This window comes from Stegostoma tigrinum, chromosome 16 (genome assembly GCF_030684315.1).
Source record: "Stegostoma tigrinum isolate sSteTig4 chromosome 16, sSteTig4.hap1, whole genome shotgun sequence".
Classification (NCBI taxonomy): Eukaryota; Metazoa; Chordata; class Chondrichthyes; order Orectolobiformes; family Stegostomatidae; genus Stegostoma; species Stegostoma tigrinum.
Window position 1 is genome coordinate 65,394,488 of NC_081369.1, and position 245,293 is coordinate 65,639,780.

At 53.4% G+C, this 245,293-nt stretch overlaps 1 protein-coding gene across 3 annotated transcripts; it reads right to left on the reverse strand.

Annotated features, from left to right (window-relative positions):
• Window positions 1-11,991: 11,991 nt before the first annotated feature.
• LOC132210624 (carbohydrate sulfotransferase 8-like) lies at window positions 11,992-215,319 on the reverse strand. 3 transcript variants are annotated; one of them, XM_059651559.1, is made up of 4 exons: window positions 214,858-215,319; window positions 171,496-171,749; window positions 105,086-105,123; window positions 11,992-13,082 (listed from the first exon to the last, which is right to left on the reverse strand). In XM_059651559.1, exons 2-4 carry the CDS (start codon window positions 171,602-171,604, stop codon window positions 12,015-12,017), a joined length of 1,215 nt encoding a protein of 404 aa, XP_059507542.1. In that variant the 5' UTR covers window positions 171,605-171,749; window positions 214,858-215,319; the 3' UTR covers window positions 11,992-12,014. The 3 variants fall into 3 exon arrangements, with proteins under 3 accessions (XP_059507542.1, XP_059507543.1, XP_059507544.1); XM_059651560.1 differs by lacking the exon at window positions 214,858-215,319 and adding an exon at window positions 171,843-171,932; XM_059651561.1 differs by lacking the exons at window positions 105,086-105,123; window positions 214,858-215,319 and having other exon boundaries at window positions 171,496-171,610.
• Between the last annotated feature and the right edge of the window lie 29,974 nt (window positions 215,320-245,293).

Genomic DNA, 245,293 nt, shown 5'->3' on the forward strand with positions numbered 1-245,293 from the left:
CTCTGAGCAGGCCAGTGGTTACGTTGACAGCGTGAATTGTCATCCCTCGTCCATTAGATACAGACTAAAACAATCAGTCTCCAGAAAGAGGAAGGTCAGAGTCTGAGGGCTTGTCAACGAGCTGTCTTCTTCAGGCAGAGCTGGGACTTGGAGACTGAAGGAAGATCCAGGAAAACGTTCCCCAACACATTGGCTTGAGAGTAGGATGCTGCCTCCGCAACTTGAGTGAGATTGACACTCTGTGCCAACTGCCTGTTTATTCTCGCTATCGGTCAACTGTTCTCATTTAGTACGGAGTGTGTTTTATTATTGTCTAATTAACTAAAGCATCTTGTCTGAACTGCTTCTTACCAAACTTAATGATCAAAATTCATACATACAAACAGTTGGCTTTGTTGATTATGTAACTATAGTTCCGAAACACCAAAGTCTAACAAATGGACAACCAGAATGCTAAGACAGACAAAAATGCAAGAGAAGTCAAAGTAGTTGTGTGTGACTTCTGATAAGGGTCAGCTTCTGTTGGAATATGGGAATGGGAGTAGGCCATTCAGCCTGAACTGGCCCCTATCCTTCTAAACTTTCTAACTTATGGGTCTGTCTGAATGTCTTTTAAATTTAACCGCACCTGTCACTTCCTGGCAGTTCATTCCATATACCCTCTGTATGAAAAAGTTGACCCTCAGGACCCTTTTAAATATCTGTACTCCTACCTTAAAAATAAAGTCCTAGTTTTGAACCCCCCCACACCCTTTGCTATTCACCTTGTCTATGTCCCTATGATTTTATAAACCACAGTAAGGTCACCCCTCAGTCTCCTTCACTCAACTGGGGCAGCATGATGGCTCAGTGGTTAGCACTGCTGCCTCACAGTGACAGGGACCCGGGTTCGATTCCACCCTCGGGCGACTGTCTGTGTGGAGTTTGCACATTCTCCCCGTGCCTGCATGGGTTTCCTCTGGGTTCTCCAGTTTCCTCCCACAGTCTGAAGATGTGCAGGCTAGGTGAACTGGCCATGCTGAATTGACTATAGTGTTCGGGGATGTGTAGATTAGGTGGTTTATGGGGGACAGGTCTGGGTGGAATGGTCTGGGTAGGATGCTCTGAGTCACTGTGGACTTGTTGGGCCGAAGGGCCTGTTTTCACACTGTAGGGATTCTATTTCTTCTATTTAAACCTGAGACCACAGCTTAGAACAACAGTCCTGCACAAATTTGAGGTTGTGGCATTGATAGGACTGCCCCTCTTGGATGCAAGATTCATCCAAAGTTCACCTTCCCACATAGTTGGTCAAAAACTGGCACTGCCTGAAGATAATCGGGGTAATATTCACACATTTCTAATGACTATAGAATCACCTATTTAACATCATCAAAACAGGATTTTCACATCAATGCTTGTGAGAACGTGCTGTATAGAAATTGGCACCCATGTATTCTATACTTTGCACTTCAAAAAGTTGCTATATAAGCATCTTGGAAAGCTCCATGAATTCAAATTCTATCATAAAATACAACAGAAATAGGCCATTCAGCCCACTGAGGCCATGGCTGATCATTTGTTTAAGAACAGTTGTAAGGAGAAACTGGGGAACTATAGACCCGAGAGTCTGACATTGGTCGTGGCTAAATTGTTTCAAATGATGATTTTAAAAGATAGGATTTATGGACACTTAGAGAAGCAAAAAAATGATTAGGGATAGTCAGCATGGTTTTGTGCGAGGAAAACTGTGTCTCATAAACTTGATTGATTTTTGAGGAAGTTACCAAAAATGTTGATGATGGCAGAGCAGTAGACATTGTATATTTGGATTTTAGTAAAGCCTTTGACAAGGGTCCACGTGGTAGAGTAATTGGTAAAGTTAGGTCACATGGGACTCAGGCTGAGCTTGCCATATGGATGCATAGTTGGGCTAACGGCAGGAGACAGAGTAATGGTGGAGGATGGCTTTTTGGACTGGAGGCCTGTGACCAGTGGTGTTCCACAGGGATCATTCTAGGTCCTCTTTTGTTTGTCATTTATATAAATAATTGGGATTAGACTATAGACGACATGGTTAGTAAATTTGCGGATGACACCAAAACTAACAGCATTGTTGACAGCAAAGGAGGTTTTCTAAGATTACACGGGGATCTTGATCAATTGGGTGAATGGACTGAAAAATAGCAGGTGGAGTTTGAGGGTACCAGACCCAAAACATTAGCTGCTTTTTCCTCCACAGACGTTGCCAGAGCTGCCCGGCTTTTCCAGCAACTTTGTTTTTGTTCCTGATTTACAGCATCTGCAGTTCTTTCAGTTTTTAAACTTAGATGGAGTTCAGTCTGGATAAATGCAAGGTATTGCATTTTGGTACAACAAACAGGACAGAACTTATACAATTAATGGCAAGCCCAAGGGGTGCTGGTACATAGTTCTTTTACGTTTGTGTGACATTAAGACAGGATGGTTAAAAAGGTGTTTGGCGCACTTGCTTTCATTGTTTGGTCTTTTGAGCATGGGAGCTGGGGGAGTCATGCTGAAATTGCACAGGACATTGGTGAGGCCTCTTCTGCAATACTGTGTCCGGTTCTGGTTGTCCACTTATAGGAAGGATATTAAGCTGGAAAGAGTTCTTAAGAGATTTACCAGGATGTTGCAGGGTCTGGAAGGTTTAGTTATAAGAATAGGCCAGGAATTCTCTCACTGGAGCATATTAGGTTCAGAGATGACCTAATATAAAGTTTATAAAATAATGAGGGGTATAGATAGATCTAGTTGTCTTTTCCCCAGGGTGGGGGGTTTCAACATTAGGGGGCATATTTTTAAGGAGAGAGGAAAGAAATTTAAAAATTATACAAGAGGCAAGTTTTCTACACTGTTTGGCGTGGACTTGTTGGACTGAAGGGTCCGTTTCCATGACGTATGACTATGATAATCCTGATCTCCACTTTCTTGCTTTTTCCCCCCACAATCCTTGATTCCCTTCCCGATTAAAAATCTGTCAGCTTTGAATTCACTTAACAACCCCGCCTTGACTACCCCCTATGATAAAGAATTGTGCAGATTCACTACCTTCTGAGCAAAGAAATTGCTTCTCATCTATACCTTAGATGGGCAACCCTTATTATGGTCTGGGACTCTCCCACAGGAGATGACAACCGTTACTTATCTCCCAAGGATCCTGCATGTTTCAGTAAGGTCGTCTCTCATTCCTCTGAATTCCAGTGAGTACTGGCCCAATTTATTTAAACCTTTTCTCATGTCAGTCCATCCATTCTGCCATCAGGTGAGTATACCTTTTCTGGACTGCCTGCAATGTTGGAATAGAGATGTTTCTGACCCAAACATGACACTGCAGCATCTCAAACAGGTCACAGAACAAAGTTGACAGCAGTGGTATGCCAAACCACACTGCTGCAGAGACCGGACCTTAAGTCCAGTTCCTGAAGCCACTTAGCAATGCTACCACAACGGCTTAGAAAAGGGGCCCTAAATTGGTCACATATTACAGGTGTGGTCTGGCTTGTGCCTTTTATAATTTTAGCAAAATCACCTTACTTTTATGCGCCATTCCCTTTGCCTTCCCTATTACCCACTTAAATTGAATGTTTTTTTAGATACATGCACAGAGAGTCCCAAATCCCTGTTCTGTAGCTTTCAGCAGTCTTTCTCCATTTAAATAACAATCAGCTTCTCTTCTTCTTGCCAAAGCAGATATAACCTCACATTCCCATACTATATGCCATTCGCCAAACTTAACTGGTCTATACTCTGACATTCTCACCAATTTTTGGGCTATCCGCAAACTTGGCTACAGTAAATTCACTTTCCCATTGCACATTATTAATAGATACATAATCAATAATTGTGGCCCAAGTGCTACTTTTTGCGATACAAGTTATAGGTTTCCATCCTGCAAATGCCCCCCTTATCCCAATTCCGTCCTTTATTTAGGAAATCCTCTAACAATGCTAATATACCAACTCCAACATGGCAAGCTGTTACCTTATTAAGTAGCCTGTGTGGTATCTTATCAAAAGTGATCTGCAAATCCAAATATATTACATTCACTGTGTCCTCTCATCTATCCAACTTGTTACCTCCTTAAAGAATTCTAGTAAATGGGGCCGGGATAATTTCTCCTTCCTTATGGTAGATGTAAACCTTTCTCTATTGTCAATGTGTGATCAGAATATTTCAAATAATCAAACTTCACAGAATTATTGAAAAATGTTTGATTTAATTAATGCACTAAATGCCAGAAATAAGATTCACATTTCAGAGTACAAAAGGGTCAGCCTTCCTACAGCTCACATTATAGACATCATCACCTTCAAATCACACAATATTACATTTACAGTATTACATATAAGTACTGCTTATGAAAACTACACCCCATTTCCCCAATACCTTTCTCAAAAATCAGGAAGGAAACTGCATAATCAGTAACAGAGGATAAAACATTGCTCTGTTTGTCTTCTTTCAATTATTGATCTCACTGAGTTAAAGACTTTAATGTCCAATCAAACAATCCCAGGACTAGAAAGCATAGGGCTAGATATAAAATGACGCTGTCCCCATCAAATAAACACAAGACAAGGACAGCACAGGGATAGATAATGCTTGCTCAACTCTTAAACTGAAAGTAAAACTCCCCCTATGCTGTTCCCATCAAACTTTCCCAGGACACATACAGCACAGGGTTAGATACAAAGTAAGGCTCCCTTGACACTGTCCTCCTTCAAACACTTCCGTAACAGAGAACAGTGCAGGTTTAGATACAGAGTAAAGATTTCTCTACACTGTCCCCAAACAATCCCATGGCAGGGACAGCACATGGTTAGATAGATAAAAGCTGCAAAAAATACAATGCAATATCAGTAACCTTCTCCTTATCTTAGTGTTTTATCTCAAACTTCTATACCGTTGGTCCTCAGTTTGGATCCCATACACTGGACCCAAGAACTGCGGATGCTGTAAATCAGGAACTAAAACAAAGTTGCTGGAAAAGTTCAACAGGTCTGGCAGCATCTGAGAAGGAAAAAATAGAGTTAGCATTTTGGGTCCAGTGACCCTTCCTCAGCATGCCTGAAAAAGATGTGGCAGTGAGTCAAATACTAAATAAAATGCAAAAGAACTGCGGATGCTGTAAATAGTTCTGAGGAAGGGTCACCAGACTTGAAACGTCAACTCTTCAAACACTTCCGTAACAGAGACAGTGCAGGTTTAGATACAGAGTAAAGATTTCTCTACACTGTCCCCAAACAATCCCACGGCAGGGACAGCACATGGTTAGATAGATAAAAGCTGCAAAAAATACAATGCAATATCAGTAACCTTCTCCTTATCTTAGTGTTTTATCTCAAACTTCTATACCGTTGAAATGTCAACTCTGTTTTTTACATTCACAGATGCTGCCAGACCTGCTGAGCTTTTCCAGCAGCTTTGTTTTTGTCCCGCACATTGGTGCCTACAGTTAATCTGGTTTGCAACCACCTCCAGATTCATTTCACATCTGGTCCTTTACAACCAGCAATGAGGGCAAGTTTTGATCTATTCAACCTATCCCGATTTGATAAACGTCAGTTTGACTGCATCGATCACTTCCTCAATTTTCTCAAGCCATAAATCAATTTGTGGGAAGTATGAAAAGGGGTCACAAGTTTGAGTGAGAAATCTGGGCTCAAAGATCAATTTTGTGACGCTGCATCAGCAACTTCAGGAGCAGAGATCAACAGGACATGAGCCATGGAGCGAGAGAGTTGGAAACATGGCAAATTAGTTTCAGTGCAGGGTCAGGTTGGGGGTTGAAAGCTTAGAAAGCCTAATCAGAAGTGGCCAGTCTAAAGTGACAACCATTGAACAGAAAGGGACATTTCTCCAGCAAACATTGTACCAGCTGGACAATTGGGGTTTTCACCCGCACTGTGAAATTTTCAGGGGTTTGACTTCACAATCATCGTCGACAATGCTGAATTTCACGGGCATACTGCCTGGAACATTTTTAAACTGAGCTCAACATCATATCTGGCATCGGGCAAAAGAGAGCTTCATATTCCACACCGCTCAAGATTCACTTTGAGGGGAAGAGAGGCGATATAAAATATACCACACTATTAAAGTTGTGTACAGTCACAGATCATGGTACATACACAAGAAATTATGATGGTAACAGGACAAGTTGAGAAAGCTATTTAGAAAAATAATTTGGTTCCTTTGCTGTACAGATACCAAACCCCTATGGTACAAAAACCAGAAGTCGTTCATCCAAACTTATAAAACACCAGCTTGTCCCCCAGACTGATCATCAAACAATATTGTAGTTTTAGAGAAAACACAGTTGAGATTTACAGGAGTAGGTCCAAGGATGAGGAATTTCAGTAAATGCGGATACCCTGGAGAAGATGGGATTGTTTCCCTTGGTGGGGAAATAGGCAGACTTGCTGGGGTTTTGATAAGAGTAAAGAGAAACTGGTCCTGGTGGCAGGAAGATCAGTAAGCAAAGGACAGATATTTAAGGCGATTGTCAAATGAACAAATGGGGATGTTTCACCCACCCAGTGAACTGCCATTGGGAACGTGCAACCCGAAAGGGATGTGGAAGTAGATTCAACAGTAACATGTAAGAGGGAGATGGTAAAATATTCGCAGTGGAAAATCTGCTGGGCTGTTGGAAGACAGCAAACATAACAAACAAACCAGCTTCCTTCTGGGCTGCACCGTCATTCCATTAAATTATAAACATTGTCCAGTTTGTACATGTAAATGTGTTTACACGTCTCTCTGTATGCGTTGTGGTGGTGGTAGTAGCTCTCCCTCTGGCCCTGGACCAAGCCTTAGCACTAAAGCAAATTAGCAGCTCATTTTTCACATTGTGCCTCAAAATGTTAAAGCACCGTGTTGTTGGGGACACGATGGAGACAGAAAGAGTGTTACATGGAAGCAAGCCATTTCCTTATTGGCATCACCCCAGTCACACACATTATGCAATTCAAAACCCTCCAGCTCTTCCCCACCCCCACCCAAGGTTACCAGATACAGAACCTCTGGGGACAGCTTTGACAACCTCCCCGGAACTGAAGCATTAGAATCACAGAATTCCTACAGTTTGGAAAGAGGCCATTTGATCCATCCGTCAGCACCAACCCTCTAAACAGCATCCCACCCAAACTCACCCTTACCCTATCCCCATGTTAACCATGACTCGCTCACTTAGCTTGCATGTCCCGGACACTATGGGGCAACCTAACATGGCCAACCCACCTGGCACGTATATCTTTGGACTGTGGGAGGAAACCAAAGCTCCGGCAGGAAAACCACATAGGTAGCCACAGGGAGAATGTACAGTCGCCCAGGATTGGAATCGAACCAGGGTCCCAGGCACTGTGGGACAGCAGTGCTAACCACTGAGCCACCGTGCAGCTCAGGAAACAATTCAATCCAATCTTTTTAACCAAGTAGAACAGCACACAATCTGTTTGAAGGTTCAGTATCTGCTGGGCAGAAAACCATTCTCACAGCTAGGCTTGAGCAAACTCTTTCCAGAGATGAGGCTGAGGCATGCTCAGGGAATACCTTCATATCCTCAAGTGCCTGGAATACTGCTCACAGTCTGGTGCCTGAACACCAGCTCCTGCTCCGTGACTAATCCGTCAGCTGGAATCAGGAGCCGAGCAGGAACATTCCATGCCCTCCATTTAAGGCGAAGACCCAACAGCATCATTCTAATGGACAGCTGCACATCTCAAAACAGAAAGCTGGCTCAGGACAAACAGTGAGCTTGAAGGAGCTTCTAAACTAAAGGCTGGAAATCAGGATTCAAACCAGGTCAGAAAATGAGACTGAAAAACAGATGTACAAAAAGATGAGGAGATTAAAAAAAACAAGACAACTGGAGAAAGGAGAGTCGGTAACAGACTGAGAAAAGTGGACAGAGGATGAATTCTGCTTCAAACTTTCAAACCCTACCACTTTAAGGAAGGTGGATGCTGTTTAAACAAACATCTTCCATCCCTCGAGCTTTGGCAGTGAGAGACCAGAGGACAGCAGCTGCATTCTCTCACAACAGCGTTGAACAAACTGCTCAAGTTCTGTCTTCCAACATTTGGTCATGATCTTTCAAAAGTCACTGGAGTCAGGGAAAGTCCCAGATGATTGGAAAATTGCTGTTGTAACTCTCTTGTTTAAGAAAGGATCAAGGCAAAAGATGGAAAATTAGAGGCCGATTAGCCTAACCTTGGTAGTTGGTAAAATTCTAGAATCCATTGTCAAGGATGAGGTTTCTAAATTCCTGGAAGTGCAGGGTCAGATTAAAACAAGTCAACGTGGATTTAGTAAGGGGAGGTCGTGCCTGACAAACCTGTTAGAATTCTTTGAAGAGGTAACAAGTATGTTAGACCAGGGAAACCCAGTAGATGTTATCTATCTAGACTTCCAAAAGGCCTTTGATACAGTGCCTCACGGGAGGCTGCTGAGCAAGGTGAGGGCCCATGGTGAGCTACTGGCTTGGATTGAGGATTGGCTGTCTGACAGAAGGCAGAGAGTTGGGATAAAAGGCTCTTTCTTGGAATGGCAACCGGTGACGAGTGGTGTCCCGCAGGGTTCAGTGTTGGGGTCGCAGCTGTTCACTTTGTATATTAATGATCTGGATGAAGGGACTGGGGACATTCTGGTGAAGTTTGCCGATGATACGAAGATAGGTGGACAGGCAGGTAGTACTGAGGAGGTGGGGAAGCTGCAGAAAGATTTAGACAGTTTAGGAGAGTGGTCCAGGAAATGGCTGATGAAATTCAATGTGAGCAAATGTGAGGTTTTGCACTTTGGAAAAAAGAATACAGGCATGGACTATTTTCTAAATGGTGAGAAAATTCACAAATCAGAAGTGCAAGGGAGCTGGGAGTGTTGGTCCAGGATTCTCTAAAAGTTAACTTGCAGGTAGAGTCTGTGATTAAGAAAGCGAATGTAATGTTGTCGTTTATCTCAAGAGGGTTGGAATATAAAAGCAGCGATGTGCTTCTGAGGCTTTATAAAGCTCTAGTTAAGCCCCATTTAGAATACCAATTTTGGGGCCCACACCTCAGGAAGGACATACTAGCCCTGGAGCGTGTCCAGCAGAGATTCACGCGGATGATCCCTAGAATGGTAGGTTTAACGTATGATGAACGGCTAAGGATCCTGGGATTGTACTCATTAGAGTCTAGAAGGTTGAGGGAAGATCTAACAGAAACTTACAAGATAATGTATGGCTTAGAAGGGGTGGACACTAGGAAGTTGTTTCCGTTAGGCGGGGAGACTAGGACCTGTGGGCACAGCCTTAGATTAGAGGGGGTAAATTTAAAACTGAAATGAGACGACATTTCTTCAGCCAGAGTGTGTTGGGCTTGTGGAATTCATTGCCACGGAGTGCAGTGGAGGCCGGGACATTAGATACCTTCAAGGCAGAGATCAGTAAATTCTCGATCTCAGAAGGAATCAAGGGCTACAGGGAGAGTGCAGGGAAGCGGAGTTGAAATTCCCATCAGCCATGATTTAAATGGCAGAGTGGACGTGATGGGCCGAATGGCCTTACTTCCAGTCCTATGTCTTATGGTCTTAACATATACTGTTTCTTCAGATCCACTCCATCCTGCACACCCCACCCAATTCCCTCCTACCCACCCCACAGCTCCCCATACTTGGCAACCCCCTCACACTATGCCACCCCCCCCTTCCCCTCATAGACTGGTGAATTCAGATGACAGGGTTAAGGCAATGTCCACACTGCCCACGGTGGGTTGACCTTTACAGGATGAAGGGGTAGGGGTGTGTGTGTGTGGTTGCTATGGGGGTGGGGTCTATTGTTGAGCAGGTGCATTTTGGTGGATAGGTTTATTGGAGGTGGGGGGCTGTATTATGCTGGTTTATTTCGGGGTGTGGCGTAGTTTGAAGGTGTTAGATTTTCAGAGGAAAACGGCAGGCAGCCCTGTGTTTTTGGGGCTGCGTTTTATTATTGGGAATGATTTTAAGGGGGTTGTTCTGAGGGTGGAATGTGTTTATTTACCGGGACAACCTCAGCCTGGGCTGGTTTTGCGGGTGGGTGTGACATTTATTTTTGATGGAGTAAGAGTTTATTTGGAAAAGATATTGAGCTGGGCCTGGCCTCAGTTCAGGATGGCCTTGAGAGGTGGAGGTGTTCGTTTCCCACACAGAGTGGCTTATTCCAGGAGGATGATTAGTTTCACAGGTGGGGGGTGGTTATGGGGGATATGGAGGCATCTGTAGGAGTCCGGGAGGGGGGGCGGGGGTGTAGGAGGGGTGGGTCAGTCCGGGAAGGGGGGGGGGGGTGTAGGAGGGGTGAGTCAGTCCGGGAGGGGGGGGGGGGGTGTAGGAGGGGTGAGTCAGTCCGGGAGGGGGGGGGGGTGTAGGAGGGGTGGGTCAGTCCGGGAGGGGGCGGGTGTGAGTGTGAGGTGGGTCAGTCCGGGGTGGGGGGGGTGTTGGAGGGGTGGGGCAGTCCGGGAGGGGGCGGGTGTGAGTGTGAGGTGGGTCAGTCCGGGAGGGGGTGGGGGGGGTGTGTGTGTGTGTGTGTGTGTGTGTGGTCACTCCGGGAGGGGGCGTGTCAGTCGGGGAGGAGCATGCGTGTGGGGGGCGGGGGAGGTGGTCAGTCCAGGGTGTGGGTGGGGGAGGTGGTCAGTCCGGGTGAGTGGTCAGTCGGGGGGGGTTGGTGGGTGGTCGGTCCGGGAGGGTGGGGGGGGGGGGGGGTAGTCAGTCCAGGAGCGGGGTGTTGGGGGGATTCAGTCTGGGAGGGTGGGGGAGGGGGTGGTCAGTCCAGGAGCGGGGTGTTGGGGGGATTCAGTCTGGGAAGGTGTGGGGGGGAGTCAGTCCGGGAGGATAGGGAGGGTGGGGTTGGTCAGTCCGGGAGGGTGTGTGAAGGGGGGGGGGGGTCAGTCCGGGAGGGTGTGTGAAGGGGGGGGGGGGGTCAGTCCGGGAGGGTGTGTGGAGAGGGTGGGGGTCAGTCCGGGAGGATGTGTGGAGGGGGAGGGGGGTTGGGTCCAGTCTGGGTAGGGGTGTGCACGTGTGTGCGGGGTTGGGGGGGTCAGTTCGGGAGGGCGTGTGTGTGTGTGGTGGGGTGTCTGTCCGGGAGGGTGGTCAGTCCAGGAGTGTGTTTTGGGGGGGGGGGGGGGGGAACAGTCCAGGTGGGTGTGGGGGGGGTAAGTCAGGGAGGGTGAGTGTGGGGTGGGGGTGGTTCTGTGCGGGCGCGGGTGGGTCAGTCCGGGAGGAGGGGTGTGTGTGTGTGTGTGTGCGCGCCAGTCCGGGAGGAGGGTGCGTGGGGGGGGGCGGCGGGGGAGGTGGTCAGTCCAGGAGGGGGGTGTTCAGTCTGGGAAAGTGTGGAGGGGGTGGGGTCAGTCCGGGAGGGGTGTGTGGAGGGGGGGGGAGGGGTCAGTCCAGCAGGGTGTTGGGGGGGGGGTGAGTCCAGAAGGGTGTGGGGGGGCTGTCAGTCCAGGAGGGGTGTGTGTGTGTGTGTGTGTGTGTGTGTGTGTGTGTGTGTGTGTGTGTGTGTGTGTGTGTGTCGGGGGGGGGGGGTCAGTCCAGCAGGGTGTTGGGGGGGGGTGAGTCCAGAAGGGTGTGGGGGGGCTGTCAGTCCAGGAGGGGGGTGTGTGTGTGTGTGTGTGTGTGTGTGTGTGTGTGTGTGTGTGTGTCGGGGGGGGGGGGGGGGTCAGTACAGGAGGGTGTTGGCGGGGGGGTCAGTCCAGGAGGGTGTGTGTATGTGTGCGTGTGGTTGTGGGGGGGGGGGTCAGTCCAGGATGGCGTTGGGGGGGTTCGGTCAGTCCGGTAGGGCGTGTGGGGGCAGAGGGTCAGTCCAGGAGGGTGTGTGTGTGTGTGTGTGTGTGTGTGTGTGGTGGGGAGTGACAGTCCGGGGGGGGGTGGTCAGTCGGTGGGGGGTCAGTCCTGGAGGGCGTGTCGGGGGGGGTCAGTCCAGTAGGGCGGGGGCGGGGGGGTCAGTCCAGTAGGGGGTGTGTGTGTGTGAGGGTCAGTTCCGGGGCGGTGGGGGAGGGGGGTTAGTCCGGGAGGGCGGCCACCGGCCGGGGGAAGTTGAACAGGGCGTAGTCGCTGCGGTAGAAGTGGAAGGCCCGGAGCCGGTCCCCGGGGCTGAGCTGGGAAAGGTAGCGGCGGCTCAGGCCGGGCCCGGTGCTCGGGCGGCCGCGGGGGAAGCGCAGGTTCCGGGGGGCCCCGAGGAGCCGCAGGGCCACGTCGGCCTCGCTCCCCAGGCGCTCGAAGCGGCCGATGAAGTCGTAGCGGATGCGGCATGGGCTGCAGAGGCGGCTCGCCGGCTCCCAGTGAATGTCCATCCCTAAGGGCCGGGCCGGGTCTAACAGGTAACGGACAAACTCTGGGAACGTCACCCCGGAGCCGGTGCGGACAGCCTGGGCTGTGGCATTAGGCCGGTACCGGGCGATGATGGCGCTACCGAACAGCGGCTGGTAGTAGGCGTTAGGCCGCTCGAACTTGTCCCGAAAGGCCGAGACCAGGCGCTCGAGTGGCTCCCGGACGAACAGCAGCTTGGTGTAGGTCTGGAGCCGGAGGCGGACACCCTCCCGGTCGAAGCTGTCAAGCCGCCGCAGGGAGTTACGGTAGTGTGCGGCCTGGTGCTCAATCTGGGCCGTGGTCTGGGCCTGGCCCCCCAGTACCATCAAGACCCGCTTCCAGTTCGAACATCCCGCCTTTGGTACCTCACAGTACAGCAGCCGGTACCGGTCCTCTACCCAGATCCGCGACACCTGCTGGGGGCTCAGTGGCCCGGCCCCGGCCTCCTCCGCCCAAGACCGGGCGCACGCCTCCGACAGTCGCCTCCTGCGGGCCTGCTGCACCTCCCTCATCCGCCTCAGCTCGGAGGCCTCCCGGCGGAGCTCCGTGACAGGGCGCTGGCGGGGCTCCGGGCGGCCTCGGGCTCCGCGGCGGAGCTCCGCCCCAAGTCTCTCTGGGTCTCTTGGCTGGAAACCCACTTCCGGTCCGTCAAGGGCCCCCTGGTGCAGCTCCGCCTCAGAGGCGTTAATGCTGGCCGAAGGGAGTGGCCGATCTGGGGTCGTGGCCTTGTCCATGTCCTTAAAGCCCCAGTGTCTCCAATTCTGTGGGAGGCAAAACATCGCGTCAGGGCAGCAACATCCATCATCGCTCCCCCACTCCTACCTTCACCCAGGGTGTTCATCATCACAGGGACCCACATCAAATGACCTGACTCCCCCATTCTGAGAATACAGAGCATGGTGCTATTTGGCCACAAGCAGCATCACAATCTGTTCCTGTCAGGACACAAGACCCACCACACACTCACATTTACCACGAGTACAAACCCTGGCTGATTCCCCGTCACTCTGTTAAAACTAGGAGTCATTGGGTAGATGTTTGACGTACTGAGGGACACCCAAGAGTTAACAAGTGTTTACGGAAAACTGTGGACGCTGGCGATCAGAAAGATAAACAGAAATAGCTGGAAAAACTCAGCAAGTCTGGCAGCACGTGTGGAGAGAAAGCAGACACCCTTCTTCAGAATATCACAGCTGCCGTGTTTATCCAGGAATTTCTGTTATGTTTCTGAAGTTGTAATGCTGAAGGAATCAGAGGGAGGACCAGATGGAGGGTCAGCGCTGAGGGAGTGGACACTGTCAGAGGGTCAGTGCTGAGGGAGCGGGCACTGTCGGAGAGTTAGACCTGAGGGAGCGGGCACTGTCGGAGGGTCAGTGCTGAGGGAGCGGGCACTGTCGGAGGGTAATTGCTGAGGGAGCGGGCACTGTCGGAGGGTCAGTGCTGAGGGAGTGGTCACTGTCGGAGGGTCAGTGCTGAGGGAGCGGTCACTGTCGGAGGGTCAGAGCTGAGGGAGCGGGCACTGTCGGAGGGTCAGTGCTGAGGGAGCGGGCACTGTCAGGGGGTCAGTGCTGAGGGAGCGGGCACTGTCGGACGGTCAGTGCTGAGGGAGCGGGCACTGTCGGAGGTTCAGTGCTGAGGGAATGGGCACTGTCGGAGGGTCAGTGCTGAGGGAGCGGGCACGGTCGGAGGGTCAGTGCTGAGGGAGCGGGCACTGTCGGAGAGTCAGTGCTGAGGAAGCGGGCACTGTCGGGGGGTCACTGCTGAGGGAGCGGTCACTCTCGGAGGGTCAGTGCTGAGGGAGCGGGCACTGTCGGAGGGTCAGAGCTGAGCGAGCGGGCACTGTCGGAGGGTCAGTGCTGAGGGAGCGGGCACTGTCAGAGGGTCAGTGCTGAGGGAATGGTCACTGTCGGAGGGTCATTGCTGAGGGAACGGTCACTGTCGGACAGTCAGTGCTGAGGGAGTGGGCACTGTCGGAGAGTCAGTGCTGAGGGGGTGCTGCACTGTCGGAGGGTCAGTGCTGAGGGAGCGGGCACTGTCGGAGGGTCAGTGCTGAGGGAGTTTCGCACTGTCGGAGATTCAGTGCTGAGGAAGCGGGCACTGTCGGGGGGTCAGAGCTGAGGGAGCGGGCACTGTCGGAGGGTCAGTGCTGAGGGAGCGGGCACTGTTAGAGGGTCAGTGCTGAGGGAGCGGCACTGTTGGAGGGTCAGTGCTGAGGGAGCGGGCACTGTCGGAGGGTCAGTGCTGAGGGAGCGGGGCACTGTCGGAGGGTCAGCGCTGAGGGAGTGGGCACTGTCGGAGAGTCAGTGCTGAGGGGGTGCTGCACTGTCGGAGGGTCAGTGCTGAGGGAGCACCACACTGTCGGAGGGTCAGCCCTGAGGGAGCCGGCACTGTCGGAGGGTCAGTGCTGATGGAGTCCCGTACTGTCGGAGGGTCAGTGCTGAGGGAGTGTCGCACTGTCGGAGGGTCAGCACTGAGGGAGCGGGCACTGTTCGAGGGTCAGTGCTGAGGGAGTGCCGCACTGTTGCAGGGTCAGTGCTGAGGGAGCAGGCACTGACGGAGGGTCAGTGCTGAGGGAGCGGGCACTGTCGGAGGGTCAGTGCTGAGGGAGCGGGCACTGTCGGAGGGTTAGAGCTGAGGGAGCGGGCACTGTCGGAGGGTTAGTGCTGAGGGAGCGCCGCACTGTCGGAGGGTCAGTGCTGAGGGAGAGGGCACTGTCGGAGGGTCAGTGCTGAGGGAGCGGGCACTGTTGGAGGGTCAGTGCTGAGGGAGTGGTCACTGTCGGAGGGTCAGAGCTGAGGGAGCGGGCACTGTCGGAGGTTCAGTGCTGAGCGAGCGGGCACTGTCGGAGGGTCAGTGCTGAGGGAGTTTCGCACTGTCGGAGGGTCAGCGCTGAAGGAGTGGGCACTGTCGGAGGGTCAGTGCTGAGGGAGTGGGCACTGTCGGAGGGTCAGTGCTGTGGGAGCACCGCACTGTCAGAGGGTCAGTGCTGAGAAGGTGGGCAATGTCGGAGGGTCAGCGCTGAGGCAGCGGGCACTGTCGGAGGGTCAGTGCTGAGGGAGTGTCGCACTGTTGGAGGGTCAGTGCTGAGGGAGTGTCGCACTGTCGGAGGGTCAGTGCTGAGGGAGTGGGCACTGTCGTTGAGTCAGTGCTGAGGGGGTGCTGCACTGTCGGAGGGTCAGTGCTGAGGGAGCACCGCACTGTCGGAGGGTCAGCGCTGAGGGAGCAGGCACTGTCGGAGGGTCAGTGCTGAGTGAGTGCTGCACTGTCGGAGGGTCAGCACTGAGGAAGCGGGCACTGTCGGAGAGTCAGTGCTGAGGGAATGCCGCACTGTTGCAGGGTCAGTGCTGAGGGAGCGGGCACTGTCGGAGGGTCACTGCTGAGGGAGCGGGCACTGTCGGAGGGTCAGTGCTGAGGGAGTGTCGCACTGTCGGAGGGTCAGCACTGAGGGAGCGGGCACTGTCGTTGAGTCAGTGCTGAGGGAGTCCCGCACTGTCGGAGGGTCAGTGCTGAGGGAGCACCGCACTGTTGGAGGGTCAGTGCTGAGGGAGCGGGGCACTGTCGGAGGGTCAGTGCTGAGGGAGTGGGCACTGTCGTTGAGTCACTGCTGAGGGGGTGCTGCACTGTCGGAGGGTCAGTGCTGAGGGAGCACCGCACTGTCGGAGGGTCAGCGCTGAGGGAGCAGGCACTGTCGGCGGGTCAGTGCTGAGTGAGTGCTGCGCTGGCGGAGGGTCAGTGCTGAGGGAGCACCAGACTGTCGGAGGGTCAGCGCTGAGGGAGCAGGCACTGTCGGAGCGTCACTGCTGATGGAGTCCCGGACTGTCGGAGGGTCAGCACTGAGGGAGCGGGCACTGTCGGAGGGTCAGTGCTGAGGGAGTGCCGCACTGTTGCAGGGTCAGTGCTGAGGGAGCGGGCACTGTCGGAGGGTCAGTGCTGAGGGAGTGGTCACTGTCGGAGGGTCAGTGCTGAGGGAGCGGGCACTGTCGGAGGATCAGAGCTGAGGGAGCGGGCACTGTCGGAGGGTCAGTGCTGAGGGAGCGGGGCACTGACGGAGGGTCAGTGCTGAGGGAGTGGGCACTGTCGGAGAGTCAGTGCTGAGGGAGTGCTGCACTGTCGGAGGGTCAGTGCTGAGGGAGGACCGCACTGTCGGAGGGTCAGCGCTGAGCGAGCGGGCACTGTCGGAGGGTCAGTGCTGAGGGAGCGGGCACTGTCAGAGGGTCAGTGCTGAGGGAATGGTCACTGTCGGAGGGTCATTGCTGAGGGAACGGTCACTGTCGGACAGTCAGTGCTGAGGGAGTGGGCACTGTCGGAGAGTCAGTGCTGAGGGGGTGCTGCACTGTCGGAGGGTCAGTGCTGAGGGAGCGGGCACTGTCGGAGGGTCAGTGCTGAGGGAGTTTCGCACTGTCGGAGATTCAGTGCTGAGGAAGCGGGCACTGTCGGGGGGTCAGAGCTGAGGGAGCGGGCACTGTCGGAGGGTCAGTGCTGAGGGAGCGGGCACTGTTAGAGGGTCAGTGCTGAGGGAGCGGCACTGTTGGAGGGTCAGTGCTGAGGGAGCGGGCACTGTCGGAGGGTCAGTGCTGAGGGAGCGGGGCACTGTCGGAGGGTCAGCGCTGAGGGAGTGGGCACTGTCGGAGAGTCAGTGCTGAGGGGGTGCTGCACTGTCGGAGGGTCAGTGCTGAGGGAGCACCACACTGTCGGAGGGTCAGCCCTGAGGGAGCCGGCACTGTCGGAGGGTCAGTGCTGATGGAGTCCCGTACTGTCGGAGGGTCAGTGCTGAGGGAGTGTCGCACTGTCGGAGGGTCAGCACTGAGGGAGCGGGCACTGTTCGAGGGTCAGTGCTGAGGGAGTGCCGCACTGTTGCAGGGTCAGTGCTGAGGGAGCAGGCACTGACGGAGGGTCAGTGCTGAGGGAGCGGGCACTGTCGGAGGGTCAGTGCTGAGGGAGCGGGCACTGTCGGAGGGTTAGAGCTGAGGGAGCGGGCACTGTCGGAGGGTTAGTGCTGAGGGAGCGCCGCACTGTCGGAGGGTCAGTGCTGAGGGAGAGGGCACTGTCGGAGGGTCAGTGCTGAGGGAGCGGGCACTGTTGGAGGGTCAGTGCTGAGGGAGTGGTCACTGTCGGAGGGTCAGAGCTGAGGGAGCGGGCACTGTCGGAGGTTCAGTGCTGAGCGAGCGGGCACTGTCGGAGGGTCAGTGCTGAGGGAGTTTCGCACTGTCGGAGGGTCAGCGCTGAAGGAGTGGGCACTGTCGGAGGGTCAGTGCTGAGGGAGTGGGCACTGTCGGAGGGTCAGTGCTGTGGGAGCACCGCACTGTCAGAGGGTCAGTGCTGAGAAGGTGGGCAATGTCGGAGGGTCAGCGCTGAGGGAGCGGGCACTGTCGGAGGGTCAGTGCTGAGGGAGTGTCGCACTGTTGGAGGGTCAGTGCTGAGGGAGTGTCGCACTGTCGGAGGGTCAGTGCTGAGGGAGTGGGCACTGTCGTTGAGTCAGTGCTGAGGGGGTGCTGCACTGTCGGAGGGTCAGTGCTGAGGGAGCACCGCACTGTCGGAGGGTCAGCGCTGAGGGAGCAGGCACTGTCGGAGGGTCAGTGCTGAGTGAGTGCTGCACTGTCGGAGGGTCAGCACTGAGGAAGCGGGCACTGTCGGAGAGTCAGTGCTGAGGGAATGCCGCACTGTTGCAGGGTCAGTGCTGAGGGAGCGGGCACTGTCGGAGGGTCACTGCTGAGGGAGCGGGCACTGTCGGAGGGTCAGTGCTGAGGGAGTGTCGCACTGTCGGAGGGTCAGCACTGAGGGAGCGGGCACTGTCGTTGAGTCAGTGCTGAGGGAGTCCCGCACTGTCGGAGGGTCAGTGCTGAGGGAGCACCGCACTGTTGGAGGGTCAGTGCTGAGGGAGCGGGGCACTGTCGGAGGGTCAGTGCTGAGGGAGTGGGCACTGTCGTTGAGTCACTGCTGTGGGGGTGCTGCACTGTCGGAGGGTCAGTGCTGAGGGAGCACCGCACTGTCGGAGGGTCAGCGCTGAGGGAGCAGGCACTGTCGGCGGGTCAGTGCTGAGTGAGTGCTGCGCTGGCGGAGGGTCAGTGCTGAGGGAGCACCAGACTGTCGGAGGGTCAGCGCTGAGGGAGCAGGCACTGTCGGAGCGTCACTGCTGATGGAGTCCCGGACTGTCGGAGGGTCAGCACTGAGGGAGCGGGCACTGTCGGAGGGTCAGTGCTGAGGGAGTGCCGCACTGTTGCAGGGTCAGTGCTGAGGGAGCGGGCACTGTCGGAGGGTCAGTGCTGAGGGAGTGGTCACTGTCGGAGGGTCAGTGCTGAGGGAGCGGGCACTGTCGGAGGATCAGAGCTGAGGGAGCGGGCACTGTCGGAGGGTCAGTGCTGAGGGAGCGGGGCACTGTCGGAGGGTCAGTGCTGAGGGAGTGGGCACTGTCGGAGAGTCAGTGCTGAGGGAGTGCTGCACTGTCGGAGGGTCAGTGCTGAGGGAGGACCGCACTGTCGGAGGGTCAGCGCTGAGGGAGCAGGCACTGTCGAAGGGTCAGTGCTGAGGGAGTGCTGCACTGGCGGAGGGTCAGTGCTGAGCGAGCGGGCACTGTTGGAGGGTCAGTGCTGAGGGAGTGGTCACTGTCAGAGGGTCAGTGCTGAGGGAGCGGGCACTGTCGGAGGGACAGTGCTGAGGGAGTGGGCACTGTCGGACGGTCAGTGCTGAGGGAGTGTCGCACTGTCGGAGGGTCAGTACTGAGGGAGCGGGCACTGTCGGAGGGTCAGTGCTGACGGAGCGGGGCACTGTCGGAGGGTCAGTGCTGAGGGAGCGGGCACTGTCGGAGGGTCAGAGCTGAGGGAGTGGTCACTGTCGGAGGGTCAGTGCTGAGGGAGCGGGCACTGTTGGAGGGTCAGAGCTGAGGGAGCGGGCACTGTCGGAGGGTCAGTGCTGAGGGAGCGGGGCACTGTCGGAGGGTCAGTGCTGAGGGAGTGCTGCACTGTCGGAGGGTCAGTGCTGAGGGAGCACCGCACTGTCGGAGGGTCAGCGCTGAGGGAGCAGGCACTGTCGGAGGGTCAGTGCTGAGGGAGTGCTGCACTGGCGGAGGGTCAGTGCTGAGCGAGCGGGCACTGTTGGAGGGTCAGTGCTGAGGGAGTGGTCACTGTCGGAGGGTCAGAGCTGAGGGAGTGGGCACTGTCGGAGAGTCAGTGCTGAGGGAGCGGGCACTGTCGGAGGGTCAGTGCTGAGGGAGCACCGCACTGTCGGAGGGTCAGTGCTGAGGGAGTGTCGCACTGTCGGAGGGTCAGTGCTGAGGGAGTGGGCACTGTCGGAGGGTCAGTGCTGAGGGAGCGGGTACTGTCTGAGTGTCAGAGCTGAGGGAGCCGGCACTGTTGGAGGGTCAGTGCTGAGGGAGTGTCGCACTGTCGGAGGGTCAGCGCTGAGGGAGCGGGCACTGTCGGAGCGTCAGTGCTGAGGGAGCGGGGCACTGTCGGAGGGTCAGTGCTGAGGGAGTGGTCACTGTCGGAGGGTCAGAGCTGAGGGAGCAGGCACTGTCGGAGCGTCACTGCTGATGGAGTCCCGGACTGTCGGAGGGTCAGCACTGAGGGAGCGGGCACTGTCGGAGGGTCAGTGCTGAGGGAGTGCCGCACTGTTGCAGGGTCAGTGCTGAGGGAGCGGGCACTGTCGGAGGGTCAGTGCTGAGGGAGTGGTCACTGTCGGAGGGTCAGTGCTGAGGGAGCGGGCACTGTCGGAGGATCAGAGCTGAGGGAGCGGGCACTGTCGGAGGGTCAGTGCTGAGGGAGCGGGGCACTGTCGGAGGGTCAGTGCTGAGGGAGTGGGCACTGTCGGAGAGTCAGTGCTGAGGGAGTGCTGCACTGTCGGAGGGTCAGTGCTGAGGGAGTGGTCACTGTCGGAGGGTCAGTGCTGAGGGAGCGGGCACTGTCGGAGGATCAGAGCTGAGGGAGCGGGCACTGTCGGAGGGTCAGTGCTGTGGGAGCACCGCACTGTCAGAGGGTCAGTGCTGAGAAGGTGGGCAATGTCGGAGGGTCAGCGCTGAGGGAGCGGGCACTGTCGGAGGGTCAGTGCTGAGGGAGTGTCGCACTGTTGGAGGGTCAGTGCTGAGGGAGTGTCGCACTGTCGGAGGGTCAGTGCTGAGGGAGTGGGCACTGTCGTTGAGTCAGTGCTGAGGGGGTGCTGCACTGTCGGAGGGTCAGTGCTGAGGGAGCACCGCACTGTCGGAGGGTCAGCGCTGAGGGAGCAGGCACTGTCGGAGGGTCAGTGCTGAGTGAGTGCTGCACTGTCGGAGGGTCAGCACTGAGGAAGCGGGCACTGTCGGAGAGTCAGTGCTGAGGGAATGCCGCACTGTTGCAGGGTCAGTGCTGAGGGAGCGGGCACTGTCGTTGAGTCAGTGCTGAGGGAGTCCCGCACTGTCGGAGGGTCAGTGCTGAGGGAGCACCGCACTGTTGGAGGGTCAGTGCTGAGGGAGCGGGGCACTGTCGGAGGGTCAGTGCTGAGGGAGTGGGCACTGTCGTTGAGTCACTGCTGAGGGGGTGCTGCACTGTCGGAGGGTCAGTGCTGAGGGAGCACCGCACTGTCGGAGGGTCAGCGCTGAGGGAGCAGGCACTGTCGGCGGGTCAGTGCTGAGTGAGTGCTGCGCTGGCGGAGGGTCAGTGCTGAGGGAGCACCAGACTGTCGGAGGGTCAGCGCTGAGGGAGCAGGCACTGTCGGAGCGTCACTGCTGATGGAGTCCCGGACTGTCGGAGGGTCAGCACTGAGGGAGCGGGCACTGTCGGAGGGTCAGTGCTGAGGGAGTGCCGCACTGTTGCAGGGTCAGTGCTGAGGGAGCGGGCACTGTCGGAGGGTCAGTGCTGAGGGAGTGGTCACTGTCGGAGGGTCAGTGCTGAGGGAGCGGGCACTGTCGGAGGATCAGAGCTGAGGGAGCGGGCACTGTCGGAGGGTCAGTGCTGAGGGAGCGGGGCACTGTCGGAGGGTCAGTGCTGAGGGAGTGGGCACTGTCGGAGAGTCAGTGCTGAGGGAGTGCTGCACTGTCGGAGGGTCAGTGCTGAGGGAGGACCGCACTGTCGGAGGGTCAGCGCTGAGGGAGCAGGCACTGTCGAAGGGTCAGTGCTGAGGGAGTGCTGCACTGGCGGAGGGTCAGTGCTGAGCGAGCGGGCACTGTTGGAGGGTCAGTGCTGAGGGAGTGGTCACTGTCAGAGGGTCAGTGCTGAGGGAGCGGGCACTGTCGGAGGGACAGTGCTGAGGGAGTGGGCACTGTCGGACGGTCAGTGCTGAGGGAGTGTCGCACTGTCGGAGGGTCAGTACTGAGGGAGCGGGCACTGTCGGAGGGTCAGTGCTGACGGAGCGGGGCACTGTCGGAGGGTCAGTGCTGAGGGAGCGGGCACTGTCGGAGGGTCAGAGCTGAGGGAGTGGTCACTGTCGGAGGGTCAGTGCTGAGGGAGCGGGCACTGTTGGAGGGTCAGAGCTGAGGGAGCGGGCACTGTCGGAGGGTCAGTGCTGAGGGAGCGGGGCACTGTCGGAGGGTCAGTGCTGAGGGAGTGCTGCACTGTCGGAGGGTCAGTGCTGAGGGAGCACCGCACTGTCGGAGGGTCAGCGCTGAGGGAGCAGGCACTGTCGGAGGGTCAGTGCTGAGGGAGTGCTGCACTGGCGGAGGGTCAGTGCTGAGCGAGCGGGCACTGTTGGAGGGTCAGTGCTGAGGGAGTGGTCACTGTCGGAGGGTCAGAGCTGAGGGAGTGGGCACTGTCGGAGAGTCAGTGCTGAGGGAGCGGGCACTGTCGGAGGGTCAGTGCTGAGGGAGTGGTCACTGTCGGAGGGTCAGTGCCGAGGGAGTGGGCACTGTCGGAGAGTCAGTGCTGAGGGAGCGGGCACTGTCGGAGGGTCAGTGCTGAGGGAGCACCGCACTGTCGGAGGGTCAGTGCTGAGGGAGTGTCGCACTGTTGGAGGGTCAGTGCTGAGGGAGTGGGCACTGTCGGAGGGTCAGTGCTGAGGGAGCGGGTACTGTCTGAGTGTCAGAGCTGAGGGAGCCGGCACTGTTGGAGGGTCAGTGCTGAGGGAGTGTCGCACTGTCGGAGGGTCAGTGCTGAGGGAGCGGGCACTGTCGGAGCGTCAGTGCTGAGGGAGCGGGGCACTGTCGGAGGGTCAGTGCTGAGGGAGTGGTCACTGTCGGAGGGTCAGAGCTGAGGGAGCGGGCACTGTCGGAGGTTCAGTGCTGAGCGAGCGGGCACTGTCGGAGGGTCAGTGCTGAGGGAGTGGTCACTGTCGGAGGGTCAGTGCCGAGGGAGTGGGCACTGTCGGAGAGTCAGTGCTGAGGGAGCGGGCACTGTCGGAGGGTCAGTGCTGAGGGAGCACCGCACTGTCGGAGGGTCAGTGCTGAGGGAGTGTCGCACTGTCGGAGGGTCAGTGCTGAGGGAGTGGTCACTGTCGGAGGGTCAGTGCTGAGGGAGTGGTCACTGTCGGAGGGTCAGAGCTGAGGGAGCGGGCACTGTCGGAGGTTCAGTGCTGAGCGAGCGGGCACTGTCGGAGGGTCAGTGCTGAGGGAGTTTCGCACTGTCGGAGGGTCAGCGCTGAAGGAGTGGGCACTGTCGGAGGGTCAGTGCTGAGGGAGCACCGCACTGTCAGAGGGTCAGTGCTGAGAAGGTGGGCAATGTCGGAGGGTCAGCGCTGAGGGAGCGGGCACTGTCGGAGGGTCAGTGCTGAGGGAGTGTCGCACTGTCGGAGGGTCAGTGCTGAGGGAGTGTCGCACTGTCGGAGGGTCAGTGCTGAGGGAGTGGGCACTGTCGTTGAGTCAGTGCTGAGGGGGTGCTGCACTGTCGGAGGGTCAGTGCTGAGGGAGCACCGCACTGTCGGAGGGTCAGCGCTGAGGGAGCAGGCACTGTCGGAGGGTCAGTGCTGAGTGAGTGCTGCACTGTCGGAGGGTCAGCACTGAGGAAGCGGTCACTGTCGGAGAGTCAGTGCTGAGGGAATGCCGCACTGTTGCAGGGTCAGTGCTGAGGGAGCGGGCACTGTCGGAGGGTCACTGCTGAGGGAGCGGGCACTGTCGGAGGGTCAGTGCTGAGGGAGTGTCGCACTGTCGGAGGGTCAGCACTGAGGGAGCGGGCACTGTCGTTGAGTCAGTGCTGAGGGAGTCCCGCACTGTCGGAGGGTCAGTGCTGAGGGAGCACCGCACTGTTGGAGGGTCAGTGCTGAGGGAGCGGGGCACTGTCGGAGGGTCAGTGCTGAGGGAGTGGGCACTGTCGTTGAGTCACTGCTGAGGGGGTGCTGCACTGTCGGAGGGTCAGTGCTGAGGGAGCACCGCACTGTCGGAGGGTCAGCGCTGAGGGAGCAGGCACTGTCGGCGGGTCAGTGCTGAGTGAGTGCTGCGCTGGCGGAGGGTCAGTGCTGAGGGAGCACCAGACTGTCGGAGGGTCAGCGCTGAGGGAGCAGGCACTGTCGGAGCGTCACTGCTGATGGAGTCCCGGACTGTCGGAGGGTCAGCACTGAGGGAGCGGGCACTGTCGGACGTTCAGTGCTGAGGGAGTGCCGCACTGTTGCAGGGTCAGTGCTGAGGGAGCGGGCACTGTCGGAGGGTCAGTGCTGAGGGAGTGGTCACTGTCGGAGGGTCAGTGCTGAGGGAGCGGGCACTGTCGGAGGATCAGAGCTGAGGGAGCGGGCACTGTCGGAGGGTCAGTGCTGAGGGAGCGGGGCACTGTCGGAGGGTCAGTGCTGAGGGAGTGGGCACTGTCGGAGAGTCAGTGCTGAGGGAGTGCTGCACTGTCGGAGGGTCAGTGCTGAGGGAGTGGTCACTGTCGGAGGGTCAGTGCTGAGGGAGCGGGCACTGTCGGAGGATCAGAGCTGAGGGAGCGGGCACTGTCGGAGGGTCAGTGCTGTGGGAGCACCGCACTGTCAGAGGGTCAGTGCTGAGAAGGTGGGCAATGTCGGAGGGTCAGCGCTGAGGGAGCGGGCACTGTCGGAGGGTCAGTGCTGAGGGAGTGTCGCACTGTTGGAGGGTCAGTGCTGAGGGAGTGCTGCACTGTCGGAGGGTCAGTGCTGAGGGAGTGGTCACTGTCGGAGGGTCAGTGCTGAGGGAGCGGGCACTGTCGGAGGATCAGAGCTGAGGGAGCGGGCACTGTCGGAGGGTCAGTGCTGAGGGAGCGGGGCACTGTCGGAGGGTCAGTGCTGAGGGAGCGGGCACTGTCGGAGAGTCAGTGCTGAGGAAGCGGGCACTGTCGGGGGGTCAGTGCTGAGGGAGTGGTCACTGTCAGAGGGTCAGAGCTGAGGGAGCGGGCACTGTCGGAGGGTCAGTGCTGAGGGAGCGGGCACTATTAGAGGGTCAGTGCTGAGGGAGCGGCACTGTCGGAGCGTCACTGCTGATGGAGTCCCGGACTGTCGGAGGGTCAGCACTGAGGGAGCGGGCACTGTCGGAGGGTCAGTGCTGAGGGAGTGCCGCACTGTTGCAGGGTCAGTGCTGAGGGAGCGGGCACTGTCGGAGGGTCAGTGCTGAGGGAGTGGTCACTGTCGGAGGGTCAGTGCTGAGGGAGCGGGCACTGTCGGAGGATCAGAGCTGAGGGAGCGGGCACTGTCGGAGGGTCAGTGCTGAGGGAGCGGGGCACTGTCGGAGGGTCAGTGCTGAGGGAGTGGGCACTGTCGGAGAGTCAGTGCTGAGGGAGTGCTGCACTGTCGGAGGGTCAGTGCTGAGGGAGTGGTCACTGTCGGAGGGTCAGTGCTGAGGGAGCGGGCACTGTCGGAGGATCAGAGCTGAGGGAGCGGGCACTGTCGGAGGGTCAGTGCTGAGGGAGCGGGGCACTGTCGGAGGGTCAGTGCTGAGGGAGCGGGCACTGTCGGAGAGTCAGTGCTGAGGAAGCGGGCACTGTCGGGGGGTCAGTGCTGAGGGAGTGGTCACTGTCAGAGGGTCAGAGCTGAGGGAGCGGGCACTGTCGGAGGGTCAGTGCTGAGGGAGCGGGCACTGTTAGAGGGTCAGTGCTGAGGGAGCGGCACTGTTGGTGGGTCAGTGCTGAGGGAGCGGGCACTGTCGGAGGGTCTGTGCTGAGGGAGCGGGGCACTGTCGGAGGGTCAGCGCTGAGGGAGTGGGCACTGTCGGAGAGCCAGTGCTGAGGGGGTGCTGCACTGTCGGAGGGTCAGCCCTGAGGGAGCCGGCACTGTCGGAGGGTCAGTGCTGATGGAGTCCCGTACTGTCGGAGGGTCAGTGCTGAGGGAGTGTCGCACTGTTGGAGGGTCAGCACTGCGGGAGCGGGCACTGTTCGAGGGTCAGTGCTGAGGGAGTGCCGCACTGTTGCAGGGTCAGTGCTGAGGGAGCAGGCACTGACGGAGGGTCAGTGCTGAGGGAGCGGGCACTGTCGGAGGGTTAGAGCTGAGGGAGCGGGCACTGTCGGAGGGTTAGAGCTGAGGGAGCGCCGCACTGTCGGAGGGTCAGTGCTGAGGGAGAGGGCACTGTCGGAGGGTCAGTGCTGAGGGAGCGGGCACTGTTGCAGCGTCAGTGCTGAGGGAGTGGTCACTGTCGGAGGGTCAGAGCTGAGGGAGCGGGCACTGTCGGAGGTGCAGTGCTGTGCGAGCGGGCACTGTCGGATGGTCAGTGCTGAGGGAGTTTCGCACTGTCGGAGGGTCAATGCTGAGGGAGTCCCGCACTGTCGGAGGGTCAGCGCTGAGGGAGTGGGCACTGTCGGAGGGTCAGTGCTGACGGAGTGGGCACTGTCGGAGGGTCAGTGCTGAGGGAGCACCGCACTGTCAGAGGGTCAGTGCTGAGAAGGTGGGCAATGTCGGAGGATCAGCGCTGAGGGAGTGTCGCACTGTCGGAGGGTCAGTGCTGAGGGAGTGTCGCACTGTCGGAGGGTCAGTGCTGAGGGAGTGGGCACTGTCGGAGGGTCAGTGCTGAGGGAGCGGGCACTGTCTGAGTGTCAGAGCTGAGGGAGCCGGCACTGTCGGAGGGTCAGTGCTGAGGGAGTGTCGCACTGTCGGAGGGTCAGTGCTGAGGGAGCGGGCACTGTCGGAGCGTCAGTGCTGAGGGAGCGGGGCACTGTCGGAGGGTCAGTGCTGAGGGAGTGGGCACTGTCGTTGAGTCAGTGCTGAGGGGGTGCTGCACTGTCGGAGGGTCAGTGCTGAGGGAGCACCGAACTGTCGGAGGGTCAGTGCTGAGGGAGCGGGCACTGTCGGAGGGTCAGTGCTGAGTGAGTGCTGCACTGTCGGAGGGTCAGTGCTGAGGGAGCACCGAACTGTCGGAGGGTCAGCGCTGAGGGAGCAGGCACTGTCGGAGGGTCAGTGCTGAGTGAGTGCTGCACTGGCAGAGGGTCAGTGCTGAGGGAGCACCAGACTGTCGAGGGTCAGCGCTGAGGGAGCCGGCACTGTCGGAGCGTCACTGCTGATGGAGTCCCGCACTGTCGGAGGGTCAGTGCTGAGGGAGTGGGCGCTGTCGGACGGTCAGTGCTGAGGGAGTGCCGCACTGTTGCAGGGTCAGTGCTGAGGGAGCAGGCACTGTCGGAGGGTCAGTGCTGAGGGAGTGCTGCACTGGCGGAGGGTCAGTGCTGAGCGAGCGGGCACTGTTGGAGGGTCAGTGCTGAGGGAGTGGTCACTGTCGGAGGGTCAGTGCTGAGGGAGTGGGCACTGAGGGAGAGTCAGTGCTGAGTGAGCGGGCACTGTCGGAGGGTCAGTGCTGAGGGAGTGGGCACTGTCGGACGGTCAGTGCTGAGGGAGTGTCGCACTGTCGGAGGGCCAGTACTGAGGGAGCGGGCACTGTCGGAGGGTCAGTGCTGAGGGAGCGGGGCACTGTCGGAGGGTCAGTGCTGAGGGAGCGGGCACTGTCGGAGGGTCAGTGCTGAGGGAGTGGTCACTGTCGGAGGGTCAGTGCTGAGGGAGCGGGCACTGTTGGAGGGTCAGAGCTGAGGGAGCGGGCACTGTCGGAGGGTCAGTGCTGAGGGAGCGGGGCACTGTCGGAGGGTCAGTGCTGAGGGAGTGGGCACTGTCGGAGAGTCAGTGCTGAGGGAGCACCGCACTGTCGGAGGGTCAGTGCTGAGGGAGTGTCGCACTGTCGGAGGGTCAGTGCTGAGGGAGTGGGCACTGTCGGAGGGTCAGTGCTGAGGGAGCGGGCACTGTCTGAGTGTCAGAGCTGAGGGAGCCGGCACTGTCGGAGGGTCAGTGCTGAGGGAGTGTCGCACTGTCGGAGGGTCAGTGCTGAGGGAGCGGGCACTGTCGGAGCGTCAGTGCTGAGGGAGCGGGGCACTGTCGGAGGGTCAGTGCTGAGGGAGTAGGCACTGTCGTTGAGTCAGTGCTGAGGGGGTGCTGCACTGTCGGAGGGTCAGTGCTGAGGGAGCACCGAACTGTCGGAGGGTCAGCGCTGAGGGAGCGGGCACTGTCGGAGGGTCAGTGCTGAGTGAGTGCTGCACTGTCGGAGGGTCAGTGCTGAGGGAGCACCAGACTGTCGAGGGTCAGCGCTGAGGGAGCCGGCACTGTCGGAGCGTCACTGCTGATGGAGTCCCGCACTGTCGGAGGGTCAGTGCTGAGGTAGTGGGCACTGTCGGACGGTCAGTGCTGAGGGAGTGCCGCACTGTTGCAGGGTCAGTGCTGAGGGAGCAGGCACTGTCGGAGGGTCAGTGCTGAGGGAGTGCTGCACTGGCGGAGGATCAGTGCTGAGGGAGTGGTCACTGTCGGAGGGTCAGTGCTGAGGGAGTGGGCACTGAGGGAGAGTCAGTGCTGAGGGAGCGGGCACTGTCGGAGGGTCAGTGCTGAGGGAGTGGGCACTGTCGGACGGTCAGTGCTGAGGGAGTGTCGCTCTGTCGGAGGGTCAGTACTGAGGGAGCGGGCACTGTCGGAGGGTCAGTGCTGAGGGAGCGGGGCACTGTCGGAGGGTCAGTGCTGAGGGAGCGGGCACTGTCGGAGGGTCAGTGCTGAGGGAGTGGTCACTGTCGGAGGGTCAGTGCTGAGGGAGCGGGCACTGTCGGAGCGTCACTGCTGATGGAGTCTCGCACTGTCGGAGGGTCAGTGCTGAGGGAGTGGGCGCTGTCGGACGGTCAGTGCTGAGGGAGTGCCGCACTGTTGCAGGGTCAGTGCTGAGGGAGCGGGCACTGTCGGAGGGTCAGTGCTGAGGGAGTGCCGCACTGTTGCAGGGTCAGTGCTGAGGGAGCGGGCACTGTCGGAGGGTCAGTGCTGAGGGAGTGCTGCACTGGCGGAGGGTCAGTGCTGAGCGAGCGGGCACTGTTGGAGGGTCAGTGCTGAGGGAGTGGTCACTGTCGGAGGGTCAGTGCTGAGGGAGTGGGCACTGAGGGAGAGTCAGTGCTGAGGGAGCGGGCACTGTCGGAGGGTCAGTGCTGAGGGAGTGGGCACTGTCGGACGGTCAGTGCTGAGGGAGTGTCGCACTGTCGGAGGGCCAGTACTGAGGGAGCGGGCACTGTCGGAGGGTCAGTGCTGAGGGAGCGGGGCACTGTCGGAGGGTCAGTGCTGAGGGAGCGGGCACTGTCGGAGGGTCAGTGCTGAGGGAGTGGTCACTGTCGGAGGGTCAGTGCTGAGGGAGCGGGCACTGTTGGAGGGTCAGAGCTGAGGGAGCGGGCACTGTCGGAGGGTCAGTGCTGAGGGAGCGGGGCACTGTCGGAGGGTCAGTGCTGAGGGAGTGGGCACTGTCGGAGAGTCAGTGCTGAGGGAGCACCGCACTGTCGGAGGGTCAGTGCTGAGGGAGTGTCGCACTGTCGGAGGGTCAGTGCTGAGGGAGTGGGCACTGTCGGAGGGTCAGTGCTGAGGGAGCGGGCACTGTCTGAGTGTCAGAGCTGAGGGAGCCGGCACTGTCGGAGGGTCAGTGCTGAGGGAGTGTCGCACTGTCGGAGGGTCAGTGCTGAGGGAGCGGGCACTGTCGGAGCGTCAGTGCTGAGGGAGCGGGGCACTGTCGGAGGGTCAGTGCTGAGGGAGTAGGCACTGTCGTTGAGTCAGTGCTGAGGGGGTGCTGCACTGTCGGAGGGTCAGTGCTGAGGGAGCACCGAACTGTCGGAGGGTCAGCGCTGAGGGAGCGGGCACTGTCGGAGGGTCAGTGCTGAGTGAGTGCTGCACTGTCGGAGGGTCAGTGCTGAGGGAGCACCGAACTGTCGGAGGGTCAGCGCTGAGGGAGCAGGCACTGTCGGAGGGTCAGTGCTGAGTGAGGGCTGCACTGGCGGAGGGTCAGTGCTGAGGGAGCACCAGACTGTCGAGGGTCAGCGCTGAGGGAGCCGGCACTGTCGGAGCGTCACTGCTGATGGAGTCCCGCACTGTCGGAGGGTCAGTGCTGAGGGAGTGGGCGCTGTCGGACGGTCAGTGCTGAGGGAGTGCCGCACTGTTGCAGGGTCAGTGCTGAGGGAGCAGGCACTGTCGGAGGGTCAGTGCTGAGGGAGTGCTGCACTGGCGGAGGGTCAGTGCTGAGCGAGCGGGCACTGTTGGAGGGTCAGTGCTGAGGGAGTGGTCACTGTCGGAGGGTCAGTGCTGAGGGAGTGGGCACTGAGGGAGAGTCAGTGCTGAGTGAGCGGGCACTGTCGGAGGGTCAGTGCTGAGGGAGTGGGCACTGTCGGACGGTCAGTGCTGAGGGAGTGTCGCACTGTCGGAGGGCCAGTACTGAGGGAGCGGGCACTGTCGGAGGGTCAGTGCTGAGGGAGCGGGGCACTGTCGGAGGGTCAGTGCTGAGGGAGCGGGCACTGTCGGAGGGTCAGTGCTGAGGGAGTGGTCACTGTCGGAGGGTCAGTGCTGAGGGAGCGGGCACTGTTGGAGGGTCAGAGCTGAGGGAGCGGGCACTGTCGGAGGGTCAGTGCTGAGGGAGCGGGGCACTGTCGGAGGGTCAGTGCTGAGGGAGTGGGCACTGTCGGAGAGTCAGTGCTGAGGGAGCACCGCACTGTCGGAGGGTCAGTGCTGAGGGAGTGTCGCACTGTCGGAGGGTCAGTGCTGAGGGAGTGGGCACTGTCGGAGGGTCAGTGCTGAGGGAGCGGGCACTGTCTGAGTGTCAGAGCTGAGGGAGCCGGCACTGTCGGAGGGTCAGTGCTGAGGGAGTGTCGCACTGTCGGAGCGTCAGTGCTGAGGGAGCGGGCACTGTCGGAGCGTCAGTGCTGAGGGAGCGGGGCACTGTCGGAGGGTCAGTGCTGAGGGAGTAGGCACTGTCGTTGAGTCAGTGCTGAGGGGGTGCTGCACTGTCGGAGGGTCAGTGCTGAGGGAGCACCGAACTGTCGGAGGGTCAGCGCTGAGGGAGCGGGCACTGTCGGAGGGTCAGTGCTGAGTGAGTGCTGCACTGTCGGAGGGTCAGTGCTGAGGGAGCACCAGACTGTCGAGGGTCAGCGCTGAGGGAGCCGGCACTGTCGGAGCGTCACTGCTGATGGAGTCCCGCACTGTCGGAGGGTCAGTGCTGAGGTAGTGGGCACTGTCGGACGGTCAGTGCTGAGGGAGTGCCGCACTGTTGCAGGGTCAGTGCTGAGGGAGCAGGCACTGTCGGAGGGTCAGTGCTGAGGGAGTGCTGCACTGGCGGAGGATCAGTGCTGAGGGAGTGGTCACTGTCGGAGGGTCAGTGCTGAGGGAGTGGGCACTGAGGGAGAGTCAGTGCTGAGGGAGCGGGCACTGTCGGAGGGTCAGTGCTGAGGGAGTGGGCACTGTCGGACGGTCAGTGCTGAGGGAGTGTCGCTCTGTCGGAGGGTCAGTACTGAGGGAGCGGGCACTGTCGGAGGGTCAGTGCTGAGGGAGCGGGGCACTGTCGGAGGGTCAGTGCTGAGGGAGCGGGCACTGTCGGAGGGTCAGTGCTGAGGGAGTGGTCACTGTCGGAGGGTCAGTGCTGAGGGAGCGGGCACTGTCGGAGCGTCACTGCTGATGGAGTCCCGCACTGTCGGAGGGTCAGTGCTGAGGGAGTGGGCGCTGTCGGACGGTCAGTGCTGAGGGAGTGCCGCACTGTTGCAGGGTCAGTGCTGAGGGAGCGGGCACTGTCGGAGGGTCAGTGCTGAGGGAGTGCCGCACTGTTGCAGGGTCAGTGCTGAGGGAGCGGGCACTGTCGGAGGGTCAGTGCTGAGGGAGTGCTGCACTGGCGGAGGGTCAGTGCTGAGCGAGCGGGCACTGTTGGAGGGTCAGTGCTGAGGGAGTGGTCACTGTCGGAGGGTCAGTGCTGAGGGAGTGGGCACTGAGGGAGAGTCAGTGCTGAGGGAGCGGGCACTGTCGGAGGGTCAGTGCTGAGGGAGTGGGCACTGTCGGACGGTCAGTGCTGAGGGAGTGTCGCACTGTCGGAGGGCCAGTACTGAGGGAGCGGGCACTGTCGGAGGGTCAGTGCTGAGGGAGCGGGGCACTGTCGGAGGGTCAGTGCTGAGGGAGCGGGCACTGTCGGAGGGTCAGTGCTGAGGGAGTGGTCACTGTCGGAGGGTCAGTGCTGAGGGAGCGGGCACTGTTGGAGGGTCAGAGCTGAGGGAGCGGGCACTGTCGGAGGGTCAGTGCTGAGGGAGCGGGGCACTGTCGGAGGGTCAGTGCTGAGGGAGTGGGCACTGTCGGAGAGTCAGTGCTGAGGGAGCACCGCACTGTCGGAGGGTCAGTGCTGAGGGAGTGTCGCACTGTCGGAGGGTCAGTGCTGAGGGAGTGGGCACTGTCGGAGGGTCAGTGCTGAGGGAGCGGGCACTGTCTGAGTGTCAGAGCTGAGGGAGCCGGCACTGTCGGAGGGTCAGTGCTGAGGGAGTGTCGCACTGTCGGAGGGTCAGTGCTGAGGGAGCGGGCACTGTCGGAGCGTCAGTGCTGAGGGAGCGGGGCACTGTCGGAGGGTCAGTGCTGAGGGAGTAGGCACTGTCGTTGAGTCAGTGCTGAGGGGGTGCTGCACTGTCGGAGGGTCAGTGCTGAGGGAGCACCGAACTGTCGGAGGGTCAGCGCTGAGGGAGCGGGCACTGTCGGAGGGTCAGTGCTGAGTGAGTGCTGCACTGTCGGAGGGTCAGTGCTGAGGGAGCACCGAACTGTCGGAGGGTCAGCGCTGAGGGAGCAGGCACTGTCGGAGGGTCAGTGCTGAGTGAGTGCTGCACTGGCGGAGGGTCAGTGCTGAGGGAGCACCAGACTGTCGAGGGTCAGCGCTGAGGGAGCCGGCACTGTCGGAGCGTCACTGCTGATGGAGTCCCGCACTGTCGGAGGGTCAGTGCTGAGGTAGTGGGCACTGTCGGACGGTCAGTGCTGAGGGAGTGCCGCACTGTTGCAGGGTCAGTGCTGAGGGAGCAGGCACTGTCGGAGGGTCAGTGCTGAGGGAGTGCTGCACTGGCGGAGGGTCAGTGCTGAGGGAGTGGTCACTGTCGGAGGGTCAGTGCTGAGGGAGTGGGCACTGAGGGAGAGTCAGTGCTGAGGGAGCGGGCACTGTCGGAGGGTCAGTGCTGAGGGAGTGGGCACTGTCGGACGGTCAGTGCTGAGGGAGTGTCGCTCTGTCGGAGGGTCAGTACTGAGGGAGCGGGCACTGTCGGAGGGTCAGTGCTGAGGGAGCGGGGCACTGTCGGAGGGTCAGTGCTGAGGGAGCGGGCACTGTCGGAGGGTCAGTGCTGAGGGAGTGGTCACTGTCGGAGGGTCAGTGCTGAGGGAGCGGGCACTGTTGGAGGGTCAGAGCTGAGGGAGCGGGCACTGTCGGAGGGTCAGTGCTGAGGGAGCGGGGCACTGTCGGAGGGTCAGTGCTGAGTGAGTGGGCACTGTCGGAGAGTCAGTGCTGAGGGAGTGCTGCACTGTCGGATGGTCAGTGCTGAGGGAGCACCGCACTGTCGGAGGGTCAGCGCTGAGGGAGCAGGCACTGTCGGAGGGTCAGTGCTGAGGGAGTGCTGCACTGGCGGAGGGTCAGTGCTGAGGGAGCGGGCACTGTCGGAGGGTCAGTGCTGAGGGAGCGGGCACTGTCGGAGGGTCAGTGCTGAGGTAGCGGGGCACTGTCGGAGGGTCAGTGCTGAGGGAGTGGGCACTGTCGTTGAGTCAGTGCTGAGGGGGTGCTGCACTGACGGAGGGTCAGCGCTGAGGGAGCAGGCACTGTCGGAGGGTCAGTGCTGAGTGAGTGCTGCACTGGCGGAGGGTCAGTGCTGAGGGAGTGGGCACTGTTGGAGGGTCAGAACTGAGGGAGCGGGCACTGTCGGAGGTTCAGTGCTGAGGGAGCGGGCACTGTTGGAGGGTCAGTGCTGAGGGAGTGTCGTACTGTCGGAGGGTCACTGCTGAGGGAGCGGGCACTGTCGGAGGGTCAGTGCTGAGGGAGCGGGCACTGTCGGAGGGTCAGTGCTGAGGTAGCGGGGCACTGTCGGAGGGTCAGTGCTGAGGGAGTGGGCACTGTCGTTGAGTCAGTGCTGAGGGGGTGCTGCACTGTCGGAGGGTCAGTGCTGAGGGAGCACCGCACTGTCGGAGGGTCAGCGCTGAGGGAGCAGGCACTGTCGGAGGGTCAGTGCTGAGTGAGTGCTGCACTGGCGGAGGGCCAGTGCTGAGGGAGTGGGCACTGTCGGAGGGTCAGTGCTGAGGGAGCGGGGCACTGTCGGAGGGTCAGCACTGAGGGAGTGGGCACTGTCGGAGGGTCAGTGCTGAGGGAGCGGGCACTGTCGGAGAGTCAGTGCTGAGGAAGCGGGCACTGTCGGGGGGTCAGTGCTGAGGGAGTGGTCACTGTCGGAGGGTCAGAGCTGAGGGAGCGGGCACTGTCGGAGGGTCAGTGCTGAGGGAGCGGGCACTGTTGGTGGGTCAGTGCTGAGGGAGCGGGCACTGTCGGAGGGTCTGTGCTGAGGGAGCGGGGCACTGTCGGAGGGTCAGCGCTGAGGGAGTGGGCACTGTCGGAGAGCCAGTGCTGAGGGGGTGCTGCACTGTCGGAGGGTCAGCCCTGAGGGAGCCGGCACTGTCGGAGGGTCAGTGCTGATGGAGTCCTGTACTGTCGGAGGGTCAGTGCTGAGGGAGTGTCGCACTGTTGGAGGGTCAGCACTGCGGGAGCGGGCACTGTTCGAGGGTCAGTGCTGAGGGAGTGCCGCACTGTTGCAGGGTCAGTGCTGAGGGAGCAGGCACTGACGGAGGGTCAGTGCTGAGGGAGCGGGCACTGTCGGAGGGTTAGAGCTGAGGGAGCGGGCACTGTCGGAGGGTTAGAGCTGAGGGAGCGCCGCACTGTCGGAGGGTCAGTGCTGAGGGAGAGGGCTCTGTCGGAGGGTCAGTGCTGAGGGAGCGGGCACTGTTGCAGCGTCAGTGCTGAGGGAGTGGTCACTGTCGGAGGGTCAGAGCTGAGGGAGCGGGCACTGTCGGAGGTGCAGTGCTGTGCGAGCGGGCACTGTCGGATGGTCAGTGCTGAGGGAGTTTCGCACTGTCGGAGGGTCAATGCTGAGGGAGTCCCGCACTGTCGGAGGGTCAGCGCTGAGGGAGTGGGCACTGTCGGAGGGTCAGTGCTGACGGAGTGGGCACTGTCGGAGGGTCAGTGCTGAGGGAGCACCGCACTGTCAGAGGGTCAGTGCTGAGAAGGTGGGCAATGTCGGAGGATCAGCGCTGAGGGAGTGTCGCACTGTCGGAGGGTCAGTGCTGAGGGAGTGTCGCACTGTCGGAGGGTCAGTGCTGAGGGAGTGGGCACTGTCGGAGGGTCAGTGCTGAGGGAGCGGGCACTGTCTGAGTGTCAGAGCTGAGGGAGCCGGCACTGTCGGAGGGTCAGTGCTGAGGGAGTGTCGCACTGTCGGAGGGTCAGTGCTGAGGGAGCGGGCACTGTCGGAGCGTCAGTGCTGAGGGAGCGGGGCACTGTCGGAGGGTCAGTGCTGAGGGAGTGGGCACTGTCGTTGAGTCAGTGCTGAGGGGGTGCTGCACTGTCGGAGGGTCAGTGCTGAGGGAGCACCGAACTGTCGGAGGGTCAGTGCTGAGGGAGCGGGCACTGTCGGAGGGTCAGTGCTGAGTGAGTGCTGCACTGTCGGAGGGTCAGTGCTGAGGGAGCACCGAACTGTCGGAGGGTCAGCGCTGAGGGAGCAGGCACTGTCGGAGGGTCAGTGCTGAGTGAGTGCTGCACTGGCAGAGGGTCAGTGCTGAGGGAGCACCAGACTGTCGAGGGTCAGCGCTGAGGGAGCCGGCACTGTCGGAGCGTCACTGCTGATGGAGTCCCGCACTGTCGGAGGGTCAGTGCTGAGGTAGTGGGCACTGTCGGACGGTCAGTGCTGAGGGAGTGCCGCACTGTTGCAGGGTCAGTGCTGAGGGAGCAGGCACTGTCGGAGGGTCAGTGCTGAGGGAGTGCTGCACTGGCGGAGGGTCAGTGCTGAGGGAGTGGTCACTGTCGGAGGGTCAGTGCTGAGGGAGTGGGCACTGAGGGAGAGTCAGTGCTGAGGGAGCGGGCACTGTCGGAGGGTCAGTGCTGAGGGAGTGGGCACTGTCGGACGGTCAGTGCTGAGGGAGTGTCGCTCTGTCGGAGGGTCAGTACTGAGGGAGCGGGCACTGTCGGAGGGTCAGTGCTGAGGGAGCGGGGCACTGTCGGAGGGTCAGTGCTGAGGGAGCGGGCACTGTCGGAGGGTCAGTGCTGAGGGAGTGGTCACTGTCGGAGGGTCAGTGCTGAGGGAGCGGGCACTGTTGGAGGGTCAGAGCTGAGGGAGCGGGCACTGTCGGAGGGTCAGTGCTGAGGGAGCGGGGCACTGTCGGAGGGTCAGTGCTGAGTGAGTGGGCACTGTCGGAGAGTCAGTGCTGAGGGAGTGCTGCACTGTCGGATGGTCAGTGCTGAGGGAGCACCGCACTGTCGGAGGGTCAGCGCTGAGGGAGCAGGCACTGTCGGAGGGTCAGTGCTGAGGGAGTGCTGCACTGGCGGAGGGTCAGTGCTGAGGGAGCGGGCACTGTCGGAGGGTCAGTGCTGAGGGAGCGGGCACTGTCGGAGGGTCAGTGCTGAGGTAGCGGGGCACTGTCGGAGGGTCAGTGCTGAGGGAGTGGGCACTGTCGTTGAGTCAGTGCTGAGGGGGTGCTGCACTGACGGAGGGTCAGCGCTGAGGGAGCAGGCACTGTCGGAGGGTCAGTGCTGAGTGAGTGCTGCACTGGCGGAGGGTCAGTGCTGAGGGAGTGGGCACTGTTGGAGGGTCAGAACTGAGGGAGCGGGCACTGTCGGAGGTTCAGTGCTGAGGGAGCGGGCACTGTTGGAGGGTCAGTGCTGAGGGAGTGTCGTACTGTCGGAGGGTCACTGCTGAGGAGCGGGCACTGTCGGAGGGTCAGTGCTGAGGGAGCGGGCACTGTCGGAGGGTCAGTGCTGAGGTAGCGGGGCACTGTCGGAGGGTCAGTGCTGAGGGAGTGGGCACTGTCGTTGAGTCAGTGCTGAGGGGGTGCTGCACTGTCGGAGGGTCAGTGCTGAGGGAGCACCGCACTGTCGGAGGGTCAGCGCTGAGGGAGCAGGCACTGTCGGAGGGTCAGTGCTGAGTGAGTGCTGCACTGGCGGAGGGCCAGTGCTGAGGGAGTGGGCACTGTCGGAGGGTCAGTGCTGAGGGAGCGGGGCACTGTCGGAGGGTCAGCACTGAGGGAGTGGGCACTGTCGGAGGGTCAGTGCTGAGGGAGCGGGCACTGTCGGAGAGTCAGTGCTGAGGAAGCGGGCACTGTCGGGGGGTCAGTGCTGAGGGAGTGGTCACTGTCGGAGGGTCAGAGCTGAGGGAGCGGGCACTGTCGGAGGGTCAGTGCTGAGGGAGCGGGCACTGTTGGTGGGTCAGTGCTGAGGGAGCGGGCACTGTCGGAGGGTCTGTGCTGAGGGAGCGGGGCACTGTCGGAGGGTCAGCGCTGAGGGAGTGGGCACTGTCGGAGAGCCAGTGCTGAGGGGGTGCTGCACTGTCGGAGGGTCAGCCCTGAGGGAGCCGGCACTGTCGGAGGGTCAGTGCTGATGGAGTCCTGTACTGTCGGAGGGTCAGTGCTGAGGGAGTGTCGCACTGTTGGAGGGTCAGCACTGCGGGAGCGGGCACTGTTCGAGGGTCAGTGCTGAGGGAGTGCCGCACTGTTGCAGGGTCAGTGCTGAGGGAGCAGGCACTGACGGAGGGTCAGTGCTGAGGGAGCGGGCACTGTCGGAGGGTTAGAGCTGAGGGAGCGGGCACTGTCGGAGGGTTAGAGCTGAGGGAGCGCCGCACTGTCGGAGGGTCAGTGCTGAGGGAGAGGGCACTGTCGGAGGGTCAGTGCTGAGGGAGCGGGCACTGTTGCAGCGTCAGTGCTGAGGGAGTGGTCACTGTCGGAGGGTCAGAGCTGAGGGAGCGGGCACTGTCGGAGGTGCAGTGCTGTGCGAGCGGGCACTGTCGGATGGTCAGTGCTGAGGGAGTTTCGCACTGTCGGAGGGTCAATGCTGAGGGAGTCCCGCACTGTCGGAGGGTCAGCGCTGAGGGAGTGGGCACTGTCGGAGGGTCAGTGCTGACGGAGTGGGCACTGTCGGAGGGTCAGTGCTGAGGGAGCACCGCACTGTCAGAGGGTCAGTGCTGAGAAGGTGGGCAATGTCGGAGGATCAGCGCTGAGGGAGTGTCGCACTGTCGGAGGGTCAGTGCTGAGGGAGTGTCGCACTGTCGGAGGGTCAGTGCTGAGGGAGTGGGCACTGTCGGAGGGTCAGTGCTGAGGGAGCGGGCACTGTCTGAGTGTCAGAGCTGAGGGAGCCGGCACTGTCGGAGGGTCAGTGCTGAGGGAGTGTCGCACTGTCGGAGGGTCAGTGCTGAGGGAGCGGGCACTGTCGGAGCGTCAGTGCTGAGGGAGCGGGGCACTGTCGGAGGGTCAGTGCTGAGGGAGTGGGCACTGTCGTTGAGTCAGTGCTGAGGGGGTGCTGCACTGTCGGAGGGTCAGTGCTGAGGGAGCACCGAACTGTCGGAGGGTCAGTGCTGAGGGAGCGGGCACTGTCGGAGGGTCAGTGCTGAGTGAGTGCTGCACTGTCGGAGGGTCAGTGCTGAGGGAGCACCGAACTGTCGGAGGGTCAGCGCTGAGGGAGCAGGCACTGTCGGAGGGTCAGTGCTGAGTGAGTGCTGCACTGGCAGAGGGTCAGTGCTGAGGGAGCACCAGACTGTCGAGGGTCAGCGCTGAGGGAGCCGGCACTGTCGGAGCGTCACTGCTGATGGAGTCCCGCACTGTCGGAGGGTCATTGCTGAGGGAGTGGGCACTGTCGGACGGTCAGTGCTGAGGGAGTGCCGCACTGTTGCAGGGTCAGTGCTGAGGGAGTGTCGCACTGTCGGAGGGTCAGTGCTGAGGGAGTGGGCACTGTCGGACGGTCAGTGCTGAGGGAGCACCGCACTGTCGGAGGGTCAGTGCTGAGGGAGTGTCGCACTGTCGGAGGGTCAGTGCTGAGGGAGTGGGCACTGTCGGACGGTCAGTGCTGAGGGAGTGCCGCACTGTTGCAGGGTCAGTGCTGAGGGAGCAGGCACTGTCGGAGGGTCAGTGCTGAGGGAGTGCTGCACTGGCGGAGGGTCAGTGCTGAGCGAGCGGGCACTGTTGGAGGGTCAGTGCTGAGGGAGTGGTCACTGTCGGAGGGTCAGTGCTGAGGGAGTGGTCACTGTCGGAGGGTCAGTGCTGAGGGAGTGGGCACTGAGGGAGAGTCAGTGCTGAGGGAGCGGGCACTGTCGGAGGGTCAGTGCTGAGGGAGTGTGCACTGTCGGACGGTCAGTGCTGAGGGAGTGTCGCACTGTCGGAGGGTCAGTACTGAGGGAGCGGGCACTGTCGGAGGGTCAGTGCTGAGGGAGCGGGGCACTGTCGGAGGGTCAGTGCTGAGGGAGCGGGCACTGTCGGAGGGTCAGTGCTGAGGGAGTGGTCACTGTCGGAGGGTCAGTGCTGAGGGAGCGGGCACTGTTGGAGGGTCAGAGCTGAGGGAGCGGGCACTGTCGGAGGGTCAGTGCTGAGGGAGCGGGGGCACTGTCGGAGGGTCAGTGCTGAGGGAGTGGGCACTGTCGGAGAGTCAGTGCTGAGGGAGTGCTGCACTGTCGGATGGTCAGTGCTGAGGGAGCACCGCACTGTCGGAGGGTCAGCGCTGAGGGAGCAGGCACTGTCGGAGGGTCAGTGCTGAGGGAGTGCTGCACTGGCGGAGGGTCAGTGCTGAGGGAGCGGGCACTGTCGGAGGGTCAGTGCTGAGGGAGCGGGCACTGTCGGAGGGTCAGTGCTGACGTTGCGGGGCACTGTCGGAGGGACGCGCTGAGGGAGTGGGCACTGTCGTTGAGTCAGTGCTGAGGGGGTGCTGCACTGACGGAGGGTCAGTGCTGAGGGAGCACCGCACTGTCGGAGGGTCAGCGCTGAGGGAGCAGGCACTGTCGGAGGGTCAGTGCTGAGTGAGTGCTGCACTGGCGGAGGGTCAGTGCTGAGGGAGTGGGCACTGTCGGAGGGTCAGTGCTGAGGGAGTGTCGCACTGTCGGAGGGTCAGCACTGAGGAAGCGGGCACTGCCGGTGGGTCAGTGCTGAGGGAGTGCCGCACTGTTGCAGGGTCAGTGCTGAGGGAGCGGGCACTGTCAGAGGGTCAGTGCTGAGGGAGCGGGCACTGTCGGAGGGTCAGTGCTGAGGGAGCGGGCACTGTCGGAGGGTCAGTGCTGAGGTAGCGGGGCACTGTCGGAGGGTCAGTGCTGAGGGAGCGGGCACTGTCGGAGGGTCAGTGCTGAGGTAGCGGGGCACTGTCGTTGAGTCAGTGCTGAGGGGGTGCTGCACTGACGGAGGGTCAGCGCTGAGGGAGCAGGCACTGTCGGAGGGTCAGTGCTGAGTGAGTGCTGCACTGGCGGAGGGTCAGTGCTGAGGGAGTGGGCACTGTTGGAGGGTCAGAACTGAGGGAGCGGGCACTGTCGGAGGTTCAGTGCTGAGGGAGCGGGCACTGTTGGAGGGTCAGTGCTGAGGGAGTGTCGTACTGTCGGAGGGTCACTGCTGAGGGAGCGGGCACTGTCGGAGGGTCAGTGCTGAGGGAGCGGGCACTGTCGGAGGGTCAGTGCTGAGGTAGCGGGGCACTGTCGGAGGGTCAGTGCTGAGGGAGTGGGCACTGTCGTTGAGTCAGTGCTGAGGGGGTGCTGCACTGTCGGAGGGTCAGTGCTGAGGGAGCACCGCACTGTCGGAGGGTCAGCGCTGAGGGAGCAGGCACTGTCGGAGGGTCAGTGCTGAGTGAGTGCTGCACTGGCGGAGGGCCAGTGCTGAGGGAGTGGGCACTGTCGGAGGGTCAGTGCTGAGGGAGCGGGGCACTGTCGGAGGGTCAGCACTGAGGGAGTGGGCACTGTCGGAGGGTCAGTGCTGAGGGAGCGGGCACTGTCGGAGAGTCAGTGCTGAGGAAGCGGGCACTGTCGGGGGGTCAGTGCTGAGGGAGTGGTCACTGTCGGAGGGTCAGAGCTGAGGGAGCGGGCACTGTCGGAGGGTCAGTGCTGAGGGAGCGGGCACTGTTAGAGGGTCAGTGCTGAGGGAGCGGCACTGTTGGTGGGTCAGTGCTGAGGGAGCGGGCACTGTCGGAGGGTCTGTGCTGAGGGAGCGGGGCACTGTCGGAGGGTCAGCGCTGAGGGAGTGGGCACTGTCGGAGAGCCAGTGCTGAGGGGGTGCTGCACTGTCGGAGGGTCAGCCCTGAGGGAGCCGGCACTGTCGGAGGGTCAGTGCTGATGGAGTCCCGTACTGTCGGAGGGTCAGTGCTGAGGGAGTGTCGCACTGTTGGAGGGTCAGCACTGCGGGAGCGGGCACTGTTCGAGGGTCAGTGCTGAGGGAGTGCCGCACTGTTGCAGGGTCAGTGCTGAGGGAGCAGGCACTGACGGAGGGTCAGTGCTGAGGGAGCGGGCACTGTCGGAGGGTTAGAGCTGAGGGAGCGGGCACTGTCGGAGGGTTAGAGCTGAGGGAGCGCCGCACTGTCGGAGGGTCAGTGCTGAGGGAGAGGGCACTGTCGGAGGGTCAGTGCTGAGGGAGCGGGCACTGTTGCAGCGTCAGTGCTGAGGGAGTGGTCACTGTCGGAGGGTCAGAGCTGAGGGAGCGGGCACTGTCGGAGGTGCAGTGCTGTGCGAGCGGGCACTGTCGGATGGTCAGTGCTGAGGGAGTTTCGCACTGTCGGAGGGTCAATGCTGAGGGAGTCCCGCACTGTCGGAGGGTCAGCGCTGAGGGAGTGGGCACTGTCGGAGGGTCAGTGCTGACGGAGTGGGCACTGTCGGAGGGTCAGTGCTGAGGGAGCACCGCACTGTCAGAGGGTCAGTGCTGAGAAGGTGGGCAATGTCGGAGGATCAGCGCTGAGGGAGTGTCGCACTGTCGGAGGGTCAGTGCTGAGGGAGTGTCGCACTGTCGGAGGGTCAGTGCTGAGGGAGTGTCGCACTGTCGGAGGGTCAGTGCTGAGGGAGTGGGCACTGTCGGAGGGTCAGTGCTGAGGGAGCGGGCACTGTCTGAGTGTCAGAGCTGAGGGAGCCGGCACTGTCGGAGGGTCAGTGCTGAGGGAGTGTCGCACTGTCGGAGGGTCAGTGCTGAGGGAGCGGGCACTGTCGGAGCGTCAGTGCTGAGGGAGCGGGGCACTGTCGGAGGGTCAGTGCTGAGGGAGTGGGCACTGTCGTTGAGTCAGTGCTGAGGGGGTGCTGCACTGTCGGAGGGTCAGTGCTGAGGGAGCACCGAACTGTCGGAGGGTCAGCGCTGAGGGAGCGGGCACTGTCGGAGGGTCAGTGCTGAGTGAGTGCTGCACTGTCGGAGGGTCAGTGCTGAGGGAGCACCGAACTGTCGGAGGGTCAGCGCTGAGGGAGCAGGCACTGTCGGAGGGTCAGTGCTGAGTGAGTGCTGCACTGGCAGAGGGTCAGTGCTGAGGGAGCACCAGACTGTCGAGGGTCAGCGCTGAGGGAGCCGGCACTGTCGGAGCGTCACTGCTGATGGAGTCCCGCACTGTCGGAGGGTCAGTGCTGAGGGAGTGGGCACTGTCGGACGGTCAGTGCTGAGGGAGTGCCGCACTGTTGCAGGGTCAGTGCTGAGGGAGCAGGCACTGTCGAAGGGTCAGTGCTGAGGGAATGCTGCACTGGCGGAGGGTCAGTGCTGAGCGAGCGGGCACTGTTGGAGGGTCAGTGCTGAGGGAGTGGTCACTGTCGGAGGGTCAGTGCTGAGGGAGTGGGCACTGTCGGACGGTCAGTGCTGAGGGAGTGTCGCACTGTCGGAGGGTCAGTACTGAGGGAGCGGGCACTGTCGGAGGGTCAGTGCTGAGGGAGCGGGCACTGTCGGAGGGTCAGTGCTGAGGGAGTTGTCACTGTCGGAGGGTCAGTGCTGAGGGAGCGGGCCCTGTTGGAGGGTCAGAGCTGAGGGAGCGGGCACTGTCGGAGGGTCAGTGCTGAGGGAGCGGGGCACTGTCGGAGGGTCAGTGCTGAGGGAGTGGGCACTGTCGGAGAGTCAGTGCTGAGGGACTGCAGCACTGTCGGATGGTCAGTGCTGAGGGAGCACCGCACTGTCGGAGGGTCAGCGCTGAGGGAGCAGGCACTGTCGGAGGGTCAGTGCTGAGGGAGTGCTGCACTGGCGGAGGGTCAGTGCTGAGGGAGCGGGCACTGTCGGAGGGTCAGTGCTGAGGGAGCGGGCACTGTCGGAGGGTCAGTGCTGACGTAGCGGGGCACTGTCGGAGGGTCCGCGCTGAGGGAGTGGGCACTGTCGTTGAGTCAGTGCTGAGGGGGTGCTGCACTGACGGAGGGTCAGTGCTGAGGGAGCACCGCACTGTCGGAGGGTCAGCGCTGAGGGAGCAGGCACTGTCGGAGGGTCAGTGCTGAGTGAGTGCTGCACTGGCGGAGGGTCAGTGCTGAGGGAGTGGGCACTGTCGGAGGGTCAGTGCTGAGGGAGTGTCGCACTGTCGGAGGGTCAGCACTGAGGAAGCGGGCACTGCCGGTGGGTCAGTGCTGAGGGAGTGCCGCACTGTTGCAGGGTCAGTGCTGAGGGAGCGGGCACTGTCAGAGGGTCAGTGCTGAGGGAGCGGGCACTGTCGGAGAGTCAGTGCTGAGGAAGCGGTCACTGTCGGGGGGTCAGTGCTGAGGGAGCGGGCACTGTCAGAGGGTCAGTGCTGAGGGAGCGGGCACTGTCGGAGGTTCAGTGCTGAGCGAGCGGGCACTGTCGGAGGGTCAGTGCTGAGGGAGCAGGCACTGTCGGAGGGTCAGTACTGAGGGAGTGGGCACTGTCGGAGGGTCAGTGCTGAGGGAGTGTCGCACTGTCGGAGGGTCAGTGCTGAGGGAGTGGGCACTCTCGGAGGGTCGATGCTGAGGGGCTGCTGCACTGTCGGAGGGTCAGCGCTGAGTGAGCGGGCACTGTCGGAGGGTCAGTGCTGAGGGAGCGGGCACTGTCGGAGGGTCAGTGCTGAGGGAGCGGGCACTGTTCGAGGGTCAGTGCTGAGGGAGCGGGCACTGTTGGAGGGTCAGAGCTGAGGGAGCGGGCACTGTCGGAGGGTCAGTGCTGAGGGAGCGGGGCACTGTCGGAGGGTCAGTGCTGAGTGAGTGGGCACTGTCGGAGAGTCAGTGCTGAGGGACTGCTGCACTGTCGGATGGTCAGTGCTGAGGGAGCACCGCACTGTCGGAGGGTCAGCGCTGAGGGAGCAGGCACTGTCGGAGGGTCAGTGCTGAGGGAGTGCTGCACTGGCGGAGGGTCAGTGCTGAGGGAGCGGGCACTGTCGGAGGGTCAGTGCTGAGGGAGCGGGCACTGTCGGAGGGTCAGTGCTGAGGTAGCGGGGCACTGTCGGAGGGTCCGCGCTGAGGGAGTGGGCACTGTCGTTGAGTCAGTGCTGAGGGGGTGCTGCACTGACGGAGGGTCAGTGCTGAGGGAGCACCGCACTGTCGGAGGATCAGCGCTGAGGGAGCAGGCACTGTCGGAGGGTCAGTGCTGAGTGAGTGCTGCACTGGCGGAGGGTCAGTGCTGAGGGAGTGGGCACTGTCGGAGGGTCAGTGCTGAGGGAGTGTCGCACTGTCGGAGGGTCAGCACTGAGGAAGCGGGCACTGCCGGTGGGTCAGTGCTGAGGGAGTGCCGCACTGTTGCAGGGTCAGTGCTGAGGGAGCGGGCACTGTCAGAGGGTCAGTGCTGAGGGAGCGGGCACTGTCGGAGAGTCAGTGCTGAGGAAGCGGGCACTGTCGGGGGGTCAGTGCTGAGGGAGCGGGCACTGTCAGAGGGTCAGTGCTGAGGGAGCGGGCACTGTCGGAGGTTCAGTGCTGAGCGAGCGGGCACTGTCGGAGGGTCAGTGTTGAGGGAGCAGGCACTGTCGGAGGGTCAGTACTGAGGGAGTGGGCACTGTCGGAGGGTCAGTGCTGAGGGAGTGTCGCACTGTCGGAGGGTCAGTGCTGAGGGAGTGGGCACTCTCGGAGGGTCGATGCTGAGGGGCTGCTGCACTGTCGGAGGGTCAGTGCTGAGGGAGTGTCGCACTGTCGGAGGGTCAGCGCTGAGTGAGCGGGCACTGTCGGAGGGTCAGTGCTGAGGGAGTGTCGCACTGTCGGAGGGTCAGCACTGAGGGAGCGGGCACTGTTCGAGGGTCAGCGCTGAGGGAGTAGGCACTGTCGGAGCGTCAGTGCTGAGGGGGTGCTGCACTGTCCGAGGGTCAGTGCTGAGGGAGTGTCGCACTGTCGGAGGGTCAGCGCTGAGGGAGCGGGCACTGTTGGAGGGTCAGTGCTGAGGGAGTGTCGCACTGTCGGAGGGTCAGTGCTGAGGGAGTGGGCACTGTCGGAGGGTCAGTGCTGAGGGAGTGTCGCACTGTCGGAGGGTCAGCACTGAGGAAGCGGGCACTGCCGGTGGGTCAGTGCTGAGGGAGTGCCGCACTGTTGCAGGGTCAGTGCTGAGGGAGCGGGCACTGTCAGAGGGTCAGTGCTGAGGGAGCGGGCACTGTCGGAGAGTCAGTGCTGAGGAAGCGGGCACTGTCGGAGGGTCAGTGCTGAGGGAGCGGGCACTGTCGGAGGGTCAGTGCTGAGGGAGCGGGCACTGTCGGAGGGTCAGTGCTGATGGAGCGGGCACTGTCGGAGGGTCAGTGCTGAGGGAGCGGGCACTGTCGGAGGGTCAGTGCTGAGGGAGCGGGCACTGTCGGGGGGTCAGTGCTGAGGGAGCGGGCACTGTCAGAGGGTCAGTGCTGAGGGAGCGGGCACTGTCGGAGGTTCAGTGCTGAGCGAGCGGGCACTGTCGGAGGGTCAGTGCTGAGGGAGCAGGCACTGTCGGAGGTTCAGTGCTGAGGGAGTGGGCACTGTCGGAGGGTCAGTGCTGAGGGAGTGTCGCACTGTCGGAGGGTCAGTGCTGAGGGAGTGGGCACTGTCGGAGGGTCGATGCTGAGGGGCTGCTGCACTGTCGGAGGGTCAGTGCTGAGGGAGTTTCGCACTGTCGGAGGGTCAGCGCTGAGTGAGCGGGCACTGTCGGAGGGTCAGTGCTGAGGGAGTGTCGCACTGTCGGAGGGTCAGCGCTGAGGGAGCGGGCACTGTTGGAGGGTCAGTGCTGAGGGAGTGTCGCACTGTCGGAGGGTCAGTGCTGAGGGAGTGGGCACTGTCGGAGGGTCAGTGCTGAGGGAGTGTCGCACTGTCGGAGGGTCAGCACTGAGGGACCGGGCACTGTCGGAGGGTCAGTGCTGAGGGGGTGCTGCACTGTCCGAGGGTCAGTGCTGAGGGAGTGTCGCACTGTCGGAGGGTCAGTGCTGAGGGAGTGTCGCACTGTCGGAGGGTCAGCACTGAGGGACCGGGCACTGTCGGAGGGTCAGTGCTGAGGGAATGCCGCACTGTTGCAGGGTCAGTGCTGAGGGAGCGGGCACTGTCGGAGGGTCAGCACTGAGGGACCGGGCACAGTCGGAGGGTCAGTGCTGAGGGAATGCCGCACTGTTGCAGGGTCAGTGCTGAGGGACCGGGCACTGTCGGTGGGTCAGTGCTGAGGGAGCGGGCACTGTTGGAGGGTCAGTGCTGAGGGAGAGTCGCACTGTCGGAGGGTCAGTGCTGAGGGAGTGGGCACTGTCGGAGGGTCAGTGCTGAGGGAGCGGGCACTGTCGGAGTGTCAGAGCTGAGGGAGCCGGCACTGTCGGAGGGTCAGTGCTGAGGGAGTGTCGCACTGTCGGAGGGTCAGTGCTGAGGGAGCGGGGCACTGTCGGAGGGTCAGTGCTGAGGGAGCGGGGCACTGTCGGAGAGTCAGTGCTGAGGGAGTGGGCACTGTCGGAGGGTCAGTGCTTAGGGGGTGCTGCACTGTCGGAGGGTCAGTGCTGAGGGAGCACCGAACTGTCGGAGGGTCAGCGCTGAGGGAGCGGACACTGTCGGAGGGTCAGTGCTGAGTGAGTGCTGCACTGTCGGAGGGTCAGTGCTGAGGGAGCACCGAACTGTCGGAGGGTCAGCGCTGAGGGAGCAGGCACTGTCGGAGGGTCAGTGCTGAGTGAGTGCTGCACTGGCGGAGGGTCAGTGCTGATGGAGCACCAGACTGTCGGATGGTCAGCGCTGAGGGAGCGGGCACTGTCGGAGCGTCAGTGCTGAGGGAGCGGGGCACTGTCGGAGGGTCAGTGCTGAGGGAGTGGGCACTGTCGTTGAGTCAGTGCTGAGGGGGTGCTGCACTGTCGGAGGGTCAGTGCTGAGGGAGCACCGAACTGTCGGAGGGTCAGCGCTGAGGGAGCGGGCACTGTTGGAGGGTCAGTGCTGAGGGAGTGGGCACTCTCGGAGGGTCGATGCTGAGGGGCTGCTGCACTGTCGGAGGGTCAGTGCTGACGGAGTGTCGCACTGTCGGAGGGTCAGCGCTGAGTGAGCGGGCACTGTCGGAGGGTCAGTGCTGAGGGAGTGTCGCACTGTCGGAGGGTCAGTGCTGAGGGAGTGGGCACTCTCGGAGGGTCGATGCTGAGGGGCTGCTGCACTGTCGGAGGGTCAGTGCTGAGGGAGTGTCGCACTGTCGGAGGGTCAGCGCTGAGTGAGCGGGCACTGTCGGAGGGTCAGTGCTGAGGGAGTGTCGCACTGTCGGAGGGTCAGCACTGAGGGAGCGGGCACTGTTCGAGGGTCAGCGCTGAGGGAGTAGGCACTGTCGGAGCGTCAGTGCTGAGGGGGTGCTGCACTGTCCGAGGGTCAGTGCTGAGGGAGTGTCGCACTGTCGGAGGGTCAGCGCTGAGGGAGCGGGCACTGTTGGAGGGTCAGTGCTGAGGGAGTGTCGCACTGTCGGAGGGTCAGTGCTGAGGGAGTGGGCACTGTCGGAGGGTCAGTGCTGAGGGAGTGTCGCACTGTCGGAGGGTCAGCACTGAGGAAGCGGGCACTGCCGGTGGGTCAGTGCTGAGGGAGTGCCGCACTGTTGCAGGGTCAGTGCTGAGGGAGCGGGCACTGTCAGAGGGTCAGTGCTGAGGGAGCGGGCACTGTCGGAGAGTCAGTGCTGAGGAAGCGGGCACTGTCGGGGGGTCAGTGCTGAGGGAGCGGGCACTGTCAGAGGGTCAGTGCTGAGGGAGCGGGCACTGTCGGAGGTTCAGTGCTGAGCGAGCGGGCACTGTCGGAGGGTCAGTGCTGAGGGAGCAGGCACTGTCGGAGGTTCAGTGCTGAGGGAGTGGGCACTGTCGGAGGGTCAGTGCTGAGGGAGTGTCGCACTGTCGGAGGGTCAGTGCTGAGGGAGTGGGCACTGTCGGAGGGTCGATGCTGAGGGGCTGCTGCACTGTCGGAGGGTCAGTGCTGAGGGAGTTTCGCACTGTCGGAGGGTCAGCGCTGAGTGAGCGGGCACTGTCGGAGGGTCAGTGCTGAGGGAGTGTCGCACTGTCGGAGGGTCAGCGCTGAGGGAGCGGGCACTGTCGGAGGGTCAGTGCTGAGGGGGTGCTGCACTGTCCGAGGGTCAGTGCTGAGGGAGTGTCGCACTGTCGGAGGGTCAGTGCTGAGGGAGCGGGCACTGTCGGAGGGTCAGTGCTGAGGGAGCGGGGCACTGTCGGAGAGTCAGTGCTGAGGGAGTGGGCACTGTCGGAGGGTCAGTGCTGAGTGAGTGCTGCACTCGCGGAGGGTCAGTGCTGAGGGAGTGGGCACTGTTGGAGGGTCAGAACTGAGGGAGCGGGCACTGTCGGAGGTTCAGTGCTGAGGGAGCGGGCACTGTTGGAGGGTCAGTGCTGAGGGAGTGTCGTACTGTCGGAGGGTCACTGCTGAGGGAGCGGGCACTGTCGGAGGGTCAGTGCTGAGGGAGCGGGCACTGTCGGAGGGTCAGTGCTGAGGTAGCGGGGCACTGTCGGAGGGTCAGTGCTGAGGGAGTGTCGCACTGTCGGAGGGTCAGCACTGAGGGACCGGGCACTGTCGGAGGGTCAGTGCTGAGGGGGTGCTGCACTGTCCGAGGGTCAGTGCTGAGGGAGTGTCGCACTGTCGGAGGGTCAGCGCTGAGGGAGCGGGCACTGTTGGAGGGTCAGTGCTGAGGGAGTGTCGCACTGTCGGAGGGTCAGTGCTGAGGGAGTGGGCACTGTCGGAGGGTCAGTGCTGAGGGAGTGTCGCACTGTCGGAGGGTCAGCACTGAGGGAGCGGGCACTGTCGGAGGGTCAGTGCTGAGGGAATGCCGCACTGTTGCAGGGTCAGTGCTGAGGGACCGGGCACTGTCGGTGGGTCAGTGCTGAGGGAGCGGGCACTGTTGGAGGGTCAGTGCTGAGGGAGAGTCGCACTGTCGGAGGGTCAGTGCTGAGGGAGTGGGCACTGTCGGAGGGTCAGTGCTGAGGGAGCGGGCACTGTCGGAGTGTCAGAGCTGAGGGAGCCGGCACTGTCGGAGGGTCAGTGCTGAGGGAGTGTCGCACTGTCGGAGGGTCAGTGCTGAGGGAGCGGGCACTGTCGGAGGGTCAGTGCTGAGGGAGCGGGGCACTGTCGGAGAGTCAGTGCTGAGGGAGTGGGCACTGTCGGAGGGTCAGTGCTGAGTGAGTGCTGCACTCGCGGAGGGTCAGTGCTGAGGGAGTGGGCACTGTTGGAGGGTCAGAACTGAGGGAGCGGGCACTGTCGGAGGTTCAGTGCTGAGGGAGCGGGCACTGTTGGAGGGTCAGTGCTGAGGGAGTGTCGTACTGTCGGAGGGTCACTGCTGAGGGAGCGGGCACTGTCGGAGGGTCAGTGCTGAGGGAGCGGGCACTGTCGGAGGGTCAGTGCTGAGGTAGCGGGGCACTGTCGGAGGTTCAGTGCTGAGGGAGTGGGCACTGTCGTTGAATCAGTGCTGAGGGGGTGCTGCACTGTCGGAGGGTCAGTGCTGAGGGAGCACCGCACTGTCGGAGGGTCAGCGCTGAGGGAGCAGGCACTGTCGGAGGGTCAGTGCTGAGTGAGTGCTGCACTGGCGGAGGGCCAGTGCTGAGGGAGTGGGCACTGTCGGAGGGTCAGTGCTGAGGGAGCGGGGCACTGTCGGAGGGTCAGCACTGAGGGAGTGGGCACTGTCGGAGGGTCAGTGCTGAGGGAGTGCCGCACTGTTGCAGGGTCAGTGCTGAGGGAGCGGTCACTGTCGGAGGGTCAGTGCTGAGGGAGCGGGCACTGTCGGAGAGTCAGTGCTGAGGAAGCGGGCACTGTCGGGGGGTCAGTGCTGAGGGAGTGGTCACTGTCGGAGGGTCAGAGCTGAGGGAGCGGGCACTGTCGGAGGGTCAGTGCTGAGGGAGCGGGCACTGTTAGAGGGTCAGTGCTGAGGGAGCGGCACTGTTGGTGGGTCAGTGCTGAGGGAGCGGGCACTGTCGGAGGGTCTGTGCTGAGGGAGCGGGGCACTGTCGGAGGGTCAGCGCTGAGGGAGTGGGCACTGTCGGAGAGCCAGTGCTGAGGGGGTGCTGCACTGTCGGAGGGTCAGCCCTGAGGGAGCCGGCACTGTCGGAGGGTCAGTGCTGATGGAGTCCCGTACTGTCGGAGGGTCAGTGCTGAGGGAGTGTCGCACTGTTGGAGGGTCAGTGCTGAGGGAGTGTCGCACTGTTGGAGGGTCAGTGCTGAGGGTGTGGGCACTGTCGGAGGGTCAGTGCTGAGGGAATTAGCACTGTCGGAGGGTCAGTGCTGAGGGAGCGGCCACTGTCGGAGGGTCAGTGCTGAGGGAGCGGGCATTGTCGGAGAGTCAGTGCTGAGGAAGCGGGCAATGTCGGGGGGTCAGTGCTGAGGGAGCGGCACTGTCGGACGGTCAGTGCTGAGGGAGCGGGCAGTGTCGGAGGGTCAGTGCTGAGGGAGTGGGCACTGTCGGAGAGTCAGTGCTGAGGGAGTGCTGCACTGTTTGAGGGTCAGTGCTGAGGGAGTGGGCACTGTCGGAGGGTCAGTGCTGAGGGAGCAGGCACTGTCGGAGGGTCAGTGCTGAGGGAGCGGGCACTGTCGGAGGGTCAGTGCTGAGGGAGCGGGCACTGTCGGAGGGTCAGTGCTGAGGTAGCGGGGCACTGTCGGAGGGTCAGTGCTGAGGGAGTGGGCACTGTCGTTGAGTCAGTGCTGAGGGGGTGCTGCACTGTCGGAGGGTCAGTGCTGAGGGAGCAGGCACTGTCGGAGGGTCAGTGCTGAGTGAGTGCTGCACTGGCGGAGGGTCTGTGCTGAGGGAGTGGGCACTGTCGGAGGGTCAGTGCTGAGGGAGCGGGCACTGTTGCAGCGTCAGTGCTGAGGGAGTGGTCACTGTCGGAGGGTCAGAGCTGAGGGAGCGGGCACTGTCGGAGGTTCAGTGCTGAGCGAGCGGGCACTGTCGGATGGTCAGTGCTGAGGGAGTTTCGCACTGTCGGAGGGTCAATGCTGAGGGAGTCCCGCACTGTCGGAGGGTCAGCGCTGAGGGAGTGGGCACTGTCGGAGGGTCAGTGCTGACGGAGTGGGCACTGTCGGAGGGTCAGTGCTGAGGGAGCACCGCACTGTCAGAGGGTCAGTGCTGAGAAGGTGGGCAATGTCGGAGGATCAGCGCTGAGGGAGCGGGCACTGTTGGAGGGTCAGTGCTGAGGGAGTGTCGCACTGTCGGAGGGTCAGTGCTGAGGGAGTGTCGCACTGTCGGAGGGTCAGTGCTGAGGGAGTGGGCACTGTCGGAGGGTCAGTGCTGAGGGAGCGGGCAGTGTCTGAGTGTCAGAGCTGAGGGAGCCGGCACTGTCGGAGGGTCAGTGCTGAGGGAGTGTCGCACTGTCGGAGGGTCAGTGCTGAGGGAGCGGGCACTGTCGGAGCGTCAGTGCTGAGGGAGCGGGGCACTGTCGGAGGGTCAGTGCTGAGGGAGTGGGCACTGTCGTTGAGTCAGTGCTGAGGGGGTGCTGCACTGTCGGAGGGTCAGTGCTGAGGGAGCGGGCACTGTCGGAGGGTCAGTGCTGAGTGAGTGCTGCACTGTCGGAGGGTCAGTGCTGAGGGAGCACCGAACTGTCGGAGGGTCAGCGCTGAGGGAGCAGGCACTGTCGGAGGGTCAGTGCTGAGGGAGCGGGCACTGTCGGAGAGTCAGTGCTGAGGAAGCGGGCACTGCCGGGGGGTCAGTGCTGAGGGAGCGGGCACTGTCAGAGGGTCAGTGCTGAGGGAGCGGGCACTGTCGGAGGTTCAGTGCTGAGCGAGCGGGCACTGTCGGAGGGTCAGTGCTGAGGGAGCAGGCACTGTCGGAGGGTCAGTGCTGAGGGAGTGGGCACTGTCGGAGGGTCAGTGCTGAGGGAGTGTCGCACTGTCGGAGGGTCAGTGCTGAGGGAGTGGGCACTGTCGGAGGGTCGATGCTGAGGGGCTGCTGCACTGTCGGAGGGTCAGTGCTGAGGGAGTTTCGCACTGTCGGAGGGTCAGCGCTGAGTGAGCGGGCACTGTCGGAGGGTCAGTGCTGAGGGAGTGTCGCACTGTCGGAGGGTCAGCACTGAGGGAGCGGGCACTGTTCGAGGGTCAGCGCTGAGGGAGTCGGCACTGTCGGAGCGTCAGTGCTGAGGGGGTGCTGCACTGTCCGAGGGTCAGTGCTGAGGGAGCACCGAACTGTCGGAGGGTCAGCGCTGAGGGAGCAGGCACTGTCGGAGGGTCAGTGCTGAGGGAGCGGGCACTGTCGGAGGGTCAGCGCTGAGGGAGCGGGCACTGTTGGAGGGTCAGTGCTGAGGGAGTGTCGCACTGTCGGAGGGTCAGTGCTGAGGGAGTGGGCACTGTCGGAGGGTCAGTGCTGAGGGAGTGTCGCACTGTCGGAGGGTCAGCACTGAGGGAGCGGGCACTGTCGGAGGGTCAGTGCTGAGGGAATGCCGCACTGTTGCAGGGTCAGTGCTGAGGGACCGGGCACTGTCGGTGGGTCAGTGCTGAGTGAGCGGGCACTGTTGGAGGGTCAGTGCTGAGGGAGAGTCGCACTGTCGGAGGGTCAGTGCTGAGGGAGTGGGCACTGTCGGAGGGTCAGTGCTGAGGGAGCGGGCACTGTCGGAGTGTCAGAGCTGAGGGAGCCGGCACTGTCGGAGGGTCAGTGCTGAGGGAGTGTCGCACTGTCGGACGGTCAGTGCTGAGGGAGCGGGCACTGTCGGAGGGTCAGTGCTGTGGGAGCGGGGCACTGTCGGAGGGTCAGTGCTGAGGGAGTGGGCACTGTCGTTGAGTCAGTGCTTAGGGGGTGCTGCACTGTCGGAGGGTCAGTGCTGAGGGAGCACCGAACTGTCGGAGGGTCAGCGCTGAGGGAGCAGGCACTGTCGGAGGGTCAGTGCTGAGTGAGTGCTGCACTGGCGGAGGGTCAGTGCTGATGGAGCACCAGACTGTCGGAGGGTCAGCGCTGAGGGAGCCGGCACTGTCGGAGCGTCACTGCTGATGGAGTCCCGCACTGTCGGAGGGTCAGTGCTGAGGGAGTGGGCACTGTCGGACGGTCAGTGCTGAGGGAGTGGCGCACTGTTGCAGGGTCAGTGCTGAGGGAGCGGGCACTGTCGGAGGGTCAGAGCTGAGGGAGCGGGCACTGTCGGAGGGTCAGAGCTGAGGGAGCGGGCACTGTCGGAGGGTCAGCGCTGAGAGAGTGGGCACTGTCGGAGGGTCAGTGCTGAGGGTGTGGTCACTGTCGGAGGGTCAGTGCTGAGGGACCACCACACTGTTGGGGGGTCAGTGCTGAGGGAGTGTCGCACTGTTGGAGGGTCAGTGCTGAGGGTGTGGGCACTGTCGGAGGGTCAGTGCTGAGGGAATTAGCACTGTCGGAGGGTCAGTGCTGAGGGAGCGGCCACTGTCGGAGGGTCAGTGCTGAGGGAGCGGGCATTGTCGGAGAGTCAGTGCTGAGGAAGCGGGCAATGTCGGGGGGTCAGTGCTGAGGGAGCGGCACTGTCGGACGGTCAGTGCTGAGGGAGCGGGCAGTGTCGGAGGGTCAGTGCTGAGGGAGTGGGCACTGTCGGAGAGTCAGTGCTGAGGGAGTGCTGCACTGTTTGAGGGTCAGTGCTGAGGGAGTGGGCACTGTCGGAGGGTCAGTGCTGAGGGAGCAGGCACTGTCGGAGGGTCAGTGCTGAGGGAGTGGGCACTGTCGGAGTGTCAGAGCTGAGGGAGCGGGCACTGTCGGAGGGTCAGTGCTGAGGGAGCGGGCACTGTCGGAGGGTCAGTGCTGAGGGAGCGGGCACTGTCGGAGGGTCAGTGCTGAGGTAGCGGGGCACTGTCGGAGGGTCAGTGCTGAGGGAGTGGGCACTGTCGTTGAGTCAGTGCTGAGGGGGTGCTGCACTGTCGGAGGGTCAGTGCTGAGGGAGCAGGCACTGTCGGAGGGTCAGTGCTGAGTGAGTGCTGCACTGGCGGAGGGTCTGTGCTGAGGGAATGGGCACTGTCGGAGGGTCAGTGCTGAGGGAGCGGGCACTGTTGCAGCGTCAGTGCTGAGGGAGTGGTCACTGTCGGAGGGTCAGAGCTGAGGGAGCGGGCACTGTCGGAGGTTCAGTGCTGAGCGAGCGGGCACTGTCGGATGGTCAGTGCTGAGGGAGTTTCGCACTGTCGGAGGGTCAATGCTGAGGGAGTCCCGCACTGTCGGAGGGTCAGCGCTGAGGGAGTGGGCACTGTCGGAGGGTCAGTGCTGACGGAGTGGGCACTGTCGGAGGGTCAGTGCTGAGGGAGCACCGCACTGTCAGAGGGTCAGTGCTGAGAAGGTGGGCAATGTCGGAGGATCAGCGCTGAGGGAGCGGGCACTGTCGGAGGGTCAGTGCTGAGGGAGTGTCGCACTGTCGGAGGGTCAGTGCTGAGGGAGTGTCGCACTGTCGGAGGGTCAGTGCTGAGGGAGTGGGCACTGTCGGAGGGTCAGTGCTGAGGGAGCGGGCACTGTCTGAGTGTCAGAGCTGAGGGAGCCGGCACTGTCGGAGGGTCAGTGCTGAGGGAGTGTCGCACTGTCGGAGGGTCAGTGCTGAGGGAGCGGGCACTGTCGGAGCGTCAGTGCTGAGGGAGCGGGCAGTGTCGGAGGGTCAGTGCTGAGGGAGTGGGCACTGTCGGAGAGTCAGTGCTGAGGGAGTGCTGCACTGTTTGAGGGTCAGTGCTGAGGGAGTGGGCACTGTCGGAGGGTCAGTGCTGAGGGAGCAGGCACTGTCGGAGGGTCAGTGCTGAGGGAGTGGGCACTGTCGGAGTGTCAGAGCTGAGGGAGCGGGCACTGTCGGAGGGTCAGTGCTGAGGGAGCGGGCACTGTCGGAGGGTCAGTGCTGAGGGAGCGGGCACTGTCGGAGGGTCAGTGCTGAGGTAGCGGGGCACTGTCGGAGGGTCAGTGCTGAGGGAGTGGGCACTGTCGTTGAGTCAGTGCTGAGGGGGTGCTGCACTGTCGGAGGGTCAGTGCTGAGGGAGCAGGCACTGTCGGAGGGTCAGTGCTGAGTGAGTGCTGCACTGGCGGAGGGTCTGTGCTGAGGGAGTGGGCACTGTCGGAGGGTCAGTGCTGAGGGAGCGGGCACTGTTGCAGCGTCAGTGCTGAGGGAGTGGTCACTGTCGGAGGGTCAGAGCTGAGGGAGCGGGCACTGTCGGAGGTTCAGTGCTGAGCGAGCGGGCACTGTCGGATGGTCAGTGCTGAGGGAGTTTCGCACTGTCGGAGGGTCAATGCTGAGGGAGTCCCGCACTGTCGGAGGGTCAGCGCTGAGGGAGTGGGCACTGTCGGAGGGTCAGTGCTGACGGAGTGGGCACTGTCGGAGGGTCAGTGCTGAGGGAGCACCGCACTGTCAGAGGGTCAGTGCTGAGAAGGTGGGCAATGTCGGAGGATCAGCGCTGAGGGAGCGGGCACTGTCGGAGGGTCAGTGCTGAGGGAGTGTCGCACTGTCGGAGGGTCAGTGCTGAGGGAGTGTCGCACTGTCGGAGGGTCAGTGCTGAGGGAGTGGGCACTGTCGGAGGGTCAGTGCTGAGGGAGCGGGCACTGTCTGAGTGTCAGAGCTGAGGGAGCCGGCACTGTCGGAGGGTCAGTGCTGAGGGAGTGTCGCACTGTCGGAGGGTCAGTGCTGAGGGAGCGGGCACTGTCGGAGCGTCAGTGCTGAGGGAGCGGGGCACTGTCGGAGGGTCAGTGCTGAGGGAGTGGGCACTGTTGTTGAGTCAGTGCTGAGGGGGTGCTGCACTGTCGGAGGGTCAGTGCTGAGGGAGCACCGAACTGTCGGAGGGTCAGCGCTGAGGGAGCGGGCACTGTCGGAGGGTCAGTTCTGAGTGAGTGCTGCACTGTCGGAGGGTCAGTGCTGAGGGAGCACCGAACTGTCGGAGGGTCAGCGCTGAGGGAGCAGGCACTGTCGGAGGGTCAGTGCTGAGTGAGTGCTGCACTGGCAGAGGGTCAGTGCTGAGGGAGCACCAGACTGTCGAGGGTCAGCGCTGAGGGAGCCGGCACTGTCGGAGCGTCACTGCTGATGGAGTCCCGCACTGTCGGAGGGTCAGTGCTGAGGGAGTGGGCACTGTCGGACGGTCAGTGCTGAGGGAGTGCCGCACTGTTGCAGGGTCAGTGCTGAGGGAGCAGGCACTGTCGGAGGGTCAGTGCTGAGGGAGTGCTGCACTGTCGGAGGGTCAGTGCTGAGCGAGCGGGCACTGTTGGAGGGTCAGTGCTGAGGGAGTGGTCACTGTCGGAGGGTCAGTGCTGAGGGAGTGGGCACTGAGGGAGAGTCAGTGCTGAGTGAGCGGGCACTGTCGGAGGGTCAGTGCTGAGGGAGTGGGCACTGTCGGACGGTCAGTGCTGAGGGAGTGTCGCACTGTCGGAGGGTCAGTACTGAGGGAGCGGGCACTGTCGGAGGGTCAGTGCTGAAGGAGCGGGGCACTGTCGGAGGGTCAGTGCTGAGGGAGCGGGCACTGTCGGAGGGTCAGTGCTGAGGGAGTGGTCACTGTCGGAGGGTCAGTGCTGAGGGAGCGGGCACTGTCGGAGGGTCAGTGCTGAGGGAGCGGGGCACTGTCGGAGGGTCAGTGCTGAGGGAGTGGGCACTGTCGGAGAGTCAGTGCTGAGGGAGTGCTGCACTGTCGGAGGGTCAGTGCTGAGTGAGCGGGCACTGTCGGAGGGTCAGTCCTGAGGGAGCACCGCACTGTCGGAGGGTCAGCGCTGAGGGAGCAGGCACTGTCGGAGGGTCAGTGCTGAGGGAGTGCCGCACTGACGGAGGGTCAGTGCTGAGGGAGCGGGCACTGTCGGAGGGTCAGTGCTGAGGGAGCGGGCACTGTCGGAGGGTCAGTGCTGAGGTAGCGGGGCACTGTCGGAGGGTCCGCGCTGAGGGAGTGGGCACTGTCGTTGAGTCAGTGCTGAGTGGGTGCTGCACTGACGGAGGGTTAGTGCTGAGGGAGCACCGCACTGTCGGAGGGTCAGTGCTGAGGGAGTGGGCACTGTCGGAGGGTCAGTGCTGAGGGAGTGTCGCACTGTCGGAGGGTCAGCACTGAGGAAGTGGGCACTGCCGGTGGGTCAGTGCTGTGGGAGTGCCGCACTGTTGCAGGGTCAGTGCTGAGGGAGCGGGCACTGTCAGAGGGTCAGTGCTGAGGGAGCGGGCACTGTCGGAGAGTCAGTGCTGAGGGAGTGGGCACTGTCGGAGGGTCAGTGCTGAGGGAGCGGGCACTGTCGGAGAGTCAGTGCTGAGGAAGCGGGCACTGTCGGGGGGTCAGTGCTGAGGGAGCGGGCACTGTCAGAGGGTCAGTGCTGAGGGAGCGGGCACTGTCGGAGGTTCAGTGCTGAGCGAGCGGGCACTGTCGGAGGGTCAGTGCTGAGGGAGCAGGCACTGTCGGAGGGTCAGTGCTGAGGGAGTGGGCACTGTCGGAGGGTCAGTGCTGAGGGAGTGTCGCACTGTCGGAGGGTCAGTGCTGAGGGAGTGGGCACTGTCGGAGGGTCGATGCTGAGGGGCTGCTGCACTGTCGGAGGGTCAGTGCTGAGGGAGTGTCACACTGTCGGAGGGTCAGCGCTGAGTGAGCGGGCACTGTCGGAGGGTCAGTGCTGAGGGAGTGTCGCACTGTCGGAGGGTCAGCACTGAGGGAGCGGGCACTGTTCGAGGGTCAGCGCTGAGGGAGTAGGCACTGTCGGAGGGTCAGTGCTGAGGGGGTGCTGCACTGTCCGAGGGTCAGTGCTGAGGGAGTGTCGCACTGTCGGAGGGTCAGCGCTGAGGGAGCGGGCACTGTTGGAGGGTCAGTGCTGAGGGAGTGTCGCACTGTCGGAGGGTCGGTGCTGAGGGAGTGGGCACTGTCGGAGGGTCAGTGCTGAGGGAGTGTCGCACTGTCGGAGGGTCAGCACTGAGGGACCGGGCACTGTCGGAGGGTCAGTGCTGAGGGAATGCCACACTGTTGCAGGGTCAGTGCTGAGGGAGCGGGCACTGTCGGAGGGTCAGTGCTGTGGGAGCAGGCACTGTTGGAGGGTCAGTGCTGAGGGAGAGTCGCACTGTCGGAGGGTCAGTGCTGAGGGAGTGGGCACTGTCGGAGGGTCAGTGCTGAGGGAGCGGGCACTGTCGGAGTGTCAGAGCTGAGGGAGCCGGCACTGTCGGAGGGTCAGTGCTGAGGGAGTGTCGCACTGTCGGAGGGTCAGTGCTGAGGGAGCGGGCACTGTCGGAGGGTCAGTGCTGAGGGAGCGGGGCACTGTCGGAGGGTCAGTGCTGAGGGAGTGGGCACTGTCGTTGAGTCAGTGCTTAGGGGGTGCTGCACTGTCGGAGGGTCAGTGCTGAGGGAGCACCGAACTGTCGGAGGGTCAGCGCTGAGGGAGCAGGCACTGTCGGAGGGTCAGTGCTGAGTGAGTGCTGCACTGGCGGAGGGTCAGTGCTGAGGGAGCACCAGACTGTCGGAGGGTCAGCGCTGAGGGAGCCGGCACTGTCGGAGCGTCACTGCTGATGGAGTCCCGCACTGTCGGAGGGTCAGTGCTGAGGGAGTGGGTACTGTCGGACGGTCAGTGCTGAGGGAGTGCCGCACTGTTGCAGGGTCAGTGCTGAGGGAGCGGGCACTGTCGGAGGGTCAGAGCTGAGGGAGCGGGCACTGTCGGAGGGTCAGTGCTGAGGGAGCGGGCACTGTCGGAGGGTCAGTGCTGAGGGTGTGGTCACTGTCGGAGGGTCAGTGCTGAGGGACCACCGCACTGTTGGGGGGTCAGTGCTGAGGGAGTGTCGCACTGTTGGAGGGTCAGTGCTGAGGGTGTGGGCACTGTCGGAGGGTCAGTGCTGAGGGAATTAGCACTGTCGGAGGGTCAGTGCTGAGGGAATTAGCACTGTCGGAGGGTCAGTGCTGAGGGAGCGGGCAGTGTCGGAGGGTCAGTGCTGAGGGAGTGGGCACTGTCGGAGAGTCAGTGCTGAGGGAGTGCTGCACTGTTTGAGGGTCAGTGCTGAGGGAGTGGGCACTGTTGGAGGGTCAGTGCTGAGGGAGCAGGCACTGTCGGAGGGTCAGTGCTGAGGGAGCGGGCACTGTCGGAGTGTCAGAGCTGAGGGAGCGGGCACTGTCGGAGGGTCAGTGCTGAGGGAGCGGGCACTGTCGGAGGGTCAGTGCTGAGGGAGCGGGCACTGTCGGAGGGTCAGTGCTGAGGTAGCGGGGCACTGTCGGAGGGTCAGTGCTGAGGGAGTGGGCACTGTCGTTGAGTCAGTGCTGAGGGGGTGCTGCACTGTCGGAGGGTCAGTGCTGAGGGAGCAGGCACTGTCGGTGGGTCAGTGCTGAGTGAGTGCTGCACTGGCGGAGGGTCAGTGCTGAGGGAGTGGGCACTGTCGGAGGGTCAGTGCTGAGGGAGTGTCGCACTGTCGGAGGGTCAGCACTGAGGAAGCGGGCACTGCCGGTGGGTCAGTGCTGAGGGAGTGCCGCACTGTTGCAGGGTCAGTGCTGAGGGAGCGGGCACTATCAGAGGGTCAGTGCTGAGCGAGCGGGCACTGTCGGAGAGTCAGTGCTGAGGAAGCGGGCACTGTCGGGGGGTCAGTGCTGAGGGAGTGGTCACTGTCGGAGGGTCAGAGCTGAGGGAGCGGGCACTGTCGGAGGGTCAGTGCTGAGGGAGCGGGCACTGTTAGAGGGTCAGTGCTGAGGGAGCGGCACTGTTGGAGGGTCAGTGCTGAGGGAGCGGGCACTGTCGGAGGGTCAGTGCTGAGGGAGCGGGGCACTGTCGGAGGGTCAGCGCTGAGGGAGTGGGCACTGTCGGAGAGTCAGTGCTGAGGGGGTGCTGCACTGTCGGAGGGTCAGTGCTGAGGGAGCACCACACTGTCGGAGGGTCAGCCCTGAGGGAGCCGGCACTGTCGGAGGGTCAGTGCTGATGGAGTCACGTACTGTCGGAGGGTCAGTGCTGAGGGAGTGTCGCACTGTCGGAGGGTCAGCACTGAGGGAGCGGGCACTGTTCGAGGGTCAGTGCTGAGGGAGTGCCGCACTGTTGCAGGGTCAGTGCTGAGGGAGCACCGCACTGTTGCAGGGTCAGTGCTGAGGGAGCAGGCACTGACGGAGGGTCAGTGCTGAGGGAGCAGGCACTGTCGGAGGGTTAGAGCTGAGGGAGCGGGCACTGTCGGAGGTTCAGTGCTGAGCGAGCGGGCACTGTCGGAGGGTCAGTGCTGAGGGAGTTTCGCACTGTCGGAGGGTCAATGCTGAGGGAGTCCCGCACTGTCGGAGGGTCAGCGCTGAGGGAGTGGGCACTGTCGGAGGGTCAGTGCTGAGGGAGTGGGCACTGTCGGAGGGTCAGTGCTGAGGGAGCACCGCACTGTCAGAGGGTCAGTGCTGAGAAGGTGGGCAATGTCGGAGGATCAGCGCTGAGGGAGCGGGCACTGTCGGAGGGTCAGTGCTGAGGGAGTGTCGCACTGTCGGAGGGTCAGTGCTGAGGGAGTGTCGCACTGTCGGAGGGTCAGTGCTGAGTGAGCGGGCACTGTCGGAGGGTCAGTGCTGAGGGAGTGTCGCACTGTCGGAGGGTCAGCACTGAGGGAGCGGGCACTGTTCGAGGGTCAGCGCTGAGGGAGTGGGCACTGTCGGAGCGTCAGTGCTGAGGGGGTGCTGCACTGTCCGAGGGTCAGTGCTGAGGGGGTGGGCAATGTCGGAGGATCAGCGCTGAGGGAGCGGGCACTGTTGGAGGGTCAGTGCTGAGGGAGTGTCGCACTGTCGGAGGGTCAGTGCTGAGGGAGTGTCGCACTGTCGGAGGGTCAGTGCTGAGTGAGCGGGCACTGTCGGAGGGTCAGTGCTGAGGGAGCGGGCACTGTCGGAGGGTCAGTGCTGAGGGAGCGGGGCACTGTCGGAGGGTCAGTGCTGAGGGAGTGGGCACTGTCGTTGAGTCAGTGCTTAGGGGGTGCTGCACTGTCGGAGGGTCAGTGCTGAGGGAGCACCGAACTGTCGGAGGGTCAGCGCTGAGGGAGCAGGCACTGTCGGAGGGTCAGTGCTGAGTGAGTGCTGCACTGGCGGAGGGTCAGTGCTGAGGGAGCACCAGACTGTCGGAGGGTCAGCGCTGAGGGAGCCGGCACTGTCGGAGCGTCACTGCTGATGGAGTCCCGCACTGTCGGAGGGTCAGTGCTGAGGGAGTGGGCACTGTCGGACGGTCAGTGCTGAGGGAGCGCCGCACTGTTGCAGGGTCAGTGCTGAGGGAGCGGGCACTGTCGGAGGGTCAGTGCTGAGGGAGCGGGCACTGTCGGAGGGTCAGAGCTGAGGGAGCGGGCACTGTCGGAGGGTCAGTGCTGAGGGAGCGGGCACTGTCGGAGGGTCAGTGCTGAGGGTGTGGTCACTGTCGGAGGGTCAGTGCTGAGGGACCACCGCACTGTTGGGGGGTCAGTGCTGAGGGAGTGTCGCACTGTTGGAGGGTCAGTGCTGAGGGTGTGGGCACTGTCGGAGGGTCAGTGCTGAGGGAATTAGCACTGTCGGAGGGTCAGTGCTGAGGGAGCGGCCACTGTCGGAGGGTCAGTGCTGAGGGAGCGGGCATTGTCGGAGAGTCAGTGCTGAGGAAGCGGGCAATGTCGGGGGGTCAGTGCTGAGGGAGCGGCACTGTCGGACGGTCAGTGCTGAGGGAGCGGGCAGTGTCGGACGGTCAGTGCTGAGGGAGTGGGCACTGTCGGAGAGTCAGTGCTGAGGGAGTGCTGCACTGTTTGAGGGTCAGTGCTGAGGGAGTGGGCACTGTCGGAGGGTCAGTGCTGAGGGAGCAGGCACTGTCGGAGGGTCAGTGCTGAGGGAGCGGGCACTGTCGGAGTGTCAGAGCTGAGGGAGCGGGCACTGTCGGAGGGTCAGTGCTGAGGGAGCGGGCACTGTCGGAGGGTCAGTGCTGAGGGAGCGGGCACTGTCGGAGGGTCAGTGCTGAGGTAGCGGGGCACTGTCGGAGGGTCAGTGCTGAGGGAGTGGGCACTGTCGTTGAGTCAGTGCTGAGGGGGTGCTGCACTGTCGGAGGGTCAGTGCTGAGGGAGCAGGCACTGTCGGAGGGTCAGTGCTGAGTGAGTGCTGCACTGGCGGAGGGTCAGTGCTGAGGGAGTGGGCACTGTCGGAGGGTCAGTGCTGAGGGAGTGTCGCACTGTCGGAGGGTCAGCACTGAGGAAGCGGGCACTGCCGGTGGGTCAGTGCTGAGGGAGTGCCGCACTGTTGCAGGGTCAGTGCTGAGGGAGCGGGCACTATCAGAGGGTCAGTGCTGAGCGAGCGGGCACTGTCGGAGAGTCAGTGCTGAGGAAGCGGGCACTGTCGGGGGGTCAGTGCTGAGGGAGTGGTCACTGTCGGAGGGTCAGAGCTGAGGGAGCGGGCACTGTCGGAGGGTCAGTGCTGAGGGAGCGGGCACTGTTAGAGGGTCAGTGCTGAGGGAGCGGCACTGTTGGAGGGTCAGTGCTGAGGGAGCGGGCACTGTCGGAGGGTCAGTGCTGAGGGAGCGGGGCACTGTCGGAGGGTCAGCGCTGAGGGAGTGGGCACTGTCGGAGAGTCAGTGCTGAGGGGGTGCTGCACTGTCGGAGGGTCAGTGCTGAGGGAGCACCACACTGTCGGAGGGTCAGCCCTGAGGGAGCCGGCACTGTCGGAGGGTCAGTGCTGATGGAGTCCCATACTGTCGGAGGGTCAGTGCTGAGGGAGTGTCGCCCTGTCGGAGGGTCAGCACTGAGGGAGCGGGCACTGTTCGAGGGTCAGTGCTGAGGGAGTGCCGCACTGTTGCAGGGTCAGTGCTGAGGGAGCACCGCACTGTTGCAGGGTCAGTGCTGAGGGAGCAGGCACTGACGGAGGGTCAGTGCTGAGGGAGCAGGCACTGTCGGAGGGTTAGAGCTGAGGGAGCGGGCACTGTCGGAGGTTCAGTGCTGAGCGAGCGGGCACTGTCGGAGGGTCAGTGCTGAGGGAGTTTCGCACTGTCGGAGGGTCAATGCTGAGGGAGTCCCGCACTGTCGGAGGGTCAGCGCTGAGGGAGTGGGCACTGTCGGAGGGTCAGTGCTGAGGGAGTGGGCACTGTCGGAGGGTCAGTGCAGAGGGAGCACCGCACTGTCAGAGGGTCAGTGCTGAGAAGGTGGGCAATGTCGGAGGATCAGTGCTGAGTGAGCGGGCACTGTCGGAGGGTCAGTGCTGAGGGAGTGTCGCACTGTCGGAGGGTCAGCACTGAGGGAGCGGGCACTGTTCGAGGGTCAGCGCTGAGGGAGTGGGCACTGTCGGAGCGTCAGTGCTGTGGGGGTGCTGCACTGTCCGAGGGTCAGTGCTGAGGGGGTGGGCAATGTCGGAGGATCAGCGCTGAGGGAGCGGGCACTGTCGGAGGGTCAGTGCTGAGGGAGTGTCGCACTGTCGGAGGGTCAGTGCTGAGGGAGTGTCGCACTGTCGGAGGGTCAGTGCTGAGTGAGCGGGCACTGTCGGAGGGTCAGTGCTGAGGGAGCGGGCACTGTCGGAGGGTCAGTGCTGAGGGAGCGGGGCACTGTCGGAGGGTCAGTGCTGAGGGAGTGGGCACTGTCGTTGAGTCAGTGCTTAGGGGGTGCTGCACTGTCGGAGGGTCAGTGCTGAGGGAGCACCGAACTGTCGGAGGGTCAGCGCTGAGGGAGCAGGCACTGTCGGAGGGTCAGTGCTGAGGGGGTGCTGCACTGGCGGAGGGTCAGTGCTGAGGGAGCACCAGACTGTCGGAGGGTCAGCGCTGAGGGAGCCGGCACTGTCGGAGCGTCACTGCTGATGGAGTCCCGCACTGTCGGAGGGTCAGTGCTGAGGGAGTGGGCACTGTCGGACGGTCAGTGCTAAGGGAGTGCCGCACTGTTGCAGGGTCAGTGCTGAGGGAGCGGGCACTGTCGGAGGGTCAGTGCTGAGGGAGCGGGCACTGTCGGAGGGTCAGAGCTGAGGGAGCGGGCACTGTCGGAGGGTCAGTGCTGAGGGAGCGGGCACTGTCGGAGGGTCAGTGCTGAGGGTGTGGTCACTGTCGGAGGGTCAGTGCTGAGGGACCACCGCACTGTTGGGGGGTCAGTGCTTAGGGAGTGTCGCACTGTTGGAGGGTCAGTGCTGAGGGTGTGGGCACTGTCGGAGGGTCAGTGCTGAGGGAATTAGCACTGTCGGAGGGTCAGTGCTGAGGGAGCGGCCACTGTCGGAGGGTCAGTGCTGAGGGAGCGGGCATTGTCGGAGAGTCAGTGCTGAGGAAGCGGGCAATGTCGGGGGGTCAGTGCTGAGGGAGCGGCACTGTCGGACGGTCAGTGCTGAGGGAGCGGGCAGTGTCGGAGGGTCAGTGCTGAGGGAGTGGGCACTGTCGGAGAGTCAGTGCTGAGGGAGTGCTGCACTGTTTGAGGGTCAGTGCTGAGGGAGTGGGCACTGTCGGAGGGTCAGTGCTGAGGGAGCAGGCACTGTCGGAGGGTCAGTGCTGAGGGAGCGGGCACTGTCGGAGTGTCAGAACTGAGGGAGCGGGCACTGTCGGAGGGTCAGTGCTGAGGGAGCGGGCACTGTCGGAGGGTCAGTGCTGAGGTAGCGGGGCACTGTCGGAGGGTCAGTGCTGAGGGAGTGGGCACTGTCGTTGAGTCAGTGCTGAGGGGGTGCTGCACTGTCGGAGGGTCAGTGCTGAGGGAGTGTCGCACTGTCGGAGGGTCAGCACTGAGGAAGCGGGCACTGCCGGTGGGTCACTGCTGAGGGAGTGCCGCACTGTTGCAGGGTCAGTGCTGAGGGAGCGGGCACTATCAGAGGGTCAGTGCTGAGCGAGCGGGCACTGTCGGAGAGTCAGTGCTGAGGAAGCGGGCACTGTCGGGGGGTCAGTGCTGAGGGAGTGGTCACTGTCGGAGGGTCAGAGCTGAGGGAGCGGGCACTGTCGGAGGGTCAGAGCTGAGGGAGCGGGCACTGTCGGAGGGTCAGTGCTGAGGGAGCGGGCACTGTCGGAGGGTCAGTGCTGAGGGTGTGGTCACTGTCGGAGGGTCAGTGCTGAGGGAGCGGGGCACTGTCGGAGGGTCAGCGCTGAGGGAGTGGGCACTGTCGGAGAGTCAGTGCTGAGGGGGTGCTGCACTGTCGGAGGGTCAGTGCTGAGGGAGCACCACACTGTCGGAGGGTCAGCCCTGAGGGAGCCGGCACTGTCGGAGGGTCAGTGCTGATGGAGTCCCGTACTGTCGGAGGGTCAGTGCTGAGGGAGTGTCGCACTGTCGGAGGGTCAGCACTGAGGGAGCGGGCACTGTCGGAGGGTCAGTGCTGAGGGAGTGGGCACTGTCGGAGGGTCAGTGCTGAGGGAGCACCGCACTGTCAGAGGGTCAGTGCTGAGAAGGTGGGCAATGTCGGAGGATCAGCGCTGAGGGAGCGGGCACTGTCGGAGGGTCAGTGCTGAGGGAGTGTCGCACTGTCGGAGGGTCAGTGCTGAGGGAGTGTCGCACTGTCGGAGGGTCAGTGCTGAGTGAGCGGGCACTGTCGGAGGGTCAGTGCTGAGGGAGTGTCGCACTGTCGGAGGGTCAGCACTGAGGGAGCGGGCACTGTTCGAGGGTCAGCGCTGAGGGAGTGGGCACTGTCGGAGCGTCAGTGCTGAGGGAGAGGGCACTGTCGGAGGGTCAGTGCTGAGGGAGCGGGCACTGTCGGAGGGTCAGTGCTGAGGGAGTGGGCACTGTCGGAGAGTCAGTGCTGAGGAAGCGGGCACTGTCGGGGGGTCAGTGCTGAGGGAGTGGTCACTGTCGGAGGGTCAGAGTTGAGGGAGCGGGCACTGTCGGAGGGTCAGTGCTGAGGGAGCGGGCACTGTTAGAGGGTCAGTGCTGAGGGAGCGGCACTGTTGGAGGGTCAGTGCTGAGGGAGCGGGCACTGCCGGAGGGTCAGTGCTGAGGGAGCGGGGCACTGTCGGAGGGTCAGCGCTGAGGGAGTGGGCACTGTCGGAGAGTCAGTGCTGAGGGGGTGCTGCACTGTCGGAGGGTCAGCCCTGAGGGAGCCGGCACTGTCGGAGGGTCAGTGCTGATGGAGTCCCGTACTGTCGGAGGGTCAGTGCTGAGGGAGTGTCGCACTGTTGGAGGGTCAGCACTGAGGGAGTGGGCACTGTTCGAGGGTCAGTGCTGAGGGAGTGCCGCACTGTTGCAGGGTCAGTGCTGAGGGAGCAGGCACTGACGGAGGGTCAGTGCTGAGGGAGCGGGCACTGTCGGAGGGTTAGAGCTGAGGGAGCGGGCACTGTCGGAGGGTTAGAGCTGAGGGAGCGCCGCACTGTCGGAGGGTCAGTGCTGAGGGAGAGGGCACTGTCGGAGGGTCAGTGCTGAGGGAGCGGGCACTGTTGCAGCGTCAGTGCTGAGGGAGTGGTCACTGTCGGAGGGTCAGAGCTGAGGGAGCGGGCCCTGTCGGAGATTCAGTGCTGAGCGAGCGGGCACTGTCGGAGGGTCAGTGCTGAGGGAGTCCCGCACTGTCGGATGGTCAGCGCTGAGGGAGTGGGCACTGTCGGAGGGTCAGTGCTGAGGGAGTGGGCACTGTCGGAGGGTCAGTGCTGAGGGAGCACCGCACTGTCAGAGGGTCAGTGCTGAGAAGGTGGGCAATGTCGGAGGATCAGCGCTGAGGGAGCGGGCACTGTCGGAGGGTCAGTGCTGAGGGAGTGTCGCACTGTCGGACGGTCAGTGCTGAGGGAGTGGGCACTGTCGGAGGGTCGATGCTGAGGGGCTGCTGCACTGTCGGAGGGTCAGTGCTGAGGGAGTGTCGCACTGTCGGAGGGTCAGCGCTGAGGGAGCGGGCACTGTTGGAGGGTCAGTGCTGAGTGAGCGGGCACTGTCGGAGGGTCAGTGCTGAGGGAGTGTCGCACTGTCGGAGGGTCAGCACTGAGGGAGCGGGCACTGTTCGAGGGTCAGCGCTGAGGGAGTGGGCACTGTCGGAGCGTCAGTGCTGAGGGGGTGCTGCACTGTCCGACGGTCAGTGCTGAGGGAGTGTCGCACTGTCGGAGGGTCAGTGCTGAGGGAGCGGGCACTGTTGGAGGGTCAGTGCTGAGGGAGTGTCGCACTGTCGGAGGGTCAGTGCTGAGGGAGTGGGCACTGTCGGAGGGTCAGTGCTGAGGGAGTGTCGCACTGTCGGAGGGTCAGCACTGAGGGACCAGGCACTGTCGGAGGGTCAGTGCTGAGGGAATGCCGCACTGTTGCAGGGTCAGTGCTGAGGGAGCGGGCACTGTCGGAGGGTCAGTGCTGAGGGAGCGGGCACTGTCACAGTGTCAGAGCTGAGGGAGCCGGCACTGTCGGAGGGTCAGTGCTGAGGGTGTGTCGCACTGTCGGAGGGTCAGTGCTGAGGGAGCGGGCACTGTCGGAGGGTCAGTGCTGAGGGAGCGGGGCACTGTCGGAGGGTCAGTGCTGAGGGAGTGGGCACTGTCGTTGAGTCAGTGCTGAGGGGGTGCTGCACTGTCGGAGGGTCAGTGCTGAGGGAGCACCGAACTGTCGGAGGGTCAGCGCTGAGGGAGCGGGCACTGTCGGAGGGTCAGTGCTGAGTGAGTGCTGCACTGTCGGAGGGTCAGTGCTGAGGGAGCACCGAACTGTCGGAGGGTCAGCGCTGAGGGAGCAGGCACTGTCGGAGGGTCAGTGCTGAGTGAGTGCTGCACTGGCGGAGGGTCAGTGCTGAGGGAGCACCAGACTGTCGGATGGTCAGCGCTGAGGGAGCCGGCACTGTCGGAGCGTCACTGCTGATGGAGTCCCGCACTGTCGGAGGGTCATTGCTGAGGGAGTGGGCACTGTCGGAGGGTCAGTGCTGAGGGAGTGGTCACTGTCGGAGGGTCAGTGCTGAGGCACCACCGCACTGTTGGGGGGTCAGTGCTGAGGGAGTGTCGCACTGTTGGAGGGTCAGTGCTGAGGGTGTGGGCACTGTCGGAGGGTCAGTGCTGAGGGAATTAGCACTGTCGGAGGGTCAGTGCTGAGGGAGCGGCCACTGTCGGAGGGTCAGTGCTGAGGGAGCGGGCATTGTCGGAGAGTCAGTGCTGAGGAAGCGGGCAATGTCGGGGGGTCAGTGCTGAGGGAGTGGGCAGTGTCGGAGAGTCAGTGCTGAGGGAGTGCTGCACTGTTTGAGGGTCAGTGCTGAGGGAGTGGGCACTGTCGGAGGGTCAGTGCTGAGGGAGTCCCGTACTGTCGCAGGGTCAGTGCTGAGGGAGTGGGCACTGTCGGAGTGTCAGAGCTGAGGGAGCGGGCACTGTCGGAGGGTCAGTGCTGAGGGAGCAGGCACTGTCGGAGGGTCAGTGCTGAGGTAGCGGGGCACTGTCGGAGGGTCAGTGCTGAGGGAGTGGGCACTGTCGTTGAGTCAGTGCTGAGGGGGTGCTGCACTGTCGGAGGGTCAGTGCTGAGGGAGCACCGCACTGTCGGAGGGTCAGCGCTGAGGGAGCAGGCACTGTCGGAGGGTCAGTGCTGAGTGAGTGCTGCACTGGCGGAGGGTCAGTGCTGAGGGAGTGGGCACTGTCGGAGGGTCAGTGCTGAGGGAGTGTCGCACTGTCGGAGGGCCAGCACTGAGGAAGCGGGCACTGCCGGTGGGTCAGTGCTGAGGGAGTGTCGCACTGTCGGGGTTCAGTGCTGAGGGAGTGGTCACTGTCGGAGGGTCAGAGCTGAGGGAGCGGGCACTGTCGGAGGGTCAGTGCTGAGGGAGCGGGCACTGTTAGAGGGTCAGTGCTGAGCGAGCGGCACTGTTGGAGGGTCAGTGCTGAGGGAGCGGGCACTGTCAGAGGGTCAGTGCTGAGGGAGTGTCGCACTGTCGGAGGGTCAGTGCTGAGGGAGTGTCGCACTGTCGGAGGGTCAGTGCTGAGGGAGTGGGCACTGTCGGAGGGTTGGTGCTGAGGGGCTGCTGCACTGTCGGAGGGTCAGTGCTGAGGGAGTGTCGCACTGTCGGAGGGTCAGCGCTGAGGGAGCGGGCACTGTTGGAGGGTCAGTGCTGAGTGAGCGGGCACTGTCGGAGGGTCAGTGCTGAGGGAGTGTCGCACTGTCGGAGGGTCAGTGCTGAGGGAGTGTCGCACTGTCGGAGGGTCAGTGCTGAGGGAGTGGGCACTGTCGGACGGTCAGTGCTGAGGGAGTGGCGCACTGTTGCAGGGTCAGTGCTGAGGGAGCGGGCACTGTCGGAGGGTCAGAGCTGAGGGAGCGGGCACTGTCGGAGGGTCAGAGCTGAGGGAGCGGGCACTGTCGGAGGGTCAGCGCTGAGAGAGTGGGCACTGTCGGAGGGTCAGTGCTGAGGGTGTGGTCACTGTCGGAGGGTCAGTGCTGAGGGACCACCACACTGTTGGGGGGTCAGTGCTGAGGGAGTGTCGCACTGTTGGAGGGTCAGTGCTGAGGGTGTGGGCACTGTCGGAGGGTCAGTGCTGAGGGAATTAGCACTGTCGGAGGGTCAGTGCTGAGGGAGCGGCCACTGTCGGAGGGTCAGTGCTGAGGGAGCGGGCATTGTCGGAGAGTCAGTGCTGAGGAAGCGGGCAATGTCGGGGGGTCAGTGCTGAGGGAGCGGCACTGTCGGACGGTCAGTGCTGAGGGAGCGGGCAGTGTCGGAGGGTCAGTGCTGAGGGAGTGGGCACTGTCGGAGAGTCAGTGCTGAGGGAGTGCTGCACTGTTTGAGGGTCAGTGCTGAGGGAGTGGGCACTGTCGGAGGGTCAGTGCTGAGGGAGCAGGCACTGTCGGAGGGTCAGTGCTGAGGGAGTGGGCACTGTCGGAGTGTCAGAGCTGAGGGAGCGGGCACTGTCGGAGGGTCAGTGCTGAGGGAGCGGGCACTGTCGGAGGGTCAGTGCTGAGGGAGCGGGCACTGTCGGAGGGTCAGTGCTGAGGTAGCGGGGCACTGTCGGAGGGTCAGTGCTGAGGGAGTGGGCACTGTCGTTGAGTCAGTGCTGAGGGGGTGCTGCACTGTCGGAGGGTCAGTGCTGAGGGAGCAGGCACTGTCGGAGGGTCAGTGCTGAGTGAGTGCTGCACTGGCGGAGGGTCTGTGCTGAGGGAGTGGGCACTGTCGGAGGGTCAGTGCTGAGGGAGCGGGCACTGTTGCAGCGTCAGTGCTGAGGGAGTGGTCACTGTCGGAGGGTCAGAGCTGAGGGAGCGGGCACTGTCGGAGGTTCAGTGCTGAGCGAGCGGGCACTGTCGGATGGTCAGTGCTGAGGGAGTTTCGCACTGTCGGAGGGTCAATGCTGAGGGAGTCCCGCACTGTCGGAGGGTCAGCGCTGAGGGAGTGGGCACTGTCGGAGGGTCAGTGCTGACGGAGTGGGCACTGTCGGAGGGTCAGTGCTGAGGGAGCACCGCACTGTCAGAGGGTCAGTGCTGAGAAGGTGGGCAATGTCGGAGGATCAGCGCTGAGGGAGCGGGCACTGTCGGAGGGTCAGTGCTGAGGGAGTGTCGCACTGTCGGAGGGTCAGTGCTGAGGGAGTGGGCACTGTCGGAGGGTCAGTGCTGAGGGAGCGGGCACTGTCTGAGTGTCAGAGCTGAGGGAGCCGGCACTGTCGGAGGGTCAGTGCTGAGGGAGTGTCGCACTGTCGGAGGGTCAGTGCTGAGGGAGCGGGCACTGTCGGAGCGTCAGTGCTGAGGGAGCGGGGCACTGTCGGAGGGTCAGTGCTGAGGGAGTGGGCACTGTTGTTGAGTCAGTGCTGAGGGGGTGCTGCACTGTCGGAGGGTCAGTGCTGAGGGAGCACCGAACTGTCGGAGGGTCAGCGCTGAGGGAGCGGGCACTGTCGGAGGGTCAGTTCTGAGTGAGTGCTGCACTGTCGGAGGGTCAGTGCTGAGGGAGCACCGAACTGTCGGAGGGTCAGCGCTGAGGGAGCAGGCACTGTCGGAGGGTCAGTGCTGAGTGAGTGCTGCACTGGCAGAGGGTCAGTGCTGAGGGAGCACCAGACTGTCGAGGGTCAGCGCTGAGGGAGCCGGCACTGTCGGAGCGTCACTGCTGATGGAGTCCCGCACTGTCGGAGGGTCAGTGCTGAGGGAGTGGGCACTGTCGGACGGTCAGTGCTGAGGGAGTGCCGCACTGTTGCAGGGTCAGTGCTGAGGGAGCAGGCACTGTCGGAGGGTCAGTGCTGAGGGAGTGCTGCACTGTCGGAGGGTCAGTGCTGAGCGAGCGGGCACTGTTGGAGGGTCAGTGCTGAGGGAGTGGTCACTGTCGGAGGGTCAGTGCTGAGGGAGTGGGCACTGAGGGAGAGTCAGTGCTGAGTGAGCGGGCACTGTCGGAGGGTCAGTGCTGAGGGAGTGGGCACTGTCGGACGGTCAGTGCTGAGGGAGTGTCGCACTGTCGGAGGGTCAGTACTGAGGGAGCGGGCACTGTCGGAGGGTCAGTGCTGAAGGAGCGGGGCACTGTCGGAGGGTCAGTGCTGAGGGAGCGGGCACTGTCGGAGGGTCAGTGCTGAGGGAGTGGTCACTGTCGGAGGGTCAGTGCTGAGGGAGCGGGCACTGTTGGAGGGTCAGAGTTGAGGGAGCGGGCACTGTCGGAGGGTCAGTGCTGAGGGAGCGGGGCACTGTCGGAGGGTCAGTGCTGAGGGAGTGGGCACTGTCGGAGAGTCAGTGCTGAGGGAGTGCTGCACTGTCGGAGGGTCAGTGCTGAGTGAGCGGGCACTGTCGGAGGGTCAGTCCTGAGGGAGCACCGCACTGTCGGAGGGTCAGCGCTGAGGGAGCAGGCACTGTCGGAGGGTCAGTGCTGAGGGAGTGCCGCACTGACGGAGGGTCAGTGCTGAGGGAGCGGGCACTGTCGGAGGGTCAGTGCTGAGGGAGCGGGCACTGTCGGAGGGTCAGTGCTGAGGTAGCGGGGCACTGTCGGAGGGTCCGCGCTGAGGGAGTGGGCACTGTCGTTGAGTCAGTGCTGAGTGGGTGCTGCACTGACGGAGGGTTAGTGCTGAGGGAGCACCGCACTGTCGGAGGGTCAGTGCTGAGGGAGTGGGCACTGTCGGAGGGTCAGTGCTGAGGGAGTGTCGCACTGTCGGAGGGTCAGCACTGAGGAAGCGGGCACTGCCGGTGGGTCAGTGCTGAGGGAGTGCCGCACTGTTGCAGGGTCAGTGCTGAGGGAGCGGGCACTGTCAGAGGGTCAGTGCTGAGGGAGCGGGCACTGTCGGAGAGTCAGTGCTGAGGGAGTGGGCACTGTCGGAGGGTCAGTGCTGAGGGAGCGGGCACTGTCGGAGAGTCAGTGCTGAGGAAGCGGGCACTGTCGGGGGGTCAGTGCTGAGGGAGCGGGCACTGTCAGAGGGTCAGTGCTGAGGGAGCGGGCACTGTCGGAGGTTCAGTGCTGAGCGAGCGGGCACTGTCGGAGGGTCAGTGCTGAGGGAGCAGGCACTGTCGGAGGGTCAGTGCTGAGGGAGTGGGCACTGTCGGAGGGTCAGTGCTGAGGGAGTGTCGCACTGTCGGAGGGTCAGTGCTGAGGGAGTGGGCACTGTCGGAGGGTCGATGCTGAGGGGCTGCTGCACTGTCGGAGGGTCAGTGCTGAGGGAGTGTCGCACTGTCGGAGGGTCAGCGCTGAGTGACCGGGCACTGTCGGAGGGTCAGTGCTGAGGGAGTGTCGCACTGTCGGAGGGTCAGCACTGAGGGAGCGGGCACTGTTCGAGGGTCAGCGCTGAGGGAGTAGGCACTGTCGGAGGGTCAGTGCTGAGGGGGTGCTGCACTGTCCGAGGGTCAGTGCTGAGGGAGTGTCGCACTGTCGGAGGGTCAGCGCTGAGGGAGCGGGCACTGTTGGAGGGTCAGTGCTGAGGGAGTGTCGCACTGTCGGAGGGTCGGTGCTGAGGGAGTGGGCACTGTCGGAGGGTCAGTGCTGAGGGAGTGTCGCACTGTCGGAGGGTCAGCACTGAGGGACCGGGCACTGTCGGAGGGTCAGTGCTGAGGGAATGCCACACTGTTGCAGGGTCAGTGCTGAGGGAGCGGGCACTGTCGGAGGGTCAGTGCTGAGGGAGCGGGCACTGTTGGAGGGTCAGTGCTGAGGGAGAGTCGCACTGTCGGAGGGTCAGTGCTGAGGGAGTGGGCACTGTCGGAGGGTCAGTGCTGAGGGAGCGGGCACTGTCGGAGTGTCAGAGCTGAGGGAGCCGGCACTGTCGGAGGGTCAGTGCTGAGGGAGTGTCGCACTGTCGGAGGGTCAGTGCTGAGGGAGCGGGCACTGTCGGAGGGTCAGTGCTGAGGGAGCGGGGCACTGTCGGAGGGTCAGTGCTGAGGGAGTGGGCACTGTCGTTGAGTCAGTGCTTAGGGGGTGCTGCACTGTCGGAGGGTCAGTGCTGAGGGAGCACCGAACTGTCGGAGGGTCAGCGCTGAGGGAGCAGGCACTGTCGGAGGGTCAGTGCTGAGTGAGTGCTGCACTGGCGGAGGGTCAGTGCTGAGGGAGCACCAGACTGTCGGAGGGTCAGCGCTGAGGGAGCCGGCACTGTCGGAGCGTCACTGCTGATGGAGTCCCGCACTGTCGGAGGGTCAGTGCTGAGGGAGTGGGTACTGTCGGACGGTCAGTGCTGAGGGAGTGCCGCACTGTTGCAGGGTCAGTGCTGAGGGAGCGGGCACTGTCGGAGGGTCAGAGCTGAGGGAGCGGGCACTGTCGGAGGGTCAGTGCTGAGGGAGCGGGCACTGTCGGAGGGTCAGTGCTGAGGGTGTGGTCACTGTCGGAGGGTCAGTGCTGAGGGACCACCGCACTGTTGGGGGGTCAGTGCTGAGGGAGTGTCGCACTGTTGGAGGGTCAGTGCTGAGGGTGTGGGCACTGTCGGAGGGTCAGTGCTGAGGGAATTAGCACTGTCGGAGGGTCAGTGCTGAGGGAATTAGCACTGTCGGAGGGTCAGTGCTGAGGGAGCGGGCAGTGTCGGAGGGTCAGTGCTGAGGGAGTGGGCACTGTCGGAGAGTCAGTGCTGAGGGAGTGCTGCACTGTTTGAGGGTCAGTGCTGAGGGAGTGGGCACTGTTGGAGGGTCAGTGCTGAGGGAGCAGGCACTGTCGGAGGGTCAGTGCTGAGGGAGCGGGCACTGTCGGAGTGTCAGAGCTGAGGGAGCGGGCACTGTCGGAGGGTCAGTGCTGAGGGAGCGGGCACTGTCGGAGGGTCAGTGCTGAGGGAGCGGGCACTGTCGGAGGGTCAGTGCTGAGGTAGCGGGGCACTGTCGGAGGGTCAGTGCTGAGGGAGTGGGCACTGTCGTTGAGTCAGTGCTGAGGGGGTGCTGCACTGTCGGAGGGTCAGTGCTGAGGGAGCAGGCACTGTCGGTGGGTCAGTGCTGAGTGAGTGCTGCACTGGCGGAGGGTCAGTGCTGAGGGAGTGGGCACTGTCGGAGGGTCAGTGCTGAGGGAGTGTCGCACTGTCGGAGGGTCAGCACTGAGGAAGCGGGCACTGCCGGTGGGTCAGTGCTGAGGGAGTGCCGCACTGTTGCAGGGTCAGTGCTGAGGGAGCGGGCACTATCAGAGGGTCAGTGCTGAGCGAGCGGGCACTGTCGGAGAGTCAGTGCTGAGGAAGCGGGCACTGTCGGGGGGTCAGTGCTGAGGGAGTGGTCACTGTCGGAGGGTCAGAGCTGAGGGAGCGGGCACTGTCGGAGGGTCAGTGCTGAGGGAGCGGGCACTGTTAGAGGGTCAGTGCTGAGGGAGCGGCACTGTTGGAGGGTCAGTGCTGAGGGAGCGGGCACTGTCGGAGGGTCAGTGCTGAGGGAGCGGGGCACTGTCGGAGGGTCAGCGCTGAGGGAGTGGGCACTGTCGGAGAGTCAGTGCTGAGGGGGTGCTGCACTGTCGGAGGGTCAGTGCTGAGGGAGCACCACACTGTCGGAGGGTCAGCCCTGAGGGAGCCGGCACTGTCGGAGAGTCAGTGCTGATGGAGTCACGTACTGTCGGAGGGTCAGTGCTGAGGGAGTGTCGCACTGTCGGAGGGTCAGCACTGAGGGAGCGGGCACTGTTCGAGGGTCAGTGCTGAGGGAGTGCCGCACTGTTGCAGGGTCAGTGCTGAGGGAGCACCGCACTGTTGCAGGGTCAGTGCTGAGGGAGCAGGCACTGACGGAGGGTCAGTGCTGAGGGAGCAGGCACTGTCGGAGGGTTAGAGCTGAGGGAGCGGGCACTGTCGGAGGTTCAGTGCTGAGCGAGCGGGCACTGTCGGAGGGTCAGTGCTGAGGGAGTTTCGCACTGTCGGAGGGTCAATGCTGAGGGAGTCCCGCACTGTCGGAGGGTCAGCGCTGAGGGAGTGGGCACTGTCGGAGGGTCAGTGCTGAGGGAGTGGGCACTGTCGGAGGGTCAGTGCTGAGGGAGCACCGCACTGTCAGAGGGTCAGTGCTGAGAAGGTGGGCAATGTCGGAGGATCAGCGCTGAGGGAGCGGGCACTGTCGGAGGGTCAGTGCTGAGGGAGTGTCGCACTGTCGGAGGGTCAGTGCTGAGGGAGTGTCGCACTGTCGGAGGGTCAGTGCTGAGTGAGCGGGCACTGTCGGAGGGTCAGTGCTGAGGGAGTGTCGCACTGTCGGAGGGTCAGCACTGAGGGAGCGGGCACTGTTCGAGGGTCAGCGCTGAGGGAGTGGGCACTGTCGGAGCGTCAGTGCTGAGGGGGTGCTGCACTGTCCGAGGGTCAGTGCTGAGGGGGTGGGCAATGTCGGAGGATCAGCGCTGAGGGAGCGGGCACTGTTGGAGGGTCAGTGCTGAGGGAGTGTCGCACTGTCGGAGGGTCAGTGCTGAGGGAGTGTCGCACTGTCGGAGGGTCAGTGCTGAGTGAGCGGGCACTGTCGGAGGGTCAGTGCTGAGGGAGCGGGCACTGTCGGAGGGTCAGTGCTGAGGGAGCGGGGCACTGTCGGAGGGTCAGTGCTGAGGGAGTGGGCACTGTCGTTGAGTCAGTGCTTAGGGGGTGCTGCACTGTCGGAGGGTCAGTGCTGAGGGAGCACCGAACTGTCGGAGGGTCAGCGCTGAGGGAGCAGGCACTGTCGGAGGGTCAGTGCTGAGTGAGTGCTGCACTGGCGGAGGGTCAGTGCTGAGGGAGCACCAGACTGTCGGAGGGTCAGCGCTGAGGGAGCCGGCACTGTCGGAGCGTCACTGCTGATGGAGTCCCGCACTGTCGGAGGGTCAGTGCTGAGGGAGTGGGCACTGTCGGACGGTCAGTGCTGAGGGAGTGCCGCACTGTTGCAGGGTCAGTGCTGAGGGAGCGGGCACTGTCGGAGGGTCAGTGCTGAGGGAGCGGGCACTGTCGGAGGGTCAGAGCTGAGGGAGCGGGCACTGTCGGAGGGTCAGTGCTGAGGGAGCGGGCACTGTCGGAGGGTCAGTGCTGAGGGTGTGGTCACTGTCGGAGGGTCAGTGCTGAGGGACCACCGCACTGTTGGGGGGTCAGTGCTGAGGGAGTGTCGCACTGTTGGAGGGTCAGTGCTGAGGGTGTGGGCACTGTCGGAGGGTCAGTGCTGAGGGAATTAGCACTGTCGGAGGGTCAGTGCTGAGGGAGCGGCCACTGTCGGAGGGTCAGTGCTGAGGGAGCGGGCATTGTCGGAGAGTCAGTGCTGAGGAAGCGGGCAATGTCGGGGGGTCAGTGCTGAGGGAGCGGCACTGTCGGACGGTCAGTGCTGAGGGAGCGGGCAGTGTCGGACGGTCAGTGCTGAGGGAGTGGGCACTGTCGGAGAGTCAGTGCTGAGGGAGTGCTGCACTGTTTGAGGGTCAGTGCTGAGGGAGTGGGCACTGTCGGAGGGTCAGTGCTGAGGGAGCAGGCACTGTCGGAGGGTCAGTGCTGAGGGAGCGGGCACTGTCGGAGTGTCAGAGCTGAGGGAGCGGGCACTGTCGGAGGGTCAGTGCTGAGGGAGCGGGCACTGTCGGAGGGTCAGTGCTGAGGGAGCGGGCACTGTCGGAGGGTCAGTGCTGAGGTAGCGGGGCACTGTCGGAGGGTCAGTGCTGAGGGAGTGGGCACTGTCGTTGAGTCAGTGCTGAGGGGGTGCTGCACTGTCGGAGGGTCAGTGCTGAGGGAGCAGGCACTGTCGGAGGGTCAGTGCTGAGTGAGTGCTGCACTGGCGGAGGGTCAGTGCTGAGGGAGTGGGCACTGTCGGAGGGTCAGTGCTGAGGGAGTGTCGCACTGTCGGAGGGTCAGCACTGAGGAAGCGGGCACTGCCGGTGGGTCAGTGCTGAGGGAGTGCCGCACTGTTGCAGGGTCAGTGCTGAGGGAGCGGGCACTATCAGAGGGTCAGTGCTGAGCGAGCGGGCACTGTCGGAGAGTCAGTGCTGAGGAAGCGGGCACTGTCGGGGGGTCAGTGCTGAGGGAGTGGTCACTGTCGGAGGGTCAGAGCTGAGGGAGCGGGCACTGTCGGAGGGTCAGTGCTGAGGGAGCGGGCACTGTTAGAGGGTCAGTGCTGAGGGAGCGGCACTGTTGGAGGGTCAGTGCTGAGGGAGCGGGCACTGTCGGAGGGTCAGTGCTGAGGGAGCGGGGCACTGTCGGAGGGTCAGCGCTGAGGGAGTGGGCACTGTCGGAGAGTCAGTGCTGAGGGGGTGCTGCACTGTCGGAGGGTCAGTGCTGAGGGAGCACCACACTGTCGGAGGGTCAGCCCTGAGGGAGCCGGCACTGTCGGAGGGTCAGTGCTGATGGAGTCCCGTACTGTCGGAGGGTCAGTGCTGAGGGAGTGTCGCCCTGTCGGAGGGTCAGCACTGAGGGAGCGGGCACTGTTCGAGGGTCAGTGCTGAGGGAGTGCCGCACTGTTGCAGGGTCAGTGCTGAGGGAGCACCGCACTGTTGCAGGGTCAGTGCTGAGGGAGCAGGCACTGACGGAGGGTCAGTGCTGAGGGAGCAGGCACTGTCGGAGGGTTAGAGCTGAGGGAGCGGGCACTGTCGGAGGTTCAGTGCTGAGCGAGCGGGCACTGTCGGAGGGTCAGTGCTGAGGGAGTTTCGCACTGTCGGAGGGTCAATGCTGAGGGAGTCCCGCACTGTCGGAGGGTCAGCGCTGAGGGAGTGGGCACTGTCGGAGGGTCAGTGCTGAGGGAGTGGGCACTGTCGGAGGGTCAGTGCAGAGGGAGCACCGCACTGTCAGAGGGTCAGTGCTGAGAAGGTGGGCAATGTCGGAGGATCAGCGCTGAGGGAGCGGGCACTGTCGGAGGGTCAGTGCTGAGGGAGTGTCGCACTGTCGGAGGGTCAGTGCTGAGTGAGCGGGCACTGTCGGAGGGTCAGTGCTGAGGGAGTGTCGCACTGTCGGAGGGTCAGCACTGAGGGAGCGGGCACTGTTCGAGGGTCAGCGCTGAGGGAGTGGGCACTGTCGGAGCGTCAGTGCTGTGGGGGTGCTGCACTGTCCGAGGGTCAGTGCTGAGGGGGTGGGCAATGTCGGAGGATCAGCGCTGAGGGAGCGGGCACTGTCGGAGGGTCAGTGCTGAGGGAGTGTCGCACTGTCGGAGGGTCAGTGCTGAGGGAGTGTCGCACTGTCGGAGGGTCAGTGCTGAGTGAGCGGGCACTGTCGGAGGGTCAGTGCTGAGGGAGCGGGCACTGTCGGAGGGTCAGTGCTGAGGGAGCGGGGCACTGTCGGAGGGTCAGTGCTGAGGGAGTGTCGCACTGTCGGAGGGTCAGTGCTGAGTGAGCGGGCACTGTCGGAGGGTCAGTGCTGAGGGAGTGTCGCACTGTCGGAGGGTCAGCACTGAGGGAGCGGGCACTGTTCGAGGGTCAGCGCTGAGGGAGTGGGCACTGTCGGAGCGTCAGTGCTGAGGGAGAGGGCACTGTCGGAGGGTCAGTGCTGAGGGAGCGGGCACTGTCGGAGGGTCAGTGCTGAGGGAGTGGGCACTGTCGGAGAGTCAGTGCTGAGGAAGCGGGCACTGTCGGGGGGTCAGTGCTGAGGGAGTGGTCACTGTCGGAGGGTCAGAGTTGAGGGAGCGGGCACTGTCGGAGGGTCAGTGCTGAGGGAGCGGGCACTGTTAGAGGGTCAGTGCTGAGGGAGCGGCACTGTTGGAGGGTCAGTGCTGAGGGAGCGGGCACTGCCGGAGGGTCAGTGCTGAGGGAGCGGGGCACTGTCGGAGGGTCAGCGCTGAGGGAGTGGGCACTGTCGGAGAGTCAGTGCTGAGGGGGTGCTGCACTGTCGGAGGGTCAGCCCTGAGGGAGCCGGCACTGTCGGAGGGTCAGTGCTGATGGAGTCCCGTACTGTCGGAGGGTCAGTGCTGAGGGAGTGTCGCACTGTTGGAGGGTCAGCACTGAGGGAGTGGGCACTGTTCGAGGGTCAGTGCTGAGGGAGTGCCGCACTGTTGCAGGGTCAGTGCTGAGGGAGCAGGCACTGACGGAGGGTCAGTGCTGAGGGAGCGGGCACTGTCGGAGGGTTAGAGCTGAGGGAGCGGGCACTGTCGGAGGGTTAGAGCTGAGGGAGCGCCGCACTGTCGGAGGGTCAGTGCTGAGGGAGAGGGCACTGTCGGAGGGTCAGTGCTGAGGGAGCGGGCACTGTTGCAGCGTCAGTGCTGAGGGAGTGGTCACTGTCGGAGGGTCAGAGCTGAGGGAGCGGGCCCTGTCGGAGATTCAGTGCTGAGCGAGCGGGCACTGTCGGAGGGTCAGTGCTGAGGGAGTCCCGCACTGTCGGATGGTCAGCGCTGAGGGAGTGGGCACTGTCGGAGGGTCAGTGCTGAGGGAGTGGGCACTGTCGGAGGGTCAGTGCTGAGGGAGCACCGCACTGTCAGAGGGTCAGTGCTGAGAAGGTGGGCAATGTCGGAGGATCAGCGCTGAGGGAGCGGGCACTGTCGGAGGGTCAGTGCTGAGGGAGTGTCGCACTGTCGGACGGTCAGTGCTGAGGGAGTGGGCACTGTCGGAGGGTCGATGCTGAGGGGCTGCTGCACTGTCGGAGGGTCAGTGCTGAGGGAGTGTCGCACTGTCGGAGGGTCAGCGCTGAGGGAGCGGGCACTGTTGGAGGGTCAGTGCTGAGTGAGCGGGCACTGTCGGAGGGTCAGTGCTGAGGGAGTGTCGCACTGTCGGAGGGTCAGCACTGAGGGAGCGGGCACTGTTCGAGGGTCAGCGCTGAGGGAGTGGGCACTGTCGGAGCGTCAGTGCTGAGGGGGTGCTGCACTGTCCGACGGTCAGTGCTGAGGGAGTGTCGCACTGTCGGAGGGTCAGTGCTGAGGGAGCGGGCACTGTTGGAGGGTCAGTGCTGAGGGAGTGTCGCACTGTCGGAGGGTCAGTGCTGAGGGAGTGGGCACTGTCGGAGGGTCAGTGCTGAGGGAGTGTCGCACTGTCGGAGGGTCAGCACTGAGGGACCAGGCACTGTCGGAGGGTCAGTGCTGAGGGAATGCCGCACTGTTGCAGGGTCAGTGCTGAGGGAGCGGGCACTGTCGGAGGGTCAGTGCTGAGGGAGCGGGCACTGTCACAGTGTCAGAGCTGAGGGAGCCGGCACTGTCGGAGGGTCAGTGCTGAGGGTGTGTCGCACTGTCGGAGGGTCAGTGCTGAGGGAGCGGGCACTGTCGGAGGGTCAGTGCTGAGGGAGCGGGGCACTGTCGGAGGGTCAGTGCTGAGGGAGTGGGCACTGTCGTTGAGTCAGTGCTGAGGGGGTGCTGCACTGTCGGAGGGTCAGTGCTGAGGGAGCACCGAACTGTCGGAGGGTCAGCGCTGAGGGAGCGGGCACTGTCGGAGGGTCAGTGCTGAGTGAGTGCTGCACTGTCGGAGGGTCAGTGCTGAGGGAGCACCGAACTGTCGGAGGGTCAGCGCTGAGGGAGCAGGCACTGTCGGAGGGTCAGTGCTGAGTGAGTGCTGCACTGGCGGAGGGTCAGTGCTGAGGGAGCACCAGACTGTCGGATGGTCAGCGCTGAGGGAGCCGGCACTGTCGGAGCGTCACTGCTGATGGAGTCCCGCACTGTCGGAGGGTCATTGCTGAGGGAGTGGGCACTGTCGGAGGGTCAGTGCTGAGGGAGTGGTCACTGTCGGAGGGTCAGTGCTGAGGCACCACCGCACTGTTGGGGGGTCAGTGCTGAGGGAGTGTCGCACTGTTGGAGGGTCAGTGCTGAGGGTGTGGGCACTGTCGGAGGGTCAGTGCTGAGGGAATTAGCACTGTCGGAGGGTCAGTGCTGAGGGAGCGGCCACTGTCGGAGGGTCAGTGCTGAGGGAGCGGGCATTGTCGGAGAGTCAGTGCTGAGGAAGCGGGCAATGTCGGGGGGTCAGTGCTGAGGGAGTGGGCAGTGTCGGAGAGTCAGTGCTGAGGGAGTGCTGCACTGTTTGAGGGTCAGTGCTGAGGGAGTGGGCACTGTCGGAGGGTCAGTGCTGAGGGAGTCCCGTACTGTCGCAGGGTCAGTGCTGAGGGAGTGGGCACTGTCGGAGTGTCAGAGCTGAGGGAGCCGGCACTGTCGGAGGGTCAGTGCTGAGGGAGCGGGCACTGTCGGAGGGTCAGTGCTGAGGGAGCAGGCACTGTCGGAGGGTCAGTGCTGAGGTAGCGGGGCACTGTCGGAGGGTCAGTGCTGAGGGAGTGGGCACTGTCGTTGAGTCAGTGCTGAGGGGGTGCTGCACTGTCGGAGGGTCAGTGCTGAGGGAGCACCGCACTGTCGGAGGGTCAGCGCTGAGGGAGCAGGCACTGTCGGAGGGTCAGTGCTGAGTGAGTGCTGCACTGGCGGAGGGTCAGTGCTGAGGGAGTGGGCACTGTCGGAGGGTCAGTGCTGAGGGAGTGTCGCACTGTCGGAGGGCCAGCACTGAGGAAGCGGGCACTGCCGGTGGGTCAGTGCTGAGGGAGTGTCGCACTGTCGGGGTTCAGTGCTGAGGGAGTGGTCACTGTCGGAGGGTCAGAGCTGAGGGAGCGGGCACTGTCGGAGGGTCAGTGCTGAGGGAGCGGGCACTGTTAGAGGGTCAGTGCTGAGCGAGCGGCACTGTTGGAGGGTCAGTGCTGAGGGAGCGGGCACTGTCAGAGGGTCAGTGCTGAGGGAGTGTCGCACTGTCGGAGGGTCAGTGCTGAGGGAGTGTCGCACTGTCGGAGGGTCAGTGCTGAGGGAGTGGGCACTGTCGGAGGGTTGGTGCTGAGGGGCTGCTGCACTGTCGGAGGGTCAGTGCTGAGGGAGTGTCGCACTGTCGGAGGGTCAGCGCTGAGGGAGCGGGCACTGTTGGAGGGTCAGTGCTGAGTGAGCGGGCACTGTCGGAGGGTCAGTGCTGAGGGAGTGTCGCACTGTCGGAGGGTCAGTGCTGAGGGAGTGTCGCACTGTCGGAGGGTCAGCACTGAGGGAGCGGGCACTGTTCGAGGGTCAGCGCTGAGGGAGTGGGCACTGTCGGAGCGTCAGTGCTGAGGGGGTGCTGCACTGTCGGAGGGTCAGTGCTGAGGGAGTGTCGCACTGTCGGAGGGTCAGCGCTGAGGGAGCGGGCACTGTTGGAGGGTCATTGCTGAGGGAGTGGTCACTGTCGGAGGGTCAGTGCTGTGGGAGTGGGCACTGTCGGAGAGTCAGTGCTGAGGGAGCGGGCACTGTCGGAGGGTCAGTGCTGAGGGAGCGGGGCACTGTCGGAAGGTCAGTGCGGAGGGAGTGGGCACTGTCGGTGAGTCAGTGCTGAGGGGGTGCTGCACTGTCGGAGGTTCAGTGCTGAGGGAGCACTGCACTGTCGGAGGGTCAGCGCTGAGGGAGCAGGCACTGTCGGAGGGTCAGTGCTGAGGGAGTGGGCACTGTCGGAGAGTCAGTGCTGAGGGAGCGGGCACTGTCGGAGGGTCAGTGCTGAGGGAGCGGGGCACTGTCGGAGGGTCAGTGCTGAGGGAGTGGGCACTGCCGGTGAGTCAGTGCTGAGGGGGTGCTGCACTGGCGGAGGGTCAATGCTGAGGGAGCACCAGACTGTCGGAGGGTCAGCGCTGAGGGAGCGGGCGCTGTCGGAGGGTCAGTGCTGATGGAGTCCCGTACTGTCGGAGGGTCAGTGCTGAGGGAGCGGGCACTGTCGGAGGGTTAGAGCTGAGGGAGAGGGCACTGTTTTAGGGTCAGTGCTGTGGGAGTGGTCACTGTCGGAGGGTCAGTGCGGAGGGAGTGGTCACTGTCGGAGGGTCAGTGCTGAGGGAGCGGGCACTGTCGGAGGGTCAGTGCTGAGGGAGTGTCGCACTGTCGGAGGGTCAGTGCTGAGGGAGTGTCGCACTGTCGGAGGGTCAATGCTGAGGGAGTGTCGCACTGTCGGAGGGTCAGTGCTGAGGGAGTGTCGCACTGTCGGAGGGTCAATGCTGAGGGAGTGTCGCACTGTTGGAGGGTCAGTGCTGAGGGAGTGGGCACTGTCGGAGGGTCAGTGCTGAGGGAGCGGGCACTGTCGGAGGGTCAGTGCTGAGGGAGCACCAGACTGTCGGAGGGTCAGCGCTGAGTGAGTGCTGCACTGTCGGAGCGTCACTGCTGATGGAGTCCCGCACTGTCGGAGGGTCAGTGCTGAGGGAGTGGGCACTGTCGGAGGGTCAGTGCTGAGGGAGTGTCGCACTGTCGGAGGGTCAGCACTGAGGGAGCGGGCACTGTCGGAAGGTCAGTGCTGAGGGAATGCCGCACTGTTGCAGGGTCAGTGCTGAGGGACCGGGCACTGTCGGAGGGTCAGTGCTGAGGGAGCGGGCACTGTCGGAGGGTCAGTGCTGAGGGAGTGTCGCACTGTCGGAGGGTCAGCGCTGAGGGAGTGTCGCACTGTCGGAGGGTCAGCACTGAGGGAGCAGGCACTGTCGGAGGGTCAGTGCTGAGGGAGTCCCGTACTGTCGGAGGGTCAGTGCTGAGGGAGTGGGCACTGTCGGAGGGTCAGTGCTGAGGGAGTGGGCACTGTCGGAGGGTCGGCGCTGAGGGAGCAGACACTGGCGGAGGGTCAGTGCTGAGGGAGTGTCGCACTGTCGGAGGGTCAGAGCTGAGGGAGCGGGCACTGTCGGAGGGTCAGCGCTGAGGGAGTGGTCACTGTCGGAGGGTCAGTGCTGAGGGAGCACCGCACTGTTGTGGGGTCAGTGCTGAGGGAGTGTCGCACTGTTGGAGGGTCAGTGCTGAGGGTGTGGGCACTGTCGGAGGGTCAGTGCTGAGGGATCGGGCACTGTCGGAGGGTCACTGCTGAGGGATCGGGCACTGGCGGACGGTCAGTGCTGAGGGAGCGGGCACTGTCGGTGGGTCAGTGCTGAGGGTGCGGGCACTGTCGGAGGGTTTGAGCTGAGGGAGCGGGCACTGTGGGACGGTCAGTGCTGAGGGAGTGCCGCACAGTCGGAGGGTCAGTGCTGAGGGAGTGCCGCACTGTCGGAGGGTCAGTGCTGAGGGAGTGCTGCACTGTCGGAGGGTCAGCGCTGAGGGAGTGCTGCACTGTTGGAGGGTCAGTGCTGAGGCAGCGGGCACTGTCGGAGGGTCAGTGCTGAGGGAGGGGGCGTTGTCGGAGGGTCAGTGCTGAGGGAGCGGGCACTGTCGGAGGGTCAGCGCTGAGGGAGTGCCGCACTGTCGGAGGGTCAGTGCTGAGGGAGCAGGCACTGTCGGAGGGTCAGTGCTGAGGAAGCACCGCACTGTTGGGGGGTCAGTGCTGAGGGAGTGTCGCACTGTTGGAGGGTCAGTGCTGAGGGTGTGGGCACTGTCGGAGGGTCAGTGCTGAGGGAGTTGTCGCACTGTCGGAGGGTCAGTGCTGAAGGAGTGCCGCACTGTCGGAGGGTCAGCGCTGACGGAGTGCTGCACTGTCGGAGGGTCAGTGCTGAGGGAGCACCGAACTGTCGGAGGGTCAGCGCTGAGGGAGCGGGCACTGTCGGAGGGTCAGTGCTGAGTGAGTGCTGCACTGTCGGAGGGTCAGTGCTGAGGGAGCAGGCACAGTCGGAGGGTCAGTGCTGAGTGAGTGCAGCACTGGCGGAGGGTCAGTGCTGAGGGAGCACCAGACTGTCGGATGGTCAGCGCTGAGGGAGCCGGCACTGTCGGAGCGTCACTGCTGATGGAGTCCCGCACTGTCGGAGGGTCATTGCTGAGGGAGTGGGCACTGTCGGACGGTCAGTGCTGAGGGAGTGCCGCACTGTTGCAGGGTCAGTGCTGAGGGAGCGGGCACAGTCGGAGGGTCAGTGCTGAGGGAGCGGGCACTGTCGGAGGGTCAGAGCTGAGGGAACGGGCACTGTCGGAGGGTCAGCGCTGAGAGAGTGGGCACTGTCGGAGGGTCAGTGCTGAGGGAGTGGTCACTGTCGGAGGGTCAGTGCTGAGGCACCACCGCACTGTTGGGGGGTCAGTGCTGAGGGAGTGTCGCACTGTTGGAGGGTCAGTGCTGAGGGTGTGGGCACTGTCGGAGGGTCAGTGCTGAGGGAATTAGCACTGTCGGAGGGTCAGTGCTGAGGGAGCGACAACTGTCGGAGGGTCAGTGCTGAGGGAGCGGGCAATGTCGGGGGGTCAGTGCTGAGGGAGCGGCACTGTCGGACGGTCAGTGCTGAGGGAGCGGGCAGTGTCGGAGAGTCAGTGCTGAGGGAGTGCTGCACTGTTTGAGGGTCAGTGCTGAGGGAGTGGGCACTGTCGGAGGGTCAGTGCTGAGGGAGTCCCGTACTGTCGGAGGGTCAGTGCTGAGGGAGTGGGCACTGTCGGAGTGTCAGAGCTGAGGGAGCCGGCACTGACGGAGGGTCAGTGCTGAGGGAGCGGGCACTGTCGGAGGGTCAGTGCTGAGGGAGCAGGCACTGTCGGAGGGTCAGTGCTGAGGTAGCGGGGCACTGTCGGAGGGTCAGTGCTGAGGGAGTGGGCACTGTCGTTGAGTCAGTGCTGAGGGGGTGCTGCACTGTCGGAGGGCCAGTGCTGAGGGAGCACCGCACTGTCGGAGGGTCAGCGCTGAGGGAGCAGGCACTGTCGGAGGGTCAGTGCTGAGTGAGTGCTGCACTGGCGGAGGGTCAGTGCTGAGGGAGTGGGCACTGTCGGAGGGTCAGTGCTGAGGGAGTGTCGCACTGTCGGAGGGTCAGCACTGAGGAAGCGGGCACTGCCGGTGGGTCAGTGCTGAGGGAGTGCCGCACTGTTGCAGGGTCAGTGCTGAGGGAGCGGGCACTATCAGAGGGTCAGTGCTGTGGGAGCGGGCACTGTCGGAGAGTCAGTGCTGAGGAAGCGGGCACTGTCGGGGGGTCAGTGCTGAGGGAGTGGTCACTGTCGGAGGGTCAGTGCTGAGGGAGCGGGCACTGTCAGAGGGTCAGTGCTGAGGGAGTGTCGCACTGTCGGAGGGTCAGTGCTGAGGGAGTGTCGCACTGTCGGAGGGTCAGTGCTGAGGGAGTGGGCACTGTCGGAGGGTTGGTGCTGAGGGGCTGCTGCACTGTCGGAGGGTCAGTGCTGAGGGAGTGTCGCACTGTCGGAGGGTCAGCGCTGAGGGAGCGGGCACTGTTGGAGGGTCAGTGCTGAGTGAGCGGGCACTGTTCGAGGGTCAGTGCTGAGGGAGCACCGCACTGTCGGAGGGTCAGCGCTGAGGGAGCGGGCACTGTTGGAGGGTCATTGCTGTGGGAATGGTCACTGTCGGAGGGTCAGTGCTGAGGGAGTGGGCACTGTCGGAGAGTCAGTGCTGAGGGAGCGGGCACTGTCGGAGGGTCAGTGCTGAGGGAGCGGGGCACTGTCGGAAGGTCAGTGCTGAGGGAGTGGGCACTGTCGGAGAGTCAGTGCTGAGGGAGTGGGCACTGTCGGAGAGTCAGTGCTGAGGGAGCGGGCACTGTCGGAGGGTCAGTGCTGAGGGAATGCCGCACTGTTGCAGGGTCAGTGCTGAGGGACCGGGCACTGTCGGAGGGTCAGTGCTGAGGGAGCGGGCACTGTCGGAGGGTCAGTGCTGAGGGAGTGTCGCACTGTCGGAGGGTCAGCGTTGAGGGAGTGTCGCACTGTCGGAGGGTCAGCGCTGAGGGAGCAGGCACTGTCGGAGGGTCAGTGCTGAGGGAGTCCCGTACTGTCGGAGGGTCAGTGCTGAGGGAGTGGGCACTGTCGGAGGGTCAGTGCTGAGGGAGTGGGCACTGTCGGAGGGTCGGCGCTGAGGGAGCAGGCACTGGCGGAGGGTCAGTGCTGAGGGAGTGTCGCACTGTCGGAGGGTCAGAGCTGAGGGAGTGGTCACTGTCGGAGGGTCAGTGCTGAGGGAGCACCGCACTGTTGTGGGGTCAGTGCTGAGGGAGTGTCGCACTGTTGGAGGGTCAGTGCTGAGGGTGTGGGCACTGTCGGAGGGTCAGTGCTGAGGGAGTGTCGCACTGTCGGAGGGTCAGCGCTGAGGGATCGGGCACTGTCGGAGGGTCACTGCTGAGGGATCGGGCACTGGCGGACGGTCAGTGCTGAGGGAGCGGGCACTGTCGGTGGGTCAGTGCTGAGGGTGCGGGCACTGTCGGAGGGTTTGAGCTGAGGGAGCGGGTACTGTGGGACGGTCAGTGCTGAGGGAGTGCCGCACTGTCGGAGGGTCAGTGCTGAGGGAGTGCTGCACTGTCGGAGGGTCAGCGCTGAGGGAGTGCTGCACTGTTGGAGGGTCAGTGCTGAGGCAGCGGGCACTGTCGGAGGGTCAGTGCTGAGGGAGGGGGCGTTGTCGGAGGGTCAGTGCTGAGGGAGCGGGCACTGTCGGAGGGTCAGTGCTGAGGGAGGGGGCGCTGTCGGAGGGTCAGTGCTGAGGGAGCGGGCACTGTCGGAGGGTCAGCGCTGAGGGAGTGCCGCACTGTCGGAGGGTCAGTGCTGAGGGAGCAGGCACTGTCGGAGGGTCAGTGCTGAGGGAGCACCGCACTGTTGGGGGGTCAGTGCTGAGGGAGTGTCGCACTGTTGGAGGGTCAGTGCTGAGGGTGTGGGCACTGTCGGAGGGTCAGTGCTGAGGGAGTTGTCGCACTGTCGGAGGGTCAGTGCTGAAGGAGTGCCGCACTGTCGGAGGGTCAGCGCTGACGGAGTGCTGCACTGTCGGAGGGTCAGTGCTGAGGGAGCACCGAACTGTCGGAGGGTCAGCGCTGAGGGAGCGGGCACTGTCGGAGGGTCAGTGCTGAGTGAGTGCTGCACTGTCGGAGGGTCAGTGCTGAGGGAGCAGGCACAGTCGGAGGGTCAGTGCTGAGTGAGTGCAGCACTGGCGGAGGGTCAGTGCTGAGGGAGCACCAGACTGTCGGATGGTCAGCGCTGAGGGAGCCGGCACTGTCGGAGCGTCACTGCTGATGGAGTCCCGCACTGTCGGAGGGTCATTGCTGAGGGAGTGGGCACTGTCGGACGGTCAGTGCTGAGGGAGTGCCGCACTGTTGCAGGGTCAGTGCTGAGGGAGCGGGCACAGTCGGAGGGTCAGTGCTGAGGGAGCGGGCACTGTCGGAGGGTCAGAGCTGAGGGAACGGGCACTGTCGGAGGGTCAGCGCTGAGAGAGTGGGCACTGTCGGAGGGTCAGTGCTGAGGGAGTGGTCACTGTCGGAGGGTCAGTGCTGAGGCACCACCGCACTGTTGGGGGGTCAGTGCTGAGGGAGTGTCGCACTGTTGGAGGGTCAGTGCTGAGGGTGTGGGCACTGTCGGAGGGTCAGTGCTGAGGGAGTGGGCACTGTCGGAGGGTCAGTGCTGAGGGAGTCCCGTACTGTCGGAGGGTCAGTGCTGAGGGAGTGGGCACTGTCGGAGTGTCAGAGCTGAGGGAGCCGGCACTGTCGGAGGGTCAGTGCTGAGGGAGCGGGCACTGTCGGAGGGTCAGTGCTGAGGGAGCAGGCACTGTCGGAGGGTCAGTGCTGAGGTAGCGGGGCACTGTCGGAGGGTCAGTGCTGAGGGAGTGGGCACTGTCGTTGAGTCAGTGCTGAGGGGGTGCTGCACTGTCGGAGGGCCAGTGCTGAGGGAGCACCGCACTGTCGGAGGGTCAGCGCTGAGGGAGCAGGCACTGTCGGAGGGTCAGTGCTGAGTGAGTGCTGCACTGGCGGAGGGTCAGTGCTGAGGGAGTGGGCACTGTCGGAGGGTCAGTGCTGAGGGAGTGTCGCACTGTCGGAGGGTCAGCACTGAGGAAGCGGGCACTGCCGGTGGGTCAGTGCTGAGGGAGTGCCGCACTGTTGCAGGGTCAGTGCTGAGGGAGCGGGCACTATCAGAGGGTCAGTGCTGAGGGAGCGGGCACTGTCGGAGAGTCAGTGCTGAGGAAGCGGGCACTGTTGAGGGGTCAGTGCTGAGGGAGTGGTCACTGTCGGAGGGTCAGTGCTGAGGGAGCGGGCACTGTCAGAGGGTCAGTGCTGAGGGAGTGTCGCACTGTCGGAGGGTCAGTGCTGAGGGAGTGTCGCACTGTCGGAGGGTCAGTGCTGAGGGAGTGGGCACTGTCGGAGGGTTGGTGCTGAGGGGCTGCTGCACTGTCGGAGGGTCAGTGCTGAGGGAGTGTCGCACTGTCGGAGGGTCAGCGCTGAGGGAGCGGGCACTGTTGGAGGGTCAGTGCTGAGTGAGCGGGCACTGTCGGAGGGTCAGTGCTGAGGGAGTGTCGCACTGTCGGAGGGTCAGCACTGAGGGAGCGGGCACTGTTCGAGGGTCAGCGCTGAGGGAGTGGGCACTGTCGGAGCGTCAGTGCTGAGGGGGTGCTGCACTGTCCGAGGGTCAGTGCTGAGGGAGTGTCGCACTGTCGGAGGGTCAGTGCTGATGGAGCAGGCACTGTCGGAGGGTCAGTGCTGAGGGAGTGTCGCACTGTCGGAGGGTCAGTGCTGAGGGAGTGGGCACTGTCGGAGAGTCAGTGCTGAGGGAGCGGGCACTGTCGGAGGGTCAGTGCTGAGGGAGCAGGGCACTGTCGGAAGGTCAGTGCTGAGGGAGTGGGCACTGTCGGAGAGTCAGTGCTGAGGGAGTGGGCACTGTCGGAGAGTCAGTGCTGAGGGAGTGGGCACTGTCGGAGAGTCAGTGCTGAGGGAGCGGGCACTGTCGGAGGGTCAGTGCTGAGGGACTGGGCACTGTCGGAGAGTCAGTGCTGAGGGAGCGGGCACTGTCGGAGGGTCAGTGCTGAGGGAGCGGGGCACTGTCGGAGGGTCAGTGCTGAGGGAGTGGGCACTGTCGGTGAGTCAGTGCTGAGGGGGTGCTGCACTGGCGGAGGGTCAATGCTGAGGGAGCACCACACTGTCGGAGGGTCAGCGCTGAGGGAGCGGGCACTGTCGGAGGGTCAGTGCTGATGGAGTCCCGTACTGTCGGAGGGTCAGTGCTGAGGGAGCAGGCACTGTCGGAGGGTTAGAGCTGAGGGAGAGGGCACTGTTTTAGGGTCAGTGCTGTGGGAGTGGTCACTGTCGGAGGGTCAGTGCGGAGGGAGTGGTCACTGTCGGAGGGTCAGTGCTGAGGGAGCGGGCACTGTCGGAGGGTCAGTGCTGAGGGAGTGTCGCACTGTCGGAGGGTCAGCGCTGAGGGAGTGTCGCACTGTCGGAGGGTCAGCGCTGAGGGAGCAGGTACTGTCGGAGGGTCAGTGCTGAGGGAGCCCCGTACTGTCGGAGGGTCAGTGCTGAGGGAGTGGGCACTGTCGGAGGGTCAGTGCTGAGGGAGTGGGCACTGTCGGAGGGTCGGCGCTGAGGGAGCAGGCACTGGCGGAGGGTCAGTGCTGAGGGAGTGTCGCACTGTCGGAGGGTCAGAGCTGAGGGAGCGGGCACTGTCGGAGGGTCAGCGCTGAGGGAGTGGTCACTGTCGGAGGGTCAGTGCTGAGGGAGCACCGCACTGTTGTGGGGTCAGTGCTGAGGGAGTGTCGCACTGTTGGAGGGTCAGTGCTGAGGGTGTGGGCACTGTCGGAGGGTCAGTGCTGAGGGAGTGTCGCACTGTCGGAGGGTCAGCGCTGAGGGATCGGGCACTGTCGGAGGGTCACTGCTGAGGGATCTGGCACTGGCGGACGGTCAGTGCTGAGGGAGCGGGCACTGTCGGTGGGTCAGTGCTGAGGGTGCGGGCACTGTCAGAGGGTTTGAGCTGAGGGAGCGGGCACTGTGGGACGGTCAGTGCTGAGGGAGTGCCGCACAGTCGGAGGGTCAGTGCTGAGGGAGTGCCGCACTGTCGGAGGGTCAGTGCTGAGGGAGTGCTGCACTTCGGATGGTCAGCGCTGAGGGAGTGCTGCACTGTTGGAGGGTCAGTGCTGAGGCAGCGGGCACTGTCGGAGGGTCAGTGCTGAGGGAGGGGGCGTTGTCGGAGGGTCAGTGCTGAGGGAGCGGGCACTGTCGGAGGGTCAGTGCTGAGGGAGGGGGCGCTGTCGGAGGGTCAGTGCTGAGGGAGCGGGCACTGTCGGAGGGTCAGCGCTGAGGGAGTGCCGCACTGTCGGAGGGTCAGTGCTGAGGGAGCAGGCACTGTCGGAGGGTCAGTGCTGAGGGAGCACCGCACTGTTGGGGGGTCAGTGCTGAGGGAGTGTCGCACTGTTGGAGGGTCAGTGCTGAGGGTGTGGGCACTGTCGGAGGGTCAGTGCTGAGGGAGTTGTCGCACTGTCGGAGGGTCAGTGCTGAGGGAGTGCTGCACTGTCGGAGGGTCAGTGCTGAAGGAGTGCCGCACTGTCGGAGGGTCAGCGCTGACGGAGTGCTGCACTGTCGGAGGGTCAGTGCTGAGGGAGCAGGCACTGTGGGAGGGTCAGTGCTGATGGAGTGTCGCACTGTTGGAGGTCCTGTGCTGAGGGAGTGCCGCACTGTCGGACGGTCAGTGCTGAGGGAGCGGGCACTGTCGGAGGGTCAGTGCTGAGGGTGCGGGCACTGTCGGAGGCTCAGTGATGTGGGAGTGCCGCACTCTCGGAGGGTCAGCGCTGAGGGAGCAGGCACTCTCGGAGGGTCAGTGCTGAGGGAGTGTCGCACTGTCGGAGGGTCAGTGCTGAGGGAGCAGGCACTGTCGGAGGGTCAGTGCTGAGGGAGTGTCGCACTGTCGGAGGGTCAGTGCTGAGGGAGCGGGCACTGTCGGTGGGTCAGTGCTGAGGGAGCGGGCACTGTCGGAGATTCAGTGCTGAGCGAGCGGGCACTGTCGGAGGGTCAGTGCTGAGGGAGTTTCGCACTGTCGGAGGGTCAATGCTGAGGGAATCCCGCACTGTCGGAGGGTCAGCGCTGAGGGAGTGGGCACTGTCGGAGGGTCAGTGCTGAGGGGGTGGGCACTGTCGGAGGGTCAGTGCTGAGGGAGCACCGCACTGTCAGAGGGTCAGTGCTGAGAAGGTGGGCAATGTCGGAGGATCAGCGCTGAGGGAGCGGGCACTGTCGGAGGGTCAGTGCTGAGGGAGTGTCGCACTGTCGGAGGGTCAGTGCTGAGGGAGTGGGCACTGTCGGAGGGTCGATGCTGAGGGGCTGCTGCACTGTCGGAGGGTCAGTGCTGAGGGTGTGTCGCACTGTCGGAGGGTCAGCGCTGAGGGAGCGGGCACTGTTGGAGGGTCAGTGCTGAGTGAGCGGGCACTGTCGGAGGGTCAGTGCTGAGGGAGTGTCGCACTGTCGGAGGGTCAGCACTGAGGGAGCGGGCACTGTTCGAGGGTCAGCGCTGAGGGAGTGGGCACTGTCGGAGCGTCAGTGCTGAGGGGGTGCTGCACTGTCCGAGGGTCAGTGCTGAGGGAGTGTCGCACTGTCGGAGGGTCAGTGCTGAGGGAGCGGGCACTGTTGGAGGGTCAGTGCTGAGGGAGTGTCGCACTGTCGGAGGGTCAGTGCTGAGGGAGTGGGCACTGTCGGAGGGTCAGTGCTGAGGGAGTGTCGCACTGTCGGAGGGTCAGCACTGAGGGACCGGGCACTGTCGGAGGGTCAGTGCTGAGGGAATGCCGCACTGTTGGAGGGTCAGTGCTGAGGGAGAGTCGCACTGTCGGAGGGTCAGTGCTGAGGGAGTGGGCACTGTCGGAGGGTCAGTGCTGAGGGAGCGGGCACTGTTGGAGGGTCAGTGCTGAGGGAGAGTCGCACTGTCGGAGGGTCAGTGCTGAGGGAGTGGGCACTGTCGGAGGGTCAGTGCTGAGGGAGCGGGCACTGTCACAGTGTCAGAGCTGAGGGAGCCGGCACTGTCGGAGGGTCAGTGCTGAGGGAGCGGGCACTGTTGGAGGGTCAGTGCTGAGGGAGAGTCGCACTGTCGGAGGGTCAGTGCTGAGGGAGTGGGCACTGTCGGAGGGTCAGTGCTGAGGGAGCGGGCACTGTCACAGTGTCAGAGCTGAGGGAGCCGGCACTGTCGGAGGGTCAGTGCTGAGGGAGTGTCGCACTGTGGGAGGGTCAGTGCTGAGGGAGCGGGCACTGTCGGAGGGTCAGTGCTGAGGGAGCGGGGCACTGTCGGAGGGTCAGTGCTGAGGGAGTGGGCACTGTCGTTGAGTCAGTGCTGAGGGGGTGCTGCACTGTCGGAGGGTCAGTGCTGAGGGAGCACCGAACTGTCGGAGGGTCAGCGCTGAGGGAGCGGGCACTGTCGGAGGGTCAGTGCTGAGTGAGTGCTGCACTGGCGGAGGGTCAGTGCTGAGGGAGCACCGAACTGTCGGATGGTCAGCGCTGAGGGAGCCGGCACTGTCGGAGCGTCACTGCTGATGGAGTCCCGCACTGTCGGAGGGTCATTGCTGAGGGAGTGGGCACTGTCGGACGGTCAGTGCTGAGGGAGTGCCGCACTGTTGCAGGGTCAGTGCTGAGGGAGCGGGCACAGTCGGAGGGTCAGTGCTGAGGGAGCGGGCACTGTCAGAGGGTCAGAGCTGAGGGAACGGGCACTGTCGGAGGGTCAGCGCTGAGAGAGTGGGCACTGTCGGAGGGTCAGTGCTGAGGGAGTGGTCACTGTCGGAGGGTCAGTGCTGAGGCACCACCGCACTGTTGGGGGGTCAGTGCTGAGGGAGTGTCGCACTGTTGGAGGGTCAGTGCTGAGGGTGTGGGCACTGTCGGAGGGTCAGTGCTGAGGGAATTAGCACTGTCGGAGGGTCAGTGCTGAGGGAGCGGCCACTGTCGGAGGGTCAGTGCTGAGGGAGCGGGCATTGTCGGAGAGTCAGTGCTGAGGAAGCGGGCAGTGTCGGAGAGTCAGTGCTGAGGGAGTGCTGCACTGTTTGAGGGTCAGTGCTGAGGGAGTGGGCACTGTCGGAGGGTCAGTGCTGAGGGAGTCCCGTACTGTCGGAGGGTCAGTGCTGAGGGAGTGGGCACTGTCGGAGTGTCAGAGCTGAGGGAGCCGGCACTGTCGGAGGGTCAGTGCTGAGGGAGCGGGCACTGTCGGAGGGTCAGTGCTGAGGGAGCAGGCACTGTCGGAGGGTCAGTGCTGAGGTAGCGGGGCACTGTCGGAGGGTCAGTGCTGAGGGAGTGGGCACTGTCGTTGAGTCAGTGCTGAGGGGGTGCTGCACTGTCGGAGGGTCAGTGCTGAGGGAGCACCGCACTGTCGGAGGGTCAGCGCTGAGGGAGCAGGCACTGTCGGAGGGTCAGTGCTGAGTGAGTGCTGCACTGGCGGAGGGTCAGTGCTGAGGGAGTGGGCACTGTCGGAGGGTCAGTGCTGAGGGAGTGTCGCACTGTCGGAGGGTCAGCACTGAGGAAGCGGGCACTGCCGGTGGGTCAGTGCTGAGGGAGTGCCGCACTATTGCAGGGTCAGTGCTGAGGGAGCGCGCACTATCAGAGGGTCAGTGCTGAGGGAGCGGGCACTGTCGGAGAGTCAGTGCTGAGGAAGCGGGCACTGTCGGGGGGGTCAGTGCTGAGGGAGTGGTCACTGTCGGAGGGTCAGAGCTGAGGGAGCGGGCACTGTCGGAGGGTCAGTGCTGTGGGAGCGGGCACTGTTAGAGGGTCAGTGCTGAGGGAGCGGCACTGTTGGAGGGTCAGTGCTGAGGGAGCGGGCACTGTCGGAGGGTCAGTGCTGAGGGAGTGTCGCACTGTCGGAGGGTCAGCACTGAGGAAGCGGGCACTGCCGGTGGGTCAGTGCTGAGGGAGTGCCGCACTGTTGCAGGGTCAGTGCTGAGGGAGCGGGCACTGTCAGAGGGTCAGTGCTGAGGGAGTGTCGCACTGTCGGAGGGTCAGTGCTGAGGGAGTGTCGCACTGTCGGAGGGTCAGTGCTGAGGGTGTGGGCACTGTCGGAGGGTGGGTGCTGAGGGGCTGCTGCACTGTCGGAGGGTCAGTGCTGAGAGAGTGTCGCACTGTCGGAGGGTCAGCGCTGAGGGAGCGGGCACTGTTGGAGGGTCAGTGCTGAGTGAGCGGGCACTGTCGGAGGGTCAGTGCTGAGGGAGTGTCGCTCTGTCGGAGGGTCAGCACTGAGGGAGCGGGCACTGTTCGAGGGTCAGCGCTGAGGGAGTGGGCACTGTCGGAGCGTCAGTGCTGAGGGGGTGCTGCATTGTCCGAGGGTCAGTGCTGAGGGAGTGTCGCACTGTCGGAGGGTCAGCGCTGAGGGAGCGGGCACTGTTGGAGGGTCATTGCTGAGGGAGTGGTCACTGTCGGAGGGTCAGTGCTGAGGGAGTGGGCACTGTCGGAGAGTCAGTGCTGAGGGAGCGGGCACTGTCGGAGGGTCAGTGCTGAGGGAGCGGGGCACTGTCGGAAGGTCAGTGCTGAGGGAGTGGGCACTGTCGGTGAGTCAGTGCTGAGGGGGTGCTGCACTGTCGGAGGTTCAGTGCTGAGGGAGCGGGCACTGTCGGAGGGTCAGTGCTGAGGGACTGGGCACTGTCGGAGAGTCAGTGCTGAGGGAGCGGGCACTGTCGGAGGGTCAGTGCTGAGGGAGCGGGGCACTGTCGGAGGGTCAGTGCTGAGGGAGTGGGCACTGTCGGTGAGTCAGTGCTGAGGGGGTGCTGCACTGGCGGAGGGTCAATGCTGAGGGAGCACCACACTGTCGGAGGGTCAGCGCTGAGGGAGCGGGCACTGTCGGAGGGTCAGTGCTGATGGAGTCCCGTACTGTCGGAGGGTCAGTGCTGAGGGAGCAGGCACTGTCGGAGGGTTAGAGCTGAGGGAGAGGGCACTGTTTTAGGGTCAGTGCTGTGGGAGTGGTCACTGTCAGAGGGTCAGTGCGGAGGGAGTGGTCACTGTCGGAGGGTCAGTGCTGAGGGAGCGGGCACTGTCGGAGGGTCAGTGCTGAGGGAGTGTCGCACTGTCGGAGGGTCAATGCTGAGGGAGTGTCGCACTGTTGGAGGGTCAGTGCTGAGGGAGTGTCGCACTGTCGGAGGGTCAATGCTGAGGGAGTGTCGCACTGTCGGAGGGTCAGTGCTGAGGGAGTGTCGCACTGTCGGAGGGTCAGTGCTGAGGGAGTGTCGCACTGTCGGAGGGTCAGTGCTGAGGGAGCGGGCACTGTCGGAGGGTCAGTGCTGAGGGAGCGGGCACTGTCGGAGGGTCAGTGCTGAGGGAGCAGGCACTGTCGGAGGGTCAGTGCTGAGTGAGTGCTGCACTGGCGGAGGGTCAGTGCTGAGGGAGCACCAGACTGTCGGAGGGTCAGCGCTGAGGGAGCCGGCACTGTCGGAGCGTCACTGCTGATGGAGTCCCGCACTGTCGGAGGGTCAGTGCTGAGGGAGTGGGCACTGTCGGAGGGTCAGTGCTGAGGGAGTTTCGCACTGTCGGAGGGTCAGCACTGAGGGAGCGGGCACTGTCGGAGGGTCAGTGCTGAGGGAATGCCGCACTGTTGCAGGGTCAGTGCTGAGGGACCGGGCACTGTTGGAGGGTCAGTGCTGAGGGAGTCTCGCACTGTCGGAGGGTCAGCGCTGAGGGAGTGTCGCACTGTCGGAGGGTCAGCGCTGAGGGAGTGGGCACTGTCGGAGGGTCAGTGCTGAGGGAGTCCCGTACTGTCGGAGGGTCAGTGCTGAGGGAGTGGGCACTGTCGGAGGGTCAGTGCTGAGGGAGTGGGCACTGTCGGAGGGTCGGCGCTGAGGGAGCAGGCACTGGCGGAGGGTCAGTGCTGAGGGAGTGTCGCACTGTCGGAGGGTCAGAGCTGAGGGAGCGGGCACTGTCGGAGGGTCAGCGCTGAGGGAGTGGTCACTGTCGGAGGGTCAGTGCTGAGGGAGCACCGCACTGTTGTGGGGTCAGTGCTGAGGGAGTGTCGCACTGTTGGAGGGTCAGTGCTGAGGGTGTGGGCACTGTCGGAGGGTCACTGCTGAGGGATCGGGCACTGGCGGACGGTCAGTGCTGAGCGAGCGGGCACTGTCGGTGGGTCAGTGCTGAGGGTGCGGGCACTGTCGGAGGGTTTGAGCTGAGGGAGCGGGCACTGTGGGACGGTCAGTGCTGAGGGAGTGCCGCACTGTCGGAGGGTCAGTGCTGAGGGAGTGCTGCACTGTCGGAGGGTCAGTGCTGAGGGAGTGCTGCACTGTTGGAGGGTCAGTGCTGAGGCAGCGGGCACTGTCGGAGGGTCAGTGCTGAGGGAGGGGGCGTTGTCGGAGGGTCAGTGCTGAGGGAGCGGGCACTGTCGGAGGGTCAGTGCTGAGGGAGGGGGCGCTGTCGGAGGGTCAGTGCTGAGGGAGCGGGCACTGTCGGAGGGTCAGCGCTGAGGGAGTGCCGCACTGTCGGAGGGTCAGTGCTGAGGGAGCAGGCACTGTCGGAGGGTCAGTGCTGAGGGAGCACCGCACTGTTGGGGGGTCAGTGCTGAGGGAGTGTCGCACTGTTGGAGGGTCAGTGCTGAGGGAGCGGGCACTGTCGGAGGGTCAGTGCTGAGGGAGTGGGCACTGTCGGAGGGTCAGTGCTGAGGGAGTGTCGCGCTGAGGGTGTGGGCACTGTCGGACGGTCAGTGCTGAGGGAGTGTCGCACTGTCGGAGGGTCAGCGCTGAGGGATCGGGCACTGTCGGAGGGTCACTGCTGAGGGATCGGGCACTGGCGGACGGTCAGTGCTAAGGGAGCGGGCACTGTCGGTGGGTCAGTGCTGAGGGTGCGGGCACTGTCGGAGGGTTTGAGCTGAGGGAGCGGGCACTGTGGGACGGTCAGTGCTGAGGGAGTGCCGCACTGTCGGAGGGTCAGTGCTGAGGGAGTGCCGCACTGTCGGAGGGTCAGTGCTGAGGGAGTGCTGCACTGTCGGAGGGTCAGCGCTGAGGGAGTGCTGCACTGTTGGAGGGTCAGTGCTGAGGCAGCGGGCACTGTCGGAGGGTCAGTGCTGAGGGAGGGGGCGTTGTCGGAGGGTCAGTGCTGAGGGAGCGGGCACTGTCGGAGGGTCAGTGCTGAGGGAGGGGGCGCTGTCGGAGGGTCAGTGCTGAGCGAGCGGGCAATGTCGGAGGGTCAGCGCTGAGGGAGTGCCGCACTGTCGGAGGGTCAGTGCTGAGGGAGCAGGCACTGTCGGAGGGTCAGTGCTGAGGGAGCACCGCACTGTTGGAGGGTCAGTGCTGAGGGAGCGGGCACTGTCGGAGGGTCAGTGCTGAGGGAGTGGGCACTGTCGGAGGGTCAGTGCTGAGGGAGTTGTCGCACTGTCGGAGGGTCAGTGCTGAGGGAGTACCGCACTGTCGGAGGGTCAGCGCTGACGGAACGAGGCACTGTCGGAGGGTCAGTGCTGAGGGAGCAGGCACTGTGGGAGGGTCAGTGCTGATGGAGTGTCGCACTGTTGGAGGTCCTGTGCTGAGGGAGTGCCGCACTGTCGGACGGTCAGTGCTGACGGAGCGGGCACTGTCGGAGGGTCAGTGCTGAGGGTGCGGGCACTGTCGGAGGCTCAGTGATGTGGGAGTGCCGCACTCTCGGAGGGTCAGCGCTGAGGGAGCAGGCACTCTCGGAGGGTCAGTGCTGAGGGAGTGTCGCACTGTCGGAGGGTCAGTGCTGATGGAGCAGGCACTGTCGGAGGGTCAGTGCTGAGGGAGTGTCGCACTGTCGGAGGGTCAGTGCTGAGGGAGCGGGCACTGTCGGTGGGTCAGTGCTGAGGGAGCGGGGCACTGTCGGAGGGTCAGTGCTGAGGGAGCGGGGCACTGTCGGAGGGTCAGTGCTGAGGGAGCGGGCACTGTCGGAGGGTCAGTGCTGAGGGTGCGGGCGCTGTCGGAGGCTCAGTGATGTGGGAGAGTCGCACTGTCGGAGGGTCAGTGCTGAGGGTGCGGGCGCTGTCGGAGGCTCAGTGATGTGGGAGATTCGCACTGTCGGAGGGTCAGCGCTGAGGGAGTGCTGCACTGTCGGAGGTTCAGTGCTGAGGGAGCGCCGCACTGTCGGAGGTGCTCTCTGTCGGATTTAATATGAAATTGACACATTGTTGTATCAGGGTGTACATTGTGGTCTGAAGGGCCACACTGTTAGAAGACCAATGGTGTGATTATGTCATTGCTGTTTATTGGTGGTTCTCTGCGCCTATTGGGTGGGACACATCAAGCATTCATGTCGAATTCAGGCCTTTGGTCAGCGAAACCTCCCAAGATGCTTCCCCAAAGCGATAAAAAATAAGGTGTGACATTCAGCACTGGATGATGGTCAAAAACCAGAAACCGGGTGAAACAGACTAATTTTTACAGATCGTCTTCAGTTCGGAAAGTCAGGAGTTTAAGGAGTGAATTGTAAACCTTGTGGCCTAGTCACCAGTAGGTTGTGATTCTAATAACGGGTGGATGAAGAGGCCCGAATGAGAGGAATGCTGAGTTCCGAGAGGTTTGGGAAACTGCAGGAGGTTACAGAGATAGGAAGGGACAAGGCAGGAAAGGGTTAGAAAACAAGGATAAGAATTTTAAAGCCAAGATTTTGCATAACCTGGAGTCAATGTAGGTCTGTAAGCAGTGGGGGTGAACTGTGAAAGGGTCTTGCAGCGAAAGGGGAATTTTGAAAAACCTCAGGTATATAGAGGGTCTGATGTCTGATCCAGCCCAGAGTGCACTTCACCAACAGTGGAGATGGTACTGATTCAAGGCACAGAGAATGGTTTTGGGGCTGGGTGAACTCAGTCAGTGTGAGATGGTGGGATATTATCAGGGTTCCAAATTTGCAGGATCAATGCTGGCAGGAATGACTGCATTTTGGGCTGTGGTGGATTACTGGTTAGGAAGCAAAGTTTGGAGTAGCAGCTGAAAACAATGGCCCTAATCTCCCCAGTGTCAAATCAAGAGATACTTCCTGCTTTTCCAGTGCTAGATATCCAGGCAGCAGGCTGATCATTTGAGGTGGAGGCAGATTCAAGTGGATGTTGATTTGGATGGAAATAGTGAACATATGGGGAAAGGGCAGGAGATTGCCACGATGGACCGAATGGGGTCTGTCTGTGCTATAACAGAATTTGACAGCAGTGAAGGCATTCAGAGAGCTGGTGTTGTTAGAGCAACTAACAGCATGCCTTCAGATGGTGCCTACAAGGGGCAACATGAAGAGGGAGGTAAAGATTAGTCTTTTCGAGTCTCCGATGTATTGGGAATATTTCCCGCAGTACAACATCCTGCAGTTGATGGGATGCACCCCTGGTTATTACAGGAAGTAGTCACAGAGATAGTGATGGACTTGGTGTAATCTTCCAGGAATTCTTAGATCTTCGATTTAAAACATGAGGGTTAACAAAACACAGGTAACCATAGGTCAGTTGACTTTACAGCAAGGCATTTAGAAATACATCACATGATCAAGCAGAGGCAACATGGCCTCATGAAAGGGGAATCACGGCCAACACATTTACTAGAATTCTTTGAGGAGGTATCAAGCAGAATAATTAAGGGGAAGCAGGATTTTCAGAAAAATCTGATAAGGTGCCATACATTCAGCTACTTAATAAGTTGGGGTTAGTACATTAGCATAGCTAGAGGATTGGTTAACAAATAGAAAATGGGGAAGTTTTGAGAAGATTTGTAGCTCGGGTTGTGGATGAGGTTGTAGACTTGCTCACTGAGCCGGTAGGTTTGGTTTCAAACATTTCCTCACCCTGCTAGGTAACATTGTCAGCATGCCTCCGGTAAAACGTTGGTGTTCTGTCCCACTTGTTATTTATATGCCTCGGTTTGCTTGGGATGGTTGGCATCGCTTCCGGTTCTGTTTCTCAGAGGTTTGTATATCGGGTCCAGTTCAGTGTGTTTGTTGATGGAGTTCCGGTTGGAATGCCAGGCCTCCTGGAATTCCCTGACATGTCTCTGTTTGGCTTGTGCTATTATGAATGTGTTGTCCCAGTCAAATTCCTGTCCTTCTTTACCCGTGTGTATGGAGGACAGTGAGAATTGATCATGTCTCTTAGTGGCTAGTTGATGTTTGTGTTTCCTTATTGTCAGTTTTCTTCCAGTGTGGCCTGTGTAATGTTTCTCACAGACCTTGCATGGTATTTTGTAAATTACATTAGTTTTATTGGTTGCGGATATTGGATCCTTTATGTTTGTCAGTAGCTGTCGCAGGGCAGTTGTTGGTTTGTGGGCTACCCTGATACCTAGGGGTCTGAGTAGCCTTGACATCAACATGGACAATAGAAACATGGACCAAGAACATCTCAGACCAACCATTTACAGACACTGAGAGGGCTGTTCAGGTACATGGACTGAATTATAACTCCAGAGATCCTAAAAAGACTGACTTTCTGGCTGCACTGGATGTGACACTAAAAGACCAATAGACTCATGAGAGAAATACAACAGACCATCAGACACACAATAGTTCCAACACTGAACAGAAAATGTAAGTGGAACACATTTAACACAGAAGAGAAGAAAGCCCGGGGAAGACTCAAGAAAGACAAAAACATCATAATCTCACAGTGGACAGAGGATGCATGACAGGATTCCATAACAGAGCCCAACACACTACCCAATACCAACACCTACCACCAGATGGTGATCGGCCCAACACCACAGTTGGGGATCCGGTGTACAACAGCCCTGGAGAAATTACACAGCTCAGGAGATATCAGCAAGACAGATTACCTAAAAATGAAGCCAGAGGAATCCAACACACCCTGCTGCTATGGACTCCCAAGGGACATAAGCCAGGGATCCCCCTCAGACCCATTGTCTCACTACCAGGCAAACCAACATATAGATTAGCCAAAGAACTGCTGCAGAAATTGAAATACTTAGTTGACAACACTATCCATTCCATCCACTCCTCCCGAGAATCCCTCAACAACATCAAGGACATCAGGATAGAAAAGGATGAGATAATGATATCCTTTGATGTAACAGCACTACTTACATCCATAAACATTGACCTCACCAAAGGAACAATTGCCACACTGCTGGATGAATCAGGAAGACAGGCACCCCACACACCAACAGCATCAACAAGGACAGCACCCTGAAACTATTGGATCTGTGCCTCATAACCCAATTCACCTTCAATGGCCGTATATTCAACCAAATCAATGGAACACCAATGGGATCCCCAAGATCAGGACTGATTGCAGACGCAGTAGTGCAAAAGTTAGAATGAACAGCGCTCCCCACGATACAGCCCAAACTCTGGGTCCGCAATGTAGATGACAACTTTGTGATTATCAAACACACGAGACTAGAAGAAACCCCAGCGACACAAAAACAACATCCTCACCGGAATAAAATTCACACAAGGAGAAGAGAACAATAACCAATACCCTTCTTAGACATAATGACAGAATGTAAGAATAATGGGGAACTCCAGACTAGCGTATACTGAAAGGCCACACATACAGACCAGACACTTAGTTACTCCAGCAACCACCCTAACACCCATAAACAGAGCTGCATCAGGACATTGTTCAAATGATCCATAACACACTACGGCAACCTGGAATTGCACAAAGTAGAACAGGAGCACTTATACAGAGTTTTTAAAAGGAACGGATACCCAGAAAGCACAATCCGCCACTACCTCTGTGACAGGCTGTAACAAGGAGACACAACACGGCCAGACTCACCAATCACCCTACTGTACATCAAGGACATTTCAGAGATGACCACAAGGCTACTCAGACCCCTAGGTATCAGGGTAGCCCACAAACCAACAACTGCCCTGTGACAGCTACTGATAAACGTAAAGGATCCAATATCCGCAACCAATAAAACTAACGTAATTTACAAAATACCATGCAAGGACTGTGAGAAACATTACATAGGCCAAACTGGAAGAAAACTGACAATAAGGACACACAAACATCAACTAGCCACCAAGAGACATGATCAATTCTCACTGTCCTCCATACACACGGGTAAAGAAGGACAGGAATTTGACTGGGACAACACATTCATAATATCACAAGCCAAACAGAAACATGTCAGGGAATTCCAGGAGGCCTGGCATTCCAACCGGAACTCCATCAACAAACACACTGAACTGGACCCGATATACAAACCTCTGAGAAACAGAACCGGAAGCGATGCCAACCATCCCAAGCAAACCGAGGCATATAAATAACAAGTGGGACAGAACACCAACGTTTTACCGGAGGCACACTGACGATGTTACCTAGCAGGGTGAGGAAATGTCTGCAACCTAGATAGCAGAGAGTTGGGATACTGGTGACGTTTTCACATTGGCAATCTGTAAATGGAGGTGTGCCACAGGGGAGTGCTGGGGCTACAGTTCTTTAGAATAAGTATTAATAACTAGGATGAGGAAAGTGAGAGGACTGCAGCCAGGTTAGTGGATGACATAAAATAAGTGGCAAAGCAAATGGTGAAGATGACACAAAGATTCAGATGAGGAATATAGCCAGGTTTAGGGGGTGGGGAAAAACGCTTGGCAGGTGGAGTATAACATGGGAAAAGGTGATGTTACGCAGTTTGTTAGGAAGAATTACAGGAGCTGAATGTTAGCTCAATGGGGAAGGTCTGAAAGGTACACGACAGCGAGATTTGAGACCCCTTGTGTATGAAGCATAAAAAGCTAGCATCCAAGGTCAGTGGGTAATAGGGAGAGCAAATGGAGTATTGACCTTTATTTCAAAGGCAATGGGGTGTACAAGTAGGAAGGGTTTGCTAAAAATATCAAGGCATTAGTCAGATCACACCAGGAATAATTGTGAATGATTTTGGTCCCCTTATCTAAGGACAGGTAGATTGGGGTTGGAGGCAGTCCAGAGAAGGTTCACTCACTTGATACCAGGTATGAGGGACTGACCTATGAGAAGAGGTTGGAAGGTTTGGGCCTGTGCTCATTGGGTTGTTTAGAAGAATGAGGGGTAGCTTTATTGAAATCTACAAGGCTCTTAGGGAACTCGGCAGGGTAGATTTGGAAAGATTGGTTTCCTTTGTGGGAGGGTCTAGGACCAGAAGGTACAATCTCAGAATAAAGGGTTGCCCATTTAGGACAGAGATGAGGAGGAATTTCTTCTCTCAGAGGGTAGTAAATCTATGGAATTCCTCACCACAGAGGGCTACTGAGGCTGGGTCATTCAGTTGAAGAGTATCCGATCAGTTATAATCTTATTGAATGGCAGGACAGACTTGATGCCTGAATGGCTTACTCCTGCTCCTATTGCTTATGGTCTTACTGGTGACTACCCTTCACAAAGCACTTTAACTTTTAAAGCCCGTTTGGGCCTGAGAGAGGAAAATATGCTATAAAAATGCAAGTCCTTTCGGATACATCCGGCCTCCCTGCAATCACTGTGTGGTGAATGGCACCAGGGGATTCCTCATGGCTCCTTGGGACTCAATAGAGAGGAATATAGTCGCTGTCGGAGGAGATGAGGCAAGGGAGGGGGAGGGTTGTAAGGAGGACCATTGTCGGCTAGAACTCCCTTCTAGAAACCAGCAAAAGGCTGATGTTGAGAACTGTGACCCAGTTGGGATAAACTTTGGTCACAGTCTGACGGTAAGATGCTCAAACATAGAAATGGGTCAGTGCTTCCTGAGCAGCACCGGGATTGGCAGCTGCACTGACCTGATTCAAACTAACTTCAGGTTTGAAAATTAAAGTGACCTTTGCCAAAGTGTATAGATGATAATGAATGTGACCATGTTGATTGACCAGAATGCACTCCTGCCCTCCCTGTGGAGGACTTTAGATCAACATTAACTTTACAGAGAAGCCATTCTGAAATCAAACCAGTGAGCAACTTCTGGTCCAAGGGTCATGAAAATCTATAACTGTCACCAGCAAAATATTGTGGATATTGAGCTCAGCTGGAAAGTTCAACATTGAGATGAATAGTTTTTTTTGTTGGATAAGGGGATTAAATATGTTGGTCAGGCTGAATAGATGACTTTAAAATACCCATTAGTGATGATGGAACTGAATGGCAGAATAGTCTCAAGGGGTTGAATGGCCTGCTTTTGTTCCAATGCCAAGATTTGCTGTGATGCTTTTATTGTTCAACATCTAGCCTGTGTTCACCTATTGAAGCTCTTACAAGAAGAGCCATTTATCGCGCTGTTATGTCGGGGAAGAGGTGAAGAGAAAGCTGACAACAGGCAAGAAACTTTTCTGAAGAAGGGTCTAGGCCCGAAACGTCAGCTTTTGTGCTCCTGAGATGCTGCTTGGCCTGCTGTGTTCATCCAGCTCCATACTTTGTTAACTGCCACGCCTATCCACCAGGTGGCAGTGTGGGACCACTGATCAGGCTCAGTTCCTAATTTCCTGCAAATAGTCGGTGGGGAATGAGGGGAGGGGGATTGAGAGAGGATGTGGGGGACATAGGAGGAAGGAAGGGGCAATAGGGAAGACGGCAGGGAGAGGGTGGTCATAGATTCTTCACTCCAGCTGAATCTCCAGCAACCCTCTGAGATCTCTGCAAACCCTTATTTGGTCTCCTGTGCGTCCTTCATTTTAATCACTCCTCCATTGCTAATCCACTCATTCATCCCTCACCCCCTGCCTCTTCCCTATTTACCCCCTCTCCCACTGACACCCCATCCCCTCTCCCGATGACCCCTCATTCCCACCACCCTCTGCCTTCCCCCATTCTTCCTTCACCCCCGTTATTCCCTCATCCCCGCCTCCCCCGTTACCCATCTTACCCCCCTGCCTCCCCCATCTCCCTCACCCCTTTCCCCCATTACTCACCTCAGCCCCTGACTCCCCCATTCCTCTCACGTCCTGCTCCCATTTCCCCCTCGCCTCCTGCCTCCCACATTCCCCCTCACCCCCTTCCTCCCCCCATTGCCCCGTGACCCCCAGCCTGTCCCAAATTGATTAGAATGCCTCTTATTCCCACAGAAGAGCATTGAGCTGAATTTACCTTTCCTGTCTGTCTTGGATTTACCTGAAGTCCTGATCCTGAAAGAAGAAAGTCAATGTTTTAGAGAGTGGATTGAGACACTGACCTTCCTTCTCACATTGCTGAGTTCAAGTTCCTTCTGGAGACAGATGGCTGGAGGGACAACAGGCCAGACCCTTCAGTCTCTGTCTGTTTCCTCACTCCCCTCTTCAATTTTTCTTTTCCCAGATCCACAGCGAACCTGGAGATAGTTGGCAACCCTGTCCTAATTCTGAACGCTCCCTGTGCCTTCCCCAAACACTGGTTCCTGCCTGCTGCTCACTGCAGTCCCAGCCGGGACCATGAATAGGGAATAATTCCCAATGGGCCTACGGAGCTCCAATGACCCAGAATTAAAAGCTAATCTAGGGGTGATCACGACAACTATCTTTGTCAGAAAACCCCACCTGGTTCACTAATGTCCTTTAGGGAAGGAAACTGCCATCCTTACCTGGTCTGGCCTACATGTGACTCCAGACCCACAGCAACGTGGTTGATTCTTAACTGCTCTCTGGGGAATAAATGTTGCTCTTACTGAGAAATGACAACACCAGGAGGGCAAACGTGTGATCCACTTACATCTCTGTACAGTTTGTCACCCATTCCCTGGGATTGGGAGCCTGTTTCTGTCTCTTTCTGCTTTGTTCCTGTTTTTCAACAATCAACCATCAGATAACACCATAGGATAAAGGAGTAGGATTAGGCCATTCAGCCCGTTAAATTATGGCAGATATGTTTCTCAACCCTCCTCCTGCCTTTTCCTCGTAACCCTTGCTCCCCCCTTACTAAAAACCTGCCTATCTCTGTCTTAAATACACTCAATGACTTGCCCTCCACTGCCCTCTTGTGACAACGAGTACCACAGATTCCCCAGCCTCTGGCTGAAGAAATTCCTCCTCATCTTAGTTCCTCAGGGTAACAAAGTGTGAAGCTGGATGAACACAGCAGGCCAAGCAGCATCTTAGGAGCACAAAAGCTGATGTTTTGCGCATAGGCCTTTTCTGATGAAGGGTCTAGGCCTGAAACGTCAGCTTTTGTGCTCCTGAGATGCTGTGTGCCTGCTGTGTGCATCCAGCTTCACACTTTGTTTTCATGGATTCTCCAGTAACTGCAGTTCCTATTATCTCTCTTAGTTCTACAGGGTCATCCATTCACTCTGAGGCTGTGCCCTTAGGTTCTAGTCTCTCCTACTGTTGGAAACATCTTCTCCATATCCTACTCTATCCAGGCCTCTCAGGGTTTTGCAAGTTTCAATCACATCACCCCAATCCTTCTAAACTCCATCGAGTACAGACCCAGAGTCTTTAATCGCTTCTCATCTGACAAGTCCTTCGTCCCCAGGATCATTCTTGTAAACCTCCTCTGGACCCCCCTCTAACACCAGCACATCCTTCCTTAGATATGGGGCTCAAAACTGATCACAATATTCCAAATGCCTTATACAGTGTCAGCCGTACACCCCTGTTGTTGTACTCTAACCCTCCAGAAATGGAAGCTAACGTTGCAGTTGTCATTCTAATTGCCAACTGAACCTGAATGCTAACCATGAGAGAATCCTGAACTAAGGCTCCCAAATCCCTTTGTGCTTCAGATTTCCAAACCCTTCCCCCATTTAGAAAATAGTCTTCACCTGTACTCTTCCTACCAAAGCTCATAACCTCACACTTTCCCACGTTGTATTTCACCTGCCACTTCTTTGCCCTCTCTCCCAGCCTGTCAAAGTCCTGCTGCAGCCTCCCCACATCCTCAACACTACCCGTCCCTCCACCTATCGTTGTGTCATCTGCTAACTTACCAACAATGCCCTCATTTCCTTTATCCAGATCGCTGATTTATAATGTGAATAGCTGTGGTTCCCCACACTGACTCCTGCAGAACTCCACTAGTCACCCTCTGCCATCCTGAGAAAGACCCCACTCTCTGCCTTCACCCAGCCAGCCAATCCTCTATCCATTTCAGTACCTTGCCCCTGACACCATGGGCTGTTATCTTATTTACAGCCTCCTGTGTGGCATCTTGTCAAAGGCCTTCTGGAAATTCAGATAGATCACATCATCCAGCTCTACACTATGTTATCGCACATCTCTTTTGTCTCATTACTTCATCAAAGAATTTAAACAGATTTGTCAGGCATGGCCTCCCTGACTCAGGCCTATTTTACCATGTACTTCCAAGTACTCCACAATTTCATCCGTAATAATGGACTCTGAAACCTTCCCACAAAGTGCTTCCCAGCCAGTGAAATAAGTTTGCGAAGTTTTCAGTTGCTGGTGTAGGAAATGTATCAGCCGGGTGGTGCACAGCAAGATCCCAAAAAAAGACAATCAGGTGATAATGAGTTGGTAACTACATTGTAACTAACCACTGCTCCTTTTCTGGGTTCATTTAGACCCAGCTGAGAGGGCAGGCATGGCTCCATCCCAAAGAGAACCCCTCAGGCAGTGCAGCACCTCCAGTACGGGGAGGTCTGCCTCAGCTATTCTTCTCAAAATCTGGGTTCGGACTTGAACTCATAACCGTTGACTCAGGGACAGCTGTAGGAACTGGGTTACCTGAAAGGGTAGTGGAAGCAAATTCAATCGTGAGGCTGGGGGGAAATGTGGTAAAATTGGTGAGAGTAGAAACAAGGCAAGAATCAAAGGGAAATGATAAACAGACTGTACTAGGAAGGGGATAACGTGTACAAATCTAACGAGTAAGTCAGCAAGCAACACTCGAGGTTCAAAAACAGTAAAAGGCTACAACTGAATGATTTGTGTCAGAATGCACATAGTATTCAGAATAAAAGAGATGAATTGAGAGAACAAAGAGAAATAACCAGCCGTTACAGAGTCATGGCTGTGAGAATTAGTGAGAGAATTAAGGAATGTGAGGAAAAGAGTAGGAGTGGAGTTGAGGATAATCAGGTCAGCCGTGATCTCATTGAATGGGGGAGCAGACTCGATGGGCAGAGTGGCCTACTTCTGCTCTTGTGTTTTATGGTAATATTGAAGGGTCCCAAAGACATTTAGGGAATGACTGGGGCGTGGCTCTGTTAATTAATGATGATATAAGCACAAGAAAGTTGAGGAAATTAGTTTGAACAGTTTGGAGTCAAGGTGACAAATGATGAAGGTAAGAGGCGGCCTGTGGGAGGGGAGTGGAAGCACACAGTGGGGGTAGAGTACAAAGGAATGAATGATGGCTCAGAAAGGTACGATGAAAACCCAGACACCACAAAACCATCTGCGTGAGGTAGTTTCGATGAGGAGCTCACAGGACGTTTTCAATTCAGTTTGTGAAAGCAACGTGTTCTGAAGCTGACCAGACAGCAGATCATTACTGGACTGGTCCTGTGCAATAGGATAGGATTATCGAATGGTCTTGATAAGGTGGGTGCTGAGAGGATATGTCCTTCTCTGGGGGGACATTTCAGGCTGGGGTCACTGGGCAAAAAGACAGGATAACCCATGTAAGACTGAGATGAGGGGTAATGCTTTTCTCTCTGAGGGTTGTGAATCTTTGAAACTCTTCGTGAATGTACATTGGAAGCCGAGTCCCTGAATATTTTTAAAGCAGAGATACACATATTCTCGGAAAGAAAGTGGGTGAAAGATTCTTGTTGGTAGGTGGAGTAATTGATCGGCCATCATATTATTGAATCAACTTGAGGGGCTGAATGGCCTACTCCCACTCCTTATTTATATCTTCACTGAGTCTCTCTCAAGTTGACAAAACTATGAAGAGAGCTTTTAGCTTTCCATAGCTTTACAGCATCATTTGTTTCATAATATATAAATCAAAGACATAACCCAAAGCTTCACAGAGAAGTGATGTTTAAGTAATAACTCCTCATTTGATATTCCTGCAGCATTGTTCAGAATGACAAACAAAAAGAGAGCAGATGCAATAAATGAGGTGAGAGAAGAAACTGAAGATGTGTCCAGACTGAGATAGTAGGAGCTGCAGATGCTGGAGAATCTGAGATAACAAGGTGTGGAGCTGGGTGAACACAGCAGGCCAAGCAGAATCAGAGGAGCAGGAAGGCTGGCGTTTCGGGCCTAGACCCCTCATCAGAAATGGGGGACGGAAAAGGGGGTTCTGAAATAAATAAGGAGAGAGGGGGAGGTGGATAGAAGATGGATAGAGGAGAAGATAGGTGGAACGGAGACAGACAGGTCAAAGAGGCGGGGATTGGGCCAGTAAAGATGAGTGTAGATGGGGAGGTAGGGAGGTGCGGCTTGAGGTGGGATGAGGGGATAGGTGGGAGGAAGGACAGTTTAGGGCGGTGGGGACGAGCTAGGCTGGTTTTGGGATGCGGTGGGGGGAGGGGAGATTTTGAAGCTGGTGAAATCCACATTGATACCATTGGACTGCAGGGTTCCCAAGCGGAATATGAGTTGCTGTTCCTGCAACCTTCGGGTGGGATCATTGTGGCACTGCAGGAGGCCCAGGATGGACATGCCATCTGAGGAATGGGAGGGGGGAGTTGAGATGGTTTGCGACTGGGAGGTGCAGTTGTTTAGTGCGAACTGAGCATAGGTGTTCTGCAAAGCGATCCCCAACATCAGGGAAAGCAAATGGAGGCTGAAGAAGGGTCTAGGCCTGAAACGTGAGCCGTCCTGCTCCTCTGATGCTGCTTGGCCTGCTGTGTTCATTCAGCTCTACGCCGTATTATCTTGTGTCCAGACGGGTTGGAATAAGAGAAAGCACAATAGGGCATTTGAGGGGAGCATGCAAGATCTGATAAAGAGAAGCAGGCACATTACCACAGCAGGTTCCTGGTCTTGCTCCAGGGATCTCCACACACTTTCATCATCGGCTCTCTCCGTTGTCCCCAGTCCCAGATCCCCTGCTGGAACTGAGCTACAGATCGAAAGGCCATGGTCTAGCGGAATGGTGAACAGGTAGGGTATCCTGCTGTCCTTATCCACATGCTCTCACTCGATGCTGGGGTTGAGAGCTGTTGTTTGACTTTTAGACTCTGTTTCCCTTTAGTCACAGTCCCCTCCGTCCATCCTGAATCTTTTCCTGTCACTATGCTGGTCAGTGTCCTCCCGACTCCCCCTGGAGCAGCCTTTATCTCCAGTGGGATTAATACTGTCTCCGTCTCTTCTATTCCTAAGGTCATCTCCCCCCTTGCAAACACTTAGAAGATAATCCTTCAGAGGTAATTTGAGCCGTTACCAACGGCAACCTAGTCAGTGAGACACAACGGGATGTTAAGAGTGAAACACACAGGGCAAGGTGAAAATAAATTAATGAGGCAGACAACAATCCAATCAGGATCATAGAACATAGAATATTACAGCACAGTACAGGCCCTTCGGCCCTCGATGTTGTGCCGACCTGTCATACCGATCTCAAGCCCATCTAACCTACACTATTCCATGTACGTCCATATGCTTGTCCAATGATGACTTAAATGTACCTAAAGTTGGTGAATCTACTACCGTTGCAGGCAAAGCGTTCCATTCCCTTACTACTCTCTGAGTAAAGAAACCACCTCTGACATCTGTCCTATATCTTTCACCCCTCAATTTAAAGCTACGCCCCCTCGTGCTCGCCATCACCATCCTAGGAAAAAGGCTCTCCCTATCCACCCTATCTAACCCTCTGATTATTTTATATGTTTCAATTAAGTCACCTCTCAACCACCTTCTCTCTAATGAAAACAGCCTCAAGTCCCTCAGCCTTTCCTTGATCAGAAGCTGAAAGGTGAAGACAGAGAGGGTCACACCACTAAATACAGAAGGCTTGTGTTTATTCAGCACCTTGTCACATCATAGAGACGTCTCACACCCTGACAGTCACAAAGTCTGATCGAGATCAGGAGTGGTATCTCCTCCCCCTCTGGGCTCAGTATTCAATAACTCTGTGTCTGAAGGGAGATCGCTGTCTGTGGTGTGTGAGGGTGCAGTCTTATGGAGTGGGGCAGGGGACTCAGGGCTGGCGAGAATGTTGAGGTGGTGTAGAACTGCCAGCATTACAGCCTTGCCCGAGGAAGGTTCAGAAACAATCCAGAAACAATCATCTGGGTTAGAATGAACAGTCACACGGTTAACGGTGGGTGCGTTTGGTGTGGAATTCTAAAGGGACTATCAGTTGAACTAACTTTCCAGAGTTGTTTTGAAGAGGTAGTAGTGAGGGTTAATGAGAGAGTAACCACTGTTGATTTAGTGGCCATCCAAAGGGCATTAAATAGTGTGTGCCCTGATAAGGGCACTGTGAGGGAAGCTGCTGTTCATGGTGTAGCAGGGGCAGCAGCAACAGGGATAGGACATTGGCTGAGTGATAGTGAAAAGAGAGGAATGCTCAATGGGTATTTCTCAAGCTGGAGAAAGATTTATAGTGAAATTTCCACAGGTGTCAGTTTTAGGACACTTGTTTTTTTCTGATTATATATAAATAATCTAGATCTTGGGACAATTTTAAAGCTTACAGCTGACACAAAACTTGGAAGAATTGTAAATTGTGAGAACAGTGTGAACTTCAAAATGAAAAGTTGGTGACGTGTGGCGTGGTTGACATATGAGGCTCAATGCAGAGAAGTGTGAGGTGATGCACTTTGGTGCACAGAACATGGAAGTAGAATCAGATAAAGGATACTATTTTCTGAAGAAGGGTCTAGGCCCGAAACGTCAGCTTTCCTGCTTCTCTGATGCTGCTTGGCCTGCTGTGTTCATCCAGCTCTATACCTTGTTACAAAGGATACAATTCTAACAGCTGTGTAGGAGCTGAGAGACCTGGGTGCACATCTGTATAACCCATCAGAAGTGGCAGGACAGGTAGAGAGAGCTGTTAGTAAATCATACAGTGTTCCAGGCTTCATTTACTGGGTCATAGATTACAACAAGAAGGGGGAGATGCTGAACCTATACAAGTCACTAGTTAGAGCTCAGTCAGAGTATTGTGTACAGTTCTGGGGACTGCGCTTTGGGAAGAATGTGAATATTTTGGAGAAAGTGCAGAAGAGGTTTATGACAGTGTTTCCAGAATGAGGAACTTCAGTTTTAGGGATAGATTGGAGAAGTCAGGACTATTTCCGTTAGAGTGATGAAGGCTGAGAGTAAGTTTTATACAAAGTTTTCAAAATTGTGAGGAACCTAGGCAGAGTAGGCTGGGAGCAACTGTTTCACTCATCAAGGAATTGAGAACCAGAGGGATGGTTTGAAAGTGTTTTGAAAAAGAGGCGAATGCGAGGCCAGAGAAACAGCTAGGAGTTAGGGTCTGGAATACACTGTCTGGATGTGTGGCTGGAGGGAGGTTCAAATGAGGCATTGCAAAGCACAGAGGATGGTGATTTAAGTAGAAACAATGTACTGGGTTATTGGAAAAAGGCAGGAGTTTGTCACTATGTTTCACTGCCCAGAAAGGCAGTTTACACTTGATGGGCAGAATGGGCTCCTTCAGCACTGTAACAATGTCATTCTGTGAAATCCAACACAGCCCATTCCCGCCCCATCAGTCTCCCCTCAACCATCAGTAAAGTGATGGAAGGTGTCAGTAACAGAGCTATCCAGCAGCACCTGGTCAGCAATAACCTGCTCAGTGACGCCCAGTTTGGGTTCCACCAGGGACCCAGTGTCTCAGACAACAATCATCCTTTGGCCAGCATCACTTACACAGATCATCTGGTCCTTATCATCTTGCTGTGCACAGATTGGCCACTGCGTTTCCTACAATAACAGCAGTAATTTCTCAACAAACCTACCTGTTGCACCAGTTCTGTAGGGACAGGAGGAGGGCCGTTCAGCCCCTCCACCCAGTTCCACCATTTAGTGAGATCAACTCCATATCCCTGTCTTTGGCCCATATCCCCTAATACATTTGCTTAACAAAAATGTATCTCTCTCTCATTCAAAATTAACAACTGATCCAGCATTCACTGCTGTTTGTGGAAGAGAGTTCCAAACCTGTCCCACCCTTTGTGTGGAAATGCATCCTAACATCGCTCCTGAACAGTCTGGCCTTAATTTGCAGAGTCTGCAGCAGTTGGTGAGAGATGCTTTGCAAAAACAGCTTTGACTTTCACTGCCTGCTGTCCGTGTCTGTATCTCTTTATAGTTTGTGACAGCAAACCTGATGTCCCTCCCTCTCTCTATCCCAGGGCTAATCCTCCAGCCTGTTCCCTTGAGATATTGTTCTATCCTGTGATTAATTAGCCGTATGTTGTAAAGAACGTTTTTCCTGAGCGTTCCCAGGTTACAGACCGTGTAAAAGTCCCCTGAGCTTCTGAGTTTATTTATGGAAAAGAACACAAAGCAATGTAGAGTAGAAATACTTAATTGGGAAAAAGTCAATTTCAATAGGTCAGGAATAGATTGTTCCAGATAAATTAGAATTAAAGGTTCGCAGGCAAATCAATAAAGTGCCAATATGCTGCTTTTGCAGGGGACCTGGTTCAACTATAATTGAGGTACTTTCCCACAAGGGGGAAAATAGGACAAATAAATTTAGAGCTTCTTGAATGATAAAAGAGAACAAGAACAAGATGAAGCAGAAAAATACGTGTTTATGACAGATTTCAAGTTGAAGACAATACAACTGAGAACCAGGCTGAATATAGCAACTATGGAGAGAGAATGATAAAGTGAATTAGAGAAGTAAAGAGAGGGATTGAGAAAAGGTTGTCAGGTAATACAGGGACCTAGAAGGTGATTTACATGTGGAGGCATTGGGAATGGCTATTAGATAAGTACGCTGCATCTATCATTCCCAAGGAAGAAAAGTTTGTTAAAGTTGTAGCGAAAGAGGATTTATTTTTGAGATTCCTGATTGACTATACATTATTGAAGAGAAGTTATTAGAGCGACTGTCTGTCCTTTAAGTTGCAAAGTACCAGGACTGGATGAAGTTTGTCTGAAATTGCGGAGGGAAGTAACAGGGGAATATAACAGAGGCACAGGCTGTAAACTTCACCCAGAGAGTGGGGACCCTGTGGAATTCTCTGTCACAAAAAGCAGTTGAGGCCAAAACATTGAATGTTTTCAAGAAGGAGTTGGATATAGTTCTTAGGGTTAAAGGGATCAACAGGTCTGGGAGAAAGTGAGAACAGAGGACTGTGTTAGATGAGCAGCCAACATCATAATGAATAATCAAGAAGGGTTGAATGACCTACTTCTGTTCCTATATTCTATGCAACCTCCGATTCTCCTTAGGTACAGAAATGATGCCAATGGACTGGAGAATTTCTTGTATTGAACCAGACAATAAAGAGTGTTAAGCTGAGCTCAGTCATTCCAGGCCAGTTAGTTCCATCTCAGTGGTAACAACACTTTGTGAAACAATAATGTGGAACAAAATGAATAATCAGTTGGACTTTTAAGGACCAGAAAGACAGAGGCAGCTGGGTGGACTGGACTGACAGAAAATCCAATTTAATGTAACAAAATATAAAGTAGGAAGAAATCAGAAGTGACAATCTAACCTAGAAGATATAAGAGTAAAGGGGTTACAGGTGCGAAGGGATCCAGGGATAAATGTGCAGAAATCACTGAAGGTGAGAGGACAGGTTGATAAACGATTTAAAAAATGCTATGTGGGATCCTGACTTTCTAAAGACAGCCACTGAGAAGCCACACATATATAATAAACTTTATAAATCCCTGATTCAGACTCAAACAGAGTATTGTGTCCCATTCAGAAAGTTCGGTGAAGCCTTCAGAGAGATTACAGGAACAATTTACAAGAATGATTCCAGGGTCAAGGGACTTCAGTTACAGTAGTAAGTCGATAAACCTGGGACCGTTCTTTGTGAAGAACACAAGATTATTACAGAGATAACAAGGTGTAGAGCTGGATATACACAGCAGGCCAAGCAGCATCAGAGATTATTACAGAGATTTGATAGACATATTCAAAATCCTGAAGGGTTTTGACCTGGCAAATTGAATAACTAGGACTTGTAAAAAAAAATCCCACCAGGATGAGGGCATTGCTGTCCAGTCCAGCATTTATTGCCCATCTCTGATTGCCCAGAGGGCAGTTAAGAGTGAATCACATCATATAAAAGGCTGTAGAGAGGGTTTTAAACATATCAGAGGGGCAGACGACTCATGAAGTGATTCATGTCAGAGATAATGGGAACTGCAGATGCTGGAGAATCCAAGATAACACTGTGTGGAGCTGGATGAACACAGCAGGTCAAGCAACATCAGAGGAGCAGGAAAGCTGACGTTACGGGCCTAGACCCTTCATCAGAGAGGGGGATGGGGAGAGGGTTCTGGAATAAATAGGGAGAGAGAGGGAGGAGGACCAAAGATGGATAGAGGAGAAGATAGGTGGAAAGGAGAGTATAGGTGGGGAGGTGGGGAGGGGATAGGTCAGTCCGGGGAGGACGGACAGGCCAAGGAGGTGGGATGAGGTTGGTAGGTGGGAAATGGAGATACGGCTTGAGGTGAGAGGAGGGGTTGGGTGAGAGGAAGAACAGGTTGGGGAGGCGGGGACGAGCTGGGCTGATGTGTTGGCTTACAAAGCAAAAGGTGTGGCAGCATTGTACAACAACTATTTTGGTGATACGCAGAAAGTTACAGAAAATGATAGCTGTGCAGAAAGGAGTAACAATGAATAGAACATAGAACATAGAACATAGAACATAGAACAGTACAGCACAGAACAGGCCCTTCAGCCCACAATGTTGTGCCGACCATTGATCCTCATGGATGCACCCTCAAATTTCTGTGACCATATGCATGTCCAGCAGTCTCTTAAATGACCCCAATGACCTTGCTTCCACAACTGCTGCTGGCAACGCATTCCATGCTCTCACAACTCTCTGCGTAAAGAACCTGCCTCTGACATCCCCTCTATACTTTCCACCAACCAGCTTAAAACTATGACCCCTCGTGCTAGCCATTTCTGCCCTGGGAAATAGTCTCTGGCTATCGACTCTATCTATGCCTCTCATTATCTTGTATACCTCAATTAGGTCCCCTCTCCTCCTCCTTTTCTCCAATGAAAAGAGACCGAGCTCAGTCAACCTCTCTTCATAAGATAAGCCCTCCAGTCCAGGCAGCATCCTGGTAAACCTCCTCTGAACCCTCTCCAAAGCATCCACATCTTTCCTATAATAGGGCGCCCAGAACTGGACGCAGTATTTCAAGTGCGGTCTAACCAAAGTTTTATAGAGCTGCAACAAGATCTCACGACTCTTAAACTCAATCCCCCTGTTAATGAAAGCCAAAACACCATATGCTTTCTTAACAACCCTGTCCACTTGGGTGGCCATTTTAAGGGATCTATGTATCTGCACACCAAGATCCCTCTGTTCCTCCACGCTGCCAAGAATCCTATCCTTAATCCTGTACTCAGCTTTCAAATTCGACCTTCCAAAATGCATCACCTCGCATTTATCCAGGTTGAACTCCATCTGCCACCTCTCAGCCCATCTCTGCATCCTGTCAATGTCCCGCTGCAGCCTACAACAGCCCTCTACACTGTCAACGACACCTCCGACCTTTGTGTCGTCTGCAAACTTGCTGACCCATCCTTCAATTCCCTCGTCCAAGTCATTAATAAAAATTACAAACAGTAGAGGCCCAAGGACAGAGCCCTGTGGAACCCCACTCACCACTGACTTCCAGGCAGAATATTTTCCTTCTACTACCACTCGCTGTCTTCTGTTGGCCAGCCAATTCTGTATCCAAGCAGCTAAGTTCCCCTGTATCCCATTCCTCCTGACCTTCTGAATGAGCCTTCCATGGGGAACCTTATCAAATGCCTTACTGAAGTCCATATACACCACATCCACAGCTTGACCCTCATCAACCTTACTAGTCACATCCTCAAAAAACTCGATAAGGTTTGTAAGGCATGACCTACCCCTCACAAAGCCGTGTTGACTGTATTTGATCAAGCCATGCTCTTCCAGATGGTCATAAATCTTATCCCTCAGAATCCTTTCTAACACCTTGCAGACGACAGACGTGAGACTTACCGGTCTATAATTGCCGGGGATTTCCCTATTTCCTTTCTTGAAGAGAGGAATTACATTTGCCTCTCTCCAGTCCTCAGGTACGACTCCAGTGGAGAGCGAGGATGCAAAGATCTTCGCAAGTGGCGAAGCAATTGCATTTCTCGCTTCCCAAAGCAGCCGAGGACAAATCTGATCCGGGCCTGGCGACTTGTCAATCTTAATGTTTGACAAAATTTTCAGTACATCAGCTTCCTCTATCTCTATCCATTCCAGCATGCACACCTGCTCTTCAAAGGTTTCATTCACTACACAGGTCGTTTCTTTTGTAAAGACAGAAGCAAAAAACTCATTTAGGGCTTCCCCTACCTCCTCAGGCTCCACACACAAGTTCCCTATGCTATCCCTGATCGGCCCTACTCTTTCTTTGACCATTCTCTTATTCCTCACGTAAGTGTAAAATGCCTTTGTGTTTTCCCGGATTCCTTCTGCCAAGCCTTTCTCGTGCCCCCTCCTGGCTCTCCTCAGACCATTTTTGAGCTCCTTCCTTGCCTGCATGTAATCCTCTCTAGCTGAACTTGACCCTAGCTTCCTCCACCTTATGTAAGCTACCTTCTTCCTTTTCACTAGAAGCTCCACCGCTCTCGTCATCCAAGGTTCCTTTATCTTACCCCGTCTTGCCTGTCTCAGAGGGACATATTTACTCATCACTCCCAACAACTGTTCCTTAAACCATCTCCACATGTCTATAGTTCCCTTACCATGGAACAACTGCTCCCAGTCCATGCTTCCTAACTCGTGTCTAATCGCATCATAGTTTCCTCTTCCCCAATTAAATATCCTCCCATTCTGCCTAATCCTCTCCTTCTCCATAGCTATGTAGAATGAGAGAGTGTTATGGTCACTATCACCAAAATGCTCTCCCACCACAAGATCTGATACCTGCCCCGGCTCGTTTCCGAGCACCAAGTCTAGAATGGCCTCTCCCCTCGTCGGCCTGTCAACGTACTGTGTTAGGAAACCCTCCTGAACACACCTTACAAAAACAGCTCCATTCAAATCTTCTGCTCGGAGGAGGTTCCAATCAATATTAGGAAAGTTAAAGTCACCCATTACAACAACCCTACTGCGTCCACACTCTTCCAAAATCTGTCGACCTATGCTTTCTACAATCTCCCTGCTGCTATTGGGGGGCCTGTAGTAAACCCCTAACGAGGTGACTACTCCCTTGCTGTTCCTAATTTCCACCCATACTGACTCAGTAGGCAGATCTTCCTCGACAAAGGAAGCTTCTGTAGCTGTGATACCCTCTCTGATTAGTAGTGCTACACCCCCTCCTCTTTTTCCCCCCCTCCCTATTCTTTTTAAATGTTCTAAACCCTGGAATATCCAGCAACCATTCCTGCCCATGAGAAACCCATGTCTCTGTTATGGCCACAACATCATAGCACCAGGTACTGATCCATGCTCTAAGTTCATCACTTTTATTCCTGATACTCCTTGCATTAAAGCAAACACACTTTAACCGATCCCTTGGTTCCTTCCCAGGAAAATCCTTCCCACTAGCTGGTCTACCTCTTGCTACTGCCTCACCTGCATCAACGCTCACCTCTGGTATACAGCTCAGGTTCCCACCCCCCTGCCATACTAGTTTAAACCCTCTCGAACTACTCGAGCAAACCTTCCACCCAGGACATTGGTCCCCTTCCAGTTCAGATGCAACCCGTCCTTCTTGTACAGGTCCCACCTTCCCCAGAAGGCATCCCAATTATCAACATATCTGAAACCCTCCCTCCTACACCAGCTGCGTAGCCACGTGTTCAGCTGCGCCCGCTCCCTGTTCCTCACCTCGCTATCTCGTGGCACCGGTAGTAAACCAGAGAACACTACTCTGTTCGTCCTGCTCTGCAGCTTCCATCCTAACTCCCTGAAATCACTTTTTATATCCTCAAACCTATTTCTGGCTAAATCATTTGTGCCAATATGTAACACGATTTCTGGCTGTTCACCCTCCCCTTTCAGAACTTTATACACCCGATCGGAGACGTCCCGGACCCTGGCACCAGGGAGGCAACATACCTTCCGGGAATCCCGATCCTGCCCACAAAATCTCCTGTCGATTCCCCTAACTATCGAGTCCCCTACCACGAGTACTTTTCTATTCTGCCCCCTTCCCTTCTTTGCCACAGTGTCAGGCTCAGTGCCAGAGAACTGACTACTATGGCTTTCCTCTGGTAGGTCAACCCCCCCAGCAGTATCCAAAACGGTATACTTATTGCTGAGGGGAATGCCCACAGGGGATCTCTGCACTGTCTGTCTGTCCCCTTTCCTCCCCCTAAAGACAAAAATTTAAAAGACAAAATTTAATTCTCTATTTGAATGTGCATAATCAGAGCAAAATACATGAATTAACATACATATAGAGGTTAAAGGAGCCATTCGTTAAGTACAGAAATTGTTCGCATGTTGCATATTTAAAATTATAGGATCACATTTGTAAGTACAAACATTTGTAATTCAGATGTCCATAAATCTATGTAGTCTTTATGCAGACATGGTTACTAGGAGATCAAATCTTGGAAGTAATTATTTAGCAATATGTGACTTTTTGAAAGGAAGGAAAGTGTGTTGGGATAGCATTGTTAGCACGAGATGGAATTAGTATATTAGCAAGAAATAACTTTGCCTCAGAAGTTATAGACTTCATATCGATGGAGATAAGAAAGAGCCTAAATAAGAATAATTGCAAAGGAATGAGAGTGGGCGAGGCTGGAGTGGACTGGGAAAAGGCGTTTAGCAGAAATGAGGGTTCAGCGACAATGGTAGACATTTTAAAAATGAACAGTTAATGTCTCACAACAAAGATGTATTCCAGTGAAGAAGAAGGATTGTAGGAAGGGGAGAAACCAATTGCTGTTTAACCAGGGGAGTTAAGGCTAGTATCAAATTGAAACAAAACACATACAATGAGATAAAGGTTAATGGCCAACATGAGGAATGAGACAGCTTTAAAAGCAACCAAAAGATATTTGTTTTCATGCCCAACTAAGCCTCTTGCCGTGGCCCCTCAAACTCACAAAGATCCCTTATGCCACCATATCCAACTCCCACTGCCCTTCATACCATTTATACCAATTAGTGTTCTGTCCTGCCTCAAGACATTTTGTTGCCCTTATGCCAACTTAGGTGTAACTCGTAACAACTCTGTCCCTCACAAACCACCTTTTCTCCCACACCCTCCATGCTAACTGACCCAGTATCTAGTGTTGTTAGACTGCAGGATCCATGTGATGAAATAAGGTAAAATTCTAAGTGTTGACTGATTAATTCACTATGTCAAAAATGCTCTCATTTATTAAATAAATAGTCACTATATTTAACTCCCTTTAACGATTTAATTCCTCATTTAAAAAAAAGCATTTGTATTCGTAGTCCCACTGCAGACACATATAAACAGTTGGAGCTGTCATTCAAAAATGTAAACTGACAGGTACCCCACTGTGATAATGGAAGGTTGTGAAATAAGTTATGCAGCACAAATCCTTTAATGATAACATCAGAGTTATGTTAACAGACATAAGTTAAGACATAGAGTGAAATAGCAAACACTGATTTTTACTGTCATTTAAATGCCTTAACAACGTAACATCTGTTCTTAGAGCTCCCCTGACAGTTCCAATGGGTTTATCTCCATTTTATTTCCATTTGTGTCTACTTCTATCAATTCCAAAGAGCACTTTGCCTCTCCCAAAATGTTAGCATTCTTCTCTAAAATGGTGGTGCACCTCTTGAAGAATTCTGAACACATTAAACTGTTTCACGAAAGGTGCAAAATCCATGCGTCAGAATTTGGATAACCAGCAAGTGGAAATTTGATCTGTGACTACCTTTGATCTGTGTAATTGTCTGTGAACTGCCAAAGTGCAGAGTACAAAATGTATGTGCCTGCCTCCTCATTTAAGTTGGTGGATGAAGATTTGGAGGAACATTTCCAAATTCTGGTAATGTGAAAATTCAGAACAGTGACTCTGTTTCTCTCACCAAAGCTGCTGTCACATCTGCTGAGCTTTTTCAGCTTTCTCTGTGTTTCTTTTAGATTTCCAGCATCTGTATTACTTCCTTTCTGTGCAGCATCAATTGCTATTTGCTGCAGAGATTCCCAAACATCACCTTCAGCCTGAAAGGTCTGGCTATAATTTTTAGGCAATGCCCCTAAGTCCTGGATAATCTGAGCAGCTGATGGTTTTAAAATGTACTCCGTCTGTCCCCGTTTATATCCCTAAAACCTTAAGGATCTAAACACCAGAGAATATAACCTGCATTTGCTTGTTCCATAAGAACATCAGAGTTAGGAGAAGAAGCCCATTGAGCCTACTCTGCCATTCAATGAGATTGTGGCTGATCTGATAATCTGAAAATCCACTTTCCTGCCTTTCCCTATAACCCCTGATTCCTTCACAGGTCACTGTCTGAGAGAAGAAATCCCTCTTTGTCTCTGTCTTATAGGGGTGACTCCATAATTTGAGATGTTGTGCCCTGGTCCTAGACTCACACAATGGGAAGCAACCATTTCACATCTCTACAGGCAAGCCCCCAGAATCTTGTATGTTTCAATGGGGTCACCTTTCATTCTTCGAAACTCCATTGAGTACAGGCCCAATCTACTCAACATCTCCTCAAAAGACAGTCCTTCCCATACTGAGTGCAATGTCGATATAATGTGACTTCTGAAGTGCAGGTATCATTCTAAGAAATCTGATGCAATCTCTCGATGGGTACAATCCCCTCATGCATGGTACCCAAATCTGTTCACAATAATGCAAATTCCATCTAACCCAGGCTCTGTGTAACTCACATGTGACTTCTAATCCTTTTTAAAAATTTGTATTCATTCATGGGATGTGGGTGTCACTGGCTGGGCCCAGCATTTCTTTCCCGTCCCTAGTTGCCCCTTGAGAAGGTGGGGGTGAGCTGCTTTCTTGAACTGCTGTTGATCCACAATGCTCTTAGGGAGGGAATTCTAGGATTTTGACCCAGCGACAGCGAAGGAACAGCGATATATTTCCAAGTGAGGAAGGTGAGTGGCTTTGAGGGGAACTTCCAGGGGGTGTTGCCATGTGTCAGCTGCCCTTGTCCTTCTAGATGGAAGTGGTTGTGGATTTGGAACATGCTGTCTGAGGGTCTTGGGTGAATTTCTGCAGTGCACCTTGTACATAGTACACGCTGCTGTTACTGAGTGTCGGTGGTAGAGGGAGTGGATTCCTGTGGATATAGTGTGAATCAAATAGGCTGTTTTGTCCTGGATGGTGTCAAACTTCTTGGGTATTGTTAGGGCTGCACCCATCCAGGCAAGTGGGGAGTGTTCCACCACACTCCTGACTTGTGCCTGTAGATGGTGGACAGGCTTTGGGGAGTCAGGAGATGAGTTACTCACCACAATATCCCTAACTTCTGACCTGCTCTTGTAGCTGCTGTTAATGTGGTGAGTCCAGTTGAGTTTCTGGTCAATGATAACCCCCAGGATGTTGATAGTGGGGGATTCAGTGATGGTAACACCATTGAATATCAAGGGGCAGTGGTTAGATTGTCTCTTGTTGGAGAAAGTCATTGCCTGCCACTTTCCATATATCAGCCTAAGTCTAGATAGTGTCCAGATGTTGCTGTGTTTGAGTGTCGGAGGAGTCATGAATGGTGCTGAGCCATCAGTGAACATCCCTAATTCTGACCTAATGGTGGAGGGAAGGTCATTGATGTAGCAGCTGAAGACGGAGATGGACAATTAGAGGCCGATTAGCCTAACCTCGGTGGTTGGTAAAATTCTAGAATCCATTGTCAAAGATGAGGTTTCTAAATTCCTGGAAGTGCAGGGTCAGATTAGAACAAGTCAGCGTGGGTTTAGTAAGGGGAGGTTGTGCCTGACAAACCTGTTAGAATTCTCTGAAGAGGTAACAAGTATGTTAGACCAGGGAAACCCAGTAGATGTTATCTATCTAGGCTTCCAAAAGGCCTTTGATACAGTGCCTCATGGGAGGCTGCTGAGCAAGGTGAGGGCCCATGGTGTTCGAGGTGAGCTACTGGCTTGGACTGAAGATTGGCTGTCTGACAGAAGGCAGAGAGTTGGGATAAAAGGCTCTTTTTCGGAATGGCAACCGGTGACAAGTGGTGTCCCGCAGGGTTCAGTGTTGGGGCCGCAGCTGTTCACCTTGTATATTAATGATCTGGAGGAAGGGACTGGGGGCATTCTGGCAAAGTTTGCCAATGATACGAAGATAGGTGGACAGGCAGGTAGTACTGAAGAGGTGGGGAAGCTGCAGAAAGATTTAGACAGTTTAGGAGCTTTTGTGCTCCTGAGGTGCTGCTGGGCCTGCTGTGTTCATCCAGCCTCACATTTTATTATCTTGGATTCTCCAGCATCTGCAGTTCCCATTATCACTAGACAGTTTAGGAGAGTGGTCCAGGAAATGGCTGATGAAATTCAATGTGAGTAAATGCGAGGTTTTGCACTTTGGAAAAAAGAATACAGGCATGGACTATTTTCTAACCGGTGAGAAAATTCACAAATCAGAAGTACAAAGGGATCTGGGAGTGTTGGTCCAGGATTCTCTAAAGGTTAACTGGCAGGTAGAGTCCGTAATTAAGAAAGCGAATGTAATGTTGTCGTTTATCTCAAGAGGGTTGGAATATAAAAGCAGCGATGTGCTTCTGAGGCTTTATAAGGCTCTAGTTAGGCCCCATTTAGAATGCTGTGTACAATTTTGGGCCCCACACCTCAGGAAGGACATACTAGTCCTGGAGTGTGTCCAGCGGAGATTCACACGGATGATCCCTGGAATGGTAGGTTTAACGTATGATGAACGGCTAAGGATCCTAGGATTGTACTCATTAGAGTCTAGAAGGTTGAGGGGAGATCTAATAGAAACTTACAAGATAATGTATGGTTTAGAAGGGGTGGATGCTAGGAAGTTATTTCCGTTAGGCGGGGAGACTAGGACCCATGGGCACAGCCTTAAAATTAGAGGGGGTAAATTTAAAACTGAAATGAGACGACATTTCTTCAACCAGAGAGTGTTGGGCTTGTGGAATTCATTGCCGCAGAGTGCAGTGGAGGCCGGGACGTTGGATGCCTTCAAGGCAGAGATCGACAAATTCTTAATCTCAAAAGGAATCAAGGGCTACGAGGAGAGTGCAGGGAAGTGGAGTTGAAATGCCCATCAGCCATGATTTAAATGGCGGAGTGGACTCGATGGGCCGAATGGCCTTACTTCCACTCCTATGTCTTATGGTCTTATGGTCTTTAGACGGTTGGATTTCAAGTTCTCTCGCTATTAAGTCAGCATTCTAATCGCCTTTGTTACTGTTCATGACTACTTGATGATACCTGTACCTGAACTCACAAATCTCTTTGTTCTTCCACGGTTGTTGCTCCTCACCAATAACACATTTCCCTGTTCTGTCCTTTATTACATGCAGAGTGAGTGACCACATATTTGCCAACATTGAAAACTATTCAACACTGTTTTACCCATTTACTTAGTCTACTGATATCTCTTTGTCATTTAATGCTTTCAATAACACTGCCCAAAACGTCTACTTGTCTCACCAGCAAATTTGGCTTTCCATTCCATGATCTAAGCCCATTAATAAATACCAATGAATAATTGAGGTCCCACCACAGTTCCTGGTGGAACATCCTTAATCATATGCTGCTGTCTACCTCTTGCTATTCAGTCGCTCGCTTTGGAGCAGACAGTGTTGTGAAAATTCTCACATCTCAGGATCCAGAGCCTCCTCAATACTCTGAGATTCAAATCCCACTCTAGCAGTGGATGGAGTTTACATTCACATCATTCTGGAATTGAAAGCTAGTCTTCTTTATGGCAACCTCAGCAACTACTGCATAAAAGCTTCAGGTGTCCTTTGGGGAAATAAATCCACCATCATCCATGTGATTCCAGACTCTCAGCAATGGCGTGGATTCCTAACTGCCCTCTGAAATAGCCCAGCAAGTCTCTCATTTCAATGGCAATTAGGAATAGTCAATAAATGCAGACCATGCCAGCAAAGCCATAACCAATAAATTTGTTTCAAAAAGTTCCAAACTGGAATAGTTTATTTACGTTCAAATTTAGTTAACACTCTCTCAAGAGGGACTTTGTCAAATGCCTTCTGCAAGTCCAGATAAATAATATCCGTAGATATCCCTCTGTATTATTTTAACAACTTCACCAAAATATTAAATTGGGTTAGTCGGCTGTGCCATTACAAATCCATGTTGCTCTTTCTGATTAGCTGCAAATGTTCTCGGTGCTCACTTGCCGCATCCTCAATTATATTCACGAGGTATTTCCTGACAGCTGATGTTCGCTCACTGCTCTCTAACTCAATGATCTCCGTCACCATTTCTAAATAGCAGCCTGCCCAATTTTCCAATTTAAAGCATTTTTTTTTGAATGGAGAGAACTTTGTATAATTTTCTGCAGTGTTCCCATCAACTTCCTTTTCTGAAGAAGGATCTCGACCCGAAACGTCAGCTTTCCTGCTCCTCTGATGCTGCTTGGCCTGCTGTGTTCATCCAGCTCCACACAGTGTTATCTCAACTTACTTTTCAACTCTGGGACGTTTGGTTCTGGGAGTTTGTCTCTTTGTTGTGTCATTAACTTCATTGTTGTTGTTGTTCTTATGCCAATTTAGTTCAGTACGTGTCACTGATTCAACGCCCACATGTCTTTGGGCTGTCTGGCATGTTGGCCTCTTCCTTTGCAGGGATGACCAACACAGCTCCATTATTCAGCAGGCTCTCTAATTCCTCATTTCACTATTGGATACTTCCTGGAGTTTTAAGGTACGACAACCCCTGTCCCCACTGGTTCTGACCATTCCCTTTATCTGAAAGTCATTGTGATCGTTTCAGTGATATAACAAGGTGTGGAGCTGGACGAACACAGCAGGCCAAGCAGCATCAGAGGAGCAGGAAAGCTGACGTTTCAGCATTGATTTTGATGTAATTTGCAGGTCTCTCATCACATTTGACAGAAGAAACAAATTCCAGATGCTGGAAATGTTTTGTAAAGAAGGGACACTGAACCTGAACTGTTAACTCTGATATCTCTCTAAAGATACTGCCAGACATGCTGAGGTTTTCCAGCAATTTCTGTTTTTGTCTCTTATTCCATTTTCCACTGGTAGATTTTATTATCTGACATGCCACTATTATTTTTGACAATACAGTGTGGAGCTGGATGAACACAGCAGGCCAGACAGCATCAGAGGAGCAGGAAAGTTGGCGTTTTGGGTCAGGACCCTTCTTCAGAAATGGGGAGGGGGAAGGAGGTCAGAAATAGAGGAGGGTGGGGCTATGGAAGGTAGGTGAGATGGTGATAGGTGAGTGCAGGTAGGCAGTGGTGGAAGAGAAGATGGACCGGCTGTGTCAGGTCAAGGAGGTGGGGATGAGAGGGAGGGTTGGTCATGGGATAAGGCCGGGGATGGGGAGATTTTAAAATTGGTGAATTCTATGTTTAGGCCATTGGGCTGTCGGATCCTGAGGCAGAATATGATGTGCTGCTCCTCCAGTTTCCGGGAGGTGTCATTGTGACACTGGAGGAGGCCCAGGATGGACATGATGCCCAGGGAGTGGGAGGAGAGGGGGAGTTAAAATGGTTGGCAACTGTGCGGTGTTGTCGTTTGTCACACACTTTTTGTACTTTTTTCCACTAGTCACATTCTGTGCTGAACATTTGTGAACAATGTTCCTCTGAGCTTTACAGAAGCAGATTTTCTGGCAAGGTGACCTTTTATGAATATAAACTGCTTCTATCACATTTAATTATTTTTTAAATGTGTCACACTGACAAACCTCTATCATTTAACCATTCACGGATTACCTACATTGTTCCCCTGTACCTGCCTGTAGCTGCTGTTCAGTTTGTATGGCATGGGAAGTGTTAGTATGAGCACTGTTTAAATTGTGTGAATGGTTGTTCTGGGTTAAAGGCCATCTCCATGACTGCATTCACAGACTGCACTGTGATGTGTGATTGTCAGACAGTACGCTCGGATATATTCAGTTTGTGCAGGCTACCAGCTGTCACTGTCTCTGTCTGCCTCAGAAATGCTGTTTCTCAAATTCACCAGAGAGACAACTCCCCGTTTCCCGAGCACTGTGCCTCTCAATTATTTGTTCCTCATTTTTATTTTCCATTTATTTCATTGTTGTTTTTGTCAATGTTTCCTACACTTGCACCGTCTCTCTGTCCCTAATGCTCCCACGATGTTACTTGATTCTGTTTCCTTCTCTGCATTTATTAGTTTCTTGCTCACTCTCTCTTTCTTCCTCCTCCTGTTTGCCCTCTGTCAAATTTTCAAATTCTAATCTCTGCTTCCCTCTTTCTTTCCTGTCCTGTCTGTTTCTACTGCTGTCTCCTGTTCCTTTCTCTCCCTTCATCCCTCACCTTTCTCATTTGTCTCTCTGACTCTGTGGTATTCTGTTACTTACACTTCATTGTTTGATGGAGATAAGATGGGAGAACTGTAACTCCAGGTGACGTGGTGTATGGGCTATTAAGGCATCTGCCTCTCATGGTTTCCCAATCCATTAGCTCAATAAAAGTCAGTAACTACAATAAATAGAGTCATAGAGATGTACAGCATGGAAACAGACCCTTCAGTTCAACTTGTCCATGCTAACCAGATATCCTAAATTAATCTAGTCCCATTTGCCAGCATTTGGCCCATATCCATCTAAACTCTTCCTATTCATATACCCATTCAGATGATTTTTAAATGTTGTAATTGTATGTGGAAAGGTAATGCTCACTTACTGTGTAACCGTACAGAGACTGTGTTTGTTCAGCAGGGAAAGAATCACTCACTGTGTAACTGTACAGAGACTGTGCTTATTCAGCAGGGAAAGGGTCATTCACTGTGTAACCGTACAGAGACTGTGTTTATTCAGCAGGGTACAGGTCATTCACTGTGTAACTGTACAGAGACAGTGTTTATTCAGCAGGGAAAGGGTCATTCACTGTGTAACTGTACAGAGACTGTGTTTATTCAGCAGGGAAAGGGTCACTCTCTGTGTAACTGCACAGAGACAGTGTTTATTCAGCAGGGAAAGGGTTACTCACTGTGTAACCGGACAGAGACTGTGTTTGTTCAGCAGGGTACGGGTCACTCACTGTGTAACTGTAGATTCGTTGAGAGGAAGATTTCCTGTAGAGAATGTCAGGTCGTGGTTGAGGTGACAGAAGTGACTCAGAGGACGGATCACACAGTTATTACCTGAAGAGAATTTTGCAGGACTCTGAGCAAAAGGCTGGGGAGTGGGTCATGTGTCATCCACAAAGCAGCATCTCCTTTGTTAGAGCTGCTCTCTGGTTGTGTCAGACAGGTTCAGTGCTGTGTGATCAGGGCAGTTCTCTCTTGGCTTGGATGAAATCAGATCAATGGAGGCGAGAGAGAACGATCAACTCAATTGGAAAATTGAAATTCATAATTCAGCACCAAAATGTGAAGGAAGAAAATTTAAAGCCTGTAATGTAAAACTGAACCATGAAATGAATCAGATCTATGAAATATTCATGAAGACCTCTCTAGATGAAATATAGATCTGTGAATAAATCTGCGGCAGTATAAGCACTAATTTGCAGGAGAGAATGTCAAATGTATATTAAGCTATGGTTCATAGCCATCTATTGATTCAGAAACATTCTATGGAAACATTTTAACGTTTTGGGATCGCTGTTTGAAACTTAACAACATCTTGAAAAATTCACCCAATCTTCAGTGAGTTTGGAATCAATGATGTTTTATAACCAGAGAATGGCCATTCAGCCCATCGTAGCTGTTCTTGTTTTTCGAGACAGCAACCGAAATCCAATCCCACTGCCTTGGTGCCACCATTAATGATCCATTCTCCAATCACTCCATTCCCCCATCACCCCAACACCTCCATCACACCCAATACCGCACCACATCAGTATCCCCCTACCCCGGTTATCCTCTCCCACTGATCATTCTCATTACCATCCTCCCATTATGCCCATTCTCCCAACACCATCCCTCTCTCCCCATTCCTCCCATTCTGCTAATGTCCCATCACTGCCAATCTATTACTCCATAGCCCCCAATACCACCACATTCCACTTGCCCAATCCTGTCAATGCCCCGTTACCCCAACTCCATCGCTCCCACCCCATTGCCCCCACTCCACAGCCCCGCTCCAACAACCCCCACAATGTATCCCCAACCCATTTCTCCACTCCATCACCCTCACTCTGTCACTTGCCCCTCCCCCATTACCTGCACACCTCAACTCCACACGCCATCACAATCTCCCTGGTATACCCCCGCCCTCTGATCCCAGGATTAAATAGGATATGAAGTGTTTTAAGACAGTTTCAAGAGATGTGAGAAAGGGTAAGTCATCTCTGAAGCAGCCATTTGAAATCAGATCATTAAGTAATTAATTGGGACGATTACGGCATTCAATTCTGCTCTCCCTGCTATCGGAAGGATGTTGTAAAACCTGAAAGGGTTCAGAAAAGATTTACAAGGATGTTGCCAGGGTTGGAGGGTTTGAGCTACAGGGAGAGGCTGAATAGGGTGGGGCTGTTTTCCCTGGGGGCTGGGGGCTGACCTTATAGACATTTATAAAGTCATGAGGGGCACGGATAGGGTGAAGTGTCAAGGTCTTTTCCCCAGGGTAGGGGGGTCCAAAACGAGAGGGCACAGGTTTAAGGTGAGAGGGAAAAGATTTAAAAAGGGACCTGAGGGGCAACTTTTTCACGCAGAGAATGGTGCATGTGTGGAATGAGCTGCCAGAGAAAGTGGTGGAGGCTGGTACAGTTACAACATTTAAAAGGCACCTGGATGGGTACATGAATAGGAAGGGTTTACAGGGATATGGGACAAATGTAGGTAAATGGGACTTGACTTAATTTAGGATATCAGGTCAGCACGGACATGTTGGACAGAAGGGTCTGTTTCCATGCTGTACATCTCTGTGTCGGTATGATTGGATAATCATGGCTTGGCCTCCATCTGTGTTATTCTACAGCTATCACTAGCCATGTGCAGCAAAGCTAGAACTGGCAACTTCTCCTGCCTCTTTAAGCAAGGCACCAGAAGCAGTCAGCTGTGTGAGACGCACATGCTGTAGGATGAAAGGACTGACTTCAGGGAAAATCCAAACCTTTGTTTCTCAGAACATTGAAACAAGCCACAGAACCACCAGCCTTTATCTCCTCAATCGTCCGAGTGAGAGACTCATAAAGTACCAGGCCCATCACACTGTTCTCTGATATTCTTGAGCCAGACTATTTTAGAGCCCTTCAGACACCCTCCCAGCTGGGGAGGGAGTGCCGTCGTCAGAGTATCACCAGGGAGGGGGGTTGACTCCCACCATGAATGACAGATGGTGAGATTAACATTCAATTTTTTAAAAAATAAGCCTGGCATAAAAAAGCTGATCTCATGAGGACGGTATACAGACTGGCATGACCTCAGCAAAACTGTACATGCTGGAGATCCGTAACCAAAACAAAGGCTGAGAGTGCTGGAGAAACTCAGCAGGCCTGGCAGCAGCTGTGGAGAGAGAAATCAGGGTAAACATTTCAAGTTTCAGGGTCACCGGGCCCAAAACATTAATTTTGTTTCTTTCCTCACTGATACTGCCAGACCTGCTGAGTTTCTCCAGCACTTTCTGTCTTTGTGTGTAAACACTGTGATTGTTAATTTAAAAAAAACCTCCAATGCTTCTCTAATGTCAGTGAGGAAGGAAGCTGCTGTCCTGACCTGGTCTGGCCTATATGTGACTCCAGACCCACAGCAACGTGGTAATCAGGGTCAGGCAATAATTGCTGCCCAGCCAGGGACATGCAAATCCTGAGTATGAGTAAAAGGAAGTTGTTTCCAGGGTTAAGTGACTGTGGAAATGAACTGCCAGGATCTGACAGTGTACAAGCCCCAAACTATGCTATTTTATACTGTCAGCAGTAAACCCCTCTCAGGTCAGAGAGGGCAGAGGACTGCAAGCAGGAATTGATACGATTGTGTGTAATTCAGCTGACAGGTTGCTGAGAGCTCAGTTAATTCAGTACTGGCACTGAGTCACGTTTCCTTTCACAGTAGATTTCACGAGAAGATTGAGAAACTAGTGTCTGTTGTAAAAGAAAAACCCATTTCCCTGGGATAAAACATACCTGTGTCCAAAAACAGTACCACAAGTGGAATGAGTGTTGCCAGGGTAACCCTGTAAACAGTGAGCTGTATCTTCCCTGGGGTGGACACTAATTAGTACAGAGACAAGCGTGAGATTGAAAATTTCACAACAGGAGTTAGCTTTGATTGAAGAGCCATCATCTACGGCCACAAAATCTGGAAAACATAACTTCCTTCAGCTGTAAGATTGATGAAGTTGAAGCAAACATGTCAGACTTGTTATTGGTGAATTCAAGAATAAACATATCTTGGCTTTGACTGTGGTGCTGAGAACATCTTCTGTCTGGTTTTTCTATTAAACTTCCCAAGCAATGACATGAGGAATGTTACTGAATCACTCCCCCCGGTGAGAGTGTCAGTGTAGCAATTACAAACCACCTCTATCTTCAGTCTCCCCACAGATACCCCACACTCGTCATACCTGTTCAACATTAACAGTAAAGTTATAAAATATGAAATATTTGAGGTCAGCTTTATTCCAATTTCACAGCATTTGTAATGTTGAACTATAAACAACTTTGCAAGGCTTCTGATGTTGTGTTCCATCCTGAGCAAAGTTGGAAAGGTGTCCTGTCTCCTGGCCTTGCCAAACACTAGCTTTAAACCAGGCATGACATTTCTTCACATCACCCTCCCATCACCATAACAATAGTTATGGTGGTGGGGGTGGTCTCTTAGCTCGGTTGGCCAGTGATTAGTTAACAGCATAGCTTAAAAATATTCAGTGATGCAGTATTCACAACTGCCTGGGACCAAGAGAATTCCAAATATTCACAGCCCTCTGAGGAAAGACATTTCTCCTCATGTCAGCCCTAAATGATCAGCCTGTTTTCTGAGAGCTCCTGGATACGCTGAGATGCTCAGTCCTGACCTTTAAACCCTGTCAGAACCTGTAAGTTTCCATGAGATCACCTTCAGTCTTCTAAACCCCAGAAACTTCACTATCTCCCCTCCGATTATTCCTTCAGTACGGAAACTAAAACTGTACACAGTCTTCCAGATGTGCTGTTAGCATCGCCCTTTATAAATGTTGCCCGACTTCCTCATTCTTGTACAGAGCCCTGAATCCTAGCTTTCTGCTTTCTTTGTACAAGTTCACACAAATCCCTCTGAGTAGCAATATTTCAGATTTCTATCCCTTTGAAAAAATATTCTGCTTTTCTTTTCTTAGAACCATAATGAATACCCTCATACTTTCACACATAATACTCCATTTCTGTCCTTGTCTGTCACTTTGCAGGTCTACATCTCTTTACCCCTAACAACTTTTGTCATTGTAACTCTATCAATATTTTGTCTAAAATTTACAATCGATCTGGCACTAACTGTCATTTACGGGTTGTGGAGGTGCTGGTGTTGGACTGGGGTGGACGAGGTCAGAAATCGCATGACACCAAGTTATAGTCCCGCAGGGTTAATTGAAGTCACAAGCTTTCGGCACCTGGCTCCGAAAGCTTGTGGTTTTAAATAAACCTGTTGGACTATAGTCTGGTGTCGTGTGATTTCTGACCTTGTCAGTTACAGAGGAGAGCTCTGAACTTCTTTGCCTCATTACATCTTGAAATGTTTTTCCAAATTCCCTTCTGAAAGGCCTGGTGCTGATTCTTAGCCTATTCCCGTTGTTTTAGAGTCCTCAGTCAGAGAGAGGGACAGAGTGGCAGGGTGGCACTGTGGTTATACAGAAAACCAGGCTAAAGCTCCAGTGACGTGTTTCCAAATCCCACCATGGCTTCTGATGGGATCGATATTCAATTGGGAAATTTGGAAGTGAAAGCAGACCTTCGTAATGGCAATCACAAAACCACACTGTTGTTGTAAAACTCAGCTGGGCCAATGTTGTCCTTTAGGGATGGAAATCTGCCTTCCTTACCTGGTCAGGTCTACATGCGACTCCAGACCAATAGCAATGTGGTTGACATTCGGAAAATACCTGAATCTGCCAATTTAGAAAATACACCAATCTGTCCATTCAGAAAAATATTCAATATGTCCCTTTAAGATTCACAGTGATACCTGACACTTGTCTACATTGACCTGAATGAGAAGGGTCCTGGGCCCTTTGGGTTCTGTACTGTGGATAAACAGGAGGGGGCTTTGCACTATTAGGTTTCTGTACAGGGAGCCCTCTGTGACTGTGGGTTCACTGTAACATGGTTTATTAGGCATGATTCCAATAACTCATGCCTGATTCATGATAATGTGTCTCTTACCTGACTTTCAGCTGCATGGAGGAGAACACTGTGCACAAACTCAATATTCCCGAAGATTCCCGTTTCTTCAGTTTGTTTAGGCCAATGCTTGCCTCCATTAAGGCTAGATAACTTTGTAAATACTGCTCTGAAATGACTCATCCCTCCATTTCTAATCCAGAAGGACAGCTCACTGATAAGGGTATATGTGTTTTGAATAACATGGCTTTGCTTAATGTGGTGACTTTTGTGAATGTAACTATGATGTTGGTCAAGGATGATTTGTACATTGAGAATGAATGAGAAACAGTTTGATGGATTGGGGTTTCTAAACAGTAAGAATGATTAAGAAGGTTTCAGTCGATTACAATTGTGTATAATTGGATGGGTTTTTTTCTGTTGAGGTTATATAGAGCGGGAGTAATGGGGAACAGGTTTGTGTCCATTGGGATTCTGTCAAGTGAGAGTGAATGGGAAGGGGCTTGTATCCACTGGGATACCGCAGAGTGGGAATTATTGAGAAAGTGTTTGAGATCATTGGGATTGTGTGGAGTGGGACTGAATGGGAGGCGGTTTGGATTTATTGAGGAGATAGATGTGTTAGTTTTGCGGAGTTGGGGCAGATTGATTTGCTGTTCTCCCTCTGTGAATTCTCATCTGGCCCCGATGCTAATATAATGAGAGTTTGTGAAGTCTGCCACTTCCTGGTTCTCAGTGAATTTGTTTTTCCTTCTTTATGAAATGATTGGCTTGTTAAATATCAACGCAATTTAGAGGCAACAAGGCACACGACAATTAACTTTGATTTCTGAATTGTGCTTTTCTGCTTAATAGGCATGGAGTGATTTGGACTGAAGCCAGATGCAGGAGTTCCACTGGGAGCTTAACTCTCAGTTTATCTTCTCCTTGTTCTTTGCTCAGGGTTCCTCTAGCAAGGCAGTTCTGAGTTATTTTTCTTATGGGGGGGGGGGGTGGGTGCTAGCACACTTAGCCCCAACTAAGCTGAACAAAGTGGCCAACTGGCTAATTAAAACATAAGATCCCAGTTCTAACCTGAGTTCTGGTGTAGCTGTACTCCCTTTATTCACATGTCTACTGGTGTTTTATTCTAATAATCATGATATTTCAAGCATCTTTTCTAACAGCATGAAGGAAAACTGTTGAAACCTTAACATTTTTCAAATCTATTAAAATGACATGGAAATCGAAGTCCATGTATAGTTTCCAAAGAAATACAGATTTTGTCTTAGCGAAACAGTAACTGATACAAAGTACTGAGGGACAACTTTTTCTCCTCAACACAGAAATCAGCAAAACCATAGACTGGCTTCAAAGATCAAAGCAAAGGCAAGCTCTCCCCTCCAATAAATCATTCGCATCAGTGGCAGTTTCATTCTCCTCCAGCCTGCCCTGAAAGAGCAGATGAAGGTGCAGCGTGTCTTTCTAAAGCGTGACACCTTCATTCTTGAGAAAGGAAAAATCCACAATGTCCTGCTGTGGTTCTAAGGATGAGATTTCTTCTGTGAAAATTGATTAACAATGTATCACATCAACTTCAATAGCTTCTGTAGCTGGTGAATAAAGAAGATTCAAAGTCTCACAAACATCCCCGCTCAATAAAGACCAACGCTGATCAGGAAGGGAAACATCATATCAGCAATTGCTGTCACATTGTATCCAAATATAGCACACACCGGAGTGGAATACGTCATACACCTTGGAATTGTTTGGAAAATGGTGGGGAAATTCAGATTTCAGTGATTGAGGTCTCAGAAAGAATAGATGCTCCTGCATTTGTGTCCATTTTAAAATCTGTACAGGGCAAACATGATCATAGAAAGAGATAAGACCATAAAACTATAAGACAAAGGAGCAGAAATTAGGCCATTCAGCCCATCAAGTCTGCTCTGCTATTCAATCATGGCTGATACGTTCCTCAAACCCATTCTCCTGCTTTCTCCCTGTAACGCTTGATCCCCTTGATATTCAAGAACCTAACTATCTCAGTCTTAAATGTACTCAATGACCCGGCCTCCACAGCCTTCTGTGGCAGTGAATTCCATAGATTCACTACTCTCTGGCTGAAGAAGATTCTCCTTATCTCCATTCTAAACGGTCTTCCCTTTACTCTAAGGCTGTGCCCTCAGGTCCATTTCTCTCCTACCAATGGAAACATCTCCCCAACACCCGCTCTGTCCAGGCTATTCAGTATTCTGAAAGTTTCAATTAGAGCCCCCCCCACATCATTCTAAACTCCAGTGAGTATAGTGCCAGAGTCCTCAAACATTCCTCATATGTTAAGCTTTCCATTCCTGGGACCATTCTTGCGAACCTCCTCTGAACCCGCTCCAGGGCCAGTACATCCTCCCTGAGATATGGGGCCCAAAACTGCACACAATACTCCAAATGTGGTCTGACCAGGGCCTTATACAGCCTCGGTAGCACATCCCTACTTTTATATTCAAGTCCTCTCAAAATAAGTGCCAACATTGCATTTGCCTTCCTGACTACTGACTCAACCTGCAAGTTTACATTGAGAGAATCCTGGACTAGAACTCCCAAGTCTCTTTGCACTTCAGACTTCTGAATTTTCTCCCCATTTAGAAAATATACCATGCTTTTATTCTTCTTACCAAAGTGCACGATGATTGTTAAAATCAACATCACATGTGTCCATCTGCGGATTTGGAATAAACTAAAACACTTTCTGATGAAAGGCAGTGGGAACATTCATGAGGGTGAAGTTGTTTGAGGAACTGAATCAAAACTCTTCCCATTATCAGCTCCATCTGCACATTGTCAGTGAAATATCTCAGAGATTCCTGGCACTGTCACGGCCCTAACATCATTCCTACAAATAAAACCCCAGGAAGCACTTTGAAGGAGCATTCTGAAATGAAACCCGAGACTTAGTGATGTTAGGGAATATTAGAACAGGGACCGTAGCATGGTCAGAGAGTTTGATTTAAGGAGTGTTTTAGAAAGAGCAGAGAGGGGGAGCTGGGGGGTGCGGGGTGGTGGACAGAGGGAGAAAAAGATATGGAGAAAGAAAGAGAGAGTGAAAAATGCAGAGGGGAAAGAAAGAGAGGAAGTGAGAATGAGGGGGAAGAAAGAGAGAGAAAGGAAGTGGGTAAGAGAGGGACGGAGAGAGGAAAAATGAGGTGGTAGAGAGATGGGGGTGAAGATTGAGAGAAAGGGTGAGTGGGAGAGATCTCCATCTCAGGTAACCAGCTTGTAACTGATGTCCATTTCAAGCCCACCGACTCCCACAGCTACCTAGAATACACCTCCTCCCACCCACCCTCCTGCAAAAATTCCATCCCCTATTCCCAATTCCACCGCCTCCGCCGCATCTGCTCCCACGATAAGACATTCCACTCCCGCACATCCCAGATGTCCAAGTTCTTCAAGGACCGCAACTTTCCCCCCACAGTGATCGAGAATGCCCTTGACCGCGTCAAATCTATTAAAATGATGTGGGAATTGAATGCCATGGATAGTTTCCAAAGAAATGCAGATACTGTCTTAAATAAACAGTAACTGATACACAGTACTGAGGGGCAACTTTATCACATAAAGGGTGGTTTGTGTGTGGAATGAACTGCCAGAGGAAGGGGTAGATGTAGGCACAGCTACAACATTTAAAAGACATTTGGATAAGTACATGGACAGGAAGCATTTAGAGGGGTAATAAAATGTGAGGTCTGGGCCTTCCACTGACTGAGGACGAACGGTCAGTCCTTAGTAAGGGGCTCACCTTTGTCCCCGTACAACCACACATCAACGAATACCAGTCACGATTAGACATAGAGCAGTTTTTCCGCCGCCTTCGCCTCCACGCCTACTTCTTCAACCAGGAACCTAACCCTCCCTCCACTGACCCCTTCACCCGCTTCCAACCTAAGTCCTCCTCCTGGACACCACCCCCAGGCCTCCTACCCTCCCTCGACCTCTTCATTTCTAACTGCCGTCAAGACATTAACCACCTCAACCTCTCCACCCCTGTCACCCACTCCAACCTCTCCCCTGCAGAATGGGCAGCCCTCCGCTCCCTCCGCTCCATCCCCAACCTCACCATCAAACCCGCAGACAAGGGTGGCGCTATGGTAGTATGGCGCAATGACCTCTACATCGCCGAGGCCAGACGCCAACTCTCCGACACCACCTCCTACCGCCCCCTCGATCATGACCCCACACCCGAGCACCAAACCATCATCTCCAACACCATTCATGACCTCATCACCTCAGGGGACCTCCCACCCACAGCCTCCAACCTCATTGTTCCCCAACCCCGCACGGCCCATTTCTATCTCCTTCCCAAAATCCACAAACCTGCCTGCCCTGGTCGACCCATCGTCTCAGCCTGCTCCTGCCCCACCGAACTCATCTCCACCTATCTGGACTCCATTTTCTCCCCTTTGGTCCAGGAACTCCCTACCTACATCCGTGACACCACCCACGCTCTCCACCTCCTCCAGGACTTCCAATTCCCTGGCCCCCAACAGCTCATCTTCACCATGGACGTCCAGTCCGCATTCCGCATGCAGATGGCCTCAAGGACCTCCGCTTCTTCCTGTCCCGCAGGCCCGACCAGTCCCCCTCCACCGACACCCTCATCTGCCTAGGCGAACTCGTCCTCACCCTCAACAACTTCTCTTTTGACTCCTCCCACTTCCTACAGACTAAGGGGGTGGCCATGGGCACCCGCATGGGCCCCAGCTATGCCTGCCTCTTTGTAGGTTACGTGGAACAGTCCCTCTTCCGCGCCTACACTGGCCCTAAACCCCACCTCTTCCTCTGGTACATTGATGACTGTATCGGCGCCGCCTCTTGCTCCCCAGAGGAGCTCGAACAGTTCATCCACTTCACCAACACCTTCCACCCCAACCTTCATTTCACCTGGGCCATCTCCAGCACATCCCTCACCTTCCTGGATCTCTCAGTCTCCATCTCAGGTAACCAGCTTGTAACTGATGTCCATTTCAAGCCCACCGACTCCCACAGCTACCTAGAATACACCTCCTCCCACCCACCCTCCTGCAAAAATTCCATCCCCTATTCCCAATTCCACCGCCTCCGCCGCATCTGCTCCCACGATAAGACATTCCACTCCCGCACATCCCAGATGTCCAAGTTCTTCAAGGACCGCAACTTTCCCCCCACAGTGATCGAGAATGCCCTTGACCGCGTCTCCCGCATTTCCCGCAACACATCCCTCACACCCCGCCCCCGCCACAACCGCCAAAAGAGGATCCCCCTCGTTCTCACACACCACCCCACCAACCTCCGGATACAACGCACCATCCTCTGACACTTCCGCCATCTACAGTCCGACCCCACCACCCAAGACATTTTTCCATCCCCACCCCTGTCTGCTTTCCGGAGAGACCACTCTCTCCGTGACTCCCTTGTTCGCTCCACACTGCCCTCCAACCCACCACACCCGGCACCTTCCCCTGCAACCGCAGGAAATGCTACACTTGCCCCCACACCACCTCCCTCACCCCTATCCCAGGCCCCAAGATGACATTCCACATTAAGCAGAGGTTCACCTGCACATCTGTCAATGTGGTATACTGCATCCACTGTACCCGGTGCGGCTTCCTCTACATTGGGGAAACCAAGCGGATGCTTGGGGACCGCTTTGCAGAACACCTCCGCTCAGTCCGCAACAAACAACTGCACCTGCCAGTAGCAAACCATTTCCACTCCCCCTCCCATTCTTTAGATGACATGCCCATCATGGGCCTCCTGCAGTGCCACCATGATGCCACCCGAAGGTTGCAGGAACAGCAACTCATATTCCGCCTGGGAACCCTGCAGCCCAATGGTATCAATGTGGACTTCACCAGTTTCAAAATCTCCCCTTCCCCCACCGCATCCCTAAACCAGCCCAGTTCGTCCCCTCACCCCACTGCACCACACAACCAGCCCAGCTCTTACCCTCCACCCACTGCATCCCAAGACCAGTCCAACCTGTCTCTGCCTCCCTAACCTGTTCTTCCTCTCACCCATCCCTTCCTCCCACCCCAAGCCGCAGCCCCATCTACCTACTAACCTCATCCCACCTCCTTGACCTGTCCGTCTTCCCTGGACTGACCTATCCCCTCCCTACCTCCCCACCTATACTCTCTCCACCTATCTTCTTTTCTCTCCATCTTCGGTCCGCCTCCCCCTCTCTCCCTATTTATTCCAGAACCCTCACCCCATCCCCCTCTCTGATGAAGGGTCTAGGCCCGAAACGTCAGCTTTTGTGCTCCTGAGATGCTGCTTGGCCTGCTGTGTTCATCCAACCTCACATTTTATTATCTTGGATTCTCCAGCATCTGCAGTTCCCATTATCTCAGCATTTAGAGGGATATGGGCCACGCGCAGGCAAATGGAACTGGTTTACTGTAGGAAATGTGGTTGCCATGGACGAATTAGCAATGAGGAAGAATTGATAGAGTGCATTGAGGGCAGCTTTCTGGAGCATTGTGTTGTGGATGCAGCCAGGGATCAGGCTATTTTTGGATCTGGTGATGTAATGAGATAGGTTTAATAAATAATCACAGTGAAAAAGATCCCGTGGGAAACAGGGATCATAACCTGTTAGAGTTTAGTATTCAGTTTTAGAGGAACAAACTTGTGTTGGAATAAAGGGAATTACGTGGGAATGAGGTATAGTGATTGCAATGAGTTCAGCTTGGTGGACCTCATAGAATATGAGCTCCCTGATTGGGGTTATTAATCTGTTCCAGTCAGGAACATCAATAAACCAGAGTGTCAGATGTTCTGTTCACTCTGAGAGCTGGATCAGTGTCAGAGACCCTCCATGTATAAATAAAGAAGGACTTGGCGATGGGATACCAGCCCCCTGGAGTTATTTCAGAAACAATTGGGGCTAGATTCTGCTAGGTCCACTTGGGCTGATAGTTTGCATCCTGAAATACTAAAGGAAGTAGTAACAGGGATATTGGATACTCTGGAGCAATCTTTTAGGCATCCTTAGATTCTGGAAAAGTGCCGGAGGATTGGAAAACCGTCAATGGAAAACCTTTATTGAAAGAATGAGGGAGACAAAATAATTAGAGGTAACTATAGGCCAGTTAGCTTATCTTCTGTTATAGGAAAATTGTTAGAGTCCATTGTAATAGCAGAGTATTTAGAAATATATAATGTGCTCAAGCAGTGTCAGCAGGGCTTCAGGAAGGGAATATGACACCTGAGAAGGTAACAAGCAGAATACATGAAGTGGTTTTTATGTACATGGCTCTTTACAACGTGTTTCATATGGTATCACACATTCGGCCATTTAACAAGTTAAAATCCCACGATGTTGGGGTAGTATATCAGCATGGATCGGGGATTGGCTAACCGATAGAAGACAGAGAGTTGGGATAAGAAGGGCAGGGTTCAATGCTGGGACTTCAGCTGTTCATAGTAACACATTAACCATTTGGATGAAGGAATTGAAGGCAATATTTCCATATTTGCAGATGACACTAAGCTGGGTGGCAGCATGTGCTGTGAGGAGGATGCCAAGAGGCTGCAGGATGACTTGGTCAGGCTGACTGAGTGGGCAGATACTTGGCAAATGCAATATAATGCAGATAAATGAGGTTATCCACTTTGATCACAAAAACAGGATGGCAGATTATTATCTGATTGGTGATAGTTTAGGAGAAGGTGAGGAGCAATTAGATGTTGATTAGACCTGGGTGTCATGATGAAACGGTTGCTGAAGATTGACATTCAGGTGTAGCAGGCAGTGGGGAAAGCTAATGGCATGCCAGCCTTTATAGCAAGAGGATCTGAGCATCGGAGTAAGGATGTCTTGTTGCAGTGATGCGAGACCTTGGTAAGGCCACCCCTTGAGTATTGTGTGCAGTTTTGGTCTCCTAGTCTGTGGAAGGACTTTCTTGCTATTGATGGAATCCAGAAAAGGTTCACCAGACTGGTACATGGGATGGCAGGACTGACATGAGGAAAGACTGGATCAACTGGATTTGTATTGGCTGGAATTTGGAACAATGAAGGAGGATCTTGTAGTAACATATAAAATCCTGATGGAACTGGATAGCTTAGATGCAGAAACAATGTTCCTGATGTTGGGGAATATCAGAACTAGGGGTCACAGTCTAAGATAAGGGGTAAGCCATTCAGGACCAAGATGAGGAAGAATTCCTTCACTCAGAGCTGTGAACCTGTGGAATTCTCTCACACAGGAAGCTGTTGGGGCCAGTTCATTTGATATATTCAAGAAGGGGCAGGACATGGCCCTGGTGGCTAAAGGAGTCAAGGGGTTTGGGGAGAGAATGGGAATGGGATATTGAGATTGCATGATCAGCCAGGATCATATTGAATAGTGGTGCAGTCTTGAAGGGCCGAATGGTCTACTCCTGCTCCTACTTTCTATGTTTCAGGATGGTAACCTGTAACTGGTGGAGTGCCACAGCGATCAGTGCTGGGACCACACTTATTTACCTTGTATATTAATGACTTGGATGAGGAAAGCGAATGGACTGTAGCCAGATTTATAGATGATACAAAAATATGTGTGGAAGGCAAGTGGGGAGGGTAACTCGAAGAGTCTGCAGAGGGATATGGAGCAATTAAGGGGGTGGACAGAAAGTTGGGAGATGGAATATAATGAGGTGTAATGTGAGGTGTTGCATTTTGATGGGAAGAATCAAGGAGCTGAATATTGTTTAAATGGAGAAAGACGACAGAGAACTACAGAAAAGAGGGATTTGGGAATCCTCGCACAAGAATGACAAAAAACTAGCATCCAAGTTTAGCAGGTGACAGGGAGGGCAAAGGGAATGCTGGCCTTTATTTCAAAGGGAATGAAGTATAAACCTGAATGTCAATCTTCAGCAACCGTTTCATCATGACACCCAGGTCTAATCAACATCTAATTGCTCCTCACCTTCTCCTAAACTACCACCAATCAGGGAGTGTTTGCTAAAACTACACATGGTACTAGTCATACCACAGTTGGAAAACCGTGAACAGTTTTGGGCCCCTTATCTAAGGAAACATGGACTGGCATTGGAGACAGTCCAGAGAAGATTCGCTTGTCTGATCCTGGGTTTGGAGGGACTGTCTTATGAGGAGAGGTTGTGTAGGCTTGGCCTGTAATCATTGGTGTTTATGAGAGGTGACCTTATTGAAACACACAAGGCTCTTGTGGGGTGCCGGGGGTGGGGGGGAGCTTGACAAAATAGATACAAAGAGGTCGTTTCCTCTTGTGGGACAGTCTAGTCTCAGAATAAGGGCTTGCACATTTCAGGCAGAAATGAGGAATTTATTCTCTGAGGAGTGCAAATCTGTGGAATTCTTTCCTGCAGAGGCCTGCTGTGGTTGGGTCATTAGGTTTATTTGGAATGGAGATGGATAGATTTTTAATCAGGAAGTGATTGAGAGTTACAGGGTAAAGGGGATGGGAGACAATGGCCTAGTGGTATTATCACTGGACTATTAATCCAGAGACCCAGATAGTGTTCTGGGCAGTTAGTGATGGGCAATAAATGCCGGCCTAGTCAGCGATGCCCTCGTCCTGTGAATGAACAAACAAAAATAAAATGGGGTTGACGATGATCAGATCAGCCATTATGTAATTGCATGGTGGAGTAAACTTGATGGGCTGAGAGGGCTACTTTTGCTCCCATGTTTGGTGGTCCAGTGGTCAGTCAGTAGAATTTGTCTGCGCTCCTTCCCGAAGGGATGTAGGAGATTGTGACTCTCACTGCTCAGTCTTGGTGGAATCATTTAGCTACTTAATGAAAAAGCCATTTACCTATCCCTTACCTACAGCAGCATCCCTGGCTGAACATCCATCACCAACCCAATTACTGTCCTCAGGCGATGGCGCTGAGAGGTATACCCGTTAATGGCGAGTGACTCGTTAAATCACACAAACTGTAAAATGTAAGCAAGCCTTGTGAAGCAGAACTGACTGGCATCATTATCAACACCATCATCACAGACAGACAGGGAACCTTGTGAGAGAATCTAATTGGAACCTGAATCAGATTAAAGCTCATTCTCTAATGATGTCCTTGGGTTATTTAAGATGAGTGAATGAAGCCATTCTTCACTGTTTTATCTTGATGTTTAATTCATAAAAACAAACAGAGCTCATTGATGAGTTGCAGCTGGTTTGAAGCCACTTGCTGACCAGTTCAGTTCAAAATAATTTCAAAAATGAATCAAGATTCACCAAATGGAAAACAAAGGCTAGAATACACTATGAGATTAGAGCATAGCTTCAAGCACAGGGGATAATAATACCCATCCCGGGGGGGTTTGATGTGGGACGGTATGGAAGGGGCTGTACTCTGCGTCTAACCCTGTGCTGTCCCTGCCCCTGTCCCTGGGAGTGTTTGATGGGGGACAGTGTAGAGGGAGCTTTACTCTGTATCTAACCCCGTGCTGTCCCTGTCCCTGGGAGTGTTTGATGGGGGACAGTGTAGAGGGAGTTTTACTCTGTATCTAACCCCGTGCTGTCCCTGTCCTGGGAGTGTATGATGGGGGACAGTGTAGAGGGAGTGTGACTCTGTATCTAACCCCATGCTGTCCCTGTCCTGGGAGTGTTTGATGGGGACAGTGTAGAGGGAGCTTTACTCTGTATCTAACCCCGTGCTGTCCCTGTCCTGGGAGTGTTTGATGGGTAACAGTGTAGATGGAGCTTTACTCTGTATCTACCCACATGCTGTCCCTGTCCTGGGAGTGTTTGATGGGTAACAGTGTAGATGGAGCTTTACTCTGTATCTAACCACATGCTGTCCCTGTCCTGGGAGTGTTTTATGGGGGACAGTGCAGAGGGAGCTTTACTCTGTATCTAACCCTGTGCTATCCCTGTCCTGGGAGTGTTTGATGGGGGACAGTGCAGAGGGAGCTTTACTCTGTATCTAACCCTGTGCTAGCCCTGTCCTGGGAGTGTTTGATGGGGGACAGTGCAGAGGGAGCTTTACTCTGTATCTAACCCTGTCCTATCCCTGTCCTGGGAGTGTTTGATGGGGATGGTGTGTAGGAATTTGATGAACATTTGTCCCTTGGCCAACACTTGGTCATTATTTTGTACAGTCTGTGTGACTTTGTGCCTGAATCTCTGAGCCCAGTCCATACAGAAGTCACAGTGTCGGATTGTTGCTGGATTTCTGTAGCTGTGATGGATCTTTGCATTCTAAGTCATCGTTTCAAATTTCCTTTCACATTATCATAAAAATTTACCAGGGATACCAAGGCTGAGGTATGTTAATTCATCTAAAATTAATCATGTAAAGTGAATTGATTGTAAAGACACATTATCAATCATTTAAAAACTCTTATTCTGCCTTTATAATTCTTGGTTGATATAACTTTGATCACTCATTTAAATTACAACATTTAACCTCGTTCACATCTATAAAACTAGTCCAGCTCTTCCACCTTGTTGCAGAATTTGTCATTTTAGCTGTCTTGAATTTCAAAGATCTGTTTTTTATCTCCCAATTTTTCAATGTACACATTTCTTTCAATTATTGTGCAGGAAGCTCTCGTTAAAGATTCATGGTCTGTTTATTGATTGTGAAATCAATAGTCCATTAGCTGTCCAAAACATTCCACTGTCAAACATCTATTTCACCATCAAAGTCTAAATTTGGAAAATTTGAGGAACTAAACTTAGCCTACAATATTATGCTATCCCATAATTAGCCTAATTATAATGGAAATACATTAGAAGCTGGCTGTTTTTTAACTGAAGGTAAACATATTCTGATGATAAATGGTTTGTTTTCTGTTACCAATGGAGATCAATGGCAATATTTCCTGTTGGCAATAGGCAGTTGCTCAAAGAACGAAAGAACAAAGAACAAAGAAAATTACAGGACAGGAACAGGTCATTCAACCCTCCTAGCCTGCGCCGATCCAGATCCTCCATCTAAACCTGTTGCCTATTTTCCATGACCTGTATCCCTCTGCTCCCTGCCCATTCATGTATCTGTCTAGATACATCTTAACTGACACTATCGTGCCTGCCTCTACCACCTCTGCTGGCAATGCGTTCCAGGCACCCACCACCCTCTGCATAAAGAACTTTCCATGCATATCTCCCTTAAACTTTTCCCCTCCCACCTTGAAATTGTGACCCCTAGTAATTGAGCCCCCTGTTCTGGGGCGGGGGGGGAAAGCTTCTTGCTATCCACCCTGCCTATACCCCTCATGATTTTGTAGACCTCAATCAGGTCCCCCCTCAACCTCCATCTTTCTAATGTAAATAATTCTAATCTACTCAACGTCTCTTCATAGTTAGCACCCTCCATACCAGGCAACATCCTGGTGAACCTCCTCTGCACCCTCTCCAAAGCGTCCACATCCTTTTGGTAATGTGGCGACCAGAAGTGTACACAGTACTCCAAATGTGGCCGAACCAAAGTCCTATACAACTGCAACATGACCTGCCAACTCTTGTACTCAATACCCCGTCCGATGAAGGAAAGCATGCCATCTGCCTTCTTGAACCCCTATTGACCTGCGTTGCCACCTTCAGGGAACAATGGACCTGAACACCCAGATCTCTCTGTTCATCCTCTGTGCATCTGTTCATTTTAGTTTGAATAAATGACACCATGGTATGAACCTCTTCTCATCCTCATGACTATTCTGGTCTTTCATGGACTCAAAGGAAACAGCAACATTTCTGCTTAGCACCAGGTATTGTTTGTTCAAAGATGTGTGGCTGGTTAAAAAAATTGGAGGCAATATGAAATAAAGCAATTATAATGGAAAATAAGGAGATTGAGGATGAGTTGATCAGGTATTTTACTCTAGTCTTCACTGTAGAGAGCACAAGTAACATCCCAGAAGCTGCAATAAATGAGGAAATAGCATGGAAAGAGGACATCAAGGAAATGACAATCACCAGAAAAGCATTCCCTGTGCAGTACTCACACCAGGGACTGACATCTTTTCCCAACACCTCAATAGGCATGAGGCAGTTGTGATTTTAACTCTGAGAATGGAAACACTGATAGCTTCTTCCTGGAGATATTATCTACCTGTGCAGCAACAAGTAACCTCTTCAGTGTTTTATCCCAACACTCTGGCTACATCTCTCATTTCTCAGAAGCAATTCTCTCTATAACCATCTCCATTCAAGGATTTCTTAGAATTGTCTAAAACAAGATTAAACTAAAAATGCATTCTCTCCCTTCAATATATGGGTATTGTCTCGAAGTTTAAAAACACTAAATCTAGAAAGTTCTAACAAATCCTAAAGCAGAATGGTTTACCTTGTTAACTTATGAAACATATTAAGGTGAAGCAAAAGTCATTAATGCTGCCAAACCACTACTTATGGACACTACTTAAAAGAAATCACCATGGCTACAGAAATATTTAAAAGTTAGTTTTCAACCTCAGATGCGCAGAAACTCCATATGCCACTAACCCATACTTAAATTAAATGATATTAAAATAGATATATAGAAATTACACATGCAATGAGCTGAAATTTTCATTATTTTCACCTTCTCCTTTGCTCACTAGAGGACTAAGAGGAGGCTTTTTAGTTCCTCAAGCCTGATACTTCAGGATAGGAGGAGGTCATTCAGTCTCTTTGGCCTGTCATACAAGGACAGAAGGCTATTCAGCCCCTCTAACCCGTCACACAGGAACAGCAGGAGGTAATTCAGCCCCTTTGAGCCAGATTATAGAATCAGAAGATGGTTACAAAAGAGAAAAAGGCTATTCAACCTATCCGCAGTGTGGTTCCCCTGAACAAACAATTTGCCAATGCCACTCCTAGCCTTGTACATTCCCTGCGCCATTTCCCATAATGCTGATGGTCTCCCATGGGGAATGTCTACATCAGTCTCCTTCCTAATACTAAACAGTGAATGATATTGTCTCACCCTTATCCACCCCTCCTTGAGAGAAAACAGCCTCAGACTGTTCATTCCTTCCTTGACTGATGTGGCCTTACTTTCCTGGGAACCTATAGTGCTCCTTCTGCAGTGACTGAATTTCTTTTATTGAAGCTGTGGAGAGCTGAACCATTCACAGCTATCCTAGTCTGCCTCAGAGCAGAAACTCAAGAACCAGTTGCAGCTGGCAATAGTCAGAAACAAAACGAATGATGAGTACTTTCTCCCGACATATCTAACAGAGGATTGAAATATAAGCAAAACCAAACAATGAGCTGTATCTTAATCAGGTGCAGTGTGGACAGGTAACTCCCACAGGGAGCTGCACTTAACCAGCAGCATATGGAGCTTTCCAGGAGGTCAGGCAGCAGAATCAAATAAGCAGCTGTACCCCACTCAGGGCCATCCAACACTCAACACCCAGCACCATTATTCACCTCTCAACCAACTCTGTTGCAGGCAGAAAGAAAGGCTTGCATTTATGTAGTGCCTTTCACAGCCTCAGCTTTTCTCAAAAACCTTCATTGTCAATGCAGCATTTTTGAATTCCAGGAAGATGTAAGAAATGCTAGTTTGTACACAGCAAGATCCCACCAGCAGCAATGAGATAGTAAACAGAGAATCTTCTTTTTAATGATATTGGTAGAGAGACAGACATTAGCTAGAGAACCATGTCTAGGGCAGGAGTAATAGCAATGGAATCTGTTAGATCTGTTGTGGATTATCTGATTCGTGGTTCATGTGTGTTAGTGTAGCATATTTAGTTTTTGAGTTAAAGTTTACCAGTAGAAAATGGGATAAATATAACTAAAGCACTTTGAAGTCTGGTGCACTGAATAGGCTGGCGTTATATTGCTTTAAAAGGTTAACAGCTAGGAAAGCAATGTAATTAAAATGTTTTAGTGATTGAACATTTAAAAAATGGTATTTCGGTAGTTTATCCATATTTCTTTAATAGAATTCAAACAGAACAGGTAGAGCTTTTAAAAGCAGAGGTTAATTCACTTAGAAAGAAAGGTGTCTACAAAAATAACAGTCCACAGGCAGTTGCAACTGGATGAGCATGAAAGAATTCAGTGTGCTTTAAAGGTCATGCTAGGTAGCTCAGAGTTGGTTACATTGCCGTGGACATTCATAGAACATGAGAAGGCTCTCTGTCCCAGTTTTTCTGGGCATATGCTTACTGGGAAACATTGGTAGCAGCTTGAAGATGGGAGACTGTCTCTCCCAGATTCCAGAGAGTCAGGGCAGAAGATGCTTATGGGAACCATTAATAGTTAGGTGCAGCTTTGAGTGGAGGTGAAGGTAGTCATCAAAGAAATGTCAGAGCTCAGAGAAACCTGAAAGGCAGTGTCAGCCTGTGAAGCTCACTGCTTATGAAATAACTGGAATTATTCCTGTTTGTAGACGCTGCACTACAGTCTCGGAATAAAGTGGAATGCAATGTCAGGAGAAGAGATTGAACTACCCAGATGACAGTAGTTGTTGAGATAGCATGTGATGGAGCAGCTTTAGAGGGAGTTATGCAGCTAGGTTTTCAAAGTAAAGAATTGAAATATCTTATAAGGGAGATTAAGTTTTAGTGAGTGATAATGGGAACTGCAGATGCTGGAGAATCCAAGATAATGAAATGTGAGGCTGGATGAACACAGCAGGCCAAGCAGCATCTCAGGAGCACAAAAGCTGACGTTTCGGGCCTAGACTCTGATGAAGGGTCTAGGCCCGAAACGTCAGCTTTTGTGCTCCTGAGATGCTGCTGGGCCTGCTGTGTTCATCCAGCCTCACATTTCATTATCTTAAAGTTTTAGTGAGATTTGGTTTCCCACAGAGTCATTAACATTTGGAACAGGGAGTGTTACTGAGTCGGGTGGGGGGGGGGGTGCGGGCAGTGGGTGGTTTCAATCACAATTCATCTGTTACACATGTTCACCTCGTTCATTCTGGATTTTAGAACATAATTTGGTTATTTCCTGCAGTTTGTTTAATTGTTATAACTTTGTTTTGTAAGGTTTATTCTGGTAGCGAGTTTTGAGAAGAGTTGTAGCTCAGGTTGAGGTTCTGGAAGTGAGTTTCTTCGCTGAGCTGGAAGGTTCGTTTTCAGACGTTTCATCACCATACTAGGTAACATCATCAGTGAGCCTCCGACAAAGTGCTGGTGTTATGTCCCGCTTTCTATTTATCTGGTTAGGTTTCCTTGGGTTGGTGATGTCATTTCCTGTCCTTTTTCTCAGGGGATGGTAGATGGGCTCCAAATCAATGTGTTTGTTGATGGAGTTCTGGTTGGAATGCCATGCTTCTAGGAATTCTCGTGCGTGTCTCTGTTTGGCTTGTCCTAGGATGGATGTGTTGTCCCAATCAAAGTGGTGTCCTTCCTTATCTGTATGTAAGGATACGAGTGATAGTGGGTCATGTCGTTTTGTGGCTAGTTGATGTTCATGTATCCTGGTGGCTGGCTTTCTGCCAGTTTGTTCAATGTAGTGTTTGTCACAGTTCTTGCAAGGTATTTTGTAGATGACGTTCGTTTTATCTGTTGTCTGTATAGGGTCTTTTAAGTTCATTAGCTGCTGTTTTTGTGTGTTGGTGGGTTTGTGGGCTACCCTGATGCCAAGGGGTCCGAGTAGTCTGGCAGTCATTTCGGAAATGTCTTTGATGTAGGGGAGAGTGGTTATGGTTTCTGGGCCCGTTTTGTCAGTTTGTTTGGGTTTATTGCTGAGGAATCGGCGGACTGTGTTCATTGGGTACCCATTCTTTTTGAATACGCTGTATAGGTGATTTTCCTCTGCTCTGCGTAGTTCCTTTGTGCTGCAACAGAGGAACTATGCAGAGCAGAGGAAAATCACCTATACAGCGTATTCAAAAAGAATGGGTACCCAATGAACACAGTCCGCCGATTCCTCAGCAATAAACCCAAACAAACTGACAAAACGGGCCCAGAAACCATAACCACTCTCCCCTACATCAAAGACATTTCCGAAATGACTGCCAGACTACTCGGACCCCTTGGCATCAGGGTAGCCCACAAACCCACCAACACACAAAAACAGCAGCTAATGAACTTAAAAGACCCTATACAGACAACAGATAAAACGAACGTCATCTACAAAATACCTTGCAAGAACTGTGACAACCACTACATTGGACAAACTGGCAGAAAGCTAGCCACCAGGATACATGAACATCAACTAGCCACAAAAAGACATGACCCACTATCACTCGTATCCTTACATACAGATGAGGAAGGACACCACTTTGATTGGGACAACACATCCATCCTAGGACAAGCCAAGCAGAGACATGCACGAGAATTCCTAGAAGCATGGCATTCCAACCGGAACTCCATCAACAAACACATTGATTTGGAGCCAAACTACCATCCCCTGAGAAAAAGAACAGGAAATGACATCGCCAACCCAAGGAAACCTAACCAGATAAATAGAAAGCGGGACATAACACCAGCGCTTCGTCGGAGGCTCACTGATGATGTTACCTAGAATGGTGACGAAACGTCTGAAAACGCACCTTCCAGCTGAGCGAGCAAACTCATGTCCAGTTTATTCTGGTGTCTGAAAGCTCTCCAACTTTTTGGTTCTATTCTCTGAGGAAGAACCTGGGATCCTAGACCTTGTGCACTTTAATCAAAGTACATAAATCAATTGGTCTGGGACCACAACATATCCATGTACTGAGGTAATGACATCTCATATTAAGGGAAGTGCTTTTTCTGACAGTGCAGCGCTCCATTGGGACTGCTGCATTAGAATGTCAGCTCTCTGGAGTGGGGCTTGAAGCCGTGTCTTTCTGAGTCAGAGGCAAATTGCTAGTCACTTCTCAATGTGGACATCACTTCGTACATGTACCTTGGTGCCATTTCCCACTGGGTTCTTGGATGTAATTCTGCTCTTGACTTGCAGCTCGGTGAGGCTCCTGCTGAGCTCCCTCACTCTAACCTTGTTACATGATCACTTCTCTCTGCCTGTATTTGCAGATCATTAATCTCCATTCACAAGTTACTGTCCCTGGGTCAGTGCTTGGTGCTGGGCATGAACTGGATTTTGCTTCCATTCTGTAAGTGGATCATTGAACAGCCATTTGGAGATCTACCCTTGCCTTAATTAGATTCCCCCTCTAGGCACTTGATCACAAAATCCAGGCTGATTTTCCCAGTGCACTATTGAGGGACTACTGCGTTGTCACGGACACTATCTCTTAGAATAGGTATCAGACTGAGATTGAGTTACTGCCTCAGGTAGGCTGCACCTTCCAAACCCATGACCACTTCCGTCTAGAAGGACAAGGGCAGCAGATACACGGGAACACCACCCCCTACAAGCTCCCCTCCAGTCACTCACCATCCTGACTTGGAAATATATCCCCGTTCCCTCACTGTCACTGGGTTAAAATCCTGGAATTCCCTCCCTAGAGGACATTGTGGGTCAACATACAGCACATGTACTGCCGCAGTTCAAGGAAGCAGCTCACCCCCATCTTCTCAACGGACAACTAGGGACAGGCAATAAACACTGGGCCCAGGCAGTGACACCCATATCCCATGAATGAAGAATAAAAATGTATTTGAGAAAGATAGTTCCCGCAGTGTCCTGGTCAATATTTACATTTCAGCTGAAAACAACCCCATAAAACTGAGAACATGCAGCAGTCAGACAGTATTGGTGGAGAAAGGGAAATGGAGAATGTGAGCTGAACCATTCGTCTCTCTACAGTGACTATCTGAACTGTTGAATATGTACATCATCTTCTGTTTTTAGTCTACGTTTCCAGCATCGGCTGCAGCTTTTGCTTTTCTGTTGCTAATAAATGATCTGTTCACATTGCTGTTTCTGGGATCTTGCTGAGTGGACTGTTGTTTCCTCCACTACAGAAGTGACTACACTTCAAACTCTTTGTCTCTGAGGTACTTTGGGATGTTCCTGTGTAACGTGGGGTGGAGGGTGGGAGTGGGGTGGGGAGTAGTGTGTGCAGAATATCTGTTTTTTTTCGTGCTTGTGCACCAAGAGTGAGATATTGAACCCTCCTGATGCTTCCTGTGTTGGAGCACTCCTGAACAAGATGGTTATTAAATTAAAGGGCATGGCCCCTCTGATGGTTTGGTACATCGGAGTGATGGGGCCTTTGGACCAATGTCACCAGACCCCGTAATTGCTGAGGGCAGCACATTCACATGTGCCTGGGATCCAAACTTATTCTGAATCGATATTGACCAGTTACAAATTTTAACAGACCCTGAGGTTCAGTAGATGTAAGATTAGCTCTGAAGGATTTAGAAGAGTCGGGAGAATTCTTGGTGGGGGTTATGATACAGGTATTGGTGTTGGTAGAGGTTTGGAAGTTTTTGGGAGCTCAGTAGTTAGTGGGAAAGTGCTGGAACAGTTAAGATAGGAGGTAATGATGGATATGGAGCAAAGTTTCCAGCAGAGGAGCTGGGGTAGAGTAGAGCTGGGAGATGTAATGGATTTGGATGCGTTTTGGTGATGGAGACATTTGGGAGGTGATGGCTTCGCAGTGTTATCGCTGAACTGTTAATCCAAAAGCTCAGCTAATGTTTAGGGACCTGGGTTTGAATCTTTTAATGGAAGAGGATGGAATTTGAATACAATAAGAAAAATCTGGAATTAGGAACCTAAGGATGATGATGAATCCATTATCGATTGACGGAAAAACCCATCTGGTTTCACTGATGCCCCTCAGGGACAGAAACGGTCATCTTTACCTGGTCTGGCCTACATGTGGCTCAAGTCATGGAATGATTCCAGACCCTAATCAATGTGGCTGACTCCTAATTTCCGATCCAGTGCAGCCCTCATCCCATGAGTGAATTAAAAAATTAATGCAATATTGGAAAGTCAGCTGCGATTTGCGAGAAGGGCATGGCTGCCTGCTTAGTCTGGGATAGTGACCAGGAAGCCAGGTTCAATTCATTAATGGAGTGATTTAGATTCCAGACAGAAATGGTGAGTCAATGGTTACCGAAAGCAAAGTGAAACTAAGACCACAATTAAAGCAGCCATGAGCTGCCTGAATGATAGAGCAGGCTTGAGGGGCTGAATAGCCTTCTCCTTGACGAAAGCCAATGTTGTTGGTGTCAGACGAAGGGATGTTTTATTGGGTCATAAAGGCTGTGTAATTTTCACCTGTTGGAGAACTATCACCCAGCAGTGACTTGGAGACATGTCGGGAATTGTGCTGTTGGTGCAGAAGGGGCTGCAGGTCGGGAATTGTGTTGTCGGTGCAGAAGGGGCTGCAGGTCGGGAATTGTGCTGTTGGTGCAGAAGGGGCTGCAGGTCGGGAATTGTGTTGTCGGTGCAGAAGGGGCTGCAGGTTGGGAATTGTGTTGTCGGTGCAGAAGGGGCTGCAGGTCGGGAATTGTGTTGTCGGTGCAGAAGGGGCTGCAGGTTGGGAATTGTGTTGTCGGTGCAGAAGGGGCTGCAGGTCGGGAATTGTGTTGTTGGTGCAGAAGGGGATGCTGGTCGGGAATTGTGCTGTTGGTGCAGAAGGGGCTGCTGGTCGGGAATTGTGTTGTCGGTGCAGAAGGGGCTGCAGGTCGGGAATTGTGTTGTCGGTGCAGAAGGGGCTGCAGGTCGGGAATTGTGTTGTCGGTGCAGAAGGGGCTGCAGGTCGGGAATTGTGTTGTCGGTGCAGAAGGGGCTGCAGGTCGGGAATTGTGTTGTCGGTGCAGAAGGGGCTGCAGGTCGGGAATTGTGTTGTCGGTGCAGAAGGGGCTGCAGGTTGGGAATTGTGCTGTCGGTGCAGAAGGGGATGCAGGTCGGGAATTGTGTTGTTGGTGCAGAAGGGGATGCTGGTCGGGAATTGTGTTGTCGGTGCAGAAGGGGCTGCAGGTCGGGAATTGTGTTGTTGGTGCAGAAGGGGATGCTGGTCGGGAATTGTGCTGTTGGTGCAGAAGGGGCTGCTGGTCGGGAATTGTGTTGTTGGTGCAGAAGGGGCTGCAGGTCGGGAATTGTGTTGTCGGTGCAGAAGGGGCTGCAGGTCGGGAATTGTGTTGTCGGTGCAGAAGGGGCTGCAGGTCGGGAATTGTGTTGTCGGTGCAGAAGGGGCTGCAGGTCGGGAATTGTGTTGTCGGTGCAGAAGGGGCTGCAGGTCGGGAATTGTGCTGTCGGTGCAGAAGGGGCTGCAGGTTGGGAATTGTGTTGTCGGTGCAGAAGGGGCTGCAGGTTGGGAATTGTGTTGTCGGTGCAGAAGGGGCTGCAGGTCGGGAATTGTGCTGTTGGTGCAGAAGGGGCTGCAGGTCGGGAATTGTGTTGTTGGTGCAGAAGGGGCTGCAGGTCGGGAATTGTGCTGTTGGTGCAGAAGGGGATGCAGGTCGGGAATTGTGTTGTCGGTGCAGAAGGGGCTGCAGGTCGGGAATTGTGCTGTTGGTGCAGAAGGGGCTGCAGGTCGGGAATTGTGTTGTCGGTGCAGAAGGGGCTGCAGGTCGGGAATTGTGCTGTTGGTGCAGAAGGGGCTGCAGGTCGGGAATTGTGTTGTCGGTGCAGAAGGGGCTGCAGGTCAGGAATTGTGTTGTTGGTGCAGAAGGGGCTGCAGGTCGGGAATTGTGCTGTCGGTGCAGAAGGGGCTGCAGGTTGGGAATTGTGTTGTCGGTGCAGAAGGGGCTGCAGGTCGGGAATTGTGTTGTCGGTGCAGAAGGGGCTGCAGGTTGGGAATTGTGCTGTTGGTGCAGAAGGGGCTGCAGGTCGGGAATTGTGTTGTCGGTGCAGAAGGGGCTGCAGGTCGGGAATTGTGTTGTCGGTGCAGAAGGGGATGCAGGTCGGGAATTGTGTTGTCGGTGCAGAAGGGGCTGCAGGTCGGGAATTGTGCTGTTGGTGCAGAAGGGGCTGCAGGTCGGGAATTGTGTTGTCGGTGCAGAAGGGGCTGCAGGTCAGGAATTGTGTTGTCGGTGCAGAAGGGGCTGCAGGTCGGGAATTGTGTTGTCGGTGCAGAAGGGGCTGCAGGTCGGGAATTGTGCTGTTGGTGCAGAAGGGGCTGCAGGTCGGGAATTGTGCTGTTGGTGCAGAAGGGGCTGCAGGTCGGGAATTGTGCTGTCGGTGCAGAAGGGGCTGCAGGTCGGGAATTGTGTTGTTGGTGCAGAAGGGGCTGCAGGTCGGGAATTGTGCTGTCGGTGCAGAAGGGGCTGCAGGTCGGGAATTGTGTTGTCGGTGCAGAAGGGGCTGCAGGTCGGGAATTGTGTTGTCGGTGCAGAAGGGGCTGCAGGTCGGGAATTGTGTTGTTGGTGCAGAAGGGGCTGCAGGTTGGGAATTGTGCTGTCGGTGCAGAAGGGGCTGCAGGTCGGGAATTGTGTTGTCGGTGCAGAAGGGGCTGCAGGTCGGGAATTGTGTTGTCGGTGCAGTAGGGGATGCTGGTCGGGAATTGTGCTGTTGGTGCAGAAGGGGCTGCAGGTCGGGAATTGTGTTGTTGGTGCAGAAGGGAATGCAGGTTGGGAATTGTGTTGTCGGTGCAGAAGGGGCTGCAGGTCGGGAATTGTGCTGTTGGTGCAGAAGGGGCTGCAGGTCGGGAATTGTGCTGTCGGAGCAGAAGGGGCTGCAGGTCGGGAATTGTGTTGTCGGTGCAGAAGGGGCTGCAGGTCGGGAATTGTGTTGTCGGTGCAGAAGGGGCTGCAGGTCGGGAATTGTGTTGTCGGTGCAGAAGGGGCTGCAGGTCGGGAATTGTGCTGTTGGTGCAGAAGGGGCTGCAGGTCGGGAATTGTGCTGTCGGTGCAGAAGGGGCTGCAGGTCGGGAATTGTGTTGTCGGTGCAGAAGGGGCTGCAGGTCGGGAATTGTGTTGTCGGTGCAGAAGGGGCTGCAGGTCGGGAATTGTGTTGTCGGTGCAGGAGGGGATGCAGGTCGGGAATTGTGTTGTCGGTGCAGAAGGGGCTGCAGGTCGGGAATTGTGTTGTCGGTGCAGAAGGGGCTGCAGGTCGGGAATTGTGTTGTCGGTGCAGGAGGGGATGCAGGTCGGGAATTGTGCTGTTGGTGCAGAAGGGGCTGCAGGTCGGGAATTGTGTTGTCGGTGCAGAAGGGGATGCAGGTCGGGAATTGTGCTGTTGGTGCAGAAGGTGATGCAGGTTGGAAATTGCATTTTAATGAAAATGAATTCCAGATAATTGGACAACTTCCACAGAGTGTGTCCTTCCGACCTTTAGGATGTAGCCCAAGCTGATGAGAAGTTTTGACACACTCACTGAGTGCTATTTGTTTCCAGACTGTGCGTGAATTCCGATGAATCCACACAGCACTCATCCAAAGTGCATCGCTGATGAACTCAAACTACTTTTAATATTTTTTTTCATTTCAACAGGAGGCTTTGCCAAATCTCCTGCTGCTGAGGTTCTGAGAGGCTTTAAGCTGCAACCTAACACCCTGTCTCATTGAGATGCATCCTTGTATTAAATATTCATGACTTGAAAGCGATGTTAATACAGATAAAATGAAACCGGGGGACTTATTATGCAGCTATTAATTGGAAAGGAGACAGACTGGATCCTTTGGAAGAGCACATCCATCCAGAATGCATGCCATTACAATCAAAGTCTCCCCTCCACTGTACTCTTCCTTCCTTAATTAAAATGGTCAGAGCTGCCTCAGGATGAGAGCCCACTGTGCCATCTGTTCCCTCATCATTACTTACAGTTTAAACACGCAATGCATTTGCAATGCTGCCTGAGCTGTCTCTCCCCCAGTTCCTGCATCTTTCTGAGGAAATATTCCAAAACTGTGCTACTGCTGCAAGCTCTCATTTCCCGGAGATGTACAAGACGCCCAGCAGTATACAGCAGCAGCCTATAGCCTTCTCTCTCACCTGCTGCATTTTGTACTCAATGAAGCGCAGATTCCATACACCTTGATTTGATTCGATTTATTGTCACTTGTGCCTAGGTCCAGTGAAAAGTTTTGTTTTGCTTGTAGTGGTAGGCAGATCATTGCCATACAAGGTGTATTAGGGTAATAGAACAGAGTGAGGAATACCATGTATTGGCGGAGAAGGTGCACGAAAGAGCAGAGCCAACATTAAATTTAGAATTTGAGCGGTCCATTCAGAAGTCTAATAACAGCAGAGAAGAAGCTGTTCTTGAATCTGTTGGTACGAGTGTTTAAGCTTTTGTATCTTCTGCCCGATGGAAGAGGTTTGAAGTGATTATAATTGGGGTAGGAGGGGTCTATGATTAAATTGGCTGCTTTCCAGAGACAGTGAGAAGCATAGATGCAGTCAATGGTTGAAAGGTTGGTTTCTGTAACGGACTGGGCTGCACTCACAACGCTCTGTATTTTCTTACGGTACAGGGCAGACCATTGCTGTACCAAGTCATGCATCTTATTTTCAGTACTATTGGAACCTTGGGTTCTAAAGCGTACAGAACTATGCATAGTTTGTAGAATTTCTACATTGTATGGGTTACAAACAGGGAAGACATAAATGTAGTTTTGTAAGTGGGACTGGGATGTCTGGAAATTTGCCAATTTACAAGTGTTTAAACTCTTGAGGGAAATAGTCAGTGCGTTAGGAAGAAGAAGGGTGAACAATTAAAAAAACCTGCTCTTTCTTCATGACAGGTGCCCGTCTATATAGAAAGTCAGAACCATTCAGATGTCAGACTAGGGGCAGGCTTTATGCAGAAAGAGTCTGTAATGACAGAAATGGCAAAAAGATGTCCTGATTCACTTATAAGAAAACTCCAAAAGCAGAAAGCTGTGGGGGAAATGGGTTGAAGGAGCCCATGTTAAATAATAAGTGCCCTGTGTTTGCAATTTGCTCAAGAGCCTGAGAAAGAGGCATTAACTAAAGAAAACTGCATCGAAACCAAAAGCTGATTCTAGCTGTGACAACTAAATGAGAAGATTTAAAATAGGTTGTGGAGGGTTTAATGTCTGTAAGAAGATTGTTATCACTTTTTATCTGATACTTCTAAAGAAAAATTAAATAGTTCATATATAGCACAGGGTTGTTTTTCTTTTGTATAATTAATAAATGTTTGTGTTGAGTTGGTAAAAGTACATGGGCAGCCTCATGTTCAGTGACTGACTGTCACAATATTCAAACTGCCAAAGGGAAACCGTTGGTCATCAATTCGGGCTCAACACTGGGATCTGACCTGTCTACTATCACCATTCAGTGGGACCATAAACAAACTGAGGTCTCCTTGTGGGATCAATGTTTTTAAATTTTAAGAGTCCCTAAAAATGAGATATTGAGCAAACACACAAAAAGATTGTTGTGCAATACATGACATGGGCAGGAATTATAACATGGTTTTAACTCTTGCTAAGTCCCTCTCGGAGTGAGATGTGTAACAGTTTTTATGTTCTCAGCTGATGGAGATACAGGACGTGTTAGTTCCCATTATGAAACCTGACTTGATTAGAGCAAAAATAATATTTTTGCAATATGCTTACCATGATGGTCAATCTCAGAACATATTCACAAGAGACTTACAATGTACTTTGAGCAAAAGTCAAGTTTATCCTCTTTGTAACCTATCAAGCAGTTTGTTTAAGTGGAGTAAATATTCCTCCCAGGAACACAACCAAATCATCAATGTATAGAACACAGCTGTATTATCGTTCCTGGACCTTGATGGTTAGTTGAAAAGTTGCTGGTGCATACTTCACTGCAGACAGCATGATATCATATTGTTATACTCCATTCCATGTCACGAAACCTGTTTTTTTTGTATGTGTCACTCAATGGAACCTGTCAAAATCTCTTCAACAAGCTAATTTTTGGAATGAATTACACTTGTCCAGTCCTCTAAATACAATCCTCCAATCATAGAATTGGATATGAATCGGCCTTTGTTACCATGGCAACTTCGCAAAAATCTACAGACAATCATCACGCATCCCTCTGGATTTGGCTCGATTATAATCAGAGAATTCCAGATACTGGAACCCATTTCATAAGTAGCAATGTCCATCACAAAATTGAAATCTTGCCTTAGCTGGGCTGAGAATGGAAATGTTGTTTCATGGGTGACATCTCCCTACATTAACATCATGTCTCAATAAGACATTTTTCCTGCCTATTTAAACAAATTGACTATGAGTCTGTAACATATGGTCATTTAGTTGTACAGAACTTCAGTACTGCTGAAAAAAATGCACATTTCCTTAATTTTTCAAAACTTGTGTTGGATAACTAAATTTGCACATCATCTCCCTCATGCATAGACTTTTCTCCTTCGCATTCAATTCCCCTTCATGTGTGCCTGAGATCTAGTCACAACACAGTCAGGTAGCAATCCACGATGTTCTTCTGTCAGGTCCCAGTTCCCTTTAATTTGATTGCTTGTTCTAACATCCTCAGTGAGGCCATTCATTTTGAAACTGCCAGGCCTTTCCCCCGAGATAAAATCAATTGTTTTTGTGTGGCTTGTTTCACAACTCCAGACTGCTGAGCTTCACATCAGTAGTTAGGAAGCAACTGAACAGAATTCTTGGGAAGGGATTTACATGCATTTGGAAAAGCATGGCTTAATTAGGGACAGTCAGCATGGGTTTTCTGCAGGGCAAGTCATGTCTTAATAACTGGAGTGAATTTTTCATGGAAGTGATGAAAGTGATGAAGGTAGAACAGTGGATATTATCTACGTGGATTTTACAAAGGCTTTTGATAAGGTCCCTCATGGTAGGCTCATCTCATCCAGAAGGTTAAGATGCATGGGATCCATGGGATCCATGGTGACCTGGCTGTAGAAGGCAGAGGGTAGTGGTTTTATTTTTCTTTATTCATGTACAGGATGAGGGCTTTTAGGCAGCATTTATTGCCCATCCCTAATTGCCCAGAGAGCAGGTGAGAGTCAACCACATTGCTGTGGGTCTGGAGTCACATGTAGGCCAGACCAGGTAAGGATGGCAGTTTCCTTCCCTAAAGGGCATTAGTGATAATTGGCAACGAAATCACAGTCATCATTAGATTCTTAATTCCCGATATTTTCATTGAATTCAAATTCCACCTTCTGCTGTGGTGGGATTTGAACCCCGAACCCTATATAGGTTTCTGTATTAAAATTCCAGCAATAATACCACTAGGACATTGCTTCCCTCAAGGGTGTTTTTCAAGGTTGAGGTACGTGACCAGTGGTATCCCACAGGGATCGGTACTGGGACCTGTGCTGTTTGTGATAGATATAAATGACTTGGATGAAAATGTGGTGAGTGAGTTAGTAAGTTTGCAGGAGATACGAAGATCGGTGGAGTTGTGGATAGTGTAGGATGTTGTCCAACAGTGGGGCATAGATTAGTTACTGCTATTGTCGGAGAAATGGCAGATGGAGTTTAATCTGAGGTATGTGTATGGGGCTGTAGTTTGGGAGATTGAATGTTGAGGAAAAGTATACAGTTAGTGACAGGACTCTGAACAGCATTGATGTGCAGAAGAATCTTAGGGCTCAAGTCCATTGCTCCCTGAAAGTGACCATGTATGTAGATAGGGTGGTGAAGAAGGCGTATGGCATGCTTGCCTTTATAGGTTGGGGAATTGGGGACACGAGTCAGGACGTCAACTTATACGACCTTGGTTAGGCCACACTTAGAATACTGCACTCAGTTTTGGTCTCCATGTTACAGGGAGGATGGGGAGGCTTTGGAGATGGGGCAGAAGAGGTTTCCCAGGATGCTGCCAGGATTAGAAGGTGTGAGCTGTAAGGAGGGGCTAGAAAATCTCTGTTTTCTCTGGAGCAGCGGAGGCTTGGGGAGACTTGATAGAAGTCTAGAAAATTATGAGATGCATAGATAGTGTTGATGGTCAGAATCTTTTTCTCAGAGTTGAAATGTCCAATACTAGGGAGCACACATTTAATGTGAGAGGGGGAAAGTTCAAAGGCAATGTGAGGGGCAAGTTACTTACAGAGAGAGTGGTCAGAGTCTGGAACGTGCTGTGTTGGGTGTGATGGTGGAGGTAGATACACTAGGGATGTTCAAGAGACTTAGATAAACACATGAGTAAGAAAGGAATGGAGGAATATGGAACAAAGGGCAGGCAGAAGGGATTAGTTTAATTTGGTGTGATGTTAGACAAAACATGATGGGCTGAAGAGCCCATTCCTGTGCTGCATAGTTCTATGTTTTAGTAATGAGAATGAGTGAACAAATCAGCAAGGCCTCTAGGGGTGGGAACCCTCGCTGAACGGTGTGGCAGCCCAAGAGCCATGTTGTAGTGTCTGCAATTTCTAAAGGGGGTTTAATAAAGTTCCACATGAAAGCCTGTTAAACTCTAAACATGAAGCTGTAAGATTCACAGTAAAACTTGAGGAGAGATTTGAGATTGAGTAAAAAGGGTTGTCGGAATCAGACACAGGCTGGCAAACAACTCTAGTGGATATTAAAAACTCAAGTAACACTCTTTGACAAACACAACATTCTCCCTCAAAATTTATCCCTCAGCTCACATCTTCTCCAGCATCTGCAGTTCCCATTATCACTGAAACTAATTGTCTGGTCACTGTTGCATTATAATTTGAGGGAGCAAGTACTGTTTTATTTGATAGCAGTGTTTTTGGGACTGCACTTTAAAAAACCTCATTGACTGTGAAGTACTTTGAGAAAATTTGAAGTGGAGAGTGACATGGTATAAATAAAATTCAGTCACTAAATCTGAACTTGACTAGCCACCTAAACCCAGTGGCTACAAGTGCAGGGCAGAGGCTAGGAATACTGCGGTGAGTAACTCACCTCCTGACTCCCCAAAGCCTGCCCACCATCTACAAGGCACAAGTCAGGAGTGTGATGGAATACTCCCCACTTGCCTGGATGGGTGCAGCCCTAACAACACTCAAGAAGCTTGACACCATCCAGGAGAAAGCAGCCGCTTTATTGGCTCCACATCCACAAGCATCCCACTCCCTCCACCACTGACACTCAGTAGCAGCAGCGTGTACTATCTACAAGATGCACTGCAGAAATTCACCAAAGATCCTCAGACAGCACCTTCCAAACCCACAACCACTTCCATCTAGAAGGACAAGGGGCAGCAGACACATGGGAACACCACCCCCTGTAAGTTCCCCTCCAGGCCTCTCACCATCCTGACTTGGAAAGATATCACTGTTCCTCCACTGACATTGGGTCAGAATCCTGGAATTCCCTCCCTAATGGCATTGTGGGTCAACCCATAGCACATGGGCATCAGTGTTTCAGAAGGCAACTCACCCCCACCTTCTCAAGGGGCAACTAGGGACAGACAATAAATACTGGGCCCAGGCAGTGATGCTCCATGTCACAGATTAATTAAAGAAAATTTGAAATGGGCTGAGTGTTTTTTCTCTTCTCGAGGATGAAGAGAAGGTGGGAGTTGAAAGCAGTATTTCTGTTTCATCTGGCGTTGGTGATATTTTGGATGTGGCAACCACTGACATATCCTCTGAAAGAACCTCAGCGTGCTTTAAAGCAGTTCACTCAACTGGAATTGCTTTGAAATAATCTTGCCGAAGAGGAACAGCAGTGGCCTGCTTTGTAGTTATCTCGATGATGGGCCTAAGGCTATTGTCACATTCCCACTCAGCAAATACTTAGAATAAATGTCTCTGTTTGCAGTGATTACACATTGAAGGCAGGGTTTTAAACCAAGAGTTCAGTCCAATGCTGTCTGTGTCAGCTGTGCTAACAGAAACATTCCCTAATCCAACAGCTCCAACTCAGCAATTCAGTCTGATTGCAAACATTACAGGAGATACAAACAGATAGCAACAGAAGCAGGAGCTCACATGTCAAGCAGCAACAGCACCTGCATTTATGTAGCACCTAATGCCTAGTAAAACATTCTAAGCTATTTCACAGGAGCGCGACCAAATGCAACATGAGGCGATATTAGAACGGGGCACAAAAGGATTGTTCAAACAGGAAGATTTAAAGTGAGAGAGAACTAGAGAGAGGTAGTGAGACTGGGGGAGGCGGGTTGTGTGGAGCTGGCAGAAGGGTTTTTTGAACAGGTTTAGGGAGAGAATTCCCACAGCAGAGTATCCAGGCAGTTAACAGTGGAGCAGTTAAAATTGAGGAGATGCTCAAAAGACCGAACTGGGGAGTGCAGACACGTCAGAGGCTGGAGGAGTTCACAGAGATCGGAAGGAGTGAGGCCATTGGAAAGGGGGGTGAACAGTTCCACATGGGACGGTTACTGCGCTGGGAGTTAAGGTCAGTCACTGAGCACAGGCCAGACAGGTGACAGCCACGGGGGGAGGGCCCAGCAGCTGAAGTTAATCAAAACCATCATGAAGGAGGCCTGAGATGTTTTCACAAAGAGTAACAGAGTAATACTGCATGGAAACAGGCCTTTCGGCCCAAAACTGGTCCATGCTGACCATGGTGCCCACTCAGCTAGTTTCAGCTGCCTGCATTTGGTCCATATCCCTCTAAACCCTTCCCATCCATGTACCTATCTAACTTTTTTTTAAAGAAACATTGCTACAGTAACTGCGTTAACCACTTTATCTGGCAGCCCATTCCATATACTCACCACCCTCTGTATGAAGATGTTGCCCCCAGATCCTTTTTAAATCTTTGCCCTCTCACCGTAAACCCAGCCCCTCTAGTTTTCAATTCCCAATCCCTGGGAAAAAGACTATATGCTTTCATCCTACCAATGCCCCTCATGATTTTGTATCCCTCAATAAGGTCACCCCTCAACCTCTACGTTCCAAGGAACAAAGTCCTATCCTGGCCAATCTCTCCCTGTTACTCAGGCCTCCCTAGTCCTGGCAACATCCTCGTAAATTTCCTTGCCCACTTTCCAGCTTAACTATGGCTTTCCTATGACAGGGTGACCAAAACTGCCGACAACACTCCAAATGCGGCCTCACCAACTTATACAACTGTAACATAAAGTCCCAACTCCTGTACTCAATGCCTCAACCGATGAAGGCCAGTGTGCTAAATGCCTTCTTCACCACCCTGCCCACCTGTTACACCTCTTTCAACAAACTATGTACTTGTACTCCTAGGTCCCTCTGCTCCACAACGCTCCTCAGGACCTTCCCATTTACTGTATAAGTCCCACCTTGGTTTGACCTTCCAAAGTACAACACCTCACACTTATCTGCACTGAACTGCATTTGCAAATCCTCAGCCCACTACCCGATCTGATCAAGATCCCTCTGTAACTTTGGATTACATGATGCCCATTAACATGATTAGCAAGTGGATGAAGCCTACACATTGTCTTTAAATGCTAACATTATCTGGGGACCCTCTTTATCGAATACTACACCCAGGGACAGACCTCAGACACTGACACACAGCACATATAACCTTTCACATCCAAAACATTCTGCTGCATCCTTCAAGTCTTGACCAATTCCCAGGGACTCCCTTCTCTATACATAACCAGGGCCCCATCTAAATACTAACACCCTGACCAGTATCCCAGTACATTTCTGGGAAATACCATCCATGATCCCTCAGAAAAAAAAACATCATTAAACATATTGTTTCTTTTAACACTGCTGAAGAGCCCATTTTGGGACAAAAAGTCTGATTTCCCAATAAATCGAATGAAGTGTTAAATAACGAGAAGGAATTTAGGGTTAGAGCAGAGTCTGCATTGAGAGCAGTAGTTTGAGAAGGTGATCAGCAGACAGGATTACTGAGAGCCACTCTGCAAGCACCGAGATTGTACCGATGGCCCTTCTCAAATCTATGTTGTTACAAATACTTTGATTCAATTTCAAAAGAAATTTTCAAACTCAGGGTCTACAAGGTAAGCCTGTTACAGGGCGCGTTTGTTACAGGGCGAGCTTGTTACAGAGCGAATCTGTTACAGGGCAAGTCTGTTACAGGGCGAGTCTGTTACAGGGCGCATCTGTTACAGGGCGAGCTTGTTACAGAGCGAATCTGTTACAGGGCAAGTCTGTTACAGGGCAAGTCTGTTACAGGGCGCGTCTGTTACAGGGCGAGCTTGTTGCAGGGCAAGTCTGTTACAGGGCGAGTCTGTTACAGGGCAAGTCTGTTACAGGGCGAGCTTGTTACAGGGCGAATCTGTTACAGGGCAAATCTGTCACAGGGCGCGTTTGTTACGAGGCGAGTCTGAATCTGCTGCACCATTCATGGCCAATAAGTTTCTCAACCCCATTGTGCTGCCTTCATCCTGTAACCCTTCAATCCCCTTACTAATCCAGGACCTACCTATCTCTGTCTTAAATACACTCAATGACTTGCCCCCCACAGCCCTCTGTGACAATGAGTCCCACAGATTCCCCATCCTTTCACCCTGATGCTGTTCCCTCGAGTCCCAGCCTCTCCAACTGTTGGAAACATCTTCTCCATACCCACTCTATCCAGGCCTCTCAGGGTTCTGTAAGTTTCAATCAGATACCCCCTTATCCTTCTAAACTCCATCGAGTACAGACCCAGAGTCCGTGACCGCTCCTTATATGGCAGACCCTTCATTCCCAGGAACATTCTTATAAATCTCCACTGAACCCCTTCCAGGGCCAGCACATCCTTCATTAGATACAGGGCCCAAAACTACTCACGATGTTCCAAACATGGTCTGACCAGAGCCTTACGCAGCCTCAGCAGTACATCCCTGGCCTTGTACTCTAGCCTGCTCAAAGTGAATAGTAACATTGCATTTGCCTTCCTAAATGCCATCTGAACCTGCATGTTGACCTTAAGAGAAACTTGAACTAGAACTCTAAAATCCCTTTGTGCTTCTGATTTCCAAAACCTTTCCCCGTTTAGTCTATGCCTCAGTTCTTCCCACCTAAGTACAAAACCTCACACTTTCCCACATTGTATTCCATTTGTCACTTCTTTGCCCTCTCTCCCAGCCTGCCCAAGTCCTGCTGCAGTCTCCCCACATCCTCAACACTACCCGTCCCTCCACCTGTTGTTGTGTCATCTGCTAACTTCGCAGCGATGCCCTCAGTTCCTTTGTCCAGACTGTTAATGTGTGATGTGGGACCCTGTGGAACTCTGCTAATCTCCGGCTGCCATCCTGAGAAAGACCCCATTCTCCCCACTCTCTGCCTTTTGCCAGGCAGCCAGTCCTCTATCTGTACCAGTGCCTTCCCCCTTACACCACGGGCTGTTATCTTATTTAGCAGCCTCCCTGTGCATCATCTTATCAAAGGCAGTCTGGAGATCCAAACAGATCGCATCCACTGGATCTCCTTTGTCTAACTTGTTTGTTACCTCCTCACAGAATTTAAACAGATTTGTCAGGCACGACCTCCCCTTGATGAAGCCAGACAGACTCAGCCCCATCTTACCCAGCACTTCTGAGTACTCTACAATTTCATCCTTAGTAACAGACTCTAACATCCTACTAATGACAGAGGGAGGCTAACCGGCCTGTAGCTTCCTGTCTTCTCCCACTCTCCCTTCTTAAACAGGGAGGGGGTTTACGTTAGCCATTTTCCAGTCCTCTGGGACCCTCCCTAACTCCAGTGATTCTCGAAAGGTCATCACCATTACCTCTACAGTCTCCCTAGCTATTTCCTTCAGAGCTCTGGGGTGTAGTCCATCCTGTTCAGTTGATGCACCCACCTTCAGACCATTCAGCTTCCCCAGTGAAGTTGCATGCTGGGTTTATTACAGGCTGAGCTTATTACAGGTGGGGCTTATTGCAGGCTGTGTTTATTACAGGCTGAGCTTATTACAGGCTGAGTTTATTACAGGCTGAGCTTATTACAGGCTGAGCTTATTGCAGGCTGAGTTTATTACAGGCTGAGCTTATTACAGGCTGAGCTTATTGCAGGCTGTGTTTATTACAGGCTGAGCTTATTACGGGCTGAGCTTATTACACACTGAGTTTATTACAGGCTGAGCTTATTACACACTGAGTTTATTACAGGCTGAGTTTATTACACACTGAGTTTATTACACACTGAGTTTATCACAGGCTGAGCTTATTACAGGCTGAGTTTATTACACACTGAGTTTATCACAGGCTGAGCTTATTACAGGCTGAGTTTATTACACACTGAGTTTATTACAGGCTGAGTTTATTACACACTGAGTTTATTACAGGCTGAGTTTATTACAGGCTGAGTTTATTACACACTGAGTTTATTACACACTGAGTTTATTACAGGTTGAGTTTATTACACACTGAGTTTATTACAGGCTGAGCTTATTACAGGCTGAGTTTATCACACACTGAGTTTATTACAGGCTGAGCTTATTACAGGCTGAGTTTATTACACACTGAGTTTATTACAGGCTGAGTTTATTACACACTGAGTTTATTACAGGCTGAGTTTATTACAGGCTGAGCTTATTACACACTGAGTTTATTACAGGCTGAGCTTATTTCAGGCTGAGTTTATTACACACTGAGTTTATCACAGGCTGAGCTTATTACAGACTGAGCTTATTACAGGCTGAGTTTATTACAAGGGGAGACGATGGTCTGTAGTATTATCATTAGACTGTTAATCTAGAGGCCCAGGTAATATCCTAGGGACCCGGGTTTGAATCCCACTGTGGCAGATGGTGGAATTTGAATTCAACAAAAAATGTCTGGATTAAGAATCTACTGATAATCATAAACCATTGTTGATTGTCAGAAAAACTCATCTGGCTCACTAATGTCCTCCAAGGCAATGTGATTGACTCTCAGTTCCCCTCTGAAACGGACTAGCAAGCCACTCAGTTGCACCAATCACTACAAAGTCTCAAAGAAATGAAAATGGGCAGACTAGCCGACATCGACCTAGGCACTGGAAAAGACAACAGAAACAGCCCTGTAGACCCTACAAATTCCTCCTCACCAACATCTGGGGGTTAGCGCCAAAATTGGGACAGCTGTCTCAAAGTCAAGCAACAGCCTGACACAGTAACATTCATAGAATCATACCTTACAGACAGTGTCCCAGACACCACCATCACCGTCACCGTCCCTGGGTATGTCCTGTCCCACTGGCAGGACACACCCAGCCGAGGCGGAGGTGGTACAGTGGGATACAGTCGGGAGGGAGTTGCTCTGGGAGTCCTCAACATTGACTCTGGATCCCATGAAGTCTCATGGCTTCAGGTTAAACATGAGCAAGGAACCCTCCTGCTGATTACCCGATACCGCCTTCCCTCAGCTGATGAATCTGTACTCCTCCATGTTAAACAACACTTAAAGGAAGCACTAAAGATGGCAAGGGCACAAAATGTACTCTGGGTGGGGTATTCCAAAGTCCACCTCCAAGAGTGGCTCAGCAGCATTACTACTGAGCGAGCTGGGCAGGTCCTACAGGACAGAGCTGCTAGACTGGGTCTGTGGCAGGGGGTGAGGGAACCAACAAGAGGGAAAAACATACTTGACCTCATCCTTACCAATCTGCCAGCTGCAGACACATCTGTCCATGATAGTATCGGTAAGAACGGCCATCGCACAGCCCTTGTGGAGACAAAGTCTCGCCTTCACATTGAGAACAACCTCCATCATGTTCTGTGGCACTATCACCGTGTTCAATGGGACAGACTTTGCACGCATCGAGCAACTCAAGGCTGGGCATCCATGAGGTGCTGTGGGCCATTGACAGCAGCAGAATTGTACTCCAGCACAATCTGTAACCTCATGGCCCGGCATATCCCCCACTCAACCATTACCATCAAGCCAGGGGATCAACTCTGGTTCAATGGAGAGTGCAGGAGGATATGCTGGGATGTATCTGAAGATGAGGTGTCAATCTGATGAAGCCCCCAAACAGGAATGCTTGCATGCCAAACAGCGAAAGCAGCAACTGATAGAAAGAGCTCAGCGATCCCACAACCAATGGGTCAGATTTAAGTTCTGCAGTCCTGCCACGTCCAATCACAGTCCCTTCACTGTCACTGGGTCAAAGCCTTGGAATTCCCTCCCTAAGGGGCATTGTGGGTCAACCCACAGCACATGGACTGCAGCAGTTCAAGAAGGCAGCTCACTCCCACCTTCTCAAGGGGCAACTAGGGATCAGACAATAAATACTGCCCCACCAATAACACCCACCTTCCACAAATGAATAAATACAATGAGTGTTTATTACAAGGTTATTTGGCATAATCTGCCTTTGGCATTAACTCTTTATGCTCTCGCAGTGTGACATAAAATGGGATGATTTTTCACAGGACACTGTAATGATGGGCTTCTTACTCACTGACAGCTTGTTTTATGCTGAAGATTTGAACTAAATACCGCCTAATGTTGTGGAAAATTACTTTGATATGAGTTCCCAAAAACGACATTTTGAGACGCAGTAACTGGGGCAGAGGGAGAGAAGCCCGAACACAGCTTGCAATCTGAGCAGCCTGGGTCAAGCTGCCTGCTCTGTTGGGGGCTTTCCTGTGGTAGGCAGAGGTAGTGACAGGTGTGAGCTAATCCTGCAACACAGCAGGGAACATCAGGCTTTGTCAATTCACCACATCCCGGGAATGTTTGATGGGGGACAGTGTAGAGGGAGCTTTACTCTGTGTCTAACCCTGTGCTATCCCTGTGCTGGGTGTGTTTGATGGGGACAGTGTAGAGGGAGTGTTACTCTGTATCTAACCCCGTGCTGTCCCTGTCCTGGGAGAGTTTGATGGGGGACACTGTAGAGAGAGTGTTACTCTGTGTCTAACCCTGTGCTATCCCTGTCCTGGGAGTGTTTGATGGGGGACACTGTAGAGAGAGCTTTACTCTGTGTCTAACTCTGTGCTGTCCCTGTCCTGGGAGTGTTTGATGGGGGACACTGTAGAGAGAGCTTTACTCTGTGTCTAACCCTGTGCTGTCCCTGTCCTGGGAGTGTTTGATGGGGGACAGTGTAGAGGAAGCTTTACTCTGTATCTAACCCTGTGCTGTCCCTGTCCTGGGAGTGTTTGATGGGGGACAGTGTAGAGGGAGTGTTACTCTGTATCTAACCCTGTGCTGTCCCTGTCCTGGGGGTGTATGATGGGGGACAGTGTAGAGGGAGTGTTGCTCTGTATCTAACCCCGTGCTGTCCCTGTGCCTGGGAGAGTTTGATGGGGGACAGTGTAGAGGGAGTTTTACTCTGTATCTAACCCCATGCTGTCCCGGTTCTGGGAGTGTTTGATGGGAACAGTGTAGACGGAGCTTTACTCTGTTTCTAACCCCATGCTGTCCCTGCCCTGGGAGTGTTTGATGGGGGACAGTGGATCACTGAAAAATAGAAAATCCTCATTCTTCAGCTTGTGTGTATGAAGTTAAATTCACAGCAAAGTTTTTGATTTGAGAAAACCCATTGTACGAGTGAATGTGCCGGATCTGTGAGAGTGATTAACACCATGAGCTAAATATATCTTTTAAATATATCCACCTAAAAAAATGCACAGCTAGAACTGTGAGAATCAGGCAAGAACATGCTCCTCGTTGAAAGTAAATTTATATCGGATTTGAGGGACCTAGTGACTGGAAATTAGAAGTATTTACAAGCCCCAGATGGAATGGGGATGTTTTCTGTGGCCTATGGTTCAGCTCTAACTGACCCCTGACTAGCACCATACAAACTCCCTCCACAGGCAGCATGCCAACCAGGTCTAACTCCTAAAGGAAAATCAAAAGAACTGCAGAAGCTGGAAATCAGAGACAAAACCAGAAATTGCTGGAGAAACTCAGTTTGTCTGGCAGTATTTGAAACATATAAAATAATCAGAGGGTTAGATAGGGTGGATAGGGAGAGCATTTTTCCTTGGATGGTGACGGCGAGCACGAGGGGGCATAGCTTTAAATTGAGGGGTGAAAGATATAGGACAGATGTCAGAGGTGGTTTCTTTACTCAGAGAGTAGTAAGGGAATGGAATGCTTCGCCTGCAACGGTCGTAGATTCACCAACTTTAGGTACATTTAAGTCATCATTGGATAAGCACATGGACGTACATGGAATAGTGTAGGTTAGATGGGCTTGAGATCGGTATGACAGGTCGGCATAACATCGAGGGCCGAAGGGCCTGTACTGTGCTGTAATGTTCTATTTTTCTATTCTATTCTATCTATCAGCGTAGAGAAATCAGAGTTAATGTTTCGGGCTCAGTGACCCAGATTCAGTCAGCCCTGACATTCCAGTTTTCTGATACTCAAGCTTTCTCGTTTCACAGCCAGTCTGATGACAGACGGTTCTGTCTCTCTCTCTCTCTCTGTCCACCCTATCAAATACCTTTATCATTTTACACAGATCAGTCAGACTGTCTAAAATATTCTAACCTGAAGGGAGTGTGACCTGGTCCCTGGACCCGAACTGTTTACGCTGGGGTGTGCTGGGATTGTGCTAAGGGGAAGGTGATGGTGAACCCACTGACCTGTTCCCTCTTGTGGGATTATCTCCATTAGGTCCTGGATATGCACCAGCAGAATGAGGCCCAGCATTCCCAACAGCAGGATTAACGAGAAAAGGCAGGATGGTCTCATGGTCACCTTTGGACACACACAGCAGGATGAGATGCAGCAGTCACAATCTCAGCATCTGTCAGCTGAACAGGTCGTTCTCTCTGTCTCCCTTTCTGTCCTTCCCCTGCTCATCCGTCTCTCTGACTCTCAGAGCGTGTGTGTGAACCTGTGAAAAATTGAGAAGGTAATTCACTCTTTATAGTTCAGAGCAGTCTGTGTGTCACTGAAAGCACAAACATTACCCGTGAACTTTATGTACCGAATCCCATTATCCTAATTCCCTTCTGCTGGGAATTTGTGAAGTTCTGTCCAACTCTGATACACTCTCTCAGCTCAGCACAAAGTTCACTCTCATGCCTCACTCTGATGCAGAGTATGGAGTGTAATGTGGAAGAGCTGCTTGATTCTCATTGGTACATACTCAGTAACTTTGCAAATGCTGAGGGATTGAAAAGGAGTTATCCACTTGCTATTGGCATTTGCACCAAGTCAGAAACTGCCCAACATTGTTCCCTCAAGCTGCGCAGCAGCTGAACTCATTTTATTGGCGATGACGCACCGATATCCTTAAGCCTTAGTTGTTAAAAACAAGAACATCAGTTCAAAACTTCCAAAGCGTTTGAAGCATTTGGGAATTCTGAGAATTGTGAAAGGTTTTGTAGACATGGAGCTCACATTTCAGTGAGATACAGTCCCAGACACACACTGACGCTCACGGGGATACAGTCACACACACACAGACTTTCAGTGGAGTACATTCCCACATACACACTGACTCTCACTGGGATACAGTCCCACACACACACTGACTCTCACTGGGATACAGTCCCACACACACTGACTCTCACAGGGATACAGTCCCACACATACACTGACTCTCACTGGGATACAGACCCACACACACACTGACTCTCACTGGGATACAGTCCCACAAACAGGCTGACTCTCACTGGGCTACAGACCCACACACACACTGACTCTCACTGGGATACAGACCCACACACACACTGACTCTCACTGGGATACAGTCCCACAAACAGGCTGACTCTCACTGAGCTACAGTCCCACACACACACTGACTCTCACTAGTGTACAGTCCCACTCACACACTGACTCTCACTAGTGTACAGTCCCACACACACTGAATCTCACTAGTGTACAGTGCCACACACACACACTGACTCTCAATGGGGTACATTCCCACACACACACTGACTCTCACTAGTGTACAGTCCCACACACACTAACTCTCACAGGGATACAGTACAACACACGCACTGACTCTCACTGGGATACAGTCCCACACACACTGACTCTCACTGGGATACAGTCCCACACACACACCGAGTGTCTTTGGGATACAGTCCCACACACACACTGACTCTCACTGGGGTACAGTCCCACACACACTGACTCTCACAGGGATACAGTCCCACACACACACATACACACTGACTCTTGCTGGGGTACAGTCCCACACACACACTGACTCTCACGGGATTCAGCCCAACACGCACTGACCCCTCACTGGGATACAGTCCCACACACACACACAGTGAATCTCACTGGGGTACAGTCCCACAAACACACTGACTCTCACTGGGATACAATCCTACACACACACTAACGCTTACTGGGGTACAGTTCCACAAACACACTGATCCTCACTGGGATACAGTCCCACACACACATTGATTCTCACTGGGGTACAGTCCCACACATACTGACTCTCACTGGGATACAGTCCCACAAACACACTGACTCTCACTGGAGTACAGTCCCAAAAACACACTGACTCTCACTGGGATACAGGCCCACACACACACAAACCCTCACTGGGGTACAGTCCCATACACACTGACTCTCACTGGGGTACAAGCCCACACACGCACTGACTCTCACTGGGGTACTTTCTCACACACACTGACCCTCGCGGAGTAACAGTTTCACACACACACCGACTCTCACAGGGATACAGTACCAAACACACACTGATTCTCACTGGGATACAGTCCCACACACACACTGACTCTCACTGGGGTACAGTCCCATACACACACTAAATCTCACTGGGAAACAGTCCCACACACACGCTGACACCCACTCAGGTCCAGTCCCACACACACACTGACTCTCACTGGGATACAGTCCCACACACACAATGACCCTCGCTGGGGTACAGTCCCATACACACACTGACTCTCACTGGAGTACATTCTCACACACACACTGACTCTCACTAGTGTACAGTCCCACACACACTGACCCTCACTGGGGTACAGCCCCACACACACTGACCCTCACTCTGGTCTAGTCCCACACACACGGACTCTCATTGGGGTCCAGCCCCACACCCACACACACTCTCACTGGGGTACAGTCCCACACACACTGACTCTCACAGGGACACAGTACCACACACACACTGACTCTCACTGGGATACAGTCCCACACACACACTGGCTCTCACTGGGGTACAGCCCCACACACACACTGACTCTCACTGGGGTACAGTCCCACACACACACTGACTCTCACTGGGATGCAGTCCCACACACACATTGGCCCTCACTGGGATACAGTCCCACAAACACACTGACCCTCACTGGGATACAGCCCCATACACACACTAACCCTCACTGGGGTACAGTCCCACACACACATTGGCCCTCACTGGGATACAGTCCCACACACACACACTGACTCTCACTGGGATACAGTCCCACACACACACTAACCCTCACTGGGGTACAGTCCCACAAACACACTGACTCTCACTGGGAAACAGCCCCACACACACATTAAACCTCACTGGGGTACAGTCCCATACACACATTGGCCCTCACTGGGATACAGTCCCATACACACACTGGGCCTTACTGGGATACAGTCCCACAAACACACTGACTCTCAATGGGGTACAGTCCCACACACACACAAACCCTCACTGGGATACAGACCAACACACACACTAAATCTCAGTGGGTTACATTCCCACACACACACTAATTCTCACTGGGAAACTGTCCCACACACACACTGACCCTCACTCAGGTCCAGTACCACAATCACACTGAATCTCACTGGGATACAATCCCACACACACACTGACCCTCGCTGGGGTACAGTCCCATACACACATTGGCCTTCACTGAGGTACAGTCCCACACACACACCGACTCGCACAGAGATACAGTACCACACACACACGGACTCTCACTGGGATACTGTCCCACACACACACTGACTCTCACTGGGATACAGTCCCCCACAAGCACCGGCTTTCTTTGGGATACAGTCCCACACACACACTGACTCTCCCTGGGGTACAGTCCCACACAAACACTGTCTCTCACTGGGATACAGCCCCACATACACACTGACTCTCAATGGGGTCCAGACCCACACCCACACACACTCTCACTGGGATACAGTCCAGCAAACACACTGACTCCCACTGGGATACAGTCCCACACACACAATCCCTCAATGCGGCACAGTCCCATACATACATTGGCCCTCACTGGGGTACAGTCCCACACACACTGACTCTCACTGGCGTATAATCCCACACACACTGACACTCGCTGAGGAACAGTTCCACACAGACACAGACTCTCACTGGGGTACAGTCTCACACGCACTGTTTCTCACCGAGGTACAGTCCCACACAGCCACTGATTGTCACTGGAGGACAGTCTCACACACACACTGATTCTCACTGCGATACAGTCCCACACACACAGTGACTCTCACTGGGATACAGTCCCACACACACACTAACCCTCACTGGGGTACAGTCCCACACACACACTGACCCTCACTGGGGCACAGTCCCACGCACACACAATCCCTCACTGCGGCACAGTCCGATACACACATTGGCCCTCACTGGGGTACAGTCCCACACACACTGACTCTCACTGGGGTACAGTCTCATACACACATTGTCCTTCACTGGGGTACAGTCCCACACACACACTGACACAAAGGGATACAGTACCACACACACACTGACCCTCACTGGGGTACAGTCCCATACACACACTGACTCTCACTGAGGTACAGTCCCACACAGCCACTGATTCTACTGGAGGACAGTCTCACACACACACACTGAGTCTCACTGGGATACTGTCCCACACACACTGACCCTCGCTGAGGAACAGTCCCACACACATATTGACTCTCACTGGGGTACAGTCCCACACAAACTGACTCTCACTGATGTACAATCCCACACAACACTAACCCTCACTGGGGTCCAGTCCCACAATCACACTGACCCTCACTGGGAAACAGTCCCACACACACACTAACCCTTACTGGGGTACAGTCCCATACACATACTGACCCTCACTGGGATACAGTCCCAGAAACACACAGACTCTCACTGGGGTACAGTCCCACAATCACACTGACTCTCACTGTGATACAGTCCCATGCACACACTCACACTCACTGGGGCACATTCCCATACACACATTGGCACTTACTGGTGTACAATCCCACACACGCTGAATCTCACTGGGCTACCATTCCACACACACACTGACTCTCACTGGGGCACAGTCCTACACACACACACACACACACACACACACACACACACACACACACACACACACACACAGACTCTCACTGGGGTACAGTCCCATACACACATTGACCCTCACTGGGGTACAGTGCCACATAAACTGACTCTCACTGGGGTACAGTCCCACACACACACTGACTCTCACTGGGATACATTCCCACACACACACTGACTCTCACTGGGGTACTGTCCCACACACACTGACACTCATTGGGGTACAGTTCCATACACACATTGGCCCTCACTGTGGTACAGTGCCACACACACTGACTCTCACTGGGGTACAATCCCACACAAACACTGACCTTCACTGGGGTACAGTCCCACACACACTGGCCCTCGCTGGGGTATAGTCCCATACACACATTGTCCTTCACTGGGGTACAGTCCCACACATACACTGACTCTCACAGGGATACAGTACCACACACACACTTACCTTCACTGGGGTACAGTCCCATACACACACTGACTCTCACTGGGATACAGTCCCACACACACACTAACCCTCAATGGAGTACAGTCCCACAATCACACTGACCCTCACTGGGAAACAGTCCCACACACACACTAACCCTCACTGGGGTACAGTCCCATACACACAATGGCCCTCACTGGGATACAGTCCCACACACACACTGACCCTCACTGGGATACAGTCCCAGAAACACACTGACTCTCACGGGGGTACAGTCCCACAATCACACTGACTCTCACAGGGATACAGTACCACACACACACTGACCCTCACTGGGATACAGTCCCATATACACACTAACCCTCACTGGGGTACACTCCCACTATCACACTGACCGTCACTGGGAAACAGTCCCACACAACACTAACCCTCACTGGGCTACAGTCCCACAATCACACTGACTCCCACTGTGATACCGTCCCATGCACACACTCACCCTCACTGGGGCACATTCCCATACACACATTGGCACTTATTGGTGTACAATCCCACACACACTGAATCTCACTGGGGTACCATCCCACACACACACTGACTCTCACTGGAGCACAGTCCTACACACATTGACCCTCACTGGGGTACAGTGCCACACAAACTGACTCTCACTGGGATACAGTCCCACACACACACTGACTCTCACTGGGATACAGCCCCACACACACACTGACTCTCACTGTCGTACAGTGCCACACACACTGACTCTCACTGGGGTACAATCCCACACAAACACTGAGTCTCACAGAGATACAGTCCCACACACACACTGTCCCTCGCTGGGGTACAGTCCCATACACAGATTGGCCTTCACTGAGGTCAGTCCCATACACACTGACTCTCACAGGGTTACAATACCACACACATACTGACTCTCACAGGGATACAGTACCACACACACACTGACTCTCACTCGTGTACAGTCCCACACACACACACTGACTCTCACAGGGATACAGTCCCACACACACACTGACTCTCACAGGGATACTGTCCCACACAGACAATGATTCTCACCGGAGTCATCTCACACACACAATGACTCTCACTGGGATACTGTCCCACACACACTGACTCTCACTGGGATACAGTCCCACACACACACTGACGCTCACTGGGATACAGCCCCACACACACATTGACTCTCACTGTCGTACAGTGCCACACACACTGACTCTCACTGGGGTACAATCCCACACAAACACTGAGTCTCACAGGGATACAGTCCCACACACACACTGTCCCTCGCTGGGGTACAGTCCCATACACAGATTGGCCTTCACTGAGGTAAGTCCCATACACACTGACTCTCTCAGGGATACAATACCACACACACACTGACTCTCACAGGGATACAGTACCACACACACACTGACTCTCACTCGTGTACAGTCCCACACACACACACTGACTCTCACAGGGATACTCTCCCACACAGACAATGATTCTCACCGGAGTCATCTCACACACACACTGACTCTCACTGGGATACTGTCCCACACACACTGACTCTCACCGAAGGACAGTCTCACACAGACACTGATTTTCACTGGGATACAGTACCAAACACACACTAAATCTCACTGGAAAACAGTCCCATACACACATTGGCCCTCACTGGGATACAGTCGCACACACACACTGACTCTCACTGGGGTACAGTCCCACACACACTGACCCTCACTGGGGTACAGTCCCATACACACATTGGCCTTCACTGGGGTACAGTCCCACACACACTGACTCTCACTGGGCTCCAATCCCACACATACTGTCACTCGCTGAGGATCAGTCCCACACACACACTGACCCTCATTGCGATACAGTCCCACACACACACTGACTCTCAATGGGATGCAGTCCGACACACACACTGACTCTCACTGGGGTACAGTCCCACAAACACACTGGCCCTCACTGCGATACAGTCCCACACACACACTAACACTCACTGGGGTATAGTCCCACAAGCACACTGACCCTCACTGGGATACAGTCCCATACACACACTGACTCACACTGAGGTACAGTCCCACACACACACTAACCCTCACTGGGGTACAGTCCCACAAACACACTGACCCTCACTGGGGTACAGTCCCACACACACTGACTCTCACTGGGGTACAGCCGCACACACACACAGACTCTCACTGAGGTACAGTCCCACACAGACACTGACCCTCACTGGGATACAGTCCCAGAAACACACTGACTCTCACGGGGGTACAGTCCCACAATCACACTGACTCTCACAGGGATACAGTACCACACACACACTGACCCTCACTGGGGTACAATCCCACACAAACACTGACCTTCACTGGGATACAGTCCCACACACACACTGAATCTCACTGGGGTACAGTCCCACAAACACACTGGCCCTCACTGCGATACAGTCCCACACACACACTAACACTCACTGGGGTATAGTCCCACAAGCACACTGACCCTCACTGGGATACAGTCCCATACACACACTGACTCTCACTGAGGTACAGTCCCACACACACACTAACCCTCACTGGGGTACAGTCCCACAAACACACTGACCCTCACTGAGGTACAGTCCCACACACACTGACTCTCACTGGGGTACAGCCGCACACACACACAGACTCTCACTGAGGTACAGTCCCACACAGACACTGATTCTCACTGGAGTACAGTCTCACACACACTGACTCTCCCTGGGGTCCAGTCCCACACACACACCAACTCTCACTGGGATACAGTCCCACACACACACTGACTCTCACTGGGGTACAATCCCACACAAACAGTGACCTTCACTGGGATACAGTCCCACACACACACTGAATCTCACTGGGGTACAGTCCCACAAACACACTGGCCCTCACTGCGATACAGTCCCACACACACACTAACACTCACTGGGGTATAGTCCCACAAGCACACTGACCCTCACTGGGATACAGTCCCATACACACACTGACTCTCACTGAGGTACAGTCCCACACACACACTAACCCTCACTGGGGTACAGTCCCACAAACACACTGACCCTCACTGGGGTACAGTCCCACACACACTGACTCTCACTGGGGTACAGCCGCACACATACACAGACTCTCACTGAGGTACAGTCCCACACAGACACTGATTCTCACTGGAGTACAGTCTCACACACACTGACTCTCCCTGGGGTCCAGTCCCACACACACACCAACTCTCACTAGGATACAGTCCCACACACACACTGACTCTCACTGGGATACAGTCCCACACACACACTGACCCTCACTGGGATACAGTCCCACACACACACTAACCCTCACTGGGATACAGTCCCCCAAACATACATACCCTCACTGGGTCACAGTCCCATACACACACTAACCCTCACTGGGGTACAGTCCCATACACACGTTGGCCCTCACTGGGATACAGTCCCACACGCACACTGACCCTCACTGGGATACATTCCCACACACACACTGACTCTCAGTGGGGAACAGTCCCACACACACTGACCCTCACTGGGGTACAGTCCCATACACACATTGGCCTTCACTGGGGTACAGTGCCACACACACTGACTCTCACTGGGGTACAATACCACACATACTGTCACTCGCTGAGGAACAGTCCCACACACACACTGAGCCTCATTGCGATACAGTCCCACACACACACTGACTCTCAATGGGATGCAGTCCGACACACACACTGACTCTCACTGGGGTACAGTCCCACACACACTGACTCTCACTGGGGTACAGTCCCACACACACTGACACTCACTGGGTTACAGTCCCATACACACATTGGCCCTCACTGTGGTACAGTGCCACACACACTGACTCTCACAGGGGTACAATCCCACACAAACACTGACCTTCACTGGGATACAGTCCCACACACACACTGAAGCTCACTGGGGTACAGTCCCAAAAACACACTGGCCCTCACTGCGATACAGTCCCACACACACACTAACACTCACTGGGGTACAGTCCCACACACACTGATTCTCACTGGGGTACAGCCGCACACGCACACAGACTCTCACTGAGGTACATAGAACATAGAACATAGAACAGTACAGCACAGAGCAGGCCCTTCAGCCCACAATGTTGTGCCGACCATTGATCCTCATGTATGCACCCTCAAATTTCTGTGACCATATGCATGTCCAGCAGTCTCTTAAATGTCCCCAATGACCTTGCTTCCACAACTGCTGCTGGCAACGCATTCCATGCTCTCACAACTCTCTGTGTAAAGAACCCACCTCTGACATCCCCTCTATATTTTCCTCCAACCAGCTTAAAACTATGACCCCTCGTGCTAGCCATTTCTGCCCTGGGAAATAGTCTCTGGCTATCAACTCTATCCATGCCTCTCATTATCTTGTATACCTCAATTAGGTCCCCTCTCCTCCTCCTTTTCTCCAATGAAAAGAGACCGAGCTTAGTCTACCTCTCTTCATAAGATAAGCCCTCCAGTCCAGGCAGCATCCTGGTAAACCTCCTCTGAACCCTCTCCAAAGCATCCACATCTTTCCTACAATAGGGCGACCAGAACTGGACGCAGTATTCCAAGTGCGGTCTAACCAAAGTTTTACAGAGCTGCAACAAGATCTCACGACTTTTAAACTCAATCCCCCTGTTAATGAAAGCCAAAACACCATATGCTTTCTTAACAACCCTGTCCACTTGGGTGGCCATTTTAAGGGATCTATGTATCTGCACACCAAGATCCCTCTGTTCCTCCACACTGTCAAGAATCCTATCCTTAATCCTGTACTCAGCTTTCAAATTCAACCTTCCAAAATGCATCACCTCGCATTTATCCAGGTTGAACTCCATCTGCCACCTCTCAGCCCATCTCTGCATCCTGTCAATGTCCCGCTGCAGCCTACAACAGCCCTCTATACTGTCAACGACACCTCCGACCTTTGTGTTGTCTGCAAACTTGCTGACCCATCCTTCAATCCCCTCATCCAAGTCATTAATAAAAATTACAAACAGTAGAGGCCCAAGGACAGAGCCCTGTGGAACTCCACTCACCACTGACTTCCAGGCAGAATATTTTCCTTCTACTAACACTCCCACACAGACACTGATTCTCACTGGAGTACAGTCTCACACACACTGACTCTCCCTGGGGTCCAGTCCCACACACACACCAACTCTCACTGGGATACAGTCCCACACACACACTGACTCTCACTGGGATACAGTCCCACACACACACTGACCCTCACTGGGATACAGTCCCACACACACACTAACCCTCACTGGGATACAGTCCCACAAACATACATACCCTCACTGGGTCACAGTCCCATACACACACTAACCCTCACTGGGGTACAGCCCCATACACACGTTGGCCCTCACTGGGATACAGTCCCACACGCACACTGACCCTCACTGGGATACATTCCCCCACACACACTGACCCTCACTGAGGTACAGTCCCACAAACACACTGACCCTCACTGGGGCACAGTCCCATACACACACTAACCCTCACTGGGGTACAGTCCTATACACACGTTGGCCCTCACTGGGATACAGTCCCACACACACACTGACCCTCACTGGGATACAGTCCCACAAACACACTGACTCTCACTGGGGTACAGCCGCACACACACACAGACTCTCACTGAGGTACAGTCCCACACAGACACTGATTCTCACTGGAGTACAGTCTCACACACACTGACTCTCCCTGGGGTCCAGTCCCACACACACACTGACCCTCACTGGGATACATTCCCACACACACACTGACTCTCAGTGGGGAACAGTCCCACACACACTGACCCTCACTGGGGTACAGTCCCATACACACATTGGCCTTCACTGGGGTACAGTGCCACACACACTGACTCTCACTGGGGTACAATACCACACATACTGTCACTCGCTGAGGAACAGTCCCACACACACACTGACCCTCATTGCGATACAGTCCCACACACACACTGACTCTCAATGGGATGCAGTCCGACACACACACTGACTCTCACTGGGGTACAGTCCCACACACACTGACTCTCACTGGGGTACAGTCCCACACACACTGACACTCACTGGAGTACAGTCTCACACACACTGACTCTCCCTGGGGTCCAGTCCCACACACACACTGACCCTCACTGGGATACATTCCCACACACACACTGACTCTCAGTGGGGAACAGTCCCACACACACTGACCCTCACTGGGGTACAGTCCCATACACACATTGGCCCTCACTGTGGTACAGTGCCACACACACTGACTCTCACAGGGGTACAATCCCACACAAACACTGACCTTCACTGGGATACAGTCCCACACACACACTGAATCTCACTGGGGTACAGTCCCAAAAACACACTGGCCCTCACTGCGATACAGTCCCACACACACACTAACACTCACTGGAGTACAGTCCCACACACACTGACTCTCACTGGGGTACAGCCGCACACACACACAGACTCTCACTGAGGTACAGTCCCACACAGACACTGATTCTCACTGGAGTACAGTCTCACACACACTGACTCTCCCTGGGGTCCAGTCCCACACACACACCAACTCTCACTAGGATACAGTCCCACACACACACTGACTCTCACTGGGATACAGTCCCACACACACACTGACCCTCACTGGGATACAGTCCCACACACACACTAACCCTCACTGGGATACAGTCCCCCAAACATACATACCCTCACTGGGTCACAGTCCCATACACACACTAACCCTCACTGGGGTACAGTCCCATACACACATTGGCCCTCACTGTGGTACAGTGCCACACACACTGACTCTCACAGGGGTACAATCCCACACAAACACTGACCTTCACTGGGATACAGTCCCACACACACACTGAATCTCACTGGGGTACAGTCCCAAAAACACACTGGCCCTCACTGCGATACAGTCCCACACACACACTAACACTCACTGGGGTACAGTCCCACACACACTGACTCTCACTGGGGTACAGCCGCACACACACACAGACTCTCACTGAGGTACAGTCCCACACAGACACTGATTCTCACTGGAGTACAGTCTCACACACACTGACTCTCCCTGGGGTCCAGTCCCACACACACACCAACTCTCACTAGGATACAGTCCCACACACACACTGACTCTCACTGGGATACAGTCCCACACACACACTGACCCTCACTGGGATACAGTCCCACACACACACTAACCCTCACTGGGATACAGTCCCCCAAACATACATACCCTCACTGGGTCACAGTCCCATACACACACTAACCCTCACTGAGGTACAGTCCCATACACACGTTGGCCCTCACTGGGATACAGTCCCACACGCACACTGACCCTCACTGGGATACATTCCCACAAACACACTGACCCTCACTGGGATACAGTCCCACACGCACACTGACCCTCACTGGGATACAGTCCCACACACACACTGAATCTCACTGGGGTACAGTCCCACAAACACACTGGCCCTCACTGCGATACAGTCCCACACACACTGACTCTCACTGGGGTACAGCCGCACACACACACAGACTCTCACTGAGGTACAGTCCCACACAGACACTGATTCTCACTGGAGTACAGTCTCACACACACTGACTCTCCCTGGGGTCCAGTCCCACACACACACCAACTCTCACTAGGATACAGTCCCACACACACACTGACTCTCACTGGGATACAGTCCCACACACACACTGACCCTCACTGGGATACAGTCCCACACACACACTAACCCTCACTGGGATACAGTCCCCCAAACATACATACCCTCACTGGGTCACAGTCCCATACACACACTAACCCTCACTGGGGTACAGTCCCATACACACGTTGGCCCTCACTGGGATACAGTCCCACACGCACACTGACCCTCACTGGGATACATTCCCACACACACACTGACTCTCAGTGGGGAACAGTCCCACACACACTGACCCTCACTGGGGTACAGTCCCATACACACATTGGCCTTCACTGGGGTACAGTGCCACACACACTGACTCTCACTGGGGTACAATACCACACATACTGTCACTCGCTGAGGAACAGTCCCACACACACACTGACCCTCATTGCGATACAGTCCCACACACACACTGACTCTCAATGGGATGCAGTCCGACACACACACTGACTCTCACTGGGGTACAGTCCCACACACACTGACTCTCACTGGGGTACAGTCCCACACACACTGACACTCACTGGGTTACAGTCCCATACACACATTGGCCCTCACTGTGGTACAGTGCCACACACACTGACTCTCACAGGGGTACAATCCCACACAAACACTGACCTTCACTGGGATACAGTCCCACACACACACTGAATCTCACTGGGGTACAGTCCCAAAAACACACTGGCCCTCACTGCGATACAGTCCCACACACACACTAACACTCACTGGGGTACAGTCCCACACACACTGATTCTCACTGGGGTACAGCCGCACACGCACACAGACTCTCACTGAGGTACATAGAACATAGAACAGTACAGCACAGAGCAGGCCCTTCAGCCCACAATGTTGTGCCGACCATTGATCCTCATGTATGCACCCTCAAATTTCTGTGACCATATGCATGTCCAGCAGTCTCTTAAATGTCCCCAATGACCTTGCTTCCACAACTGCTGCTGGCAACGCATTCCATGCTCTCACAACTCTCTGTGTAAAGAACCCACCTCTGACATCCCCCCTATACTTTCCACCAACCAGCTTAAAACTATGACCCCTCGTGCTAGCCATTTCTGCCCTGGGAAATAGTCTCTGGCTATCAACTCTATCTATGCCTCTCATTATCTTGTATACCTCAATTAGGTCCCCTCTCCTCCTCCTTTTCTCCAATGAAAAGAGACCGAGCTTAGTCTACCTCTCTTCATAAGATAAGCCCTCCAGTCCAGGCAGCATCCTGGTAAACCTCCTCTGAACCCTCTCCAAAGCATCCACATCTTTCCTATAATAGGGCGACCAGAACTGGACGCAGTATTCCAAGTGCGGTCTAACCAAAGTTTTATAGAGCTGCAACAAGATCTCACGACTTTTAAACTCAATCCCCCTGTTAATGAAAGCCAAAACACCATATGCTTTCTTAACAACCCTGTCCACTTGGGTGGCCATTTTAAGGGATCTATGTATCTGCACACCAAGATCCCTCTGTTCCTCCACACTGCCAAGAATCCTATCCTTAATCCTGTACTCAGCTTTCAAATTCAACCTTACAAAATGCATCACCTCGCATTTATCCAGGTTGAACTCCATCTGCCACCTCTCAGCCCATCTCTGCATCCTGTCAATGTCCCGCTGCAGCCTACAACAGCCCTCTATACTGTCAACGACACCTCCGACCTTTGTGTTGTCTGCAAACTTGCTGACCCATCCTTCAATCTCCTCATCCAAGTCATTAATAAACAGTAGAGGCCCAAGGACAGAGCCCTGTGGAACCCCACTCACCACTGACTTCCAGGCAGAATATTTTCCTTCTACTAACACTCCCACACAGACACTGATTCTCACTGGAGTACAGTCTCACACACACTGACTCTCCCTGGGGTCCAGTCCCACACACACACTGACCCTCACTGGGATACAGTCCCACACACACACTAACCCTCACTGGGATACAGTCCCACAAACATACATACCCTCACTGGGTCACAGTCCCATACACACACTAACCCTCACTGGGGTACAGCCCCATACACACGTTGGCCCTCACTGGGATACAGTCCCACACGCACACTGACCCTCACTGGGATACATTCCCCCACACACACTGACCCTCACTGAGGTACAGTCCCACAAACACACTGACTCTCACTGGGATACAGTCCCATACACACACTAACCCTCACTGGGGTACAGTCCTATACACACGTTGGCCCTCACTGGGATACAGTCCCACACACACACTGACCCTCACTGGGATACAGTCCCACAAACACACTGACTCTCACTGGGGTACAGCCGCACACACACACAGACTCTCACTGAGGTACAGTCCCACACAGACACTGATTCTCACTGGAGTACAGTCTCACACACACTGACTCTCCCTGGGGTCCAGTCCCACACACACACTGACCCTCACTGGGATACATTCCCACACACACACTGACTCTCAGTGGGGAACAGTCCCACACACACTGACCCTCACTGGGGTACAGTCCCATACACACATTGGCCTTCACTGGGGTACAGTGCCACACACACTGACTCTCACTGGGGTACAATACCACACATACTGTCACTCGCTGAGGAACAGTCCCACACACACACTGACCCTCATTGCGATACAGTCCCACACACACACTGACTCTCAATGGGATGCAGTCCGACACACACACTGACTCTCACTGGGGTACAGTCCCACACACACTGACTCTCACTGGGGTACAGTCCCACACACACTGACACTCACTGGGGTACAGTCCCATACACACATTGGCCCTCACTGTGGTACAGTGCCACACACACTGACTCTCACAGGGGTACAATCCCACACAAACACTGACCTTCACTGGGATACAGTCCCACACACACACTGAATCTCACTGGGGTACAGTCCCAAAAACACACTGGCCCTCACTGCGATACAGTCCCACACACACACTAACACTCACTGGGGTACAGTCCCACACACACTGACTCTCACTGGGGTACAGCCGCACACACACACAGACTCTCACTGAGGTACAGTCCCACACAGACACTGATTCTCACTGGAGTACAGTCTCACACACACTGACTCTCCCTGGGGTCCAGTCCCACACACACACCAACTCTCACTAGGATACAGTCCCACACACACACTGACTCTCACTGGGATACAGTCCCACACACACACTGACCCTCACTGGGATACAGTCCCACACACACACTAACCCTCACTGGGATACAGTCCCCCAAACATACATACCCTCACTGGGTCACAGTCCCATACACACACTAACCCTCACTGGGGTACAGTCCCATACACACGTTGGCCCTCACTGGGATACAGTCCCACACGCACACTGACCCTCACTGGGATACAGTCCCACAAACACACTGACCCTCACTGGGATACAGTCCCACACGCACACTGACCCTCACTGGGATACAGTCCCACACACACACTGAATCTCACTGGGGTACAGTCCCACAAACACACTGGCCCTCACTGCGATACAGTCCCACACACACACTAACACTCACTGGGGTATAGTCCCACAAGCACACTGACCCTCACTGGGATACAGTCCCATACACACACTGACTCTCACTGAGGTACAGTCCCACACACACACTAACCCTCACTGGGGTACAGTCCCACAAACACACTGACCCTCACTGGGGTACAGTCCCACACACACTGACTCTCACTGGGGTACAGCCGCACACACACACAGACTCTCACTGAGGTACAGTCCCACACAGACACTGATTCTCACTGGAGTACAGTCTCACACACACTGACTCTCCCTGGGGTCCAGTCCCACACACACACCAACTCTCACTAGGATACAGTCCCACACACACACTGACTCTCACTGGGATACAGTCCCACACACACACTGACCCTCACTGGGATACAGTCCCACACACACACTAACCCTCACTGGGATACAGTCCCCCAAACATACATACCCTCACTGGGTCACAGTCCCATACACACACTAACCCTCACTGGGGTACAGTCCCATACACACGTTGGCCCTCACTGGGATACAGTCCCACACGCACACTGACCCTCACTGGGATACATTCCCACACACACACTGACTCTCAGTGGGGAACAGTCCCACACACACTGACCCTCACTGGGGTACAGTCCCATACACACATTGGCCTTCACTGGGGTACAGTGCCACACACACTGACTCTCACTGGGGTACAATACCACACATACTGTCACTCGCTGAGGAACAGTCCCACACACACACTGAGCCTCATTGCGATACAGTCCCACACACACACTGACTCTCAATGGGATGCAGTCCGACACACACACTGACTCTCACTGGGGTACAGTCCCACACACACTGACTCTCACTGGGGTACAGTCCCACACACACTGACACTCACTGGGTTACAGTCCCATACACACATTGGCCCTCACTGTGGTACAGTGCCACACACACTGACTCTCACAGGGGTACAATCCCACACAAACACTGACCTTCACTGGGATACAGTCCCACACACACACTGAATCTCACTGGGGTACAGTCCCAAAAACACACTGGCCCTCACTGCGATACAGTCCCACACACACACTAACACTCACTGGGGTACAGTCCCACACACACTGATTCTCACTGGGGTACAGCCGCACACGCACACAGACTCTCACTGAGGTACATAGAACATAGAACAGTACAGCACAGAGCAGGCCCTTCAGCCCACAATGTTGTGCCGACCATTGATCCTCATGTATGCACCCTCAAATTTCTGTGACCATATGCATGTCCAGCAGTCTCTTAAATGTCCCCAATGACCTTGCTTCCACAACTGCTGCTGGCAACGCATTCCATGCTCTCACAACTCTCTGTGTAAAGAACCCACCTCTGACATCCCCCCTATACTTTCCACCAACCAGCTTAAAACTATGACCCCTCGTGCTAGCCATTTCTGCCCTGGGAAATAGTCTCTGGCTATCAACTCTATCTATGCCTCTCATTATCTTGTATACCTCAATTAGGTCCCCTCTCCTCCTCCTTTTCTCCAATGAAAAGAGACCGAGCTTAGTCTACCTCTCTTCATAAGATAAGCCCTCCAGTCCAGGCAGCATCCTGGTAAACCTCCTCTGAACCCTCTCCAAAGCATCCACATCTTTCCTATAATAGGGCGACCAGAACTGGACGCAGTATTCCAAGTGCGGTCTAACCAAAGTTTTATAGAGCTGCAACAAGATCTCACGACTTTTAAACTCAATCCCCCTGTTAATGAAAGCCAAAACACCATATGCTTTCTTAACAACCCTGTCCACTTGGGTGGCCATTTTAAGGGATCTATGTATCTGCACACCAAGATCCCTCTGTTCCTCCACACTGCCAAGAATCCTATCCTTAATCCTGTACTCAGCTTTCAAATTCAACCTTACAAAATGCATCACCTCGCATTTATCCAGGTTGAACTCCATCTGCCACCTCTCAGCCCATCTCTGCATCCTGTCAATGTCCCGCTGCAGCCTACAACAGCCCTCTATACTGTCAACGACACCTCCGACCTTTGTGTTGTCTGCAAACTTGCTGACCCATCCTTCAATCTCCTCATCCAAGTCATTAATAAACAGTAGAGGCCCAAGGACAGAGCCCTGTGGAACCCCACTCACCACTGACTTCCAGGCAGAATATTTTCCTTCTACTAACACTCCCACACAGACACTGATTCTCACTGGAGTACAGTCTCACACACACTGACTCTCCCTGGGGTCCAGTCCCACACACACACTGACCCTCACTGGGATACAGTCCCACACACACACTAACCCTCACTGGGATACAGTCCCACAAACATACATACCCTCACTGGGTCACAGTCCCATACACACACTAACCCTCACTGGGGTACAGCCCCATACACACGTTGGCCCTCACTGGGATACAGTCCCACACGCACACTGACCCTCACTGGGATACATTCCCCCACACACACTGACTCTCACTGGGATACAGTCCCACAAACACACTGACTCTCACTGGGATACAGTCCCACACACACACTGACCCTCACTGAGGTACAGTCCCACAAACACACTGACCCTCACTGGGGCACAGTCCCATACACACACTAACCCTCACTGGGGTACAGTCCTATACACACGTTGGCTCTCACTGGGATACAGTCCCACACACACACTGACCCTCACTGGGATACAGTCCCACAAACACACTGACTCTCACTGGGGTACAGCCACACACACACACAGACTCTCACTGAGGTACAGTCCCACACAGACACTGATTCTCACTGGAGTACAGTCTCACACACACTGACTCTCCCTGGGGTCCAGTCCCACACACACACCAACTCTCACTGGGATACAGTCCCACACACACACTGACTCTCACTGGGATACAGTCCCACACACACACTGACCCTCACTGGGATACAGTCCCACACACACACTAACCCTCACTGGGATACAGTCCCACAAACATACATACCCTCACTGGGTCACAGTCCCATACACACACTAACCCTCACTGGGGTACAGTCCCATACACACGTTGGCCCTCACTGGGATACAGTCCCACACGCACACTGACCCTCACTGGGATACATTCCCACACACACTGACTCTCACTGGGATACAGTCCCACAAACACACTGACTCTCACTGGGATACAGTCCCACACACACACTGACCCTCACTGAGGTACAGTCCCACAAACACACTGACCCTCACTGGGGCACAGTCCCATACACACACTAACCCTCACTGGGGTACAGTCCTATACACACGTTGGCCCTCACTGGGATACAGTCCCACACACACACTGACCCTCACTGGGATACAGTCCCACAAACACACTGACTCTCACTGGGATACAGTCCCACACACACACCATTTCGGAGACATGGATAGAGCAGAGACAGGAATGGTTGTTGCAGGTTCCGGGATTTAGATGTTTCAGTAAGAACAGAGAAGATGGTAAAAGGGGCGGAGGTGTGGCATTGTTGGTCAAGGACAGTATTACAGTTGCTGAAAGGATGTTTGGGGACTCGTCAACTGAGGTAGTATGGGCTGAGATTAGAAACAGGAAAGGAGAGGTCACCCTGTTGGAAGTTTTCTATAGGCCTCCGAATAGTTCCAGAGATGTAGAGGAAAGGATAGCAAAGATGATTCTCGATAGGAGTGAGAGAGACAGGGTAGTTGTCATGGGGGACTTCAACTTTCCAAATATTGACTGGGAACAGTATAGTTCGAGTACTATAGATGGGTCAGTTTTTGTCCAGTGTGTGCAGGAGGGCTTCCTGACACAGTATGTTGATAGGCCAACAAGGGGCAAAGCCACATTAGATTTGGTACTGGGTAATGAGCCTGGCCAGGTGTTAGATTTGGAAGTAGGTGAGCACTTTGGTGATAGAGATCACAATTCTGTTATGTTTACTTCAGTGATGGAAAGGGATAGGTGTGTACCACTGGGCAAGAGTTATAGCTGGAGGAAAGGCAATTACGATGAGATTATGCAAGATTTAGGGAGCATAGGATGGAGAAGGAAACTGCAGGAGATGGGCACATTCGAAATGTGGAGCTTATTCAAGGAAAAGCTCCTGTGTATCCTAGATAGGTATGTACCTGTCAGGCAGGGAGGAAGCTGCGGAGTGCGGGAGCCATGGTTTACGAAGGAGGTGGAATCTCTGGTCAAGAGGAAGAAGAAGGCTTATGTTAGGTTGAGATGTGAAGGCTCAGTTAGGGCACTTGGGGGCTACGTGGTAGCTAGGAAAGACCTAAAGAGAGAGCTCAGAAGAGCCAGGAGGAGACATGAGAAGTTGTTGGCGGATAGGATCAGGGTAAACCCTAAGGCTTTCTATCGGTATTTAAGGAATAAAAGAATGACGAAAGTAAGATTAGGCCCAATCAAGGATCGTAGTGGCAAGTTGTGTGTGGAGTCAGAGGAGATAGGGGAAGCGCTAAATGAATATTTTTCAACAGTATTCACTCCAGAAAACGACAACGTTGTCGAGGAGAATACTGAGGTACAGGCTACTAGACTATGTGGGATTGAAGTTCACAAGGAAGAGGTATTAGAAATCCTTCAGAGGGTGAAGATAGATAAGTCCCCTGGGCCGGATGGGATTTATCCTCAGATCCTCTGGGAAGCCAGGGAGGAGATTGCCGAGCCTTTGGCATTGATCTTTAACTCGTCATTGTCTACAGGAATAGTGCCAGATGACTGGAGGATAGCAAATGTGGTTCCCCTGTTCAAGAAGGGGAGTAGAGGCAACCCTGGTAATTATAGACCAGTGAGCCTTACCTCAGTTGTTGGTAACGTGTTAGAAAAGGTTATAAGGGATAGGATTTATAATCATCTAGAAAAGAATAAATTGATTAGGGATAGTCAGCACGGTTTTGTGAAGGGAAGTTCGTGTCTCACAAACCTTATTGAGTTCTTTGAGAAGGTAACCAAACAGGTAGATGAGAGTAAACCGGTTGATGTGGTGTATATGGATTTCGGCAAGGCGTTCGATAAGGTCGGAGGTGTCATTGACAGTGTAGAGGGCTGTTGTAGGCTGCAGCGGGACATTGACAGGATGCAGAGATGGGCTGAGAGGTGGCAGATGGAGTTCAACCTGGATAAATGCGAGGTGATGCATTTTGGAAGGTCGAATTTGAAAGCTGAGTACAGGATTAAGGATAGGATTCTTGGCAGCGTGGAGGAACAGAGGGATCTTGGTGTGCAGATACATAGATCCCTTAAAATGGCCACCCAAGTGGACAGGGTTGTTAAGAAAGCATATGGTGTTTTGGCTTTCATTAACAGGGGGATTGAGTTTAAAAGTCGTGAGATCTTGTTGCAGCTCTATAAAACTTTGGTTAGACCGTACTTGGAATACTGCGTCCAGTTCTGGGCGCCCTATTATAGGAAAGATGTGGATGCTTTGGAGAGGGTTCAGAGGAGGTTTACCAGGATGCTGCCTGGACTGGAGGGCTTATCTTATGAAGAGAGGTTGACTGAGCTCGGTCTCTTTTCATTGGAGAAAAGGAGGAGGAGAGGGGACCTAATTGAGGTATACAAGATAATGAGAGGCATAGATAGAGTTGATAGCCAGAGACTATTTCCCAGGGCAGAAATGGCTAGCACGAGGGGTCATAGTTTTAAGCTGGTTGGTGGAAAGTATAGAGGGGATGTCAGAGGCAGGTTCTTTACGCAGAGAGTTGTGAGAGCATGGAATGCGTTGCCAGCAGCAGTTGTGGAAGCAAGGTCATTGGGGTCATTTAAGAGACTGCTGGACATGTATATGGTCACAGAAATTTGAGGGTGCATACATGAGGATCAATGGTCGGCACAACATTGTGGCTGAAGGGCCTGTTCTGTGCTGTACTGTTCTATGTTCTATGTTCCCCACAGTAGGCTATTGTACAAAATGCGGAGGAATGGAATTGTGGGAGATATAGCAGTTTGGATCGGAAATTGGCTTGCTGAAAGAAGACAGAGGGTGGTAGTTGATGGGAAATGTTCATCCTGGAGACCAGTTACTAGTGATGTACCGCAAGGGTCAGTGTTGGGTCCACTGCTGTTTGTCATTTTTATAAATGACCTGGATGAGGGCGTAGAAGGATGTGTTAGTAAATTGCAGACGACACTAAGGTAAGTGGAGTTGTGGATAGTGACGAAGGACGCTGTAGGTTGCAGAGAGACATAGATAAGCTGCAGAGCTGGGCTGAGAGGTGGCAAATGGAGTTTAATGCAGACAAGTGTGAGGTGATGCACTTTGGCAGGAGTAACCGGAAGGCAAAGTACAGGGCTAATGGTAAGATTCTTAGTAGTGTAGATGAGCAGAGAGATCTCGGTGTCCATGTACACAGATCCTTGAAAGTTGCCACCCAGGTTGACAGGGCTGTTAAGAAGGCATTCAGTGTTTTAGCTTTTATTAATGGAGAGATTGAGTTCCGGAACCAAGAGGCTATGCTGCAGCTGTACAAAACTCTGGTGCGGCCGCACTTGGAGTATTGTGTACAGTTCTGGTCACCGCATTATAAGAAGGATGTGGAAGCTTTGGAAAGGGTGCAGAGGAGATTTACTAGGATGTTGCCTGGTATGGAGGGAAGGTCTTACGAGGAAAGGCTGAGGGATTTGAGGCTGTTTTCATTAGAGAGAAGAAGGTTGAGAGGTGACTTAATTGAAACATATAAAATAATCAGAGGGTTAGATAGGGTGGATAGGGAGAGCCTTTTTCCTAGGATGGTGATGGCGAGCACGAGGGGGCATAGCTTTAAATTGAGGGGTGAAAGATATAGGACAGATGTCAGAGGTGGTTTCTTTACTGAGAGAGTAGTAAGGGAATGGAACGCTTTGCCTGCAACGGTAGTAGAATCGCCAACTTTGGGTATATTTAAGTTGTCATTGGATAAGCATATAGACGTACATGGAATAGTGTAGGTTAGATGGGCTTGAGACCGGTATGACAGGTCGGCACAACATCGAGGGCCGAAGGGCCTGTACTGTGATGTAATGCTTTATGTAACCCTCACTGGGGCACAGTCCCATACACACATTGGCCCTCACTGGGGTACAGTCCCTACCACACTGACTCTCACCGAGGTACAGTCTCACACAGACACTGATTCTCACTGGGATACAGTACCAAACACAGCGACTCTCATTGGGGTCCATCCCCACACCCACACACTATCCCTCACTGGGGTACAGTCCCATACACACTAACTCTCAGTGGGATACAGTCCCACATACACTCTAACCATCACTGGGGTATAATCCCACACACACACTGACTCTCACTGGGATACAGTCCCACACACACACTAACCATCACTGGGGTACAGTCCCACAAACACACTGACCCTCACTGGGATGCAGTCCCCCGCACACACTCACTCTCACTGGGGCACAGTCACATACACACATTAGCCCTTACTGGGGTACAGTCCCACAAACACTGACTCTCACTGGGGTACGATCCCACACACACACACTGACTCTCACTGGGGTACAGTCCCACAAACATACTGTCCCTTGCTGAGGAACAGTCCCACACACACACTGACTCTCACTGAGGTACAGTCCCACACAGACACTGATTCTCACGGGAGTACAGTCTCACACACACGGACTCTCCCTGGTGTCCAGTCCCACACACACACCGGCTCTCACTGGGATACAGTACCAAACACACTGATTCTCACTAGGATACAGTCCCACACACACACTAAATCTCACTGGGGTACAGTCCCACACACACACTAAATCTCACTGGGAAACAGTCCCACACACACACTGACCCTCACTGTGGTACAGTCCCACACACACTGACCCTCGCTGGGACACAGTCCCATACACACATTGGCCCTCACTGAGGTACAGTCCCACACACAGACAGACTCTCACTGGGATACAGTCCCACACACAGACAGACTCTCACTGGGGCACAGTCCCACACAGACACTGACTCTCACTGGGATACAGTCCCACACACACACCGACTCTCTTTGGGATACAGTCCCACACACACACTGACTCTCAGTGGGGTACTGTCTCACACACACACTGACTCTCACTGGGGTACAGCCACACACACAGTGACCCTCACTCAGGTCCAGTCCCACACACACTGACTCTCACTGGGATACAGTCCCACAATCACACTGACCCTCACTGCGGTACAGACTCACAAACACACTGACCCTCACTGGGGTACAGTCCCATATACACACTGACTCTCACTAGGATACAGTCCCCCACACACATTGACTCTCACTGGGATACAGTCCCACAAACACACTGACCCTCACTGGGGTCCAGTCCCACACACACACTGACTTCTCACCGGGATACAGTCCCACACACACACGGGCTCTCACTGGGGTACAGTCCCACAAACACACTGACCCACACTGGGGTACAGTCCCATACACACACTCTCACTGGGATATAGTCCCACATACACACTAACCCTCACTGGGGCCCAGTCCCTCAAACACACTGACCCTCACTGGGATACAGTCCCACACACACACTAACCCTCACTGGTGTACAGTCCCAGAAACACACAGACCCTCACTGGGGTACCGTCCCATGCACACTGACCCTCACTGGGGTACAGTCCCATATATACATTGGCCCTCACTGGGGTACAGTCCCACACACACTGACTCTCACTGGGATACAGTCCCACACACACACTAACCCTCACTGGGGTACAGTCCCATACACACATTGGCCCTTACTGGGATACAGTCCCACACACACACTAACCCTCACTGGTGTACAGTCCCAGAAACACACAGACCCTCACTGGGGTACCGTCCCATGCACACTGACCCTCACTGGGGTACAGTCCCATATATACATTGGCCCTCACTGGGGTACAGTCCCATATATACATTGGCCCTCACTGGGGTACAGTCTCACACACACACTGACTCTCACTGGGGTACAGCCACACACACAGTGACCCTCACTCAGGTCCAGTCCCACACACACTGACTCTCACTGGGATACAGTCCCACAATCAGACTGACCCTCACTGCGGTACAGACTCACAAACACACTGACCCTCACTGGGGTACAGTCCCATATACACACTGACTCTCACTAGGATACAGTCCCCCACACACATTGACTCTCACTGGGATACAGTCCCACAAACACACTGACCCTCACTGGGGTCCAGTCCCACACACACACTGACTTCTCACCGGGATACAGTCCCACACACACACTAACCCTCACTGGTGTACAGTCCCAGAAACACACAGACCCTCACTGGGGTACCGTCCCATGCACACTGACCCTCACTGGGGTACAGTCCCATATATACATTGGCCCTCACTGGGGTACAGTCCCACACACACTGACTCTCACTGGGATACAGTCCCACACACACACTAACCCTCACTGGGGTACAGTCCCATACACACATTGGCCCTTACTGGGATACAGTCCCACAAACACACTGACTTTCACTGGGGTACAATCCCACAATCACACTGACCCTCACTGGGATTCAGTCCCCCGCACACACTCACCCTCACTGGGGCACCGTCGCAGACACACATTGGCCCTCTCTGGGGTACAGTCCCACAAACACTGACTCTCACTGGGGTACAGTCCCACAAACACACTGATCCTTGCTGAGGAACAGTCCCACACACACACTGACTCTCACTGGGGTACAGTCTCACACACACTGACTCTCACTGAGGTACAGTCCCACACAGACAATGATTCTCACCGGAGTACAGTCTCGCACACACTGACTCTCCCTGGGGTCCAGTCCCACACACACACTGACTCTCACTGGGGTACCGTCCCTCGCACACACTAAATCCCAATGGGAAACAGTCCCACACACTGACCCTCACTCAGGTCCAGTCCCACACACACACTGACTCTCAATGGGATATAGTCCTACACTCACACACACTGACTCTCACTGGGGCACAGTCCCATACATAGATTGGCCCTCACTGGGATACAGTCCCATACACACCCTGACCCTCACTGGGATACAGTTCCACACACACACTGACCCTCACTGGGATACAGTCCCAGACATACATTGGCCCTCACTGGGGTACAGTCCCACACACACACTGACTCTCAGTGGGGTCCAGTCCCACACATATAGATTCTCAATGCCATATGTGAGTTTTTCTCTGCTGTAGTTGTCAAACAGAAGATCAGCATGGGATTCCGCCATTTTCCAAGATTTTCAGTTGATCAGTTTGTAAGAAATGTGTTCCTGACCGGCATTGTGATGTGCTGTCGTGGGTAATGGCGCCCTGGACATGGACGTCACCCTTTATTTCGGGGGAAATTGCGTGTGGTGTGACAGTTACTGTTTGCTCTGGGCCCTCACCCTGGCCCCTTTGTGTGGGAGCTCAGTGTGAAGCATCTAGTCTCAATGACATTGCTGCGAGAGGGGGAGAAACTGTGTGTGTCAGGAATTTAATTCTGAAGATTAACTGTTTGAAATGTGACAGCTGAGGATATACCGAGAGCTCAGCTCAGTCTGTCAGACAGTGCAGGCCCAATTTGGAATTCACACTGCAGGGAGGTGTGGGAGGGCAGGGACCGGAGGGAGGGGTGGGGAGCTGGGTACAAGGGAGGGGAGGGGAGGGGAGCTGGATACAAGGGAGGGGAGGGGAAGGGAGCTGGATACAAGGGAGGGGAGGGGAGGGGAAGGGAGCTGGGTACAAGGGAGGGGAGGGGAGGGGAGCTGGGTACAGGGGAGGGGAGGGGAGCTGGGTACAAGGGAGGGGAGGGGAGCTGGGTACAAGGGAGGGGAGGGGAGGGGAGCTGGGTACAAGGGAGGGGAGGGGAAGGGAGCTGGATACAAGGGAGGGGAGGGGAGGGGACGGGAGCTGGGTACAAGGGAGGGGAGGGGAGGGGAAGGGAGCTGGGTACAAGGGAGGGGAGGGGAGCTGGGTACAAGGGAGGGGAGGGGAGGGGAGCTGGATACAAGGGAGGGGAGGGGAAGGGAGCTGGGTACAAATGAGGGGAGGGGAGGGGAGCTGGGTAAAAAGCGGTGGCGGTGTGTGGGTTGGCGGGGAGCAGGGAGGAGGGGAGATTACAGGTAGCTGTCGAGCCGGTCAAGAGAAACACAAAGCAAGGTCATTCTCCAGCTCACATGACAACACAGACTGTACATGTAATTTACATCGAGCTTTCTGCGATCAGAAGCTTCGATTATTTATTAAATATTACAGCCTTAGAAGTGTTTCAGAATCCTGAGCCGTCCATCTCTGACCGGGTTTCACAGAGAATTGCTTTCCCTTTGACTGGTATTTGGAGAAATATTCTGAATTGTAAATGAGCATCGTCCCCACCAGCAGCACTTGCATCAGCTAGAGTGAGATACAGAGTAAAGCTCCCTCTACACTGTCCCTCATCAAACACTCCCAGGGGAGGGACAGCATGGGGTTAGATGCAGAGTAAAGCTCTCTCTACACTGTCCCTCATCAAACACTCCCAGGGCAGGGACAGCATGGGGTTAGATGCAGAGTAAAGCTCCCTCTACACTGTCCCCCATCAAACACTCTCAGGACAGGGACAGCACAGGGTTAGATACAGAGTAAAGCTCCCTCTACACTGTCCCCCCATCAAACATCCCCAAGGACAAGGATAGCACAGGGTTAGATACAGAGTAAAGCTCTCTCTGCACTGTCCCCCATCAAACACTCCCAGGGCCAGGGACAGCATGGGGTTAGATACAGAGTAAAGCTCTCTCTACACTGTCCCCCATCAAACACTCCCAGGGACAGGGACAGCACAGGGTTAGATACAGAGTAAAGCTCCCTCTACACTGTCCCCCCATCAAACACTCCCAAGGACAGGGATAGCACAGGGTTAGATACAGAGTAAAGCTCCATCTGCACTGTCCCCCATCAAACACTCCCAGGGACAGGGACAGCACAGGGTTAGATACAGAGTAAAGCTCCCTCTACACTGTCCCCCATCAAACACACAGGGCAGGGACAGCATGTGGTTAGATACAGAGTAAAGCTCCCTCTACACTGTCCCCCATCAAACACACAGGGCAGGGATAGCATGGGGTTAGATACAGAGTAAAGCTCTCTCTACACTGTGCTGAGAGGGACAGCATTTTGAGGGCAGTGGGTTTACAGAGAGGTTCCCTGTTGTGGGACAGATATGAAAGTGGTTTCCCAGGCTCTGGCAGGGGTGTGATTGCTGAGAGACTGTGTTTCTGCTGAGGGAGAGTTGAAGCTTGCAGCTTTGTGAATATCTCATTGTCAGCCGATATGGTCTGGCTGGTTTCTGGTCTAATGACCTGTCCTAGGGGAGTTGAATTGTGGTGACTGAATCATTGCTTCTTTCTGATAGAAGTGACATGCCCCATTACTAACTGAGCTTCTCTTCATTGATTCACTCCATCACTGCTCTGTGGGCACTCTGCTATTGAGCTACAACCTTGGAACTACCTGTTGAAATCTCTACCAGGATCTACACAGCAGGAACCAGCCCCCTAGCTTCCTGAAAATAAGATTCTGTTTCAGCCCATCTCGCTGTTGCCATGGTTGATGCTGGGATCTTTCCACATCGCCACAGGCAGTCATAGACTCATAGAGTTATACCGAGTAGAGTTTGCTGCAATTGTCTGCACTGATCGGGTTTCCAAACGGAACTGGTCCCATTTGCCCGCGTTTGATCCATGTCTCTCTAAGCCTTTCCTATCCATGGACCTGCCCGAATGTCTTTTAATTATTGTAACTGCATCTGCATTTACCACTTGCTCTGGCAGCTCGTTTCACTCTGTGAGTGAAAAAGATTGTCCCTCAGGCCCCTTTCAAATTTTTCTCCTTTCACCTTAAAAAATAGACCACAAGACCATAAGACATAGGAGTGGAAGTAAGGCCATTCGGCCCATCAAGTCCACTCTGCCATTTAAATCATGGCTGATGGGCATTTCAACTCCACTTCCCTGCACTCTCCCTGTAGCCCTTGTTCCTTTTGAGATCAAGAATTTGTTGATCTCTGCCTTGAAGGCATCCAACGTCCCGGCCTCCACTGCACTCTGCGGCAATGAATTCCACAAGCCCACCACTCTCTGGCTGAAGAAATGTCGTCTCATTTCAGTTTTAAATTTACCCCCTCTAATTTTAAGGCTGTGCCCATGGGTCCTAGTCTCCCTGCCTAATGTAAACAACTTCCTAGCGTCCATCCCTTCTAAACCATACATTATCTTGTAAGTTTCTATTAGATCTCCCCTCAACCTTCTAAACTCTAATGAGTACAATCCCAGGATCCTTAGCCGTTCATCATACGTTATATGCTCTTCTAGTTTTGGACTCCCCCATCCTGGGGAAAAGATCTTTGCTATTTACCCTATCCATGCCCCTCATGATTTTATAAAACTCTGTAAGGTCACCCCTCAACTTCCGATGCTCCAGTGAGAAAAATCCCAGCCTCTCCTTATAACTCAAACATCCCATTCTCAGCAACATCCTGGTAAATATTTGCTGAACCCTCTCCAATTTAATAATATCCTTCCCCAATAGCAGGGTGACCTGAACCGTACATAGTCATTACCAGTGAGTGGCAGACAGGAACGTCATGTCTGAATTCTGCTTCAAAAATAACACTCAGTAAATGATTTCTGTTCAACAATGATTTTCATGAGATTGCTGAAGAAATTATGAACTAAGACCGACAACATTCATGGTTCTGAGGAAGGGTCACTGGACCCGAAACGTTAACTCTGTTTTATCTTTCACAGATGCTGGCAGACCTGCTGAGCTTTTCCAGCAACTTTGTTTTCGTTCGTGATTTACAGCATCCGCAGTTCTTTCGGTTTTTATTCATGTTTCATTGCCTGTATTTGGACAGGAGTCAGCAGAATGAAACCAGGACTGAAACAGAGAGATCATGAGGCCGAATCACATAGGGTAGAGGGTTGCCCTAATTGTAGAAGATGACAATATTTTTATGGTTACAAATCGAGTATTATGTGTATAGTATACAAACGTCTATAGCTCTGCATAAGTTAAACACTCACACAGCCATGTGCATCATAAACGCCAACAGCGCATTAAAGGTATTATAAATGCAAATGTACTCCACACACATACTGCACTGTGTATGTATCACATACATCACTGAACATATATTATAAATACAGATACAGCACTGTGCACATAATCTACACAACCACAGAGCTTTGTGTATCTTATAAACACATATGTTACATCCCATGTATATTGTAAACACTGGTACAACATCCCATGTATAACAAGACCTTCCACAAGTACAAAAAGAGAGTAGATGAGCTAAGTGTACGATTCTTACAGGATGTGATTGGTGAAGTGACAACAGGCAAATGGCCGATAATTTAACCCAATATTCTGCATTGGTCTTTCCCTCCAACCCTACCTTGCATTTTGTTCCCATCTGTGCCATTTGTTTCTGTGTGTGAGGAGGGGATTATAAGCCATTTTAAGTTTTAATCAGCAATGTGTAACATGCCATATAAAAACTGAAAGAACTGCAGATGCTGTAAATCAGGAACAAAAGCAGAAGTTGCTGGAAAAGCTCAGCAGGTCTGGAAGCCTCTGTGAATAAAGGCAGAGTTAATGTTTCGGGTCCCCCAATGGTTTATGATTGTCTCCCTGAGCTAGAGTTTATTTGCATGACATAAATAAAATTTTTGTTAAGTACAGAAGCTCTCACTCCATTGTTTCCTGTTTACCTGGGCCTGAAGCTCAGTTACACCGGGAAATTCTACGTGCTGTATTAAATCTTGAACTTTTGTGATATGTCCAGGAATGGCAGGACATTGATTTCCATTGCGCTGCTCCAGTGAGGGTGGCAGTTACAAAATGGTTATCTACCCGGCAATGTGGAAAATTGCCCAGGTGTGTCCTGTACATAAAAATCAGGACAAATCCAACCCAGTCAATTCCCGCCCCATCAGTCTCCTCTCAACCATCAGTAAAGTGATGGAAGGTGTCAGTAACAGAGCTATCCAGCAGCACCTGCTCAGCAATAATCTGCTCAGTGATGCCCAGTTTGGGTTCTGCCAGGGCCACTCAGCTCCTGATCTCATTACAGCCTTGGTTCAAATATGGACAAAAGAGCTGAATACCAGAGGGTGGGGTAAGAGTGACAGCCCTTGATATCAAGGCTACATTCGACCCAGTGTAGCATCAAGGAGCCCTGGCAAAGCTGGAATCAATGGGTATCGGGGCAAACTCTCCGCTGGTTGGAGTCATGCCTGAGACACAGGAAGATGATTGTGGTTGTGGGAGGTCAGTCATCTCAGCTCCAGGGCATCTCCACAGGAGCTCCTCAGGGTAGTGCTCTCGGCCCAACCATCTTCAGCTGCTTCATCAATGACCTTCCCTCCATCATAAGGTCAGAAGTGGGGATGTTCACTGATGCTCACACAATGTTCAGCAACATTTGCGACTCCTCAGATACTGAAGCAATCCATGTGAAAATGCAACAAGATCTGGACAATATCCAGGCCTGGGCTGACAAGTGACAAGTGACATTCGCGCCACACAAACATCAGGCTATGACCATCGCCAATAAGAGAGAATCTTCAATTTCCACTTGACCTTCATTGGTGTTATGCTCGCTAAATCCCCCACTATCAATATCCATGGTCACCATTAAATAGAAACGCAGCTGGACTCATTGTATAAATGCAGCAGCTGAAAGAACGGGTCAGAGGTCAGGAATCCTGCAGCAAGTAACTCACCTCCTGACTTGTCAAAGCCATCTACAGGGCACACAACAGGGATGTGATGGAATATTCCCCACATGCCTGGAAACAGTGAAGAGCTTGGCACCATCCAGGACAAAGCAGCTCATTTGATTATTACTACATTCAATAACACACATCCCTCACCGATGCTCAGTCGCAGCAGTGTGTACCCTCTACAAGATGCACTGCAGAAATTCATGAAAGATCCTCACACAGCACCTTCCAAACCCACAACCACTTCCATATGGAAGGGCAGGTCCAGCAGATACATGGGAACACCACCCCTGCAAGTTCCTCTCCAAGTCACTCACCATCCTGACGTGGAAATATATCACCGTTCCTTCACTGTCACTGGGTCAGAATCCTGGAATTCCCTCTCTAATGGCATTGTGGGTCAACCCACTGCACATGGACTGTAGCGGTTCAAAAAGGCAGCTCACCCTCATCTTCTCAAGGGGCAACTAGGGATGGGCAATAAACGCTGGGTCCAGTGAGCAACGCACACATCGCACAATGAACAGAAAAAGACAAGCACAGCTAAACAGGTTAGGAATGTATTCATTAGAGTTTGGAAGAATGAGGGGTGATCAAAGTCACAAGATTCTGGGGAGCCTTGACGGGGTAGGTGTTGAGATGATGTTTCCAAAAGTGGGAAATCTCAACCAAGATGGCATAGTGACAGAAAAAGGCAACACTCATTTAACGCTGAGGAACAAAGGAATTGCTTCTCTGAGAGAGGGGCGAATATCTGAAATTTTGTACCTGAGACAGTTGTGGATACTAGATCGCTGAGAGCATAAGATCAGATATAGAAGCAGAATCAGGCTATTCAGCCCACTGTGTCTGCCCCACGATTCAATCATGGCTGTTATGTTTCTCAACTCCATTCTCCTGTCTACACCCCATTACTGTTGCTCCTCTTACTAATCAAAAACCAATCTATCTCGAAATAAATACACCCAACAAATTGGCCTCCACAGCCCTCTGCAACAATGAGTTCCATAGATTCACCTCAGGCTGAAGGAATTCATAGAACATAGAACATAGAACATTACAGCACAGTACAGGCCCTTCGGCCCTCGATGTTGTGCCGACCTGTCATACCGATCTCAAGCCCATCTAACCTACACTATTCCATGTACGTCCATGTGCTTGTCCAATGATGACTTAAATGTACCTAAAGTTGGCGAATCTACCACCATTGCAGGCAAAGTGTTCCATTCCCTTACTACTCTCTGAGTAAAGAAACTACCTCTGACATCTGTCCTATATCTTTCACCCCTCAATTTAAAGCTATGCCCCCTCGTGCTCGCTGTCACCATCCTAGGAAAAAGGCTCTCCCTATCCACCCTATCTAACCTTCTGATTATTTTATATGTTTCAATTAAGTCACCTCTCAACCTTCTTCTCTCTGATGAAAACAGCCTTAGGTCCCTCAGCCTTTCCTCGTAAGACCTTCCCTCCATACCAGGCAACATCCTAGTAAATCTCCTCTGTACCCTTTCCAAAACTTCCACATCCTTCTTATAATGCGGTGACCAGAACCGTACACAATACTCCAAGTACGGCCGCACCAGAGTTTTGTACAGCTGCAGCATAACCTCTTGGTTCCGGAACTCGATCCCTCTATTAATAAAAGCTAAAACGCTGCATGCCTTCTTAACAGCCCTGTCAACCTGGGTGGCAACTTTCAAGGATAATTCCTCCTCATCTCAGTTCTAAAGGAATGCCGCTTCACACTGAGGATGTGCCCTTAGGTCCTAGTCTCTCCTTCTCGTGAAAACATCTTCTCCACATCCATTCTATCCAGGCCTCTCAGTATTCTGTAAGTTTCAATCAGATTTCCTCTAATCCCAACCCATTCTTCTAAACTGCATCAAGTACAGGCACAGAGTCCTTGATTTCTCCTTCATCGCCAGAATCCTTCTTATTAAGCTCCTTGGGACTTCTCCTGGGTCAGCACATCTTTCCTTAGATACAGGGCCCAAAACTACTCACAATATTCTAAATGTGGTCTGACCAGAGCCTTACGCAGCCTCAGCAGTACATCCCTGGCCTGTTACTATAGTCCTCTCAAAATGACTACTAACATTGCATTTGCCTTCCTAAATGCCATCTGACCCTATATGTTAACCTTAAGAGAATCCTGAATTAGGAATTCTAAGTCCCTTAGCCTTTCAGATTCCTGAAGCCTTTCCCCATTTAGAAAATATTCAATGCCTCTATTCTCCCCAGCAAAGTGCATAACTTCACACTTTCCTACTTTATATTCCATCTGCCACTTCTTTGCTCATTCTCCTAACCTGTCCGAATCTTTCTGCAGCCTTTCCACTTCCTCAACACTACCCGTCCCTCCTCCTATCATTGTGTCAGCTGCTAACGTATTAATAATGCTCTCAGTTCCTTTATCCAGATCATTAGTATATAATGTGAAGGGATGTGGTCCCAACATGGACCCCTGTGGAACTCTGCTAATCTCCGGCTGCCATCCTGAGAAAGACCCCATTCTCCCCACTCTCTGCCTTTTGCCAGGCAGCCAGTCCTCTATCTGTACCAGTGCCTTCCCCCTTACACCACGGGCTGTTATCTTATTTAGCAGCCTCCCTGTGCATCATCTTATCAAAGGCAGTCTGGAGATCCAAACAGATCACATCCACTGGATCTCCTTTGTCTAACTTGTTTGTTACCTCCTCACAGAATTTAAACAGATTTGTCAGGCACGACCTCCCCTTGATGAAGCCAGACAGACTCAGCCCCATCTTACCCAGCACTTCTGAGTACTCTACAATTTCATCCTTAGTAACAGACTCTAACATCCTACTAATGACAGAGGGAGGCTAACCGGCCTGTAGCTTCCTGTCTTCTCCCACTCTCCCTTCTTAAACAGGGAGGGGGTTTACGTTAGCCATTTTCCAGTCCTCTGGGACCTTCTGATTCCAGTGATTCCCGAAAGATCACCACCAATACCTCTACAATCTCCAACTCCTCTCCTTCAGGACTCTGGGGTGTATTCCATCTGGTCCAGGTCATTTACCTGCCTTCAGACCTTTCGGCTTCCCCAGCATTTTCTCCTCAGTGTTGGCCACTGCACTCACCTCTGTCCCTGACTCTGATGAATTTCTTGCATGTTGCTAATGTTTTCTGCTGTGAAAACTGATGCAAAGTACTTATTCAGTTCCTCCACCAATTCTTTGTTCCCTATTACTATTTCTCCAGCTTTATTTTCCAAAAGTCCAATGTCCACTCTACCTTCTCTCTTACCTTCTATTTATCTAAAAATGTGCCTGCAATCTGCCTTTTTATTACTAGCTTGGTTACACTCATATTTCATTTTCTCCCTCTTATTGCTTACTTTGTGTTCTCTTCTGGTTTTCAGAGGCTTCCCAAACCCTTGGCATCACTAATCTTCATCACATTGGATGTTTTTTCTTTTACTTTTATGCTGTTTCTGATTTCCCTTGCCCTCATCATTGCCTTGCCCTCCCCTCAGTCTGCTCCTTTTTCCTTGCGATGAATTTCTGCAGTGCCTCCCAAATTACCCCCAGAAGCTCCTGCCATTGCTGTCCCATTGGCTTCCCTGCTTGGTTCTCCTTCCAATCAACTCTGGCCAGCTCCTCCCTCGTGTTCTTAGCCTGCCTCAATCCTTTGGGTAGATTCTGTGTAGATTCTTTGTGCTATCCTCACCATTTACCTTCCCATCTCATTTTATGTCATCCACAAACTTGGCTTCAGTCCATTCACTTTACTCACCCAAATGATGAATATATATTGTAAATAATTGAGGTCCCAGCACTGACCCCTGTGATACACCTCTGGGTAGGGGTTGTCATCCTGAAATTTTCCCCTTATCCCAACTCTCTGACTTCTATTAGTTAGCCAATCCTCTATCCATGTTGATAATACTATTGCCTCTTATTAAGTAGCCTAGTGTGTGACACCTTATCAAACATCTTCTAAAAATTCATGTACATAACATCCACTGCCTCGTCTTTATCTATCCTGCTTGTTACCTCCTTAAAGAATTCAAATAACTATGTTAGGCATGATTTCCTTCCATGATGCCATGCTGATTGTTCAATTATATGATGTATTTCTAAATGCCCTGCCACTATTTCCTTTATAATAGACTCCAACAATTTCCCGAGGAAAAATATTAAGCTCACTGGCCTCTAGTTACCTTTTTATTTCATTGGCAGTCTTCCAAACCTCTGGAAGTTTGCCAGAATCTAAGGATTCCTGGCAGACTACACCACCCTGAAAGATCACCCCCAGTGAATAGCGCACCCACTATCTCTGTAGTTACTTCCTTTAATATTCTAGATTGCATTCTATCAGGTCTAGGGACTTATTCACTTCTGTCACATTCATTTCTTTCTTTTTCGTGATTGTTATTGTGCTTCTTTCCTTTACCCCCCCATTTAATATTTTTCAAATTTTTGTAATGGCAATAATGTCCTCTACTGTGACGACTGATGCAAGACATTTATTCAACTCCTGTACCAGTGTCTCATTATTCAACCTGCTGCATTCTCGGAGGGATCTATGTTCATTTTGGAGATAATGGGAACTGCAGATGCTGGAGAATTCCGAGATAATAGAATGTGAGGCTGGATGAACACAGCAGGCCCAGCAGCATCTCAGGAGCACAAAAGCTGACGTTTCGGGCCTAGACCCTTCATCAGAGAGGGGGATGGGGAGAGGGAACTGGAATAAATAGGGAGAGAGGGGGAGGCAGACTGAAGATGGAGAGAAAAGAAGATAGGTGGAGAGGAGAGTGTAGGTGGGGAGGTAGGGAGGGGATAGGTCAGCCCAGGGATACGCTCTGATGAAGGGTCTAGGCCTGAAACGTCAGCTTTTGTGCTCCTGAGATGCTGCTTGTCCTGCTGTGTCCATCCAGCCTCACATTTTGTTATCAATGTTCATTTTGGCCCCTCTTGTCCTTTCCATACATCTGAATAAACTTTCACTACCCAGTGTTATTACTTGCTAATTTTCCCTCATATTATTGTCTCATTCTTTACTATTTTAAAATGATCTTTAAAACTTTCCCAGTCTACTGGTTTGTCATAATCATTGTCACATTGTGTGTCTTTTTCCTTTATTTGGTGTAGGTATTATAAATTCAATAAATAAAATGCTATGTGCATATCAGAGATACAAATACCATAGTGTCAGCCTAAGAAAAATATGATACTGTGTGAAATGATTGTAATGATGTCAGCCAGCTGGACCTCATAACATAGAGTTCCCAGACTGGGGTTGTTGACTGGGTCCAATTAGGGAGCCCTGGCTGACGATAAAAAGGGGAGTGTCAGAGATTCTGACACTCTGGTACGTGACTCAGAATGAGGCCATACTAAAGCCAAGGACTGTTTACATGATAGCGAGTTTTGAGAAAATTTGTAGCTCAGGTTGAGGTTCTGGCTGTGAGTTTGCTCGCTGAGCTGGAAGGTTAGTTTTCAGACATTTCGTCACCATTCTAGGTAACATCATCAGTGAGCCTCCGACAAAGCGCTGGTGTTTTTTCCGCTTTCTATTTATCTGTTTAGCTCAGCGAGCGGCCTCACATCCAGAACTGTTTATGTGTAGATAAGGGGTGACTTGGTGATAGGATACTGGGCTCTGAAGAGTTATTTCACAGTTTGCGCACATCATAAATAGAGATACCATAGTGACTGTCCAATTAAAAATACAGTGTGTGTGTATATCAGAAATACAAGGGGAGCTGATGGCCTAGTGGTATAATTGCTAGACTGTTTATCCAGAGACCCAGGTAATATTCCGGGACCCAGGTTTGAATCCCATCAGGACAAATGGTGGAATTTGAATTCAGTGAATAGGTGGAATTAAGAGTCTAATGATGACCATGAACCTATTGCTGGTTGTTGGAATAATCCACTAATGCCCTTTAGGGAGGGAAACTGCCATCCTTACCTGGTCTGACCTACATGTGACTCCAAGCCCACAGCAATGGATTGACTCTTATCTGGGAAATTAGGGATGGACAATAAATACTGCTTAGCCAGGGACACTCGAAACTGGTCGGCCATGTCCTGAAGCAAACCAGGTACCACAGCCACATCACCTTACATTCGGACATGGAACAGTTTTGATCCGCCTCCCCCTCTCTCCCTATTTATTCCAGAACCCTCTCCCTATCCCCCTCTCTGATGAAGGGTCTAGGCCCAAAACATCAGCTTTTGTGCTCCTGAGCTGCTGCTTAGCCTGCTGTGTTCATCCAGCCTCACGCTTCGTTATCTTGGACACTCTCATCATGAATGGTTTTTTTCAAAAAATTGAGACGTGTCAGCAATGAGTTATTCTGCAGTATTATAGGTTATCTTTTGGCTGGTAATCTTTCAGGTCAAACAGCAATGTTTCCTCCAGTTCCTTGAAAGTGGAGTTGCAGGCGGACAGGGCAGTGAAGGTGAGATAACAAGGTGTGAAGCTGGAGGAACATAGCAGGCCAAGCAGCGTCAGAGGAGCAGGAAAGCTGACGTTTTGGTCTGGGCCCTTCTTCAGAAATCAAGTGGTGAAGAAGGTGTTTGGTTAATGATGGGATTGTGTAGGGGGAAGGGGTTTGATTAGTTCACAGGTCTGCGCAACATTGAGGGCTGAAGGGCCTGTTCTGCGCTGTATTGTTCTATGTTCTATGTTCTAAGTACACTTGCCTTTATTCGTCGGTGGATTGAGCATAGGAGTTGGGAGGTCATTTTGTGGCTGTACAGGACATTGGTTAGGCTGTGTATAATTCTGCTCTCCCTGCTATAGGAAAGATGTTGTGAAGCTTGAAAGGGTTCAGAAAAGGTTTACAAGGATGTTCCCAGGGCTGGAGGGTTTGAGCTTCAGGGAGAGGCTGAATAGGCTGGGCCTATTTTCCCTGGAATGTCGGGGGCTGAGAGGGTGACCTTATAAATATTTATAAAATCATGAGGGGCATGGATAGGGTAAATAGGCAAGGTTTTTTCCCCAGGGCAGCGGAGTCCAAAACTAAAGGGCATATGTTTACAGTGAGGTGTAAAGATATGAAAGGATCTGAGGGATAACTTTTTCACACAGACGGTGGTGCGTGTATGGAATGAGCTGCCAGAGGAAGTGGTGGAGGCTGGTACAGTTACAACATTTAAAAGGCATCTGGATGGGTATATGAATAGGAAGGGTTTACAGGGATATGGGTCAAATGCTGGTAACTGGGTCTTGATTAATTTAGGATATTCGGATGGCATGGACAAATTGGGTTGAAGAGTCTGTTTCCGTGTATTACAGTTCTATGACTCTATGACTCTACATACGCAGCTCTGAAATCGCCGATGGAATCCACCTCCACCACTCTCCCAGACAGCACATTCAAATCCCTGAGTAAAGACCATTCTCCTCATCACTCTGCTAGATCTCTTGCCGACAGTCTTTACATTATGAGTTCTGAGGAAGGGTCACCAGACCTGAAACGATAACTCTGATTTCTGCTCATAGACGCTGCCAGACCTGCTGAGCTTTTCCAGCAATGCCTGTTTTTGTTTTTGAAATTGTGATCCCGAGTTACTGATTTGCCACCTAGTGGAAACAGAATATCCTTCTTTACCCTGTCAAAATTATTCATAATTTTGAACACCACAGTAAGGTGACCTCTTAATCTTCTCTGCTCCAACAGGAATAAGCCCTATTTCTCTAATCTTTTCTTGTATCGAAAATCTCTCATTCTTGGTGTCATTCAGGTAAACCTCCTTTGAGCTCACTCCCGGGCTTTAACATCCTTCCTTTAATAAGGTGCCCAGAACTGAACACAATACTCCAAATGTGCACTGATCAATGATTTGTGGAGGTGTAGCATCATTTCCTTGCTTTTATATTCTATGCCTCTATTTATAAACCCAAGGATCCCATAAGCCTTCTGTTTGTCCTAGTGAAAAAAATGCTGTGTGTATATTATAAATAGAAACGCTGTACTAAGTACTACTAAGTAAGGGCTGTTAAGAAGGCATACAGTGTTTTAGCTTTTATTAATAGAGGGATCGAGTTCCGGAACCAAGAGGTTATGCTGCAGCTGTACAAAACTCTGGTGTGGCCGCTCTTGGAGTATTGTGTACAGTTCTGGTCACCGCATTATAAGAAGGATGTGGAAGCTTTGGAAAGGGTGCAGAGGAGATTTACTAGGATGTTGCCTGGTATGGAGGGAAGGTCTTACGAGGAAAGGCTGAGGGACCTAAGGCTGTTTTCATCAGAGAGAAGAAGGTTGAGAGGTGACTTAATTGAAACATATAAAATAATCAGAAGGTTAGATAGGGTGGATAGGGAGAGCCTTTTTCCTAGGATGGTGATGGCGAGCATGAGGGGGCATAGCTTTAAATTGAGGGGTGAAAGATATAGGACAGATGTCAGAGGTGGTTTCTTTACTGAGAGAGTAGTAAGGGAATGGAACGCTTTGCCTGCAACGGTAGTAGATTCGCCAATTTTAGGTACATTTAAGTCGTCATTGGATAAGCATATGGATGTACATGGAATAGTGTAGGTTAGATGGGCTTCAGATCGGTATGACAGGTCGGCACAACATCGAGGGCTGAAGGGCCTGTACTGTGCTGTAATGTTCTAAAGTAAAAATACACTGTTGTGTGTACATGCTAAAGATAAATACCATGCTACCTAAGGAAAATACAATGCCGCGTGTATGTTATGACTAGAAGTGCCATACTTTCTGTTGAAATAAAAATGCAATGCTATGTGTTTATTATAGATACAAATGCTGTACTGAGTAACATTAAAATGCTGTGTTTATGTCATAAATACAAATATAGTACTGATTGTCTGAATAAAAATACAAATACAGTACTGCCTGTGTTAATAAATTACGATGCTATGCATATGTAATAAACACAGATACCATACTGTCTGCCTGGGTAAAACTATAATGCTGTGTGTATATTATAAATACTGATGCTGTACTGTCTGTCCAAATACCAATATAATGCTGTGTGTATATTATAAATACTGATGCTGTGCTGTCTGTCCAAATACCAATATAATGCTGTGTGTATATTGTAAATAGAAATATTGCATTGTCCAATTGAAATACAATACTGAATGTATATTTTAAATATTGGACGGCATATGTAAGTAAAAATTCAGTGTTATGAATGTCATAAATATAAATACCATACTGTCCAGCTAAGTAAAACCGAAATGCTGTGTGTATATCATAAATACAAACAATGTAGTGTCGTAGTCAATAGAATCACAGAATCATCACATTTTACAGAAGGAGGACGTTTGACCCATCGTGTCTGTACTGGTTCTTGAAAGAACTACCAGCTAGTCCCACTCCCCAACCCTTTCTTTGTAGTCCACTAATATCACTACTTTCAAATACATATCCAATTCTCTTTTGAAACCTCCTATGAAATCTGCCTACGCACCTCACTGTTAGCTCTCTTGCTGACAATCTTGTAATTGTGGCCGTTAGTTACCGATATACCAACTTGTGGATATAAAATATCCTTCTTTACCCTGTCACAATTATCCAAAATTCTGAACACCTGCAGTAAGGTGACCTCTTAATCTTCTCTGCTCCAACGGGAATAAGCCCTATTTCTCTAATCTTCTCTTGTATTGAGCATCTTTCCTCGTATCATTCTGGTAAATCTCTTTTCAACTGTCCCAAGGCTTTAATGTCCTTCCTTAAATAAAGTGCTCAGAACTGAACACAATACTCCAAATGTGGAGGTGTAGCGTCATTTCCTTGCTTTTGTACCCTATGTCTCTATTTATAAACCCAAGGATCTCATAAGCCTTCTGTTTGTCCTAGTGACAAAAAAAGCTGTGTATATTATAAATAGAAACACTGTACTATCAGTCTAAGTAAAATACAATGCTGAGTGTACATTATAAATACAAGATCAGGATGGTGTATACATTGTAAATATGCACAGCGATGTGTGAATATGAAAATGCACATACAGTATCGCCAGTGCACTATAAACACACAGACCTTGCTGCCTGTGTTACACTGATGCACACCATATTGTGTACTTCAGAAATACAAATACAGCACTCATAAAACCATATAGTGCAGCTGGTGTACAGTGCAGCAGAACTACCTTCCTGTGGGATGTATGAAGTTGTATAAATGCCTGATGACAGCCATTACCAAGGCAGCATCAACTCGATGGAATGTGTGTTGCACTGTTCTCCAGGACAAAGTGGATTGCAGTTTGATCAGCAAGATTAGTTTCTGTGCTGTGGGTTCACTGACAGACAGTGGGCTGAAGCAAACTGTGGTCATTTACACAGAGCATCAGGAGAGTTCTCATCACTTTGAGCTTTCCGTGATGTCTGTTCACTGTGAACTGACTGGGAAATTCCTTGATATCTAAGTCTAAATGAACAAAGTCTGGTTGAATTCACCTCAATGAACTGCTATTGGGTGTATGTGTGTATATATATTATATATCATACACACAGGCTCACACACACTCGCACGCACACATGTTTACACACGCGCTCACACACACACACTCACACACATGCACACTCACACACACACTCACAAACACACACACACACACACACACATACTCACACACACATACACTCACTCACACTCACACACACACACACACACACACACACACATACACTCACTCACACTCACACACACACACACATACACACACACACATACACACACACACAGACACACACACTCACACACACACACACAGGCACACTCACAAGACAGACACACAGTCACTCACACTCACACACACACTCACGCATATATACACACACCCTCACTCACGACCACACACACTCACTCACACACACACACACACACACACACACACACACACACACACACAGAGGCACACTCACAAGACAGACACACAGACACTCACACTCACACACACACTCACACATATATACACACACCCTCACTCACGACCACACACACACACACACACTCACACACACACACACACACACACACACACACACACACACAACACACACACACACACACACACACACAGAGGCACACTCACAAGACAGACACACAGTCACTCACACACACACACTCACACATATACACACACACCCTCACTCACGACCACACACACACACATACACACAGCCATACACTCCCTCACATTCTCTCACACTCCTCCACAATCTAATACACTCAGTGCACACTTGCTTGTCCCCCAGTTGTATTCACACACAGATAGACCCACATACATTACCACACATCGGTACAAACGGAGACACACACTGAGCGATGAGGTTAATTCGAAATCCACACTAACCTGAGAGCTGATTGTCTGGGGTGACTCTGATCCTTGGAATAAAGAGCTTAGACAAGGTCAGGAGAAATCTGTGTGCCGGCACCTTCCTTCACTGCCTGGAGACAGCACTTATTATTCTCCAAAATTGAATGAAAGTTCACTCCCAAAAAGGAAAGGATGCTATCAAAAGGACATGCGGAAAATAAAGCCTTACTTAAGCATTAGTAAATATAGGGAGAGAGAGAGAGAGCGAAAGAGGCAGAGAGAGAGAGACAGTGTGAGCTGGTGTGCAGTGTGCCTGGTTCTGAGCACAGCTTCACTCTGCCCTCTCTCAGAGAAAGGATCCAGCAAGTCGAGGCAACAGCCGCCTCTCAAGACCAGAGGAATCTCTGTTGGTGGTACGGAGCTGTCAGCAGCACCAGGGGCTACCATTTATATCAATCCATCTCCATCACAGAACCAGCTGGAGGCAATGATAAGAAACTGCAGTCTCCCTGTGACAGGACCTCAGGAACATGGACCCTCTCTGACCCCCCACCCTCCCTCTCTGACTCCCCACCCTCCCTCTCTGACTCCTCTACTCTCTCTGACTCCCCACCCTCCCTGTCTGACTCCTGAACCCTCTCAGACCCCCCACCCTCCCTCTCTGACTCCCCTACCCTCTCTGACCCCCAGCCCACCCTCCCTCTCTGACTCCCCTACCCTCTCAGACCCTCAGCCCACCCTCCCTCTCTGACTCCCCTACCCTCTCAGACCCTCAGCCCACCCTCCCTGACTCCCCTACCCTCTCTGACCCCCAGCCCACCCTCCCTCTCTGACTCCCCTACCCTCTCAGACCCTCAGCCCACCCTCCCTCTCTGACTCCCCTACCCTCTCTGACCCCCAGCCCACCCTCCCTCTCTGACTCCCCTACCCTCTCAGACCCTCAGCCCACCCTCGCTCTCTGACTCCCCTACCCTCTCTGACCCCCAGCCCACCCTCCCTCTCTGACTCCCCTGCCCTCTCAGACCCTCAGCCCACCCTCCCTCTCTGACTCCCCTACCCTCTCAGACCCTCAGCCCACCCTCGCTCTCTGACTCCTCTACCCTCTTGGACCCCCAGCCCACCCTCGCTCTCTGACTCCCCTACCCTCTCAGACCCTCAGCCCACCCTCCCTCTCTGACTCCCCTACCCTCTCTGACCCCCAGCCCACCCTCCCTCTCTGACTCCCCTACCCTCTCGGACCCCCAGCCCACCCTCCCTCTCTGACTCCTCTACCCTCTCAGACCCTCAGCCCACCCTCGCTCTCTGACTCCCCTACCCTCTCAGACCCTCAGCCCACCCTCCCTCTCTGACTCCCCTACCCTCTCTGACCCCCAGCCCACCCTCCCTCTCTGACTCCCCTACCCTCTCGGACCCCCAGCCCACCCTCCCTCTCTGACTCCTCTACCCTCTCAGACCCTCAGCCCACCCTCGCTCTCTGACTCCCCTGCCCTCTCAGACCCTCAGCCCACCCTCCCTCTCTGACTCCTCTACCCTCTCAGACTCCCAGCACACCGTCCTCTCTTGCTCCCCTACCCTCCTGATCCCCACCCCACCCTCACTCTCTCCGACACAACCACTCTTCCCTACTGACATCCCTCCCACTCAGACCCCCATCCACTCCCTCTCTGACCATCCCCCCCCAAAATGTCTGACCCCCTGCCACACTCTCCGATGCCTCCACTGCTTGTTCTGAATCAATCAGCTTTATTTTAATTGATTTCCCTTGAATGGGTGAGCTGCTGATTTCTCCTCTCTGCTCCTGTGAGAGTTTAAAGAGAAGTTTCTCTGACAATTACAACCCTCTCCCTGACACAGATTTAGAGAAAAGAAACTGAACAAAAGATGATAAAATTGTGTGGGCAGGCTTTTCAAACATGTGTGAGTGCAAACCGTTCAGGTGTGAGCATGTCAAGAAGTGTGAGAAGGTGATTCCAGTGTGAGTGAGCGTTTATTCAAATCACTCTGTCGCGTCTGCTGTATATGTGAGAGTGAGTAGCGTGGGTGTGTGTTGTGTGTGTGTGTGAATGGGTGTGTGAGTGTGTGTGAGCATGTCAAAGAGAGTGAGTAGGTGTGAAAGTGTGTAAGTGTGAGTGAGAGAGTGTGCATGTGTGTCCATGTCAATGTGTGAGGGAGAAAGTGTGTGTTAGTGAGAAAGAGTATATCTGTGTTTGTGTGTTAGTGTGAGTGTATGTGTAAGTGTGTGTGTGTGTGTTTGTGTGCGGGAGAGTGTGTGTCAGTGTGTATACCTGTGTGTGTGTGAGTGTGTGTTTGTGTGAGTGTGGGTGTGTGTGAGGGAGTGTGCGTGTGTGTATAAGTGTGTGTGTGTGAGAGTGTGAGTGTGTGAGAGTGAGTGCGTGTGTGTGTGAGTGTGTGTGCGAGTGTGAGTGTAAGTGTGAGTGTGTGAGTGAGAGAGACAGTTTGTGACAAACTCCTGCCTTTTTCCAATAACCCAGTACATTGTTTCTACTTAAATCACCATCCTCTGTGCTTTGCAATGCCTCAGTTGAACCTCCCTCCAGCCACACATCCAGACAGTGTATTCCAGACCCTAACTCCTCGCTGTTTCTCTCGCCTCGCATTCGCCTCTTTTTCAAAACACTTTCAAGCCGTCCCTCTGGTTCTCAATTCTATTACAGGCAAGAATAGCTTCTCCTGATCTACTTTGTCCAGACCACGCATCATTTTGAAAACATTCTTCAAATCTCCCTTCAGCTTTCTCCTCTCCAAGAAAAACAGTCCCAATGTCTATGAACTACCTCCATAACTGAAGTGTTCTCTTCCTTCGAACCAGCCAACTTTCCTCTGCAAACTTTCCAATACATTCCCAAAGTGCAGTCCCCAGAACTGTACACGATACTCTGACTGAGCTCTAACTAGTAACCTGTATAGGTTCAGCATCTCCCCCTTCCTGTTGTAATCTATGACCCAGTAAATGAAGCCTGGAACACTGTATGATTTACTAACAGCTCTCTCTACCTGTCCTGCCACTTCTGATGGGTTATACAGATGTGCACCCAGGTCTCTCAGCTCCTACACAGCTGTTAGAATAGTATCCTTTATTTGATTCTATTTCTGTGTTCTATGCATCAAAGTGCATCACCTCACAGTTTTTGGTGCAGCATGGTGGTTAATAGAACATAGAACATAGAACATAGAACAGTACAGCACAGAACAGGCCCTTCAGCCCACAATGTTGTGCCGACCATTGATCCTCATGGATGCACCCTCAAATTTCTGTGACCATATGCATGTCCAGCAGTCTCTTAAATGACCCCAATGACCTTGCTTCCACAACTGCTGCTGGCAACGCATTCCATGCTCTCACAACTCTCTGCGTAAAGAACCTGCCTCTGACATCCCCTCTATACTTTCCACCAACCAGCTTAAAACTATGACCCCTCGTGCTAGCCATTTCTGCCCTGGGAAATAGTCTCTGGCTATCGACTCTATCTATGCCTCTCATTATCTTGTATACCTCAATTAGGTCCCCTCTCCTCCTCCTTTTCTCCAATGAAAAGAGACCGAGCTCAGTCAACCTCTCTTCATAAGATAAGCCCTCCAGTCCAGGCAGCATCCTGGTAAACCTCCTCTGAACCCTCTCCAAAGCATCCACATCTTTCCTATAATAGGGCGCCCAGAACTGGACGCAGTATTCCAAGTGCGGTCTAACCAAAGTTTTATAGAGCTGCAACAAGATCTCACGACTCTTAAACTCAATCCCCCTGTTAATGAAAGCCAAAACACCATATGCTTTCTTAACAACCCTGTCCACTTGGGTGGCCATTTTAAGGGATCTATGTATCTGCACACCAAGATCCCTCTGTTCCTCCACGCTGCCAAGAATCCTATCCTTAATCCTGTACTCAGCTTTCAAATTCGACCTTCCAAAATGCATCACCTCGCATTTATCCAGGTTGAACTCCATCTGCCACCTCTCAGCCCATCTCTGCATCCTGTCAATGTCCCGCTGCAGCCTACAACAGCCCTCTACACTGTCAACGACACCTCCGACCTTTGTGTCGTCTGCAAACTTGCTGACCCATCCTTCAATTCCCTCGTCCAAGTCATTAATAAAAATTACAAACAGTAGAGGCCCAAGGACAGAGCCCTGTGGAACCCCACTCACCACTGACTTCCAGGCAGAATATTTTCCTTCTACTACCACTCGCTGTCTTCTGTTGGCCAGCCAATTCTGTATCCAAGCAGCTAAGTTCCCCTGTATCCCATTCCTCCTGACCTTCTGAATGAGCCTTCCATGGGGAACCTTATCAAATGCCTTACTGAAGTCCATATACACCACATCCACAGCTTGACCCTCATCAACCTTACTAGTCACATCCTCAAAAAACTCGATAAGGTTTGTAAGGCATGACCTACCCCTCACAAAGCCGTGTTGACTGTATTTGATCAAGCCATGCTCTTCCAGATGGTCATAAATCTTATCCCTCAGAATCCTTTCTAACACCTTGCAGACGACAGACGTGAGACTTACCGGTCTATAATTGCCGGGGATTTCCCTATTTCCTTTCTTGAAGAGAGGAATTACATTTGCCTCTCTCCAGTCCTCAGGTACGACTCCAGTGGAGAGCGAGGATGCAAAGATCTTCGCAAGTGGCGAAGCAATTGCATTTCTCGCTTCCCAAAGCAGCCGAGGACAAATCTGATCCGGGCCTGGCGACTTGTCAATCTTAATGTTTGACAAAATTTTCAGTACATCAGCTTCCTCTATCTCTATCCATTCCAGCATGCACACCTGCTCTTCAAAGGTTTCATTCACTACACAGGTCGTTTCTTTCGTAAAGACAGAAGCAAAAAACTCATTTAGGGCTTCCCCTACCTCCTCAGGCTCCACACACAAGTTCCCTATGCTATCCCTGATCGGCCCTACTCTTTCTTTGGTTCCGTGGGTATTGTTTGTTATATACATAAACCATATCAATGAAAAGGTGGGAGAAATGTTAAGCACATTTGCAGATGATGCCAGAATTGGTACAGTGGTTAGTAGCAAAGATGATGTTTGTTGGTTACAGGAAGGTGTAGATAGATATTTAACCTGGATAAGCACAAGGCGATGCACTCTGGAAGGAGAAACAAGATGAGGGAGTATTTAATGAATGGCAGGACACTGGGTAGTTTACTGGAACAGAGGGATCTTGGCTTAATTATTCACAGATCCTTGAGTCAGAAGAGTATGTGAACAGGATAGTTAAGGTATATGGGACACTTGCTTTTATCAGTCATGGCCTATAGTCTAAGAGCAAGGAGGCAGTGTTGGAGTTGCACAGGCCATTGATCAGGCCACGGCTGCAGTTCTGGTCACCTCACGAGAGGAAAGGAGAGATAGTATTAGAGGGGGTGCAGAGGACGCTCACCACAAGATGTTACCTGGGATGGGGAAACTGAGCTCTGGAGGAGAGACTAGACAGGGTTGGTTTGTTTTATTTAGAGCAAAGACGACTGAGGGGGGGTCATGATTGAGATGTACAGGATTTGAGGAGCATGAATTGGGTGGAGAGAGAGCAACTGTTCTCATTGGTTGAGGAATCAATCATGACAGGGCATAGCATTAGGGTAAGGGGCAGGAGATTCAGAGGGGAATTTGGGGAAAAAAAAAACAACTTTTTCACTCATCAGGCGGTGGGAATCTAAAATGCACTGCCTGGGAAAGTAGTGGAGGCTGGAAACCTTACAACACTTAAAAAAAAATTGGATAAGTACCTCAAATATCATAACATTCAAAGACATGGGACAAGTGCAGGAAATTGGGATTATGACACTTTTAGTGGGAATTATGTTGGTGCAGACTGGATGGGCCAAAGGGCCTTTTCTGTTCTGTATGAATGTGTGAGAGAGACAGAGAGAGAGGTTGTTGGTCACCACTTACAACACAGAACCACGTGTGATCAGGAGCAGGAACCCTGAGTGAATTTTGCCTCAGCCAGACCCAGTAGCACTGGGATGCAATGTTTTATTCCATCATTCCAATACCAGTCCAAGGTCTGGCTGAACAAATCTGCAGTTGGCCCAGAAGCACATTCACTTTCTACCATTTAACAATCGTATCATTTATCTGGCTCCAAGACTCATCCAGTTACATGTTTTTAAAACATGCCCCCAACAGGATGAAGTCACCAATATCGAGCTCCTGTGTGCAGTTTTGGGCCCCATATCTCAGGGAGAATGTACTGGCCCTGGCGCAGGTTCAGAGGAGGTTCGCGAGAATGGTCCCAGGAATGGAAAGCTTAACATATGAGGAATGTTTGAGGACTCTGGCACTATACTCACTGGAGTTTAGAACGATGAGGGGGGATTTAATTGAAACTTATAGAATACTGAATAGCCTGGGCAGAGTGGATGTTGGGAAGATGCTTCCATTGGTAGGAGAGTAGTGGACCTGAGGGCATAGCCTCAGAGTAAAGGGAAGGCCTTTTAGAATGGAGATAAGGAGAAACTTCTTCAGCCAGAGAGTAGTGAGTCTATGGAATTCACTGCCACAGAAGGCTGTGAAGGCCAGGTCATTGAGTACATTTAAGACTGAGATAGATAGGTTCTCCACTGTCGAAGGGATCAAGGGTTACGTGGCGAAAGCGGGAGAATGGGGCTGAGGAACTTATCAGCCATGATTGAATGTCAGAGCAGACTCGATGGGCTGAATGGCCTAATTTCTGCTCCTATGCCTTATGGTCTTATGGTTCTGTAAGAGCTAATCTCACCTGCATACGCTCATTGTGAGGACCAGAGCTCTGCATTGGCTCGGCGACCTTCACAAGATAAATGATTGCCTTTGACCCAGAGACCTTCTGTATTGCAAACTGACCACTGGATTATGATCTCTACGTTGTCTATATCTCTTCTAGATGGATATTTATAAGTGAGATTTGAAGGTTGTAACATTGACAACAGTCAATGACCATCTGCCAGCAATGACCTCTGGAAGCTGTTTGTCTGGAAGCATGTTAGAAGTGGGTGAGAAAAATATAAAATAACTGGCTCAGGCCTCAGAGAAAACAGTCACGCTCCCTCATTCTTGACGAGTTGACAGTGACATGCTCCGTCAGTCCTGACTCGCTGCACCTTCTCAGCCCTTTCCCAGCCCACAAGCCTGCCTTAGCAAATGCAGCAGAGAATGTCATTGCCAGAGCGGGGTTTCTTCGTCAGACTAGGAGCTGCTCAATGTTGAGCTGCGCTGGTCCCAATGACACCAACCGTTATCCCATCAAACACACAGCTGCCACTCTGCACAGAACACGTCTTTGGCTCCCAGATCTCACTTACAGGTGTGCTATTTATAGCATGGCTTAGCTGTAAATACTGAAACGTCGAGGAACAGTTTTTTTTTGCTATTTTCTGCTGAGGCACTCTGTGACCTATTGTTCTCCAAGAACCTTATCATTGACATGGACTCTCAGTGCGTTCATGACGCTGTGTGACATGAGATTACAGGGAACTGAGGATAAGAGTCAATGTTCACAGGACAGAGCATCCTTGTTGACAAGGCTGTATCAATCCACACTATTGGCAGCCAAGCCTTTAGCTGCTTGGACCTTCAGAACTTCCTCAGTGTCACTGGGACAAAGTCCTGGAATTCCCTCCCTAAGGGCAGTGAACTGCTGTGGTCCATACACTGTAAGTAGGCCCACAATGCCATGAGGATTCCAGGCTCTTGGCCCAGCTATTGTTTGTTGACTGTACTTTTAAGTTTAATAGAAGACTGATCATTATTCATAATATTGATGAATTCCCCTAATTCTGTTTTGGTGTTTGTCAAATACAGAAGGTGAAGTTATTTCATATCTGCTTCTCCCCCAGTAAGGGAGTTAGTGAAACAGTGGCTCCTGAAAATGTAGTATAACCATTCCTACCTGCAACATCAAAATTAAAAAGATACACTTGGAAAATCACAAGAAGAGTTCATAAAAGCAAATTATTTTTGATTCCTGATTGAGAATCCCCGAGATTGTGGATGGGTTGATAGGAATCTGCAATTAAAGCAGAAATTGCTAAAGAAACTCAGCAGACCTGGCAGCATCTGTGGAGAGAGAAACAGAGTAAATCTGGTATGACCTTCCTTCAGAATGGAGTTTCAAAGTTCTTCACTTCTGAAGGAGGATCGTACTGGACTCAAAACACTAAATTTGTTTCTCTCTCTACAAATTCTACCAGACCTGCTGAGGTTTTCAGCTTTAATTTCAAAGCTCCAGCATCCACTATATGAGATAACAAGGTGTAGAGCTGGATGAACACAGCAGGCCAAGCAGCATTTCTGAAGAAGGGGCCTGACCCGAAACGTCAGTTTTCCTGCTCCTCTGATGCTGCTTGGCCTGCCGTGTTCATCCAGCTCTACACCTTGTTATCTCAGATTCTCCAGCATCGTCAGTTCCCACTATCTCAGCATCCACAATATTTTGCTTTTATTTCACTGCAGAAACCTATACTTTCTTTTCTTTCTGACAGGATACAGTCCACTGCCTCAATCAGGATGGGAATGCTTGTGAGACCTTTTAAGTTTCTGCTCTGAAGTCTCTTACAGACTGTGTTAAGACTGTGGCTGTCTGCTGTCATCTTCAGGACGCATGATGGTTTCATGTTGGTACCTGGAACTGCATTGAGCAGCTGGTGCCAGCGCAACTCGATGATGTAAATGTTGTAGTTCCTCCACATTGACTAGAGATTTTACAAACTGTAAAGTAGTCCCTCAGAGATTCGTAGACAGGCTTTCCCAGCTGTTGTATAGACAGGATCCTGAAAGCTCCTACTCTAGTTTACTCAGGCAGCAATCTGAGCTCATTACCATCCTACCATGCAGCAGACTCTCCACAAAACCAAAACTAGAATGGAACAAGTTGTATGGAATCCCAATGGACCCAATCCCACACCCATTCACTCCCACTCTACACATTCCCAATGGGCCCAATCCCACGCCCATTCACTCCCACTCTACACAATCCCAATGAACCCAATCCCACACCCATTCACTCGCACTCTACACAATCCCAATGGACCCAATCCCACACCCATTCACTCCCACTCTACACATTCCCAATGGGCCCAATCCCACACCCATTCACTTCCACTCCACTCATTCCCAATGCGCCCAATCCGACACCCACTCACTCCCACTCTACACAATCCCAATGGACCCAATCCCACACCCATTCACTCCCATCTACACAATTCCAATGGACCAAATTCCCTTCACGTTCAAAAGCAAAGTCCTGTAAATGCTGCAAATCTGAAATAAATTCTGTTCTATTCCCTCTCTGTAGCCCTGTTCAATGAAGAGGTGTTTTTTCTCCTTGTGTTCCTGGTGAAATGTTCTGAGACACCCTGAAGCTGAGCAGCAACTCAGTTTAGTTTTGAAGGTTCTCAGTTACCTGTTCCTGTCAATGAAGGTTACCCTTTCACCTGAACCTCACAATAATTCCAGGGTAAAAGGCTGCTGAGAGTTCAACTTTGTCCCTCCCAACCCCCCGAACGTGACCTTACTGCCTGGAAAGTTGCAATCCGTCATCATGGGGGCACCTCTTGGTGGAGTCTGAGCAAGATCCTATCAGAACACAGCTCCTACATGCATTGATTCACTCTCAGTCTGCGCATGTTTATTTCAGGAGTTGTTGAGAAGTATTGGTGTGAGTTTGCTGTTGGGTATTTATTCCCAGAGCTATGTGAGCTCTCTCAGTTCGACTCCATGTGTTGATCTGAGAAGTTTATCAGCATTGTAAATATTGTCGGAAGGTGGATTCTCTGAGGTTCCTTGCTTTGACCAAGCCATGTGGCGCCCATTTCTGAATGGATGGAGACAACAGCCCATATCCTCACTGGCTGTGTCAGAATTCCAGTGTAGACGGTAACTCCTAGTTCCTCATCCCTCTGACTGACGAGTTTCCAAAACAAACAGATAACCCTAATGGATAATGTGCCCAAACCAGGAAGGGTACGCTCTGTATACGAACCTAACTGACTCTACTGGAGAATTCTAGTGCCTCCCCCACCCACTCAGCCAGTTGCTGCCCTGTCGGCTAACACAGGGGTAATTAAAACCAGAGAATGGTTTGGTATCCCTCTGGTTTCACAATTATTTCATACATTCTCAAGTGTCCAATCACCCCAGTTGTTATTGAGGGTACACTCACACAAGCTGAATCCAAGCCCCAAAAACGCAAGTGTATTCATTGCTTGTAGAGGTTAGTGACACATTTCCCACTCATTGCCAATGAAATATATCGCTGTTCCTTCGCAGTTGCTGGGTCACAATCCCGGAATTCTCTTCCTAATGGCATTGTGGGTCAACCCACAGCATAGGGACTGCAGTGGTCGAAGAAGGCAGCTCACCCTCACCTTCTCAAGGGGCAACTAGGGAGGGGCAACAAATGCTGGGCCCAGCCAGAGACACTCGTGTGCTGTGAGGGAATGAAAGTAATTTCTGGGAGACACTGACTGCACAGAGACTCCTCACCACCTGAACTAGTAGGCAGAGCATAGTTCAATTCACACAGTGTTATCTGCTTCCTCATCAGGTCAACACTCACAATCCCCACATCACACAGTGAAATGACATGGGCTTTGTATGGGTAGAACAAGGTTGCTAAGGGAACAACATTCACACTGCGGCTGTTTCTCTGGGTTTATTTTGAGAAATGTCAGAAGGAGTTGATTGGGCGCTGCCAATCCAAAGTAAATTGTTGGGGGCCATGACTTTCTCATTGACACGTTAGCCAGAGAGAGAGAGAGAGAGAGAGAGAGAGAGATGTCAGTTCAATTACCATTCTAGAGATTGCAGCACACAGCACTATCAGAGGGTTAATACTGAGGGGAGTACTGCACTGTCACAGCATTAACACTGAGCGAGTACCGCACTGTCACAGGGTTAATGCTGAGGGAGTACCGCACTGTCACAGGGCTAATACTGAGGGAGTACCGCACTGTCACAGGGCTAATGCTGAGGGAGTACCGCATTGTCAGAGAGTTATACTGAGGGAGTACCGCACTGTCAGAGAGTTAATACTGAGGGAATACCGCACTGTCAGTGAGTTAATAATGAGGGAGTACTGCACTGTCACAGGGTTAATACTGAGGGAGTACCGCACTGTCACAGGGTTAATGCTGAGGGAGTACCGCACTGTCACAGGGCTAATGCTGAGGGAGTACCGCACTGTCACAGGGCTAATGCTGAGGGAGTACCGCACTGTCACAGGGCTAATGCTGAGGGAGTACTGCACTGTCACTGAGTTAAACCTGAGGGAGTACTGGGCTGTCACTGAGTTAATACTGAGGGAGTACTGCACTGTCACAGGGTTAATGCTGAGGGAGTACTGCACTGTCAGTGAGTTAATACTGAGGGAGTACTGCACTGTCAGTGGGTTAATACTTACGGAGTACCACACTGTCACAGGGTTAATACTGAGGGAGTACTTCACTGTCACAGGGTTAATGCTGAGGGAGTACCGCACTATCAGTGAGATAATACTGAGGGAGTACTGCACTGTCACAGGGTTAATACTGAGGGAGTACCGCACTGTCAGTGAGTTAATACTGAAGGAGTACCGGACTGTCGGTGAGTTAATACTGTGGGAGTACCGCACTATCACAGGGCTAATACTGAGGGAGTATCGCATTGTCACAGGGTTAATACTGAGGGAGTACTGCACTGTCACAGGGTTAATACTGAGGGAGTACCGCACTGTCAGTGAGTTAATACTGAAGGAGTACCGGACTGTCGGTGAGTTAATACTGTGGGAGTACCGCACTATCACAGGGCTAATACTGAGGGAGTATCGCATTGTCACAGGGTTAATACTGAGGGAGTACTGCACTGTCAGTGGGTTAATACTGAGGGACTACTGCACTGTCACAGGGTTAATACTGAGGGAGTACTGCAATGTCACTGGGTTAATGCTGAGGGAGTACCGCACTGTCAGTGAGATAATACTGAGGGAGTACTGCACTGTTACAGGGTTAATACTGAGGGAGTACCGCACTGTCAGTGGGTTAATACTGAGGGAGTACCGCACTGTCACAGGGTTAATACTGAGGGAGTACCGCATTGTCAGTGAGTTAATACTGAAGTAGTACCGGACTGTCGGTGAGTTAATACTGTGGGAGTACCGCACTATCACAGGGCTAATACTGAGGGAGTATCGCATTGTCACAGGGTTAATACTGAGGGAGTACTGCAATGTCAGTGGGTTAATGCTGAGGGAGTACCGCACTGTCAGTGAGATAATACTGATGGAGTACCGCACTGTCAGTGAGTTAATACTGAGGGAGTACCGCACTGTCACAGGGTTAATACTGAGGGAGTACCACACTGTCACAGGGTTAATGCTGAGGGAGTACCACACTGTCACAGGGTTAATGCTGAGGGAGTACCGCACTGTCACAGGGCTAATACTGAGGGAGTACCGCACTGTCACAGGGTTAATACTGAGGGAGTACTGCACTGTCAGGGGGTTCATACTGAGGGAGTACCGCACTGTCACAGGACAAATGCTGAGGGAGTACCGCACTGTCAGTGGGTTAATGCTGAGGGACTACCGCACTGTCAGTCGGTTAATGCTGAGAGAGTACCGCACTGTCAGTGAGATAATACTGAGGGAGTACCGCACTGTCAGTGAGTTAATACTGAGGGAGTACTGCACTGTTACAGGGTTAATACTGAGGGAGTACCGCACTGTCACAGGGTTAATGCTGAGGGAGTACCGCACTCTCAGTGAGATAATACTGAGTGAGTACTGCACTGTCACAGGGTTAATGCTGAGGGAGTACCGCACTGTCAGTGAGATAATACTGAAGGAGTACCGCACTGTCAGTTGGTTAATACTGAGGGATTACCGCACTGTCAGTTGGTTAATACTGAGGGAGTGCCACACTGTCGGTGGGTTAATGCTGAGAGAGTACCGCACTGTCAGTGAGATAATACTGAGGGAGTACAGCACTGTCAGTGAGTTAATACTGAGGGAGTACCGGACTGTCGGCGAGTTAATAATGTGGGAGTACCGCACTATCACAGGGCTAATACTGAGGGAGTATTGCACTGTCACAGGGTTAATACTGAGGGAGTACTGCACTGTCAGTGGGTCAATGCTGAGGGAGTACTGCACTGTCAGTGAGATAATACTGAGGGAGTACCGCACTGTCAGTGCGTTAATACGGAGAGAGTACTGCACTGTCAGTGAGTTAATACTGAGGGAGTACTGCACTGTAGGTGAGACAATACTGAGGGAGTATCGCACTGTCAGTGAGTTAATGCTGAGGGAGTACCGCACTGTCACAGGGTTAATGCTGAGGGAGTACCGCACTGTCAGTGAGATAATACTGAGGGAGTACCGCACTGTCAGTGCGTTAATACGGAGAGAGTACTGCACTGTCAGTGAGTTAATACTGAGGGAGTACTGCACTGTAGGTGAGACAATACTGAGGGAGTATCGCACTGTCAGTGAGTTAATGCTGAGGGAGTACCGCACTGTCACAGGGTTAATGCTGAGGGAGTACCGCACTGTCAGTGAGATAATACTGAGGGAGTACCGCACTGTCACAGGGTTAATACTGAGGGAGTACTGCAATGTCAGTGGGTTAATACTGAGGGAGTACTGCAATGTCAGTGGGTTAAGGCTGAGGGAGTACCGCACTCTCAGTGAGATAATACTGAGTGAGTACTGCACTGTCACAGGGTTAATGCTGAGGGAGTACCGCACTGTCAGTGAGATAAGACTGAAGGAGTACCGCACTGTCAGTGGGTCAATGCTGAGGGAGTACTGCACTGTCAGTGAGATAATACTGAGGGAGTACCGCACTGTCAGTGCGTTAATACGGAGAGAGTACTGCACTGTCAGTGAGTTAATACTGAGGGAGTACTGCACTGTAGGTGAGACAATACTGAGGGAGTATCGCACTGTCAGTGAGTTAATACTGAGGGAGTACCGCACTGTCACAGGGTTAATACTGAGGGAGTACCACACTGTCAGTGAGATAATACTGAGGGAGTACTGCAATGTCAGTGGGTTAATACTGAGGGAGTACTGCACTGTCACAGGGTTAATGCTGAGGGAGTACCGCACTGTCACAGGGTTAATGCTGAGGGAGTACCGCACTGTCACAGGGTTAATACTGAGGGAGTACTGCAACGTCAGTGGGTTAATACTGAGGGAGTACTGCAATGTCAGTGGGTTAATGCTGAGGGAGTACCACACTGTCAGTGAGATAATACTGAGGGAGTACCGCACTATCACAGGGTTAATACTGAGGGAGTGCCACACTGTCACAGGGTTAATACTGAGGGAGTACCACACTGTCACAGGGTTAAAACTGAGGGAGTACTGCACTGTCACAGGGTTAATACTGACGGAGTACCGCACCTTCAGTTGGTTAATACTGAGGGAGTACCGCACTGTCAGTGATTTAACAGTGAGGGAGTACTGCACTGTAGGTGATTTAATACTGAGGGAGTACCGCACTATCACAGGGCTATTACATAGAACATAGAACATAGAACAGTACAGCACAGAACAGGCCCTTCAGCCCACAATGTTGTGCCGACCACTGATCCTCATGTATGCACCCTCAAATTTCTGTGACCATATGCATGTCCAGCAGTCTCTCAAATGACCCCAATGACCTTGCTTCCACAACTGCTGCTGGCAACGCATTCCATGCTCTCACAACTCTCTGTGTAAAGAACCCGCCTCTGACATCCCCTCTATACTTTCCACCAACCAGCTTAAAACTATGACCCCTCGTGTTAGCCATCATACTGAGGGAGTATCACACTGTCAGTGAGTTAGTACTGAGGGAGTACCGCACTGTCTCAGGGTTAATGCTGAGGGAGTGCCACACTGTCACAGGTTTAATACTGAGGGAGTACTGCACTTTCACAGGGCTAATGCTGAGGGAGTACCGCACTGTCAGTGAGATAATACTAAGGGAGTACGCCACTGTCACAGGACTAATGCTGAGGGAGTTCCGCACTGTCAGTGAGTTAGTACTGAGGGAGTACCGCACTGTGTGAGGGCCAATGCTGGGGAATATCGCACTGTCAGTGAGTTAGTACTGAGGGAGTACCACACTGTCACAGGGCTAATACTGAGGGAGTATCGCACTATCAGCGGGTTAATACTGAGGGAGTACTGCACTGTAGGTGAGTTAATACTGAGGGAGTACCGCACTATCACAGGGCTAATACTGAGGGAGTATCGCACTGTCAGCGGGTTAATACTGAGGGAGTACTGCACTGTGTGAGGGTCAGTGCTGGGGGAGCACCGCACTGTCAGAGGGTCAGTACTTACCGAGTGCTGCACTGATCTCCTTCGATCATACCTGCATTAGTCTACACTCAGCCTTTCAATCACATTCCTGACCAATCTCCCACATCCAACTGTTCATAAACATGGGATCATCTAAAGCTTAGCTGCCTGTGTCTGGTCCACATCAAAGCCCACTGCCTATTACCCTGTGCTTACAGATCTATGTTCTCTTAGAGCCTACTGTGACCATAAGAAATAGAAACAAGATTAGGCCAAACAGCCTCTCAAGCCTGTTGCACCATTCAATAGCATCATGGCTGATCCAACATTGTTCACATCTCCCTTCCTGCTCTTGCTCTGCCACGTTTGATTCCCCAACTGACCTAGAATCTACCTCAGCCTTTAATACACACAACCACTCTGGCCCATGGCTCTGTGTGACAAGGAGCTCCAAAGGCTCTTGACTGTCTGAGAGAAGAAATTCCTCCTCATTTCAGTCTTAAATTGATGCCCCTTTATTCTGAGGCCAGACTCTGGTCCTAGGCTCTCCAATGAGGGGAAACATCCTCTCAACATTTACCCTGTTAAGCTCCTTAAGAATCTTATATATTTTTATGAAATCACCTCTCATTCAGAAACTCCAGAAGGTGCTGTGTACAGCCCAGACCATCACAGAAACCCACCTTCCATCCATGGACTCTATTTACACGGCTCACTGCCGCGGAAAGGCAGCCAACGTCAAAGGCCCATCACACCCCGGTAATGATCTCCGACAACCTCTTCCACCAGGGAAAAGATACAGAAGCTTGAACACACGCAGCAGCAGGTTCAGGAACAGCTTCTTCCTGGCCGTTATTAGACTGATGCACAGGCTCGCTAACTTCAAATTACGCTGATCTTGTTAATGTTGCTCTTGTCAATCACATGCCCTGTGTGATGTACCCTGTTTGTCTCTGTCTAAGTCATTTTTCACCCTCTGATCTGTATGTCCTAGCTTACTATGATCCGCCTGTACTGCTCATTAACAAAGCTTTTCACTGTACTTAGGTACATGTGACAGTAAATCAAACAAATTAAATCGAATCATTCTTCTAAACTCCAGTGAGTGGGCTCCCAACCTGTTTAATGTTTGCTCTTGAAACAATCCCTCTATACCGGGGATCATTCCAGTGAACTTTCTCTGAACTGTTTCCAATGAAATTATATCTTTCCTTAAATAAGGAAACCAAAGCTGCTCAAATTACTGCGGCTAAGTTCTCAACCAGCACCTTATACAGCTGCAGTACATTTCAATCCCCTTGAAGTAAGTGTGACATTCCACTAGCCTTCCTGATTACCTGCTGCACCTTGTATGCTAGCTTTCTGTCTTTGATGCACAAGTGCCTCCTCCACCCCCACCCCCCCCAACCCTCGCCAGGTCTGTTTGTGTTGCAGCTTTCTGCAGTTTCTCTCTATTTAAATAATAGTCTATTCTTTTGTTGTCCTTTCCAAAATGTACACCTTCACATTTTCTCACATCATACTCTATTGGCCAACATTTTGCGTACATAATTTACCTTTCACTATCTCTCTGTAAATTGCGTCTGGCATGTGGGAAGCTTTTAAAGACGAGAAATCACATGACACCAAGTTCTCGTCCAACCCGTTTGTTTGAAAACACAGTGCCAATGATTGTGAAAGGATACAACAGGATATAGATAGATTGGTGATTTGGGCACAAAAATGTCTGATGGAGTTTAATCCACACAAATGCAAGGTGATGCATTTTGAAGTATCAAATTTAGGTGTGAATTATACTGTAAATGGCAGAACCCTTAGGATCATTAAAATACAGATGGATCTGGGCCCGCAGGCCCACAGTTCCCTAAAGGCAACACCGCAGGTGACCAAAATGATTAAGAAGGCATTTGGCATGTTTGCCTTCATCAGCTGGGGCATGGAGTACAGGAGTTAACAAAGCATACTGCAGTGATATACAACCCTTGTTAGGTCGCATATGGAGTATTGTGTGCAGTTTTGGTCACTATGGCACAAGAAGGATGTGGAAACTCTGCAGAGAGTGCTGAAAAAGTTCACCAAGATGTTGCCTGGGCTCCAGGGCATTGCCCATAAGGACAGGTTAAAAAGATGAGATTGTTTTCACTGGAAAGACGGTAGTGAGTTTTGAGAAAATTTATAGCTCACGTTGAGTTTCTGGATGTGAGTTTGCTCGCTGAACTTGAAGGTTAGTTTTCAGACGTTTTGTCACCATTCTAGGTAACATCACTGAGCCTCCGATGAAGCGCTGGTGTTATGTCCCACTTTCTATTTACCTGTTTAGGTTTCCTTGGGTTGGTGATGTAATTTCCTATTCTTTTTCTCAGAGGATGGTAGATTGGCTCCAAATCAATGTGTTTGTTGATGGAGTTCCGGTTGGAATGCCATGCTTCTAGGAATTCCCGTGCGTGTCCCTGTTTGGCTTGTCCTAGGATGGATGTGTTGTCCCAATCAAAGTGGTGTCCTTCCTCATCTGTATGTAAGGATACGAGTGATAGTGGGTCATGTCGTTTTGTGGCTAGTTGATGTTCGTGTATCCTGGTGGCTAGCTTTCTGCCTGTTTGTCTGGAAAGACTGTGGCTGAGAGGAGACCTGATGGAGGTCTACAGAATTATGAGAGGCATATATGTGGTGGATAGTCAGAATTTTTTTTCCCCCAGGATTGAAGTTTCAATTACAAGGGGGCACAGGTCCAAGGTGAGAGGGAGAAAGTTTGAGGGAGCTATGTGAGGAAAGTTTTTCACGCAGACAGTGGTAGGAGCCTAGAATGGACTGCCAGAGGAGGTGGTGGAAGGAGGCACTTTGGAAACATTTAAGAGGCACCTGGATGGTTACATGAGTAGGAGGGGATAGAGAGATATGGGCCGAATAAAGGCAGATGGTTTGTTTTTTAGTTTAGTCAGGGCATAATGATCAGCACTGGCTTGGAGGGCCGAAGGGCTGAAGGGCCTGTTCCTGTGCTGTACTTCTGTTTTGTTCTAAACTGTTTGTATCCCTCACATAACCTGCATTTCCACCTAATTTAGTGTCGTCTGCAAATTTCCCTACAGTACATTCACTTCCTCCCTCCAAGTTATTAGTATTTATTATAAGCACTTGTAGTCCAGCACTGATCCCTGTGGAACCTACTGGTTACAGATTGCCAACATGAAGAAGTATTCCTTATGCCCATTCAGTGCTTCCTGTCCGATTCTCTCTCCAATATACTACTTCCAACACTGTGATCTTTTATCTAATGACTTAATCTTTTGTCAGGAACCTTTTGGAAATCCACATACAACACATCTACCGGTTCCCCAAATAATGCCTTGATTTTCAAATTTGAATTCTCATGTGTGAATTCCTCCACAGCCTCTGTCCTCCCCGTCTCTAATCGTCTGCACAACCCAATCCTCATATCTGTGCTCTGAGCTGTATTGCATCACCACTGGTGTTTGGATTTACAGTTGTTTGGTGTCCAAGCTCTGGAACACCTACCCTATGTGGACTGCAGTGCTTCAAGGCAGCAGCTCACCACCACCACCTCAATATCTCCAAACACCTTTCCCTACTCCCCTCCACTTCACTTTCCTCTTTCAAGAAGCTCCTTAAAACACAAGGAACGCTTTGCCTGCAACGGTAGTAGATTCGCCAACTTTAGGTACATTTAAGTCGCCATAGGATAAGCACATGGACGTACATGGAATAGTGTAGGTTAGATGGGCTTGAGATCAGTATGACAGGTCGGCAAAACATTGAGGGCCGAAGGGCCTGTACTGTGCTGTAATGTTCTATGTCCTATGAACACACCACCTTGACCAAGCCTTGACCAACCTGTTTATGTGGCTCAGTATTAAATGTAGCTTTACATGCAGCTCCTGTAAAGGACCTTGGAAAGTTTTGTTGTGTTCATGGTGCTATATAAATAGAGGTTGTTGTTTGTATGGCAGTGGCTTGACTTCCTTAGCTGTAATGCTTTGAATATTATCCTTCGGCTGTGATAGGTGCTAAAAAAAAGACTCAAAATTTTCTTTGAATTAAAGTATGGGGGTGGCGGTTAGTGATGGTGGCTGAGTGAGAACATTACCTGTGCAGTGTGCTATGACTGACCCACAATATCTCATCAGGAAGAAGGGAGTCCTGACCCAAAACACCAGCTTTCCTGCTCCTCTGATGTTGTCTGGTCTGCTGTGTTCATCCAACTCCACACTGTGTTTCTATCTGACTCCAGCATCTGCAGTTCCTACTATCTCTGATATCACACCACCAGATCAATATTACTATTACCTTCCTCTGACAAAGCTGCATCTGGCACAAAGAGAAGCATGAACCAGACCTGTCCTCACCTGGTTTGTACATAATCTCCTATCCAATACACACATGCAGAGTCCTGGCCATGGCCAGCCCCACTGGGAACTGGCCTTCAATTATTATTAAACAAACTGGTCAGACACATTTCAACACTGCTCCAGGGCAGTTGGGATCAAAAAATTCTGACCCAGAGGTAGGGACACTGCCATGAATCCTTCAGCTGAACTTTTGATTATTTTTCTTTCTTGAAGCTTTTTAACACAATCAGTGTTTACGATGCAGAATGTGTGTGTGTGCTTGCGTGAGAGAGTAAGTGTGTGAGTGAGTGTGTGTGTGTGTGCTGGTGGTGTGTGTTTGTGTGTGTGCTGGTGGTGTGTGTGTGTGTGTATGTGTGTGCATGCTGGTGGTGTGTGTTTGTGTGTGTGCTGGTGGTGTGTGTGTGTGCATGCTGGTGGTGTGTGTTTGTGTGTGTGCTGGTGTGTGAGTGTGTGTGTGCACGGGTGTGTGTGTGTGTGCATGCTGGTGGTGTGTGTTTGTGTGTGTGCTGGTGGTGTGTGAGTGTGTGTGTGCATGGGTGTGTGTGTGTGTGTGTGTGCAGTTTCAGTCAGAATCAGGTTGTTACAGATGGAGAAAGAGACAGAGCTGAGGGCAAAAACAAGGGAAAGTGGAAGTAATTGAGCTGCTTTTCCAAAGCGCCCGTCCAGGTGCCATGACTCAAACCACTTCCTCCTGTGCAGTTACCATTTCCAACATTTCTTCATCCACTTGCTCAGAGGTTTTATGACACACTTCTGGCCTCCTGGGTCAGAGGTTGGAGCACTCTCACAGCACCACAAAAATGCTTCAAATATCTGTGCACACTAATCGTTCCCCATTTCATGTCATTAATTGTGATGGGAATTTGCACATTTACACACTCCATCAGTGCAGCATTCACAACTCGAACACACTTTGTGCGAGTGTGGAAGATCCCCATTGAAAACACTCATTCGGGTCTTCTTAAAGCTGCTGCCACAGTTGGTCATGTATCCCCAAGAGCTGCACTCTCCCCTTCCATTGGTTCCCAAATTAGTTCTAGGATGAAGAGCTGGATCGTGCTGGGGTCTATTCTCCCACCACCAGGACACGGTATCCCATATCCTGGGGAATATCTCTGACACAAGACTTTGACCACCCTCACCCCCCACCGCCCCCACTCCCACCCCTCACACACCTCCCTGGCCTTGAGAGAACTGTGTTGGTACATCCTGTTTAATTCACAGTCCTGAGCTCTGACCACTCACTGTGCTGAGCTTTGAAGACCCCATCTCCCTCATTCAAGCCCTCACTATGAGGTTGTCGTGTTGCCATGGTAACACCAATTTCCCATCTCCATGGTGATTCCATATTGGCTGACTCCAGGTGAACACCTCCCCCACCAACCCCTGTTTAGATATGGATAGCACTCGGAATGACAGGCAGCCTGCGGACATGGTAAAACAAGCAGACTAGAATTCCAGGCACTTGTGAGGATCATAGAATGTGAGGCTGGATGAACACAGCAGGCCAAGCAGCATCTCAGGAGCACTTGTGAGGATCAGTTGCAATTTTAAATTTTAATATAATGCTCAGAGCAAAGGAATTTCTTTAAATCACCAGTGAATAATTAAAGAAAAAGAAACTGGCGTTGCGGATAATAATGAAAAGGCGTACAGTGATGTTTGGATTAAAAGTCCCCAAAGTCAGCATTTTAAAATAACGTTGACCAGAGACAATGCAATTCCTTAAGAGGTGAACAGTGCAGGTGGAACTCATTATCTAACCCTATGTGGTCCCTGTCCCTGGGGTGTTTGATGGGGGAGCAGTATAGAGGGAGTTTTACTCTGTACCTAACCCTGTGCTGTCCCTGTCCTGGGAGTGTTTGATGGGGAACAATATAGAGGGAGTTTTACACGGTATCTAACCCCGTGCTGTCCCTGTCCTGGGAGTGTTTGATGGGGAACAGTGCAGATGAAGTTCTACTCTATATCTAACCCCGTGCTGTCCCTGTCCCTGGGAGTGTTTGATGGGGGAACAGTATAGAGGGAGTTTTACACTGTATCTAACCCCATGCTGTCCCTGTCCTGAGAGTGTTTGATGGGGGACAGTGCAGATGGAGCTTTACTCTGTATCTAACCTTGTGCTGTCCCTGTCTCTAGGAGTGTTTGATGGGGGAAAATGTAGAGAGAGTTTTACTCTGTATCTAACCCCATGCTGTCCCTGTCCCTGGGGGTTTTTGATGGGGGACAAAGTAGAGGAGATTTTACACTGTATCTAACCCTGTCCTGTCCATGTCCTGGGAGCGCTTGATGGGGGTACAATATAGAGGGAGTTTTATTCTGTACCTCACCCTGTGCTGTCCCTGTGCCTGGGAGTGTTTAGAACATAGAACATAGAAAAGTACGGCACAGTACAGGCCCTTCGGCCCACGATGTTGTGCCATGGAATAATCCTAATCCAAAATTAAAATAACTTAACCTACATTCCCCTCAATTCACTGCTGTCCATGAGCATGCCCAGCAGTCACTTAAATGTCACTAATGGCTCTGCTTCCACGACTACCACTGGCAAAGTACTCCATACGCTCAACTCTCTGGGTGAAGAACCTCCCTCTGGCGTCTCCTCTGTACCTTCCTCCTAACACTTAAAACTATGACCCCTCGTGGTAGTCAATCCTGCCCTGGGGAAAAGTCTCTGGCTATCGACTCTATCCATGCCTCTCATTACCTTGTACACCTCGATCGGGTCACGTCTCTTCCTCCTTCTCTCCAGAGAGAAAAGTCCAAGCTCAGTCAACCTCTCCTCATAAGACAAGCCCTCCAGTCCAGGCTGCATCCTGGTAAACCTACTTTGCACCCTCTTCAAAGCCTCCAAATCTTTCCTATAATAGGGCAATCAGAACTGGACACAATATTCCAAGTGTGGTCTCACCACGGTTTTGTAGAGCTGCAGCATAACCTCGCGGCTCTTAAACTCGATCCACTTGTTAATGAAAGCCAAAACACCCTATGCTTTCTTAACAACCTTATCCACTTGGGTGGCAACTTTGAGGGAGCTATGCACTTGAACACCAAGATCCCGCTGTTCCTCCACACTGCCGAGAATCCTGCCTTTAATCCTATATTCAGCATTTAAGTTCGACCTTCCAAAATGCATCACTTCACATTTATCCAGGTTGAACTCCATCTGCCATTTCTCAGCCCAGCTCTGCATTCTGTCAATGTCTCGCTGAAGCCTGCAATAGCCCTCGATACTATCAACCTTTGTGTCATTAGCAAACATACTAACCCACCCCTCAAACTCCTCATCCAAGTCATTTATAAAAACTACAAAGAGCAGAGGCCCAAGAACAGAGCCCTGTGGGACACCACTCAGCACTGACCTCCAGGCAGAATACTTACCATCTACAACCACTCTCTGCCTCCTGTCAGCCAACCAATTCTGAATTCAGACAGCCAAATCGCCCTGTATTCCATACCTTCTGACTTTATGAATGAGTCTGCCATGGGGAACCTTATCAAATGCCTTGCTGAAGTCCATGTACACCACATCCACTGCTCGACCCTCGTCAACCTGTCTCGTGACTTCCTCAAAGAACTCAATAAGATTTGTGAGGCATGACCTGCCCCTCACAAAGCCATGCTGACTCCCCTTAATCACGCTATGCTTTTCCAAATAGTCAAAATTCCTATCGCTCAGAATTCTTTCCAAAACCTTGCTGACCACAGACGTAAGACTGGCTGGTCTGTAATTTCCAGGGATTTCCCTATTCGCTTTCTTGAAAAGAGGAACAACATTTGCCTCCCTCCAATCTTCTGGTACGACTCCTGTGGAGAGTGAGGAAGCAAAGATCTTCGCCAGCGGCTTAGTAACCTCCTTTCTCGCTTCCCGGAGCAACCTAGGATAAATCTGGTCTGTCCCTGGGGACTTATCAATCTTAATGTTTGCCAAAATTTCCAGCACATCAACTTCCTCAACCTTGATCTGTTCAAACCTGTTTCCTGCTCCTCAAAGTTCTCATTCACAACAAGGTCCCTTTCCTTAGTGAAAACCGAAGACAAAAACTCATTTAGGGCTTCCCCTATCTGCTCAGACTCCACACACAAGTTCCCTACGCTATCCCTGATTGGCCCTACCTTCTCCCTGATCATTCTCTTATTCCTCACGTATGAGTAAAATGCCTTCGGGTTCTCCCTAATCCTTCCTGCCAAGCCTTTTTCGTGCCCCCTCCTGGCCCTCCTCAGTCCACTTTTGAGCTCCTTCCGAGCAAGCCTGTAATCGTCTAAAGCTATGCTAGACCCTTGCTTCCTCCACCATACATACACTGCCTTTTTCTTTTTGACAAGAAGCACCTCTATACCCGTCATCCAAGGCTCCTTAATCTTACCCCCCTTACCTGTCACAGTGGAACAAATTTATACATCACTCGCAACAACTGCTCCTTAAACAGCCTTGATGGGGGATAGTGTAGAGGAAGTTTTATTCTGTACCTAACCCCATGCTGTCCCTGTCCTGGGAACAGTAACTCTTTGAAACAGATCTCCCACTCAGTAACACTAACAATCCCTTCCTTCATAAGTCCCAAGTGCCAATATTAATAATAAATGTCTGTCAGAAAATTTAAGAATTCACCCCAAAATATTGGGTATTCGCCTTGTAACTGTTTGAACCGTCCAATTTGGAAAAGAATTCCAGTTTGAATCCTATTGGGGGGGAGTGGCGATCTTTACTAGAAATTCAATTGGAGTTTCTCCTGGGAAAATGTAAGCTCATTCACTTTGGAACCACAAGATATCAGTCACGGAAAGCTGGGGGAGCGATAGGGAGTGTGAATATGTAGCAGATTCGCGGACAATCAGCAGCTACTGTATCAGTCAGGAGAAACCTGCTCCTCCAACATTCAGTGGAACGTCAACAGGAACAAACCAGGCTGGAGTGGTCACTAACATTCTTCTGCCGCCTGGCAATGGGCGAGCTCTTTCAGCCCCTCAATGCTTTAGCACCATTTCAGTAGGCCCTGGAGAGGACAGGCTGTGAGGAGGTTTCATCTGAACCTTAACTCCACCCATACAGCATTTTTTTCACAAATACAACAAACGTCTATCAATCACTTTCAAGGAACCTGTGACTGAGCTTCAGAACCCTCCTTTGGGGAGGGAGGTTTAGATTTTGATTGATTGATAAACTGATTGATCGTTGTCACATGCACTGAGACACAAGGGAGGAGTGTTGCCTGTATACAGGCAGATTGTACCATACTGGGTGCAGAAGAGAGTGCAGGATACTGCTCAGAACATGCAGAGAGAGAGAGAGCAGAATTAACGTTCGAGCAATCTGTTCAAAAGTCTGATAACAGTGGGGCAGAAGCTGTTCTTGAATCTGTTTGGACGTGTTTTCACACTTCTGTACCTTCTGTCCAACAGAAGAGGGTGGGAGAGAGTATAACCAGGGTGGGAGGGGTCTTTGATTATGTTAATGGATTTCCAGAGGCAGGAGCAAGTGTCGATGGAGTGAATGGATGGCATGTTGGTTTGTGTGATGGGCTGGGCTGTGCCCACTGTTCTCTGTACTTTCCTGCGGCCTCAGGGAGAGCAGTTGCCAAGCCACACTGTGATGCATCCAGATGGGATGCTTTCTACGGTGTGTGTATAAAAATCGGTGAGAGGCCTTGAGGACACGCTGAATTTCCCTAGCCTCCTGAGGAAGTAGAGGCATTGTTGTGCTTTCTTGGCCATCACATCAGTGTGGTTGGTCCAGGACAGATTGATGCTGATCTTTACTCATGTGAACATGATGGTATCAACCACCTCAGCACTGTTGATTCAGACAGGGGCATGCCCTCCACTCCACTTCCTGAAATTGATGACCAGCTCCTTTGTCTTGCTGATGTTGATGAAGAGATTTGTTGTCTTTACCCCATGTCACTAAGCTCTCTACCTCTTTCCTGTATCTGTCTCGTTGTTGTATGAGATCTGCTCTGTAATGGTGGTGTCATCAGCAAACTTGTGAATGGAGTTGGGCTGGAATTTTCCCACAGAGATGTGAGTGTATAAGGGGTACAGTGAGGGGCTGAGTACACAGCCTTGCAGGGCAGTGATATTGAGGTTTACAGGGAAGGAGGCATTGTCACCTATTCTCACTGATTACAGTCTACGGGTCAGGATGTCAATGATCCAGTCACAGAGGCAGGAGCCAAGACCTAGGACTTGGAGTTTAGAGTAGTGTTTGTTTGGAATTATGGTGTTAGAGGTGGAACTACAGTCAATATGTAGGAGCCTGTCATAGGTATCATTATTCAGAGGTTCCAGGGATGAGCTTGGGGCAGGGAGATAGCATCTGCTGTGGACCTGTTGTGATGTAGGCCAATTGTAGAGACTCGAGGCAGGCTCAGAGGCTGGAGCTGATGTGAGCCATGACTAATATCTTGAGGCTCTCCATAATTATGGAGCTCAGAGCCACTGGGCAGTAGTTATTGGGGCACACTGCGTGAGTTTTCTTTGGCACCAGAGTGATGGTGGTCTTCTTGAAGCAGGCGGGGCTTCAGATTGTAAGGAGGGGTTAAACACATGAATGAATACTGCCACCAGCTGGTCCAAGCAGGGTCTCAGTGCATGGCTGGGGACTTCATCTGGGGCAGTCACTTTCCTTGGGTTCGTCGTCAAGAAGGCCGATCTAATGTCTTCGGTGGTGACCCTACGTACAGATGCACCACAAGCTTTGGGATAGGGTGATATCACTTCACTGGCCTGTTCAAAGTGAGTGTAGAATACATTGAGCTCGTCCGCTAGGGATGCACTGTTGCCTGTGATTCTGTTTGACTTGCATACAGCTCGTTATGACATGTGAGCCTTGCCACAAACAAGGGAGTCTGTGTGGTTAGTCTGGGTCTTGGGCTTAGGTCGGTATTGCCTCTTGGCGTCTCTGATGGCCTTGTGATGGTCATACTGGAGTTCCTGCATGGGTCAGTGTTACTCAACATGAACACCTCAGACCCGCACTTCAGTAGTGAATGGATCTCCTGGTTCATCCATGGTTTCCAGTTGGGGACGTTCGGATTCAGCATGCAGTCTTCGACACACTTACTAATGAAGTCTGTAATGGTGGAGGCATTCTCGTTTACATTGGGGGCTGAGGTCTTGAATATGGACTGGACCACCGACCCTAAGCAGTCCCATAGAAGCCCCCACATTGCCTCACACAAACACTGCACTACTTTCTTTACTGAGTCCACACGCTCCCATTCCTGTTTGCAAGCTGGGAGGAGGAGCACAGCATCATGATTTGATTTCCATTGCACTCTTCAGAGAAAAGCCTCTGGTCTTGAGATCTCTCATTTTACAAAATATTATTATTTTAGAATAAGCTACCATTGCTTCCAGTAGTTGAAGGATCTATAGGCAGGGGGCACAGGCATTGGGTAGATACTGCTCGAGTCTGGGTGGCAGAAGAAGCAGGGGCAATATGAGGCTGTGTTTAAATATGGCCAGTGGAAGTAGAAGTGCTGCTGATCTCAATAGGAAATGGGCAGTGATATAAATTTACAGGGAAACAGCAGAGAGGCTGGGGCTGGCTCGATTATAGGACAGGGGCACTCGATGGGTTTGAGTGCTGTAACAGCTGGGCAGGATTGCCTGTTTTGGAAATGGAAGCGGACCCAATAATAACTTGCAAATGGAAACTGTACATTAATCTGGGAGCAGTAAATATTGTAGGGCTATGGGGTAAAAGCAAGGGGTGGGGGTCTAAATAGATTGCTGCACCTGGCCAAGAGTTCTCCCACTGCGCTGTATGTTGCTTTATTCCACATGGCACTGACTGGTTGCTGACTGAGTACATTTCTCCTCACTCCACTGCATCTGTGACCTGAGCACCTAATGGTTGTATCAAAGCTCTCAATTTCACAGTCAACGTGACCAGCCCCCAATCACACCCCTCACAAGACAGCAGAGCTTCATGAAGGATCATATGAATTGTAATTCTGCTTCCCCCCTCCCCCTGCTGAACTTGTACTACTTGTTAGCCCTCAGCTACAGTACTGTGTACAGCTGTGGGTGCCATATTATAGGGAAGATGTGAATGTTTTGGAGAGAAACTGCTGAAGCAATTTATGAGAATAGATCTTGGGATTATATGAGGATTGATTGAATAGGTGTCCTTGGAGAGAAGAAGTTTTGTAAACCATGATCAGGTTTTACAGATACATAGAAGCTGTTTCTGCTTGTAAAAGGAGCAAGAACGAGACGAAATAGATTTTAAATGATGTGCTAAAGAAGCAAAGGTGATGTGAGAAGAAAAACGCTTCATAGAACATAGAACGTAGAACGTAGAACATGGAACATGGAACGTAGAACATAGAACAATACAGCGCAGAACAGGCCCTTCGGCCCTTGATGCTGCGCCGACCTTTGAACTAATCTAAGCCCCTCCCCCTACACTATCCATTCATTATCCATATGCTTATCCAAGGACTGTTTAAATGTCCCTAATGTGGCTGAGTTAACTACATTGGCAGGCAGGGTGTTCCACGCCCTTACCACTCTCTGAGTAAAGAACCTGCCTCTGACATCTGTCTTGAATCTATCACCCCTCAATTTGTAGCTATGACCCCTCGTACAAGCTAACGTCATCATCCTCGGAAAAATACTCTCACTGTCCACCCTATCTAATCCTCTGACTCAATGAGTAGTTGGGATGTGGAATGTACTGCTTGGAAATGGGGTGGAGGCAGGTTCAATTGAAGTATTCAAGAGGGGAAAGGATGGTTTTAAATCAAAACAATGGCCTGGGTTTTCTGAGAGTTGTAATCCCACAGAGCATCCCACCCCAGTCCTATTTTTTACGAAAGAGGGGAGCACTGCATTTCGGAGAGGAGATTCTGTTCAGAAATGTGGAGGAGATGTGTTTGGTTGTGGTGTGGAGCTGTCGCAGGGAAGCGCAGCACACTGCCTTTCACAGCAGGTCAGCTGCTGGAATCTGACAGTTAAAAACAGAGACACTCATGCTGGGAGCCGCTGCCAAACTGTATATCAGGGAAGTGTCAGGCTAAGGCACCACCATGGCGGTCAGGGGGAGGGGGTGGGTGAGCCTGTACACAGAACTGGCAATGGCCTAGTGGCCCCGGATAATGTTCTGGGGACTTGGGTTTGAATCCCACCAGGGCAGATGATGGATAATAAAATGTGAGGCTGGATGAACACAGCAGGCCAAGCAGCATCTCAGGAGCACAAAAGCTGACGTTTCGGGCCTAGACCCTTCTGATGGAGTTTGGATTCAATAAATATCTGGGATTAAGAGTCTAATGATGACCATGAATCCATTGTTGATTGTTGGAAAAACCCATCTGGTTCACTAATGTCCTTTAGGGAAGGAAACGGCCATCCTCACCTGGTCTGGCCTACATGTGGCTCCAGACCCACAGCAATGTGGTTGACTCTAAACTACCCTCTGGGCAATTAGGGATGGGCAATAAATGCTGCTGGCCAGAGATGCCCTCATTCCGTTAATAAAAATAAAGGAAAAAGAGATCCATTGCATAACTGAAAGTTTCCATCTGGCTGTCTGTCTCTGTGGTATATATTTGTTAGAACGCACGGGGCAGGGGGTATTATATCAACACTTGCCCCTCTGCCAGTCTTAGCCAACAATAAATAGAGTCCAGTTTTTTTTTCAGGGCCGATCATTTGAATGTTTCCAAACATTTCAGACACTGTCGATGACATTGATCTTCTCCATGGGGTTGACAATGTGAAACATTGCTCACCAATCACTGCTTCCACCGATTCAGATTGTCCCTTTCACCATGGTCCTGACAGGATGCTGTGGGTCTATGTTGTTGTTTGAAGTTACTCCTCTGGGTCAGTGCACTGCTCTTTGTCACTGTCTCAGTTCCTGTTCTCTTACACTGTTCTGCTAATGGCTTCTTCTGCCACATGCCTTGCAAAGTTTATCAAAAGCTGCGCATAGCAGGGAGGCAATGGCTTAGTGGTATTATCGCTGGACCATTAATCCAGAAACTCAGCACATGTTCTGGAGACCCAGGTTTGAATCCTGCCACAGCAGATGGTAGCATTTGAATTAGAAAAAAAATCACCATAAAATCATCGTCTATTGTCGGAAAACCCATCTGGTTCACTAATGTCCTTCAGGGGACGAAATCTGCCATCCTCACCTGGTCTGTATTCTATGTGACTACAGGCCCACAGCAATGTGGTTGACTCTCAACTGCCCTCTGAAACGGCCTAGCAAGCCAATCAGTTGTACTAATCGCTACAAAGATTCAAAGAAATGGAACTGGACAGATCACTGGGCATTGACCTAGACACTGGAAAAGACAGCGGCAGAAACAGCCCTGTTGATCCTGCAAATTCCTCCTCACTAACATTTGGGGGTTAGTGTCAGAATTGGGAGAGCTGTCTCACAGACAAGTCAAGCAACAGCCTGTGACACAGTCATATTCACAGAATCATACCCTACAGACAATGTCTCAGATACCACCATCACCATCTCTGGGTACATCCTGTCCCACCAGCAGGACACACCCAGCCGAGGGGGGTACAGTGGGATAGAGTTGGGAGGGAGTTGCTCTGGGAATCCTCCACATTGATTCTGGACCCCATGAAGTCTCATGGCTTCAGGTTAAACATGGGCAAGGAAACCTCCTGCTGATTACCATATGCTGTCCTCCCTCAGCCGATGAATCTGTACTCCTCCATGTTAAACAACACTTTGAGGAAGCATTAAGGATGGCAATTGCACAAAATGTACTCTGGTTGGGGTATTCCAATGTCCAACGCCAAGAGTGGCTCGGCAGCATTACTACTGATCGAGCTGATCGGGTACTAAAGGACACA

Coding starts and splice junctions, on each gene's coding strand:
- LOC132210624 (XM_059651559.1), bottom strand. CDS start 171,604: ATGAGACCATCCTGCCTTTTCTCGTTAATCCTGCTGTTGGGAATGCTG. Junction 105,124..171,495: donor AATCCCACAAGAGGGAACAG/GTCAGTGGGTTC, acceptor TTCTTCTTTCAG/GATCAGGACTTCAGGTAAAT. Junction 13,083..105,085: donor ATCCAAGACAGACAGGAAAG/GTAAATTCAGCT, acceptor TGCCTCCCACAG/AATTGGAGACACTGGGGCTT.